The sequence below is a fragment of the Monodelphis domestica genome, chromosome 1, assembly GCF_027887165.1.
Source record: "Monodelphis domestica isolate mMonDom1 chromosome 1, mMonDom1.pri, whole genome shotgun sequence".
NCBI lineage: Eukaryota > Metazoa > Chordata > Mammalia > Didelphimorphia > Didelphidae > Monodelphis > Monodelphis domestica.
Genome location: NC_077227.1, coordinates 35,343,178 through 35,612,033, shown reverse-complemented (window position 1 = coordinate 35,612,033; position 268,856 = coordinate 35,343,178). Strand labels below are relative to the sequence as shown.

General features: G+C 42.6%; 5 protein-coding genes across 13 annotated transcripts; 3 read left to right on the top strand and 2 right to left on the bottom strand.

Moving 5' to 3' along the window:
• The first annotated feature begins 7,010 nt into the window (after positions 1-7,010).
• Positions 7,011-22,996, top strand: HYKK (hydroxylysine kinase). Of its 4 annotated transcripts, none has more exons than XM_056797086.1 (6): positions 7,015-7,655; positions 8,489-8,551; positions 9,791-10,168; positions 15,192-15,331; positions 17,717-17,900; positions 19,913-22,996. In XM_056797086.1, the coding sequence occupies exons 3-6, from the start codon at positions 9,823-9,825 to the stop codon at positions 20,362-20,364; spliced, it is 1,122 nt and encodes a 373-aa protein (XP_056653064.1). In that variant the 5' UTR covers positions 7,015-7,655; positions 8,489-8,551; positions 9,791-9,822; the 3' UTR covers positions 20,365-22,996. The 4 variants fall into 4 exon arrangements, with proteins under 4 accessions (XP_001376709.4, XP_056653064.1, XP_056653063.1 ...); XM_056797085.1 differs by having other exon boundaries at positions 7,015-8,133; XM_001376672.5 differs by having other exon boundaries at positions 7,011-8,551.
• A 3,843-nt stretch (positions 22,997-26,839) lies between these two features.
• Positions 26,840-35,820, top strand: PSMA4 (proteasome 20S subunit alpha 4). 2 transcript variants are annotated; one of them, XM_001376599.5, is made up of 9 exons: positions 26,840-26,990; positions 28,991-29,016; positions 29,249-29,291; positions 29,800-29,962; positions 31,696-31,773; positions 32,304-32,392; positions 33,222-33,352; positions 33,558-33,681; positions 35,420-35,820. In XM_001376599.5, the coding sequence occupies exons 2-9, from the start codon at positions 29,014-29,016 to the stop codon at positions 35,572-35,574; spliced, it is 786 nt and encodes a 261-aa protein (XP_001376636.2). In that variant the 5' UTR covers positions 26,840-26,990; positions 28,991-29,013; the 3' UTR covers positions 35,575-35,820. The 2 variants fall into 2 exon arrangements, with proteins under 2 accessions (XP_001376636.2, XP_056653074.1); XM_056797096.1 differs by lacking the exon at positions 26,840-26,990 and adding an exon at positions 27,131-27,742.
• Positions 35,821-56,188: 20,368 nt separating this feature from the next.
• On the top strand, positions 56,189-94,950 carry CHRNA5 (cholinergic receptor nicotinic alpha 5 subunit). The gene is made up of 6 exons (XM_056797059.1): positions 56,189-56,614; positions 80,039-80,190; positions 85,705-85,749; positions 89,019-89,128; positions 90,790-91,621; positions 92,492-94,950. Exons 1-6 carry the CDS (start codon positions 56,476-56,478, stop codon positions 92,651-92,653), a joined length of 1,440 nt encoding a protein of 479 aa, XP_056653037.1. The 5' UTR covers positions 56,189-56,475; the 3' UTR covers positions 92,654-94,950.
• A 19-nt stretch (positions 94,951-94,969) lies between these two features.
• Positions 94,970-120,600, bottom strand: CHRNA3 (cholinergic receptor nicotinic alpha 3 subunit). 2 transcript variants are annotated; one of them, XM_056797051.1, is made up of 6 exons: positions 120,499-120,600; positions 115,432-115,571; positions 115,162-115,206; positions 107,214-107,323; positions 104,317-105,331; positions 94,970-97,834 (listed from the first exon to the last, which is right to left on the bottom strand). In XM_056797051.1, exons 2-6 carry the CDS (start codon positions 115,450-115,452, stop codon positions 97,706-97,708), a joined length of 1,320 nt encoding a protein of 439 aa, XP_056653029.1. In that variant the 5' UTR covers positions 115,453-115,571; positions 120,499-120,600; the 3' UTR covers positions 94,970-97,705. The 2 variants fall into 2 exon arrangements, with proteins under 2 accessions (XP_056653029.1, XP_007478065.1); XM_007478003.3 differs by lacking the exon at positions 120,499-120,600 and adding an exon at positions 119,905-120,050.
• Positions 120,601-125,221: 4,621 nt separating this feature from the next.
• Positions 125,222-196,973, bottom strand: CHRNB4 (cholinergic receptor nicotinic beta 4 subunit). 4 transcript variants are annotated; one of them, XM_056797030.1, is made up of 8 exons: positions 196,655-196,973; positions 159,449-159,491; positions 145,756-145,800; positions 138,535-138,683; positions 133,490-133,534; positions 132,093-132,202; positions 129,950-130,913; positions 125,222-125,682 (listed from the first exon to the last, which is right to left on the bottom strand). In XM_056797030.1, exons 1-8 carry the CDS (start codon positions 196,655-196,657, stop codon positions 125,551-125,553), a joined length of 1,491 nt encoding a protein of 496 aa, XP_056653008.1. In that variant the 5' UTR covers positions 196,658-196,973; the 3' UTR covers positions 125,222-125,550. The 4 variants fall into 4 exon arrangements, with proteins under 4 accessions (XP_056653008.1, XP_016284117.1, XP_016284116.1 ...); XM_016428631.2 differs by lacking the exon at positions 196,655-196,973 and adding an exon at positions 165,719-167,693; XM_016428630.2 differs by lacking the exon at positions 196,655-196,973 and having other exon boundaries at positions 159,449-162,487.
• Positions 196,974-268,856: the final 71,883 nt, after the last annotated feature.

Below are 268,856 nucleotides of genomic sequence, written 5' to 3'. Positions count from 1 at the left end.
TCACTTAGTTTTGTTTTTTGGTTTTGTTTTTTTTTTAATCCTTACCTTCCATATTGGGATCAATATTGTGTATTGGTTCCAAGGCAGAAGAGTGGTAAGGGCTAGTGAAGTGACTACCCAAAGTCACCTAGCTGGGAAGTGTTAGAAGGGAATCACTTTAAAAGACTGATATATATTAATTTAAGGTCGCCAAGGAATCAGCTATGTAATTCCTAAATGAAAAACTCAAGTCAGCCGTCAGCCTTTTTTGGAGTTTAATTACAATAGGAGCAAGAAAGGAATTAGAGATATATATATAGAGAGAAAGGGGAGAGAAGGGAATAGGGCTTAAATACCCCTTCTGTTTAGGCTGGGCCAAAAGGCCCAAGCCCTTAGATAGCTGGGGCAAAGAAAAGAGATCAGTCCCTTTCACTCACGTGTCCAAAATGGAGAAACAGTCTCAGAGGCCCCCACCTTCAGCTTCCTTCAGAGCAAGCTTCCTCAGAGCCCAGGAACCACACCGACCAAAAACTCAAACCTCCCCCCGAGTCTCCAGACCCTCCTATCTTTAAGGAAAACCATCCAAGTTGCCTCCCCTCAGTCCTCACATCTACCAATCACTCTTCATCAATTTCCCAGTCAATGGAGGCTCTTGCTTAACCCAGGACCGCCCAGAGGTTTCTGGCTTTTGCACATGTCTGTTGAAGGTCATATTTTTCAAATGATTAAATCTTTACTCTTTTGTTACAGCCCTTTCTAAATCCTGTTAACTTGAGTATGGTAGAGATTGGAATAATTAAATTTTGATCTAGGCTGCAGCCCTTACTCAATCCTATTAGGACTGAATAGGGTGGAGATTTATTCCAAGTATCTCCATTGTATCAATTCTAAATCAATCAAGACTCAAAGAAATTCCTGTTCTATGCTTAAGCATAGGTCAAAGTCCTTTCCATTGTTCAGCAAAGGGTTTCTGTCCTAAAGTAATCTTAAGAAGGGAAGAGAAGGAACCTCCCATGCCAATGGAGTTCCCATTCCAATAGACTATCAGTAAGAAATTTTCCAAGTATGAAATATCCCAATGGTGAAATTTCCAACATTTATAAGTCTAAGGAATTTTGAGGTTTACAATCCCCCCTGATGATCATTGGGAGACTAGTCTCCCCATTGATCATTTAATATAATCATTTTGTAGTTCTAAATTCACTTCTAACTAAAGATATATACAATATTCAATTTTCTAGGAGAAATTAGAATAGTGAGAGAGGAAATAGAAAAGAAAAGAAAGCAAAACCAATGTTTGCTAGGCGCATTGACAGAAAGCCAAATTAGGGGCAGTCCCTTTTGGCATAAATGTTACAATAAATGTTCAATCAAAAGTTCAGTCCAATCAATCACATCGAAAGTTCATTCTTAATCTTCTTGATGAAGTGTAGGTTTTTGGCATCTTTCTGCAACAGTTCATTCTCTGGATATAAAAGTTTCAAGCTTCTTTCTTGAAGATCTTTTCTCGAACAAAATCAAAATCTTTGAATTTTTTATAAAAGTAAAATCTTAAACAAAATTCTTGGATTTTTATAAAAATACAATCTCAAACAAAAAAAATTCAAAAATTCTTAGATTTTAAATTAAAATACAATCCCCCCTGAAGTAAGTATTTAAAAAAAAAATATCAAGTTTAGCTCAGAATGCAATGTTCAGTTATGGGGTTGTATGTGTCAATTATCAAAAGAATAGAAAAAATAATCAAAAACATAAGAAAAACTCAAAATAGACCTTGTATAGGTCCAGTTTAAAGTAATTTCTATCCCACAAGTATGTAGGACAGAATGCAGTAATATTTCACTTAGCCATTTGTAGCCAAGACTACAGGAAGTTGCCATAATATAAGAAGAAAAGAATTAGAATTCTATTTTGATGGGGAAATGTCATTCCCTTGTCTGATTTTTTTCCTTCAGAGATATAGGGAGCCAGCATGATAGTCAAGCTTTGTACTTGTTTGAGTACTTCGAAAGGAGTGTAGATACAAGGAAGTCCTACGACTTAAACATAAGTTAAGCGTCGCAACCTTGAGTCTCACTTTAATATTTCATGTGTGCTCTATTGGCACTATTCAGGTTTAGTCTGTGCTCCTTGTTTTTATCCCTTTTCCTGGAATCAGACACAAACATTAATCACAGTCCTATAATATTTTATCAATAAATGGCAGGTTCCCATAGTTTAAAGCTTTTAGGCATATATTGATATTATAGCAAGAGTATATATATTAACTTGTATTACTGCAGGGAAAAAAATAATATTAATATTAATTATGTGTACCTTCAGTACAAAAAAATGAGAAAAAAATCAAATATTCTGATCAAAAAATAAAAAGAAATAAGAAAAAATAAGAAAAAAAAATCAGTAATTCAATATATTCTTGAAAAAAAAACATCCATTTGTCTATGGATTATTATCTCCAATTCATATGATAAGATAGAGTCACAATTCATATGATAGGATAGAGTCAATCAGTCTCAGCAGAAGATGCTTTCTTCACATGTGAGCAGTGAATCCAAGAGTCTCTTTCTCCAATCTTTATAGATGTTGGAGTAGTTAATAATATTTGGAATGGTCCTTCCCATGAAGGTTGAGTTGCTCCAGTTCGCTTGAAATTCTTGATATAAACTTTATCTCCTGGGTTCAGGTCATGCAGAGAAAAGTCTAATGGTCCAGCTTGTACTGCAGCTCCGGATTCATGAAGTTCACGTAGTTTGTGCTGTAACTCCTGTATATAGGAAGCAATAGTAATATCTCCCCCTAATAGCGATGTATAAGCCGGGGAGAAAGGCTTAGCCTGTATAGGCGGATGTCCAAAAAGCATCTCAAATGGTGAAATATGTAAGTCTCCTCTAGGCCTGCTTCTAAGATAAAATAGGGCCAGAGGGAGAATTTCAGGCCATTTTAAATGGGTCTCAGTGCATAATTTGCCAATCATAGTCTTAAGTTCTTTATTCATACTCTCCACTTGGCCTGAGCTCTGGGGGTGATATGGAACATGGAATTTTGGAGTTATCCCCAAGCAAGAATATATTTGATTTAAGACAGAATCGGTAAAATGACTCCCTCTATCGGAGTCAATACGTGCTGGTAGGCCAAAACGAGGAATAATTTCTTTTAAAAGTATCTTTGCAACAAAATCTGCTGTGGCTCGGGTCGTAGGAAATGCTTCCGGCCATCTGGTTAGTTGATCTACAATTACTAGACAAAATTTATAACGTCCAGCCTTTGGCATTGTTATGAAATCTATCTGTAGGTGTTCAAAAGGTGTGTAAGCCAGAGGACGTCCCCCAAAGGCTTTTCCACGATATGCATGTTGGTTATATGCCTGGCAAATAGGGCAGGCTGAACTTACTTTAGAGGCTATAGTAGTTATACCAGGGGCTAGCCATACTCTCTTGACAGAGTCCACGATGCCCTGGGTGCCAAAATGACCATTTTTATGAATAGATTGGCAAATTTGGTTATAGAAACTTCTAGGGAGCAGGGGTTTTCCTTCAGGTGACACCCATACTCCATTAATTTGTTTTGCTTTAAATTTTTGTTTCCATTTTTCCACTTCCTTTTCATTATAGGAGAGTGATAAATTTAAATTATCAGTGGTTGTTAATGTTAAAATTAATCCAGGTCCTTCTATGGCTGCTAGTTTTGCAGCGGCATCTGCTCGGTCATTTCCTCTAGAGACAGAAGTGTCTGAGGCCAGATTTGAACCTAGGACCTCCCGTCTCTAGGCTTGGATCTCAATCCACTGAGCTACCCAGCTGCCCCCTGGAGATCACTTAGTTTTAAAACTTGTTCAGTACATGAGGATTCTGAGGTCCAGAGGAGAGGGAACTTGATCAGAGCTGGATGGGAATTGATGAGCTGGATTTGGATTTGAGTAGCAGTGTGCTAACAGTACAAAAAATGCCAGCTTTGGATTCATAGAACCAAAGTTTTATGCAAGTGACATTGCCATCTTGGCCCTGTTTCCTCCAACAATGGAGGCATTGGCCTCTACTCTCTAAAGGCCCTTAAAACTCTCAATCCTGTCATAAGTTACTTTGTTTTTATTTTTTAGAAATATACCAATATCCAACATGTAAATTCTGAAACACTTTTAACACAAGACTCCAGTGCGATGTCACAGGATTTGTAAGGTCCGTACTCTGGGTCTTATCTTCATTAATAAAGAACCTCAGAGTTTAAATGATTTGCCCATCCCATGACAGCTAATATCTAAGGTAGGATTGGTTGCCAGGACCCCAACTACTATTTGCTATGCCCTACCTCTTCTTTAAGTAGTCAATAGCAAGGAAGTAGCTAAGAAAACTGGTGTATGAATGGAATGGAATCTTACGGTGTATATCTAAGAAAGGATAGCAGTGAAGCAGAAATGGGGGAATATTGATATGAACTGATATATCACAAAATGACTATCTACAATGACTACAGCAATATAAATGAAATGCACTATGAGAGGCTGGCACGAGGAGATGAAAAACTAGTGGAGGCCCCACTCACTAAGACCACTGGTTCAGCAGCACCTACTATGTGCCAGGTGCTGTGCTGGGGATGCAGATAAAGGTCAAAGATGGGCCCTGCTCTCCAGGATTGAGCACTGCAATATGTCCTGTGGAGACTAGGTAATAGAAAGGAGCAGGGAGCTCCTAAGTGTAAGGGATAAATTTTATAGTTGGACTGAATGTATATTTTAGTTAGTTGCCAGGGATTTAACTTCTAAATCCCAATGAAATACTCAAGTCAGAATGGAATTTTATGCTGAAGGTAGAAATTAAGAATGGGGTGGGGGGGGGAGATCTGCTCTGTCCTGGCCTGGCTCAGGCAGGAGTTCAGAGGCCTCAGCCAAAGAGTCTCTCCAGAAAAGCCAAGGAAAAGGGAGTCCCAAGAGATGGGCCTTTCCAGAGGCTTCTGCCTCCAGAAAAAGTCAAGGAAAGGGGAGTCAGCCTTATCACTCACCATGTTATCGCCTAAGGGAAGCAGTCTGAGGTCTTACCTTCAAGGTCCTCTAGGGTCAAGTTCCCCTCACAGGAAGTGATGCGAAATATAAAGGCAGTTCTTTACATCACTTTCTGTCTTACATGTACCAATGGTGGCTTAAACGTGGCTTTGGACGGCCCACGGGTCAGTCAGTTTCTGATTTGTCACTTGCTAGCACACTCAGGTCAGGTCATAGACCTTCCCCACACTTAATCCTTAAGTGGGGGTGTATACATTCCTGGTTGCTAGAATTCTAAAGACTAAGCAGGGTGGAGTAAAACTAAAATTCACATAGGAGAGGATATTTTTATATGCATGCATAGCATAGACGTATATGTTTTCATGTGGCACTATGGGATGTTTTTTGCTCAATTGTGGTTTTTTAGTCATGAGAGGTAGGGGTCATTCTGGAGAGGGCATTGTAAAATGAACAAAGAAAGGCATAAATAAAAAGTATCTTTTAAAGTATTAAAAGCATTTAGATGAAACAAGGAGAAAACTTTTTTCACCAGGCAGAACCAAAACAAATTCCAAACCAACCATCAAGATGCATTTGTTCATTGTATCCTTTTAGGCCCGACTCAAATTCTGCCATCTGATACTAGTGAAGTCAAACTTAAATAGAAGCAGGGGCCACCAAAGGGTGCATAAGGATCCCTGAATGGGTATATTGACTTCGAAAACCATATAGTAACATCCTCTGTTTTACTGCATATTTGGTTAAATATTCCCCAATTGCATTTTAATCTGACGGGTTACTGGAGTGTTATGGGCAGCATAGGGCTAAACTCTGTTCCTTTTCTTTTCTTTAAAAAAGTAAGCCTATGTATATGCTTTTCTATATGTATGTGTACATACTGTCAACATGGAATCTAGAAACCCCAAACTTGTAGCCACCTGGGATCTGAAGGCCCCTCCCCCCAAGTTCAAGGGAAGACCTCCAGGTTGACTTTGTCACCTGGGAACTTGTGGAGGGAAAGCCTCAGATTTACAATGGACCTTAAAGCAGTTCAGGTGGAGCTAGCCCATTCAGTCAGGCGGTGAGTCCCCTTTTTGTCCCTGTAGTTTCTTCCTTTGTGTCAAAGACCTCTTTCCCTTTTGTGTCCATTGTACAGCATCAGCGGCTCCTGGTGATCCCGTCTGGGGCTTCCCATTTCCTCGTAGCCTTTTGTAAAGCCGATCAGTCGTGCTCCCTCGTCCCCAGTTACCCCGAGGTAAACACGTTGCCCAAATCCTATGGTTCCTCGGAGCTAGTACCGAGGCGATTTCTCCCAGGGATACTGCTGGCCCGCGTGCCTGTGGGGAGGCCTAAATGTTGACCCCGAGCCCTTTCTGACTATTAAATAGTTCTGTGTTTTTTCCAAGTTAATCCTCGGCCTAGAGGGCTTCGAACAGACACTGCAAATGGGCAGGCGAGAAGGGGCTGGACAAGCTCTCTGGCCTCCCGGAAAGAAAACAGAAAAAGGGCAGCCAGGCCGCCCTGGGCGGGGGGTGGACAGAGAGCAGGAGGGAGGAAGAGGTCATTCCAGAAACGGTTTGGGCAGAAGGCGACTAGCCCAGCGCTGCCTGCCCACTGGCTACGAGTCCGGCGGCCAGGGGAAAGGCACCGGGAAGAAGGTCGCCAGAGCATCCCAGCTTCCTCGAGGCTCAAAGTGACTCGGAGCCCAAGGAGGTTCCGCTCTGTGCCCGTGATAGGAGGGGGATGAAGATCCCCGCCCTCCAATCAGCCAATCAGGCGGTCGGTTCGCGGCATAGGGGCGCGGCCTCCTAGAAAGAGGTTAGGGCGGAGAAGTCTGAGGGAGGGGAGAGAGATTGACAGAGAGACGGAGAGACGGAGAGAGAGAGAAAGGGGTGGAGAGAGAGAGAGAGAGAGAGGAGAGAGAGAGAGAGAGAGAGAGAGAGAGAGAGAGAGAGAGAGAGAGAGGAGAGAGAGAGAGAGAGAGAGAGGAGAGGAGAGGAGAGAGAGAGAGAGAGAGTGAGAGAGAGAGAGAGAGAGAGAGAGAGAGAGAGAGAGAGAGAGAGACAGACAGAGACAGAGACAGAGACAGAGACAGAGACAGAGAGACAGAGACAGAGACAGAGACAGAGACAGAGACAGAGACAGAGACAGAGACAGAGACAGAGACAGAGACAGAGACAGAGACAGAGACAGAGACAGAGACAGCTGATAGAAATCTTGACAATCTAGATCTCGTTCTTTTACAAACAGCTGCCACAGACCTGGAGTTGGGTCTGGATGGGTAGGCCCGCCTCGCCCCGCCCTCACGTTCTATCGGACCAATCCAAGAACCGAACCCAGCCCGAGCCTGGCCAGCTGGACTGCAGGCCCTCTTCGGAGTTCTCCCCAGAGCGCCGCCCTGTGTCAAACCAAAACGTCCAAGTCCTGCGGGCGGGCGGGCTTGTGCTTATGTGGCGCAGTGGACCGAGTTGGAGCTAAGGCATCCAGCCACCCCCGCGGGCGGAGCCCACGGCTCTCTGCTGGGTGGGCGCGACTCCGCTGAAGCCAATCGTAGCTGGTCTGGGACACCAGGCAACTTGGACTCGCCTGCAGCGGGTCCCTCCGACAGGACTGGGGGGCGGTAAGCTGGAGACACCCAGGCTTAGTAACAACTCGCATGTATTTGTGTAGCGCTACCAGAACTGCAGAGCGCTCCTGGGAGGTAGGTGCTCATCCACCCCTATTTTACAGACGAGGAAACTGAGGCAGGCAGCGAGCTACAGTGGCGGAAGGACCAGAAGGGAGCTCCCTCCCCCGAGACTGGAGAGGTTGACTGGCCTGCCCCAAGGGGGACCTCAGATCCCGGTCTCACCTTGGCCCTCTCATCACCTTCACTTTCTTCTGGACTTTAATTCCTTCCTTTCCAATAAACTGGATGACCTCTCAGGTCCCTTCTGGTCCTGGCGTCCTGCAGGCTTTCCTAAATAGTCAGAAAGCTACAGAGGAGGAAACCAGAGCTCAGGGGTCTCAGGCTGGAAAGATCCTTCAGACACCCCCCAACCACCCATTTCACAGATGAAAAGAAAGTACACATCCAGGAAGGATTCCAACAAGGAGGCAAAGCCAGGTCTCTGGACTCCGGGGTCCACTAGTGAAAAGTAAAGTGTTCTCTTCTGAGTGAGAAGGGGCAGCCGCCTTTGGTGAGCCCTGAAGTCCATTCCCTGACCCAGCCTCAAAGTAAGACCCCTGAGTTAGGAGAGAAACTTCCCACTGTCCCTGGCTCCCACTGAACCCAGAATGGAGGTAGTTGGGGATGGGAGGACTGAATGCCCCAAATCTTCCCTTTAAGAACCAACTGGAATGCCATCTTTGGGGCTTGCCCAGTTGAGAATGCCCTTTGCTCTTTTGGCCATGCTGAGCTCCTTCTGGCTGCCCTGGTATCGTGCATGATGAGTTTCAGGGATGTCTGTCTGTCTCTAGTTCTCTGTCTACCTCCCACTACTCCATGGGGCTGGAGAAGATGGTTTTTGACTCTTTTCCCCTTGAATGATCCAGGGTCCCTTAGGAGCAGGCGTGGGAGCTCTAGCTGTAAGGAAACAGCCCAGAAGGACCAGAACGGTAGGTAGTCCCAGGGGCAAGTTTGAAGTCTTGTGATATGGATCACCCAGGAATCCCAGCACCTCCTCCCTCACACGCCCGAGGACCCCTGGCCAAAGTCTGCTCTGAATGACATGCCATAGTCACACTTCCGTGCTCTCCTAGGACTAGGAAGTGACCCCAGGAGGTTCCTTCCCCAACTTCGGCCCACAGAGTGCAAACGCCAGCTGTTACACGGCTGGAAAGGCTCCAGTTCTGCTTCAATGCAGAAGACCAGCCTGGTTGGACTAAATTCAAGAAACATTAACCCTTTACCTTCTGTCTCATAATCAATGCTATGTGTCGCTTCCAAGGCAGAAGAGCAGTAAGGGCTAGGCAATGGGGGTCAAGTGACTTGCCCAGGGTCACCCAGCTGGGAAGTGTCTGAAGCCAGATTAGAACCTAAGATCTCCCATCTCTAAGTTTGGCTCTATCCACTGAGCAACCCGGCTGCCTCCCCCAAAAACATTTATTAAACACTTTCTATGTGCAGAGCAACTCCCACCTTTCTTGTCTTTGTACTTTTTCTGTATGTGCCTTCAGCTCAGGGTCCGGGAGGAGAGAAATTTCAGCCAAGCCCTTATCTTCATGGAATTTAAAATCTGGGAGGGGGTCTCATCTATATACCCAACATGATGAGGGTGTCATGTTATTAGATGCACACAAAACATCGTTTGGTAGCTGAAGAAAGAGAAATCTTTGCCCATTTGGAGATGAAGCTGGGTGGGAAGAGTAGAAGGGAGGGAAGTCTTCGGGGAAAGTGCGGCATGCCAGGATGCGAAGGAGGAAGGAATATGGCGATTCCCCAGCTCGGGTGTCTTTGGATCTTCTTGGAACTCAACGAGGGAGGTTTTATGACAACACAGAACACTCCAAGTCAGGAAATAAACAAGGAAACGTCTTCGTGCCAAAGAAAACCCTTCACCGTGGCCTCTGGTTCAGTCTCGGGGCCCCTGGGAAAGCCGGGATGTTCTCACAAGGGCGTTTCACACCTGTGACTGAGACGCGAAATTCTATCTGCCAGCCTTCATCTCCGTGACATGGAGATCGCCCTGGGAAAGAGCAGCCTTCCATCCAGTCATGCCAACTTAGAACTAGTGAAGGGTCAGATTGTAGGAGAACAAAGTAACCCAAGAGGGCTTGGGACAAAGGGTGGGTGCGAGTCGGCTCCCAGAAATCCCTTTGAGAATAAACGTGCTCTAATTCCCTTCTCTGTGACAGAAACCGCGGAGGACCAGAGCCTCTCGGCCGCCATGCCAGGCCCAGAGCATCAGCCGTCCCAGGCGCTCACCAAGCCCGCCTTCAGTGAGCCCCAGGCCTGCGCGTTGGTGGAGTCCATGTTTGGGTTAAAGGTGGCCAAGATTCAGCCTCTCCCCAGCTACGACGACCAGAACTTTCACGTGCACGTCCCCAGGGCCCCCTCAGCGACCGGCGGCCTCAGCGAGTACGTTCTCAAAGTGAACAACTCCGAGTCCAGCAAGAATGCGGACCTGGTGGAGGTGCAGAGCTGCGCCATGATGTTTCTGAAGGCAGAAGGATTCCCGACGGCCACCGTCCATCCTACGAAAGGAGGCAACCTGGCCTCTCTGATGTCCATAGGTAAGCGTAGGGGCAGCAGCGCCCACATCCCCAGAAACATCCTCCCTGGCCAGAACCACCCTGTCATGAGGGAGGAGCCATGGCCCCAGAGGCCTGCTTCAGGAATTCTGAGGACCTGGTAGCCAGAGGTAGCTAAGGGGGCAGGCGGCCTGAGCTTCGTCCAGTTAAACCTGTATCTCTTCTAGCTTTTTGTGAACTAAGCACTGGCCTGGGAGGGGGCTGTGGAGGGAGAGGCAGAGTTCAGATAAGACCCAATCCTTGTCCTCAGGGAGCTTCCAGGCTAGCAGAGCCAGCGAAAGGGGGCATCACATTCCAAAGCTGTGAGCAAAGCCATCATCATCATCAGTGTCCCTCACTGGACCCCAAGTCCTCAAGTTTCCTGCTCTGCAGCCCTCTAGTGTGCCCCGCTATATTTCATTCCTTGGCCAGCAATATGAAATCATTGCCTAACACTATGCTTTTATTGTATGAAATCAAGCTAAAAATGACCCTAGGCTCTGGTTTTCTCCATCCCTACCGCCAAGATTTGTATTGTTAAAAATAGCTTTGCTTGGGCAGCTAGGTAGTAACACAGTGAGTAGAGAACCAGGCCTGGAGTCGAGAGATCCTGGGCTCAAATGTAGCCTCAGACACTTTCTAGCTGTGTGGCCGTAGACAAGTCACTTAACCTTGCTTGCCTAGCCCTTGCCCTTCTGTCTTAGAGTTGTTACTAAGTTGGAAATGAAGGACTTTTTAAAGAATGATGGTGCCTTCCCTGCAATGCTTGGTGAACAGAAAGGCCTAGAAATCTGGGCATAGGACTTGGGGTCCACTCACCCCCTCCAGAGTGCTTTGGCACTTCTGCTTCATCACCATCACCAGAGGATACTGGCAAGAGTGCAGAGTGGACTAGAAACCCTGCTCTGGGAGGGTTGGGTGAAGGCCCTGAGGATGTTTGGCCTGAGGCTCAGGGGGTGCCATGTGGCTGTCTTTAATTGCCTGTCCCAGGGAAGATGGGGTACGCTGTCCTGCTTGGCCTCGAAGGGCAGAACTAGGACAGTGGAGGGGAAGGAGTGAGACAGGAAGCTGCCAAGAGACAAATCTAGGCTGGGTGAAAAACAAGTAAAGCCATTCCAAAGGGCAGTGATGGCCTTATGAAAGTAGCAAGTTCCCCATCATTAGAAGTATTTCAGAGGCTGGATAATCACTTGTCAGAGACATGGTAGAGCAGATCCTTGGTGTGGTCCAGAGAGGACTACGTGACCACTCAGGCCAGCCAACTCAGGTTCTACAACATAGTTTGATTCTGTAACTCATTTGAATTGTTACATACATGTTCTTTTTGCTTATATACATGTTCATTGATTGTTATATACATGTTATTTTCACCTCATAATGACCCATAGTGGGTACCAGAGAAGGCCCATTACACTGAGATCAACCCACTGGAGGAATCTGATAACTTGTGCCTCCTCCTACCCCTGGAGTGAGTCATATAGAGCCAGTCTAGGTTCTCAGAAGGAGGAACTGGCCCAGGCCGAGCCGGGCAATGTCCTGCTCATCCTGAGCCCCAGGTTGTACTAAACTGAGGAGTGTGTGTTTGAGCCTTGTTAGATTTATCTGTAGTTGGACATGAATATATTAACTGGTGGTCACCAGGGATTTAATTTCTAAATCCCTAAATGAATTACTAAAGTAGAATGGAATTTATGGTAGTTTTATTTACAATAGAGGGAAGATATTAAGGAATGGGAGAGAGAGACAACTCCAGCTTCCTCTGATGATGGGCCTTTCTTGGAGGTTCACACCTCCATAAAGGGCAAGGAACTAAGTCAGCCTCTACACTCACCACTGTGACCGTCTAAAAGGAAAGCAGTCTGAGGTCTCCTGCATGAGCTCCTCCTGGGGTCCAGTTCCACAGCCAAGTGTCTTCACTCCAAGTCTAAGTGTCTGTCTTCTAGTCCAACTCCAAGTAACTAATCTTCCAGTTTCTCTTCCGAGTGACTGAATCCTTGATTCATCTCCATGTGCCTCTGTTTCCTCTATTTAAAGATCTTTTCCTCTTGTGTCACCAACCCTAAATTTTACATCTATCAATCAAAGCAGATGCTCCTCTCAGGGACTGCCCACTCAATGTATGAAATGGGTGTTCACACTTTTTGTAGTTAGTTCTACCTTTTGTGGTTAATTAATACCTTTTTTAGTTAGTTAACACCTTTTTTGGTTAGTTAACACCTTTTGTAGTTAAAATGGGTAGATCTACTTTAAATACTGAGTTAACACTTTGGGGATTCAAATCTAAAAATAGATTGTGGCTTACAATTTAATCTTCACCATAAAGAAGTGTAAGGATAATTTTAGTGTTTTGACTTAAATCTTAATAATTTGGTTGCCAGGGATTATTCTCAAATAATTAAAATACCCAAGTCAGTTGGGAATTATGGAGATTTTAATTAATATAGAGAGAAGGAATTAAGGAAAGGAGAGAGAGAGAGTGAGAGAGAGAGAGAGAGAGAATTAATTTAAACTGCTCTGGCTCAGGCTGAGCCAGGCAGTAAAGGCCTTGGCCAAAGTGGCCTTCCTGACTCTAAGGGAAAGGGAGTCAGTCATCACTCACCACGAGATTGTCTCCAAGCTGGGTTCCAGTCCTCCACTGAACTCAATCTCCTGAACTAAATTCAGAATTGAATTCCACTCTGAACTGAATACCCCTCCTTTTAAAGAAATTTTCTCTTATATCACCTCCCCTAAATTTTTACATCTACCAATCACAGTAGATGCTTTTTTTTTTCCCAGGACTGCCCATTCTTAGTTCTCACCACTCTGGTTCTCACCTTCTCTGGTTAGATTATATCTTCTGAGGTACTTCACACTTCTTTGTTAAGCTTACCTTTTATGAGTTACTTGACCTTTTTGTGATTAATTTAACCTTTACAGGTACTTAACACCCTTTTGTATTAGATCTAAAAATAGACTTAGCTTAAAGTTCTAATTTCACTATAAGGTATGAATTAAGTACCTGCATTGTTCAATCAGGAGTTTACAACTTTATCTTCCCCTAAAGTATGTCTAAGTATGGCTGGAGTAATGTAAAGTTCCCAAGACATTCCTGATTCTTGTTAGACCAAGTATCTCCATTGTTACAATAAGGAAATAGATAAATGAAATCTTCTAAAGTACAGTCTGAGTAGTTTTTAAGATTCACAGATGAGCTAAGTACCTTAATTATTACAATCGGGGAGAGCCAAATCCAATTTTCACAGCCTGGAAGTGAGTGGAGGCCTCTGTACTTGAGTGATGAGGAGAGTCACCTGGGCAGAGCTGCACTAAGGAGAATGGCTTTAGTAGCCTGGAGGAAGGTGGCCGGCACTTGGGAGAGCCTTGAGGGATGGACACCCAACTAAGAGATGATTGTGTATGTTTCTGGGCTTTGTGGTTCTTCTTAGTTATTATTCCTGGACCAGGCCAGTCACACACACATGACAAAAGCTGGGCGGCCAGACACCCAATTTTGAAAGGAAGGATGGATTTTCAAGTTACCTCAAAGAAGGGAAGATACCGAATGACTGAAGAAGGGATCACAAATGGTATTATTAATTATGCCCCCTTCCTCCCCAAAATGGTGTTCAAGAGAACATTAGCAACTACCACCATTTTTCTCCTTTCTTTTTTATGTATACACTTGCTGCACACACCAAGGGCAGTCTTTGAAGTCTAGGAGAAGTGGAGTAGTATGGTAGAAGTATGGTAACCCCTACTTCCACTTTCGTACAGTTGACAGAAGGGGATAGAGAATGAGAGAGCCCTCTGGGTTTGTTGTTTGGTTATTGCTAAAACTTCCTCAGATGAGAAAAGGCAGCTTAAATTAGGCTCTTACCACCAGAAAATGGGCAGGTCTCCCCCCTCCATGCATATGTGAAGATCTAGAAGATTCCTTGAGAGATGGAAAAGCAAAGATCCTTTGATCACCTGGGCTAAGTCCAGTCCAAAGCAGGGTATAAAGTCCCTGTCTTGAAGGATGCGCTGGGTGGATTCCGGGAGGGGGTACCATTGACAGTGAAGGGCACAGCTGCTGCTACTAGGGCTCTGATCCAGGTTCATCTCCTCCTTCTCTTCTTTCTGCATCCCTGTTCTGGGTGGGCTATGGTGGCACGACTGGTCTAGACCTTCTGCAGACCCTGGACATGTGAGTGCTTCCATTTTCTTTGTCTGTAGGAATAACACTATCTGTATTTCTGCACATGCTGGCCTCTTCTGCTCAGCAATTGTAGCCTTTGGGGACAATCTTGATAGTGAAAAATGGAGGCTGGGGACCTCTGCTCTGAGCAGGGTGGGGAGAGGAGGCAGGACGTGGCTGCCGTGGGATGGGAGACGCTGACATTCCTCGTGGTCAGACCTACTGTCTGCTGTTCAGATCTAGCCGGTCCAGACCTGAAAAGGCAGCACATAACACCTTGTATGTCAGTTAGGGGTCCCAGGAGGATGACAGGTGATAAGAGGCCATTCATTCACCAGTGGTTAAACCAGTCATGGAGGAAGGCAGTCGCCGGCACAGGATGAGGCGTTTCCAGAATGCCTGAAGCCTGCTTTCTCCTGGGTCCTCTCATCCCTCTCCAGTCAGCATCATTGGTTGGCAGCCATAGGAGGGCCTAACATGAGCCTCCCTCCTCACAGCCCCAGGAGGAGCTTTTTCACTTTCGTTCCCCGTTCTTGCCCTTTTCCCCAAAACGTTTCCATTCCAGGATTGAGCACGGAAGCTCTTCCTCCCCTTTGTGACATCCCCCCGGTATGAAAAGCTGAAGAGGGAAACCTTCTCATTGCTTTTCTCTTCGGGGACAACTCCCATAATGCCCTCATAAAATGTATTTCTTTAAAAAAGCAATGATGAAAGCCAATGACGATTGCATAACGCTTACAAAACAGTCTCCCAGATGAGGACTCTGAGGACCCCGCAGTAAAGTGACCGTTGTGCCTGAGGTCACTTGGGGTCAGAGCTGGGCTGGGAATCCCAGAAGTCTGATCCTCTTCCTCTCTTGTGCACCAGACAGCGGCTCGAACACCCAGAGTTACCTGGTGAGGCTGTTCACCTACCTGCCGGGAAGACCAATAGCCCAGGTTCCCGTCACCACGAAGCTCTTGTACGAGGTGGGAAAGCTGGCGGCCCAAATGGACAGAACTCTCGAGGTAAGCGGCGGAGCGCCGGAGGTGTGTTTGTTCTCTGATAAATTCTGCCGGTCTTTGCATTCATCCGATCCTGTGTGTGCGGGGTGCAGAGAAGCAAAGGGAGCCTCCATCCAGCAGGAAAGACAAGAGGGACCACAGAGACAAGGAGGGTGGGAAAGTGGAATTACGGTGGCTGCTCAGAGGAAGGAGGGACAGAACAAGTCAGAGAGGCCCGTCGGGCAGGCTTCCTGGAGGAGGTGCTGCTCTCTGGGTCGGGCCCTGAAGGAGGAGCAGGTGTGAAGGTTGATGTGGAGAAGAGGGTCACGAAGCCCGGAGAATTTGGGGGTCGCTGGGGCTGCCGTTGAGGGAGAGCTCGCGAGCCCCTTCTTTTGCCATTTTTGGCCCTAGACACAATTTCAGTTATTCACCACGTGGTGTCAGCATTCAGGGCAGGTGAAGGGAACACCAGCGCTGTGGTCACAGCACCCCTTGTGGCAATGGCCAAGGGTCAGTCAAACAAGATCTCTTTGCAAAGGCAATTTTCTTGTTGTGACCCTACCAGAAATTCACAGGGTTAATAAGCACTTAAAACCAGGGGCAGCTGGGTGGCTCAGTGGATGGAGAGCCAGGCCTAGAGATGGGAGGTCCTAGGTTCAAATCCGGCCTCAGACACTTCCCAGCTGTGTGACCCTGGATAAGTCACTTGCCCCCATTGCCTAGCTCTTACCACTCTTCTGCCTTGGAGCCAAGACATAGTATTGACTCCAAGACGGACGGTGAGGGTTTAAAAAAAAATTTTTTTTAAGTGCACTGAAACCTTCAATAAAGAGAAATGAATGGGGGGGGGGGGGGGGAAGCAATGCTAAATTCGTGAGGCAGAAGCTGGCTTGATTAGGCCCTCTCAAAAGGGGCCCATCCCAGCTTGTCATCAACATTGCCAGCAGCCTTGTAAGGACTATTCCACAGCCTTTGCTCGAGAGAAGGCGCTTCACACGGAGCTCACCGAGGCTCGTAATAATGGCACGCTTTCCAAGCATCGTCTCGGTCCCCTCTTACACGCTCAGCTAATCATGAGAAAAAGGGGCAGGCGCCGTGATGAGACCTTGGGCTAGGTCTAGCGTGGTAGGGTAGCGTGAACGTGGCCTGCTACGACGGATGGAGCTGCAGATAAAAGCTGAGCGGGAAGCTCCGAAAGGAGGAGGCTGAGAGGCTTTTTCCTGCCCTCTCTGGGCTGCCTTTCTTCCTCCTTTCCTTTCTCTCCCTCACACATTTCCTGCCTGCAGCCCCTCCGCAGCTCAAGAACCTGCCGGGTGTTTAGGTTGTGGGGCCAGAACAGACAGGTCGGTCTTTGGTATTCCTAACTTCAGTGCAGCCCCTTCCTACCTGGGAGGACGTTCACCAGAGGGGGGGGGTGGAGAGGGGGCATCTCTGCATTCTGCCCTCAAGCATGCTGAGAGAGACTCACTCCAGATGCTGCTAAGACGCTAGCCTTGTCCAGACAGAACAATCTCCTGGTCCATCAGAGGGATACAGTGAGCTCGGCGTGCCCTGCGTCCATTCTGCTTCTGGGATTTCAGTGTTCTCTTTCAAGGGATGACGATGACACATCCCCGGCCCTCTCCTCCCCGCTACAGCCTTGTGCCAGCCACATACAGATTTTCCCATAGGTGAACCTCTCAGAGACTGGACCCAAGATCACGTGGGGGGCAAGGGTCCAAGGCTTTGCACACCTGCAATAGTTTCTCCGATTTTGTCTGGACCTGAAGCCAAGCTCGATGGCCTGTGGATTGCTGAATTCTCTCTTTCTCTTTCAAAATCTGTCCCTTTGCCCTCCTTCGTCTTCCTGCCATCCTCTCCTACCACCCCAGGGCTTATCCTATTTCCCACAGTTTGTCTCTGGTTGGTGCCCTGAGCTCATCCCATCATACAGGTTCAAATCCTGGCTCTCTTACTCATTTCTTACTAGGTACCACCCCACCACTCCATCATTTTACCTCATCCAGAAAATAAGGAGGTTGCATTAGACGACTCTAATCTCCCTTTCAGCTCTACGTCTGTGAGCCTGTAAATTCCTGGTTTTCTCCTCATCTCCCCTTCCTGAAGTCCTTCTCTTCCTCCAAGCCCATCTCAGATCATTTGTCCTCTTTAAAACCTTCCCTTGGCATCCCCTCCGACTGAGAAGGATCTCTCCCCCCTCAGATTTTCCTTGAGGTCTTTGGTCCTCCTTTGTCTCCATCAAGCTCTATGGTGTATCTCCCAGAAGTGCTGGTGTGTCTCCTGTCCTCTACTAGACTGCAAGATCAATGAGGTCAAGGAGTACTACATCAGCCTCTTTGCACACAGTTCCTAGAACACGGCCTGGCTCATTAGATACTTACTGTGTCTGTTTGCTGGATTCTTTCTTAGAAATTCCACCATCCTAAGATAAGTAGCCTCCAGCGGGGGGACTTCATCTGGAACCTGAGAAATGTTCCTCTTCTAGAAAAATATTCCTCTGCGTTGGGCCAGACTCCAAACCGGGAGATGGTAGACCAGGTGCTCAAGCGGTTCAAGGATGAGATAGTGCCAAAGTTAAGCTCTTTTCGAGAATGTGAGTATTTCCCATTGCCAATGGAGACTTTTTTATTGCCTTTTTTCCTTGTCCCCCCAATCTGTAACATTGTCACTTGTGTCCCAGGCAGTAAATGCTGCCTCATGACTAACGATGAGCTCTTTGAGAAGGGAGGGGAAGCCTCTGGCGAAACGAGACAGATAAGGCTTTCCCTAATTTTTGCCTGTTTACCAAAATGGCCTCCTGGTGTCCCAGTGGATCTGCAATCTCATTGTTATTAGTGCTCTTTCCACCCCTCCTCTTTCCTCCATCCCCTCTAGTGCTTGGCCTGCATACAGGATTTACCCAAGGTAGAGCAGACTTTCCTCTGGCTTTTCTTTTGTTTTAAGTCAAATTTTATTTTTTTCCAATTACAGGTTAAAAACAATTTTTAATATTTGAGTTTTTAAATTTAGGGTTCCAAGTTCTCTCCCTTTCTCTCACTCCTCCTCCACCCAAGGATAGTGGGCATTTTGAGACTGCTATAACATGCAGTCATACAGAACATATCTCCATATTAGTTATGTTGTAAAAGAAAACACAAACTCCCAAACCCCCCAAAATATTCAAAAAAGGCAAACCAGAATGTGCTTGTCTGCATTCAGATTCCATCAGTTCTTTGGTTTTCAACAAGAATAACATTCAGTTCCTCCAGAAATATATCTGCTCATTGATTGCTGGATGGAGATCCCACCTCAAGAGCACCAACAGAAAAATGAATGTCTGAGCTCTGCAGTCCTTGAGTGAGGTCCCTGCCCCTTTCCCATCATCCCCAGGGAGTCAGAAGGATGGGGGCCTGGGGCCACCTTCCACGGCTCAGCCTTCATCTGTGGACACCACTCACACAAGCATTGCTAGGACCACCCCAGGGGTCTTTCCCTCTTGGTAGAACGGGCAGGGCTTCTGCTTTTTGGGCATGCCCTTAGAACCCAGGGCTGCCTCCAGTCCAAAATGAAACATGGCGGCAGGATTTGGAGGGGCTGTGTGGAAGGATACCACCTTCCTTCTTCAATCTTGCATCGATTTTCCATTGTGTCAGTGTGGATACACCTCCTCCCAGGCAGACGGCAGCCCCTCAGGAACTGAACGGAGAGGGCTCTGGCCAAGACATTGACCTCCTGGTGACGTGCCTCTAGATTGAGTGAGGCTGCCCATTGCTAGGGCCATCCAGACCGCCTGCCTGCTGTCCTGAGACCACATTGTTACCATCTTGTCAATAATGCCTTATAAGGATGTTGTGTTATCATACGCCCATATTTTTATGATAGACATCGTGAGTTATTATGTGATCGATGTGATGTTTATTATTCCTTAAATAATGTAGAAGTAAGTTATAAGAAGGGCCAAACAGAGAATCAGGGTGCCTGCCAAGAAGGGGCCTCGTGGGCAGCCACTGCCCAGGGCCTCTAGATTTTGTCTTCTTGTGTCCAAAGCACGAGAGTACATAACTGCACAGAGAACCCCGACATTCAGGGTTAATGGGGTAAAGCAGAGATTCCCAAGCCTGGGCTCTGGGCTCCCACTGTGGCCCTCTCTCATAAGGTCACCTGCCCGGATTTCAGGCCCACCCCCTCACCATCAGCTCCACCAGTCAGTACTTTGCCCATGAGACAAGGGATGAGACACGGAGAAGGAACCAAAAGGATCCTCTCTTCAAGAGAAGCTCAAATGAGCCTTCATTGCCTTGGAGAGTTTTAATGTCTGTCGAAGCATGCTTTGTGCTTTACTGAACTACACTTCCTGCGTCCCAAGGGCTCCTCTTCATCAGCTCTCTTCCAGGGGTCCTCCTCGGGCCACGCCCCTCTCTCAGCCTGGGGAGGTTTTGAGCAGAGCCATCTCTCTCTGTCCCCTCCGCGTTTTGGGCTGTGCGTCCATGTGGAGGCTTTGGGGCTGTCATTTCTTTTTACCTCTCCGTGAAACGGAATGAAACAGAAGCGGCCTTCGTGGGGTTACGCCCCTCCTGTTGCCCTCCTCGCAGCCCGTCCCCCCAGGTTTCACTGCTCTGCTTTCAGGCATCAACCACGGGGACCTGAACGGCTACAACCTCTTGGTGGAGCCCAGCAGCGAAGCCTCGGGAGACGCAGAGTACCGCGTGTCTGGAGTCCTGGACTTCGAGGACATGAGCCGAGGCTGCTACGTGTTCGAGCTGGCCATCGCCATCATGTACATGATGATAGAGAGCGAGGGCAACCTCGCCGCGGGGGGCCACGTGCTGGCCGGCTTCGAGAGCGTGGTCCCCCTGACGGCGGAGGAGAGGAGCGCCCTCTTCCTGCTGGTGAGCGGCCGGTTTGCTCAGTCGCTCGTGATGTCGGCCTATACGTGCCAGCTGTACCCCGAGAACAAAGACTACCTCACGATCACCGCCAAGACGGGCTGGAAGCACCTGCAGAAGCTGCTGGATGCGGGTCAGAAGGCCGTGGAAGAGATCTGGTTCGAGACCAGCAAATCCTACACCCAGCCGTGACGCCAGCCGCGTCCCCGTGACTGTGGGGGGGTGGGGCAGGGGGAGGAGCACCTGGAGCTGCGCATGCTCAGCAGCTCCCGTGTCTGCTACTCCGTGGTTATAAAATAGGGTGTGTGACCTCATGAACTTGTAAGCCCAGAATGAACCGAAATGATCCACTTTTCCATTAATATGAATGTCACCGAGCACGCATCGTCCGTCCACGTCATCAAATGCTTGGGCCTAAAATGAGAAAGCGCGGCACGAGGAGGAAGGAGCCGCTCTGGGCTAAAATGGGGGAGACGCCACCATGTCTGTGCCAGGCGGTGTGTGCAGAAGCTTCCCGCTCTGAGATCTGTCACCGTCTAGGAAAGAAACTCTGGCGTCGTCGCCATTAAAAACACAACCCTGGAAGGACCAGGGAAGAGGCGGCCCAGAGTCCAGGGTCTGAGCGTGAGACCAAGCCTGGATCCAAAAAGAAGATGGAGGACGTGCTCGGTGACTAGGAACCTGTGAAGGGAAGCGAGGACATCCTGCCGGGGATAACGGAGCGGAAGTCATCACCACCAGAAGGTCAGCAAGCATGGCCACGAGAGAAGCAACTCTCACGGCCAGCCTGCCGCCGGCAGAGGTCCGAGGGAGGTTAAGCCCCGACAGCTGCCGATTCAGCCCTGTGGCTATTCTGCCCACTGAGGCGTCCCGGCCCGCCCCTCCTAGCATCCTGCCTTTTTGGAGCCTTGTGGCCAAAATAGTCAGTTACCTGCATTCTGTTGACGAATGTGTCTGTGCCCAGCAAGCTGCCTCTCAGGTGACCAACAGCCTCAGAGCCTGCCTGGCTCTTTAGCTCCCCTTTGAGACAGTCATCCCTCTGCCCCCATCAGGCACTGGAAGGGCCAAGGGCAGGCTGGCTCGTGCTCCTATAATACTTTATGGCTTACAAGGCATTTTCTCCAAACCAAGGCAGGAAGTGGGGGGTGTTGTCCCCTTTTTACAGATGAGAACACAGACCCTCTCTAATTGAAGCGTCTTCCCTCTAGTCATAGAGCCAAATGTGGCAGTGCTGATGCCAAACCCAGGACTTTTTTTTAACCCTGACCTTCCATCTTAGAAGCAATACTACATTTTGGTTGCAAGAAGAGCAGTAAGGGCTAGGCAATGGGGGTTAAGTGACACAAGGGTCCAGATTTGAACCCAGGACCTCCCCTCTCTTAGACCTGGTTCTCTATCCACTAAGCCACCTGGCTGCCCTCCAAACCCACCGTTTTCCCCATTACACTGCTGGTATCTTTCTATAAGGAAAATCACATTTGCATGTTTGCTTTTCTATGGTTGTGTTTTTGTTTTTGTTTTTTTGCAAGTGAGCTCTGGCTCCTAGATCCGTTTTGCCTTGTGGAACTGGAATCCAGTCCTCATAAGCATCCTCATCTGATAGTCCCCACATGGACGACTGCAAACATTTTTTAATTGGTTTGCCTCTCATCTGTCCTAAATCCTAAAGGCAGCTTTGTCTCCTTAAAATACTACTTTGATCAGATAGCTCCCTTTTTCAAAAATCTTCTTTGGCTCCCTATTGCCATTCCAAGCCTTTCAGAGTCAAACTCTTGACATTCCACTCACAGTTCGCATTTCTCTCTTCAAAAACTCCCATATAAACAACCTTATCAATTTATTCTTCAAAAGACACTTCATTGATGAAGGCTCTCCCTCTGCTGACACTGACCACAACACCTCCAAGACTTAATAGACGGGATGTTGTACATTTTTGTGGCTGAAAAAAACCCTCAACAAGTGACCAGACTGTGGGCAGGGGTGTGTCGGAGACTGCTCAAACCAGCTAGTCAGCTGACTGGCACATGGTTAGTGGGAGCATTTATGCCTGTGAAAGCTACAAACGCTACAGGTCGTGACTTGACTATTTCACTGATTACCTAGATTCAAGATAGGGATGGAGAAAATGGTAATAATGCGGATGAAACTTCCAAATGCTTTGGGCCCATTACTTTTCCCCTGGAGAGCCAGTTAATTACTCAGCAGCAAATTGCTGAGCTGCTCTGGACTGGCCTCCCTGATTCCTACAGGAAGCCTTCCCTACCCCCTCTTAACTCTGGTGCCTTCTCTCTGTTATTTCCCATTGATCCTGTATAGAGTTTGTACACTTTTTTGGCCTGTTGTCTCCCCAATTAGATTGCAAGTTTCCTGAGGGCAGGCTCTGGCTTGGCTTGTATCCCCATCACTCGGCACAGTGCCTTGCTCCCACCTTGAGTTAGGACCTCCCAGGCTTTGTGCTTGGATTGCTGACAGAGCCTTTCAGGACCCAGAGTTCCATTCATCGATTCCACAAAGAAGCATCTAGATGGGATGTTAGCAGAGCCTGAAGCATGCCTGACACAGTGCCACATCCATGCCTCTCCCCCTCCATCTAGACCCCAGCACTCTCCAGAATCCAGCTGGTATCCTCCCACCCCTCACTGTGAAGCCTTCCTGCCCGCCCTCGCTCGGGGGCTTGGACTTGTCCACCCTCTGGACCAGAGTGATCGAATCTACACTGTGATTGCCCTTTGCCCCCTCAGTTACTTTTGCTGTCTACCCAGCTGTCTGGACAGCTCCCTGAGGACAGGGACTGGTTTCAATAAATGATTCTATTTTTAAAGCACCCCAAGTTTAGTGTGTGTGGTCCATGACTTTCACTGACTAACAATATCAGTTTTGATAAAAATCTGAGGACAAAACCTTCCTGGCTAGCCAGTGTTGTTACCAATTTGTGTACTTGTATCCCCTGCTTTAAACTTTAAACTTCCTGAGGGACAGGGCTGTCTTCACTTTGTATTCCCTGGAGCCCTGCACACAGTAGGTGCTTCACACAGCTTTATTGGTCTTAATGGAGGAAGGTGTATCCTAGATGGTGCATAGACAATTCTCCTTCCAATGAAGCTGGACCTCCATCATTGAGGTCCTTCCTCCCTGATTCCTGCTTGACAAGAGGGGGGAAACCCTCAGAGGCACGACAAGCCCCAGGCCTTTATCCTTACCTGGGGAGGTATTCTTTCCTCCTTGAAGGTGAAGGAGATGGGCACCAGCCACAACCCTGGGGGCTCAGAAAAGTCAGGGGGTCAGGACAAAACATTCTGGAAATCAAAGCACAGGAGATGCTCCCCACTCAGGCCAGCAGGAGCAAAGGTCCAGACTCATTCACCCTAAATTAGCCGGGCCATACTAGGGAGGGAGCGAGGAATATCATGTAGAAACTACTTCAAGTTTGAGCACAATCTCCCTGAGACTGAGGGGGGAGTAAAGAGGAGGGCGCCCACAAGGACTGGGAGGAAATGTTTGTACTTCTGTTGTTACTTCATCCCTCTTTGCACTAACAATCTCTTAAAACCTAACCTGCTCATCACTGATGGTCATCAAGGAGGAAGAACACACTAAGGGGATTCCAGTCACCAGCATAAAAGAGATACCCCAAACCCTCAGGGGAAGCTGGAGCCAGCTTTTTTTTTCCTTCCTTTACCTTCTGTCTTAGTATTGATACTAAGTATTTGTTCCAAGGCAGAAGAGCAGCAAGAGCTAGGCAACGGGGGTTAAATGACTTGTCCAGGGTCACACAGCTGGGAAGTGTCTGAGGCCACATCTGAACTCAGGACCTCTTGCCCTCCAGGCCCAGCTGTCTGTCCACTGAGCCACTCCTTATATAGCCTGTCTTTATCTGGGAGAACAAGTTCAAGGTCCCTCCATGCCTGGGGAGAAGGGCCAACAAGCCTCAAAATGCTGCAATATCTGACACTGGTTTTCCTAGAGAAAAGCTGGCTATCCCTCTTGGGGTTCGACGGGCACCCTAGTAGAAGGTGGCTTTCTTTAATGCAATTGCACAAATCTAACCACCTTCTTCCCTGACCCCATGAGTTTCAGTAGCTCCCTATTATCTCTAGATTCAAATATAAACTCCAGTTTGATGTTTAAAGACCTTCCCAACTTGGCCCTGACGTCCCTGTCTAGCTTTGCTCTCTTTACTCTCCTTCACATTCCCTACAAACCTGGCCAAGTAGCCTTTTGCCTGCTCCTTGCCCACCACGTGCCACCTGTGTCCATGTCCCGCTGGCTCTGCCCAGTCCAAAGGGCTTTCCTCCTCCTCCTCCTCTCTTGTTCCTGGGAAGTCCTATTTTCCTTAACAGCTCAGAGGAAAGGCCCCTGTCTGAAGCCTTTCTTGACATGCCCCCCTCCCCCCATGGGGAATATAGAAACGTATATGTGAATCCTGACCATGAAAGCCTCTTGAAGGGAGGCCTTGTTCTCTTTTTTCTCGACGCTTCGACACACTTGGTAATAAATGCTTGTTGATTAAGGAATAGCAAAGAACTTGGGATAATGCAGGTAAACAGGAGGAAGGGGAGAAGAGCCTGCCAGCCTGTGCCACCCATGGGAGCTCAAACTGCTTGCAGCTCAGAGCTCCATCCTTGAGCATCTTCTCTTCTTTCTCTTGACACAGGCTCTCTGTGTCCTCATTGGCTCCCAGAGGCTCACCTGGCCTCTACCCAGATGATGTCTGGCTCCACACAACTCCAGTCTCCCAACACCAAGAACATCTCCCTCCTGGGGCCCTGGGGGGGAATGGTGCATACGCTTCCTATGAAGTCATTTAGTGGATAAGTTTGTTTAACTGTTTTTCTATTATGAGAGCTCATGGATTCCGGTTAATATCTTTTTTTTAACCTTTACCTTCCATCTTAGAATCAATACTTTTATTAAGGCACAACAACTAGGCATTGGGGGTTAAGGGACTTGCTCAGGGTCATACTGCTAAGAAATGGATGAGGCCAGATTTTTTTTTAACCTTCACCTTCTGACTTTGAATCAATTCTAAGTATTGGTTCCAAGGCAGAAAAGGGGTAAGAGCTAGTCATGGGGGGGGAGGGGTTAGGAAGTGTCACCTCACATCGGAACCAGGACCTCCCATCCCTGAGCCTGGCTCTCCATCCAAGGAGCCATCTACCTGCCTCCAGTTAATACCTATTTATGACTGATTTAAAAATAAAAGTTTCCAGGAATGTGTTGCATGAATTTTCCTATCGATTCAAGTAGTTAATGCCAATGAAGCCAGCAGAATGTCAGAATATAAATGCCCATCGACTACTTCTACATTTCTATATGGTGCCCAAGCTGCCAGCAGGTGATGGGGTAATACATCCTTCACAAGCAAGCAAACAATATTTATACACTCTATGCAACAAGAAAAAAAGATCATTTCGTACAATGCTGCCGGCCACATAGTCTGTTGAGGGAAATGAATCATTAGTTCTGGGAGGTAGAGACCATTCGTTAAATCAAAATCTAACCCATCAGGATAGAGGTAAGGAAGAGACACATTCCAGCGACTCTGAAATCCTGCTCAAAAATTAAAAAAAAAAGGCAATTATATCTTTTTGTACCAATTAGAGGAGGAAAAGGGCAGCTGTGGGTGGTCTGGCAGCTCATTCAGGAGTCACATATAGGAAATCAGTTCATGTAAAACAAAATAGGGTCTTTTTTAGCCTCTTAGAAATTCACTTTAAGGGGGCAGTTGGGTAGCTCAGTGGATTGAGAGCCAGGCCTAGAGACGGGAGGTCCTAGGTTCAAATCTGGCTTCAGACACTTCCCAGCTGTGTGACCCTGGACAAGTCACTTGACCCCTATTGCCTAGCCCTTACCACTCTTCTGCCTTGGAGCCAATACACAGTATTGACTCCAGGGTTTAAAAAAAGAAATTCACTTTAAAAAACAGCTGCTCTAGAAACTCACTTTCCACAGAATAACAGCGCTTACATAGCACTTTCAGGTGTGCAGAGAACTTGCTACTTCATTTGATCCTGGCTCACGTAGCCCTAGAGATACCGGTCTACAGATAGCAACAGAGGCGCAGCGAAGGGGCTCAGCGGACAGAGCGCCAAGCCTGGGCTTGGATTCAAATCTGGATGACCCTGGACAAGTCCTTTAACCCCAATGTCCTACCCTTACCACTCTTCTGCCTTGTTACTGAAGCACAGGATTGATCCTGAGTCAAAAAGACAGACTGGGCACTTGTAGGGAACGCGCAGTCCACACTGCGTGGCTCTGCCGACGCCTGGGGGGCGGGGTCCGCTCAGCTAGAGTCTATGCAGCGGTGCTGCCCACAGACACGCAAATGTCTCTCCCGCGCGCTCTCTCTCTTCTCTGTCACTCTTCCCGTTCTCTCTTCCCTCTCCCTCCTCTGGCTCCGTCTCTCTCTGTCTCCTCCCGTCCCCCAAGACCCCACTGTGGGCACTTCGCACGGATCTAGAAAGAGGCACCTGGAACACTCGAAGGATGCGATTTCAGTGCATCGGGATCCGCCGCCGCTGCCTGGGACTAGGCAGTTTCCACACCTGTTACTAGCACAGGCTCGTAAGGTCCAAGAGGGCGGGGGAAGAGAAGGTGAGGGTGGAGAGCCTCGCACTGCTCTGGCCCCCAAGTGCTTCCGCGCCGGGTTCAGCGGCCGCGGCGTTCTGCGCAGGCGCGACCCACTCAGAGCAGTGCGCAGGCGCAGGCGGCCATTGTGGCAGTGTAGTTTCGTCCGGCGGCTCGTGAAAGCTCCTCTTTCTACTGAAATAGTGACCAGTGGCGCACCCAGAGATCCCCGACCCCCGGTGTCCCTGGAGGTGAGTATCTTCTGCCCTCCAGGGCCAGGCGCGGCCGGACCCTCCCCAACCCTCTGGGCTCCAGCCGTCCACTCTAGCCCTGCGCGCGCCGCGATGACGGTGCAGGTTCCCCGCCCCCGGGCCCGGCCAGACGGAAGCGTTCCCTCCCGGCCACCGTCCGGCTCGGGCCTCGGCTCTCTCCTGGGCCCGGTGGGGACGCCGGACTGGACCCGTTGCCGTCTGACTCTTGTCCTGGCCCAGGCGGGGTAGCCGGTGGAGACCCTCACGGATGCGGGACTCCCGGACCAGGGCTACCCTGGAGGCTTGGACTCCTGCTTCTGCGCCCATACAACAGCACTACAGGCCCAAAGGGACAGCCTCTCCGGGTCCCGAGCCATTTCGTGAAGAGGAGACCTTGGGCGCATCATTTCTCCTCTCAGAGACTCGGTCTCCTCATCTGGGAAATGGAACTTGGTACACCGGTACCCCGAAGACTGGGGTACCGGCAGTAGGGGGTATCAGCTCCTAGTAAAGAAACGTCCGAGTTCCTCCTTGTTTGGGGGGCCTGATCCGGCCTCGCTCCTTAGGGCTGGTGATGGAGCTGGGGGTATGAGCAGTGAGGACAGACCCGCGCCCCAGCCCTGGGACACCCCACGGCAGGAGCAGAAGCCCGGCCTTCCTGTCTGTGTCACCTACCCCTAGGACAGCTCCCCTTGGGAGGTAGGAGTCCCGGTTTGTAATCGGGCCTGAGGACTTGACTTGGGTCTAACCAGGTGAGACCCCAACCCAGCGGGGCACAGGCCCCCTACAGTGTAGCTGCCTCACTCAGGTCCCTTACATTCACTTTCACTTTCTGGGAATCCAGGCTGTTCCTCCAAGACAGGAAGGACTCTAGAGATGGGCACCTCCAACCTTCCCCTTCCAAGGACACCGAGGCAGAAACGTTTTCCCTGTGGCACAGAGCTAATAATAAGAGTCCAAGAGACTGGAACCAGGGCCCTACCCTGCAGTCCCCCAGGGGAAGCACTTAGACTCTGGGGCTGCTGTGGGGAGAGAATACAAAGCCAGGAAAGGAGAGAAGGAGCTACATTTTATAAACCTCATTCTCCCGAATTTCCCTTTACTGGCACCTTGTGTGACTTCTAGTGTACCTGAACAGTTATTCCTCAATAAGAGGTCATTTCTCACCAAGATCCTCAAGTTCTAGAGGGAAATAAATAACAGAGAGGAAGCTTAAAAATGTCCCCAATTAGGGCCTGTGTTTCTATAACTGAATTATGGAAGGATTGGTTTTGTGTGTGTGTTTGGAACCAAACATTGCACAAAGATAATGGCTCCTCTTACCTAGCACTCCTTACATCTTGTGAAGTTTTCTTCATTTTACAGTTGAGGAAACTGAGTCTTAAAGAGGCAGAGTCAGGGGTCTGTGGCCACACATCTGCTAGGGAACAGCTGGGATTTGCTGTTCCCATGAAGAGTCTCAGGGTGCTATTGCCTTCTTTGTTACTTGTTTTTTATTCTTCTTCACAACACTATAAAGTGAGGTTAGGGTAATTTTTTTTTAAAAACACCTTACCTTCTGCCTTAGAAGGCAAAACAGCAGTAAGGGCAGGGCAGTGGGGGTTAAGTGACTTGCCCAGGGTCACACAGGTAGGAGGTATTTGAGGTCGGATTTGAACCCAGGACCTCCTGTCTTTAGGCCTGACTCTCAATCCACTGTGCCACCTTGCTGTCCCCAGGAGTATTTCCTGAACATCTTAGAGACTCAGGGGAAGTTTTAATTTTTTTCCCCCTCCATATCACAATATTACAGCATGAGATTTAGAATCCAGAATCCCTACAGGCCTTGGTAGACAAATAGTTGGTGGTACAAGGGACAGAGTGCTGGACCCAAAGTCCAGAAAATTCAATTCTGAATTCAAATCTGGCCTCAAACCCTATTTGTCCTAATACATGTTTTTAAAATGTTTAGAAAACTATCATAGTATTTTCTTACTAATAGACTTGTTTTATTTTTCTAGGAATAATTTGAAATACAGGAAACATGGTAAGTTATACACATACCAATAGTACTTTTACAGTATCAGTAACAAAAAGCATTGTTTGTTCCTCATGCCTGTCTAGCAGGAGAAAATTAAAGTAGAAAGAAGTTGGAGAAAGTATGAAATCTGTATGCGTAGAACTTCTGAGTTTGGTGGGTGTGGATAAGGATGTGACGGTAATATAGATATATATGGTTTCAGAAAGGCAAATTTTCATTGTGTATCGTTTTTCCATAGTCTCGAAGATATGACTCGAGGACCACTATATTTTCACCAGAAGGTAAATACAAATTTTTTATCTTATCTAAAATTATATTGTGAGAGAACTGTTAGTTATGTTTCCTCGCTCTTTTTTTTTAAACTCATACCTTCTGTCTTAGAATCATATTGTGTTTTGGTTTTAAGACAGAAGAGCAGTAAGGGCTAAGCAATGGGGGTTAAGGTACTTGTCCAGGATCATGCAGCTAGGAAGTGTCTGAGACCAGATTTGGACTCAGGACCTTTTGTCTCCAGGGCTGGCTTTCTCCCTTGAGCCACCTAGTTGCCCCCTATTAGTTACGTTTCAGTGTCTTTAAAAAAAATAATAAATTTTATACACTCTTAAGATAGTTAAGCTTTTTGTTAAAAATTGAACTTTCTAATAATTTATCTTTCAGAATAATATTCTGCATAGAAAAGCCAAAAGCATTATCTATAACTTACTGGTATTATGACTGTCCTCCTGGTTTCTTTTGAGTCTTGTCAGGTAACAGTGACAAGCAAGTTTGCTTATTGATCTTGTTTTGTAGGTCGCTTGTATCAGGTGGAATATGCCATGGAGGCTATTGGACACGCAGGCACCTGCTTGGGAATTTTAGCAAATGATGGTGTTTTGTTAGCTGCAGAGAGACGAAATATTCACAAGCTTCTGGATGAAGTATTTTTTTCAGAAAAGATTTACAAGCTCAATGAGTAAGTGAAATCTCTTGAGAAGTAAGTCTCATGCTCTCTCTCGAGGTCATTCTATGTGATCATGTTACGCCCCTATGAAAGAATAGAAATTAGGATTTCCCTGTGTCCCAGAGAAATTTAGTTGGGTCATGTGTAGTGAATGAGACTTTTAAAGCACCACATTAGCTCTTATGTTCTTTAGAACTGAGTAGCTTACATCGTCTGTCAACCAGGATTTAGACAAGTTCTTACCTGTTGAGCCCAATTCTTCAGCAGCTAGCACATATGTGCTCTGTTAATGGGGTGATCTGTTTGTGGATTCTTACCTTAGAGGAGGAGTCGGTGGGCAGTTAGCAGAAGGAAATTTTAATAGTCCTTTCTGGTCAGGGCCCAAGATTTCATCAATAAGGGGATCTCTTGGACCACAATATAGATTGGCAGCTCACTAGAGGACTCGAACCAGCATCTTACTGGCTCTCAAATTGGAACTCAGTCTAGTCTGCACTGTCACTGCCTTTATGAGATGAGGCCATATCACAGGCCACTGTGCCCACTGAGTTCCCAAGTGGCAACCCGACAGGAGAAGAACTTAGGATGGAGCTGCCTATAACATTAGTGTAGGGACAGGAGATGTTGGCGCTACTGGTTACTATCATAGAAGATCCAAGTCTGCCTCTGCCCTAGCCCCAATGTAACTATTTGTGCTTCACTGTGGACCATTTGCTTAGATCCCCCCTTTAAAAAATGAGATCTCCCAAATCCCTTTCAGCTATCAGATTCCATAAAATCGCAAAAGTTCTCCATCCCATGGCATATGTGGCATTTCTTTTATGGCCGCTCTGGCTTGGATCTAATTGCCAGTTGAACCCCCTTCACTTGCTGTGTTAGAGGGATAAATATCCTACAGAATTGAGGATGCCCATTCCACCTTAACCAGCTGAAAGGGAACTGAGCTAACATACACAAAGTAGAAATAAAGTCTATTTTTTTCTGTCTCATCCCATATTCTTTGAGTCAACTTATTCTTATGCAGCCACACAAGCATGCATATATATGTATATCAATATACGTTTTTTTAACTTCACATTACCTATAATTCCCCCATTCATAGTGGTTATATGTATGCCACCCACTGGAATGGATAAGTATTTATTTGGACCAAGCACTGTACTAATTGTTAGGAATATAAACAGAAAAGCAAGACAGTCACTATTCTTAAAGCTCATAATTTCATTGAGGCAGAACAGCACCCAGAAGAGTTCACGTTTAGGGAGGATGGAGAGGACCTTAGCAGCAGGGCCCAGGGAAGTACTGTCTTTGCCAGGAGGACTGTAGTTGGTGACTCCCATTGGAGGCTGCCATGCTTAGCTGGCATCCAAGGCCCTTGGAAGGACCCATGCCATCAACCACAGTGGACTTTTGGAAGACAGGGGAGGAAGTCCCTCGGCTATATAGGAACAATAAGGGTTCAATTTTCCAAAGTGAAAAAATATCTCATATCTTTAGCAGTAATGAAGGTGAAATTTTTGTAATTTCTATTTTATGTGGATGTTCCAAAGCAAACATTTTGGGTTACTAATTCAGAAATAATAGATGGAAAGCAAGTTTGGTCGTCATCAGAGTAGAGGAGGTGTATCTAGAACAAAATATCATTAGACATTCATGAATATTTCTTCTTTAATATTTTCAAATATTCTTTACAGGGATATTTCTTGGTTTTTTGTTACATAATCTCATTTTGCTTTTTCCTCCAGGGATATGGCTTGCAGTGTGGCAGGCATAACTTCAGATGCTAATGTTTTAACTAATGAACTGAGACTCATTGCTCAAAGGTAGGTTTGTGTTGTGAGAAGAATGCATCACAATTTGTGTCTAATACCCAGGAGAGCTCATTTGTGGCTTTGTGTTGGGCTGATGTCATCAAGAGCCATCTTAACTTGAAAAGATCTCCCCTCCCAATAAAGGCTAAAAGGGCAGAGATTGCTACTACTTAAGAGCTTTTGCTGTGGATTTTGCTGTCCAGCTTGTTGGAGGGAGGTGGCTGGGGGAGGCCTGTGTGCTGAGGTCTGACTGGGAGCTGGTGCAGCCACTCAGGGAGGGGCCCGCTAAGGAACCAGCCAGCCACACATGGCTGGTGTCTTTCCTTTTTATAATAATCCTGTCTCTACAACTATCTTCATTGGCCTTTTCTCCCTTTAGTATATTATTGTAATATTTGGAAACTGAGTGCAAAGTGCTGGCTTGATTTCTCCCTATTATTACTCTTTACTTTTGTGGCATAGGACCTTAATATACTATCCCTGTGCACAGATTTTTGTTTGTTTTTTTTAAGTATTAATATGTTACTCTCTTTGGACACTAGGTACCTATTACAGTATCAAGAGCCCATTCCTTGTGAGCAGTTGGTTACAGCCTTGTGTGATATCAAACAAGCTTATACACAGTTTGGAGGTACTCATTGATCCCTTGAAACCTGCCTTAAAAAAATGTTAACAGAGTATGGCAGTATGTTTTGCATTATAATACATGTATAACCCTGATCAAATTGCTAACCATCTCTAGGAGTGGGGAGGAAAAGGAAAGTGGAAGACAATTTGGATCTGATAATTTCAACATATGTTGAAAATTATTTTTACATGTAATTGGGAAAATAAATAAAAAAAAAAGTTAACACAACTTATGAGTAAGACACTACTTTTAAAGTATCAAAAAGAAGTTAGAAATTATGTATGTTAACATTTTTTTCAGATGTTTTTGCTTCTTAAACTTTATATTGTAGGCCTGAAATTTTGTAGCTATACATTTTTCCCTCCTTTTTAAAACCCTCACCTTCTGTCTTAGAATCAATATTGTGTCTTGGTTCTAAGGCAGAAGACTAGTAATAGGCAAAGGGGGTTAAGTGACCTGCCCAGGGTCAGACAGCTAGGAAATGTCTGAGGCCAGGTTGGAACCCAGGACCTCCCATCTCTAGGTCTGGTTCTCAAAACTCTGAGCCACCTAGCTGCCCCCTATAGCTAATTTTTTGAGAGGATAAAATGGATGTATTCGTATGTGCAAGAGAATTTACATTTATATAGTAATGCCACTTAAAACTAAGATTTGGGGGTTTTAGTCTACCTTCTGGCTTTGTGTAGTTCCCATGAACAAAAGTAGGATTTATGATAGAGCTTATCAACAATTTATGAAAGTTTTAGTTCACAGAAAATGGTTCAGTAATGAGTCTAATGACCAGTTTGTGGATCCTGCATCTACTGTGCTGACTTTGCCCTGTTTTTCATAGGGAAGCGCCCTTTTGGTGTTTCACTGCTGTACATCGGCTGGGATAAACATTATGGTTTTCAGCTGTACCAAAGTGACCCCAGTGGGAATTATGGAGGATGGAAGGCCACTTGCATTGGAAATAATAGTGCGGTAAGTGTGGAGCTCTGCCGGAGGTCATTGGGTCCAAAGTCAACCTGTGTTCCCTGGGAATAGTCTTTAATCTCTCCAGGCCTCTGCTGAGAAGACTCTAACTGAGATCCAGACAGCAAACACTCGGGATAACAAATGCTTGTCTCCATTTTAATTTTATTCAGAGACAGGGAATTTTGAGCATCATTTGTTCTCTGTTTTACAGGCAGCTGTGTCAATGTTAAAGCAAGACTACAAGGAAGGAGGGATGACTCTGAAGTCAGCTCTTGCTTTAGCAATTAAAGTGCTGAATAAAACCATGGATGTTAGTAAACTTTCTGCTGAGAAAGGTAACCTGCGTCTTGCCTAGACTCATCTCTGGAGCTTTTTATCTTGATGCTAAAAATCCCCAGTGCCCAGTTAAGAGGATCAGATGTGCTTGTTCTGTCTTATAGTTGAGGGGAACTTGTTCAAAGGTCAGAACTACTCTGTGTTCAGTAGATTTGACAAACAAGCCTGCTCTGGACAGAGCGCCGTGCTTACTACTGGGGAAGGTAAAACCCAAGAGTTCTTGCCCTTGTTTGTGACCCACCAGAGAAGAGGGACACACAGATACTAATGATCACATAAAGGGATAAAAAGGTATACAAGGTTCCCTGTCAGGGTCAGATACTGACAATTCTGGTTCTGGTTCTGAATGGTTATCAATTTTTAACATGTTTAAATAAACTTCAAAGCTATTAAACTATGTATATGAAAGCTATAAGTCATGTATAATGTGAGGCTTAAGGGGTAGGAAGAAGATCAGGGATTGTGGCAAGGAGCTGGGAATAGGGATGGTTTCATAGAGGATAGGAATTTAGTGAGTGAAGGAGATCTGGCATGACTGACTTCAGACCTCAACTTGGAAACGTTTCCTTGGAAAATGGGGTAACTTTCCTCCTACACCCTTCTGTCTTTTGAAGTTAATCTCTTATGTTAAAACCTTCAGAAAAACACATAGTGAAGAGACATCTGGCTCTCCACATCAGGGGCTCCAGGTTAGGATCAGAGCTTTGACAATTGGCACCATGAACTTGGGCCATAATCTTTGGGAGTCTCTTATAAAATGGAGACAATTTCTTGTACTTAGCCTATAGATGTGGGTGCTGTGTGAACTTTGAAGCATTCTATGTGTCAGTATTGTCATCATTTTCACTCTGAATAATGGCTAGTAGAAATCTAGTTATGGATTTAAAAGCACCACTAAACTCTCCCACTCTGTCTTCTTGGGTTGTGGAGGTACCCAGAGTCCTCAAGGCTTTGAGGGGGGGAGTAAGGAGAACCTTGGCTTGGCCTCACAAAGCTCATTTAGAGGTGTCTGATCTTGCCACTGGGCAAGTAGCTGAGAACCAACTATGCCAAGGGGGAAGGAGCCCAAAAGTTAGTCACCAGGAGGTGTCTTGGCCAGAACAATTCTTGACGCCATATTTGAGGTGCTGGGGGATAGTCATTTTACTCTTCTGTTTTCCCCCACATTGTACCCCAATTTTCATATGCTGCATTCAGATTGCCTTGTTTGGCAGGAGCAAGAGACCCCCCTTAGGAAAGGATGTGAGAGCAGTCAGAGGATAGAAGTTGGAGAAGCTGGAGTTGACCCCCCAGCTCTGTTCAGGGGGACCCTGGGCAAGTTACCAACCTCTCTGGGGCCCCTGAATTATTCTCTAAAGTGAGGGCTGTGGGCCCAGGCGATCTGAAGTGACTTCCAGGGTTGCAGAAGGAATTTCTGTAAGTCAGCCTCTCTTCAGCAACCTCCAACAGTGCCTCAGGCATCACCTTAGGGCTGGGTCCCAGGCAGCAGGCACCTAGGGCCTGCATGGGCTCAGCTGAGTCTTTCTAGGCTCTTGACTCCAGACTCTTGAGGCCCTGAGCTTGTGAGGCCTTGTGAGGTGATAGGAGGAGAGAGAGAACACTTGTATGTCTAGAAGTGTGGAGACAGGACCTGGGCTCAAAGAGCATTTGCTTCCTTGGTAGGGATGTGTTGTTGATAGTTTTGAAGGTGATTTCTTGCCCTAGATAATTTATTCATTCCTTTGTTCTGTTTTCTAGTTGAAATTGCCACATTAACGAGAGAAAATGGAAAGACGACAATAAGAGTTTTAAAACAAAAAGAAGTGGAACAGTTGATAAAGAAACATGAAGAGGAAGAAGCAAAAGCAGAACGTGAAAAGAAGGAAAAAGAACAGAAAGAAAAGGAGAAATAGAATCTGAAATCAGGGATTTTTTTTAATAGATAACCTTAGGGTTCTTTTCAGCTTTAAAAAGCTGCTCTAAAATTCACAAGCAGTCTCCACCTGGTTTTTCTTACTATCTTCAGTGAGGAAACAGGACGTTACTTACTGGATGGGGCTCTTGTCATTTCTGTGCCCTTCCATACTTTCCTGAAATGATGATTATTCCTCACGGACAGCTCATGTCTGTTTTTTGAATAAAACTTGGAAAGAATGGGAGCTCTGTGTTTCCTTCCACTTTGTTGCTGAGATCTGGACACTGTTAGAGGATGCCCACCTCCTGGTAGGAGCCTGGCATGTTGTGAGGGGTGCCTTGGGAGAATGCCCTGGCCATTGCTGGGGACAGACTAAATACTGGTTCGGGTTGCACAGAGCCAGGGTGAGGGATTAGTGCCAGTGCCCTCATAGTAATGGTCTAGGAAAGGTGAGGAAGACCAGTGTTGGCCACTGGAGATTAAAGAGAATGCATCTTCGAGGCAAACATTGGGACAAAGAGACCGGTTCTGAGTGTTCACAGTCTAGACCTGTATGACCAAGTAAGCATCTCCACTAGATGTCCCACTGTCACCTTGAATTTGATGTGTTAACCAAACTCATTCTCTGTCCTTAATCCACTCCTTGGAACATCCCCTTCTCCCCTCCCATGTTTGGTACCTCAGAGTAATTGGACTCTTCCCCTCTCTTGCATCTATTCAGTTAAGCCACATTGATAACCCTCTCCCAGTATTTTTGCCAATTCGGTGTGGAACCTTGTTGCCATCCACCATCAGAATCCTCTGTACACTCTGAGTGACCTGGCCTTTGATGCCCTTCCCCCTGACAGCACCTGGGACCTTCTAGATGGATGGTCTGAGCATTCTGTCCTCCAGCCATACAATGAATTAACTGCCTTTGTTTAGGTTGTTCTCTGGGATACCTGGGCTATCTTCCACCTTTGGCTCCTTTGCAGCTTCAGTTCTCAACCAATCTTTAAAACCTCCTTGCCTCTGGTTGGTAATAACCTGCCCCTTTGGGGCTCCCACAGTGCTTTGTTTTATCCCTTCTGATGTACTTTTTGTGTAGTAGGTGCATAGTATTATTAAGGCATCTTATTTCCCTACTACATAAGACTGAGCTCCACAAGAACCTTGTCTGAACTTTGGGTATTCCCAGCACTTAGCATAGGGTCCTGAACCCCATATGATAAATGCTCATTGTTTATGACTGAAGAAAAGATTAACCCTCCCCCTGTCTATTTTTAGCTAATCAAAAACTTAAAAAGTACCCCTACTTACCATTAAGTATGAGAGTTCACAAATCACTAGAGTGACAACTCCAAAGGCCACTACCCCCCCACCCCAGCAATGCTAGGCAAATTGAAAGACTACCATTGATTTCTGTGAAGGAGTGACAGGAAATAACGTGGAAAATAGGAGCATAAAAGGAATAGACCAGCAGGGTCTAGATTCTTTCCTGGCTTCTGGAGAGAATGGTTGTAGAGATTCCTGCTTTGGCTTTGGAGGAAGCTGTGTTGGTGAAACCCTGGCTGAAGAGAACTTCTGGCTTGGAAAGATTTATGTCTTGGCTCTGCGAGAAGGCCCTCTCTGCTCATTGAAACTTCAGTGGGACACTCCCTTCAGCATGAGTTCTGTGGAGAGACTCTTTTCCTTGGATCGTGCATCAGCTTGCTGGTGAGTGACTTGGATTTCCACGTGAAGATTGGAACTTTGTCGGGGAGAGAGCTGAATTTCATCATGTCAGCACTTAAGGTAGACTAGGCAACTCCTTACCTCTTTATTTCCCTCCTACATTTCATGCTTCAACTCTTTCTCTTCCTCGTTATAAATAAAAACTGCTAACAGTTTTTTCTGGTTTAGGGATAATTTTAATTTGGCGGCCACAACATTGAACTTATAACTTATTTAGTCAAAACCCCTTTGAGGGTAGGTACACAACTGTCTTCAAACAAATTCACAGAAATCTCAGCATTGTAATACAGGCAAGTCATCTAATCATTATTGTGGGATTGACATCCCACTAACTCAAGGGTTCCCATTCTGACCCTGGACAGCTGGTTAGGGAAATTTCCTGTTTATTGAGCCTAAATATGCTTCTCTAACTTCCCATTAGTCCTAAATCTGCTCTGGCTCCAGATTCTTAGCTCTTTCCGTTGCTCTATTCTCCCTCTCTTGAACCCCCCTTTTATATGTGAAGAAACAGGCCCAAGAGTTCCCAAAGTCACCCAGAGAGAGCACTTAGGTGCAAACCTGGGACTTTGGACTCCAGTTCTTCTCTCCAACAAGTGTAAGATTAAAATTAATGTGCAATACTTAAAGTATTATTTTTTTAATAAGTTTATTATCTGACAAAATTGAACCAACTAACTGTTTTTCTACCTGCTCAAAATTATCCGCTCCACCAAAGCTGCAACAGGAAGGAAAAGAGCCCGACACAGAACTCCACCCAATTTATATCCTGTCTACATCAGCACATAACAACAGGAAGTGAGTGGGGTTCTGGGAATCAAAGTTTTTTTGCTGAGAACCATAGTTTTTAGGGTAATAGATTCCAATTTCTTTTTTTTTTTAAACCCTCACCTTCTGTCTTGGAGTCAATACTGTGTATTGGCTCCAAGGTCGAAGAGTGGTAAGGGCTAGGCAATGGGGGTCAAGTGACTTGCCCAGGGTCACACAGCTGGGAAGTGTCTGAGGCCAGATTTGAATCTAGGACCTCCCATCTCTAGGCCTGGCTCTCAATCCACTGAGCCCAGCTGCCCTCAATAGATTCCAATTTCACACAAGATGGTGCTCCTTTAGACTATATCACAGGATCACAGATTGTAAGTTGAAAGGCGTCCAACCTTCATTATCCAGAAGAGGAAACCAGAAGCCATAGGAGTGGGGTGAATTGACCAAGGTCACAAAAGTAGTCAGGAGCAGAGCTGAGAATCAAACCTGGCTCCTTGGACTGGCACCATCCACTGTGCTGTAGGACTGTAAGTAAGGGATAAGGGAAAAGTATAGATTGTCTTTAAGAGGAAAGGAGGAGTTTTTTCATACAAGCCCGTTGGGAAAAGATTCTGGAAGGAGAGGAGGATCTTGGGAATTGACTGTTTTTAACTCTCACTCTGGATCTGGCTTTCCACTATGCTAGAAGGAAGATCATTGCTCTGGCATTTCCCTGGGAAGAACAAATCTTGTGGAAAGGTTAGGGATTCTTAGGTTGGAGAATTTGCCTTATACTGACTTTTCTCTGGAGTTTAGAGACCAACCTGTCTGATAGCTACCAGTCAGATATCCACTTTGCTAAAGTAATCCCTAGGATTTGTCATCTGGGATGGTATAGGATGTCATAGGGTTACCTAGGAAAGCAACCCCAGGCTTGAGAGGGGATTCAGGCTACTATCGAGTCCTCCTTAGCCTTCTTAAAGACAATCTGGGTAGTTAGATTAGCAGATAATCCGATAGCATTTGGGTTTTTAAGTAAGAGCAGGGAGTAGATAGGCAGGGCCTACAGAAGCAACGAAGGGTACCTCTTGGGAAGTGCATAGAAGGTGGGTCTGAGTCTAGATCTGTAGTTTTAGGACCCTTCCTACCTTTTCCCTTTACACAATTATCATAATAAACTTGGTTTCAAAAACCCAAAGGTTTTGTGCTTTGCAGGCCCTGGGGAGGTCCTTAGGTGGGTGTTTCTCATCTCCCATCCACCTAGGTCTTTCCCAAACAATCTACCTCCCTTTGGAGGAAGGATTTTAATATAGTATCATGATGCCTCATCTTCATCTCTGCCTCAGAGCCTGGCCTAGCCAATTGCACAGAACAGGTGCTTTGTAGATACTTTAATAAAAGACCAAAATAAGCATATCCATCCATTTAAAAAAGCACTCAGCCCCTTTGAGCTAGACAATGAACAATAATTGCTAAATATACATGCAAATTCTATTCATTATTCCAAACTATTAGGCAAGGTCAGTCAACCAGTTAAGAAGGTTTATTAAATGTAACTTACTATGTCCTAAGTGCTAGGAACACAAATAAATACAAGTAGAAAGACAGACTCTGCCCTCCAATAGCTCACATTCTAATGGGGAAAGACAACCCCTAAAAAACAACCTAAAGTTGGGGAAGGAGGCAGGGGAGGAGGAATTTCCCTGACAAGGGACATAATGGAGGGGTCCTGAGAAATGAAGAGATGGCAGACCTGGGTGCCTTCCTTAAATGGAGGTCCTGGGAGAGCCAGGCAGTCAGATGAAGGGAGAGGCCAGAGGGGCTGATGGGACTTCTAGGGAACCCTTGGAATTCTAGGGCTGAAATGAGTCTCCAGGATAAAGAATTTTCTGGGTGATAGAGGAGTCTGGATGGCAGCCTGGTGAGATGAAGGTCATGTTCCTACTAAGACAAATCAGCTTCTCCCCAAAACAAGAACAATCAATGGGGTTGATAGCACAGAAAGATTATCCTGCAATTTTTTCCTTTCTGACATTTTCTGTCTAATTTGGGGACAGACAATTCCTCATGTAAGTGTATTCTGTCCATTATTTCTGTTTTTCTCAAGAAATGGCCATAAATGATGGCTTCTATTTACATGGTACTTTCCCCTCTTCTCTGTGTGTGTGTGTGTGTGTGTGTGTGTGTATACACATAAAACAAGTTGCCTGATATTTATTTACTTATAAATATATATATTATACTTATATAAAATATATATATATATATACTTATAAATATAAATATAAGTAAATAAATATCAGGCAACTTGTTTTTTAGCAGCTGGGTAGTGTAAAAATAAAAAGCAATGAATTGATTATTGATTAGAAACTGATTTGATACTCTGCTTGCTGTGCTTACAAAGTATCTGCAGTTTATATCAGTGAAGTGAAGCTCATAAGTGAGCTTCTCTTCAGGGCCAGGCACTCTAAGGACTCTAAGGAGACTCTTGTTATATAAAAAATAAACTATTTATTGAGAATATAAGGATAAAAAAAAGATTTCTAACTCTACGGAATTCTAACTCCAAATAAAACCCCCTGGTTCTGCCAGGAACTGCTTCTCATATTTCCACAGGCTACACTGATCCTTCCTGATCTGACTAACCCAAATTTTCACTATTCTACAATAAACTAAACACTATTATCCTTATACAAAGAATATAACTCTTAACTTTGTCTTCAAGTTATAAAAATATCAAAGGCTAGCTGACTGAGCCTCAACAACAACATCTGAGTCTTAACAGACTCAGAGTCCAAACCAAAGACCAGGTCTTTCTTTGGTCTTCTCAGAGATAAAAACAATTTATGAGACATCAGTAGACAGTCACTAGTGTTTCCCAAGTTGGAAAAGGAAAATCACTTAATTCCTTCAGGTTTTTCCCTCCTTTCCTTCTACCTCAGAGAGTGAGGAGAGAAAGAAAAAAAGATTGTTCCTTCCCCTCCCCAATATCATCAGCCATCTAGATTCTTTTGGCCACACCTCTGGGATCTTTGATAGTGAGGGAGAATTCCACACTGAGCATAGTGTAGAGGAATCCCATATTGGATGTGTTATAGAGACTGGGCAGGCCAGTATGGCAAGGGGGTGTAGGGAGATGAATTTCTCCCTTGAATCTCAGGATTATTCAAGCTAATTGCAAAGACTAGTGCACCAAGGAAGAGTAGTAAGAGAAGATACCTCAAAACTTTGAGCCACATGAGCTCTGTAATGCTCTCCTGGAATGGGAGCTGTTTGAGATAAGCAGGAAACTGGGCCATGCTTGCAATTCTACTTCCAGTCTGTAGTTTGGAAGAGTAAAATTCCTTCCCCTCCCCCCAGAGGTAAAAATGCCAGGGAGCAGCTTCCTTCCCCTGCCACATGGACAGGGAGTTAAGAAGGTAGAAGTGTCTCAAAAGCCGTTTAGGAGGTTAATTATTGCCTAACAGAAACATACCCAGGCTTCCAAGGCAAGGATCGAGCAATCACTCAGGTGTTGGCAATGTAAGGAAAAGAGGGATTTATACTTTTTCAGCTCCCCGAGAGAGGCTCCAAAGACTCACAGCATTTTAAAAGACACAGCAATCAGCAGCAAAGGCTTGGCAAGGACCATCCAGGCAGTTAGGGAGGGAGGCAGGATCGGCAGCAGCAGTCAGAAGTGTAGGAAAAACTCTGAAGAGAGGCCACAGCAGGAGAAATGTAGTTTCTTTTCAAACTAATCTACTCAGATAGAATTAAGGGTTCAAAACCCCACTTCTGTGGTTGCTATAAATGTAGGTTTTAAATTAATGTCCAATACATCAAGTATTATATTTTATAAAGTTTATTATTTAACAAAATATAACCACATGACTAAATTTTTCTACCTGCTCAAAAAGCTTACTCCACCAAAGCTGCAACAGGAAGACAAGAGAGTGAGAGATAGAACTCCACAGAATTTATATCCTGTCTACATCAGCAAATAATGATAGGAAGTGAGTGGGGTGCTGGGAATCATAGGGTTTAGAAAGCAAAAGTTTCAAGTATATTTTCCATTAGCTTGTTTGTTTTTACATTTTTATGTTTATCTTTATGGCTGTGTCTGAATTTGAAAGTTTCCAAGCTTTGATTTTTCCTCTTTCATAAAGGTCCATTTTCCCTCCTGTAGGATGCATTCAGTTTTACTGGGTAAATTATTCTTGATTGTAATTCTGTACCTTTGCCTTTTGGAATGTTGTATTCCAGACTCAGTTTCTTCATTTTGGTAGTTGCTATATCTTGTGCAATCCTACTTGTGTTTTCTCTTTTGGCAGATTTTTTCTTTGATTTAAAAGATCCGTTTTGGCTCTGACATTCCTAGGATTTTCAATTTGGGGATCTCTTTCAGGAAGTTATTCCTATTTTTGTTTTACCCTCTAGTTCTAAGAGATCTGGGCAATTTCCCTTTATCATTTCTTATAATATGATATCCAGGTCCAGTGATTGTTTTTAAACCCTTTGTTCCTTCTTAGAATCAATACTGTGTATTGGTTCCAAGGCAGAAGAGTGGTAAGGGCTAGGCAATGGGGGTTAAGTGACACTAGTGTCTGAGGCCAAATTTCAACCCAGGGCCTCCCAACTTTGTACCTGGTTCTCTATCCACTGAACCACCTAGCTACCTCTCCCCAGTCCAATTATTCTTTTTGTTTTTTTTTTAATTTAATTTAAATTTTTGGGGGTTATACATGTATTATTGTAAAAATGGAGATTTGAACCCTGGACTTCAATCCCCAGAAGTCCTTGCTCTAGTTCCCAAGATGCCCTCTAATCTCACCGAGATCCCCACCTGGGCAAGATCAAAATTTCTATTTAAACTGGCTGTAAAGCCTACTGAGCTCTTTCCCTGCTTCCGCTTCCAAAGACACTCTCAAGATGTAGAGTAAGTGAAATTGAATGGGCCTTTTGGCCCTCCTAGGCCCACCTAGCAAGTGCTTTCTTATTTTGTATTTTCTTTATTTCTTAATCTTTAATAAACCTCATAAAAATATAATACTTTTAGCACAGAAACTAAAATTTAATCTTAACATTATCATGTAAACTTATTTATATTGTTCATTTTTGTAAATAAATAGTCATATAGGGGGCAACTGGGCAGCTCAGTGGATTGAAAGCCAGAACTAGAGATGGGAGATCCTGAGTTTAAATTTGGCCTCAGACACTTCCCAGCTGTGTGACCCTGGGCAAATCATTTAACCCCCATTGCCTATCCCTTACCATGCTTCTGCCTTGGAACCAATACTAAGACAAAAAGCAAGGATTTAAAACAAATCATATAAAATCAAACCCCAGAACAAAATCCCAAATAAACAAGGAAAAAATTGTGCTTTCACATGCATTCTAACTCCAACATTGTTCTTTTTCTGCCAGTCTAATGGTTCTTAATTGAACTCTTTCTGATCTGTTTTCCAGGTCAGTTGTTTTCTTATATAAGGTATTTTAAAATTTCTTCTTTTTTTTTAATCGTTTGACTTTGTTTTTTAATATTTCTTATTGTCTCAAGGAGTCACTAACTTCAGTCTGGTTCATTCTAATTTTCAGGGCAGGGTTTTGTACCTCTCAGTAAAGCCAGTATTTCTCTTTTCAGGTCTCTCCTCCTTAATTCTCATCTTCATTCCAATTCTATTACTCTTATTTCTTTTATAATGTCCTTCTAAAAGTATTAACATTTTTTTTGCATAATTTCTTCTCAAAAGCTTTGGTCAAAATGTATTCTTCTTTGAGGTACTTGTAAATATTTGAAAGTTATTTTGCTCTTCTGGATTGTGTCTTAGCTATCTTTATTCTCACGGTAACACTTTATCTTTTCTTCTCTGGGCAACCAGATGTTGCTGGCCTCGCTGGGAGATCTTTCAGAGCTGAGTTTGTGAACATGGCCCTTCTGAGAGATCTCCCTGTGTTCCTGGATGGGGGATGGAGATGTAGGATGGGCTCAGGGTAGCCCCTCACTGGGGGCTCTGGGCACTGAATCAGAGATGAGTCTGTGTTCCAGACCCTTAGCTCCTGGCATGGGTTGGTGTGGAGTCCAAGATCAGCTTTGGGAATCCCCTGCTTCCTGAGCTCTGGACACTGAGCCTGTGATCCCCACCTGTCCTTCACTCACAGTTCCTATCCTAGTCACTTGCCTATCGGTTGAATTTATGATCTTGAAAAGAAACCTTTTTCTCCTTTGGTTTCCCTTTTACTACCATATGCAAGATGCTCTTGTTACATCATTGTTGGGGGAGTCGAGGGGTCAGCTGGGCTATACAGCTTTCTCCTACTCTGCCATCTTAGCTGGTCTCCTCTTTATCACCCTCCACTTGGATTATTACAATAACAACCCACTCAGTCTCATTCTTTCCACTTTTTCATCACTTTGTAACAATCTGCTCTCAGCACACCGCTGATAGCATCCCTCTCATTGGAGACCAAATTCCTCCAGAACTGAACTCAGTGTGAACCATGTACCTGGGTCCAGAGCACGTGGGACCCTCAGTGAGGGAGCAGGTGGGCACAGGGTCCGAGCACCATGTAGCTGCCAGCGATTCTATAATGCTTAAATAATTAAATCATAATGAATCAGTTTGGTTTCTTTTATGTTGAGCTTTCAATCAAGCGGGGCAAACATCCCTGCCCTCTCCCCTAAGACTGATTACTAGCTAGGTTCTGGCATAAATTATCCTCCTCTTATGATTTACTTTATTTCCCCTCCCACAATTAGATTTCTCTTCCAATCACTGGTTCTGTAATGGAAAACTTGGCAGCAGAAAGATTGAGCCTGGTTTTATTTCTGGTTATTTACTACAAGAGAGTTCATTCTTATTGCTTTCCCGTGGCCTAGGGATGGTACGCATGATGAACGTGTTTTGAGGCAGCTGGATGATATGCTTCACTGTCCATAGACTCCATCGGACCTTATTTCATGGGGTTGTTTTGTTACTGACAGCTAATAAAAACAAATGAGTTTCCTTTCTTAGAGCTGTCCAGATAAAGCTATTACCAGGCGCGTTAACACTGTGATTGCTGTGTCCACTCCTGCTGGAGCATCTCTGCTGGACTCTTTACAGCCTTTTGGGAGAAGTTCATTTGGATGCCCTTTAAACAGTCACTTCTGGGTTTCTTTCCTTTACTTGTTGAAAAACACATTTCGTCTTTGCTTCAAAAATTACATTATCTATTCTTAGATACTGCAGTGTGACCTATCCATCCCCTCTCCTCCTGTATGACTCTTGTCTAGATTGGTCTACTCATAAATTCCGAATAGGGGCTCACTCAGCATAGTGGAGCCATTCTCTAGATCTCAACATTGCATGGAGTCGTGGCACTGGGGACAGGTAGGTGGCTAAATGGATAGAGTCCTGGACTTGGGACAACCTGGGTTCAAATCTGGTTTTAGATATTTCCCAGCTGTGTGACCCTGGGCAAGCCACTTAATTCCCATTGCCTAGCTCTTACCACTTTTCTGCCTTGGAACCAATACACAGTGTCGATTCTAAGAGAGAAGTGAAGGGTTTAAAAAAATAGGAAGGCATATAAAATCTGGCCATTGGTGTGTTCTCTCCCAGTCTCTCTCTCTCTCTCTCTCTCTCTCTCTCTCTCTCTCTCTCTCTCTCTCTCTCTCTCTCTCTCTCTCTCTCTCTCTCTCTCTCTCTCTCTCTCTCTCTCTCTCTCTCTCTCTCTCTCTTTCTCTCTTTCTCTTTCTTTCTCTCTTTTTCTGTCTCTCTCTCTGTCTCTCTCTTTCTGTTTCTCTCTTTTTCTGTCTCTCTGTTTCTCTCTTTCTGTCTCTCTGTCTCTCCCTCTGTTTCTCCCTTTCTCCCTTTCTGTCTGTCTGTCTGTCTGTCTGTCTGTCTGTCTCTTTCTCTGTCTCTCTCTCACCCTCATTCTCATACACCCATGCACACACACACACATCCGTACCCTTCTATCCCTACTTTTTGTTTCTATATCCCCTTCATGTCTTCACAGATCCCTTCTCTTCCTCATTCCCCAGAGAGATCCTCCTCCCATTTCTGGTCCTATATCTCCCAGATGACATCCTTTCTGCCACTTCTCCTGGACAGTTCTTGTTTCTTGTATAAGTTGAAGATGGCTCATGCCCACCATGTGCCCTTTGGGTGATCTCCAACTTAAGTTCTCCAAAGACTGGTATTTATTACATGACTCATAGCCTTACCAGGAAAAGATTATTTTTATTTTTTAAGAATATATTTTTAGTAGAGAGAAAAGACTGGACTCATGAAAAACATTCAAAATTATTATCTTAAATTAAGCTTTTTGGTTGGGCTTTCATTTTGCAGGCTCTTGACTTCAAGCAGGATTTATTTGTAAGCAATAGAAGCTAGAGCTAGAACATTAGGAATGGGGGTAGGAGGGTTCTTCATTACTCCTAATTTAGCTCAGTTGACCCCATTACACAAAGCAAATAACATCACTCGAGTGAATGACAACTCATGAGACAGCAATGCCCGCTCACAGTTAGTTCCATTTATTTCTGACTTGGAATGCAATGTCATCTGCCCTAATTCTCATCCCTTGTGCCCTAGTTTACTCCAAACTCTTGTTGATATTATTAGGAGAATGGAGCTTGGAACAGTGTGGCCAGAGGGCTGACCCTGAAGCCAGAGGAACTTAGTCCCATCTCTGTCTGACACATATTGGCTTGTGACTCTGAGCAAGTCACTTAACCTCTGGGCAATTTTCTAAGACGGTAAATGGCAGAGAAGGTGCCAACCTGAATTAATAGAGTGAGGTTCTTCTCCTGGAAGTTTCCTGTAAAAATGAACATATAGGCTTAGTCCTTCACCTTAGCCCTACTTTTTTTTTGCTTCTATGTCACCTTAATTTTCAAATACATTCTTCCTCTTCTTCCCTCTCCACACAGCCATCCCTTAAACAAAGATTTTTTTTTAAAGAAAGAGGTAAAAAGAGAAATTCAGCAAAATGAACGAGCATATCAAATGAGTCAGACCATGTATGCAGTGTTCCCCACTCATAGTCTCCCACTTTGGCAAAGAGATAATGAGAGGTATATTTTTTCCTCTCTTTTTTATAATGGCTAGGGTAGGCCATTATAAAATTATAGAGTTCAGTTTTGTATTTTCTTCTCTTTAGTCATAATATATAATCATTGTGTATACTGACTTCTTGGTTACTTCACTGCATCAGTTCAGATGAGTCTTTGCTTGTTTCTCTGAATTTTTCATATTGCGTTTTATTTTTTACATTCATATATTACACCTATTTAGCCATTTCTCCCAGTCATTGTATTTGTGTTATTTCTAGTTATTTTGTCATTAAAAAAACTCCTGTGAATATTTTCATACAGACACAGTTTTTTACTCTCTCAATAATGCCCTTAGAACGTAATCCTAGTAATGGGATTGATATGTCAATGAGCATGAACAGTGTTACAGCTCTTAATGTATATTTCCATCTTGTTTCCTAAAAAACGATTCACAGCTACTCTAGCAGTGTAATATTAGACCTGTTTCTCTGTGACATTATTGGTATTTAATTGGATCACCTTAACCCATCTGGTCTCAGTTAACATACATTACCCAGAGTCATATTTAGTTAGATTGGTCCTTAAGCAGGAGACACAATCTTTGCCAGGACCAAACTCTTTCCAAAACCGAGTCTTTTCCAACTTGGTCATATCCAGTGGAATTTTTGTTCCAGTGCCACTCAGAAATATTGGATTACCTTTATAGTAATGATGAGTGTTAAAGGAAGACTTGTGTAGAATATCTATGCTCTAAACCATCCAATCAGAGACTGTTTGAATTATTTATATGCTCAGACTTAGAATTACAATTAGCCTCATGCAAGTACTTAGGGGCTTTCCAGATAGCTATCATATTTAACTTATCTAAAGTTCTATTTATTTCCTTAACTTTGTTCTTATTTTTTGGTTTGATTTATCTAGTTCTGAGAAGGAAAAATTAGAGTACTCTGTTATTTTGTTATTTATTTTCATTTGTATTTCATGTAGTTTTTCCTTTAAAAATCTGGATGCTATAACTCTTGGTGTCCAGTATTGATAGTGCTTCATTATCCATAGTATCCCTCAGCATAATATAGTTGCCCTGTTGATCCCTTCCATTTATATCCCTTTTAGCCCCAATTCTATTAACAATTGTCCTAGGTTCAAATTTGACCTCAGACACTTCTTAGCTGTGTGACCCTGGACAAGTCACTTAATCCATTGCCTAACCCTTACCATTCTTTTGCCTTGGAACCAATACATAATATTGATTCCAAGATGGAAGTTAAGAGAGGGAAAAAAGTGGGTTCTCTGGGGGATAAAATGTACACAGGACACACTTTGAAATTTAAATGGCATTACTAACCTTTTCTCCATCACTTTCTTAAGTAGGGATGATCCCCAAAACAAGAAATAAAGCTCTGATTGGTAGCATTCAGACTGGAGGTGCAAATGCTCACACTGAAAAGTGAATAATTGATCTGTTAGAGATGCCCCAGCATTCCCACTGTAAAAAAAAAATTATTTAAATTGCAAAGTTTAAATTCCCTTTAAAGAAGAATTTTAGGTAAAGAAAGATGATACCTCTTTGAATCCAGAAACTGAACTGTTGGAGAAGACACCATGAAGAAGCCTCCAGACCACAAGCTGCACAAGAAGATCAAGAATTGAACTTTGGGTGTAGTCGATTGAACATTTATTTGTATGTATATACTTTCATGCCAAAGGGGACTGGCCCCTAACTGGCTTTTTGTCAATGCGTCCAGCAATTATTGGTTTTGTCATTTTTTTCTCTTATCCTCAAATTTTTGTAATCTTTAAGTTGATTATGTTTTCATGATCCTTTTGGGGAAAAAATGTTTTTTTTTTTTTCAAAAATGATCACATGGAGAAATGTAAAAAATGGAGACTTGAACCCAGGACTCCAGTCCCCAGAAGCCCTTGCTCACTTCCCAGAATGCTTTGCAATCGCACTGAATTCTCCCCTGGGTGAGATCACAAATTATTATTGGAGTTCTCCACCTACTGAGTGTCTTTTCTTTGCAAAGTCTCCTTTGCAAGTGGAAGCTTGCAAGCAGAGGACTCTCTCATGATGTAGCTGAGGACTGAATGGTCCTCTCGGCCCACCTAGCATGTGCCTTTCTTACTTGTATTTTCTTAAATTCCTTATCTTAAATAAACCTCTAAAAATATAATACTCCTTGCAGAGAAAAACTAAATTCTGCCTGCCACAGCTTGGCCCCCTAATTTTAACTGTTACACCACTCTGAACCACTTTAGAGCACAGGTTCCTAACCTCTTTTGGGTCCTGGACCCCTTTGGTAGTTTTATGACACCTTTTCATAACCATGTTTTTAAATGTATACAGTAAACTGCATAGAATTACCAGGGGAACCAATTGCATTAGGACCCCCTTATCTGAGGTTTCAGTTATCCACAGTCACCCCAAAGAGCTGAAGGTCTCCCTGGGAAATCTGCCTGCAGCAGCAGTTTGGCCCAGTGGAAGACTCTTCTGCTTCCATTTTCACATTTTTTTAGGTCTTTTATTTGAGGGGGGGGAGGTGTAGAGTGGGGAGAGGGTAGAGCATGGAGCTGAGGGACAGGAGTGGGGAGAGAGAGCACATATATATGGGATCAACAGGCATTGTTGAAAGGGACCTCCTTCCCTTTCCATGCCCTCCCCTCTCCCTCTGGGGATAAGTGTAAAAATTAAAGTTAATTTCAAATAATAAAAATATTATATTTTAGGAGATGTATTAATGATCATTAGAAGTAAAGGAATAATAAAAAGTGGTACAAAATAAGAACCACATGCCCATGGCTAATCAACCAGTTCAAAACCTTGCTTGCCACTGCCATGCTCACTGAAAACAAGAGTGGGTCCTCAGGACCGCCCACTCAATTTATTCCCTGTCTAGAGGAAGTACCTAATGACAAGAAATCACTGGGTTCTAGGGAAATGTAGTTATTTTTTAGGATAACAGATTTTCAATTATACACATGGGACTCTACTGTGTATTGAGATAGTTACCTAAATATTTTTAAAAATAAGTTCATGGGAGGGAGGCTCAGTGGATTGGGAGCCAGACCTAGAGATAAGAGGTCCCAGATGCAAATCTGACCTCAGATGCTTTCTAGCTGTGTGACCTTAGGCAAATCACTTAACTCCAATTGCCTAGCCCTTACCACTCTTCTGTCTTGGAATCAATACTTAGTATGAGTTCTAAGACAAAAGGTTAGGGTTTACTCCAAGACACCACCATATACCTATCAGATTGGCCAACAAGTGACCAAAAAGGAAAATGATAATTGTTGGAGGGGTAGAAAAACTGAGTCATTGTTGGTGGAACTATGAACTGATCATCCTTCTGGAGAGCAATATGGAACCAGGATCAAAGGGCCATAAAATTATGCATACCCTTTGACCCAGTGATACCTCTACAGAGTCTGTAACCCAAAGAGATCAGAGATAAGGCAACAGGATCTACACCAAAACATTTTTAGTAGAATTTTTTCTTTGTAGTGGCAAAAAATTGGAAACTGAGAAGTCATCTGTCACTTGGGGAATAGATGAACAATTTGTGGTACATGGTTGCAATGGAAAACTATTGAGCCATAAAAAACAATGGACAAGATGAAATCAGAAAAACCTGGAAGGACTTCTATGAACTGGTGCAAAGTGAAGTGAGCAGAACCAGGAGAACATTGTATATGTTGTGAAGATTAAAATTAACTCTCCCCTGATTGTGAAGATTAAAACTGGAAACCCTGCCTCATTTTATATTTAATCACCAAAAGTCTAAATACTCTACTTAAAAGTTGAGTATGGAGATCTGCCCATTTTTAGATCTAATCGCCAAAAATATAAACATTTCACTTAATCATTAAGTGGGAGGTCTGTGACCCACGTGTGCAATAGTGGGTGATGAATCAGAATTAAACTAACTGCCCCTGGGCAGTCTTAAAGCAAAGCTTCAACTGTGATTGGTAGACATAAAATTAGGGAAGACACAGGAAGTGACACAAAAGAAGCGTCTTTAAAAGGAACTGTCACTTCCTGTGAGGGACAGTTCTTCATTCATTGGAGTGGAGGTTGGACCTGAGACCCTATTTCCTGGTGAGGCTGTTCTAAAATCTCTTCCTTTGAACTGACAGTAAGTGAAAAGCTGACTATTAACTGCTGGATTTTCTGGAAACAAACAAACTAACTAACTAACCTCAGGGGACACTTATCTCTTGAGAGAGACTTCCTAAGGTCCTCTGCTTTGCCAAGGTCTAAGGACTAACTCTCTCCCTGCCCAGGTTGAGCAAGGAGCCAGAGTAAATTACTTAGTGCTTAAGCTAGACATCTTACCTTATCCTCTCTATGATTTTCTTACTTTACTCTTTCTACATTTTGTAAATAAATTTCTTTGGAATAAATTCCTGGTGATGATACTCTTAAATAATCCAGTCCAACCCTTTATAAATTATCCCACTTTCCCCCCTTACAATGGTGGTAACAGAAATATTATTTGATGATCAACTGTAAAGGACTAACCCATTAGCAGTAAAGCTAGTCTCCAAGATAACTACAGGGGATTCATGATGAAAATGCCATCTGCAGCCAAAGAGAAGAAGGAACTATTTGGATCTGAGTGCAGATCAAAGCATTCCACCTTACTTTATTTCCTTCATGAGATTTTATATGTGATATGTGTCTTCTATCATGACATGAGCAATCTGGAAATATGTATTGCATGAAAGCATGGGTATAAAATGTCAGACTATTCACCATCTCTGGGAGTTGGTGGGGGAAGGGAAGGAGGGAGAAAATCTGAATTCTAAAATGTCATAAAACAATTGTCAAAAAGTGTTTCCACATGTAACGGAAAAAATTAAAATTAAAAAAAGGTATGAGTTTTAAAAAAAATAGAACCTATGACTTTGGGCCAGAAGATTATTAGAAATCATTGAATCCAACTCTTCCATTTTATAGATGAGGAAACTGAGGAGCAGAGGAGTTAAGTAATTTATCCAAGGTCACTTAGGTACTAATAGGTGGGATTTGAAGGCAGGTTCTCTGAAACCAAATCCCACCCTCTTTCCATTGTACTATATTGCTTCTTGGTTCAGATACCAAAACTCCAACCTAAATATGTCTTTTTTTTCCTTTTGTAATTTCCCCCTTCTCTGGGGGACCTGTTCTATTTAATTATTTGCATATTATAAGATATGCAAAGACAGTCATTCCTATGACTGTGGTTTGCATGCTAGAGGAAGGTCTAGGAGCCTGGCACAACCAACAATGTCCCATTCTTGGCTCTGCCATCCATATGACCTTCACTATGACTTCTGGCTATTTACAGAAGTCGGCTTTATTGGCCATTATTTCTGTTTTCATAGCTGTATTCAGAACTAGATCACTGTAGCTGTTTTCTACGTTACTCTTTCTTTGCTGTCTGAAAAACCAAAAGTTTGCTTCTCCAGGAGTCTGTAACCCTCTGAGATGACCTAAGAAGGTTCAGCCCCAGAAGGCTCTTCTGTGAAAAGGCTGTGGCGTGCTTCGCTGCTGGAGTTCCGAGATAATTTGTCAGTGTCTCTTCTGCCAAATGGACCTTTCTAATCAATTAGGAACAGTAGCAGCAGAATCGAAGACCTATGGAGATTTGGAAAGAGGCTTCTAGCTGGCAGCCAAGAATCACTGCCCAAGTTGCTAAGCATCCACGACAGATGGAGTCAGTGATATTTATAAATGTTAATTGATGATAATATAGTGCTGGGATTACCTAGCCATCTGAAGAAGCTCTGTGTCATCCCTGCTGATATCAGAGAAGGACAGAGCTGGATGGGCCTTTCGGGTCACCTGGTCTAATCCTCTCATGTTTTAACTGGATCAACTGAGCCCCCAATGGAAAGCAACTTGCCTAAAGTCCCTGAAGGGGAGCACCAGGACTGTGGTGGTCTTATTTTTTGGTCAGAACCTATGATTCTTGTAATGGCAGGGACCTCCTTTGTAATTTAGAAAGTATAGAATATTCTCTGAAAACTAAGTGACTTATTGCCTCTAGAATTAAATATAAACTCCTTTCTTTAGCTTTTCAAGTCCTTCACAATATGGCCCCAAATGATTTTTCCAGCCTCATTGGGGTTTTTCCATCTTCCCATACACTTTGATCCAGCCAGACTGGCCTTCCCTCTGTCCTTCATACACAGGACCCTCCAGTTTCCTTTGTCCTAGCCTTTGTGGCCATTTCCCATGCCTGGAATGTCCTTCTTCCTTACCATCTTCCTCTCCCCCATAGAATCCCTATTTTCCTTTAAAACTCAATTGGATCACCACCTTTACATGAAGCCTTTTCTGATCCTCCCAAACAGCTCTGTATAAATTCTCTTTATATGTACGCTCTTATATACTGTATGTACTGTACTTGCTTTCTATTAGAATACTGCCTTTTATTTCTCTCTTTCCAGCTTTTTTGTCCCCTAGCCCATAGCTGGGCTATGTAGTATCTAGAAACAATGCATGCCAAAGGAGGTGTTCCGAGTCTAGTATACTTTACATCCATGATCTCAGTTGAGCCTCACAACATCCCTCTGAGGGAGGAACTTGAATATTTTCCCCCTGTTTTACAGATGAGGAAACTGAGGATGAAAGCTATTTACCTAAGGTAAAATAAGGGACAAGATTAAAACCCAGGTCTTTGCACTGCTAGTTCTGCTATCTTTTCTAGGACATATGGCTTTACATTTTAACTGTTGGACTGTAAAAGGGATTTTTAAAAAATCTTAACTTAATCAACCAAGTACTTGGAGTGCTCTATCCTTTTAACTTAATCATTCAGAAACTCTAGGATCCTTTTGATAAAAGTTTACACCCTCAGAGGACAGGAGGTGGATCCCACAGGCACTGAACCCTGGGCAGTGCCAGGCAAATTAATAAACCATGATAAATTCCTGAAATGTGATGGGAAGAGCTGATGGGTGGAGAAAACTGTGTATAAGCAGGAGCCTCTGCGACTCTCAGAGTTTTTTGGCAGTTCAGGCTTTTGGTGGCTTAGCTCAACTTGATTAGACATTCTATTCTCCTATCTCCTGTGGGATCCCCTCTTTGATCAGGACTTAGGGTATTTAGCTAGGCAATACCTTCTACTTCCTTCCCACAGGACAGTATTTCCCTAAAGGGGCAGAAATGGGATGGGGAATCGTACTTCAACACTTCCAGAATCTGTGATTTCCTTGATGACTCCTCCACAGCTTAGTGTAATCTACATGGGGTGCTAAAGTCAAAAGATCCATCTTCTTTGCAATCAAGATTCTGTAACTAAACCTAAATCTTTGCTTTGGTTGGTCCACTATGAATGAACAGACTGTTTTGTTTGCTTAAACATAAAGGTTGGCCTCCCCCTTTTTTTTTTTTTTGAAAACCCTTACCTTCTGTCTTGGAGTCAATACTATGTATTTGCTCCAAGGCAGAAGAGTGGTAAGGGCTAGGCAATGGGGGTCAAGTGACTTGCCCAGGGTCACACAGCTAGGAAGTGGCTGAGGCCAGATTTGAATTGGCCTCTCTTTTGTCTAGAGAGAGACAATGTTAGATTTGGCACCAGATGGGCTCAGGCACTGTTGGGGTGGTAGTTGGATATTCTGACTTGTGGACCAGTCTTCTGGATAGAAGCTTTCACAGAACTGGGTCTCTTCAAACAGGCACGGTCCACATCAAAGCTTTCTGAAGTCAAGACCTGCTCCAAATCTCTGTTCCCTTAGCATAGTCCTTAATGAGGAAGGGCCACTATCTCCCGCAGCCCAGGCACTTGTGAAAAGGGATCATTCATTCATTCAACAAATATTTCTGTCAATTTAGGATTAAAAAAAATTAAAACAAGAGGGCCTTTAGAGGTCCCCAAATCCACTGATCTCTCCCATTTTAGAGAGGAAACAAGGCACATAGGCACATAGTATAATTTGGAAAGAGGTTTCTAGCTGGGAACTGGCTGGCACACAGATGTTAAGTGGCAAAGGTGGCTCAGAACTCAGGAGCTTTCTGAATCCAGCGTCAAGGCTAATTCCACCCCCTTCTGTAGTTTTAATCTTCTAGCCATGTCTTCTGTTTTTGACAGCACTGTCATTTTTGGATATATCCCGTCACCTTAACAGAGCATTCCTTTTTGTAAGGAAGAGAAACAAGCCAGAACAGCCAGCTTAGACCCCACATCTGCCCCCAAAGCCCGTTGCCTCTCTCTGCACAGAAGGGAGGCTAACTTTTATATTCGAGCTAACAGTCTTAATTCAGAGAGGACCCCTCTAGGCAAAGCCTGGGTTAGTTACAGAATTCCTCTGTCGCTGGACTAAAGGACTAAAGGAACACAAGGTCTCTTCTGCTCTTAAACCCAAGCAGTTATTCAAATATAAGTAGACACATAGAGGAAATGGCAGCACTAGCAAAATTTAGACGAATCCAAAGGCTCCCGGAAGCATCAGAAAAGTATGGAAGAGAGACAGAGTCGAGATTTGGGGCTGAGGTGCAGTGAGAAAGGGCCAGCACACGTTGGGAAGTCCCTGTGCCAGGCCCTGGGAGAGGGGACACATTCTCATCCTTCTTGGCTCATGGATCAAATGCTTTGCTTGGCGCCCTCCCAGCCCGCCCAGCCCGCTCCTCCTGCCCTTGCAGACTTCTTGCACCTTGCTACAAGACACATACTCTTTGATTGAGTGATCCTGGCCTCCCGGCTGTCCTCCGAACAATTCCGCCATCTCTTGGTTCTGGGCATTTTCTCGGACTGTCCGCCAGGCTTGTAACGCTCTCCCTCCTGAGCAGTCCCAGGACCCCACCTTCTCCAAGAAGCCTCCCCCGGGCCCTCTAAATTCTAACGCCTTCCCTCTCTTAATTATCTCCCCTTTCTCCTTTATTTAGAGCATCCATTTATAACGTGCTTGTTCATATTTGTTGGCTAGTAGATTGTGGTTCCTGCAGGGGCGGGGGCTGAGCTTGACACATAGTAGGCGCTTAGTAAATATTGAGTGAGAAAGGAAACGATTTCAAGTCTGCTCCTGCACTCGTGCCTACAATTGCGAGCCCCTCCCTACCCCCCCCCCCCCCCCGCTGGCCCAGGTCTCCGCCCCCGATGGGGATTGGGCTTGGCTGAAGGCGTGGTCTGGAGGCCGGACCCGTGGGGCCACTGTAGGGGGGTGGGAAACTGAGGGACCAGCTGGTGAGATGGGATGGTCACAGAGGGAAATGGGGCGGTGAAGAGTGAATGGAAGTGGTGTCCCAGGCAAGGATGAGACTGAGTGGGGCGGGGGCCGGCGGGGGCAGCTCGAACCCTGGGCGTGGCTGTGGGGGCGCGGCAGGTCGGGAGGCGGGGCTCGACGGGTCGGGTCTGGAGCCGGCTTCCACCTGGAGCAGCGGGACGCCGAGCTGAGCGCTCCCCACCTGGGCACCTCCTCCGGCCTTGGCGCGGCGGGCCAGGGGGCATGGCTGCAGTGGGGCAGCTCCACCCTGCTCTCCCCCCTGCCCTCGCCCTCGGCATCCTCTGCCCCTGCCGCCACTTCCTCCTCCTCCAACTGCTGCTGTTAGTTCGGGTCAGCGCCCCTGGCAGCGGTTCTGGGGCCGGTGAGAGCTCGGGGGAGGGTCTGGGGGGGTCTGGGGGAGGGGTGATACTGGGAGGGGGCGGAAAGGGTCTTGCCGGGTGGAGAGGTAGGAGCTAGAGCCCTGGGGGTCCGGCGGGGGTGCTCCGAGGACCCTGGGGAAGAGGCTGGGACAGGAAGAAGAGATGGCGGGGCCGGAGGGCGGGCAGGCGAGGACTGGGGCAGGTGAGGGGACCAGGGGTTGGGGGAACTTCAGGACCCAGGAGAGGAGGTGGGGGTGGGGATGCGAAGGAGGAGGACCCGAGGGGCGGACCAGGGGGATGGGGCAGGGGTGAACAGAACTTGGGCCAAAAGCAGGATTTTGCAAGGAGGGCAGGCAGCGGTTCCGGGGTCGGGACTCTCGGAGGCACCTTGTGAAGTAGGTCCGGAATGGGTGTCCTTTGTGCCTCGGGCCAGCACCTCTGGATCCCGGGGGGGAGGGGGGAGGGAAGGGGGGAGTTCGCGCTTCCGGAATTCTGGGCTTGTTTCTCTTTGGCTCCAAATCCCCCGGCGAGAGTTTGTTTCATGTAAGTTTCGGCACACGTGTGTGACGCCTGTCTGGGGGTTCCTCGGGCTGAGGACTCCCTTCACGGAGGCACGCGGAGGAATGTCTCTTTGCCCGAACGGACTGGCTTCAAAGAGTTGGTCTGGTCTCCGAGTTTGTTCCCCTGAGCTTGGGAGGGACCCCCCACCCCCTCCCCCGAACTTCCTTAGCTAAACGCGGCCTCCGAGGACAGACAGACCAGACTCGTCCTGGGAGAGTCTCCAGCTGAAACGGCCCCCCGCGATGGAACCCAGGATTGCCTCACGCCATGATGAGGCATCAGGGAGGGCCTGAGGAGCCGTAGCCGACTTTGTCTGGACCTATTTGTTTGCGTAAATACGCCCGTGTATGTACACATGCTTGTAACAGTTCACACTTATGTGCCTTACCCTAACCCTATGAAGGTGTGCAAAAGCTAATAGTACTGGAAAAGAAACAAGCTCAGAGAATCACAATGATGTGGCCAACAGGCAAGGTCAGAGCTTCAGAGCTGGGACCTCAGCCTTGGTCTTGTGACCCGTCCCCCCCCCCTCCCCCAGCTCTTTGACCTGACTATCCATAGCTTTCTGCTTCCCACCCGCCCGTCCGTGTATATATGCCTTTAAGTGTACTTGTATACACAGAAAGAAAAGCACCCCTGTGTAAAGCCTGCAAAATGGATCGAGTAGCATCAGCTGCCTTTTTTTTTTTCTTTAAGGAAAAGCTAGGGCCGGATTGTAAGAGACTCAAACCAGGCAGGAAGGACTTTCCCCCCCTTGGTGATTGGGTGTAGGGTTTCATTTTGTCCATTGCTGTGACACTGTAATAACTGTGATGCTTTAATTAGGGATTTTAAAAGTCTGGGTTCTTTGTGCTGAAAATGCAAAGAAAGGTCAACCTTTTTTCTGTCTGCAAGGTATGCAGCAATAGCGATGGCTGCTTATGTCCTTACATATATATTTTCTTCAAGCTAGAAGAGATTCTATTGTTAGCTGCCCTATTATTTGTAGTAATTTGTAGACTGGGTTTTCAGCTTTGAGTTCCCCTCAAGGGCTTCTCGATTCTCTTCCTGTGCTAGAAGAGGGAGCTGCAATCTCCACTCAGGTCTTTGAAATGGGTACAAGGTTAGCATTTCATTTGGATCCGGATTCCTTTGTTAAAGTCTTGCTTCCTGAACAGAAGATATACGATTAGAGTGCTTCCGTGTGTGTATCCATCGTTACTTTCCTATTAGCCCGTTGGGCACCATTCCCTTGCCTGAGCAATGGATCTGTCAGGACAGGGAATTCTAATTTCATTTGCTGGGTGCTTTCTCAGTTTCCTCATTAGTTCAGCAAGGAGAACCATACTGTGTCAACCTGCCTAAAGATGTCTTTGAAGGGACATCAACAATGCACAGTATTGTACACTATAATATTTGAACGAGTACTTTTTTTTTAAACCCTTACCTTCCATCTTGGAGTCAATACTGTGTTGGTTCCAAGGCAGAAGAGTGGTAAGGGCTAGGCAATGGGGGTCAAGTGACTTGCCCAGGGTCACACAGCTGGGACATGACTGAGGTCAGATTTGAACCTAGGACCTCCTGTCTCTAGGCCTTGCTCTCAATCCACTGAGCTACCTAGCTGCCCCCAAAATACATTTAAAAAAATTAAGTGCCTACAATGCGCCAAGCACTAGGGAGTCAAAGACAAAGATGAGATAATACTTGCCCTCAGGCAGCTTTATGTCTAATGCTGGAAGACAATAATGAGGAGAATTTTGGTCTGTGGAGTCAAGGGTCTAGGGAATAGAGCCACAGGGCAGTCAGTTCTTCAGGGGTTAGGGGCCAGGTAAGCCCAGCCCCAAGGCAAATGGTCAAATGTGTGGAGTGGAGGGGTTATAAAGCATGGTCTGGGGTACTAGATATCATTGGTAAAGTGAGTCTTTAATCACTCTCTGACACACCAACTAGAATAACTTGTGTCCCAGGGCAGGGTTCAAGAGTTGGGTGAATCCTTTTTCCCAGGGAAGGAACATATGATCTCTAAAAGTCTCATGCACAGAAAAAGCCTTACCTCTTTCAGAACTTCAAGAAACTGTGAGGTCACCCTTGTTTGCTTTGCATATATTTTGTACTACATTAGCTTGGAGCTTGACATTCCTCCCCTTCCCAATCTCAGTAGAATGTAAACTTCTTTTCTTTTCTTTTCTTTTTTTTTGATTTATTTAAACCCTTTTCTTCCATCTTAGAATCAATATTGGGCATTGGTTCTAAGGCAGAAGAGTGGTAAGGTTTAGACAATGGGGGTTAAGTGACTTGCCCAGGGTCACACAGCTGGGAAGTGTCTAAGGTCAAATTTGAACCCAGGACCTCCAGTCTCTGGACACGGTTCTCAATCCATTGAGCCACCCTAGAATATAAACTACTTGAGTACAGGGATTGATGTTTCTTTTTTCCTTTGTACCCCTAGCACCTAGGACAGCGCCTGGTACATTGTAGATAAATAATATTTGTGGAACCAAATTGAATTCAGAGTTCAGCTCCTTCATGCATTAGGAGACATCTTTATGAGTTGTGGCTGAAACATTCATGACCTGGTGGTGACTGACCCTCTGGGGAGAAACCTCTTGGGATTTAACTGGATTGTTCTCAGATGATAGATGCAAGGTCTGCCTGCTAGCTCAGCTGAGGAGGACCTTCCAGAGCTTGTGCTCTGTCAGAAGAGTCTTCAAGAGCTCCGAGACACACCAGTACCAGGTCAGGGTCCAAAGGAGGAAAACCAATAGCGTCAGTATTCAAGAAGCAAAAAGGTCCAGCAACAGAGGAAGACCTAACAGCAGAAACTAACGAGGTGTTGTGAAGATGTCAATGCTGAAAAGTGATTCCATTTTTGATCCCAAGGGAAGCAGAGATCTGGGAAATAGCTTTTGTTTCTTTCCTTCCTTACAGATTTTAAAATGATGATTTACTAAGGGGGCAGATGAGCAAAACAGGTCTTTAGGCTTGGAAGTCTACTTAGCACTGAGACATGCTTTACTTTTGCATGTGGAGATATTGTGCTGGGCAAAAGAGAAACAGAGAGGGAGAAAGACAGAGACAGAGGAAGGAAGGGGGGGATGGACAGAAACAGAGACAGAGATAGGGACAGAGGCTAGGAGAGAGATAGAGGCAAAGGAAGGGGGAGGGAGGGAGAGAGATAGAGACAGAGAGAAAAAGGGAAGGGGGGGAGAGAGAGAGAGAGAGAGAGAGAGAACTAGCGAATGAGAACAAAAGAGAGAACATCAGCCAGTTTGTGAAGCAAATACAAATAGAGTTGAAAGTTAACTTAGACATCACCTTTTCTGGGAGTTCTTAACCTCTTTTGCGTCTGATGAAGCCCATAGACCTCTCCCTTCTCAGAAATATTCTTTTTAAATGCACAAAATAAAACATACAGAAAATGCAAAGGAAATTCAGTTATCAAAATATTTCTTAAATGAGTTAAGGTTAAGAACCTCTGATTTAGCTCAACCCTCTCATTTTACAAAGGAAGAAACAAATCCAGAATGGAGAATGATTTGGTCACACAGGGAATGAATAATAGAGCTGGAATTTGAATCCAAGTCCCTTGTCTCAAACTATCCAGTGTTCTCTATTATACCAGAAGGAATGAAGGAACCATTTTGAACCCAATTCAGTGATAACAATATAAAATAACAGTAAGAGTTTTTTTTTTAACCCTTACCTTCTGTTTTAGAATTGATGCAACTATTGGTTCCAAGACAGAAGAGTAGTTAGAGCTACTCATTTGGGGTTAAGTGACTTGCCCAGGGTCACACAGCTAGTAAGTGTCTGAGGCTAAATTTGTACCCAAGTCCTCCACTAGGCCACCTACCTGTCCCAGCAATAAGTTTCTAACAAAAATACCAAACAATAATTTTGATTAATCCTAATGAATCCATTCATATTTTTGAGCAATATGTTGTCTGAGAGGATGAAGTTACAAGATTTTTAGCAAAGCTTTTTGCATTTGTTTGATCTGTATTTTGCTGCCAGTAACTTTTTCTGTTGATCCATATTTTGGTTGAATGACCTTTCGGTAGAAGATGAAAGAAATCACTGGCTAAATCCATCTTGTTACTATGTGAGATCAGTGTACTGAAGACCTCTGATTTGGGCGAATATGTGAGCTCCTTCCTCTAATGCAGAGCACATCCAGGCTCCCCTAGAGAGGAACAAAGTTGCCTGGCATTCCATCTCTGACTCCTTGCCTTGGCTGTCTCCCATGCCTAGAATATTCTCTCTCCTTACCCCTGCCTTTAGGCTTCCCTGGCTTCCTGCCCCTCTTGGGGCATCGAGGTAACACAGCAGATAGAAAGCCAGACCCACAGTTCAGAGGACCTCAAATAAATCTATTTCTTGAACTAGCCTGTTGGAAGGTCTGTCTGCAGTTCTCCTTTCACACAGCCAGGCGATTTTCCTAAAGTTTAGGTCCAACACCTCATGCCTCCCTGCTTCTAGGACCAAAATGAAATCCTCGTTTTGGTATTCAAATCCATTCATAACCTTGTCTTCCCAACCCATCCCTCGTGTCTTTCCAATATTCTTAACTTCATAACTAACCCTCCTTCCCCCCCACCCTCCTTCAAGATCCAGTGACACAGGCACTGGCTGTTCTATTTTTTTTTCTTTTAAACCCTTACCTGTCTTAGTATCAGTTCTAAGACAGATGAGTGACAAGGGCTAGGTAGTTGGGGTTAAGTGACTTGCTCAGGGTCACACAGCTACGAAATGTCTAAAGTCAAATTTGAACCCAGGTCCTCCCAACTCCAGGCCTGGCATTCTATCACCTGTACTACCTAGCTTCCCCCTCCCCATGGCTGTTCTTCAAACAAGCCTCCTCTCCTGACTCTTGGCATTTTCTTAGATGTTCCTGATCCCTGGAATACTTGCCTTCCTCATCTGTTTTCTGGCTTCCCTGTCTGCCTTCACATCCCAAGAGGAAGCCTTTCCCTCTGTTGGTTGTTTCCCATTTGCCCTGTCTAGAGCTTGTTTGGACAGAGCTGTTTGCATGTTATCTTCCCTATTAGATTTTGAACTCTGGGGCAGCTAGGTGGCTCAGAGATAGAGAGCCAGGTCTGGAGTCAAGAGGTCCTGGGTTCAAATGTGACCTCAGACACTTCCTCGCTGTTTGCCCCTAGGCAAGGCACTTAACCCCATTTGCCTTGCCCTCACCCTCCTGTCTTAGGGTTGTTAATAAGAGAGAAAGTAAGAATTTTAAAAAAAGATCATGAATTCTTCCAGGTTAAGGACTATCTTTTCCCTTTGTATCTGCTTAGCCCAGTGCTGGGCACATAGTAGGTTCTTAATAACTGTTTATTGCCTGCCTGACTCTAGTCATATCTGGAGCTACAAAAGAGCCTTAAAGCTTAGAAATCTGAGTTCTAGTCCTGCTTTGCTGCCAGGAAATGGTATAAGGCCATTTGTTGGATTAATTCTCAGATTCCTTTCAACTCTCAAATTAGTTGATTTTCAAGTATAGCTTCCTTCCTGTTTAAAAAAACAAACAACATTTAGGGGGCAGCTGGGTGGCTCAGGGGATGGAGAGCCAGGTCTAGAGACAGGAAGTCCTGGGTTCAAATCTGGGCTCAGACACTTCCCAGTTGGGTGACCCTGGACAAGTCACTTAACCCTCATTGCCTAGCCCTTAACTATTATTCTTCTGTATTAGTTTCAATTCTAAGAGGCAGTATGGAATAGTGGATAGAGGAAGCCAAAAGACCAGGGTTCAAATCTCTTTTCTGGCACATGGGCAAGCCATAGGCAGTAGCATGATGCAAGATGACTGGACATAATCAGTCAATAAGGAATCCCAAAGTGCCAGTCACTGCACTAAGCACTCAGGATACAGACAGGCAAAGTCTTTATTTAGCCTTTGATTCTGTCCTCAAGAAGCTTACATTCTAATGGGGAGCCAAAGGAAGCAGAAGGACTGAGAGAGGCTTTTTTTTTTTTAACCCTTACCTTCCATCTCAGAATCAATACTGTATATTGGTTCCAAAGCAGAAGAGTGGTGAGGGCTAGGCAATGGGGGTGAAGTGACTTGCCCAGGGACATGCAGCTGGGAAGTTTCTGAGGTCAGATTTGAACCCAGGACCTCCTGTCTCTAGGCCTGGCTGAGAGAGGCTTCTTGCAGAAGGTGGAATTAGAGGTCAGAAGCCAGGAGATGAGGCAGAGAAGGAGAGCATTCCAGGCATGGAGGGGAGGTGGTGCTAGAGGTGGAGAGTGGGGAAGAGAGCTAGCAAAAACCCATCAATGGTGGGGATTGCAGAAAACTCGAATCCCAGACAAGGAGGGGGAGTAAAGCATAAGACTAGAAATGGAGGAGGGGTCAAGCATTGAAGGGCTTTGAATGCCAAACAGTATTTGGAATTTGGTCTTGGTTGCAATAGGGAGCCACTGGAGTTTATGGAGTGAGGAGGGAAGTGACACAGTTATACCTGTGCTTTGGTCCAATCGCCTTGGTGGCTGAGTGGAGATTGGATTGGAGTGGGAAGAGATCCAAGGTGAAGAGGCTTCTGTGCTAGTCAAGCAAGGTAGGAGGTGATGAGGACCTCCACAAGGGTGACACTCGGGCGACCTCAGAGAAGGGGACAGAGAGAGGACGCTCAGGTAGAAATAAGAAATAAGAGAAAAGATGGATGGGATGAGTGTGAGTCAGGGGGCCAGGATGATCTCTAGATTGCAGGTCTGGGTCACTGGGGGGGATGATGGTACTCTGGATGGTAACAGGAATGTTGGGAAGAGGTAAGAGTTTAGGAAGGAAAGTAATGGATGAGTTGTGTTTTGGATGTGCCAAGTATGAGATTCCTACAGGATATCCAACTGGAGATGGTGGAAGACAGTTGATGACATAAGAATGAAGCTAAGGAGGGGGCAGCTGGGTGGCTCAGTGGATTGAGTGCCAGGTGCAGAGGTCCTGGGTTCAAATTTAGCCTCAGATACTTCCCCAGTTGTGTGACCCTGGGCAAGTCACCTAACCCAAATTGCCCAGCCCTTACTGCTCTTCTGCCTTAGAATCAATACACAGGATTGATTCTAAGATGGAAGGTGAGGGTTTAAAAAAAAATGAAGCTCAAGAGATAGACCAGGGTTGGCTAAATGGATCTGGGAATTATTTGCAGAGAAATGATAATTGAACCCTTGGGAGCTGATGATATCACCAGATAAGGGAGTAAAAAGAAAGAAGATGCCCCAAGATTTAGGAAGTATCAAGTGAGCAGAGCTATGGAGCCTGGGGTCAGAAAGACCTGAATTCAAACTTGGCTATAGGCATTTTTTAGCTGTGTGACACTGGGCCAGTCAATTAACCTTTGTTTCCTCATCTGTAAAATGGGAATAATAATGGTGCTTCTCTCCCAGGGTTTTTGCAAGGATCAAATGAGTTAAATTTGTAAAAAAAAAGCTTAGCATGGTGTCTGATGCATAGTAAGGTGCTATATAAATGGGTATTCATTTCCCCTCCATAGTCAGGGTCTTGGAGAACATGGAAAATTAGTAAGCATAACCTAGATGAAGATTCAGCAAAGAAAACTGAGGAATGAACAGAGAGGTAGGTGAACCATAAGAAAGCAGTCATGAATACTTGGAGAAAAGGTGTTGTGGGTGTAAAACTTCCCTTCCATATGATAAATCTCTGACAATTAGGAATCCAGGGCCTCATTACTAGATCTGGAGTGCTGGGTTCGAGGCAGATTTCAAGTTAGAAGGAGCTGTAGTAGTCATTTAGTCCACCTCTTTTATCTGTATGCTTTTGTAGGGTTTACTTATGTATTTACTTATTCATTCCATTATTTATTTACCAGTGATGGATTCCGAGGACCCAGGAAGTCTGATGACTTTTCCAAGGTCACACAACTAGTAAGGGACAAAGTCAGGATTTGAATCCAGGCCCTCTCATTCCAGATGTACTGTTTTTTTTGTTGTTTTTTTGTGTGTGTGTGTGTTTTTCCCCATTGCACTATGATGCCTCCCTATAAGTCCAAGCTGCTATGTGAGGGGAGGAGAACAGGTCATCATTTACTTGGGGGTGGGGGTTGCAGATGAAAGATGGCAGCATGGCAGAGTGGTGACATTTGAGCTCTTGAAGGGTAGGTAGGATTTCAGTGGGGATGGGAAGGAATCATTGAACGATGGCCAAGACAGCTGAGGGCAGGTATTTCAGAGAGAGAAACAAACAAACCATGTGGTGGGGGTGGGGGAAGGACAGTAAATAGTTCTGTCTGTGAGGGTCAGGAGCTCTGGGAAAGGCACGGTTTTCAATACAATTTGCATGGCTAAAGTCTTCAAAGCACTCTATGAACGAACCTTGAAATACACATGTAATCGGCTGTCATCACGTCTCGTCCGGGGACCTCCAAGGGGCTGCCTGGCTGCTTCACGATCCATTAATTTCACCGTTTTTGCAATTAGATTTGAAGATGAAATTCTTTTGGTCGCCGTGTGGCCATGTTGACGTAGGAAGGCAGGCGTCTGTGCGGTCTGGCACGGTGTCCAGTCATTCTCAATCCAAATGATTGAAGTTATCCAACTGCCTGGAATGATTAAAAAAACCCAAAAGACATCGTCTAGAGTAAGAGAGAATTCCGTTAACTTTTCTTTGTCTTTTATCCATGGCGGCATGGATGAAGGCATAGATGGCCTGCTTGTCAAATGTCCTCATTCCCCAGCTGGAATGAGGTCATCACAGAACTTGGGAATGAGAGGGGACCTCCGTGGCTCTCTACTCCAATTCATCTTGGAAAAAAGGGCTCCGTGCAAAAACACATTCATTACTGCGCCATAAAGCCCTTTGCTTCAGTGGAGGGGAAGTCACTGGCCCATAAGGAAGCCTTTTCTCGTTTGGATCCGTATCCCTTCTGTAGCAGATCCTTTCCTGATGGCAAGCTGAAATATGCCTCTGTGCATGCTTGGAGGGCTGCCCTCTAGGGTCCCAAAGAATACACCTTGCCCTCTTCTCTTCAGGACAGCTCCTGGGATACTTGAAACCTAGCTCTCGTGTTGCCTTTGAATCTTCTTTTCTTGAAATTAACCCAGTACATAGTAGGTGCTAAATAAGTGCTCATTGGCTTGATGACTTGAGCATCTGTAGAGCCAACCCTCATATGGCATGTTCTTGAGGACTTTTGTCATTCCTGTCTTCTGGATGTTCCCCAGGTTATCAGTATCCATCTTAAACTGTGGTGTTAGAACTGGATGCTACTTCAGAGAGAGGCTGGCTAGGGCAGAGTACAATGAGGCTATCACTTCTTTGTTATTAAAAGCAGTCAGTGAGATGGTACAGTGCTTAGAGTGTAGGATTTGGGATTAGGAAGACTCATCTTCCTGAGTTTAATCTGGCCTCAGACACTTACTAGTTGTGTGACCCTGGACAAGTCACTTAACCTTTTTTTGCCTCAGTTTCCCCATCTGTAATATGAACTGGAGAAGGAAATGGCAAACTGCTTTAGTATCTCTGCCAAGAAAACCCAAAATGGGTCATGGAAGAGTCAGATATGACTGAAAATAATTAAGCCAGTACATAGTAGGTGCTAAATAAGTGCTCATTGGCTTGATGACTTGAGCATCTGTAGAGCCAACCCTCATGCGGCATGTTCTTGAGGACTTTTGTCATTCCTGTCTTCTGGATGTTCCCCAGGTTATCAGTATCCATCTTAAACTGTGGTGTTAGAACTGGATGCTACTTCAGAGAGAGGCTGGCTAGGGCAGAGTACAATGATGCTATCACTTCTTTGTTATTAAAAGCAGTCAGTGAGATGGTACAGTCAAAAAATAATTAATAATTAAGTCACATTATTAAATGCTATGTCTTTCTCTCTCTGAGATTAAATCATGCCTCTCTATTTTAAAAATTTTATCTTCATCTTATCCCAATAAAAATTCATTCTGTGGAAACAGAAAAGGCTTCCTGTAGGAGATAGCACCCTGTCTCGGTTTTGAAGGAAGTTCAGGATGCTGAGGTTGGAGTGAGGAGAAAGCCTGTTCCAGTCAGTCAATTGTTCAAAGAAAGGGCTACGCAAATGATTTTTCTTCCAATCTTTTTTTTTTCCTTTAGTCTTTAATTGTTAAACTGGATTCAATTGAACAAACATTTATCAATCACCTACTTTGTGCAAAGTACTCTGCCTGTTACTCTTCCAGTCTTTTTGAAATTCCTGGTTTATTTCTCTGGCCCTAAATGTAATGATGTGGTTTATGGAAAGAGCAGGACATCTGCAGCCAGGATGCCCAGATTTGGTGCCCTGACTCTGTGCCTTTCTCCCTGGCTGACCCAAGAGCTACTTCATCTCACCTGGTCCCAGTTTATTCCTCTGTAAGATAAGGGGCTTGGACTAGTCCTTTTCATCTCTATGACCTTTAGGCTTTTCTAATCCAACCCTCTTATTTTACAAATGAGGAAACTGAGACCCAGAGAGTTTGATTTGACAGAGTTACATAGATAAGTAGACAAAAAAGGCAGGATATGAACCCAGGTTCTCTGACTCCCGAATCAATGCTCTTTCTATTTGCCACTATAAAACCCTATGGTTCTGTTACTATAATACCTTGGAAATAGATTTGAAAGAGTTCTGCTCCAGCCCCACAGGATATGGAAGACTAGAACAGATGGCTATCATATTGATGACCCAAAAGAATGAGTTAACCCTTTCATTTGATATTCTCTGGACCTTTCTGTAATCTGACCGTGCCTTCGGTTGGCCCTCCTTTATCTCCCACCCCACACGAAGTATTCTCTCCCCTATAAGAGAATTATTGACTAGACCTAAATTTAACACAGCCGACGGTGAGTTTCTTACTGGAAGCATTCTGGGAGTTTGACAATGTCAAATTAAGCTGGCTACACCAGATCAGCTGCCGAGAAATTTCATCCTATAATTCTGGGTAAAAAAAAAATCAATAAAAAACATAATGAAAATCTTGAAATACAGGAAACTTCTGCATTCAATTTAAAAGCTCTTAAAGAGTAAATGCACTTCTTGGTCATGTTGGAAGTAAGCTTGATAGATAGATAGGGGAGCCATGTTTCCTTCCATTTGCAAAAAGGATGTTTATGACCCGTTCTTTATCTTGCAATTGTTTAGATTTAGAGCTTTCAGAGAACTGCTGGCGGGGAGGAAATTAAGAGGACTGAAGTTCCTGGAAGGCAGAGATGGAGTTGGGGTCTTCATCTTCTTTGTGTCACAAGACCTTTTGCTGGTCTGGGGAAGCCCAGCGACCCTTCCTTAGAATAATGTTTTTAAATATATAAAATAGGGAGCAGCTGGGTAGCTCAGTGGATTGAGATCCAGGCTTAGAGACGGGAGGTCCTAGGTTCAAATTTGACCTCAGATACTTCCTAGCTGTGTGACCCTGGGCAAGTCATTTAACTCTCATTGCCTGTCCCTTACTCCTCCTCTTCCTTGGAACATAGTATTGATTCTAAGGTGGAAGGTGAGGGTTTAAAAAAACTGTAAAAAAAAAAAAACATAAAATAAGGGATAGCCAGGTGGCTCAATGGATAGAGAGCCAAGATTGGAGATGAAAGAGCCTGCTGTTTGACCCTGAGCAAGTCACTTAACCTCAGTTGCCCAGTTCTTACCACTCTTCTGCCTTGGAACTGATACTTAGTTATTTGTATTTAAATACTTAGTTCTAATTCTAAGAAAGAAAATAAGGCTTAAAAAAAACCAATGAAATCTAGAATAACAAAAGAAACCAATTCTATTGAAATTCTATTAATATTAATAACATTAATTATTAAGGTTAATAGTAAAATTCTATTAATAACTATTAAGGAGCAGTTAGGTGGTACAGTGGTTAGAGTGTTCTATTTGGAATACAAGAGATCTGAGTTCAAATCCTTTCTCAACGGGATTTAACTTAACCTGGTTTGCCTATAGAGAACAAAACATTTGTCAAGCCATTGGAAAAAATCCACAGATTCCATTCCCACCCACACCCCCCTCGAATTTCTCCATGGACTCTAGGTTCAGAATCCCATTACTATTAGGATAAAATGACCACAGACTATATGTCCACCATTTGCATCTTTGATTCAATGACAGACTCCTCCAGGGCTGGGGCCGTCCCACTTCTATCTTTGTATCACTGGTGTGTATGTAGCAGGTGCTTAATAAATGCATATTAGTTTTGGTTGGCAGCTGTGTGGTATAATAGATAGAGGTCTGGACTTACAGCCAGGAATCCCTGGGCTTGAGTCATGTCTCTGACACTTACTCTTTCTGCCTGACCCTGGGCAACACCTGTCTGAGCCTCGGTTGTCTTACTTGTAGAATAGAGTGAGGGATGTCTACGGTATTTCTCTCACAAGGTTGTTCTGAGAATCAGTGAGATAACGTACACAAGAAAGAGGAATAGAAATGTCTGGGCATCCTAGATGACTTCACTTCACTTCCCAACACATACATAAAAGGGGTCATTTAGTTCTTTTTCTTTCGAACTTGTACCTTCCATCTTAGGATCAATACTGTGGGTTCCAAGGCAGAAGGATGGTAAGGGCGAGGCAATGGGGGTCAGATGGCTTACCCAGGGTCACAGAATGGCCCCCCATCTCCAGGTCTGACTCTCTGTCTGTAGACTGAGGCACCTCGCTGTCCCAGGTTCTTTAGTCCTTAAAGGAACAGTAGAAAGAGCATAAGCACTGGAGTCAGAGGACCTCAGTTCAAATCTTGCCTATTATATTTATTGCCTTTAAGACCTCAGACGTCACTTTACCTCCATTACTTCCGTTTCCATCGCTGTAAAATAAAAAGCCAGAACAAAATCTGGGGTCCCTTCCAATCCTAGATCTGTAATCTCCGGATCCTCTCATTTTTCCCTTCCTCCTTCTAAGATCTCACCCTTCTCCCCTTTGTAACCACATATAAGGTCAGTCCTGTGTAGCAGGTTTTTATTGGTGGGGTAGCCTGAGCTCCCCACTTAGCTCCATGATCTTGAATGCCTCTCTCTAATCCTCACCTCCTTTTGCCTCTCTTCCCACCTTATTCTTGTGTTTATTCTTCACCCTCATCATGCCTTCTAGCCCTCCATTCCTGCCTATTCTCTGGCCATCATCACCTTCAATCTGGCCTCACTCTTCTCCCTTCCCACAATTCTCCATTCCCTACAACACAATCGCCAAGTTCAGGGCTCTACCGTCCCTCACCCTTGGCTCCTTGGCTCCTCTGTCCTCCTATTGCCCTTAGTCCCTTGCCAATTCTCCTCCCCAGGTCATCCCCTCCAACTGCCTCCTTTGCTCCTATTCTTCCACTCTGAAGGAAGGCAGACATCCCTGCAGACGGGGTCCCTGTGGCTTCACAGGACCTGGTATCAGCTGAGAGCTTCCTACTACACGACAATATTTTTATTCTTCCATAATTGTTTCTAACCTTCTTTTCACTCTTTAAAGCTGAGCAGCCTCCGCCAAAGTCTCTTCCTCTCTGGTTAAAAGGTAAGCTCCACCTGAACATCCAAGGAATACACTTAGACAGGGTCTCGCCTCCTAGTGTGTTGTCTTGTTTATCTGCGCTCCAATGACCCCTTGTCTCTTCAGCTTCTTCCATTCATCCACAGTCTCTCATCTCGTGCAGTTCGGAATGGAGGTCTTTCTGTGAAGTCTCCAGAGAGGATGCATTGGGTTGGAGGTCATCCTCTGGGTCCTTGAATCTTCCATGGGTATTGGTGTAAAACGAGGAGTGATCGTCGTCATCGTCGCACTCTTTATTGCTATAACCTGGCTGTATCTGCCTTCCCTCTGATCCCAAGTGTTCTGGGTGATGCCTCTTAGGAACCTTCCTGGCTCCAGATACCTCCAGGGTGCTTCATTTGAAGCCAACCCAGAATGGCCATTGTCTGTTTTAAGGTCGATGCCACTGACCTTGTCGTCACATCGCCAACCTAACAGAGAAGAAACTCAACACCATCTTGACTGGCCACATGCCTAGTTGGCTTGTCCAAATGCCATAATGTATCAGGCATCAGCAAGGTCCAATACTAGGTCTGTTCCTTTTTTTTTTTAACCCTTACCTTCCATCTTAGAATCAATACTAAGTATTGGTTCCAAGGCAGAAGAGTGGTAAAGGTTAGGCAGTTGGTGTTAAGTGACTTGCTCATGGTCACACAGCCAGGAAGTGTTTGAGGTCAGATTTGAACCCAGGACCTCCCATCTCTAACCCTGGATCTTAATCCACTTAGTCACTTTGCTGCCTCCTATATATCTGTTCCAGCACAAACTCTCAGAACATGATTGAGGGAATTATCTTAGAATCTTTTAACAGAGCTGACATCCTCTTTACCTAAAAGCTTCCTGGTGGGCTTTCAGTAAATTTTAAGAGTTTTCAGGGTTGGGATTTAAAATTGTTTTTAGATGGAGTGATGAGAGAAAGAGTCATAACCTCAAGCCTAGGAATATAAAAGAGCGTGATTAAAACATCTTTTCCTGAGGAGGGCTCAACAAGTCTGAAACATGGAAAGTTTTTCCATAATAAACTAGATTCCAATATATAATAGAATATTATGATATAATTACGTACAATACATACAATAATGATATGCAATGATATCCCATATATAATGATATAGTAGATTAGATTTCAGTAACATTAATTTCCAATAGCCCCAAACGACACATACCATTGTTCTTTTTTCCCCTAATTAAAAAATTTTTTTTCAATTACATGTAGAAGCAATTTTTGAGAATTGTTTTCTGATATTTTTGAATTCCGATCTTCTCCCTACCTTCCCCTGCTTCCCAGAGGTGATGAGTGGTCTGATATAGGTTATACCAGTACTTGCATGTAATTCATATGTGAAGATGGGATTGACTCTCCTCCTTGCTTATTTTTGAATTAATCAACCAAAGCTTGAACACTCCTCCTTGGCACTAGGTAGAGGAGTTCACAAGCCACTTAGAGAGTGGCTTTTCAACTCAGTCAGAAACTTGTGAATCCTCTGATAAGCATTTACACCCTCATAGGAAGAGAGGTGGAACCTACAAACACTACCCCCCTGGGCAGTGATAAGCAAATTTAAAGACTGCAATTGGTCCCTATAAAGTGGAGGAAAGGACAGGAAGTGATGTAAAAAAAGTACTATAAAAGGTGATGAACATCCTGTGCAAGAGTTCTTTGTCCTGAATTTTCGTGTTGAAGGAGCTTGGACTGGGACTGCAGCTCTTGGACTGCTCCTGGTAAGACTGCTTCTGGATCTTCTCCCTTTGGGTCTTCTCCTGGCAAGTGAAAAGCTGACCTTCCTTTCTTGGCTTCTGGAGAGATTAGTTCTGGAGAGGCCTCCCCTTCTTGGAGGAGGCCACATGGGTTGAACCCTTGCTTAATTCACCTAGTTCTCTGGCTGAGGGGTTAACAAGCCCTGTGTGGGTTGAACCAGGGACTGGAACAATATTTAGGGTGATAAGCTAGACTTCTTCCTCTACCCTCTTTCATATTTCTCTACTTTCACTCTCTCCACCTTTTTTTTGTAAATAAAAGCTGCTAAAAGTCATTTTAACTTGGGCTGTATTAATTTTAAAATTGGTGGCCACAATATTATCTTAGAATCCTCATATATTTAGTCCAACCACAAATTTAATCCCTATGCATAGTTCCATATTGCTCATATCATGATAGAAGACACATATCACACATACAATAGAAATCTCCTGAAGTGGAAGATGGCATGCTTTGATCTGCCTCAGACTTGAACAGTTCCTTCTTTGACTGTGAATGGCATTTTCAGCCTGAGTCCCTTGTACTTTTCTTGGAGACTTGCTTTGCTCATAATGGTTTAGTCCTTCATAGTTGATCCCTGAATAAGTCAACATCTAAGTCTTTCCAGGTTTTTCTGAACTCATCCTGTTCATCTTTCCTTATGACACAATAATATACCATTACAACCCTTTACCACAACTTGTTTGTTCAACCTCCAAGTGATGGACAATCTCTCGGTTTCCAATTCTTTTCTACTATAAAAAGAGCTGCTAAAAATATTTTGGTACAGGTAGGTCCTTTCCCTTTATCTCTGATCGCTTTGAAGTACAGACTCTCTAGTGATATTGCTGGCTCAAAAGTTTTGTGTCTCTTTGAGTGTGGTTCCATATTGCTCTCCAGAATGGTTGTATCCAATTACAGTTCCACCAACAATGTATGTGTCCCAAATTTCTCCCATCCCCCAACATTCATCATCTTCCTTTATGGTTGTGATAGCCAAACTGGTAGGCATATGGTGATATCTCAGCATTATTTTAATTCATTTTTCTCTAATCATTAGTGATTTGGAGCATTTTTTCATATGACTATGAATAGTTTTTATTTCTTCCTCTAAGAACTGCCCATTCATATCCTTAGACCATTTTTCAATTGGGGAATGCTTTGCATTCTTATAAATTTAGCTGTTCTCTATATATTTGAGAAAGGAGACTTTTGTCTCCTTTGCTATAAATTGTCCATTGCTATAAATCCACCCCCCTCCCCATGTATTTCCCTTCTAATCTTGGTTGCATTGATTTTATTCGTACACACCCTTTTTAAGTTAATGTAATAAAAATGATCCATTTCCCTTTTCATAATGCTCTCTGTCTCATTTGGCCACAAATTCTCTTATCCATGAGTCTGACAGCTAAACTTTTCCACTTTCCCCTAATTTGTTTATGGCATCACCCTTTACTGCTTGATCAAATGCTCCTGCTCTTTTAATAGCATCATTTGGGGTTTTAGTGGTGGTGATTGTTGTTGTCATTAACTCTCCCCCAAATGCTGGTGTTGAGGGTATCGAGCCCTCCTCACATCAGCTCCTCAGAGGATCCCATCGCTCCACATCCCAACAGATGAACTCAGAGCTGCGGGCGACAGCAGCAGATATGGCCCCCCTTCTTCAAGATTTAAGCCCCCTGCAGCTGGCAGCTGCTCAAACAGCCGGCTCAGGTAAACTTTGTTTCCCTCCGGTGGACTTAGGCCGAGAACAGCTGTGGTTAGTAGGATGAGGGTCACCCAGGACAGCGAGCATAAATCAAGCCTGTCCAAGCTGTGTTCTGGCCTCCTGAGCCAAGCGCTTCTCAGCAGTAATCTCACAGCAATCAGCAAAGAGTGAGCCCTGAAGGATTCTGCAGTGCTGTTAGGAACCATTTCTGCATAGGAACAAACAGCATGAAATACACTTTTAAGACAGATTTGCCTGGGAGGGGAGGGACCCTGAGATACCAACCCTGGGCAGGGCTGCAGGACACTGATGGGGATCAGGAGGAAATTAGCTTGTCATCGAGCAGCTTCCTGTCTTACTTAATTCATCATGTCATAGATTTAGAGTTGGAAAGTCCCGCAGAAGACATATTGTACATTCTACCCTTCTCTTTGGACAGATGAGGAAACTGAGTCACAGACAGGTTGACTATCTTGTCCTAAGTCACACAGACAATAAAGTGGAGGCAGATCTCACTTGATTCTAGCCTGCTGAAAGACAGCAGCTCCCTGTGCGGTTCAGAGTTCTCAGACAAAGCCCCAACCGTTACCCTCTCTTGGTTATGACTCTGGGACATGATTCTCTGAACATATCAGTTAGTTGTATGACTGGGAAGGTGTACACTTCTCTAGGAAATTGTGATAGCTGGCCTGTTCCCACTTCACATTTTCATCAAGGAGAATAGTGACTAACTTCTGTATAATGCTTTAAGGTTAGCAAGGCACTTGACATGTAGTATCTCATGTATTTAATCAAGGATACCTTTGAGCCATAGAGGCAACTAGGTGGTAAAGTAGCTAGAGACCTGGGCCTGGAGTCAGAAAGACCTGAGTTCAAATCCAGTCTCATAGTCACTAGCTGAGTTATCCTTATCTGTAAAATGGGAATAATAATAGTACCTATCTCAGGTTTGTTCTTCTCCCTTCCTTCCTTCCTTCCTTCCTTCCTTCCTTCCTTCCTTCCTTCCTTCCTTCCTTCCTTCCTTCCTTCCTTCCTTCCTTCCTTCCTTCCTTCCTTCCTTCCTTCCTTCCTTCCTTCCTTCCTTCCTTCCTTCCTTCCTTCCTTCCTTCCTTCCTTCCTTCCTTCCTTCCTTCCTTCCTTCCTTCCTCCCTTCCTTCCTTCCTTCCTTCCTTCCTCCATCATTCTCACGAAGGTTTTATAATGATGAGAATATAGTCATATGAGTTGGTAGTAATGGTTCATCTTTTTAAAAAATAATGATATTATTGGTGATTTTTCTGCATTTGTGCCCTTTTCCTCTCTTTCAAAGACCTTGTAAAATAATCTCTCAGTGTTTTCCAGACTGAATCTTCTCCAAAATGGATTTCTGTGATATCTACTTGATCTGGCTAAGCCAATTTTGTCTTCTGAGGTGCCTTTCTTGGTTCCTAACATAATATGTGGGGGACTGAGGTGTTAGGAATAGAAACTAGAAACCCTTTTACTTGGGGCAGAGGAAGGGTGATGGTTACCATGTTGGTAGCATGGAAGACAATCCAAATCCAGGCACAGTGGCATCAGGAAAAAGAGTAGCCTCTTCCTCAGGGAAATTTGCTTAGGCCCTCGTGGAGGTGGGAGGGTTGGAAGGCTTCTGGGGAAGGGGAGCCATAGTCTTTCGATTCTGTAACTAGGACTACATTAAGAAGCAGGGAAGCCCAGGAATAGAAATCCCCGGGAAGCCACTGTGAGAAGGAACTGTGTCCCCTGAATGTCAGCATCCTGTGGTAAAACCCAGGTGGCTCAAACTGTGGTCTGAGGGTTGGCTCCATTTCATTGCTGAGGAAAACAGATGCTTAAAGACATGTTCATCAGTCTATACCATACCATATAATGGTTGCTTCCTTTATGGATGCTCTGGAGGTGATGAGAAGCAGTGTGGAATAGAGGACAAGAAGGCTGGCCTCAGACTCAGGAAGACCTGAATGAATGTCTTGCCTCTGATACATATTGTATGATCTTGGGCAAGTCACTTAATATCTCAATGGCTCAGGCAAATTTCTTTTCTTTCTTTTTTTTTTAATTTGGAAAATTTAATTAAATTAATTAATTTAGAATATTTTTCCATGGTTACATAATTCATATTCCTTCCCTCCCCTCCTTCCACCCCCCTGCCATAGCTAACGTTCAATTCCACTGGGTTTTACATGTGTCATTGATCAAGACCCATTTCCATATTATTGATATTTTCACTAGTGTAAACCTTAAAATTTCTTAGACTTATGAATGTTGGAAATTTCCCCATTGGGAAATTTCATACTTGAAAAAATTTTCTACTGATAGTAAGAACTCTATTGGAATGTGAAACTCCTTGGCATGGGAGGATCCTTCTCCTCCCTACTTAAGACTACTTCAGGACAGAAACCTTTTGCTAAACAATGGAAAGGGCTTTGACCTATGCTTAAGCATAGAACAGGAAGTTCTTTGAGTCATGATTGATTTTAGAATTGATACAATAGAGATACTTGGAATGACAGAACCAGGTCTTGGAAACTACAATCTCCACCCTACTCAGAGTAACAGGATTTAGGAAGGGCTGCAGCAAAGATCAAGATTTAATTATTTGAGAATATGACCTTCAACAGACATGTGCAAAGGAATCAGACCTCTGGGTGGTCCTGGGTCAAGCTAGAGCCACCATTGGCACAGGGGAGACATCGACAGTGATTGGTAGATGTGAGAACTGAGGGGAGAGGACTTAGATGGTTTCCTTAAAGATAGCGGGGTCTGAGGACAAGAGGATGAGGTTTTGCTCTGAGAGGTTTTGCTCTGAAGGAGTCTGAGAGGAGAGAGGTCCTAGAGGGAGAACTCCTGGAGAGGTCTGAGAGGAGGGCTTGCTCTGAAGGAGGCTGGAGGTGGAGGCCCCTGAGACTGTTTCTCCATTTTGGTCACGTGAGTGATAGGGACTGATCTCTTTTCTTTGCCTCAGCTATCTAAGGGCTTGGGCCTTTGGCCCAGCCTAAGCAGAGGGGGTATTTAAGCCCTATTCCCTTCTCCCCCCCCCCCTCTCTCTCTCTCTCTCTCTCTCTCTTTCTCTTTCTCTAATACCTTTCTTCCTCCTGTTTGTAATTAAAAACTCCATAAAAGGTTGACTGCTGACTTGAGTTTTCATTTTGGAATTACATAGCTGAATTCCTTGGCGACCTTAAATTAATATATATCAATCTTTTAAAGTGATTTCCATGTCACACTAGGATGATCATTTAGAGTCTACATCCTTAGTCATATCCCCTCGACCCATTTGATCAAACAGTTGTTTTTCTTCTGTGTTTCTGCTCCCACAGTTCTTCCTCTGGATGTGGATAGCGTTCTTTCTCTTAAGTTCCTCAGAATTGTTCAGGCAAATTTCTAAGATTATAAACTGAAGAAAAGTGCTAGTCTACATCGTTAGCAGAGCCCCCAAGCCAATGAAGTCCCAAACCCAATTTCTATATATTGGGGCAATATGGCTTAGAGGGGTCTCACTCTGAGTTTTACCCTTTTTTTTTTACCTAGTTTTACCAGACCTAGTTTTACCATTACTGCTTTTCACTATTCCATGGGGTGATCCTGCCTAAAATGGGTTTGTATTCTAAACCAGCACTGCTATTGGCTGCCCTGACTCTCTTTTTGGCAGGGAGATGAGGCATCGTTTACTGACTCAAGGGGTATCTGGCCTCTGTCAGCCTCCCCAGGAGACTATCTACTTTTCACCAGTTAAATATCTGTAGTAAATGGTGATCATCAAGATCGATATCTTTGCCTTTTTCCATTTCCCATTTTTCAGCATTTCCAACCTGTTTGAAACAGGCTAAAGCTGTCATAGTCACAGACTGTCATCTTCTCATCTTTATCCTGTCTTTGAAGATGATGTTGTTCTTGTTTTAATTAGTTTGTGGCCTGACTGCAGAAAGGTGTCTGATCATGATCCAACTATCCTATTATATGCTGCATTAAAAACGAACTTAAAATAACACAATCACATCAGAGAGAATGAACACATTGTCCTACCTGTGCTTGTGTGAGGCAGCTTCCCTAGGATTAAGCATCTTCTTCCCTCTGGGGAAGAATCCTCTGAGAATCTGCTGAAATGACAAACTCGTGGAACTTTCTGGTTAGGGGCAGATCTGCGTGCGTGCCAGCTTCCTGTTGACAGATCTCCAAGACACTGTGGATTTGGCAGTGGTTATGGTGTGCATAATCAACTTGACTTCCCAAAGGGATGAAAGATACAGTGCTAAGGAGAAAATTGGGAGAGCAAGGTCTTAATTTCTGAAGCTATTTGGAGGAACTGAATTTATTGGAAATTACATACTGGGCCTCTTTCATTCCAGCCTTGGTTATTTTCCAGGCCTTGAAAATAAATGTTGAGTTTAAGGCTCTTTTCATTAAATCCATTTCTCCATCTTGAATTACTTTTAAAAAATTATGAACTTAATCAACTTTTATACCATCATTTCTTCCCCAACTGAAAAGAAAAAAAAAAACCAAACCAAACCAATATTTAACTAGCTCTGCAACATAGGGAAAAGAATGCAGAATTTGGAGTCAAGAGACCTTGCTTTGAATCCCAACGTGTAACACTCAGTCCATTTCCTCAGTGGTAAGATGAGAGTGATAATACTTAACAGACTATCTCAATAGTTGGTTTTGAGGCCCCTACCCTTTGTAAACATTACAGTTTTATAGAAATCATTTCTGTTTTCCCCAAAATATTTCTCTACTTTTAAAATAGCTTCTTAAACTGTTGGAGTAGAAATGCAGGCGAAGCATATGGTTTATCACTTGTTTATTTGAGTATGTGTTTTGGGGGTTTGGTTCTGTAAGATAATTCACTTATAAAAATAAATAATATGGAAATATGTTTTGTGTGATCATACATGTATAACCCACATTGAATTGCTTGTCAGTTCCAGGAGGGGGGAGAGAAAAAGGGAGAGAGACAATAGAAATCATATGACTTTTGAAAACTTATGTGGAAATTTGTTATTAAAATAATTAAAAGAAAAACTTCTTAAATTTTTTTTTGTTAGTATCCTAAAGGTCAATTGCAGTTGACTCTCTCTCCCTCTGTTTCTCCCTTCCCCCTCTCTCCCTCTCTCTCTCCCTGTCCCTCTCCCCTTCTTTCTCTCTCTCCCTCCCTCGCTCTCTCTTCCTTTCTCTCTCCTCTCTCTCCCTGTCCCTCTCCCCTTCTTTCTCTCTCTCCCTCTCTCCCTCCCTGTCTCTCTTCCTGTCTCTCTCTCTTTCCCTCTCTCTCCCTCCCTCTGTCTCTCACCCTCTCTCTCCCCATCTCTCTCCCTCCCTCTCTATCTCTCCCTGTCCCTCTCCCTCTCTCCCCCTCTCTCCCTCCTTCTCTCCCTCCCTATTTTTCTCACCCTCTCTCTCTCTCTCCCTCTCTCTCCCTCCCTCTGTCTCTCTCCTCTCTCTCTCTCTCTCCCTCCCTCTCTCTCTCCCTCCCTCCTTCTCTCTCTCTCTCTCCCTCTCTCTCTTCCCCTCTCTCTCTCTCTCTCTCCCTCTCTCCCCCTCTCTCCCTCCTTTTCTCCCTCCCTATTTTTCTCACCCTCTCTCTCTATTTTGTCTCCCTGTCCCTCCCTCCCTCCCCCCTCTGTCCCCTTCTTTTTGTCTCTTTCTCTCTCTATTTCTCTCTCCACCCAAAATACATAGACCCACGCATGGAACTCTTAGGAAGAGAATCTGCCTTCTCCATGCATCCATTTGTCTTTAGTCTTAGAGAGTGGCCTGAGGTGTTGAGTGGCTCAGGGTCTTGGCCAAGGCCACACCTCCAGTATGGGTCTTGGCAGGACTTGAACCTAGGTCTTGCTGACTCCCTGGCTTCTGCCCATTATGCCACAGTATCTCCCACCGCAAGTTACGTTTTGGTTAATAATCTAGCGCACTTTTCTCAAGAAGGGAGAAGTGAGCCCATACGCCAGCCTCTGATTTCTCTGCCTTTGTTATTTCAGGGATATCGGAGCCTTCCTTTGAGGCAAAATGTGAGGACCGCTTGTTTAAGAACTTGTTTCAAGACTATGAAAGATGGGTCCGACCTGTGAAGCACCTGAATGACAAGATCAACATTAAGTTTGGCCTTGCAATCTCTCAGTTGGTGGATGTGGTATGTGCATATTCATCATAATGACAATAATTCACATTTCTAATGGATTTGGGGGGCAGTTAGGTGGTGTGGCAGAGAGACTCAGGAAGACTCACTGATATTTATTAACTGTGTGACCTTGGGCAAGTCACTTCACCCTGTTGGCCTCAGTTTCCTCATCTGTAAAATGAAGAGAAGGAAATGGCAAACCACTCTAGCGTCTCTGCCAAGAAAACCCCAAATGGAATCATAAAGAGTTGGACACAACTGAAATGACTGAACAACAACAACGATGGCCGTAAAGCACTATATATTGGTTATCTCATAATTGTCCCTGTGAAGTGGGTAATAGGTTGCTAGAACCTCAGTTTCCCCATCTTTAAAATGGGAATGATAGTTTGAATGAACTTGGCCAAGGCATGGAGCTTGGTCTCCAGCCTGCTATACCATGTTGGCCTCTTACCTGATGAGGATGATCACATGTGCAAATAGGCACTTCTGGATGTAATATGAAGACTATGGAGATCATTAAAGCTTGCAAAGTACTCTGTAGTATTTTCTCGTTTGAGCCTTGTACCAATACCCTGGTCTATCTTTTTTTTTTAACTCTTACCTTCTGACTTAGAACCAATACTATCTTCTAAGGCAGAAGAGCAGTAAGGGCTAGGCAATGGGGGTCAAGTGACTTGACCAGGGTCACACAGCTGGGAAGTATTTGAGACCAGATTTGAACCTAGGACCTCCCTTCTTTACACCTGGCTCACAATCCACTGAGCCATCTAGTTGCCCTGCTCTGGTCCACATTAAAGGTATTTTTAACCTTTTTAAAAAGAGGACAAAAAATATATTCAGAGATGAAGTGACTCGCCTATGGTCACACAGCTCATATCAGAAGCAGGATTTGAATGCTTCTTCCTGACTTTAATACTGGCACTCTAACTTCTACATCATGCTGTTGATAAGCCAAAGACAAAGGTGAGGGAATGATATTTTTCCTGGGATATTAAATACAGAAAACAATCCTTCCTCTATTCCCCAGGCCACATTGTGCAGAGAACACCCTCTGTAGGCATCGAGAACCTTCCACTAAACTTGGAATCATTACATGTTTTAGGATAAATCAAGCCTCACCCTTTCAAACACCACCACTCTTACATTATCCCAGAAAGGTCAGAGTTTATGACATGTTTTCCCCAAGGCAGATCCTTTAGGCTGCCTTGAGAATGCACCTGATGTGTACCTAGAAAGCCCTCCTTATGTGCACATTCCTCATGTTCCCATCTAAGGATTTTTTTTGTTCTGACTTTAAGTGCATCAATCTTGTGCTTATTGAGTGCCTAGAACTGTCAGTAAGAGCTTGTGGTAGATCTAGGCTCTGCTCAGAATCTTGGTTACAGGAGATGTCACAAAGTGCTTACCCCAAAGAAGCTAGTTATCTAGTTGGGGTGACACTGGGTGTAAATACATGAAATGGAGGTAGTATTTACAAACATTATCTCATGTGAGCCTCACAACAACCCCAGGCAGTAGGTGTTATTACTATCCTCATTTTACAGATGAGGAAACCAAGGCAGAGAAATTAAGTGCCTTGTCTAGGTTTACCATTGAGGTGGGAGTAGTTCTCAAAGGTCACGCAGATAATAAATGGCTACACCAGAATTTGAACTTGGATCTTGTGACTCTGAAATTCAGGTGCTCTCTACATTGACTCTCCTCCTACCTCCTTCATATTTCAGTCAAGTCTTATCATTGGTCTCCTATTACTTGGTCTTGCTATCTCTAGTCTCTCCCTATTCCATAACAGCCTGAACTAATTGTCATCATGAGGTGGGAATTGTTGGCAAAGGGAGCCAGATGTTCCTGACTCCAAGTCTAGTTGTCTCTCCACAACTCTAGGCTACCTCATTTGGTAGATTATGCAGTACAAATTCTAAAAGATTGTGGACAGAGTTGGTCAAGATTGGTGAATGGGTATTTATCAGGGAAGGCTTCATGGAAAAGGTACCATTTGAGCAAAGTCTTGAAGGACATAGAGAATTTAAGGTACATGAGCAAAGGAGAAGGAATGCCATAAGCATACATATCAGGCGTTGAGGGACAGCAGAAACCTGCTGGCCTGGCTAAATTAACAGATACATAGTAGGAACTCAATGAGCTAAGATTTATTAAGCACCTACTAAGTGCAAGACATTGAGCTAAGTGATGGAGATATGAAGAAAGGGGGAAAAAGTTCCTGCCCTCAAGGAGCTTACATTCTAATGAGTGTAAACCTTGAAATTTCTTAGACTTATGAATGTTGGAAATTTCCCCATTGGGAAATTTCATACTTGAAAAATTTCCTACTGACAGTAAGAACTCTATTGGAATGTGAAACTCCTTGGCATGGGAGGATCCTTCTCCTCCCTACTTAAGACTACTTCAGGACAGAAACCTTTTGCTAAACAATGGAAAGGGCTTTGACCTATGCTTAAGCATAGAACAGGAAGTTCTTTGAGTCATGATTGATTTTAGAATTGATACAATAGAGATACTTGGAATGACAGAACCAGGTCTTGGAAACTACAATCTCCACCCTACTCAGAGTAACAGGATTTAGGAAGGGCTGCAGCAAAGATCAAGATTTAATTATTTGAGAATATGACCTTCAACAGACATGTGCAAAGGGGGCAGACCTCTGGGCGGTCCTGGGTTAAGCTAGAGCCACCATTGGCACAGGGGAGACAACGACAGTGATTGGTAGATGTGAGAAATGAGGGGAGGAAACTTAGATTGTTGGCTTAAAGATAGTGGAGGGAGAGCTCCTGAGGGAGGCTGGCTCTGAAGGAGGTCTGAGAGGAAAGTTGATGCTCTGAAGGAGGTCTGAGAGGAGAGAGGTCCTGGAGGGAGAGTCCTGGAGAGGTCTTGAAGGAGAACTCAGGAGGAGTCAGGAGGAGAATTCTCTGGAAACATTTCTTGAAAGGAGGCTCTCTTGATGGTGGAGCCTGAGGTTGGCATGAGAAGCCTTACCTAGAAAGATCTTGGGTGAGTGATAAAACCAACTGACTGATTTATCTCTTAGGACTGATGTCTAGGCCTTATTGGCTTGAGGCCCTTCATTCTTATTCCTTTCTTACTTTCTCTCTTTTTCTATTGATTAATCAGTATATTATAAATTAAATTTCTCTATAAAACCCAGTTGGCTTGGGCATATTCATAAATTGGGAATATATTCCCTGGTGACCATCTTATATTTATATAAAACCAAGACGCAGTAGAAAACATATTTCAGTGGTCATAATTGTTATATATTTCCCTTGCTCCCAAACATTTTAATTATCACAGTTTATGGCTCCCACTCTCTTATCTACAACTATTTAATGCTCAAAACTATTTTAAATCTAACATGACGGAAAGTTTCTTGCATTCAGGTACCATCTCATCTGTGTCTTTGCTAATGCCAAGAACCTGGCACATAGTAGGCTTTTCAGAGGGATGAGGGAAGGGGATTATGGACTCAATAAATGTTTATCGAATTGAATTTAGAAAGAATAGAGATCTGATCTCTGATCTTGGGGGTTCTCTATGAGGGGGAGGGGAACCAGCAAAGAAAGCAGAGAAAGACTATTCAGAGAGTATCTGTTGATATCAAATACACATCAGTGAAGCTGTTCATTTATTTGAGTGCACACTCTTTTCTAGGTGCTATGCTAAACATTGTGGGGGATAGAGATATGAATCCCTTGCCCACAGGGAGCTTATAGTCTAGGGAGAGAGATAAGACATCTACGCAAGTGATGCAAGCACCAGGAAGACTATGATGGTACAGGAAGAACAGTCCTTTCCTAGACAAGAGAAGATTCCCAGGGTTAAAGTGAGACCTGTAGGGATGAGGAGAACCAGAATGCTGATTGAAGGCTTAGTGAAATACTTCTAAATCTCCTTTTGGCCACCATGAAAAATCCAAGCTCCTTCCGTTTTTTTTTTCTCTTTGGACTTCATGTTTCAACATGGATCCTTGGGTAAGTGACTTCATATCTGTGGGACCCAGTTTCCTCATCTCTAAAATGAGGGGGTTCCACTCAATTGCTAAGGTCCCTTCCCAGCTTTAAACTTATGCTCCTATGAATTGTTCCTCTGGTTCGCCACCTAGGTCTTTGGTGGTGGGAGCCATATAACTCAAGTCAAGAATCTAATCTGTCCTAATTGAAATTCTTTTCTTTCTCCTCTGAACCATTTTGTAGTTTCTTGCTAGTGATGTAGTGATCATTTCTGGAGGTCCCATAAAGCTTGTTAATATTGTCTCACTCCCCTTTTCACTGGGGATTTTCCATAACTGCATAATATTTATTCACTGGGCTGTGTTCCTTTCTAGTTTGCTTACTCATTTTCCATCTTCCTGTATGAGCTAGTGGCTTCTTCCCCCTCCCCCCCCTTAGAGAGTGACCTTACTCCTAATTTCTCTTGGCTTTTGTGCTGTCTGTCCCCTCTTCTGATTGGTTATCATTGTGGCAGGTCCCTTTGCTGCTTGGTCTATCCTCAGAAGTTTTGTAATGTCCAGACCACTAGGTCAAGGCAAGTTCACTACATCATTCACATTGAAGAATGTAAATGGAGGGGTTTGATTCTATACCTACTCCAGAGAAACTCCAGCCCAGAGGATGGATGGGGCCAGTGGTGGGCAGGTACAGAGTGGTAGGGGAGACGGCATTTTCCATGCAGTGAAATCCCACGCTGTTGTTTCATAAGACCTACATGGGCTGTGGGTATGGGTGTATGTAATTATCGTACATTTGCTGCATTCCTTCTTATGTGAATTTAGTAAGATTTGGTGGTTCTGCTGAGCGAATTAATTCATACCTTTTGTTATAGCTAATTCAATTCAATACACATTTATTAAGTGCCTGCTGTGTGCTAAGCACTGGAATGGATACCAAAGAGTCAAATGATAATTCCTGCCCCCAAGAAGCTTACAATCTATCTCCTCTGTTGCCAGGCCTTATGGATTCAGGGATTAAAGTCTTAGCTTTCTTTGAGTTCCTAGAGCTTAGTCTAGTGCCCTGCCTGTAGTAGGTGCTCAGTAAGCATTATGGGAGGATGGAGATCTGGTATACGGGAAGTTGCTTAGAGGTTCAGCCGAGTGTGCGAGACTGGAGTGGAAAGGGCTCCTGCGTTCTCTTCCAACATTGCCTCCTCTACATTCTTCCTGTTGCAGGATGGGAGAGGAGGAAGAGAAGGGAGAAGGGAGAAGGGCAAGGGAGGAGGGAGAGAGAGAGGTAGGGGAGGAAGAGAGGGAGGAGGAGGGATGGAGAGAGGGAAGAACCAGGGACAGGGGGAGGGGAATATAGATAGAGGAAAGGAAAAAGAGGAGGGAGAGAGAGGGAGAAAGGGAAGAGAATGAAGAAGGGGAAGAAAGAAGGGGAAGGAAAAGAGGGAGAGAGTTATAGGTTCTTCTATAGGGGCAGGAATAGTTTAGGAAACATGCACACACAAACCAACCCCCAAATATGATTATGCTTATTGAAAATAGTCTGTTTTCTTTTCATTTCTCTTGTATAGGATGAGAAGAATCAGTTAATGACCACAAATGTGTGGTTAAAACAGGTATGTAGAGTACTCCTCAGCCCCACAGATTTGCTTCTTCTTCTTTAAAAAAAAAAAAAACAAAAACCCTTGCCTTCCGTTTTGGAGTCAATGACTCCTAGGCAGAAGAGTGGTAAGGACTAGGCAATGGGGGTCAAGTGACTTGCCCAGGGTCACACAGCTGGGAAGTGTCTGAGGCCAGATTTGAACCTAGGACCTCCTATTTCTAGGCCTGGTGCTCAATCCACTGAGCCACCCAGCTGCCCCCCACAGATTTGCTTCTTGAGGGGCAGAGGGGGAAGGTCCCCATTAAGGGCTGCGTTTGATGATGGTGAATTTGACAGAGGAAAAAGAAGGTAACCAAAACTGAGCCAGGGCTGTAGCTTATTCGGTTTCCATGAGTTTCTTTTTTTCCATTTTCCTACCAGCCCTCATTGAGTTTCTCTTTTTTCTTATCCACCTCCAATAGTTTCCACCAACCAGGAGAAGGTGCTCTCCTCTGCTTGTTCTCCCTTTGTCTCCTCTCTCTCTTCCTTGTACCCAAGCCCACCCTCCAACCCCAACAAGGTGGGAAAAGCTAGACTACAGAATATTTGCAGGATCTCATATCTTGATGATACCAGACAGACCACTGAGTCCAACCTAGACTGAATCAGACTCCCTGAATGATAAATGGTCAAACATTGGTCTTCTTGAAGACCTCCAAGTGATCGGGGGTGGGGGGTGGAGCTGCTATTTTCTGAGATTACACATTTGGAAAGCTCTGAACATTTCCCTGATAGCAAGCCTGTACTTGCTCTCCATTTGTTGGTCCTAGTTTTGCATTCTGGGAAGAAGCTAATCCCTGTTAAGGTAACCACACTTCAAAAACACTTATCCCATCCTCCCTAGGCTTTCTTGCCTCTGCACTGAGTCCTCCAACTGTTCCTTGTGTGGAATGAACTCAAGGCCCTTCACCAATCCCGTCTGTCCTGCTTTGGACACTTTCTAGCTTATTGGTAGGGATAGGGACTAGACCTGTGATTTCACTCACTGAGGAAATTCGCCCCATCAGAGGCAGGCTGGTACCTTCTCTGTAACTTACTGTCTTAGAGAGTTGACCAAGCACTGGGAAGTTGTGCCTTACCACAGTCACCCAGCCAGGATGTGTTATAGGTGGGACTTGAACCTAAGTCTTCCTGGCTCCAAGGCTGGATTTCTATCTTCTGTTCTATCCTTTCACTCTTTCCACTGTCATGCTTCCGTCCCAGCCAGCCATAATCATGCCAAAATGTGGAGATAGTTACAGAATTGCTATGGCCATGGAGAAACTCAGTTGCTTTGATGGACCTCTGGTTTCCTGGGCATGGGTGCTCTCTTTCCAAATCTCACCCTGTGTAATTTTTACCCCTATCTTTCCATAAATTATCCACAGTAGATATGTCCCATAGGCTGTAGGCTTTTCTCTGGGTCTTTCAATGTCTTGAGGGCATTACGATTGCATTTGGGCTGGCCCTCTGGTATCTCTCTTTGCTTCAAGACTGAGCTTCCTTCTTTTCCTAATCATTTGTGGGTTCTGGACCACTTCTAGCATGTAAGTCATTGTTGAGAAGATGCCATAGCCTACTGATGACCACCAATTTCCATTGCCCATTGAGTTATTCATAATTTTTATTCTCAAGAGATTAAGGAAAGACTGGGCATGATAGAGCTTCCCTGTAGTCCTTGCTGCTGATGAGGCAGAGGCTGGCCAATTATTTGCATTCAAGAACTTCAATGGGCTGAAGCTGATTGGATGTCTGAATACAGCTCTTACCGATATCATAAGCCCCTTGGAGTGGAAGACTGCCAAGCTTTTAGAAGGGGTGGCCCAGTTTGGAAAAATGGACTTCTGTGCTGACTTTGCATTGGGATTGGGTCCATAAGTGCCCATTATACTGGAGGAGGAAGGGAGAGGAAGAAAAAGAAAAGGAATGAGACAGACAGACTAATAGATTGAGATACAGAGTAAGAAGAGACAGAGATAAGAGAGAGAGAAATAGAGACAGAAGAGAGACATACAGAGAGATGAGAGGGAGAGAGAGCGAGAAGAGACAGAGATGAAAAGAGAGAGGGGTAAACAGATGGAAGAGAAACAGACATAGAGAGAGATGGAGAGACAGAGAGATAGACAAGCAAAGAGATCAAAAGGGAAAGAGGAGAACGAGAGAGAAAGAGGTAGATGAAAGATGGAATGACAAAGACAGAAAGATAGAGGCAGCTCAGAGTAGTGAACTGAGAAGAAGTCAGGAAGATCAGAGATATAGTCCTGCCTCCCACACATGCTGGTTGTGTGAGCCTTGGAAAATCACTTAACTGCTTGATGTCCCAGGAAACTCTCTAAGACTATAATTGGCAGAGCAGGTGCTAATTAATCTACATTGACAGAGAACATTTCTTCACTGGAAATTCCTTCTACTAATTATATTTTGGGTCTAGTCCAAAAAGTCCCATCAGGATATTCCATAATTCAAGACCATCTGGCATCCTTGGGATAATGTTTTGTCGGATGTGAAACTATGATCCCATGAGCTGGGTAGGAGCCCATATAAATACAGGCTGGCACCAGTGAGATGCATTGACATAGGGGATGAATGAGTGATGGTGCGAATTATGGTCCTGTGGCTGTCTACGTCATTGTAGCCATAGTGCTCAGACCCAGAACCGGGGATGTCACCCACAATCCCCATGTAGACTCTGGGGGAGCAGGGTCTGCACAGAGCCCTTGAGCTTGGGTTCTCTGATAAGCTCCAGCTCACCTTTGGTCCTTGGGAACCACAGCTGTAGTAAGTATTCTAAGTAAGTGGCTGAGACTGATTTCTCATCTCTCCCAGCCAAGACTATTGCTGGCAAGATCTGGGTTATTCCAGAGGAAGACAAGAATATGATGGCCCCAGACTTTTAAAACAGCCCTCCCTTCCCATAGGAGTGGAAGAGTGTGTCTTGCAAGAAAGAACTGAGTTTGATGGAACCTTTGTTGCCCTTCTTCCTCCTCCCCTTTCTCAGATTTCTCATAACCCTGTGCCTCAGTTTCCCCTTTGCATTTATCTAATGTTCCCTTTGATCATTATTTATTCACATAATTATAAATAATTAAGTTGTAAAGCTCTTTGAGAACAGGGCCTGTGGTGTATCTGTCAGCCCCAGTGCCTAGTAGAATGCCAGCTTCTTAAACTTCTGTTGAATGAATATGTGCTTGCTCATAATGCTGCCAACATTTTTAGATATTGCGTTTTTCTTATGCCTTGCAGTGATTTTTTTTTATTTTCAAGGAATGGGTTGATGTGAAATTAAGATGGAACCCGGATGACTATGCCGGAATCAAAGCTATACGTGTCCCCTCAGACTCCATCTGGACTCCAGACATAGTATTGTTTGACAAGTAAGAGTGATACCATTAGTGTGATTTATGTTTGTAGAATAAAAGCTGGTTGTGGAAATATTCGTCACGGCCTCTCCTCTTCTACCACATGCAGATTTATAGAGTCGAGAGATCTAATCACATTCCTTCTGGACCTCAGCTCGTCCTTTTCTATTTCATTGCATATTAAAATGTCATCCGTTATCTCATATGGAACTGCATTGTGTACTTACAGGACCCAGGACACAACGTCTGTCATCAGAGCCTTTTGTCATGTCTTTATAAAGGCACTGGCTTTGGAAACAGAAGAACTGGGTTCAAATGCCAACTCCGTGACCAAGGTTACCCTGCGTGACCTTGGGAAAGACAGCTAACTCCTCTGTACCACAGTCTCTTCATCTATCAAATGAAGGAACCAGATAATGTTTGAGGTCCCTTCCAGCTCCAGATCAATGATCCTTTGACATTCCTGGGTCTGGGAATAAGCATGGTATAATGGATAGAGTGTGAGGCTTGTAATTAAGGAAAACCTAGGCTCAGGTCTTCCTTCCTTCCTTCCTTCCTTCCTTCCTTCCTTCCTTCCTTCCTTCCTTCCTTCCTTCCTTCCTTCCTTCCTTCCTTCCTTCCTTCCTTCCTTCCTTCCTTCCTTCCTTCCTTCCTTCCTTCCTTCCTTCCTTCCTTCCTTCCTTCCTCCCTCCCTCCCTCCCTCCCTCCCTCCCTCCCTCCCTCCCTCCCTCCCTCCCTCCCTCCCTCCCTCCCTCCCTTCCTTCCTTCCTTCCTTCCTTCCTTCCTTCCTTCCTTCCTTCCTTCCTTCCTTCCTTCCTTCCTTCCTTCCTTCCTTCCTTCCTTCCTTCCTTCCTTCCTTCCTTCCTTCCTTCCTTCCTTCCTTCCTTCCTTCCTTCCTCCCTCCCTCCCTCCCTCCCTCCCTCTCTCCTCCCCCTCCCCTCCTACCTCCCCTCCCCTCCCCTCCCCTCCCCTCCCCTCTCCTCGATTAGCCCCTTATCCTCTTCTCCAATAGAAACTATCTTAAAACAAATAAGTATGATCAAATGAAGTAAATCAACTTATCAACGCTGTCTGAACATGTCTGATTCCTCACTTCTAGGCTACTGCCTCTGCAAAGAAGTAGGGGAATATGTTTGTTTCCTTAAAGGTCTTCGGGGATGACTAGTCACTAGATTAATGAGAGTTCTTTAGTCTTTCCTTTATCATGCCATGGTTCTCAATGTATATTGTTCTAATTTTACTTATTTTAGTACCCTGTATCAGTTCATAGAAATCCCTCAAAGTTTCTCTGAATTCTGATCCTTTTCTTACAGGGAAATCATATTCTACTACTTTCGTTTGTTCCCAGTTCTTTGCTGCAACAGAAAGTGCTCCACTGAATATAGCATGTACATATGGGTCCCTCCCCACTGACTTTGACTTCTTTGGAGTATAGCACGTGCCTAGTAGTGATGTGGTCTAGTTTTCTCTCTATTATATCATGCTGTGCTTGAATGTGATTTTGCTAGTGGCCAACATTGAAAAACGAAGTCATGAAATGACAAGAAACAGAATTTCATTCTAGTACTTGCCTGTCCGAGTCAAACAAAAAACAACTCCCCATGAGATCCATTTTTAGGTGGTTTGCTTTCCTACGTCACTAATATAAGTGTGTGGTCATGTGTGTGTTGTTTTAGTGCAGATGGACGCTTCGAAGGGACCAGCACAAAGACAGTTGTAAGATATGATGGCACTGTGGCTTGGACTCCCCCGGGGAACTACAAAAGCTCCTGCACCATAGATGTCACCTTTTTCCCATTTGATCTCCAAAACTGTTCTATGAAATTCGGATCGTGGACCTATGACGGATCTCAGGTGGATTTAGTTTTGGAGGATTATGATGTAGACAAAAGAGATTTCTTTGATAATGGAGAATGGGAAATAGTGAGTGCCACCGGAATCAAAGGGAACAGAACGGACGGATGTTGCTGGTATCCCTATGTGACTTACTCATTTGTAATTAAGCGTTTGCCTCTTTTTTATACCCTTTTCCTCATCATCCCCTGCATTGGGCTCTCATTTTTAACTGTGCTGGTCTTCTATCTTCCTTCAAACGAAGGTGAAAAGATTTGTCTTTGCACTTCAGTGCTTGTGTCCTTGACTGTCTTCCTCCTGGTTATTGAAGAGATCATCCCATCCTCTTCTAAAGTCATCCCTCTCATTGGAGAGTACCTCGTGTTCACTATGATCTTTGTAACATTATCCATCATGGTGACTGTCTTCGCAATCAACATCAACCACCGCTCCTCCTCGACGCACAATCCCATGGCACCTTGGGTGCGTAAAATCTTTCTTCATCAGCTTCCCAAACTTCTTTGTATGAGGAGCCACGTGGATCGGTACTTTGCCCACAAGGAGGGAGCTGAAAAGAGCAATGGCGCCAGGTCTCCTCGGAACACCTTGGAGGCTGCCCTCGATTCTATCCGCTATATCACGAGGCATGTCAGGAAGGAGAATGATGTCCGTGAGGTCTGTCCCAGTGTCTTGTGGGTTAAACTCAGATTGAAAATGGGGATAAAACACTACTTCTGGCTTCCTCCTCCCCAGCTTTCTATTTGAAGTTCAGGGGTGACCCACGTTATTTTCAGGATAAGTAGCTTCTCCATGGACACACCTTGGCCGCGCTAGAATTCAAATGTAGGGCTTCTAACTAAATCAAATACTTCTGCAGACCAGCAATGGGGGTACTAACTGGTTTTTGGCCAAGGAACGTGTAGAAAGATGGTGACTTCAACTGGTAGAAGTTGTAGAATTTAAACATCACGGCTCCTTGGAACATGGAGGGATAGAGCTTAGTCCGCCAATGGCATTGGTGTAAGGAACTCCCAAATGAGGAAACTGTGGAGGCAAGTTGGAACCTCTTCAGCTACTTAGCAAATGGCCTACAGCACCGAGGAGTTAAATAACTTGTGCAGAGTCATTCAGCCATTATGAATTAGAGGTAGAATTTGAACTTGGGTCTAGGAAAAGGGATTATCTTCCCTCTTAGCCTCTGTAAGATGGAGATCATATGAGAAAATGGGTCAAGTGCTCTGCAAACCTGAATGTGCTTTGTAAATGCTCATTGGTGATTAGATGGTTTCTGAGTACCTCCTCCATCTCTCATAATTTGGGATCTCCTTCTTCCTAGAATGTGGTGGATTAAACCAGAGTTGGGGGAGATACAATGATGGGAAATGGCCCAACACCTAAGAGATGGAGCCTCTCTTACAGCATTTGCTATGGGGCACTTTTGTGTCCTATTATAAAATAAAAATTATAAAAGATTATATATATATATAAAAAATTATGAAGTTTTTCATGTGTGTTTGGGCTTTTCTCTTTTTCTTATTGTATTAGGTTGTTGAAGACTGGAAATTCATAGCCCAAGTGCTTGATCGGATGTTCTTATGGACTTTTCTTCTGGTTTCAATAATCGGATCACTTGGACTTTTTGTTCCTGTTATTTATAAATGGGCCAATATCCCCATAACAAATCATACTGGGAATGCGAACAAATGATGCTGCCTCAAGGATGGTCTAGACGGGATTAACCAGAAAAGGTACCCGGGATGTCTGAAGGCCTTCTCTGGCAATTAGGAAGAAATAAAACAGAATAAATCATATTTAAATTTTAAAACAACGTCGGCATCCTCACACTTGCTAAAGATCCTATTTCGTGGACACTAACTAGCTTTCTCTAAGAGACTGTCTCCAAGAGGACCAACCTGCAGAAATAATGTAGCCCCCAAAGTGTGTTGTTCGAATAATGGCATTTTGAGATGCAAATTGAAATTAGAAACTGCTCTCCAAACTGTAAGATTGATCATTGACCCAATATATCTTCCTCAGTTATGCCAGCTTATGACCAGTAATGCATGGGGTTTTGTAGAAAGTCTTTTCTCTTGACATCATTGGAGAATGCTAGTTTTATTCATAATAACAACTCTCATTTATACAGAGATTTAAGGTTTAACATTAGTTTGAAATATGTTCTGCCTTGGGCGATGGAATCCAAAATCTAAAATCCTGATTCCTTTTAGCGAATCTTCATCTTGTAAATAATCTCTATTTTTTCATATGTTAAACATCTAATGTTTTAATTTTATTTAAATTGTAAGAGAGCACCATGCTGCTTTCTGGTCTTTCAAAATCAAGATTTTTCTTTATGGGGGTAGGATTGGAAGTTCCCTTCGAGTTTTCCCCTTTCAGAAGAAGTCTACCATTCATTTTGTTCGTTATTTCTGCATATCTCATTTTTCTGTGAATGGGATCCCATTCTTCCACCATAAAATCACATAAATGTTAACATGCTTGGCTGTGTGCTCCCATAGAAGCATTTTCTTCAGGGCTCTTACTTTTAATTTTGTCGCTATTTCCCTCTCTTCCCCAAATCCTGGCCCTTGGATCAAAAGCAATTATTTTGGGTTTAAATTAAATTAAATTAAATTAAATTATAATATATCTCATTAATAATTGGGTTCAAATTCCACCTCCTGGGTAACCTTAGCTTCCTAGGTCTTCACTACTAGATCCCAGCCCCATAGGGATTTGGTGAAGGGGCTTCCCTCCACAGGGAGTTCCCTCACACTATCCGAAATCCCAGATCCTTTCTTGTATTATTCATTCTTTTGTTCAAAGCGTTGTGATTTTGAATCATCCAATTAGAATTAAGCTAATTCTCTACCTCGAGTATTTACATTATATGTTGTACACAGAGACAGTTCTGGCTGCAGCTTCCATAGTGGATTTTTCATATATTCTTAGTGGAATCCCTTTTCCATGCAAAGAGCCTCCTGGGCTTAAAGACAACATTCAACCTGCCTCCGGTTTGCCAAACGCTCATCTGAGCGCAGCAATGCTAAGCTTGCTTTGGCTTCTCCTTGTCAAAATTCCCAGTCTAACTTGGGCAAGAGGAGATACGCAAAAGGATCTTCTGGTAAGAAGCACTTGATCACAAACTTGTGGCTCATAACCATTCTAAACATACATTCATGGCTAAAGGGATTGGCAAGAAAGTTGGTGATCTTTTGATTTTTTAATTCTTAAAGAGTCACTTGAATTTAGATGATGACATCAGGAAGACTTCAGATCCAGCCTCAGACACTTCCTGTCTGAGGGACCCTGGACAGGTCCCTGATTCGCCTCAGTTTCCTTGTCTGTAAAATGAGCTGGAGAAGAATATGGCAAACCTGTCCAGTATCTTTGCCAAGAAAAACCTAAATTGAGTCAGGAAGAGAGTTGGACCCAACCAAACCAATATAACTCAATAAATCATAAAGCCCAACTTGGGTTGAAGCATTTATTCTGTAGATTAACTCTTTGGAGGGCAGATCCCATAGCCAGTTAACTTGCATTTTATAGTCAGTAGATATTTTAGTAAATACCATTTGGCAGTCATGAAGATGAATTGGTTTAATGAATCTCTTGCATAATAAACTCTAATATTTTAGAACATCCTGTGTGCTCCCTTGGCATCCATAGAAGATCAAAGACCTAGAAGAGTCCTCAGAGGCCATCCTACTTTACAGAGGAGGAGACTGAGGCCCAAGGCCATTGAGTAACATATCCAAGGTCACACAATCAGTAAATATTCAAGACAGAACTTGGAACAGAATTGCATGGGATGGGCAGCCCCAGATGGGTCGCCATCTGGCTTGCTGGAGGCAACATTCAAATCTCTAAGATCACAGAGCCATTGGCATATTGGGACAGTTTAGCACAGACGTGCCTGGAACTCTTAATAGCTTCCCCACCCTCTGTGGCTTTAAAATGCTTCAAGAACAAATAAAATTCCTAAAAATATGCCTCTTGAAAAATGGAGACGTGAGACATCTCTTTTCTGTAGTTCTGCATGTTTTATTTGTGCACAAGAAAACAGACTTTTATGCTGAATTGAAAGAGAAGATTCCTCTGATCTTTCTGGACCATTAGTGCTCTCTTTAGAGTCAACATGGAGGTCTAGGAGGATTTCCAACAGGGCCAGGCTCACCTTTTGATAAAAATACTAGATGGCATTTTCTCCTGATGTGAAGCGACTTCTCTAGAGGTCAGTGAATCCTGATAGATTTGACAGTTCTGGGTATGATGGGAAGCCATAAAGCTCTCCCTACTGTAGGGGTTCTTGACCTTTTTTGGGGCCATGAGTGTCATGGATCCCTGAGGCAATCTAGTGAAGCCTATGGACTACTTCCAAGAACCCTGCTTTTAAGTAATAGAAGGAATTGCTACATTTCAATGTGAGGTAAGCAAAAATAAAGATGTAACTTTTTTTCCCCCATCCTAGTTTGAGGATCCTCTGAAGTGTCTCCACCTGGCTCAGATCAAGAACCCCTGTCCTCCGAGAACGGTTTAGCCTAAAGGCAATTAAGAACTTTTTAATTTTTGATAGGAAAGGGTTTGTGTAAGGAAAGCACTGTCTAACCCCACTCTTGACAAAAGGGAAATTCCTGAAACTTCTTGGGTGGATGGAGTGTCTGTGGAGAAAATCTTTTTCTAAATAAGCTTATAAGTCATTTACAGAAAAGAATTCTAAGATGAAACCTTTTCCAAGTGCACACATGAGGTGCTCAGTCAATGCTTGGTGAATTGATTAGATCTCTTGGGGAACTGAATAATTGCCCCCAATTTGATCTGATTCATGGATGGGAATTTCCATATACAACAGTTCTCACTTAGAAGGCTCCCACATAAAATGTAGGCTCTCTGAGGGCAGGCATGGGTTCATACTTTGTGTTTGTAGACCTAAGGGCTGGAATATGTTGTTGCATTGGCTACCTGGTTGATAACAGTGAATAGTAAGGGGATCTGTACTCATTTCTTATCCCACCAAATGTTTCCTCTATTTTAAATCAGAGCTGAAAGACCACAGAGGTCATCTTATCAAAATCCCCTACTTTACAGAGGAAAATGATAGAAGTGGCAAGACCTGAACTCATATCCTTTGACTAGGTTGAACCCTTTTCCCAGGTAACCTCCCTGGTCTCTGGACAGCTTCTGATACCACCTAGGTGACCCCGGACAAGTCATTCAACCTTGGTGCTTCAGGGAAATTTGTTTTGTTTGTTTATTATTTAATGGCAAGAGGGCAGTGGGAAGGAGAAATGACAAAAATCTGTAAAAGAAGAAATAAACTTTTATAAGACTGTAAGTTACTGGAATAAATATTGGCAAGCAGGTCTTCTCTCTTTAGGCAGAAAAGTTTCCTCACCAGAAATTTTTTTTCTTTTCTAAAACCCTTATCTTCCATCTTAGAATCAATACTGTGTACTGGTTCCAAGGCAGGAGACCTTATAAGGGGGTTAAGTGACTTGTCCAAGGTCAAATAACTAGGAAGTGTCAGGTCAGATTTGAACCTAGGATCTTCCATCTCTATGTCTGGCTTTCAAATGCCTGAACCACCTAGCTGCCCCCTCACCAGAAGTTCTTAATCAAAATAATTGCTATTATTATCATATAATTATACAGTGCTATAAGTTTTGCAAAGCCCTGTACAAGTGATCTCATTTGATCCTCACAATAATTCTGGAAGTAGGTACTTTATCATCCCCATTTTATAGATGAGGAAACTGAGGCAGAGGTTAAGTGACTTGCCTAGGGTCACACAGCTAGCATGTGTTTGATTTCAAATTTGAACCCAGGTCTTCTTGACTCCAAATCCTGTCTTCTTACACTTTGCTACCCTGCTGTCTAGCTATACAAAAGAAATCACAAGCCTGATTCTCTCCAAATGCCTCCAAACTCTCTCAGGGTTTCCTCTTTAGCTATTCTCTCTTAATCATTAAAGTATCCCAAAGATGCTCCTTTATCTCCTCCATGAAGCCTTCCCTGGCTTTCTCCTCCTACTGCCAAGAGACAGTGAACTTCCCCTTCACAAATTTCTTCTGTCAGTCTAGATCTCTTCTGTTCCTATCACAATGGATTTGGAGACAAAAGACCTCTGTTCAAATTCTGGATGGGCTGTGTTACCTTGGGTGAGTTGTTTAATCTTTGGGGGCCTTAGTTTCCCCATCTGTAAAACAAGAGGATTGAATTCCAAGGAGATTTCAGTGATTACCTAGGACCCTTCCAGGTATCTCTCTCTAATCCATTGCTTACATGGCCCCTTACCAAAAGAGAAGGGAACTGAATCTTCATCCTTGGATCCTAAACGTCTGACACTCAATGAAAGTTTGCGGAACTGAATGATGCTGAATATCCATGGTTACCACAGAGAAGAAAGCGGCTTTCCCATTTTTATTGGCTAGCATCCTCCTATGGCATCACTCACAAACTTTGGCTATCCACACCATTATAAGGGACAAATGTGGTCATCCATCCATTCACTTGTTGCTTGGTGCATCCCTGAGCCTGAGTGTTTTTCTTAGCAGAAAGTGTTGGGTGAGTTAAGTTAAGGAACAAAGTTGACTACATCAGTAACAAAGGAAGTGCGTGGACTGCAGTGGTACCCAGGGAGACGTGCATTCCTTAAAGAAAGATGGAGGACAGAGTGGGCTCTTGAACAATAGGACCACAGCAGGGCAAGCTCTGTTGGGGAGTTTCAGAGTAGCTTTCTTGACAGATGTCATCCTGTGCCTATATTTCATCTCCAGTCATCAAAGGTTGCAAGAACAGCCCTGCTGTTCCTAAAATACAAACCAGAATGAAAACCCACAGGAAAATGCGATCGATGACCATAGCAACATATTTCCAGTCATCTTGAATCTGAAAAACACACAAAGACCCAAAGAAATTCAGTTTAGAGTCAAAACTTAAGATGCAAAAAGTCCCCTTCCTCCTGTGAGCCTTCCTGGATTTCTTCTTCCTTCTTCCAACCAGTGGTGACTTTTTCCCTTTTGGGTCTCACATAGCACTTTAGTACCATTTTGGGCCAAGTCCTCATTTAGATTTGACATAATAATAGTTAGCATTCCTATAGCCATTTAAGGTTTGCTTCACAGATGTCATTCAGTCTTCATAACAGCCCTAGAAGGTAGATACTATTTTTATTGTCCCCATTTTACAAGTGAGGAAACTGAGGCAGATACAGGTTAGGTGACTTGCACAGGAGCATACAGTTAGTACTTAAGAATGGATTTGAACCGAGCTCTTCCTGATTCTTTGTCCAGCTCTCTACTACAAAATGTGACCCTCAATAGGTCACCGAATCATTAAGAAAAAAGAGGTTTACAGGGAAAGGCATTAAAGGCAACCCAAGCTGACTCAACTGAGGAGTTCCCTTTCCTGTGGTACCCAGCCAAGTCCCCTCCTGGTTGCTTTGGTATCAGGTGATGAGGAAGTGATGCCACTGGTCTAAGCTGTTAGTCTCCTGAGCCAACCAGATCTCCAAGGGAGTCGCAATGCCTTTTAAGGAGAAAGTAGTCTAACTTGCAGTGGTGCAGTGGATAGAGCACTGGGCTTGGAGTCAAGAAAACTCATCTTCCTGAGTTCAAATTTGGCCTCAGACACTTTCTACCTGTGTGACCCTGGGCAAGTCACTTCACCCTGTTGGCCTCAGTCTTCTCATCTGTAAAATGAGCTGGACAAGGAAATGGCCAACTATTCCAGTATCTTAGCCAAGGAATGAACCCCCAATGGGGTCACTAAAAGTTAGATACTACTGAACAACAACGAGAAAAAACTGGGAACAGGCTGACAACTTCATCCCTAAATGGCAGGACTAGACCAAGGACATCCTAAAGGCCAGGTCGCCCCCTTCCTGCCCCCACGGTTTTCCCATCAGCAGTGGCATCTTCCAATTCCAAGAGATGGCAGGTGTAGGAAAAGTCAGGGCCATTTTGCCCAGATACAGACTGCCAGAGGGGCCATAAATAGTCAATAATGAGAGTAAAATAGAAGCCTGGGGAGAGCTCGACTAATTAGGCTCAGTCCAGCGTTGACTCAGGCCTTGAAATTAGAGGAGGAAGTCAATGAACGGTACATCAATTACCCTCTCAGACAAGGCAGAAGGAAAAGACACAGAATGGAAAAGACTAAAATCTGTGAAACAATTGAATTTAGAGAAGTAATCACATCTCCGCAGCAAGAACATGCAATTGAGGGATTCAATTAGTCTTACAATGAAAGAGAGACAAGCCTTCCAGTCTTCCCAAAACAAGTTCTTTTGCTCTCTCTGGGCCACAGGCTCAGTAGCTTTAAAGACCCAATTATCTGCTTTAGTAGCCGCAAGATAATTTATAGAAAGGGCTGGGAGCAGCTGGGTGGCTCAGTGAATAGATAGCCTGGTCTGGAGACAGGAGGTCCCGGATTCAAATCTGGATTCAGATGCTCCCTAGCTATGTGACCCTGGGCAAGTCACTTAACCCCCAATTGCCTAGCCCTTCCCACTCTTCTGCCTTGGAACCAAGACACAGTATTGACTCTAAGATGGAAGATAAGGGTTGAAAAAAAAAAGAAAAGACTAAAGTTGTCATCTCAAAGCTATTTTGGATGTTATGATTTTAAATGATGGAGGATTTATAGCCAGAACCTGGGATCCAAATCCTGACTCCCCCAGGTTAGTGCTCTCTGCCATGGCTGTGTATGGAGCTTGTATTTTGGTGAGGCCACAAGCTATTGAGGATAGAGAGCCAGCTTCAATGGATCCATCCTGGTGGTATGACTCTGGGTAAGTCACTTAACCTCTCATTGGCTCAGGCCACCATCTAAAACCAAATTGCTGATCCGTCTAGGTGTGAGTTTCCTAGTCCAGAATTCTCCAAATCAAAAACTCAAGGCTCATTGTCTGCAAAACTCCTGCATATTGTCAGAACCACTTAAAATGCAATCAGAAAATGTTTAAAATAAATAAAAATAGAAAATAACATAGCTAATATTAATTTTGTCATTTTCTGCATTTCTGTTTGAATTTCTGGGGCAGCTAGGTGGCACAGTGGAAAAAGTGATGGGCCTGAAGTTTGGGAGACTCATCTTCCTGAGTTCAAATCTGACCTCAGACATTTCCTAGCTCTGTGACCCTGGGAAAGTCATTTAACAACGTGTGCCTCAGTTTCCTCACCTGTAAAGTGACTTGGAGAAGGAAACGGTAAACCACCCCAGGATCTTTGTCAAGAAAACCTCAAATGGAGTCATGAAGAGTTGGATGTGATTGAACAACATCTGAACAACAATCTGAATTTGACACCATGGCTCTAAGCCATACCTCCTACCTATATATTTAGATTGTATTATGCCGGTAGGAAGCAATCACCTTAAGAGCAGGGACTATTTTTTTTTGTCTTTAAATAGCTTTATTCCCATCATCCCTCCCCTCTTCCCAAACCCCTCAGAATTCTAACAAGCAGAGATCTCCCACTGAAGTCACCAGGAATACCCTAACCAGATAATCTAATTTAAGGAATATGAGGACAGACCAAAAATAGCAGGGGAAACTTTATATCTCTAAATACAAAAGAGAGAAAGGAGGTCAAGGAATTTGGGCATAACACTTGAGAAAAAACCCTTAGAAAAGCAACAAATGGAAAAACTACAGACACACCCACATAGACATTCTGAAAAGGAAAAGAGAATCAAAATGAAAAAACGAAAAACCACTAAATTAATGAAATTGGGAGTTGACGTTTTGAAAAGGGAAGGAAGAGAAGGAATATTTATTTACAGAGCACCTACTATTGTGCAAAGTAGTTTTTAGACCTATTATTTCATTTGATTCTTACAAACAACCCTGAGAAGGGAGTGCTCTATATATTATCCCCATTTTACACTTGAGGCAAACTGCGATTAAGTGGCTTGTTAGGGGCCTCATAGCTAGTAAGTATCTGAGGGCAGATTTGAACCCAGGATCTTCCTGACTCAATCCATTTCTCTACCAGCGGCTTCTAATAAGAACCAATAAAACAGACAAACCATTAGCTAATTTGATCAAAAGGAAAAGTAAATTGTTTCTAACAATAGGACTGCAGACAAGATGGGTGTCAGGGAATTCCACCCATAAATTTGGAAGTAACTTTTTAAGCCCCAAGCCTGGCAAATAACCCTCTACAGAAAACTCTGGAAACCAGCTGGTAGTGTTGAAAGAACCTTGGATGAGGAGTTAAGGAACTTGGGTTTGAATCCCAGCTGTGCCCCTCCTGAGCTGTGTGATCTGGGGCAAACCAGTTAACAGCCTCGAGCTCAGTTTCCTCCCCCATGAAGCAAGGGGGTGATGGACTTTTTATAGGGGGGCTTCTATTTCTAAGTTTTCATTCTGTGAGAGGGAACAGCCAGTAGGTGGAAGGAGAGCCATGATTCTATAGGATTCTAGAGGAAAAGGTAGGGTGGCATTGACCTGTGTCTGTGTATAGATGTCCTAGACCTTGACCAATGAGTAGGAAGAATGATTGGCCCTCACCTAAGAGCTCTTTCATCCATGACCTTATTTGAGCCTTTCAATGGCCCTGTAAGGTAGCTGGCTGGGTACCAGAGGTATGAGCCTTCCCACTGCTCACACAGATCGGAGATGGGATTTGAGTCCAGAGTCCAATGTTCCAGCCATCACGCTATACTGTCTCTAGAACAATGGACACCGCCAACATCTCTAGGTTCATTTCCTCATCTGTAAAATGGGGTAAACATTTTGCCAGTCCCATATGGTGGTGCCATCTTTCTGTGACTATCAAACATTTGACTAACGGGAGCTCCTTGTGCACGTGGGTGAGTTCCATTGGTACTCTTCAAAGCTCTTCTGCCCTAGGGCTATCCCTCCTCTGCAGAGAGTACCAGGAATCTCTTCTGCTAGTATGGAACATAATTCCCCTCGATTCAGGTTTGAAAAGGCAGAATGTAAAGCATTGTCACTAGCTGGGGTTCCCTCAATTCGATCTGCCAGGCACTTTTAAAATATATTCTATGAAAGACAGAGTGGGGTGATGGTTAGAGAGTTGGTGTGAAACCAGCAAGTTCTGGATTCAAGTGCCGCCTTTGACCCATATTGACTGGGTGGACCCTTGAGACCCCTCAGGCCTCTAGGGAACTCTCTAAGGCTAGAAACTGCAGCCAAGGGGCCCAGTGGCCTTGGTAGAGGGAGTTCTCTTTAGGGCATCAGCCCTAACGTCTATGACTCCGTAAATTGGCTAACTTAGTGGGGTTGGTTTGGTGGAACAAAGAACCTCCTAATTTAGTCGTGCTGGTGGCTAGCAGTTCAGAAAAACAGATCGTCCTCATTGGGCTCTCATCTCCTCAGGTCTAACAGATTTCTCTGTGGCTTTCCCACCCAAACAAAGAACATGCAGGAGACATTTTGTACAAACATCCATTATGAGCAGAGGAACATGGTTTAGTCTAGTAATCAGTTCTTTGTTATTAAGCATCCTAAGGCTGAACTAATTAATTTGGAAGGCAAAAACATCTTGTAAGATTAGCCAGAATGCTTTGGGCAACCTGAGGCTAAAATGAGTGGAGAAGCCAGATGTGAAATTAGTTTGAAAGGATCTTCCATATTCTGCCCTCTCTCTCCCGTCCTGGGAGCTTAGATGGCACTTCATTACCTCCAGAAGATCCTACCCCCTTCCTACCTTTGCAGTCCTCACACACAATTCCTCTTCCTCCACTCTACCATCGAGCAACACCATCCAATCTTCCATTCCTTGCACAGAACCCTCCATCTTCACCGCCATGACCTTGTATAGGCTGCTCCCCACAGCTGGACTTTTCTCCCTCTCTCCTTGCCTCCTGGATTCCCTGGCTGCCTTCAAGATTCATCTCCAACATCATCTACTCCAAGAGGCTTTTCCCAGTCCCCCACAGGCTGCTAATGCCTTCTGTCTACTCTTCATATATCTTCTAGGAAAACAGTTATTGAGGTATCTTAGTCACCATTAAAATGTAACCTCTCTGAAGGAAATGATGGCAATTTTGTCTTTCCTTATGCCTTCAGTGCCTGTCATAGTGTCTGCTACATAGTACACTTTCTTTTTTTTAAATCCTTGCCATCTTTCTTGGTTTCAATGTTAAGACAGAAGAGTGGCAAGGGCTAGGCAATTTGGGATTAAGTGACTTGCCCAGGGTCACACAGCTAAGATGTGTCAGAGGTCAGATTTGAACCCAGGTCCTCCTGACTCTAAGTCTGGTGCTCTATCTTCTGTGCCACCTCATTGCCCCAGTTGACTCTTGATAAATGCTTATTGACAGATTCTATCATGAAAATAATAACATATGTGAGAACTGATGAGGATTGGAGAGAAGAAGTGATTTCCCCCCAGGATCACACAGGTAATAAGTCACCCACGTGGCATTCAAACAAATCTAATCCTTCCTCCACTTGTCACTTAAGGGAGATGGACCAACTGAATTTTGTCAGAGACCATTTTGGAATCAGGCCAATCCATAACCAAATAAAGAGAATTCCTAGTGTTGTGCCATGTATTTTTTGGGGGAGTGGGAAGGTAGAATTGCTTCCCTGTGTCGTGAGGGTCCCACTAAATAACACACCAAGAACTTGGGGGACCATGTCACTATTGTCTACCTTACCACTTATTTGAGGTCTAAATTTCCATTTTGGCTGTTTTGAGAAAAGAGAAGCAAAATAAAAACTGAGTTTTTCTGCCTTCTCCTCATCATTAGAGTTATTATCATAGTCTTAGGCAGCGTGGTCTGATAGGAAGACCACTGGGCCTGGAAATGGAAGATATATGGGTTCTAACCCACTTATCCCATCACCTACCAGCTGAGTGTTCCTGGACAATCCTGAGCCTCAGTCTCCTTATCTGTAAAATGGACTAAATTAGCACACATACCCCATAGAGTTGTTGTGAGGATCCAATGAGATAATGCTTGTGAAGGACTTTGTACATCTTACTAGCTCCCATTCTCCCTCTTCCCAATGGTAGTTGGCCACATCCATAGGGCTGACCCTTTGATGCAGCCTTAGGACTCTCCCTTGCCCCTCTAAGCTGATGTTCAGTTCACCTACGTGTGTTGTCTTCCTCAATCAACACGTGAGCTCACTGAGATCTGGGGCCATCTTCTTTTTTTACCTTGGCATTCGGTACTATTTGGTAAGCCCTTCACAAAAGCTCTTTTCATTCATTCACTCAAACATGAAATGCCTATCATGTGTGTCGAGTATTGTTCTCAGAGCTGGGGCAGGAGTGGGGATGGGGATGGGGATGGGGAGGACAGCAAACATTTCCATAAGACGCATCCCCTGGCCTCGCGGAGGCTCCCAGATCGTCCTGAAGGGAAGCTGCCACCAAGGCCGCCATTCTTACCTCCTTGGCTTCATTCTGGGCCTTCATGTTTTCCGCAATGTACTTGACACTCTCAATGGCCTCTTTCATTTCTGGGGACAGGACGGAGTAGGAAAGCAGAGCATCCACGGATTCTGAGCTGGAGCTTCGTGGGAGGTTGGTGCTCAGATTGGAGAGCTTGAGCCTCTGGTGGCGGCAGACGCCACACGTCCCATCTTGGCAAGCCGAGCCCCCTTTGCAGCATTTTGTCTCCGAACCCCTGAAGCAGTTGAGGTTGGAGAGCTCGGCGCCAGAGAAGGGCCTGGACCTCTGGGAAGCCTCTTCGCTGCTGCTCGCGGGCCTGGCCATGAACATGATTTTGGGCAGCCAGTCTAGGAAAATGGTTTTCACCCACTGGGGCATCGTATGAGTCTTGGGTGTGCGGTAGTGTACGTTGAGAACGAAGACCGTGATGACGATGGACAGGGTGACAAAAATCATGGTAAACAGGAGGTACTCTCCGATCAGGGGGATGACCAGCGACGTGGAGGGGATGGTTTCGGTGATCACCAAGAGGAACACGGTCAAGGACAAGAGGACTGAGATACAGAGGGTCACTTTCTCCCCACAGTCAGAAGGCAGATAGAACACCAGCACGGTCAGAAAAGAAATCAGGAGGCAGGGAATGATCAGGTTGATGGTATAAAACAAGGGCAGGCGCCTAATGTAGAGGGAGTAGGTGATGTCAATGTAAATCTCTTCACAACAATTGTACTTGATATCATGTTTGTATCCAGGGGCATTGATGATGGCCCATTCGCCACTTTCCCAGTAGTCCTTGAGGTTCATAGAGGAGCCGATCATAACCAAGTCAATTTTAGCTTTATCGTAGGACCAGGAGCCAAACTTCATGGTGCAATTTTGGTAGTCAAATGGGAAGTAAGTCACGTCAATTTTGCATGAACTCTTAAAGATGGCGGGAGGGATCCAGGTGACTTCTCCTGTGTATTTCAACAGGGCCTTGGTCTTGTCATCAACCTGGAAATCCCCAACTGCGCTATAAGGACAAAAAGAAGCACAAGAAGGAATTGTGATATATAGGCTCAACCTCTCAGTTGGCTTTTATTTTTAATTTTGAGCAAATATTTTATTGAATGATTTAAAAACTATATTGCTTTCACTTTCCAATGACTTCCCATTGCACATTCCCATTCCCATTATGCACACAAATAGAACCTTTTCTTCTAACAAAGAAGTACAGCTAACACTCACAAATAATTATATCCACCTTATTGTTCCATACCTACTCGGTCAGTCAGTCAGTCAGTTGGTAAACCCTGATTAAGTGTCTATTATATACTATAATATATATACTATGTCAGACAGGGCAGTGAGGTGGGGCAGTAGATAGAGTACTGAAGACTTCTTGAGTCCAAATCTGATCTCAGACATTTACTGGGCAAGTCCCTTCACCCTATTTGCCTCAGTTTCCTTATCTGTCAGATGACCTAGAGACAAAAGGGAAGAGTTTTTAAAAAAAGAATCCAAGGAATTATATTTACTTTTTCTATGTGTTGTTCTTGCTTCCTTCAAATAGAATGTAAGCTCCCTGAGGGCAAGGTCTGTTTCATTTTATTCTTTTGTCTGTAGGGCCCAACATAGTGCCTGACCCATAGTAGAAACTCAAGTAAATGTATGTTTTGTTGGTCAAAGAGGTAAACTGAGAGTTATTGGGAAATCTCAGTTATCCAGAGCAATACTTTGCCCAAGGGTTCTGGGTAATTAGGAGTTACGATCATAATGGAGAGGATTCCTAGGGGACATCGGGTTTAGAGCATTCCTATTGGAAGTTCTTAAAGCATTGAAGACCTTCAAGTGAAGGTGAGATGGCCACATGTGGGGATGGAGTAAAGGGGAAATTCTTTGGGAGTCATGGGTTGGACCAGGTGGCCGTTGGTCCTTTCCAACCCAGGTGGTTGGCTAGAGACGATTGTTAAATTTTCGGTGTGAGCGCTTATATCTCAGAAATTGGCAATTACTACACATCAAGGATTCATTTATCATTTGTGGACTGGCCAGATTTAAGAAGGTGATGGGGGAAGCATTAATAATACAGATTAAATCTAAAAGTGCAACCTGAGTGCATTACCCTTCTGGCCCTGCTCTCCCCTGGCTGTTAAACATGTACCAGCACACTCTGCTTTCATCCATGAAGTTCTATGAATCAGAGAACATGGTATAAATAGAATGATTATTGATGGGTCCAAACACAGGATACCAACATCTTTAAGGGTTAGGGTTAGGGTTGAACCCTGCTGATCTCCCATGATTGTTGTATGGGGCAAGCACTTTGCAAATATTAAAAAAATTTTTTTCAATAAATCCTCATCTCCCATCTCACAATCAATACTGTGTATTTGTTCCAAGGCAGAACAGTAAGAGCTAGGCAGTGGGGATAAGTGACTTGCCCAGGGTTACCCAACAAAGTATCTGAAGCCTCCCATCACTAGACCTGGCTCTCAATCCACTGAGCCTTCAATTTTGCAGATCTTAAAAGTCCACATTCCATCACTCTCAAATGAGAAAATTATTATTAAATTCATTCCAACAGATCAATATTTGGTTTCTGGTCTGGTTGACTCCATTATAGTGGATGTCCTTCATGGAAGAAAGGAATACCAAACCTTGTAGAAGGCAATTCATAAAGATTTGTTCATTGACTGATTCAATGACTATGATGGGTTGAGTTGTTGGCATTCCTAAAATTTCTACTGGGGCTCACTGGGGATGATGGATATGGAATCAGAGAACTTGGATTTAAATCTCATTTCTGCCAAAACACCTGAGCCTCAGTTTCCTTATCTGAAAAATTCGAGGTAGCCCTACATGATCTCTGAGGTTCACCCCCAGCTCTCAATCCATACCCCAGCACCCCTTACTTATTATATAGCACAATGTCAGGCTTCCATATTTTCTGAGAGGGCACACGCATGAACTCGACCCCTTCATAATCAGCAGGATTCCACTTCAGCTTGTAGTCATTCCAAATCTGAGACAAAGGAGAGATGACAATAAAAATTTCTTTGTAGTTTCCTCCCCCATGGCAACTTTCCTGGCTTTGAGCTCATATGAAATGCTGGCCCTTCCCCTCCCAATTAAACATTTCATGTGAGCTATCTTCCCACCCCATCCCCTTTATTTTATTTTTTTAAAAACCCTTACTTTCCATCTTAAAAATCAATAGTACATATTGGTTCCAAGGCAGAAGAGTGGTAAGGGCTAGGCAATAGGGGTTAAGTGACTTGCCCAGGGTCACATAGCTAGGAAGTGTCTTGAGACCAGATTTGAACCCAGGACTTCCCATTTCTAGCCCTGGCTCTCAATCCACTGAGCTAGCTGCCCCCTCCCTCCACTTTAAAAATGGTTAAGAATCCTTGGGTTAAAGGAACCCCCATGGGGGATGGTTAGCTCAGGGAAGAGGGGAACTATGGTAGCTGCCATCAAATATTTGTTGACTCTCCCAAGCTCAGTGGGGCATTCACAATTCTCTCTTCCCAGATAAGAAGAACCCACCAGCTGCCATATGGAGGAGGGATTAAATTAATTACCATCCCCCTATGGCAGTCTTTGACCAGATTCTCTCCCATTTCCCACCTCCATGTTTTTGCAGGCATCTCCCAAGCTTGGAATGAATTCCTTCCTCACCTCCAACTCCCAGAAACCCTCTTTTCCTTCAAGACTCACCTCAAGCACCATCTTCTTCATGAAGACTTTCCTCATCCCAGCTGCCTGGGATCCAAACGACCTGGTACTTAGCCTATATTTACATACTCTTTATACTGCTTTTGCACATACTTTTCTATTTGTTTCTTCTTATTTCTCCATTCAAAATGTCAGCTCCTTGAGAAAAGGGACCCTTTTGTTTTTTGTTTTTTGTTTTTCCTCCTCCTCCTCCTCCTTTCTTCTTCTTTCTTCTTCTTCTTCTTCTTCTTCTTCTTCTTCTTCTTCTTCTTCTTCTTCTTCTTCTTCTTCTTCTTCTTCTTCTTCTTCTTCTTCTTCTTCTTCTTCTTCTTCTTCTTCTTCTTCTTCTTCTTCTTCTTCTTCTTCTTCTTCTTCTTCTTCTTCTTCTTCTTCTTCTTCTTCTTCTTCTTCTTCTTCTTTCTTCTTCTTTTCCTTCTTCTCTTCCCCCTCCTCCTCTTCCTCTTCCTCCTCCTCCTCCTCCTCCTTCTTTTTCTTCTTTGTTTATATTGTTTAGCATTGTGCAGAGTGTCTGGCATACATAAGTTGCTTACGAAGTACTTTTTGATGATTTCTTCTCATTAGAGAAGAGGGGGCTGTGAATGCCCCACCGAGTCTGGGACACCTCCAGGGAACGATGGCCTAAAGCAGCCTCCCAGAGACCCCAGGCTCTGAGCTTGTTGGGATTGGACTGACAGAGGGCACCCTTTATTTTTTAAGCTTCTGAGGGCAGAGAAATCCTCCAGGATGGAAAGCCTAGGAGAGTACAGTGACAGCTGAGTCCCAGCCTGGCACAGGGGTCACTGGTAGGTCAGCCCAGTATTTATTGTCTGACAGCACTTCTGGTCAGCATCCTCCCTTTGGGGAAAACATGTGAACAATGATGTCACCGGCCTTAGTCTAAGGAGGATAAATCAGCCCTGACTCCTGGATATATAGCTATTCTTCTAAAAGATCTGTCTGGAGCAAATAGGAGATTAGGGCGGGGTGGCATTGGCTCTGCTCCCCTCAAATGGACTTATGGGAGAAAGCTCCCTTGATTAAGAGTCCCACTGGGTACCTTTCATGGAACCACAGAATTTGGGAGATGGCAGGGACCTCAGTGTCCATTAAGTTAACGTTCTGGCTATCCAGCTTCTGCTGGTATCTTGGTATCTGCTGGTATCTGCTGGAGATCTTGTAGATCTCCAAGGATGGAGAATGTTCCACCCATCAAGGCAGGCCATTCTCCCTTGTGACAACTCATCCTTAGGAGTTTTTCCTCACATCAAGGCCAAATTTGCAACGTTTACCCCTTGGTCCAGCCAGCTTTTGCCTTCTTCAGCCAAAGAGAACTAATTTGATCCCTCCTGCATACGGCAGCTGGTGGAGTCTTCTTATTTGGGAAGAGGGAATTGTGAATGCCCCACTGAGTATAGGAGAGCCATCGAATATTTGATGGCAGCTACCATAGTTCCCCTCTTCCCTGAGCTAACCATCCCCCATGGGGGTTTAACCCTTCAAGGGTTCTTTTTTTTAAGTCACCATCGACTCTGTGGGTAATCTGATTAAATCTATGGATTCTTTCCCCAATGATGTGTTTAAGTTCATAAAATGTAAGATGGAGAAAGAAACCAATTCCTGTGAAATATAGCTATAAAAGCATTTTTTAAAACCTCCTTCTGTCTTGGAATCAATACTGTGTATTGGGTCTAAGGCAGAAGAGTGGTAAGGGCTAGGCAATGGGGGTTAAGTGACTTGTCCAAGGTAACACAGCTAGAAAATGCATGAGGCCAGATTTGAACCTAGCACTTCCCATCTCTGGACCTGGCTCTCAATCTACTGAGTTACCCAACTGCCCCCATAAAAGCATTTTTTTCAAAAACAAGCTTGCAGACCCCCCAGGATAAGAGCCCCTGCTTTCACTGTTTGAGCCTCTTTATCATCCTGGCTGCTTGCTTCTGGACACTCCCCAGGTTGTTAATGTCCTTCCCAAACTATGGCACCCAGAAATGAACAACCTACTCCAAATGAGGTCTGATGAGGGCAGAAAAAATGGTGTTAACAGCTCTCATGTCCTGGAAACCCATCCCTTTAATGAAGTCCAAGATTGCAAGATTATCAGAGGGGAGCTAAATGGTGCAATGGAAAAAGCACTGGGCTTGGAATCAAGAAGATTCATCATAAATTCAAATCTGGCCTCAGACATGTGACCTCGGGCAAGTTACTTCACCCTGTTTGCCTCAATTTCCTCATCTGTCAAATGAGCTAGAGAAGGAAATGGCAAACCACTCTAGTATCTCTGCCAAGAAAACCCCAAATGGGTTCACGAAGAGTTAGACGTGACTATAAACAGTTGAATGACAACAAAGACTGCACTAGGAGCTTTGGTTGTCTAATCTCACCACTGACTCACATTAAGCTTGCAGTCCACTAAAACCCCCAGATCTTTTTTGGGGGGGAACAACTGCTTGTCTAACTCTGCTTCCCCCATCTCATTTGATATTCTTGTACCTAAATGTAAGACCTGACATTTGTCTCTACTGAGTTTCATCTTATCAGATCCAGCCCAATGCTCTAGACCTTTTTGCATCCTCATTTTGCTGTCTAGCAAGCAAGCTGGTCTTCGCTCCAAGCTTTAGATGACTTGCACCTCTGATGAGCATGCCACTTAGATGCATGGACAAAAATGTGAGACCTCACAAGCCATGCACAGATTCCTGGGACACTCCACCAGAGACCTCCTGCCCATTGAGCCATTAACCAGGACTCTGCAATCTGGCCATTTGACCATCTTTGAATCCTAAATGGATTGCTATCTGGTCCTCCTCTCTGTGCAACAATGGCAGCTGACGTCTTATCAAAGGGTTTGTTTTTTCTTTTCTCTAAAATCTGGGTACGTTTTACCATTGGCATTTCCCTCATCAACCAGATTGGAAACCCAATCAAAAAAGGAAATGAAATTTGGCTGGCACGTCCTATTCTCAATGAAGCCCTCTTGATGCTTGGCAATCACCTTTGTTAGATGTCTCCATAGCATCTCCTTAATTATTCTTTCATGGTAAAACGGCCAAAGGTGGGATCCTTAATCCTGATCATAGAACACAGAAAGCACTCTTAGAACATAGAATGTCCTGCCTGGAAGGGCTCTTAGAGTGCAGAACAGACAATATCCTGGCTGGAAAGATCCTTAGAACATAGAATGTCCTGCCTGGAAGGGCTCTTAGAGTGCAGAACAGACAATATCCTGGCTAGATGGATCCTTAGAACATAGAATGTCCTGCCTGGAAGGGCTCTTAGAGTGCAGAACAGACAATATCCTGGCTGGAAGGATCCTTAGAACATAGAATGTCCTGCCTGGAAGGGCTCTTAGAGTGCAGAACAGACAATATCCTGGCTGGAAGGATCCTTAGAACATAGAATGTCCTGCCTGGAAGGGCTCTTAGAGAGCAGAACAGACAATATCCTGGCTGGAAGGATCCTTAGAACATAGAATGTCCTGCCTGGAAGGGCTCTTAGAGTGCAGAACAGACAATATCCTGGCTGGAAGGATCCTTAGAACATAGAATGTCCTGCCTGGAAGGGCTCTTAGAGTGCAGAACAGACAATATCCTGGCTGGAAGGATCCTTAGAACATAGAATGACCTGCCTGGAAGGGCTCTTAGAGTGAAGAACAGACAATATCCTGGCTAGATGGATCCTTAGAACATAGAATGTCCTGCCTGACACAACAGACTTGGAAGAAGTCATCTTATGTCACAAATAATACTTAAAAAACCCTTTACCTTCCATCTTAGAATCAGTACTAAGTATTGGTTCTAAGACAAAAGAGTGGTAAGAGCTAGGCAATGGGGGGGGGGGGGGGTTGGTTTACGTGACTTGTCCAGGGTCACACAGCTGGGAAGTGTCTGAAGCCAGATTTGAACCCAGGACCTCCCATCTCTGGGCCTGGCTCTCAATTCACTGAGCTATCCAGCGGCCCCTAATGAGTTTTTATGGGATCCCGTTTACTCCGTAAAGCAAGGCACCCCAGAACCCGATGGCTGTAGAATTGTAGAATTTGTATTCTTGAAGCGAATAAAGATGTCACCGCTAGATGTCAGCATTGACCAAGAGAAAGATGAGTGTCCACCCCCTGCCGCTAAACCGTTCTTTCTAAATGTCTTGTTTCTGGGCAAAAGCCCATGTTCTTGAGCCTCCGTGTTACCCGAGAGGTTGCAGCTCCCGCGTTTCAGAGGCCGTCGCTCCCCTTCTCTTTAGAACGAGAGCTCGGTGAGGGCAGGACCGGGATTTACCCGCAGGGATTCCTTAGCCCAATGCCCACCCGGCCCAGATCGGGAACGCAATGATTTCCGCTTGGCGGACTGCTTCAGCCAATGCCTGCTGGGCACAGTGCGCCTAGAGGGGGCGGTGGAGGGTAGCGGGGAGAGCGGGAAGCCCAGGATTCAAGACTTGCCTCTGAACCAGCCTGACTGTGGACAAGCCTCTTAACCGCAGAGCCTGATCTAGGCAGCAGCCCAAGACGGAAAGGGGCTGCCCTGCATTGGAGGAAGGGGTTTCCTCACCGGGGAGTTCCCTAGACCTGAAATCAGACGTCCTGCTCCTATCCGTCCCTGCTGTGCACAGAATACTGCATTCAGTGCTGAGGGAGATATGACCCACGTAAAAGGCAAAATCCCTGTCCTCCAGGAGCGACTAAGTTATATACACATTAGAGAAGGGAAGCACAGATTGCTACTTATGGCTGGAGAAGAAGGCAGGGAGATCAGGGAAAGCTTCCTGGAGGAGGTGGCCTTTGTGCGGAGTGTTGAACGATAGGGAGGACTTTTTTTAACAAACAAAAGAAGGGAAGGCATTCCAAGCCCAGCAACTGAGCAAGAAAGAACAAGGCATCTAAATTCACGGGTTCTCATTTGGATCATCTTATTTAAAATCTTGGTTCCCAACTTTTGCTATCCCCTCCATCTGGAAGGGCTTTCTGAAGTCCCTCTCCCCTACTCTGTTGAACACCTATATACTCTCAAAGGCTTAGTTCAAATTGTCTCTTTTTCCAGGAAGCCTTCCCTGATCTGCCCAAATGGAAATATTCTCTCCCTTTACAGAATGCCAACTGGCAGCTCTCTTAGGATACCAATCATATCCTGTGGTGGATAGAGCACCTGGCTTGGAGTTAGAAAGATCTGAATTCAGATCTACCTTAGACACTTAAGGTGACCCTGGACAAGTCACGTCACCCTGTTGGCCGCAGTTTCCTCATCCATCAAATGAGCTGGAGAAGGAAAAGGCAGCTATAGCTGTGTGACCCCGGGTAAGTCACTTTACCCCAATGACTTAAGTTTCCTCATCCATCAAATGAGCTGGAGAAATAAATGGCAAATCTAGCTGTGTAACCCTGGACTAGTCACTCCCCCCGTTGGCTTCAGTTTCCTCATCTATCAAATGAGCTGGAGAAGGAAATGGCAAATATAGCTGTGTGACCCTGGGCAAGTCACTTCACCCCGTTGGCTTCAGTTTCCTCATCTATCAAATGAGCTGGAGAAGGCAATGGCAAACTGCTCCAGTATCTCTGCTAAGAACCCCCCAGATGGGGTCACAAAGAGATAGACACAATTGAAATGATTGGAAAACAACAATAATCCCTCTGGCCAGGCTATATGGATACACAGAGTACTAAAGCCTGATCTGGTTGCAAAATATTAAGATAACATTATGATGATGCCATATATGACATCTTGGGACTCAGTGGAATCAAAGACCCAATCTGTCTTCCATGAAGGGAAGCAAATACATGGATTACAGGGAGGGACTCCCATCTTGAAAACGAAGAGACTTGTTCTTGTTCGTGATGACTAAGAATGGAAATGTCTTTTTTAAGTTCAATGAAGAGAAATCACTCTTTGTAAAACTCGGACCCTGTTGAAAGTGCAGGCAAGAGGAAGCAACTGGCTTCAAGAAAATATATTCTTGCAGAGTGCACTGATATTACCAGAACGCAGAAAGTCCTGAGCTTAAACTACGTGCCTCAGTTTGACTCGGCTGGAGAATTTTCATTTTTGTTTTAAGATTTGTCAAATCAAGCCAACAAGCCAACAAGGTCTTCTTAAATGCCAGCTGTGTGCTAGGCACTGTGTGAACACTGGATTATATAAGTGGGAAATGCTAGGGTCCAAGAGAATTCCAGTTAGCAAGGGAGCTGTCCAACTGGACCTCTCTTCACAGAGGAATCACCTTCCATCTTAGAATCAATACTGTTTATTGGTTCCAAGGCAGTAGAGCAATAAGGATTAGGCAATGGGGGTTAAGTGACTTGCCCAAGGTCACCCAGCTAAGAAGTGTCCGAGGCCAGATTAGAACCCAGAACCTCCCATCTCCAGGTCTGGCTTTCAGTCCACTGAACTACTTAGCTGTCCCCACACACAGGAATCTTTTCTGTTCATAAATTGTCTCAGACAGACTTGGGTTTCAACACAAACTACTGAGTCATCCGCTGCCATTATAATCTCCTAGAAGGCTGGAACAGTGTCTTATTCATTCCTGTATCACTTCCACAAGGCTTTCAGAACATTAAATAATTGTTAACAGTTTTTTAAATACATGTCCAAGCTTATCCACTGCCCATGAACTCTCCTAGCCATTTAGATCATGTCATCTCCTGTCCTGGCTCTGCCACTGCTGAATTAAGGTGAAGGAAGGCAACTTCTGGTGCCCTAGAGGGTCGACGGAAGCCCCCACTGATTCCTCCACTCTCTAACTAAATGGATGAATGTCCAGACAAGTGGATTTTGGCTAGACCTAAGGAAGAGCTTCCTAACAATGAGAGCAGTCCCAGTGTGGAATGGTCCATTCTCTCTGGATGTATTCAAGCAGAACCAATCCCCCTGCATTCATCTCTTCTACTGATTATGCCCAATGTATCCTCTCTGCATCTTGGCAGAAGTTGTTGGTGTGTTGTTTCTCCCATCAGACTGTGAGCTCCCTGAAGTCAAGGACTATTTTGGCTCAATAACCCATATTTTCCCCTTTCTTTCCCCAAATGTCTTATCATTTCTCCTCAGTTAAGACGAGACCCTTAAGGGTGGCTCCCTCCCTCCCTGGAATATCACCCAGGACAGCACTGGGCATGGAGAAAGTACCCAGGAAAGTTCACACGCCAACGCACTGGGCACTCACGTGTTTCAGCCAGAGGTTGGTTTCCATAATCTGGTTGACTTCATCCTGGTCAAAGGATTAAAAAAAATAAAAGAAGAAAAACCTTGGATTTGTACTGACCATAGAAAGCCTTTGCCCTTGTCCCTCCCTTTTAGAAATCAAGTCACTGGTGGGAGGGGGGGGGTGAGGAAAAGAAAATGATCTTTGTTTCCAATGAATAATGTTTGGAAATGACCAAATAAAATAATGTTTAAAAAAAAAAAAGAATTCAAGTCATTGCCCAGAACTCACCACTTTGACCAGCTGGGACATGGACACCTCAAAATGGATGATGACTGGGTCAGACACATTGGCCACAGGCCGTATGATCTCGTTATAGTCCTCAAATAGCCGGTCAAACAGGCGATGCTCTGCATTAAAGCCTTCGGTCCCTGTGGAGAAGAAAGTGCTGGGCTTTTGCCATTTTCCCATTTGGGTTGGAGAGCACCGGCTCTTCAGTATTGAAGAAGGGGAGACAGCACTAACCAATGGTTTACAGGAGAAGGATCTGGGAATATTAGTGGATCACAAGCTCAATATGAGTCAACAGCATGACGAGTGCAGTCAAAAAAAGTGAATAAGATCTGCTTTATGAGAGGGAGTGTCCATGACAGAGGAGGTGCTCTGCTCTGGTCAGACAGCACCTGAAATACTGTGTCCAGGCTAGCTACTACGTTTTTAAAAAATTAAAACCCTTACCTCCATCTTAGAATCAATACTGGGTATTGGTTCTAAGTCAGAAGAGTGGTAAGGGCTAGGCAATGGGGGTCAAATGACTTGCACAGGGTCACACAGTCTGATGCCAGATTTGAACCCAGGACCTCCAATCTCTGAGCCTGGTTCTCAATCCACTGAGCCACCCTGCCCCCTAGCTACTACTTTGAAAAGCAAAATCTGGAAGGTACCCGAAGAGAAGTGTTTAGATAGCAAAGATACTGAGAACCACAGCATTTAAAAGGCAGTTTATATTTCTGGGGATGTTTACTCTGGAAAGGACTTAGAGGAGAATGATCCTCTCTTCAAGTATTTGAAAGACTGCCAGGCAGAAAAAGAATTAACATTCTTCTCCTTGGCCCCTGAGGACAGATCAGGGAGCAAAGGATGTAATTACAAATTTGTTATTAGGAGAAACATCTTAATAATTAGAGGCATTCCAGAGTAGAATGGGTTGCCTTGGAAGATAGTGAGGTCCCACCTCATTGGAGGTCTTCCCATAGAGGATGGATGGACACCTTTCAGAGAAGAGGGGAAAAGAATTCCTGTTTAGTCAAGGTTTGTATCTGGTCTCTACTGTTCTTTCCTGGGCAGCTGGGTGGTACAGCGGAGAGAGCACCCAACCCGGAATCAGGAAGACTTATCTTCCTCAATTAAAATCTGGACTCAGATATTTCCTAGCTATGTGACCCTGGACAAGTCATTTAACCTTGTTTGCCTCAATTTCCTCATCTGTAAAATGATAAAGAGGAGGAAATGGAAAATTAGTATCTTTGCCAAGAAAACTGCAGATATGAAGTCAGACATAAATGAACAACACTATTCCTTCTGCAAGCTCTGAGAGTCCGTGAAGATGTACTTGTACTTTGCCCATTTCCAATACATTCATTGGCTACTTGCCCACTTATCTTTCCTCCAGGAAGACAAACAACTGGGATTCATGATTTTCTTTTATGAATTATATAACAACTACAGATAGAGCTGGAAGGGACACTACAGGCAAGGGTTCTTGGAAATGTATAAAGTGATTTCCTAATAAAAATGATAATGAATGCTGTCATTCATACATTATCCTAGTGGTTAAGGGTCAAAGAGATAGAGCTGGAATTCAAGTGATTTGGGTTTCAAGTTTTAACTTTGCCTCTAATTTTCTGTGTGACTCAGGAAAGTCTGTTAACTGCCCTAAACCTCAGTTTCCTTATCTGTAAAAGGAGGAGGTTGGACTAGATGGTCTTTACTGTCTTTCCCAGGTCTAAAAATGGTAATTCTGTCTTAAACTCTTCAGAATCTTTATCAACAACATTCTATTCAATTGAATGAATATTTATTAAATGTGAGCTGTGAGGAACAGAGGCAAAATGAACTGTAGACTAATGCTAGAGTCTGAGTCAAAAAGACTTGAATTCCAGTCCTGCAGCTAGCACTTCTTAGCTATATGATCACAGACAAAGTATTAACTCTTCTGAAGTCAGAGGCAGTTCTGAAAGATTATGTTATAGACAATTTTCAATATGTATTGATGGAGGATTGTTGATTGGACCTTGGGGGTCTAGTCTGACCCTCTCATTTTACAGAGGAAGAGGCCAGAGAAGTTACACAGTTTCCTTAAAGTCACACAGAAAGAAGGGATGGATTCAGGATTTGAATCCAGGTCTTAAAAAAAAAAACCCTTACCTTCCATCTTAGAATCAATATTGCAGAAGAGTGGTAAGGGCTAGGCAATGGGGACTGCCCAGAGTTACACAGCTGGGAAGTGTCTGAGGCCAGATTTGAACCCAGGACCTCCCATCTCTAGACCTGGCTGTCAATCCACTGAGCTATTTAGCTACTCTCCAGGTCTTCTGATTACAGAGTCAATGTGCTTTTTACTGTACAATACTTAAGGGAGTTGTGACATTCAGGTAGGTTTCTATCTCTGTGTCTCTGTATCTCTATCTCTGTCTCTCTCCATCCTCCACTCCCTCCCTCTCTCTTCTCCTTGTGCTGACCTAGTATCCAGCATCTCAACAGGGTCTAGATATAGCAATGCACAGCCATAATTTGGGGCTGGCAAGACTGATTCTCAAGACGCTTATGGGGATGGTAAAGATGAGCTAGCAACAATTCAGGATTCCATAAAACTTTAAGATGTCATATCAGGGAAAGTTTCAAGGATGGAGGAAACCAGCGAGGGAAGGAGAAAGCTTTGACAATTGGAGGCAGGATAGTAGGAAGGGAGTCCATTCCAGTCCTGGAGAATAGTGTGAGAAAAGGCAGAGAGCTAGGGAAAGGACCAGAAGAGAACGGAGAATGGAGAATAGTCAAGCTGGGCAATATAGAGCCTTGAAAATGACGTAGAGTTAGATGGGCATGGAAAGGAAGGTGGGAGACAGGCTGTGAGGGTTTTCAATGCCAGGACCAAGAGTTTATATTTATCCATTAGACAATGAGAAGGCATGAAAGACTTTTGAGCAGATGAATGATTTGGTCCGACTTCTACATTAGGAAAATTACTTGGCAGCAGTAAGGAGAGACCAGAAACCAGATGCAGGGAGACCACTTAGGAGGACACAAAAGTCCAGACTAGAGGGAATGGGGGCCTGAGCTAAGGTGGTAATAGGCAGGTATGGAAGTGGAAATAACATGGAGGGAGACTCAACAGAACTGGGCAACATATTGGATGTCAAGGGCAGAGGGATGACAAAGAATCAAAAACAGACTCCAATATTTTGAACCTGCATTACAGAAAGGATGGAGAAACAGAAATTAGGGAAATGAGAAATTAGAGGGGAATATAAGGTTTTGGAGAGAAGATGAGTTTAGGTCCCCATACTTTGTGTTGAATTTGAGCTACCAGCACAGCATTCAGGTAGAAATGTTGGGTGGGCATCTGGAAATAGAGGATTGGAGGCTGGGGAGAGGTTGGGGGTGAAGATCTTGATTTGAGGGTTAGTTTCCAAGAGAGAGAATGAGGTCATTTAGGGAGGGAACAGGGAGACAAAAGATGGCCCAAGACAGACTCCTGGGGGTACCTATTCCCCCCCCCCCATTCCCCCAACAAGATTTTGCTGATGCTCTCCTCTTGTCCTGGTCCTACAAAAGGTCAGAGTAGAGGATGCAAACAGGTTGGGAAGGAGAGCTGATCATCTTCCAGCAGTGACTAAAGGAGCAAGAGGGAGAAGAAGCATTTGAACTAAGTGTCTCTCTGACCTAGTATTTAGCATCTCAATTTAGCAGAGAAACTCGGGTTCTTTGGGGGACTGTTGGGACACAAAGTCAGTCAATAAACACCATTAAACATCGACCATATTCCAGGCTAAGCACTGGGAATATAAAGGCAAAACCCTGGTCCTCGCCATCAAGGGTCTCCTATTCTAATGGGCAAAACAACATGCCACAACTCTCTACCTACAAGACATAGCAGAAGGCAGTTTCAGAGGGAAGAGCACTGACTGCTGGGAGAGGATGGCGAGGACCAGGAAAAGCCTCCTCCCGGCTGTCAGGACATTTTGGAGGTGGGCTCCACACGAGAGGGGACTGGGAGGGGGCGCAGACCTCCAGGCATGGCTCATCAAGCACTGGAAGGGGGGGTCCCGATGCAGAGGAGTCCTTTAACCCCCTTAGGTGCCCAACTGGGCACTAGGAGGGCGAGGGATCAATGGAGGGGCGGATGCAAATCCTGGGGAGGGATTCTGCAGTCTCGGGATCAGAGCGGGCTGTCTGGGCGGATAGGAGCTCTCCTGGGGTGAATAGGAGCTGTCCCATTACACGACACTGAGGCGGCCAGGTAGTGGTTCCAAGACGCCTCGGGCTTCTGGGCTTCCCACGAAAGCTCGACGTCTCTACGAAACCCCAGCACTGGGAGCCGGCTAGAGCTCTAACGGATCGTAGCCTTCCAGGTCCCCCCACCTAACTAAAAGTCCTGCCTTCTTTTCGGGAGGCGAGGATTGGGCCCCTCCAGCCCTTTTCTTAGTCCCAGGAGTGCGGGGTGAGGGAGCAGGGGAACCGCCCCGGGGCCCGAGACTCACCCACCTGTGAACAGGAAGGCCAGACCCGCCAGGAGGCTGCCTAGTCCCACGCCGCCCGCGGCCATGGCCTCAGTCGGTCTGTCAGTCCGTTCTTCCGCACCTGCAGTCCTCCCGGCAGCGCTCAGCTCCCGCAGCCTCCCCCAGAGCCCGCTGCCCTGCGCGCCCCGCCCAGCCCCGCCCCGCCCGGCCCTCTCCAGGCGATTCTCTAGAAGTCCCCGCAGCCCCCGGCGCCGGAGTGAAAGCGGGAGGGGGGCGGCGAAGGAGGAAGAGGAGGAGGAAAACCCTTTGGATTTGGAAAGGAGGAAAGAGAAGGGAGCAGGGGGAAAGGGTTAGAGAAAGGAGGAGGGTTGGGGAGGGGGAGAGAAAAAGGGAGGGGAGGGAGAGGGGGAATGGAGCGGATGAGGAGATAAGAGGTGAGGGGGAGAGGAGGGGAGAAGCGAGGAAAGAGCGGAGGTGAAGCCAGACTAGTGGGGGACAGACATGTCTCTGCCAAGTCTAACACTCAGTCCCTAGGCAGAGGAGGAGGTTGGAGGAAGCCCCGGGCCTTTGGATGCCCAGCCGCCTGCCCCCCCCCCCCCATTCCCGCTCCCCCGCCTACCTGCCTGGGGAATCTCACTGGGAAACAGAGGGGGCTGGCACGAGGGCTGGCTCTTCCTCCCCGCCTCCTTCACACCTCCTGTCTTGTGCTGATCTGGGGCCTGACTCCGGTTTTGAAGCAGAAAGAGAAGGAGACCTTTCAGCCCAAGATCTGACTCAAGCCCCGCTCATACAGGGCAGCCCTAACAGCTGACACCCTGGGAAGCATTTCCTTCAGGGAAAGGGATAATCAGCCCTGCCAACTGCCACTCACAGGGCAGTTCCTCCCTCCTTTCTTTCCTTCCTTCCTTCCTTCCTTCCTTCCTTCCTTCCTTCCTTCCTTCCTTCCTTCCTTCCTTCCTTCCTTCCTTCCTTCCTTCCTTCCTTCCTTCCTTCCTTCCTTCCTTCCTTCCTTCCTTCCTTCCTTCCTTCCTTCCTTCCTTCCTTCCTTCTTCCTTCCTTCCTTCCTTCCTTCCTTCCTTCCTTCCTTCCTTCCTTCCTTCCTTCCTTCCTTCCTTCCTTCCTGCCTCCCTTCCTCCCTTCCTTCCTCCCTTCCTGCCTCCCTCCCTGCCTGCCTCCCTCCCTCCCTCCCTGCCTGCCTCCCTCCCTGCCTGCCTCCCTCCCTCCCTCCCTGCCTGCCTCCCTCCCTCCCTCCCTCCCTGCCTCCCTCCCTCCCTGCCTCCCTCCCTCCCTCCCTGCCTCCCTCCCTTCCTTCCTTCCTTCCTTCCTTCCTTCCTTCCTTCCTTCCTTCCTTCCTTCCTTCCTTTCCTCCCTCCCTTCCTTCCTTCCTTCCTTCCTTCCTTCCTTCCTTCCTTCCTTCCTTCCTTCCTTCCTTCCTTCCTTCCTTCCTTCCTTCCTTCCTTCCTTTCCTTCCTTTCTTCCTTCTTTCCTTCCTCTCAGTGAATTCACAACACCAGTGTGGCTATGTGTGAGCAGGACCTTTCCTCATTTCTTGCCCTCCTCCCCTGACAAAGGCTCAGTCCTTAATTTTTTCACATCCTTGACATTGTCTTAACTTCTGCTCCCCATCTAGATCCTCAGTGTGACTCCTCTTTCCAACTCAATCCCAATGACTTTTTATTAAAATCAGTTTTTACTAATGCCTTTTGTTTTTACATCAAAACTACTTTGGGAAAAATCACCCTCCCCTTTCCCATTCTCTCACCTGTCCATCGAACTTTCCTTCAAAAGTAAGAGAGAAAAATAGTTTGGCAAAAATACCAAATAAAGACAGCCAGGCAATCAATAAACATTTATTAAGTGCCTATTATGTGCTAGGTGAGAAAACCCTTTGTAAATATTAAAACATTGCCCAAGCATTGGCAACTATTACATATGCTCTACACACATAATTACATAGTATTAACAGGCTAATATATCAGAATGGGAAGGACCCTTAGACATCCTCTAGTCTCACTCTAACCTTTCAAAAATGAGAAAGCTGAAGACTGGGGAGCAGGAATGACTTGCCCCCCACCCCACCCCAGTCCTACATTGAATTGATGGTAGAGGGAGGATTGGAACCCTAGTCTTCTGACTCCATATAGACCATTCCTCCCCTGCACCATCTTCCTCCTGGCAGCCATGCTGCTTATGATCTGAAAAACTTCAGCAGGAACATTGTTGGGGAGACACAGAATTTGGCCATCAGGAGTGACTGTTTCTCAAAACCAAGATGGCTAATGACTTCTTTCCTCAGCAAGTACATACAGCTGGATGCCCATGGAATGTCAGAGCTGAAAGAGACCCTAGAGACAGATTATCTTGTGAACCCCTATCATTTTACAAAGTATGACACACTGGAGTCCAAAGAAGGGAAGGGACTTTCACAATATCCCAAAGCTAAGTCAATCAGAGTCTCCTAACTTCAAGAAGTAGCAAAGTAGTGCAATGTCTGGACTACTGGACCTGGATCCAGGAAGATCTGAGTTCAAATTCAGCCTTAGACACTATATAGTTGTATGAGCTTGGGCAAGCCTTGTAACCCATCTTAGCCTCAGCTTCTTCTTTGGTGAAATGGGTGTTATAATAGCAACTATCTCCCAAGGCTATTGTGAGGATCAAATGAGATATTTGTCAAGTGCTTTGCAAACCTAGAAATACTCTATCATTATCATCATCATCACCATCATTATCCCCTGCACCAGGTTTCTGGTCCAGATTCCCAGCATTTACAAGGTAGATTTCAGCTATTGGCTGTTTTCAAATCTTTGGTCTGTTTTTCTTCTGACATACAGCTCTCTCCTGCCTTGGTGATTTATGACCAGGACCTCTGAAGAGGAGGAAGCTCAGAGGAGGCCCATCTGGTTTGGCTTATCTGTCACTTGCAGCTTCTCCCTTAGGAAGATATTCTTCATTCTGACCCTGGGTTTTAGAGGGTGGTATGGATCAAAAATGACACTATCAGGCTCAACATCATAATGAAGACACTCACAGTTGGAACAAAGATGCCATAAAAGTGAACTCCCAGAAAACTGACAGCTGGAAACAGGAGCCACAGACCTAGGGAGACAGTGTCTGGGTCATTTATCTACTCATTCTTTCTCCCTTTTTATCATCCCTTGGCTCTGACTTCCTAGTTTCTATTGAGGGTACTGCCATCTTGCCAGAGGCTGAGGTGTGAGACCTTGGAGTCATCTTCTCATAACTCTCCATCATCTTCTTTTCTCCTGCCTCCACACCATCTCTCCTTCATGTGACTACTATCCCATTTGTTTTTATCTCACATATGTTTATACAGATAATGTTGTTTCTCCTGATAGACCATAAGCTTCTTGAGGGCAGGAACTGTTATGATTTTGTCTCGAACTGCTTGGAATATAGTTGGCCCTAAATAGGTGCTTATGGAATAACTGATCACCTTTTAGTTGTACTACTATAATAATCTCCCATTTATTTTCTTGGCTTCTAATCTCCCCCTTCTTTGATTAATCCTTAATGCAACTGACAAAATAATCTTGAAGAATAGCTCTGACTATATCAGTTCCCTGGCAAAGAATTTTCCATGGCTCCCTACTGCCTCTCCAATAAATTGCAAAATCCTTACTCTGTCTCAAATCTCACAGCCTCCTTTCCCCTCTGTTGGGAGGACTGGAGGGTGGAAATCAATCCTCCCCAAACTTTTCTTTATCCAGGGCTTGGGGTCTGAACTTCCCTGTGAACTTCACTTTCTATCAGTGACTCTACTTGGTCTGAACTCCAAAGGACATCATGCCCTCCTCTTCCCACCTCCCCATCCTCTAAGGTGGCTTCCCACCCTGCTCTCGCCTTACGCTTCCTTTTGCCTGTTGCCTTCTCTCATTAGATTATAAGCTCCTTCAGGGCAGGGATTCTTCTTTCTTTTTTTAATTTGTATTCCCACTGCTTAGTAGGCACTTAATAGATATGATTTATAGTATACAGTATCAAGTACTGTTCTGTCGTGTCCCATATAAAATATGCCCCAGCCTATCTTTCCAGATTTATTTCACATAATTCCCCATCATGCATTCATGTTCCAGATGAACTGCCCCACTTTTATCTCCAGCAATCAGGACTGGGCCTTGTATATAGCAGGTGCTTAATAAGTATTGAGTGAAAAGATGAACTAAGAAGAAAAGAAACTAACTGCTTTTTGGCATGTGAGGTTTATGTGTATATGTGTGTTGGTAGTGAGGGAGCAGGCTGTTATTCTATGGATTCTTGGCCAGGAGAGTTGCCATAGACAGAATTATTGTTTGGGAAAGAGCTCAGTTCTCCTGTGTCTTCTGAGCCAAGAATCCCATCTATGGTCCTTTCTACCCAATCCTTGACCAGTGATCATCCAGTCTCATTTGGAAGGGCTTCTATGGCAGTTGGCAAACTCCCTACTTCCTAAGGCATCACTTTGGAGTTTTAGATGGCTCTCCTTGTTAGGAAGGCTTTCCCATATTTAAGTGAAACCGGCCTCAGTGCAATGGCATTTCTGATAACCAGAGCTGGTTGACAATAGAAAAAGACTGCCTGGGGAAGTAATGAGCTCTCCGTACTTGGGACTTTTCAGATTAAATTGAGATGATTTCCTTGTAGGGAGGTTGTTGAGGGAATTCTTGCTGCAGGAAGGAGCTTGGGTCAGATGACTTCTAGGTGCCTTCAAGCTCCATTCTTTCTACTATCCTCATCCCACAGTCTTTCCCCACAATTTTTAAGATCTCCTTCACCCAAGCAACAAGACTTTATTTAATCCAGTAATAGATGAAAGAAATGTTTACTATTCACAATTTTATTTGGTTTCCACTAATAAGACCCTTGATAAAAGTCTTAAGACCAGGTATCTCATTATACCATTGTTTCTGCCACTAGTCAAAGAACTTTTGAACAGTATATCCAAATATGAGTAAAAACCAGAGGGAAGAGATGTTTTTAGTAATTGTTTCTTATAAAACAGTAGGAGCACAGACCTACGGAGTGAGAGACGGGTCAGAGGGCATAGTGGAAGGGGGCACCTCAAATTCCTGTCTTTTTTGGATTCCATTTTGAGCATAGGACCCACAGGGCATGTGGAAGATAGAGACCTTCAGCATACTCTGTAAGGGAGAAATTTTCAACAGATAAGAAATGCGCTCTCTCTCTCTCTCTCTCTCTCTCTCTCTCTCTCTCTCTCTCTCTCTCTCTCTCTTTCTCTCTCTCTTTCCTCTCTCTCTGTCTTTCTCTCTCTCTTCTCTCTTTTCTATCTGTCTCTCTTTTCTCTCACTCTTCTCTTTCTCTCTTCTCTCCCTCTTTCTCTCTTTTCTCTTTCTGTCTCTTCTCTCTCTCTCCCTCTCTGTCTCTCTCTCTCCTCTATCTTTGTCTTTCTCTCTCTCTTTCCTCTCTCTCTCTTTCTCTCTCCCTCCCTCTCTCTCTCCCTCCCTCCCTCCCTCCCTCCCTCTCTCTCTCTCTCTCTCTCTCTCTCTCTCTCTCTCTCTCTCTCTCTCTCTCTCTCTCTCTCTCTCCTCTCTTCCTGAAAAAAAAATAGAGATGACATAACCTTCTAAGAACCCCACCTTTTCTGGACAAAGCTCCTTTAGATGGACATGGTCTGCAGGGGGAAGAGTAGGTAGGGGAATGGTAAAGGGTTCTAGGGTGGAGAGTAGTTTTGAAAGAGAGGAGGCAGGAATAAGCCAGCAGTCCCCAGGACACAGACACAGATAAATATCCAGAGAAAGAGTCTGTCCACTACCATGGCCACATATTTCCAGTCTTCAATGACCTGGAGAGGGAAGGATGAAATGAGATGGGAGAAGAGAAGAGAAGGAAGGGTGGTTAGAGGCAGTTAACAATTTGATAATGATCAGAGTAAGTGTTTTCTTACTAAAACTATCAAATGTATATTATTAGATAATGTATATAAAGTACTTTGTATATGATAAAATGCTATGAAAATGTTGGTTAGAAAGATGATGATGAAGACAATTAATTATTAGCAGCAGCCACAGTATAAATCTTCCCAGAGCTATTTTTAAGAATGGCATCTCTCTGCAAATAGAAACCGTTTCCTTTTTTGTACTTGTGCCTAATGCTTAGAATAGTCTCTGGCACACAGTAGGCACTTCTTTAATCAGAACTTGCCATTTGATTGATTGCTATTTATTTCCCAACCATGGAGAGTTTTTGGAAAGAGTGTTTCGATGCTAAATTGGAAACCAGGAGATCTAGGTTCCAGGCTTGGTCCTGCCACTCATTAGTGTGTAGATTTGACTGAGTTAGCAATGTGATAAAATAAAGAGGGCACTAGTTCTAGAGACTGGGGTCTTGGGTTTGAATCTTGACTCTATTTCTATCTATGTGACTGGGTAATCTACCTTCATTCTCTGAACCTCATATTGCTTTTCTGGAAAATAAGGGGGTTAGAGGCAGCTAGGTAGCACAGCAGCTAGAGTGCCAGATTAAGAGGTTGTGGGTTCAAATGTGGATTCAAACACTTCCTGGCTGTGTGACTCTGGGCAACACACCTAACCCCAATAGTCCAGCCCTTGCTACGCTTCTATCTTAGCACTACTATGAAGTCAGATGGTTTTAATAATAAAATCATAATAATAACTAATTATAATAAAAAACAAAATGAGGAGCCTAGATTAGATGATCACCAAGGCCCTTTGTAGTTCAAGAAGTCTAGAGTAAAATAATCTCTTCTCATTTCTTCTGTGGCAAAGGTCCAGCTAATATGCAGCTCTTCTTGATTTGTAGGAGGATTTTCAATCTGCCATGACATGACGTCTCTCAAGTTATTATTATAGTAAATGCTTAATAAATATCTATTGAATGAATGGATCAGTAGATCAGTGACTAGAAAATGTCACTATCAGACAGAAACATCGGTCTGTGTAAAATAAAAATGGCAAATCCAAAACAAATCCAAATCCAGAACAAAGAGTCAAGCTGGTGGCCAGAGAGCATCCCATTCTATGGGTCTTTGGCCCTTTGTATTGGCTCCCTCTTTTATTCACTTGAAATACCAGAATTACCCAAGTCTAGAAGGAAGGGTTCGGATCTAACCAGCTAACAGTATCCACAGAGATCATAAAGCCCTGCATTCTTTCCACAGGACAACTAGAAATTATATAATGCTCAGTTTACTTTCTAGGTCAGCACCATCAACAGGACAGCTGCTATTTTTTAGACTTAAGACAACCAAACATATATGCATGAGTGCGTGCACACACACACACACACACACACACACACACACACACACGCTATCCTATCTGAATTCTCTTCTTATGATCTCCCCACTTGAGATATTGATGATGGACATTTCTTGACCCCTTGAAAACCTTCTTTATCCCATGCTTTGGGGAAAAGCGAGCTTAGGATAACAGAATCATCGATTTAAAGCTGAAAGAGACCTCAGAGGTTACAGAGCCCAACTCTCTAATTTTACAAGAAAGAAAATTGAGTCCAGGAAGGTGAAATAATATTAATAATAATAATGGTTCATATTGATATAATTTTATAATATTATCTCATTTTATCCTCACAACAATTCTGGGAGAAAGGTGCTATTATCATGCCCATTTTATAGATGAGAAAGTCCAGGCAATAGAAGTTATGACTATTTGCTGAGGCTTACACATCTAATAAGTGTCTGAGGCTAGATTCAAACTTTGGTCTTCATGACTTCAGGTTCAGAGCTCAATCCACCATACCGTCTAGCTTGGCTACCTCTAGTGACCAGCCCAAGGACAGTCAAGTTGTTAGGCAGGATTTGAATCCAGGTCCCCTGACTTCAGATCTGGTGCTTTTTCCATTGTATCTCCCATCTTCCTAATCACTGAATATTAGAACTAGAAAATACCTTAGGACAAAGAACAGAGAAGCTCAGATCCTTAGAATCCCAAAGGTTAGAGCTGAGGGGAGCCTTTGAATATAGGACTTCAGAGTTAGAACACAGAGCATAGGAAGCTGAAAGAAATATTGCCACAGAGAACATTGGAGCTGGGAGGAAACTTAGAACAGAGAACAGCAGAGGTGAGAGGGGCTTTAGTACAGGGAATGTCTGAAATAACCCAAAGGGGCTGTAGAACAAGGAAGATCAGAGCTAGGAGGGACCTTAGAACAGGGAACATCAGAGCTGGGAGACTCTTTAAATTACAGAATGTGGAAGATTAGAAATGGAAGACATCATATAGGAGCAACTTTGTACAACCTAGATTTGGACTCAGAAGAACTGGCTTTGAATCCCATTTCTGCCACTACTCATGGGGTCACTAGTGTGAGAACATCTCCTCCTCTCTAGAACTCAGCTTCTTCAATAAAACGGGGGGATTAAACTTCATAAGAAGGTCCCTTCCAACTCAAAACATTACAAACCATTTTAAAGATGAGAAGACTGAGGTCCAAAGATGGGAACTGATTTGCCCAAAGTTATCAAGAGGGTTAGTGACCAGGAGGGACCAGGGCCTAGGTCTTCTGTCCCTCAAGTTCAGTGCTTTGGAGTTTAATAATCCCAAAGGCATTCTGTGGTTCCCATCTTACAACTATTACTGCTTTACTCCAAAATAAAGTCTTTCTCTTGGCAACTTTTGGCCTTCTTTTCCCCTAATAACTTTATGTTACCTAGTCTTGGCCAGACTAAGCTCTACACTACTCCAGGTCTGCAGGATGGTAACCATCCTTGCTGTCAGAGTTGTAACTAGGATTGAGTGGCAAGGGTCTTGTTTCAAGGTGCCATATTGGGAGGGGGCAGAGGGATGTGCTTCCTCCCCAAAGTATTCCTCCCTCCCCCCCCAAGGCATCCCATCGTCAAGATACTACTCATGTGGGATCCATATGCTAACCATTCATTCCTCCATCTTCTCCGTGCCCAATTGAATCTGGCTCAGGTGTAAGCTGTAACTCTTCCTGGGCCCCTGTGTATAGACCTGATTTACCTTTGGCAGAGAGTCTTAGAATCCCTGATACCCAGAACAATGGACCCTGTTATACAATGGACCTGTTTTCAGGAGACAGCAAATTAGAGCCTGCTGTTGTATGCTCAGGCTAATTAAGTTTCAAATTAGACTCTGGACATCTGGAACAAGTTCCTGCTCATAAGACTTGGTTAGGCTGAAACATCTTTCTCCACACTAAGCTATTTTGGGCTTTCCTGAGGTTCTGTTTGACAGCACTGAATGTGTGTGTGTGTGTGTGTGTGTGTGTGTGTGTGTGTGTGTGTGTGTGTGTGTGTGAGTGAGTGTGCGCGTGCTCGCGAGTTTGCTATTTATATACACTAGAAATCACTAGAGAGAAGGAAAATAAACAAAAACTGAAATTACTTTGGGAGGCAGGTTGGCATAGTGAAAAGTGTGCTGAATTTAGTGTCAAAGAATCTGAGTTCAAATCCTAGTAACTTTGTGATGTTGAGGTCATTTCTTGCTGTATGCCTCAGTTTCCTCATCTGTAAAATGAGAGTTGAACTAGATGACCTCTGACGTCCCTTATAGATCTAGGATCTTTTTTTTTTTTAAATAAAAACCCTTACCTTCCGTCTTGGAGTCAAAAGGCAGAAGAGTGGTAAGGGCTAGGCAATGGGGGTCAAGTGACTTGCCCAGGGTCACACAGCTGGGAAGTGTCTGAGGCCAGATTTGAACCTAGGACCTCCCATCTCTAGGGCTAGCTCTCAATCCACTAAGCTACCCAGCTGCCCCCTCTAGGATCTTTTTAAAAAACTGTTATCTTCCATCTTAAAATGAATACTGTGTACTGGTTCCAATGCAGAAGAGTGGGAAGGGCTAGGCAATGGGGGTTAAGTGACTTGCCCAGAATCACGCATCTAGGAAGTGTCTGAGGTCATATTTGAACCCAAGACCTCCCTTCTCTAGATCTGGCTCTCAATCCACTGTGCCACCTAGCTGTCCCCTACTTCTAGGGTCTTATTGCTGGATAGGTTTTATATGAATAACTGGGATGGACAGAGCTAACTCTGGGAAGGCCTAGGAGAAGAGAGGAGACCACCACCCTAGCCCTCAATTTCTTCCCCTGGGAGTGACCTGACTTACACACTGGTCACTGTCATCGCTTTTCATGTGATCCGCTATGAAGCTCACACCATCGATGGCTTCTTGCACTTCTGGCTGATACCTCTTAAAGGACCTTAAGCGTAAATCCTTCTGACCCCCCGAGCTGTCAGTACCACCTGCTGCCCTTGGGGCTGAGGTGGGATTCACAAAGTACATGGAATTCTTGTAGAGGTTGCCCGTGCTGGCATTGTGGAGGGATTCGGACTTGTTCCTCCGGCGCTGGTCAATCTGGGACCTGGTGGGGTTATTTACTGGACGTTTCATGAACAAGAAAGTGGGCAGCCTCTCGAGAAAAAGTACCTTAACCCAGGGAGCCATGGTGTGGGTGCTAGGTGAACGGTGGTGCACATTGAGGACACATACACTGGTCACAATGGAGAATGTCACTAACACCATAGTGAACATGAGGTATTTGCCAATGAGGGGGACATCCAAGGAGGTCGGGGGGACAATTTTGGAAATCAATAAGAGGAAGACAGTTAGGGCTAGCAGGACTGAGATACACAGTGTCATCTTCTCCCCACAGTCTGAAGGAAGGTAGAACACCAAAATAGCGAGGGATGTGATAAGCACACAGGGAATGATGAGATTAATGGTATAAAAAAGAGGCTTCCTTTTGATGATAAAATCATAAGTCACATCCACATAGCTAGGGTCCAAGGGGTTGACTGTCCTCCGCCCTGGAAGCTCAATGATGTCCCATTCTCCACTGGGAGTGAAGTCATCCATGCTGGCAGTGGGCGTCTTGAGGACCATGTCAATTTCGGTGTGGTCATAAGTCCAGGATCGGAATTTGAGTGTACAGTTCTGCTGGTCAAAGGGGAAATGTTTCACTTCAATCTTGCAGGCACTCTTGTAGATGGCTGGGGGCAACCAGAAAATGCTGCCATTGGAGGACACCACAGCATTGGTATACACAGATACTTCATAGGTGCCATCAGCACTGAGAAGGAGAAGGCAGAGGAGCAAAAAGATGAAAAGAGAGGGCGGGTGAGCAGGGAGAGGGAACTCAATGGGTTCCAAAGGAGAACTCATTCCATTTCCCACCTCCCCATTCACCCTTTCTTTATATTTCTTTCCCCAGTGCCTAGCACAATGCCTGGCACATAGTAGGTACGCACGCAGTCAATATTTGCCAATTCATCCACTGCTGTTTATTTCATGATCATGGAGGGTTTCCAGGAAAAGGAACTTCAGTATTCAATTTGGAAACAGGAGATCTGGGTTCTAGTCCTGTCCTGGACATTTATTTGGTATTGGATAAATCAACAGGGTACTAATGATTTCAGCAGTTCTGCCTAGGAAGCCACCATTCTGGTTATCCAATTTTGTAAACAGTTGGGGGTCTCCAAAGATGATCAGGTAAAAGATGGGATCAGGAGGGCCAGAGATGCTAATAGCAATCAAAGGCAACTTTATTGAGATGCTTTTTATAAGGGGAGCAAAACAAGCTCATTCTCCTTACCCCTTCGGACCCCAGACTGTTGTCAGGCAAGTGGTCCTAACAGTCACAGGCATGCATAAAAGATGACCTAGCATTATCTCTTCTCTCTTGTTCACTACCGACATCCAAAAAGCTGCTAGGTCCTGCCAATTCCACACATCTCTTGATGGTCTCCCTTCTTAAATCCATGCAACTGCCACCCTAATTCAGGCCCCCATTCCCCCTTTCTGGGACTATTAGAAATGGGCTCCAAATTCATTTCATTCCAATTTCTCTCTCCAATCCAATCTATTCCCATTCAATACCCTTTGAGCCTCAGTTTCCTCATATTAAGATGTTTGATTTAATGATGGCCAAGATCCCTCTCAAAATGCCACTTTGCAAACAATACCCTGTAAATTCTTGCTTAAAGGGCACTTCAGTAATGGGAAAGGAAGATTGGTGCCACAGAATGAAATGCTGAGACCTCAGACCATAAAATGTCTTACTGGAGGGGACCTTAGAATTAGAATTCTTTGAGCAGGAAGGGGCTTGGCTAGTTTGGGAGGTGGCAGTGCCAGTCCTCTCTAGCACAGATGAGACCCTTGGCACAGAAGAGCTTTCTGGGCTCTGGCCATCCAATGACTCCCCTTCCTGCCCTTGCTTTGGGACCCTTTCCATGCTGGCTCTGGCACTCACTTGTTATAAAGCACAATGTCTGGTAGCCAGATGCGCTTTGAAGGGATCCTGAGAATGTTCACTCCTTCGTACTGGGATGAGTTCCAAGCCAGGCGGTAGTCCGTCCACTCCTATGGGGATAGGGAGAGACATGGCAGGGATATTTATTATGGGTCATTGAATTCCCCAACTTCTTCCTGGGCTTTTTCCAGTTAGCCAAAGCCACCTGAAATATTTGTTTTGATGTAGACAAGTGCATGGAAAAATCTCAACAGAATGGTATCTGTCTTATGGCGTTAGCCTCCAATTATTACCTTGGGCTTAATCACTGGGAAACTGAGCAGCAAGGCTTGGCTCAAGGATCCCCAAATGGGACAAACCTTTGGGCTCTTTCAGTTTTACAGTGAGATATTGTTCATGAGGATCTGAAAACACTGAAAAGCAGCTAAAGAGATATGCCCCCCCTTTTTTGCCATGGAGGGAGAGGGAAGGAGGTAAAATTTTTTTCTTCTAAAATAAAAACCATTAAGCAGCTAAAAAAAGATCTCTACAGGACGATAGCAATCATCTAGTCTAGGGGTGCTTAATCTTTTTTGTTTCATGGTGCCCTGGGCAGTCTGGCAAAGCCTCTGAACCCCTTCTCAGAATTAAGTTTTTAAATGCATTCAATAAAATACAGAGAATTGCAGAGGAAACCAATTACAATGAAATACAATTACCAGAATATTTTTTGAAAAATAAGTTTCTGGATTAAGTGCCCCTGAGCTAATTCAACAATAGCCCTAACCCCATCTCATTTTACAGATGAACAAACTCTTATAGATTCAGAAGAAAACATGCTCAGTCAGGGTCCTAGCTGGATGATAGGATGGGAAACTGAGGCTCATAGAGGAAGACCTTTGGACCACCCACCTGTCCCATCTTTACTCTCTCTGTGGAGAAGCAGGTCAATGGAGACTGAGTCATGCTAGAGAGAGTAGTAATTAACAGGACAGGCTTGGAAAGAGAGAACAGAGATAAGGGGAAAAGGACATGGTCCAAAGGACCAAACAGAAAGAAGAATCCAAGTTCAAAACAGGTATTAGAAACTCCCTAAGGCTTCGGGCCCCCATCTCCTCTTGCCTGGACTATTGGAATAGGCTTCATATCCCTCTCCAATATGGTCCATTCCCATCCAATCTCCTCTGGACCTCAGCATCCTCAAATTGGGGAGTTAGATTTAATGATGATATATATGGCATATAATAGTAATAGGGAGTCAGGAACAAAAATAACCAAAGCTTGGTGGGGGGAGGATGGTTAAGAGAGGGAAGGGCCATATTGGGGCTATTAGCCTACAGTCTTCCCTGCAGCACATTGGCCGTGGCTTCTCCTTGTTCAACAGCACCTTGGCATCCATAAACCCTGGTTACGCCTACCTGTTTCAGCCAGATATTGGTGGTCATAATCTGCTCCCGTTCATTCTAAAGAAGGAAAAGAACCATCATTGGCTCAAAGTGAACTCTCCTTCCTCACATTGCCTCCCCCTTTTTATCCAGATCTATCCTTTGTGCCAGTCTGTTCTGTCTTGTATCAAATTTGTGTATGTTTGATGCTTTCTCTATTAAGGGCAAAAACTCCATAAGCTTTCATCTTCTACCTTTGTGGTCCTAGTACAGAAGGCTGGCACATAGAATGCTCTTAATAAATGTTTGTTGAATTAAATTGACTTAAATTGGATTTATCATTGGCTAGGATTTAGCATGGCACACTACCAAGAACTTCGGTTTTGGAGTCAAAGGACCTATGGTGAAATCTTGGCTTCTCTTTTACCATTTTGGGTGACCTAGGGCAAATCACATCACCTTGCTGATCATTCCTCATATGAAAAATATTGGGATTGGGCCAGACTAGATGGTCTCTCAAAGATTCTTTCTAGATCTAATCCTAGAATCCTAGAATAATCCTATTCTTCTTCTTGGGAACATAAAGGATTCCTTATTGTGATTTCATGGAAAGAGGTTAGCTTCAAGCCAGCTTCGAGCATTTTCAATATGGTGGACTAGGAAGAGTCCTGGATGGACTTTTCTGATCTTGATAGTGTCTTTTAAGAACTCTATGAAAGCCACTTTCTTTCTGTGGGACAATTGCTGTTCCTGAATTTTGAATGAGACAACTAGTATATACTAGCAAGCTATGAATGCAAGAACTATTTTAGGACAAACATTTTATCTGATTATAGACAGAAGATGAGAATTTGATTAAGAATCATAAGCTAAGATGGAGTCATTTGAAGAGAGGACCAAAAGTCTGAACCTAGAAAGATGAGAGAGGGGAAAGGACAAATTTCAGAACTAAATCATGTAAGTATGAAGCTGGAAGTGATAGATGTTATAGTTGCTATTAAAGAGTAAGGCGTAAGCTAGCAGAGAAACAGATTGGAAGCAGAGAATAAGAGAAGCCACTCAGTGGATAAATTAGTTTGGCTGACATTTCATACTCAATAATGGGCACAAGGTGGATGAACTCAGCTTAGCTGTGGAAGACTCAATTCACTGCAGGCGCTATATTCATCAAGGAACTTTTATGGACAGTCCCAAAGAAAGAAATAGGAAACTAAATTGTGAATGTAATCAGGAGTCTTCTAGCACCTCTTCTCCAAAATCCCGAGTCAATTTGTAAGCCTGTGACTGAGGTTTATGTGAGAATCGTGAATTACTTATCATTCATGGATTTGCTTTAAGAAATGAATACTTCTTATATTATTATTTCTTTTGCTTTATTGTTAACTGTAATGCTTAAGAATTGAAAAGGGGAACTGATGAGTGGCTGGTTGTATAAATATGAAATATCATTGGAAGTTTTAGAATTAGAGGGATGAGTAGGGGAAGTGTATTTTATTACAACTGGGTTATCTCTAGCATTCCCAGAGAATTAGAGTGCAACCCCATGATCATACTTTCCCTCCAAAGAGCCTAGAACTGAGAATGTGAGAGCAAGTTGGAAGAACAGAACCACCAAGGGACTAGCTGTACACCTGCCCAGATAAATGAGGCACTAAAGAGTGAGGGGCCATCCCACATTTAAATCAGTAGGCGAGAATGTAAATTGTCTATCTGACTTTCATTCATTCATCTATTCATTCCTTTTTCCATCCATCCATCCATCCATCCATCCATCCATTCATTCATTCATTCATTCATTCATTCATTCATTCGTTTGCTATTAGTAATACTACCTTCCATTTAGATGGTGAGAGGTATTGTGTTTTAGTACATAGAGGAGACTCATGGAAGTTGTGACTTGAGTAAGTGACTGAGGAAGAATTTGGACTCAAGATCTCTGGCTCCAGAGCTGGTGGTGTTTCCACTGTACCATGACTACTACTTCCCCAGCCTGCAAGAAAAACTGCTTTGGTAGAAAATTTTCCCTTTGAGTTCTTGATATTAATGAAATATCATCTCCTGGGTCAGCTCAAAGACCTCAGTGTGTGCATTGAAGAAGATGAACTATCTTTCATTCCAGCCTCTATATCCCTAGTATCCTCCTGGCACAAAATGGCCACTTTTTACATATTTGCTTTCAATGACTTGCCCAAGGTCATGCCTCATCACACAGTTAAGTAGCAGAGTTAGGGCTTGAAACTAAAAAGTTGTCATGGCCATTTTATAGAGGAAGACAAAGAGAGATGACTTGTCTGACTCTATCATATATGTCAGAGTGGGAGGGACTCAAACCCAAGGCTCTTGACTAAAATTCCAATGTCTGGAATGCTATTCCTTATAAAAGGAGATAGGAGGATGGGGAGATAGAAAGGGGGACTGGGGCAGAGGGAGGAGGCCAAATGGGATCCCTCAGTAATAAAAGCATTATAGCTACAGGGGCTCATTGCTCCTGGATGACTTTTTCTAGAATAACACCTCTAAAACCCAGGGTAGTTGGAAGGACCCAGGAGAAAATGAATGAAAATGAAAATATTATTAGGTCTTTACCTGAGTTATATGGATAGATTTCAGGGGGTCTGTGAAAGTGGATGGGGAAAAATCACCTTTATTTCAATGTAATTGGATTCTTTTTTAATTATATATATTGTATTTTATGCTTTTAAAAATCACAATTTGGGAAGGGGTCCACAGGTTTCACTAGATGACCCAAGGGGTCCAGTATATATGCAAGGTGAAGGAAACTTGGAATAGAAACATTTGGTGAAGTGGATAGTGCACTGGCCTGGGTGTCTAGAGAATTAGGTTCAAATCCCCCTTCACACATTTAATTATCTGTGTGATCATGAGCAAGCCAATTAACCATTCAGAGCCTCAGTTTTCTCATATGTAAAGTAGAAATAAAAATAATAGATATCTTCTTCACAAGGATTTTATGAGAGAAATACTTAGAAGATCCTAAAACACTATAAAATGGGGAAAGAGTGTTGGAAGGGCTGTGTAAAGCCAGAGACACTGATGCATGATTGGTGGTACTGTATGATTTGATAAAACTATTCCTGAAAGCAATTTGGGATAATGTAAAGCAAGAGACTAACATGTCCATCCCCTTTGACCCAGAGATTCCACCATCATTGGCAACAAGAAGGATTCCATGGACACCAAAATATTTATATTGGTATTTCTGTAGGAGCAGAGAACTGGGAACAAAGTAGATGTTTATTGATTAGGGAACAGCTAAAAAAATGATGGTATGTGGATGTATTTGGAACGATCTTGGAAAGATCAGCATGAACTGAAAGAGAATGTAGTCAACAGAGCCAAGAGAACAACCTACACAATGGAAATGGAAATAACAAACATGGCCCAAACCAAAAGTGAATGGAACAAAATTGGGAAGATTGAACATGACTTGAAGGAAGAATGAGAAGACACCTTTCTAGGAGAACTTCATACCCAGTAATTGCAATCTCATGACAAGGATCAGTTGTGAAAGGCTTAGCTCTTCTGAGCAATACAATAATCTCTAACAATTCCAAAGGATCCATGATGAAAAATTACATCCACCCTCAGAGAGAGAACTGATAAACTCAGGTGTACATTGAGGCATATTTTTTCACTTTATTTTTTTTGGCAACAGAGCTACAATGTTTTATATGATTTCATATGTATCAGAAGCCTTGTATTTCTTGGTTTCTCAGTGGGTAGGTGAGGGAGTGAAGAGAGGGAAAGAATTGGAACTAAAAATACAATTTAAAAAATTAAATTAAATAAGAACAATTAAAAATATATCTCTTCACCAAAAGGAGGGGTTCAGCAGGTATGGAACATTGTATATATAATGTCAGCTTTTTTCCCCTATTGGTTGATTGGGTTTTGTGGAATTTTTTCCCTTTTTTTCTTTTTAAATAAAATTTTTGTTATAAAAGATGACTGACTCTCAGAGCAGCTAGATGGCTCAGTAGATAGAAAGCCAGGCCTGGAAATGAGAAATCCTAGGTTTAAATATGGCCTCAGACATTTCCTAGCTGTGTGACCCTGGGCAAGTCACAACTCCAATTATCACTCTTCTGCCTTGGGATGATACTTAATATCAATTCTAAGGCAAAAGTTAGGGGTTTTAAAAAACAAATAAAATAAAAGATGGTTCTCTGGGAGTTTGGGGAAATGTGTACAATATAAAAACATAAGAAATCAATAAAATCTGTTGAAAATAAAATTTAAAAAAGAAACTATCCAAATGTGTGTTGCTATTAGATTCACCATAACCTCAGTGTCAGTTGGACAGTCAACAAGCATTTATTACGCGCATTTACTAGGTGCTAAGTACTGTGCTAAGGGCTGAACAGAGAACAAGAATGTATGCATGAGGGGCAGCTAGTAGCACAAGTAGATAGAGTACCAGGTCTAGAGTGGGGAGGATCTGGGTTCAAATCATCAGATGGAAAACAGAAAGTAAAGGTTAAAAAATGTATTGTATGAGAGAAAGCAAAGTCAAGGCCATTTGGTAGATATGGTGGTCTCTGGATCCCTTTTGGGGAGGTCTGGGAAGTCATGTCTTGTTTGTAGCCTCTAGGTATAATTGTGATGCCTTCTCTAGGCTGGACAGTTGCCAAAGATCCCAGGACAAGAGAGCCTGATCTTTGAGAGCCTCGAGCCCCGGGTTCAATTTGCTGGGTTCCTGAGCTAAAATTTCTGAAATCATTGCATTATCCCTGGGGCATGCCATTTTGCAAATTGAAAAGGAAGCCAAAGTCCAGATGGTTCAAATGATTTCCCCAAGGTCACCCAGCTAGTTAGTACCAGATCCTGGACTAGCCTCCCTGCTCTGGGCAGGGCTTCTTATGTCACCTCCCTACTCAATATTTCCCAGACCTTGGAGCTCTAGCAAAAGTCCTGAGAGCCTCCTTCTGTTGGCTTTAGGACCTGTTAGACAACTAATAAAATCCCGCTCTGCCCACCCTCAACCTTGGCTTACCAAAGCCTGCCAGCCTTAATGCAGACCACAAACACAATGGCATGAGTGCCTTCCTGAAACTTACCACACTTATGAGCTGGGCCAGGATCACTTGCAGCGAGATAGAGACCAATTGGGAAGAGTTGGCAGCTGGACGAATTAAATTATTATACCTAGTCTTGTTTAGAAGAAAGTTCATTAGCTTCTCTTCTGCATTGGCCATTCTGCAGTTCCCTAAAAAATGGCGCATGGTTATATCACAAGTCCAAAAGCAAGGTAGGTTAGGTCTGCAATCATGGGGGAAATGACCTTTAAAGTTTGCAAAATTTTACATGTTCTATAGCTAAATTTTCTATGAGTCTCTTGTTTTGTCCTCTTAGTGTTCCTATGAGGTGGGTGCAGTTATAACCCCTTCTTTATAAAAAAGAAAATGGAGGCTCAGAGATCCCTAGTCAGTAACCCCAAGTATTCTCCTTTTATATGAAGTTGGGGATTTCCCTCAAACCCAGTAAGCTTCCTGAAGGCACAGATTGCTTTTGAATTGTATTGCCCAATCCCAGAGAGGTGTTGGCAGCCAGTAGGAGTTGAATCATTGTGGATAGCTGGGGAGAGAGTGGTCCAGATCATATGAACATACACACTTTCCAGAAGAGGAGTTTAGAGTAAGAGTTGACTTCAGAGCCATTATCTAACACGTTGTTCCATCCCTTAGGGCACGTACCAAGAAGGGCTTCCTCAAGAAAAGTTCATTTGTCATGGTGATGGTAGGAAGAAAAGACTCAGACCTTGGAACACAAAGACCTATGATAGGAGGAAAGGTCCAAGGTCTGAGACATCACTACTGTGGTATCTACCAACAGGGAAGGAACAGGAATAGGAAGGAAGCTGGTATCTACTAGCTAGCTTCCAATTTGGATTATTCTTGCTAAATTTAGCAGTTTCTAGCTGCTGATGGAGTAAAAGTACTATTGATATGTACTCTAGATTTCAAGGCAAAGTCTATTGGCCTGCCCTAGTTATGCCCTGTCCCTTGGTGGGCATCCTTCAAAGTGGGCACTAGATTCATGGGGCTGCAAGAGGGACCAAAACAAAAACTCTCACTGAGAGTTCTCATCCTTTCCCATCCTTTTTCCAACCCACTGACTATTTAGAACAGATATAATATTTATCAACTCTTGAAGAAATCTTCCAAGTATTTCTTTACGCTTGATGTCTCCATCCCTGATCAATGACCTGAATAGAGGAATCTTTGAATCAGTCAGACTGGTTGGGGTTCTGCTGACTGAGTGCAGAGCTGCAGGTCCAGTTTTCCCTGAGAAGGCCAGGATTGATCTGGGATGGATGGAAGGGGTAGAGCTGTTCCTTGGGTGGGCAGAATGTGAGAACTCACTGGAAGAGACAACACAGAGTAGAAAGAATGGTGGATGTGGAATTAGAAGACCTCTCCCATCATGACTCTCCCTCATACTTACTGGGTGACCTTGTATCACATATTCTTCCTCTCTGAAACTCAGTTTTCTTATCTGTAAAATGCAGAACTTTGGACTGAGTAATTTTTAAGAGTCTCTTCAGTTCTAGGTTTTCATATGCCAAAAATATTTCCTGGGATTCTTGGAGGCCACCTTTCCCTCTGCTCAGATGTATAAGACAAAACTAACTAGGAAAGATATTCAACTATAGCCCTTCTATAAGATGGCAGGCTACCAAGACTTGCCATGTTCTCTCCACCACTGGACTTGAAGGTACTCCAGATTGTATTTACTATCTGATCTGCTGATGTGCCCTTCAGACTCTTGGGCACTGCCATCTGACCTACCTAGGCACCCTCATGCCTTGCCATTGACTGAACCATTTGGATCTCCAAGCCTTTCCATTTGTCCTACATGTGAACCCTCTCACATGTGATCTCTCTGATTCAAATATGAACTACTAGAGAACAGGGGCTATCTGACTTTTAGTATTTGCATTCTCAGTGCTTATCAAAGTGCTTGGAATGTAGTAGGCACTTAAAATACTTTAGTGTCAGAAGATAAGTGAATGGATGGATAGATATTTTGACAAATGGATAGATGACTGGATGGATAGATAGGCGGATGGATGGAAAGGCAGATAGGCAAATGGATGGATGGCTAGAGGTAGATGAATGGAACAAATGGATAAATAAAAAGATGGATGGATAAGTGGATAAATGGATGGATGGATAGATAGATGATAGATTGATAGATGGATGGATGGATGGAGAGACAGAGAGATAGAGATAAAGGTGAATGGATGGATGGATGGATGGATGGATAGATGATAGATTGATGGATGGATGAATGGAGAGACAGAGAGATAGAGATAAAGATGAATGGATGGATGGATGGATGGATGGATGGATGGATAGATGGATGATTTATTGAGTTATTCCTTTGTGCCAAGTCCTATGTTTTGTTGGCAATATGAATACATGCTAACAAAGCCCTTACCCCCAAGGAAACTTATATTTTATTGGGGGAAGACAACACCTAAAAGATCCTGGAAATGTGGGAGAACAGTACCCTGATGAGAGTAAAGTTGCTGAGAGGATGTGGAGAAGCCAGGAGAGTGAAGAGTGGAGCCAGGAAAGAAGTGAGCATGTCCTGAGTTCTTCATTAAATGGTGATCCCAGCCAAGGACTCACCTCAGAAAAGAGAGTCCTAGAGTGGAAGTATGAAATTCTAGAGGACAGGGATTCCCTGATATCCTGAACAAAGTCTAGTATGTAAACATTGGCAGTCCCAAGGTGATGAGTCAGCATGGATGGCCACTGAGGTCCCTTCCAACTCCAAAATTCTATGTTCTTATGATCACATGGGATAGAGTGAAAAGATGTCCCCCAGGGTCTTGTGCTATAAATGTGTCTAGTCACTGTCTGCTTCCTGATCTTTTGTTTGCCTTTCTGGCCTCTCTTTGACCAGCACTCAGTTGCAGCCACCATCACCGTACCCTATCTTTTCTTCTCTTTCTAGGGTACAGATGCAGGTTCCCCCATTGTCTAGATCTCATGGCAGAGACTTGACTTGGCCAGAACTGACTAGAACAGGTAGCTTTGCCACAAAGCATCTTCCCTAATTGCATAGCTTGGTCTTCTCCATGGCAGCCATAGGGTAGGCATTGGTCTTCTCTGTAATAGCCTCTCCTACTTCTGACCTATCTCTTTTTTTGTCATTCTTATTTGTGAGCTTGCTGATTCTGTGGCTTTAACCCAGCTACCAGAGATCACCAGGAAAGTCAGAGTGAGCATTACCCAAATAGGGTTAGGCAACCACATCCACTGAATTACTGGTATGGCTGAGGATCAAGGCATGATGGCAATAACAAGCAATGGCTCAAGGGATGAAAGCTTTAGGGAAAGGATCTGGTTTGGACAAATGCCCAACTCCTCCCTCACTTCCTGCACCTCTCCTCCTGGCCTAGCAGAATGACCTGGTGTGAAGCCCTGCCTGGGATGGTAAAATGAAGTTCCAGTATCAAGGACTGAACAAGCATAAACCATAATGCCAGACCTCCTAGGGACAAGTGGTTGGTTTATTTGGGAGGGAGGGGCATTGGGATCCAATGGGCTTGGGAGATCCAATTACTGAAACAGAATTTCGGTTTTAGACAAGATAAGGGCAAGTTGGAGGATTTTTCTGCCTCCTCTCTCTCCCCAAATTTCCAGGCAATGCTAGTGGCTACTTTTATTCTCTAATTGTTTTGCCTTCAGATCCTGGTCCAGGGACACCATGCTCCCTCTTGACTCAGTTATAGTAATAAATAGTTGCTAGATACTTCTGAGTGATTAGTGTGGAAGGATGGGCCAACTGGGGGGGGGGCTATAGATAGAGCAGATGAGACTGGAGTCAGGAAGTTCTGAGTTAAAATCTGACCTCACACACTGACTGTGTGACCCTGGGCAAATCACTTCACTCTGATTGCCTCAGTTTCCTCATCTGTGAAATAAACTAGAGAAGAAAATGGCAAAGCACTCCAGTATCTTTGCCAAGAAAACCCCAAGTGAAATTGTGAAGAGTTAGACATGACTAAAATGATTGAAGAATAATCAAGTGTGGATGGATACTACCAGGCTTATCTGTGACCCAGAAAAATGGATTTCTGAATCAAGAAGTTCATGTGATATTTTTCCCTCGCATGACCAGGATATATGCATCCCTAGCAGTCTTTGAAAGGGTGGCCCCTGTAAGTTATCATTCATAGGAAGCTTGGAATCTTCCCTGTAATAGATAAAATTTGGCTTTTTATTTGGGGGGGGGGGAGGTAGATCGGTAGTAGAGAACACCCAGTGAGGAAACATCCCCCCCTTTTTTAAATAAGCCTTAACTTCTGTTATAAGGCAGAAGAGCCAAAAGGACTAAATGACTTGCCCAGGGTCACACAGCACATTTGACCCCAGAACCTCCTGACTCTAGGCCTGGTGCTCTCTACCCACTGTGCTACTTAGCTGCCCCTGGCTTTACCAAAGCAGGTCAACCTTTTCTCAACAACTCACAGTCTCAGAGAAATGCCCAGGCACTGAAAAGTGAAAAGGTCTGTCCAGAGTCACCCCCTCCTAGTAAATGTCAGAATCCTCTTTTTCCTGATCTGAGGCCACAAGCACTAATATTGCTGTCCATGGTCCCTAAGCTTCTGATAGTATTTATGTGTATGAGGATCTTGTCGTCCTCCACTCAGTGTGGCACCTAGGCTGCTGCCTGCCCCACGCATTCCTTAATCCTCTTCCCCAGAACTGGAAGGACCTTAGAAATCGGCTCATATGAGCCAGAGGAGGGCTCGGAGACCCATCTGAGAGCTCGCTCAGCCCCAGCCCTGAGTCACTTTGGGAGGGAGAGTCACTGAGGCATGCCCAGCCTGTGGCTCCTGGGGCATCCAGCTGCCTCTGACTTCTCTGAAACAGGAGCACATACTTTGGACCCTCAGGCTAATGCTAGCCACTTACTTTTACATGTACATGACAGGTATACAAGAAGATGGGTGGGTGTGGTGCCAGGACTGACTTCTGGCTCTTCCTCTGCTATATCCTGGCTGTGTGTCTTTAGCTGAATCCCTCCAGCCCTCGTACACCAGAGCGGGTTACCTGAAGCTGTGAAATCACTGGTCCTGTCATTACTTATCCCCTTATCCTTATATGTGGGATTCCATGGAAAGAGCCCCAACTCCTTCCTCTGACACTTTCTCTCTATGTGACACTGGGATTCACTAGTGCTCAATTTCCTCATCTGAGGCCCCTGTGTTCCTGTGGCTTTAAGAAACAGAACTGATGCCAAAAAGTCTGCCTTAGGAGAACACATTTCCTCACTAGTAAGGAAGAAAGAAGCATTTATATTGTGCCTACCATAAGCCAGGCACTGTGCTAAGAGCCTCACAAATATGATTTGATTCTTATAACACCCATGGGATGTAGGTGCTGTTATTATCCTGAATGTACAGTTGGGGAAACTGAGGCAGAGATCACTGAAGTAATTTGCCTAGTGTCATACAGCTAGCAAGTGTCTGAGGCAGGATTTGAACTCAGATCTTCTTGAGAGCTACAATCAAGTCTATCTGTTATGCCACCTGCCAATGCCTATACATAAGTAGATTGACTATATATGCCATATGTGGTACGCCATATATACTATATCATACGTCATATACCACGGTATACCACATATGCCATAGATTGACCAATCTCATTATAGATGTGGTCTAAAAAGAACAATAAGGAGCTATGTTGCTGTAAACTGTTGGTGATAGAAAGAGTGTTGTCCTTGGAGTCAAGAGAGACTTAGGTTGAAATTCTGGTTCTGCCCTCTGACTGGGACTCATTTAATCTCCCTGTGACTTAGTTTCCTTCTCTGTAAAATGGGGATAATAGAAACTTCAAAATGCCCCATTTGCTGGGTTATTGTGAAACACAAATGAGAAAAAACATAACAAGGCAACATTGTGCCAGCACGTATAAATGCTAGCTCTTATTAATGTGTGTAAAGAGCTTGGTCAGCCTCAGAGCTCTATGTAAATGCCAGACATTATTATTATTGACACTCCAAGCTTGAGTGGGGCTAATTTCCAGCCAAGAGGCGCCTGCCCATGTGTGGTAGTCCATGATCTTTGCCAGACCATGGCAGAACCTTGGAGGGATGGGAGTTTAAGTGAAGTGGGCAGCTTCCCCCCCCCCCCTTATCCCAGGTTCCCTAGAGAGAAATTTGGAAAGTGAGAACTTATAAGGAGGAGGAAGAGGAGGAAGAATGATGTTGTGCCCTACCCCTCTGTCACCCAGTAGTGACTCAACACATAGGAGATGCTTAATGGAACTGAATGATTACCATTGGGTGGCACTTTAAGGTGAGGAGATAAAGAAATATACCCTGAGACTTGGGGGTGGAAGAAGCTATCTCCTCCAATTCCTTCATTTTTCAGGAGAGGAAATGAAGGCTAAGAGAGAAGAAGTGATCTATTAAAGATCACACAGACGTAGAATTTGAATCCAAGCCCAAGTTTTCTAAGTATCCTGGGCTTGGATAATAAAACCAATTATAGTGATTATTATAATGCTTAATATTTATAGAGCACTTTAAAGTTTACTTCTATCACCTCATTTAACCCTCACAACAATTTCATTGATAGGTTTAGGGGACTGATGGGAATACCAGTCAGGCTGAGCCTTCTGAAAGGGGGGGAGGGGACCCCTGACCCCCAAAAAGAATTGATTCTACCTCCTTGATGGTCTGACCCCCACAAAGGACACCACTAGATGTCAGCAGTGGCTAAAAAGAACTTGGGAGTTGTGGTTTGAAGTACCTGGAAGGGCACCTTTGATGTTAATTATTGATTAATCTTAAGTTTCCCTTTTCATTTTGGAGAACCAAGCCCTGGTGACTCTTCTAAATGGCCTTGGCCTTAGATCGTCCCACAAGAAGGCCCCCCTCCTAAGCAGCCAAGACCAGCCAGGAGCCAGCTGTCTTTCTTCAGTTAGGTAGAAGATCTAGGGTGAAAGGGATCATAGGATCCTGCATTTAGAGCTGGGAGAGAGCTTAGAGGTCATCTGGCTCAACTCCATTCCATTTAATAGATGAGAAAACTGAGGGCCAAAGTCGGTGAGTGATTTTTCCAATGTCCAGCTGGTAGTAAGCATCAGACAGGGAGGATCTGAACTCAGGTCTTCTAACTCCAGAGTCAGTACTCTTCTTACTATCCCTTCCTGGCCCTCTCTGGTCCCAGAGGCTACAGATCCAGCACCCTCTGCAATCTTTTTCCCTTCCATCATCTACCTTTGCAGTTTCCCCCCTTCTCCCACCATGCTTACCTGTCTCATTCCAGAGCCTGGCTTTAGCACTGCCTGAATTTCTCTCTGCAAAAAGAAGGGACAATGTCTTTTGGAAAGGTCATTGTAACAGGACTTTAAGACTGACAGAGCAAGGTAGGAAGTTCTGACATTATTATCCTCCTTTTATAGGAAAGGAAACTGAGTCATGGGGAAAGGTAAAGGGATCGCCCAAGATCATACTGCTAGGAAGAAGGGATGAGGCAGAGACTCTGAATCCTGTATCCTTTCTACCACCCCAAGCTAATCCGACCTCAGCACCTCCTCCAAACTCCATGTGCTTTACCTATTCAGGAGAAACAATGTGGACTTGATCTACCCAGCCTTGCTTGACTTCTGTACAGCATTGTGCCGGCACCAGCTCCTGAGAGCCTCTTGTTAAATGTTCAGTATGAGTATTTACACCTAAAAATTTGAAACAACTGCCTATCTTGGCCAAGAAAACCCCAAATGAGATCATAGAGAGTCAGACATGACTGAAACAACTGAACAACAGATCAGAGCTCAATTTATTATTTTGTGGCTTGCCTAGATTTAAAAGTGTTAATATTGCAAATTAATCTTAAAAGTTTCTGTACCCATATTACCCCCTCCCCAGAAGCTGATTGTTAAATGTTTACAACCTTACCTTTTCTTCTTTGTTAAAACCCTTACCTTCCATTTCAGAATCAATACTAATCAGTTCCAAGGCAGAAGAGTGGTAGGGGCTAGGCAATTGGAGTTAAGTGACTTGTTCAGCATCACACAGGTAAGAAGTTTCCGAGGCTGGATTTAAATGCAGGCCCTCCCATCTCCAGTCTAACTTTCGACTCAGTGAGCCACCTAGCCTCTCCCATGCTTCTTGATTGCTCTATAAACACTGATTGATCTCAGCAAGAGGGCAGTAGAAGGCTCAAAGAATGAAGTTCTCACCATAGTGGAGAACTTGTGACTGTAGGCTAATAATAATGATACTGATAATACTAATAACTGGCATTTATAGTGTACTTTAAGACTCACCAAATGCTTTACATCTCTTCTTTTATTTGAGTTTCTCTCCCAAATTCATGACATCACTATAGATGCCTTAATTCAGGCAAGATCAGCCTCAAATCCAGCCCCCTTTACCCACAGCTGACTAGATTGCTCTTTCCCTCTTCCTGAAGCCACATAATATATATACATAATCCTATTTACATCTGGTTTGTCCAGAGTGGGGAGTAACAGACTCATTCTATGGAAAAAGGTGGTTGAGAAGATAAGAGTGTAAAATGGCAGACTTGGGAGAGACTTTAAAACACAAAAGAGAATGTGTCAGAGCTGGAAGGGATGTTAGAAGCCAGGATATAGACTGCCAGACAGAGGAAGACCCTTAGAAGATAGAAAAGCAAATGACAGTGTCCAGAGAGGAACCTCAGAACACAGGAAAAAGAATGTTCAAGCTGGGAAGAAGCTTAGAACACCAAAGAGTGTATACAGAGCTGGGAGAGAGCTTAGAACAAAGAACAGAGTGTTGGAGTTGAGGAAGGATGTTAGAACACACAACAGAGAATGTGGAGTTGAGGAAGGATGTTAGAACACACAACAGAGAATGTGGAGTTGAGGAAGGATGTTCGAACATACAACAGAGAATGTGGAGTTGAGGAAGGATGTTCGAACATACAACAGAGAATGTGGAGTTGAGGAAGGATGTTAGAACACACAACAGAGAATGTGGAGTTGAGGAAGGATGTTCGAACACACAACAGAGAATGTGGAGTTGAGGAAGGATGTTAGAACACACAACAGAGAATGTGGAGTTGAGGAAGGATGTTCGAACACACAACAGAGAATGTGGAGTTGAGGAAGGATGTTCGAACACACAACAGAGAATGTGGAGTTGAGGAAGGATGTTAGAACACACAACAGAGAATGTGAAGTTGAGGAAGGATGTTCGAACACACAACAGAGAATGTGGAGTTGAGGAAGGATGTTAGAACACACAACAGAGAATGTGGAGTTGAGGAAGGATGTTCGAACACACAACAGAGAATGTGGAGTTGAGGAAGGATGTTAGAACACACAACAGAGAATGTGGAGTTGAGGAAGGATGTTCGAACACACAACAGAGAATGTGGAGTTGAGGAAGGATGTTAGAACACACAACAGAGAATGTGGAGTTGAGGAAGGATGTTAGAACACAGAATATAACATGTCTGAGTTGTAAGAGACCCTAGAATTAATCTCTGTGACAGAAAAGGAAGCAGACATAAAGGGTTATATTCTCCATCTCCAATCAAATGTTCGGTTCAAGGCTGTGGAAGTTCTGATTGGGTCTTGAAGAGACTCTAAATTCTCTCTTTCACCCCATCCCAAGACCCACAGAAGGTCCAAGGGGCAGACTACAGACAAATAAATCTTCACTTTAGTGGATTTCTCCATGACTTGTGAGCTTTGCTCCTGGGTGAGGATGTAAGTGAAGCTCTCCTGCCTGGGAGCTCTCCTGACTGAAGGCCCTCCCAGCTCTGACATTGTTCATTTTCTCTTCTGAGGGCCTGATTGCCTTCAAGTTTCTGGCTTGGAATAGAGGTGCTTCCCCCAAAGATTGTTCATGAAGTGATTTCATTATCTTGCCTAGTGACAGTTCATGGAAAACCAGGGCTTTACAACTCTGGGATACAGGGTCGATTTCCTTTTTTCTTGAACCAATGCTGTAATCAGGATGCTATCTGTGCATTACCTACTAAAGAAGAGAATCAAACTCTGACCAGAAATGGTGTGTGTGTGTGTGGGTGTGTGAGGGTCCTATGAGCTCAGTTCACTAGTGTACCCTCTGAAGAGGCAATATGTATCATAGAAAAGAGCCCTGACCTAGGCATCTTGAAACCTGGCCTCCATTTCTCCACTGTGACTGAATCACTTTGCCTGAATCTCTTCTGTCAAGTACAGAAAATAACAAGGACTATTTACCTCATAGAGTTATTGTGAAGAAAGTCCTTTGTAAACCTTGAAACACTTTAGAAATAGAAGCAATTAGATTTCAAACCCCAGCTCCAAGATTTACCAGCTCTGTGATCCTGGGCAAGTCCTCCACCTCTCAGCTTCACAATGCCTGGCACATCAAAAGCAACCAATAAAGGAGATCTCTCTCTCCCTTTCTCCCCCCTCTCTCTCCATCCTCCCTTTCTTTTCTCTCCATCTTTCCTTCTCTCTATCCTCTTTCCTTCTCTCTCCCTCTCTCCCCCTCCCTCCTCCCTTTCTTTTTCTTCTCTTTCCTTCTCTCTCCTCTCTCCCCTATTTCTTTCTTTCCCTGTCTGCTTCTCTCTGTCTTTGTCTTGTCTGTCTGTCTCTACCCCCCCCCCCACCTGGAGGATGGGATGACCTCATAAAGTCAGTGTAAGAAAAGTAGCATATGTATATGTATATATGCTATATATATGCTATATATATATGTATATATGTATATACATACATATATATGTATATATGTGTATATATATACATATATATATACATATATATATGTATATATATACATACCTGGGTATGGGATTATACGTTGCTTTTCTTATTACCTCACAGTATCGGGTGACATAGCAGAAAAAGTGTTGGGTGTGGAGGGAAGATTTGGATTCTAATCCTGCTTCAAGCACTCAGTACCTCTATGAACTCATTAAACAAACTGCTTCACTTGTCTCTGCCTCAGTTTTCTCATTTATAAAATGGGAATGATTACAGCCCTACATCCCAAGACTGCTGGGAAAATCAGATAAGATAATATTTGTAAAGTGCTTGTATTGGTGTATTCTATCATCCTCATCCTCATCATCATCATCATCATCATTATTATTATTATTATTATTATTATTATTATTATTATTATTAGCCAAAGCCGAAAGAGTGCTGTGGGGACCGGCAGGGGCGCCCCTCAGGCTCTGGGGTTCTCGCCCGGACTTTCAGGGAGCTTTGCCTCTGGGATAGTGGGCATGGCCTCTCCTGACTGATTCACTCCTGGCCACTCAGTGTCTCTCCCCCCCCCCCGCCCCGTCCCCCTCCTTTTACTCCTCTCCCCACCCCGCTCCCCCTCCCTATCAAGTCCAGGGTAACTGTCCCAGGAAATGCTGGCAGATGCCGAGCTGCCATTCACCTTGACTCCAGCCCGGCCCGGCTCGTAGAGGGAGCTGGCGCTCCGAGCCGGGAAGTTAGTCCTAAGTAGCGGGACCCTGCTCCCCGCCTCCCCTCCGGTCCGACCAGCTTCCCCAAAGGTGACTCACGGTTGCAGAAGATGGAAACCATAGCGAGGAGGAGAAGGAGGAGGAAGAGGAGCGTGGGTGCCTTCCTCATGGCAGGGGGAGCAGGAGAGGAGAGGCTGCTCCCCCGGACAGGCTGCCGGAGCTGGGCTGGCCACACAGGCACGGGGCGCAGACTCTCCCGGAGCCTCGGGATCCGCAGCTCCCCCAAAGCCGGCGGGCGATAGGACGCTGCTGAGTGGGCTGGCCGGCACCGAGCCCAGCTGGCTGGAGAGCTCTGACCCCTCCCTCCTTTAGAAAGCGGGGTGGAGGAGGGGTGCGGCTGCCCAAGGGAGCCTCGGGGATGCGTGAAGTGAAGCAGAGAGGCAGTGTGGAGGGGAGGCACCAGGCAGGATGGGCACAGCGATGATTCATCCCATTAGAGGCTTCCCAGGGGCTTGTTCAGCTGTGGAGGGGTATGTGCAGGAGGCCAGGGGGGCAAGGATGGAGAGCACGCGAAGGCAAGCCATTAGAAGCTCAGCCAGCCCACTGGGCTCAGCAACCAGCTCTAAACGCCCAAGGGCCCCGATGCCCATCTTAGAGCGCTCCCCCGACCCCAGCTGAGTGATGGGGCACGTAGCTGCTGGCCCAGGGTCGAAGCCGACCTTACCTAGCGAATTTAGAGCTGGGAAGGGATATTTGAGATGGAGTCCCTTCGATTTTTTTTTAAATCCTTACCTTCTGTATTAGTAAAAACTTTAAAACAGACAGGTAAAGGCTAGGCAATTGGGATCAAGTGACTTGCCCAGAGTGACACAGCTAGGAAGTGTCTGAGGCCAGATTTGAACCAAGGACCCCCCAACTCACACTCTATCCACTGTGCCACCTAGCTGCCTCTAGTCCCTTCATCTTTTTTTTTTAAACCTTTACCTTCTGTCTTAGAATCAAAACTAAGTACTGATTCCAAGACAGAGGTGCCATTAAGGACTGGTAAGTGACTTGACCAGGGTCACACAGCTAGGAAGTGTCTGAGGTCAAATTTGAACCCAGGACCTCCCAATTCACACTCTATCCACTGTGCCACCTAGCTGCCTCTAGTCCCTTCATTTTTTAAAAACCCTTACCTTCTGTCTTAGAATCAAAACTAAGTATTGATTCCAAGACAGAGGTGCCATAAGGGCTAGTAAGTGACTTGGCCAGGGTCACACAGCTAGGAAGTGTCTGAGGTCAGATTTGAACCCAGATTCTTCCAACTCTTAAACCTAGTACTTTTTCCACTGTGCTAACCAGCTGCCTCCCATCCCTTTGTCATAATAGAGAGGAAACTGAGAGTAAGAAACTTTTCTAATCTAGGGTCATAGAGATGGCCCAGCAGCAGAGTTTCAACTGTGGATCCTCTGATTCCAAATCAAGTGGTCTTTCCATTAGGAAGGAGAAGTTGCCCTGCTCAGTTGTGGTTCCAGGATGAGGAGCAGGAACTATAGGTTCCTAAAGTCAGAACTGGAAGAGTTCTTGGAAATTATCTGGTCAAGACTTCTTCATTTTCCAGTTGGAGAAACTGAGTCACAGAGAGGTTAAAATTATTTTCCCAAGGCTCTAAGGTTAATTTATGACAAAACTAGGACTCTGGCCACAACTCCAGACTCAGTTTTTCCTCCCCCTCCTTCTTTTCACCACACCACATCTATTGGTAGGAAGGACCTTGGACAAGGATAGGAAAGGCAGCTTCCTCTTGGGTCCCCCTTGTATCTGTGTCTAGAAAGCCTTTCCCTGGGAGGATAAGAGCATTCATTCACTCTGTGCTCCCCTCCCATTGCCCCGGAGCATTATCAAGCCTTAGGACTCAGAGCTGGAAGGGACCTTAAAGATCATTTAGTCTAAATGCCTCCTTTTATGGATGGGAAAACTGAGGCTCAGAGAGAATAAGCAACGTGTCCACAGTCACCAGATAGGGAGAGAATAGTCAAGTTCAGGTTCAAAGCCAGGGCTCTTTCCACAACATCACATTTCCCCTAGTGCCAGAAATTCCTCCCTTCACCCCCCCCCCCCCACCACGAGGTCTTTCTTAGAAAGAAAAAGACTTTACTTTGCAGTGTGGTTCTCATATAGACCTGGGTGAGCTGAAGGTATTACTATGTCCATTTTACAGATGAAGAAACCAGGCTTCTGAGAGTTTAGTGACTTTCCTGCGCTCACATAGCTGGCAAGTGTCTGAAGTAAGAACCGAACCCAGATATCTCCTTACTTTAAGTCCGGATCTCTCTCCATGACATCTTGCACTTTCTTTGTCCAATGAGACCTGAGGAGCCCAAAGTTCAAGGAAGCCTGGGAGAGGGAGGCTGCTTCTCCCTTCCAGGGCACTCTTGGAATCAGAACAGGTGCGAAAAGGAAGCCCTTAAGCAGGAACCAATTCAATTCTAGTTAGCAGATACTGTGAAGGCTGGAATGTAGAGGGGAAAAGCTGGGGTCAGAGAGACCTATTAGGAAACTATTTCAATAGCCCAGACAAAAGGTGATGAGAGCCCAACAGTGTGAATGGACAGATGTAAGATGCAGAACAGACAGGTCTTTGCAGCTGATTGAAGGTAGAGTAGGAGAAAGGGAAGTTCAAAGATGTCATTAAGATTTCAGCTCTGGGAGACTTAAGAGGAAGGTTGTGCCATCCACAGAATCCAGGTAGTTCATTGATTGGGGAATAGCTCAACAAATTGTGGTACATAAAGGTAATGGAAGGTTTTAAGAAGTTCTGTGCTTTAAGGAACAACGAATAGGATAAACTCAGAGAAGAATGAGAAGACTTATAAACTGAGCAAAACCAGGAAAGCAAAATATATAAGTATAAGAATATAAATGGAACAAAGACCAATAACAAAGCATTCAGATGTGAAATTATGACTAAGAAGAATTATAAACTCTTAATTTTCATGTAAAAGAAGGCTCCAAATCACTAAGAATAAGAGAATTGCACATTAAAGTAATCTTAAGGTTTCACCTCACACCCAGTAGATAGATACACTAATGCATTGTTGGTGGAACTGCAAATTCACTTACAAATTGAGTGGTCAAAACATTCATTCCCTTTGACCCAGAGATTCCACTGGGAAATTCATAAATATATTCATATATACCAAAGAGGCACATGGTAAATGGGTCCTACATGAACCAAAATATTTATAGAAGAACTTTTTGTGATAGCAAAAAACTATAAACAAAGTAGATGCTCCTTGATTAGGGAATGGCTAAACAAACTGGATATGTGAACATTTTAAAATATCATTGTACTATCAGAAATGAGGAATATGTGGGGAAAATTTTTGTAGCAAGTTTCTCTGAGAAGATTTTCACTTCCAAGTATATAAGGAATTAATTCAAATTCAAAAGAATAATTCTCCAACTGGTAGTCAAAGGATGTTAATAGTTTTCAAAGAAATCTAAGTTAGTAATTTAATTTAATTTTAAATCGTTTTCTTCTGTTTTAGTATTAATTCAAAGAAGAGTGGGAGGCAATCAGGTTTAAGTAACTTGCCCAGAAGCTAAGAAGTATCTGAGAACAGATTTGAATCCAGGTCCTCCTGACTCCTGGCCTGGTGTTCTATCCACTCTGCTACCTAGCTGCCTCCAAGTTATTAATTTTAGAAAAATATAAGTTAAAGCAACATTGAAATCCCACTTCACATCCCTTAGATTGGCAAAATTGACCAAAAATGGAAAATCACATGTTGGGAGGGGCTGCAGAAAGTACAGGCACATTTTTGCACTCTTGATCAATTTTTGAATTGATTCAACCATTCTGGAAAATAATTTGGAACTACTTCTCCATCACAACCAAATTGTGAAAGAAAATAGTTTTTGGTCAATTTTAAAAATTAAAGAGAAACATTGAATGTTACATTTTTTCAATGTATTGGTCATTTTTTTGGACTTTTTTCGCTTTTAGATTTTTTCTTCATTCTCATTTTTTTTTAAACCCTTACCTTCCGTCTTGGAGTCAATACTGTGTATTGGTTCCAAGGCAGAAGAGTGGTAAGGGCTAGGCAATGGGGGTCAAGTGACTTGCCTAGGGTCACACAGCTAAGAAGTGGCTGAGGCTGGATTTGACTTCATTCTCATTTTTAAAAAATCTTTATTATAGAGATTGGATCTCAGGGAACGGAGAGAAAAAATTTATGCTACGGAAAAACAAATTTTACCAAAAATTTATTTTAAAATATTTCTATACCAAATTTTCTTTTCAGTAATTTCCCTATCCTTGGCATCTCATTTATTTTTGGTTCTTTGCTACCATAGAATGCTTTTTGTCTCCCATTAGATTATCAGATCCTTGAAGGCAGAGATTAACTTTTGGTTTTCTTTGGGTCCCCCTTAGCACAGTACATGGCATGTAGTAGGTGCTTAATAAATGTCTATTGGCTAAATAAATGACTTCACTCAAATACCTGCTTCCTTGTGTTCCAATTATCTTTGATTCCAGCCTCTATTACTCCTCCCCCTGAATTGCCCCCTTTGACTAAAGTCATTCACTCCATTCCTTAGCTGATCCCATTTTCTCTCCACCACAGGAATGACAGAACCCTAGTGATCTCTCTAGAACTACCCTTCCCTCGTACCCTTCACTGTTCTCTTGACTTCATCACCTTTCTTCCTTCCTTCATCACCCCCTACACACACACATTCATCTGAAGTATTTAGGTCTGTCTTCTTCCTCTGTCAGAATGGGAACTCCTTGAAATCAGAGACTGTCGTGCTTTTCCATTTTCTGCTTCATTCATTCATTCATTCATTCATCCATTCATTCATTCATTCATTCATCCATCCATTCATTCATTCATTCATTCATTCATTCATTCATTCATTCATTCATTCATTCCAGACATCCTCCAAGTATATGGCATGTCTGTTTTGAATCTAATTGAGAATTTTTTTCCTAGAATGGGAAATCTCCTAAACCAGCCAAAAGTAGATAAAAAAAATGCCTTCTCCAAGATGACATGGCAGCCAAAAAGCCTGGTATGCATTGAGGCTTTCTCACTCTTCCCACCATGTGAATGGGTCAGATGCCCAACAGAAGAAGATGAAGTGTGAGCAATGAGTGGCCACAAAAATTTCATTCCTCAGCTGGAAACTTTGGTTCTGTCATATCTAAGGGAACTGAGATCCTGACACTGGCCCAGTGCCCCAGAAGGGCAGGGAAGGCGAGTCACAGAACTGCTTTACCCCCAGTAAAAGAGCCAAGTGCCTGCCAATTAATTCATTATGATGAACTGCTTGGAGAAGCCTCAGTGATTGTTCTACAGAACTGGTGTGGGTCCAAGGTCTAATGGGACAGCATCCTATAGGATATGGGGTTTGGAGCTGGGAGGGATCTTTGAGATCATCGAATTCAACCTAATTTTGTTTTACAGAGATGCAAACTGAGACCCACAGAGAGGAGGTGAATTATCCCAAGTACTACAGCTTGGAAGTACTGAACCTGCATTCTTTGGTTTCCAGTCTAGGGTTGTTGTTGGTTTTTTTTTTTTTTTTCACAAAAAGGAAATGCCATATTTCAAAGGGAAATGGTGTTTCCTTTTCATGGTCATTGTTCAGTTGTATCTGACTCTGTGTCACCCCATTTGGGGTTTTCTCAGCAGAGATCCTGGAACGGTTTCCATCTCCAGCTCATTTTACTGAAACAGAAGCAAGCTGGGTGAAATGATTTGCCCAGGGTCACGTAGTTTATAAGTATATGAGACTGCATGTGAACTCATGACTTTGACTCCAGGCTGAGCTCTATCCACTTCACCATCTAACTTTCCCCAAATGGTGTTCTAGGACTCTGCTTAAAAGTGCCTTGTGAGGGGACAGCTGGGTAGCTCGGTGGATTGAGAGCCAGGCTTAGAGACAGGAGATCCTAGGTTCAAATCTGACCTCAGACACTTCCCAGCTGTGTGACCCTGGGCAAGTCACTTGACCCCCATTGCCTAGCCCTGACCACTCTTCTGCCTTGGAACCAATGCAAAGTATTGATTCCAAGATGGAAGGTAAGGGTTTAAAAAATTTTTAAGTGCCTTGTGAGATCATGAGTGGTTTAGGGGGATCTCACTTCAATTCAAGTCATTTATTGGGCATTTCCTGGCTCAGAGTCCTGTGTTCAGCCTAATGGTACAAATATGAAAAATGGTATAGTCCCTGCCCTCAAGAAGCTTGCAATCTACTATTCCAGTGATTTTTTTGGGACAGTTACTAGTTAATCGGTTATTTAGCTTTGTTTTAAATCCTGTACTTTAAAATCCAATTCTGTTATTGCTTTTGTTTTCATTTGCCTTACTGAAGTCATTTTTCAATATTTTCATTTTTCTTTTTTTCACTTTACATCATTCAAATCAATAAAAATGACATCTCATGTTTAAAAAAAAGAAGCTTGCGATCTATTAGGGGAGGGGTGGAAGGTGGGCAGACAACATATAACCAAAAAAGTATGATACAAGGAAATATTAGAGCAGTTTGCATTTCTTTAGTACCCAAAGTGTGCTTGCCTTCAATAACTCTGAAAAAGGGCATATTATGCCCATTTTACAGATGAGGCAATGGACATAAAGAGGTTAATTGACTTGCTTGGGGTCACCTAGATAGTAAGCTGATATTTCACATCAGATCCCAGGCTTTTCCAGAGTTCTTTCTACCATTCCATGCCATTATTTTTTAAGAAAAGAACTTTATTAATATCTGTTGCTTTTTCCTCACCTTTATTTCAAATATATCCTTCAATTTCCTTTGTCTAGAAAGTAAATTATAATATAGAAAAATTTATAATATGTGAAAAGAAAGCCAAAATATTATGAATAATATATTTTTTAAACCCTTACCTTCCATCTTGGAATCAATACTGTGCATTGGCTCCAAGGCAGAAGAGCAGTAAGGGCTAGGCAATGGGGGTCAAGTGACTTGCCCAGGGTCACACAGCTGGGAAGTGTCTGAGGCCAGATTTGAACCTAGGACTATGAATAATATTTTAAAGAGGAAAATTAAAAAATCAAACAAACTACACGTAGCACAAGAAAACTAATCAACCCGTCAGCTCAGTCAGAAGAGAGGACAGTACTTTCATCTTTTCTTTTGGGGTCAAGTTTGGTTCTTCTATATACCCGACATTCAGTTTCTTTTTTGGTGTTGTGTCTACTTATGTCATTCTAGGTCTCAGATAGGTTGTTTCCTGTTACAATTATAACATGCTTAACTGGTTATAGATAATAAAACCACGGCCTTGAATGAGGAGTTGACCCAAGGTCCTGTGGTTCCTCCATTCTTTCCACTGATTTCAGCTGGAAGTCAAATGACTTCATTTGAAGATTGCAGCCTTTCCTGTATCTTTAACTGTCCAATGCCCTCAACTCTGCTACCTGGTATTGTCAGACAAGTTCCTTGGTCCCTGACCTCAGTTTTCTCCTCTGTAAAATGGAACATCTCTAATGTCCATTCCAAATCCAACATTCTGTCATTAGGATACCTTTCCTGGAGTAAATTACCAGAATTCTCAGCTCTTGAGTTGTGGGGTGAAGTCCCAGAAAACCCCTCCAAATGACCGAACCCAACGATCTCTAGTGATGGCGGCAGAGCCCGCATGGAGGACAGAAATCCACAAGCTAGCAATGACTCTGCCTGAGTTTTTCTCAGGTTCTACCTGCTGGCTCCAGGGTTCAAGGAGCCTAAAGGCATATCGTTGCTGGGGGAGAATCCTCTGGGAATGGAGTGCCTTCCTGGGAGAAAATGGAAGGGCTCTGTAGCTAGAGACCCTGGCAAGGAACCCAGAGCCAAGAATGATTCTCACATTTTATCCTCAGCCCACAAATTCTGAAGATGGGACTAAAAAAGGGCTGGATTGGAGAGAATTCTGATAAAGAAATTAGAACGGAGAGCCCTAACCTTTGTCTATTTTCAGCAGATGCCAGCACTTCCTAATATAATCATAGACAAATCACTAGTGCCTCAATTTCCTCATCTGTAAAATGGAGATGAGAACGTGGACTATGGAACCACTTTCCTGTCAGGGCTGTAATAGGGAGAATGTTTTGTAAACTTTAAAGTGCTGTCAAATTTAACATTGTTGTTGTAGTTCAGAAGAGGGAAAGTTTGGTGTGGGCAGGAGTAGTCAGGGAAGGCTTCCTAGAAAAGGTGGAAGCTGAGCAGAGCCTTGAAGAAAGGGCTGGATTTCAAGGATTCCATAGGAAGTGGGAGGCTCTGGGAACTGGATGAAAATGGGCTGGAATTTTCTGAGGATCATTCATAACGGAAACCCAGTGTTGTTAGAGAGGTAGGTCCATGTCAAGGAACTGAGAGACGGATCAATAAAAACCATTGATTAAGTGCCTATGAGGAGCTAAATACTGCACTCAGTGCAGGGACTAGAAAGGCGAAAATGAATCGGTGTCTTACTCAAGGAACTTATATTCTTTTTTTTTTAATTTTTATTTAGAATATTTTCCCATGGTTCCACGGTTCATGATCGGTTTTCTCTGATACATGGATAACCCAGTGGGACTGCTTGTTGGCTTTGGGAGTGGGGAGGAGAAAGCAGGGAAGGGGATCATGAACCGTGGAACCATGGGAAAATTCCCTGCTTTCTCCTCCCCACTCCCAAAGCCAACAAGCAGTCCCATTGGGTTATCCATGTATCAGAGAAAACCGATTTCCATGTTATTCCTGTTTGCAGGAGAGCCATCCTTTAGCATCAAAACCCAACCACATCCCTGCTGCACCATGTGGACGATCATAGGTTTTTCTAATGCATTTCTGGTTCCACAGTTCTTTCTCTGGATATGGACAGACGTTCATTCTCATAGAGGCAACAACTTGTATACACACACATATAATTTACTTCTACATAGGCGTACAAAATATATATACACACGTTGTCCATTACTATATACAAAAAATACAAAATGTAGACATTATATATGAAAATCTACACGTACTTTATAAAATGATGTATATATGTATGTGTGTATGTATATATTATTTAATTAATACTAATTATTATATTAATACATCAATTAGTATAATTAATTATATATTTATATATGTATATTCATATAATTAATTTGATTTTTAATTCATTACATTAATTTTTAATTAATATAAATAATTATATATTTAGAATTAGTATAAATAATTAGTATTAGTAATGAATACAATATTAATAATAATTAATAATAATTTATTTTATTTATTTAAAATAAATTAAAGGTAATAGGGAGGGATGTTAGTATCTAAAAGTTGGCTGGAGACAGATTTGGGAAGGACCTTGAAGGTCAAGTTAAGGAAGTTGAGATTTAATCATTAAGCAAATACAGACTATTTCTTTTTTTCTTTTTTTTCCTTAAACCCTTACCTTTTGTCCTAATATTACAGACGAGGAAACTGAGGTCAAGAGAGGGGAATCGAACTGCCTAAAAGTCCCCCAAAGAATATGCCAGTGAATTCAGTTCAATAACCAAGAGAACATGACGTACCACTATAGAAATAGTGTCTGAAGAATGGCTTGTGTACATCCACCTGCAGAGAAAGAATGGAGAGGTAGAAATAAGTAAAGCCCAGTTTGATGCATACAGACATCTTTTTGTCTCTGATGGGGCGAGGAGGGGAGAGCTGGGATGGCCAGAGGAAGATTCCTGGTATTTTAACGTAGCAAACAAATACATATTTAGCAACTACTTTGTAAAAGATGTGCCAGCTGGAAAGGATACAAAGATCGAAATGAAAGCGGTTCACCGTTTTCTCTCTGGGTTCCCTTCCTGACGGCGTATTTTTGGATCCTCTCTTTGGCTATGTCCTGGAGTCATGAGAACTTTAATATGAAAGTATATTAATATTTACGTGATATGTATAATAATATACAATCGATTTAATATTAGAGCACAGCCTCAGATGGCCAGGATTCTGTGACACTCGATATTGGCATCGCCTTGGAGGGAGATGGTTGGGGAAGATATTCTTGGGATAAAAAATCTGCTGCTCACAGGCAAATCTTGTCACCGAAGAGCCAGCTTGTAGGACACACACACACACACACACACACACAGACACACACATATCCCCTGAGACTCTGACACCAATTCCAAAGCGAGGACAACAAGGAGGTCACATATGCCCGAAAAGAGAGAAGGGTTCAGAGTGACCAGGAGGTCCTTGCAGCTCAGTCCTGCCCTGAGGAAACAAGATTCTCATATAAGGAACAACCAGAGAGAACAGAGGAGCATTGATCCGGAGCTGGAAAGGACCTCAGGAGCTCTTCCTTTTTTTTAAACCCTTACCTTTGTCTTAGGATCTACTTATTGTATTATTATGTTACATATATTAATATAAATATTAGAATTACTAAGTATCGGTTCCAAGGCAGAAGAGCAGTGAGGACTAGGCAACTTGAGTTAAGTGATTTGCCCAGGGGTCACACAGCTAGGAAGTGTTTGAGGTTGGATTTGAACCCAGGGCCTCCTATCTTCCCTCCTGGTACCCTGTCCACTGAGCTGCCAACTGCCCCCTCTTTTTTTATTTGATGTTTTTATTTATTGGCTCAGCTTCTCCTTTCCCTCCCCACACCAACATCTGGCAAAATATAGATGGTGTCTTCCAGGTTTCCATTTCTCTATCCATTCCCTGGAAGTGATGACTCTCTCTTCTTCAATCTTAATGTCATTTACTGAGTATTAGGGCCAATTTCTCCCCAAAAGACATCAGCAAGTTGCCCTGAGTCTGTCAGCAAGTTATGCCCAAAGGCTCATCCTGTCTCATGCCAGTTGTGTCCAGGAGCTTGAGTGTGGTTGGGGTCTCTTAAGTCCATCTTCCTCTGACCCTTTCTGGCCCACTGTCCGCCATATACCCAAGATCCAGCCCTGGATTTTTTTTTTTGTCCTCCATGATCAGCATAGCTTCGAAGCATACCAACTCCCTTCTGAGCTGACCCAGGAAACCTTGGCATTCAGGGACTGGGTCTTTCCCTTTGTGCTCCTTTCTACACTCCCTTGACCCCCCATTCCAATGGAAGATAATGAACTCCCCAAATTTGCCCAGTCCCTTAACCATAAGTGTATCCAGGGTCCAAGGAACTGGAGCACCCAATCCAATACTGGTTCCAAGACAGAAAATAAGGGTTAAAAATGCAACACAAGGGGAAAAATGAGAGGAATCAGCACAGTCCCAAATTGGATGGAGGAGAAATATTAGAATCTCTATATTAAAACTTGGTAGGGTTTAATTTAAAGTTCAGGGCTAGCTCTGTTTGTGACAATTCACTCAGGGCCAAGAGCAGACAGCTCCCTTGTAGCCCAAAAGAAAATGGCGGCTTTGGTGGATTTTGCCAAGTACAGCTCCACGCCACCCCCTAAACTTTGAATGAGGACTAGCCAAGGAGACCACTCTTCCCCCAGAACTCGTAGACAAGGCCACCTCCCACCTGGACTCTCTTCTGCTGCCTCAGCCTGGCTGCTTTCAGTGCCCTGGCATCTATGCCAGCATTTAGTGACCTCGCTGCCCAATGATAAGAAGGGGCAGGATAAATATTTCAATTAAAGGCCCATTAGTGTTTTATCCAAGGCTGTAACAAAAACAAATAGGATCTGACAGCCAAGAAGGCAGAGAAGGAACATGTTCCTGGCAAAAAACAATGATGAAATTTGATAGACATAAATTTAAACTCAGAATTACAGACTCCGATTTAGAGAGTTGGAAGAGACAGTGCAGGAAAGGATGCTCACCCTGACGTGTCTGACAGGTACGGGAAAGAGTCCCTACTATAAGGGACCAGACTAATGGTCTCTAGCTTCTGCTTGGAGATCTCCAAGGAAGGGAAGCCCACTATCTCCCAAAGCATCCATTCTACTTTGGACAGCTCTAGAATTGTTCACTTCTAACCCTCCAATGCAAACCCAGATTTTTTTCTTTAGAACTTGTGCCCATTGCCTCTGGTTCTACTTTCTGCTATCACAAGAGCAATCTAATCTCGTTTCCACATTATAATCCTTGAGATGTTTGAAGACAGCTCTCATATCCCCCTGCCCTCAGAGCAGGTTTCTCCAGTCTAAACATTCTCAATTCCTTTAAAAAAACAAACAAACAAAAAAACACCTTACCCTCCATTTCAGATTTGATACTAAATACCAATTCTAAGGCAAGGACTAGGTAATGGAGGTCATACAACTGGGAAGTGTCTGTAGACAGATTTGAACCCAGGTCATCCCAACTCAGATGTAGCCTCAGATACTTATTAGCTGTGTGACCCTGGACAAGTCACTTCAACCTGTTGGCCTCAGTTTTCTCATTTGTAAAATGAACTGGAGAAGGAAATGGCAAACTACTCCAGTATCTTTACCAAGAAAATCCCAAATGCTTGCTGTGAGATACTGGGCAAGTCCCTTAACTCCCATTGCTTAGCCCTTACCATTCTTCTGCCTGGGAAGCAATACATGGCCTTGATTCTAAGATGGACGGCAAGGGGAAAGAAAGAAAGAAAGAAAGAAAGAAAGAAAGAAAGAAAGAAAGAAAGAAAGAAAGAAAGAAAGAAAGAAAGAAAGAAAGAAAGAAAGAAAGAAAGAAAGAAAGAAAGAAAGAAAGAAAGAAAGAAAGAAAGAAAGAAAGAAAGAAAGAAAGAAAGAAAGAAAGAAAGAAAGAAAGAAAGAAAGAAAGAAAGAAAGAAAGAAGAAAGAAAGAAGGAAAGAAAGAAGGAAAGAAAGAAGGAAAGAAGGAAAGAAGGAAAGAAGGAAGGAAGGAAGGAAGGAAGGAAAGAAGGAAAGAAGGAAAGAAAGAAAGAAAGAAAGAAAGAAAGAAAGAAAGAAAGAAGGAAAGAAGGAAAGAGGAAAGAAGGAAAGAAAGAAAGAAGGAAAGAAGGAAAGAAGGAAAGAAAGAAAGAAGGAAGGAAAGAAGGAAAGAAGGAAAGAAAGAAAGAAGGAAAGAAAGAAAGAAAGAAAGAAAGAAAGAAAGAAAGAAAGAAAGAAAGAAAGAAAGAAAGAAAGAAAAGAAAGAAAGAAAGAAAGAAAGAAAGAAGGAAAGAAGGAAAGAAGGAAAGAAGGAAGGAAAGAAGGAAAGAAGGAAAGAAGGAAAGAAAGAAAGAAAGAAGGAAAGAAGGAAAGAAAGAAAGAAAGAAAGAAAGAAGGAAAGAAGGAAAGAAAGAAAGAAAGAAAGAAGGAAGGAAAGAAAGAAAGAAAGAAAGAAAGAAAGAAAGAAAGAAAGAAAGAAAGAAAGAAAGAAAGAAAGAAAGAAAGAAAGAAAGAAAGAAAGAAAGAAAGAAAGAAAGAAAGAAAAAGAAATTAAGAAAGGAAAATCCTAAAAGGGGTCAGGAAGAGTTGAGCACAACTGAAATGACTGAACAACAAATTTATTACATGGGTTTTTTCTTTTTGCTTAGTTTGGAGAGGGAGATGGAAAAGAGAGAAAAACACTTTTCAATTGAAGATTAAATTAAATTTAAAAATTTAAAACCAAGTACAGAACAAGGAAGATATTGGGGAAACATTGTGAATTATGGACTCAATCTGGGTCAGTAATGGGATATGATAAATGGCACCAACAACAATAGAGCATGATTCTGGCCTGCATTAAAGGGGACAGTATAGCAAGGTGATATTCCTATTAATAATGTTGGAGCCAGGGGGCAGTTGGGTGGCTCAGTGAATTGGGAGCTAGACCTAGAAACAGAAGGTTCTGGGTTCAGATTTGATCTCAGACACTTCCTAGGTATATGACCCTGGGCAAGTCCCTTAACCCCCATTCCCTAGCCCTTACCACTCTTCTGCCTAAGAACCAATGCATAGTATTGATTCTAAGATAGAAGGTAGGGGTTTAAAAAATAATAATAGTAATAATGTTGGAGTCAAAAGATTTGGATTCAAATCCTGGCTTGATCAATGACTAATCTTGAGATCTTGGGAAAGTCATTTCTCCTCCTCTGTGCCTCAGTTTTGCATCTGTAAAGGTTTAAAAAAAAAAGGAAAGAAAGAAAAAAGGAAATGGACTGGAAATTCTGGACCTGAATGGGAGTCTAAGATGATAACAATTAATAATAATAAAGAACCTTCATATAGTACTTTCATGTTTACAGAGTACTTTATAAATAAATATGATCTCCTTTGATCTTCACAATAACCCTGGGAGGTAGGTGCTATTGTTAGCCCCATTTTACAAATGAATGAACTGAAGCAGAGGTGGAGTGACTTGCCCAGAGTCACACAGCTCGAACATATGTGAGGCTATATTTGAACCTAGGACTTCTTGACTTCTGAGCCCAGAGCTCTAGCTACTAAACCATACAGTATTAGTTCATTTGTCATTATAATCAGTCTCCCTAATGTGTTTGGACCTCAGTTTCCTAGTCTATGGCTAGGCAGTCTCTAAGATCCCTTCCAGATATGCCATGTTAATTCTGTGATTCTTCTGTTCTTCCCTCCATCCCTCAAGTACTGTGGGGGAGCCTCAGTAGGAAGAAGAGTCCTGGGAGTCTAGGCAGATGCCTGGCCAAGAAATAAGAGGCAAACTCACACCGGCTGGAAAGGAAGCCAGAAGGAATCTCCAGGCAGAGCATCATCCATGAGGACCAGTTTCAATGACGTTCGCTTCTGACCTCAACAGCTGGCAGAGTTGCTGAGTTTCCCTTAGGGGCTCCCTTCCTCTCTGGGGAGACCCATTTGGAAAAGGGTTATCTTCTGATGGAGACTGGGATCATGGGAGACCAGGCTCAGGAGAGAAGAGTAGCTTAGGATGGGGGAGTAGCTGGAATCACAGAATCTCAAGAATGGAGATGCCCTTAGCTGACCTTTCCCCAAGCACCCCAGCAACCCAGGCAGATGGTCCCAGAGACTCAACTAGGAGGCATTGTGGGGCAGTGGGAAGTGTGCTGGATTTGTAGGCAGAGAACTGGGTTCAAATCTTGACCCTGCTTCTTACAACCTGAGGCCCCTCTGCTAATTGGTGACTTCCTGCCTCAGACTACTATTCCATAAAGGTTCCAGGTCTATTCCTGGCTATTTTTTAAAACCCTTAGCTTCTGTCCTAGTAACAGCTTTAAGATTGAAGAAGGGCAAAGCCTAGACAAAAAAGGTGAAGTGACTCACTCAGGGCCACACAGCTAGAAAATGTCTGAGGCTAGATTTGAACCCAGGTCCTCTTGACTCCAGACCTAGGAGTCTAACCATTATGCCACCTAGCTGCCCCTCTGTTCCTGTCTCTTAAACTGTCTTCCTCCATTAGAACATAAGCTCCCTGAGGGGAAGAGACTTTTTAAAAACTTGTATTTGCATACAGAGCCCTTGGGTCAGGGCCTAGATGGGATAATAGTAAAAATAACAACTAGTATTTATAGTGCAATTTAAGGTTTGCAAAGTTCTTTACAAATATTTCATTTTATCTTCACAATAACCCTGAAAGATCATTATTATCTATTACATAGATAACATGTAATATATTCTATAATAGTTATTCTCTAATACTACTGTTTTCTCCATTTTACAAATATGATAACTAAGGCAGATGGAAGTTAAATGACTTGTCCAGGATCGCTGCAGTTGTCCTAGGTGTCTAAAGCTAGATTTGAACTCACATCCTGACTTGGGGCCCAGCACTCCATCCGTGGTATCTCATAGCTGCCCATCTCCTCTCTCCCTATCTATGATTCTATAACAGTCAATGATGGGGAGCTCACTAGCTCACTAGCTCACATTCATTTCATTGTTGGGGAATGCCAACGATACTTGGAAAATTTATAACCCACTGGACGATGTCCCTCCTCTGCTTACCTGGTGTCAGTGGCTCTCTCCAGACCCATCAATCAAACAGATGTCCAGACCTCTGCTTGCCACAGCTTGGCTCCAGCTCCCTTTCCCAGCTGCTCCCAGATTCCTCTTTCCTGTCCAGTGAGGCTGACCCTGCTAAAACTTCCTTACCTGTGCTATTCTACTTCCTCTCTCCACTCTGACACAGGCTGTGCTCCCTGCCTGGAATGCTCTCTCTCTCCATCCTGCTCTCCCAGGACCTCCTCCAGCATCTGGTCTTTCCTAATGCTAATGGCTCAGCCCCTACTTTTCTCGGGAGGTAACTAGTTTTTGATATCCTCATCCCTGAATGCCTAATCTCCCCACCCCACCCCAGTAGAATGTAAACACCCTGAGGGCAGGGACTATTTCCTATTGGTCCCTGAATCCTGAGTGCCTGGAATGGGCAGGTGCTTTAAAGATGATCCTTCCAGGAAGTCAGCTTAATCTGATGTCACCAGTGCTCCAAGCAGCCTGAAGAGGAGTCCTTTCCTTAGTGGAGAAGAGGAAGGAAACAGCGACCGAGACACACAGAGAGAAAGACAGAGAAAGAGAGACGGTCAGAGATAGACAGACAGAGACAGATTGAGAAAGAGAGACAGAGAGAATGAGAGAGACTTACACACACAGAAGGAAAGATACAGAACAGCAGAGACAGAGATAGCTAGAGACAAACACAGACAGACAAAGAGAAACAGAGAGGAGGAAAAGAGACAGAGACAGAGAACAGCAGAAACAGAGACAGTCAGAGAGACAGATAGAAAAAGAGAGACAGACACAGAGAAAGACACAGAAGAGCAGAGACAGAGAAGGAGAAGGAGGGAGGAGGGAGAGGGATACAGAAAGACACACACATACACAGAACAGAGAAAGACAGAGAGCTAGATGGAGAAAGAGAGGCAGAGAGGAAAGAGATAGAGAAAGATAGTGGAGACAGAGACAGTCAGAAATAAAGGCAGACAGAGAGACAGATGGATAAAGAGAGGCAGAAAGAAGGAGGGAGACAGACACACAGAGAGAAAGCCACAGAACAGCAGAGACAGAGAAAGAGAGACAGAGATAAAGACAGACTGAGAAAGAGAGGCAGAGAGAAGGCGGACAGACACACAGAGAGAAAGACAAAACGGCAGAGACAGAGACAGAGAGATAGCTAGAGACAAACACAGACAAAGAGAAACAGAGGAGGGAAAGAGACACAGAAAGACAGACAGACAGACAGAGAACAGCAGAAACAGAGACAGAGAGACAGGCAGAGACAAAGACAGGCAGAGACAGATAGAAAAAGAGAGGCAGACACACAGAGAAAGACACAGAAGAACAGAGACAGAGAGACAGAGAAAGAGGGAGAGAGATACAGAGAGAGACACACACAGAACAACAGACAGAGAGACAGATGGAGAAAGAGAGGCAGAGAGGAGACAGTGGCAGACACACGGAGAGATTATGATTAGAAGTACCACTTGTTTCCAGCTCAGCTTCGCCTGGGGGTGGACGACTCTGACTCCAGCAATTAAACCATCTCCCCAGTGGCTCTCCCTGGCTGGGCCTCTCTCCCAGCCCACCACATGGTATTGGATCATTGGCTGGGCTGGGGTGAGGCTATTTGGGTTGTTCTGTCCCTGCTGCTTTGGGGTGTAAAGGGCTGGCCCATGGCTAGCAGGCAGTAAATCCAGCTGGACGATTGTCAGTGGCTGTCCCCAGCCCCTGCCAGGGAGCCCAGGGCCACAGCTGGTTCTAGACCCTGAGCCATTAAATGCTGCTCTCCAAACCATTTTATGTGACTGAAGGCTGGGAGGGAGAGGGGGAGGCTGTCTGGGGGATTTATGTCAGCCAAAATGCTGCATGCTCTGGGCAGGCTCAGGGCTCTAGAAGGGGCCAAAGTTCAACCTGAGAGGACCTTGGACCAGACTTGGGCCAAGCCAAGCCTACGATACGAGGTACCTTTGCAGACTCTTCCCAAATTCTTCTTCCTCTTCCTGTTTAGAGGCAGCTCAGTAAAGGGGACAGAGAGCTGGGCTGGGGCCAGGCTTCCCTCTGCTGTATCTCAGTGTACATGTACCATGTACAAACCGTCCATCTCTCAGTTTTCTAAGCAACCCTCTAAGAGGTGGCAATCTGCATTAGTGGGTAGAAGGAATTTCCTCACCTGGGAGTTCCCTGTACCAATGAAATCCCAAGTCCAGCCCCTACCACTACGTACTCCATCTTGCCTCAGTTTTTCCTTTTGTAAAATGAGGAGACTGGGCATCCTGACCTGCAGCATCCCTTTGGACTCTAAATTCAAGACTCCTATATAAAGAATTCTCTTTAGAACGTGAACGCCACAGGGGAAAAGCAGAAGAGAGAAATGAGAGAAAAAAGCAGCAGGAGATCTGGAGAGAGAGAGAGTTCCTGATTTGGATGGAGAGTGACTTGTCAGGTTTTCTCTTGGGCGCATATTGGGGGGGGGGATGGGGGAGGAAGGGGCATGTCAACACAGAGGCACAATCTAATTACTTCTGGCCTCCGAGGAGGTTCTCTGCATTCTGATTCTCTGTTTGGTCAGGAACAGTGCCTTGGACCAGTGAGCAGCCAGGAAGGAGAAGCCAGGAGGACCCGGGCACCTCAGCAGCTTCTTCCAGGGATCTGATCTTAGCCTGAGCTAATGAGGCCAGGCTGGAAGGCGAGCCAGCACACACCACCAAACAAATAACACGGTGAGCATCAACTCTTGGATCTGATGGACTTGGATGTCCCTCAAGATGGCCCTTGGAGGAGTGAGACGTCCATGAAGGATCTTAGGAGGCATGGCTTCCAAAGGAGGGATCTTCAGGGAGCCACCTCACTAGATTTGTGATAGAGGCGGCAGTGTTGGTGTCAGTAGCAATGATGGCGACAGCAGCCATGGCAGCCAGTAGTACAATGGGACTCCCCCATCTCGCTCTAGTCACCGTGCTTCTATTTTGTAACCTAGAATAACATTCTCTCTCTTTTGGCTTCCAAAAAAGCCTGCCTTGCTGTTCCTCAGATAATCTCAATCTTCCTCTGAACCCTTGTCTTTGTCTCCGATAACCAGCCATGGGAGATTCTAGAATCTCATTTCAGAGATCCTGCCTTGTAGGTCAGTACATTTGGGGACCCTCTCCCCGCTCCCCAATTCTAGGACACACTGGACTTTTCAGGCTTCCTCATGGAATAGGGATGGTTTACACCAGAGGAGAAACCCCCTGCATTAATGGGTCACCCATTTGTCTCATCATGGAAGAGATGAGAGCTCAGATTCTGAAGCTTCTGAAAGGGGAGCCTCACAGCAGTCTCTGAATAGAGGCACCGTCCCAAGATCAGACTTATTAGGTGTGATGAAACTTCAGCAAAGGGGAAGCCAGATGATATAATAGCAGGCAGGAATGACCTGGGTTCAGATCCTGCCTCCGCTACTTGCTAGACAACTTGGGCAAGTCATTTTAGCCCCCAGAGCCTCCTCAGTTTCCTCATTTGTAAAATAGTGACAATAATACCTGCTTTACCTTTTCTTCCAGAGTTGTCCTGAGAGATCAGATGTGATATTATCTGAGAAATGATTTGCAAACCCTTTAGGGAGCCACAGAAATGGCAGCTATAAATTATTTAGCCAGATTTCACGGAGATTCTTTACCAAGACTCAGAAGGGTCGAGATCTGTGTGAGTGGAGGGAACTCCCACACCCATGAAATATGGGAATTTGAAAATATTTGAGGAAGGAAATTAACCAAGGGAAAGTGGGAGGGAGAGAACATAAATGCTTGTTAACTGAAAAAAAGAAATTAAGCAGTACCTCCTCTCACAACTCTTGAAGCTCGTAGACCAGGGCTCTATCTCACTGAACTAACCTGCTACAGACTTTGCCACTTGTTCCATAGGATCTGGGTTCAAATCTCAGCTCTGCAACTGTGACACGGGACCTTTCATCTCTCTGGTTATCATTATATCATTTGTAAAATGAGGAAGTTGGACTCCATGACCTCCAAGGTCCCTTCCAGCCTTATGCCTATGCTCCTCTGACCCTTCTTGCTCTTCAGTCATTTTTCAGTCATGTCCAAATCTTCATGAGTCCATTTGAGGTTTTCTTGGCATAGATATTGGTGTGGTTTGCCACTTCCTTCTCCAGTTCATTTGACAGATGAAGAAACTGAGGCACATAGGATTAAGTGACTTGCCCAGGGATACACAGCTAGTAAGTGTCTAAGGTGGATTTGAACTCAGGTCTTCTTGACTCCAAGTCTGGTGCCCTGAGGCATCACCCAGCTGCTTCCTTTGACCCTACAGAGTCACAATATAAGAGTTGGGTCCAGGTCCTAGACTGAGGGGAGAAGCTTGGCAAAAAGTACAAAGAGCTAGATTTGGAGTCAGAGGACCCACATGTGAATTCTGATTTTGCCTCTTAACTATAAAGGGAAAAAGTTGGACTAGATGGTTTCCAAGTGCCTTCTTCCTTTCAGATTATGTACCCACACTGCTTTGCCTCCCTCAAGATAATACTAACTTTTCTATCTCGGGTTTGCAAAGCTCTTTCCATGTGTTACCTCTCTATATCCTCACAAAATCAGTGAGGTAGGGGTTATGATTACACCCATTTTACAGGTGAGGAAAATGAGGCTGAGAGATAAGTTCTGTGATTTGCTCAGGGTTACAGAGTCTGAGATAGTAGGTGCTAAGTGCTATGATTATATCCATTTTAAAAACCATTACCTTCCATCTTAGAATCAATACTGTATATTGGTTCCAAGTCAGAAGAATGACAAGGATTAGGCAGTAGAGGTTAAGTGACTTGACCAAGATCAAACAGCTAGAAAGTATCTGAGGTCAGATTTGAACCCAGAACTTCCCATCTCTAGGCCTGGCTCTCAGTTGACTAACCCACCTAATTGTATTTAAACAATTATAACCATTTTACAGGTAAAGAAACAGAGGCTGGAAGAGCTTATGTGACTTGTCCAGGGTCACACAGCTAGTAAGTATCTGAGGCAGAATTAGTTTTTCCTAACTTCAAAATCAACTTTCTTTCTATGATGCCTTTTTGTATTTGATGGAAAAGGTCAACTGAGGATTAGAAAGGCTTTCTCAGAGAATCAGGGCAGTGTAGCCCTCAGCTCCTAGATGGAGAACCTTTCCAGTCTCTCTGCCCCTCGTTGCCTTCTCCTCCAGTGGTACTAGACAGAAGGAGCAGACAGAACTCCTACATCTCATCTCCAGGCTCCAGCAAACTCCAAATCTCTTAGGCTTGCCTCCCTCTTCCCCTTCGGCTCTGGTCTCCCGCTGCCCGCTCCTTCCGCTCTCATTAGTGACTTCAATCTGTCACCAGCTCATTTCCCTGCAGGGTCCTCATGGGACTGGGCTATAGCAGAAGGTAAACAGGCAGTCCCATTCCCACAGGCTCCATCAAACATTCAAGTAAACTGGAGCAAGGGGGGGCAGGGGTTAGAGGTCTGGGCAGAAGGAGCCTTTACTCCTGGAGAGGTTCAGACTCCCTGATCTTTTGTCATTTGGACTCAGAAGCAGCATCAGAAACATGGGGAATTGGTTTCTTCAGTCCCATCAGGGATGAAGTGTTGATTCTTTATCAAAAAGCCCATATCCCTTTGGAAGAAATTTCTGAAATGACCCCATCAGGTCCTACATCTACAGCTGGATGGGAACTCCCTGGCAGTGGTATTCCTTTGCCCATTTTACAGATGAAGAAACTGAGACCCAATATTTCATTAACTTGCCACCTGAGGTCATGGAGGTAATGAATGGTCAAAGGTGGGACTTGAACTTGGGACTGCTGACTCCAGAGCCCATCCTCCTATAGGAAATGCTCCCATTCAAAGATTAGATAAGAGAACTGGAAATACTTGGCTAGTGAAGAGAAGTCTTGATTAGGGGTGGGAAGATGGGACAAGGACCGTCAAATAGAGGAATTGGACTTGTTCTGCTTGAGTGTGAGTTATGGAGGTAGGTTTTGCCTTGAGATATCAATCTATATCTATCTATTTATTTAGATATATATATACATACAGATAGATAGATAGATAGATAGATAGATAAATAGATAGATAGATATAGATAGATATAGATATAGATATAGATATAAAACTTCTTACCAATAGTGCTGACTCAAAAGATAATGGGATGCCTTGCATGGAAGTGAGTTCCCCATCCCTGGCAATATACAAGGAGAGACTGGTTGCCCACTTGTCAGGGCTGAAGTAGATATATTCCTCTAGTTGACCTCTAGCTTTGAGATTCTGTGATTCTGCCCAGCTCTGCTAATTTTATCTCTCTTCCTCCAAACACCACCCAGCTCTGCCCTGGGCAAGTGAGCTCAGCTGGAGAGGATGCTTGGTGCATCAGGGTTTCCATATAAGGGGGCCCTGCGGAGGTGGTTTCCGATTCAGGTAAAGCATCACGGCTCACTGACATTTGCTTCCAAGGCCATCTGCTGGGCTTTCTCTGTTCTCTAGTACGGGAACCAGCAGGAAAATCAGCACCAGAGCTTCTGGGGAGACCAGGAGGAGACCCCCACCTCACTGCCAAGTCCCTTAGATAGAGTGCAAGAGGAGTGCAAGAGGAGCAGCTGTCCCAGGTCCTGAATCTGTCAGGAATGCAGTGTGATCTTTGGCAAGTGTCTCCCCCCCATCTGGGCCTCAGTTTCCCCTTTCAATAGGCTTAGACCATAAAAAATCAATAGATTTGGACAAGATGTCTTTAAGTTTTAACATTCACTTTTCTAAATTTCAGGTATCCTCCATTAGTTCTGAGATTTGGTGACATTCTTTTTTTTTAATCCATGCCTTCTGTCTTAGAATGAATACTTTATATTAATTCCAAGGCAGAAGAGTGGTAAGGGTCAGGCAATGGGAGGTAAGGGACTTGCCCAGGGTCACAGAGCTAGGAAATATCTGAAGCCAGATTTGAACCTGAGATCTCTTGTCTCTAGTTCTGGTTCTCAACCCACTGAGCCACCCAGCTGCCCCCATTTAATGACATTCTAATATCCTTTTACTTAGGCGAGATTATTTCTCATTCTCCTCATCCTGGCGTTTCCTGTCTCTGAATTTTCTTTACCTCTTATCATTGTTTTCCCCTCTTTTCCATCAGTCAAATCCTACCTACCATTCAAAGATGCTCCTTGAGGCAATGATACTGGGCTGACTGTACAACCTAGCATGCATCAATCGCAGACTTCCATGTTTCCAGGGGTTTTCTCTCTTGACATTTCAACATTCAAAAGGTCAGAGCCTCTAACTTTCTTTCCCATAAACCAAGAGAACAAGCCCCAAGGCAGGCCCACATTCACTTGTTGGCCTCAAAGGGCTTGGGTTCAAGACCTCTCTCTTTACAGCATTGCCTCTTACTAGATGTCTTCAGTGTAGGAGTCAAACAACAAGTAGAGATCAACCAAGAGAGAGTGAAAGACTGACCAAAGCCTTTTGAGTATGTCTTCAGTTCTTGTTTCCCCAATTATAGACAACCAAAGAAGCTGGAGCCCCCCAAGTAGATAGAAGGCTGGAGTCAGCTACAAATGCTCTGAAGCCTCTCCTGTCGTCATGACACTTCCAGAAGTAGGCTCCCCAGCTTCTTCCCCAGGGGAAGTCTAGGGGATCTGCACATAGGCCAGTCCTCTCTCTGATGCCCTTGCCCCAGTCACTCAGAGATGCCAAGAAGAGGGTGGGGAGTACAAAAGGGTTTGAGCCAGCAGGTGAGAGAAATCACTTTCAGGAAAGGTTCCTTGGAGGTTGGAGCATCTGAGCTGGGCCTTGAAAGGAAAGAAGGATTCCAATAAAGGAGGATAAAGAAAGCTAAATAAGACTATCTTTGCCCTTGTAGCACTCAGTTTACCCTCCTAAGGAGAGTAGCTGCTGTCAATCACAGTTTTGGAGATAGGCAGTGTGAAGCCCACAGAGGGGAAGTGATCTACTTACCTTTTACTTGGTAACAAAGAATGAAACTGGGCCCTTTGGGATTAAATGCATCACTTCCCTCAGTAAGCTTTTTCTGGTTTCAGGGTTAACAGATTTTTTTCAATAATGTCTATCTCTTTCTTTTCCTTTCCTCCTTCCTCCCTTCTTTCCTTTCCTTCCTTCCTCCCTCCCTCCTTCCCTTCCTTCCTTCCTTCCTTCCTTCCTTCCTTCCTTCCTTCCTTCCTTCCTTCCTTCCTTCCTTCCTTCCTTCTTTCCTTCTTTCCTTTCTTCCTCCCTCCCGCCCTTCCTTCCTAGAGAAGCATTTTCCAATAGCTTGTTAGAATATTAATACTCATAGGACAGTTTTGTTTGTCCCTTCTTCCTGAAAGATGCTTGTCCTCTTCAGGGAAGGGGTGGATGAGAACCAGACAGGAAGAGAGTAGGGGCATGAAGGGAAAGGCAGAATAGGAGAGAGTCAGATGGGCAGACAGACACAGAGACAGAGAGACAAAAACCATTATAGAGAAACAGAGCATAGAGAAACTTAGCCATGACCATTCACCCTTGGGTGGTGACCCCTCCCTAGAGCTGAGGGGAAGCACCTGGTATATTCTCCTATATCCTGTGTTCCAGAAAGGCCCAGGGGGACCTTCATTCCCATCTAGTCAAGCCAGATCAATGCTCAAGGTTCCAGACTTCCTGTGCCCATGCCTGCAGGACATAGCAGCTCCTGGGCCACCTCTGACTTCAGAAGCCAAGAGGTACTTACAACCCAACTGAGAAGCAGCCCCCTTGAGCAGTGTCTGGGGCTAATCCTACTTTTTTCCATCAACGCTTCTGCTATTTCACCTTGACTAAGATCTGTTCTAAGCTTTAGTCAACTCATCCAGGCTCCCAAAAGAGCTGATTGTTCTGTTCTCAGTGTGATTATTTTACATCTTAGAAATCAGCAAATATAACCAATCAGGTCTTGATTTATTGTTTTGTCGATTATCTAGAGTTAAGAAAGTGGTGGAAATAATGTTGAGAATGCAGCTAAAACTGAAAAGGGCCTTGTGCATACATGTTTGAAAGAGAGCTGGCTGTCAAACATTAACTGCCGCCACCACCCTTGGTTCTAAGAGAGTAGCATTACCAGAGCATTCTGGATATTCAGTGCCCGGGTTGATTATTTGAGTGGGAGGTGAGGAGGAGGAGGAGGAGGAAGAGGAGGAGGACTTTGACCTTGAGAGTGACTGTGTCCACTGCATTTTGTATATTACTTTGCTTTTTTTCTTTAAGTTAAAAACACTTTGCTTTAAGTATAAAATGAGTTCAAAGTGACTTTTTAGGACTAAAAAGGAGTTTTCCAGTAGGTCAAGGCTGAGTTAAAGTATAGAAGAATGAAGTCAAACCCAGGGAATCCCCAGAGTGATAGGAAAGTAGTCCCGAGAGTCAGTCAGTTTACAAACATTTATTAACTGCCTTGTTTGTGCCAGGCATGGTGCCAACCACTAAAAGACCAGCAAAAATATGACTCCTGCTCTCAAGAAGCTCATAGTCTAATGGAGGAGACAACACTTACACACACATCAGCTCTGTGCAGGATAAATTGGAGAGGGTCAACAGAGGAAAGGCGCTAGAATGAAGACTGCTCTGCTCTGCCTAGTTTCAGTTCCTCAGAGCAAGATGCCCTCCCTTCATCCCCTCTAAACTCACCACCAGGCTGCAAATGCAAGCCTTGATTGACACCAGGTCCCTCTCCCCTCTCACTGGGCTGGAGAGAGGGGTACCAACTTCCTCCCAATGCCTTCCTTGATGGAGGGCAAACACTAAACTCAGCTTACTTTGCTTTGCATTTGCTGCCCTGTCTGGTTTCAACTCCATGGAACAAGATGCTCCCAGCAGATACCTCTTCTCCCATCCCCTATCCCTTTCCTGCCTCCTTTTGTGTGTTATCCCCCCCTTCAGATTATAAGTTTCTTAAGGGCAGGTAGGCTCTCCTTTTTTTTAAGCCTTAATTTATGATTTAGAATCAGTTCTAAGTATGGATTCCAAGAGCAGTAAGGGCTAGACAACTGGGGTTTAGTGACTTTCCCAGGATGATACAGCTAGGAAGGATCTGAGGTCAAATTTGAACTCAGATCCTCCTAAGTCCAAGCCTGGCTCTCTATCCCTGCACTACCAAGCTTTCCCTATATTAAGTTTTATTTATTTATTTAAAAAAACAAACCTTACCTTCTGTCTTGGAATCAATACTGTGTATTGGTTCCAAGGCAGAAGAGTGAGAAGGGGTAGGCAATGGGGCTTAAGTGACTTGCCCAGGGTCACACAGTTCGGAAGTGTCTGAGGTCAGATTTGAACCTAGGACCTCCCGTCTCTAGGCCTGGCTCTCAATCCACTGAGCTACCCAGCTGCCCCACGCCAATATTAAGTTTTAAAATAGAATAGAAACAGAATTAAATAGAAAATAGAATTACAATAAAATAGATGTTACTGCTTCACTGCAGCAGCAAAAGCTAATAGGGCTGGTGTTTTCTCTCTTTCTAAACAGTATTGACTGGAAACTGATTACTGAGACCATCTTGGACCATTACAGCCCATGCTCAATTCCCAAGATTTTTATTTCATCAGAGGGCAGCATCCTTGTCTCAGAGTCAGCCTGAGTAATATAAGTTCATAGGACCTAAAGCCAGAAAGTGTCTTTGGGATCCTTGAATCTTTTATGAAGAGCAAACAGTGAAAGAGACTTGTCCAAGGTCATCTGCAAGTTAGAGAAAGTGAGATTTAAACTGAATCTGGAGCCAGAGGACTTGAGTTTTCATCCAGTCTCCTCTTTACTGCCTTTGTGACCTCTGGCTATTTGACATCATTGGGGTCCTCTTTTCTGATCTGTAAATGATCTGTAAAACGAAGGGGTTGGACCAGGCGCCTTTCAGTTCTAAATCTACAGATCCAGAAGTCTCTGTTCTTCAATTTTTACCAGGTTTAGCCACTCAGAGAGCATGCAAAGAGAGGCATCTTGGTCTTATCCTCCCCTTCCCCCACCTTCTTAGGGAAGGGCTAATAAATCGAATTTTGCTTCTGAGGGAGCCTGTGTCTTGTTTCCTGCTTATACCCCTCCCTCAGGCATTCAGTGATTAGGTTAGGAGACTGCCACAGGATGATTTGGAAAGTTGGCAAGAGGAGAGCTTGGACAGAGACAGCTGGAGTGCACAGAGAGACTAGATGGAAGGAGGGGGTTTGCTTCTTGTCCGGCAAATCAGAATTATATTTGAGAGGCAGTGTCCAGCGGTCCGAATTTGGAGCCAGGAGACCGGGAATCCAGTGCCTTGCCATGAGACACGTTTCCTTCCAAGGAACGTCATCCCCAACTGTAAAAGGCTGAGAGAAACAGTCCCTTCCCTCCAGCAGCTTATATATTCTAAAGGGGGAGAAAACAGGAGCAGACGGGCATATACGTAGTGTAGTTGGCTAGGGCCAGTCCTTAGAATATTTGCAGTGTGTCCTTCCTGCTTTCCATCACCGATGATCTTGTTTCTGGGGATATATATAATGGAGGCATCCTTCCCCTTTCCCATCAGCCACTTAACTTCAGAGAATGTCAGGTATTTCTGTTTCTATTTCCCATAGGCATACTGTATGGAGTCAAAAAGGCTTTTAATAGGCTGCTGAGCTAAGCTGAGGGTGTGAATCTCTCCCCTTCTTTTTGGGTGGGGTGAAAGGGGTGTCTTTCAGGTGAGGATCTGCTGGCCTGGGGAGAGACAGGACCCTTATTTCCCAACTGGGCACCAGGAATCCTGTGAGGAGCCAGCTTTGGGGAGCAATCTGCTTGATCCAGTTCCGGATAGACTGACCTTTTAGCTGAGACACCGAGTCCTGCAAGGGTTAAGTTGAACTGATCAAGGGGGTGACTCAGTTGTAGGCAATGCTTTGCCCAAAATGAACTTGGGGGAGATTGAGAAGGAATAAAAGTATTTATGGGACTAAGAATCCAGAATAACCCCTGAGCCCAATGTGTTCCCCACATATCTTGGGATCTTCGGGCTCCAAATTTGAGTCCACTCTTCCCAGGATCTCACATATATGAAAGGAGGATGAGTGTGCCATGGACTGGGTGAGGTGGTGTAAGGGTAAATTTAGGGTTGTGACTGAATATAAATTTAATTGGTTGCCAGGGAAAATCCCAAATAAAATACTCAAGTCAGTTTGGAAATTTTATGGTGGTTTAATTAATATAGAGGGAAGGAATTAAGAAGAAGAAGAGAGGGAAAGCGTATAGGATTTCTCTGGCCTAGTCTTGCCAGGGGGAGTTCAAAGACCCCCACCACAAGGTCTCTTCAGAAGCTTAGAGGCTTCCTAAGAGGATAGTGTTTTGGAAGGTAAAGGAAAAAGGAATCAGCCTAAACTCTGAGAGAGCTCAGTGAAGATGCCTCACCTGAACTAGGCTACTAAGCTTCTCCCAGTTTTGTATCAAGGACACTTACCACCAAACCCAGACAATAGCTGTCACCATGCCAAGATGCCAAGACGCTCAGCACGCTGCCACTAGCCACCTCTCCACCTCAACAGCCAGAGACACTTCTCTGCAAAGAGGCCAGAGAGAGGAAGTGACACGAAATATATAGACCATTTTTTACATCACTTCCTGCGTCTCACATGTACCAATAGTAGCTTACACTTGACTTAGTACAGGTCAGACTTAGACAGGTCTGTCAGTTGTTTCTGATTTGTCATTTGCTAGCACATGTCTGTCATGGGCCATCCTTGTCAATACTTAATCCTTAAGTAGGGGTGTAGACATTCCTGTTTTGTTAGACTAAGCAGGGTGGAATAGATCTAAAATTCACAGTAGAGAGGTTTTTTTTTTAATTATTTTTATCAACCACTTTTAGCCCAAATCCAGTTTATTCAAGGGAAAATACATCTCCACTCTCATTCCCCTCTCCACAGTTTGGAGGCAGTCATCCCACAGTGGATAAAATGTTGAACCTAAAGTCTGAGAGACATAAGTTCAAATCCTTCCTCAGATATTTACTATTTTAAATGACCCTGTGCAAGTCCTTTAACCTTTCTATCTTACTTTCATCATCTATAAAATTGGGATAATAATAGTGCCTGCCTCACAAGATTTCTGTGAAGATAAAATGAGATAATATATTATAAAGGCTAGTTATTATTGTTGTTGTTGATGTTTTCACTTCTACTCTTACTATGACTTCTCAATAAGTTTGTTTTTGCGTCATTTCAGTCCTGTCTGACTCTTCTTGAGCCATTTCAGGTTTTCTTAGCAAAGATACTGGAGTGGTTTGCCATTTCCTTCTCCAGCTCATTTGACAGATGAGGAAACTGAGGCAAACAGAATTAAGTGGCTTGCCCAGTCACAAAGCCTTGGGTTTGGAAAGCTGAATTCTGAGGCTAGAAGACCTGGGTTTAAGTCTCAACTTTGACACACACTGGTTCTGTGACCCATACAAGTGATGCAACCTTTCAGGGGTCTAGACAACTCTTCCAAGACTAGATCTCGTAGAGAAGGTATTGACTGGCTCCCACTGGCAGGAGTTTCCTTCTTTAGATGAAGTCACAGGTCCAGACTCTATACCTGGGAAATGACCGATGTAAGGAATTCAGAGAAAGCCTGGAAGATTTGTGTGTCCTGGTAAGCATAACCAAGAGAAAGGTGCACATCAGGACTACAGAGCACAGCACAACCACACACACTCCAGGACCACAGATGATGTGAATGAAAGGATCACCAAAAGAAAGTCAAACTGAGTACCTGAAAAAACCAGTGAAAGTCCCAGAGAGGAGAGCAGGAAGTGGACCTCCTCTCTCCCAGCAGAGAGGTGGGGAGCTGCCAGGAGAGACTACTGCAAGCTTTGTCAGATATTGTCTTTGTATTGGCTGTTTCTTCCTCATCATTGTTTTTCAAATATATCCTTCAATTTCTCTTTCTAAATAAATAAATGATATATTGATAATATGATTATGTGATCATATATTCTATATGATTTTAAATAAAATAGAAATTAAAATTTTAATAAAATTAAAAATTATTTTAAAATTCTCTGATTGTAGGGCCCTTCCCTTAGAATCTGTCTCTTAGAACAACCTGAGGTCATGAGGCCATTAAACCGCAGGTCCCTCCTCTTAATGGGTTAAAACTAAATTAAACTAAAATCTTAATACTATATAATTTTTATAATAGTTTATATACAATATATTATATTATAATGCATTAATATAAGATGTAATATAGCATTAATATAATTGTTTATTATAATGATATTAATATTATACTTGAAATTATTAATAAAATAAATGCAAGAGAGAGCTTAGACTGAAGTAGAGATAGATGGGAAATAACGGACAGAAAAACAGTGGATATCAATAAAATGAATTTTAAGAGGGAATAAATACATCATGGTGCATAGACAGCAGGCTTTGGAGTCATGAAGATCTCTGTTCAAATCCCACGGGGGGGGGGGGGATACCCTAACTATATGATTCTAGGCAAGTCTTTTAATCCCTCAGACTCCATGTTGCAGGTTAGTTACTGATGTGCCCTTGGAGTTCCTCTTACCAATGGCCCAGTAGAATAAAAAGGGCATGGAGGGGAATTATTATTAATTATTAAATTATTTTAATAGTTATTAATATTAAATTAATTAATTTAATTAACATCAATAAAATAATTATTAAATTAATTAAATTTTAAAATGAACAATTTTAATTAAATTAATTAAAAATAAACAAACAAACCACTCAGGGCTTCTGCCTCCAAATTTTCTCTTGTGTCTACCACAGCATTCTCTCTCTCTCTCTTTCCCATTCCCTGGAATAGTGAACAAGCACTTAATAAATGGTTGGTGGATAGGTGAATGAGTGAGCCGAATGGCTCAAAGCCATCTGCTCTGTCCCAGCTGGTCCAGGCAGCTTTCCTTACCAAGCATCTGCCCTCTCTAGCAGAGAGGGGTCATTGAGGTGCTACAGCTAAGGGGTGGGAGTCAGGGCTGGGAAGAATGACGGGAAACCAGATGGGGCTGAGAGGACCTCAGCGAAAGAACAATGATTTCATTTTCAGCCAATATTGCTCCCACAGCAAGATGATTGGGACAAGTGGTGTGGTCAGAGCAGAAAATAAGTCTGTTGTCTGTGTGCATTGGAGGTGGAATCATGGATGGGCGGCAGGAAAGCAGAGTGTGTGATTGGCCTGCCCTCCATTCCTTTGACCTTTATAGGGATGATTGTCCTCAGGCACCCATTAAGAGGAGGGACCTGCGGTTTAATGGCCTCATGACCTCAGGTTGTTCTAAGAGACAGATTCTAAGGGAAGGGCCCTACAATCAGAGAATTTTAAAATAATTTTTAATTTTATTAAAATTTTAATTTCTATTTTATTTAAAATCATATAGAATATATGATCACATAATCATATTATCAATATATCATTTATTTATTTTACTAATAATTTCAAGTATAATATTAATATCATTAAATAAACATAATTATATTAATGCTATATTATATCTTATATTAATGCATTACAATATAATATATTGTATATAAACTATTATAAAATTATATAGTATTAAGATTTTAATTTATAATTTTATTTTAAAAAATTGTAATAACTAGAAAATAAGAACATAGACTCCAATTCCCTGAATTGCCAGGTAAGGCATAGACTGCGGTAAGAGTTTGCCCAAGATCGCACACATAGCTAGGTATTCAAGGACAGAGCTCAGACTAGAACCCATATCCTTTGGGCTTTCCCATTGCCACATCACCCTACTAGAGTACTCAGAATAATGCTGTACAATATATAGTGTATTATTGTCCCCATTTTACAGATGGAGGAACAGAGATTGAAAGAGTGATGTGCATCCACACAGCAGGATTTGCCCTCAGATGCCTTGATCCCAAACCTGGCCCTCTTTCCATCGTGCCATGCTTGCTTCCCATCAATCAACTCAGTTGGGACTTTCTTGGTTCTCAGCTCCCGGAGACCATGCATCCTCCTCTTCCCTGGCGATTTTTAGCTGAGCCTATGCCCCTACCCCTTCTCCCTCATCCTCTGAGATGAATAGGGACAGGGACTGAATCTGTGGTTTCCCTGGCATGGGCTGCTGTCCGTCAATAACTCCTTCTCTCAGGGCAGACCATAGCTTAGAGTCTTAGAGAGCTGCCTGGCACCCAGGGAGGGTGAAAGGCACTCCCAGAGTCACACAACAATGTGTGTCAGAGGCAGAACTTGAACCAGGTTTTCTTGGCTTCAAGGCTGGCTCTCTATCCATTGCCCTATATTGCCTCCCCTCTGGCACACAGTTGCCACTTACTAGATACTTGATGAATGTAAACAAACAAGAAGGAAATGAGGATTCAAGGTACACTCCAAAAAGTCTGAAGTCATCATTCCCCAAAGCTGTAGGACTCCCTGGAAGGAGGCTGGGAGAAGGGAGAAATCCCTCTGCCCCTTTGCCCTCTGTACCCCTAGACTCTCACCTCAGTCATGTCGAGGCTCCTCTAGGGTGCTGTCCTTAGCCTGACCCACACTAGAGTCCTGCCCTCCCAGAAGCATTGACTCATTCCCAACAAGACATACACATCTCTGCCATGGAGGGTCTCATTTCTGGGAAATGGAATTGAATTAGCCATTGTAACAGCTGGAGCTTGCCAGGTCTCGATTGAATTCTGGCTGCTTCCTGGATGAAAGTGGGAGCCGAAGCTCCCTAGAGAATAATGACCTCTGTTGCCCAAATCAGATTAGCTGGAGACTAATTGAGCTGCCCACATTTCCTGTGAGCCAAGAGCTTTTGCTCCCCCAGACCCTCCTGCCTCTTGTGCTCCCTCCTGGGTTGATGAACAACACATTTCTTGGTTATTAGGAGAATGAGGAATCTGAGGAACTGACTTGATTTCAGTCTCCTTATTATTTTCCCCAGATACCCCAAGGGCTGTCTGCTAAACCCAATTATTGGCAGCAAACACATTGAATATTGTTAGTTATAAGAATGAGCATTTGCCAGAATTCTCTGATGCTTCCTTAAAGCCGACAGGGGCCCTTGGGCTCTAAGAAACAGAATCACAGAATTTAGAATTTCCAAATGAGTGAAGAAACCATTTATTAAGTGCCTACTATGTGCAAAGCAGTGTGGAAACACATAAAAAAAAGAGCTGGGAAAATGAAGAGAAAAGGCTGTCCTTGATCTCAAGGGCCTCACATTCTAATGGGAAGACAACCAATATGGAAGGTTTCAACTGCAAGTCGTATGGAAAGGTCTCATGTTCCTTAGGATGTAGCGGCAAAGCAGATGGTAATGTACGATCTTGAATATTATTTCCATTCAGAAAATCTTATCAGTTTCTAATGTTGAACTATTTAAGTCTTTACCTACCCCACAGGATTTTTGTGATGATCGAATATTTGTAAAGCCCTTTGAGCATAGTAGTATATAGTAGGTGCTAAATAAATGCTTGGTCTTTTCTTTTCTTCCTTCTGCACTCCCAGGATTTTGTCCTCAATTTCACATAGCTACTAAGCGTTAGAGGCAGGACTTTAATCTAGAATTTCTTGGCTCTCTATCCATTACACCGTATTGCTTCTTCTAGGGTACACAGGAGGCACTTAATAGATAATTGTTGAATAGAAATAATTTGGAAAATATTTAAAAGTAAACACAGACTCAAGAAGATTGGTGAGGGATGTGGTGGAATTACCAAAGTTCAGTGCAAGGAAACGTGGAACTCACTAGCCAGCAAAGCAAGCCAGCTTTGTTGAGGGGAGATAGATTTTCTCCCAAAGAAGATAGTCAGGAAGAGTGGTGGAAATAGGTCCTCTGGCCCCTTGGGGAGAATTGGATACTCTCCCTCAAATCAATAAAGTGTTTTGGATTTTTATAGAGTTTCTATCTGGGTCTATGAGATGCTGGGGGTAGGGATCAAGGAGTTTGGACCTGGGGACTGACTGGTGGGAAAATTTCCTGGAAAATTGAAAGCTTTTTGATATTTGAACTCACTGACAGTGGAAAAAGGGGCAGTGGCCATTACTGCTGATCCTGCTCTAGAAAAGTGATTCAACTTCCTGGTCAGGGTTTTTTAAAGGTTCTCTAGAAATTTAGCAGATCCAGAGTCTACTGTATCCCTTACATTTTGGTGATAAGAACTCTTCTTCCTGGGTCTTCAATCACTGGGGCTGCAGTACCTACAGGAAAAGTTGCCAGGCTGCATCTCTCCATCCAGAAGGACTATAGAACATCTGTTCCCATCTATTCCTGCATAATAGTCCTTTCCTTCCACAACACACCCAACAAATAGTCATCTGCTCTTTTCTGGAAGATCTCCACCATGTTCCAGGGCACTCAATCCATTTTTTGTTAGCTCTAACTAATATGAAGTTTCCCTCTGATTTCTGCCTCTTTGTGGCATTCACCCATTGCTCCTAAACCCTTCCCTCATGATAGCCCTCCAGATAATTGAATACAGCTTTCAAGGTCCCTCCTCTCCCCAAATTCTCCTCCACAGATCTAACATTTCCAGCTCTTCTAACTGACCCTCAGATGACATGAATTTAAGACCCTTCACCCTCTTTCCAGCTTATCAGTGTTCTTTCTCCCTAATACATGGCACTGAGAACTGAGCACACAACTCTAGGTGTGGTCTGACTAGGGCAGAAAGCACTGGGTCTATTCTCTCCAATTCTGGACATTTTGCCCCTCTTAATTCAACTCAGTATCACATTGATTTTTTTTTTGGCTGCCATCGATTCATGAGCTTGTGGTCCACTAAAACCCCTCATATCTTTCTCAAACTCTTTCCCCACATTGTATACTAATATAGGCAATGTTTTTTAACCCACTGTAGGACTTTATATTTATTCCTGTTAAATCATTTATTCATTCCTATCTTTATTTTATCCTGTTTGTATCTATCTTTTTCACTTTGACCCATTTCTCTAGTGGGAAAAGTGAGTTTCAAATGTGTTTGAATCTTGATTTTGTCATCTAGTGTGCTGAATAGTCCTCTCAAGTTTATTCCATCTGCAAATTTGATAAACATTTCATCTATGTGTTTATCTGTCATTTTTTTCCTTTCACTTGTGATTTCAGCAACCAGAATGTTAACTAATGTGGTATAGGTTGTATAATATAGGTGCAGGTATTCAAGGCTTGCTTCCAGTTGACCATGTGGGAGCTTTGGAAGTCCATTTTTGATCTTGTATGATGCAGGGGCTTTCAGCCTTAGATAATCATGACTCCCATTTGACTGCTGAGTCGGAGGAGCTGAAGACTCAGTGGATGTAGAGACCTAACTCCTCTACATCTTTCTTTTATAATGGTTGTTATAAGTTTATTTATTAATTCTGTTCTAATCATTCTGTAAATGGGTGGTAGTGTTATATGATACTTGATTTTTCTCTTTGTAAGGAAATATAAATTATTTATCCTAAACTCAGTTTATATTGTACACTGGAAAAGGGACTTATGAGAAAGAATGCTGTCCACATCAAGAGAAAGAACTGTGGGAGTAGAAACACAGAAGAAAAACAAATGACTTATCATTTGCTTATATGGATATATGATTTGAGGGGTTAGTTTTAAAAGATTGCTCTATTGTAAAAATGAATATGTAAATAGGTATAAGTGATAACATTTGTATAACCCAGGGGAATTGATTGTTGGCTCTGGGAGGGGAGAGGGAAAGAAAATGAAATGTGTAAACATGGAAAATATTTTAAAAATTAAAAAAAATTAAAATACTGTACATTGGATGTCTTTGTTACTTCTTCCTTTTTGGGTGTGGGAACAGTAGTCTCCCTACTCCCTACTCCCTCTTTAGAAATATTAGGAGAGAAGGAAGCTAGGCTTCAAAGGATTGAAACCAGACCAATCTAGAGATTGGAGTTCCTGGGTTCAAATGTGGTTTCAGACACTTCCTAGCCGTGTGATCCTGGTCAAGTCACTTAACATGCATTGCTTAACCCTTGCTGCTCTTCTGCCTTGAAACCAAAGCACAGTATTGATTCTAAGATGAAATGTAAGGATTTATAAAAAAAGAAATATTAGGAGAGCATTTTTAAATTATCCTAACCCAAAGACTTTGGACTAATTTGAAAGATATATTTCATCAATCTTTCTTTAACTTTCAGCTCCAAAACCATGTCCCACTCCTCTCTCCAGTTCAGCTTAGGATAGGACTTCTCCCTGAAGTGATCAGGTAAATGACCAGACAGGGACAAGAGGTCCTTGGCTGATCTATCCTTCAGATATTAGGAAGAAATCTCTCTTTGCTCATTTCAGTTAATGGAAGTATCTCTTTTTTTTATTATATTTTATTTGATCATTTCCAAGCATTATTCGTTAAAGACATAGATCATTTTCTTTCCTCCCCCCACCCCCCATAGCCGACGCGTAAATCCACTGGGCATTACATGTTTTCTTGATTTGAACCCATTGCTATGTTGATAATATTTGCATTAGAGTGTTCATTTAGAGTCTCTCCTCTGTCATGTGGAAGTATCTCTTGAGTTCACCTTCAGCCAGACGGAAAGAAGAATCCTTAAAGGGAGTGATCAAAGAAGAGTTGATTGACTTTAGGAAAATGATTCTCTGAGGCTTTGCTGAAAAATAAGTCATTATCATTCTGTTTTGGAGCAAAAGGTGGACTGACCTGTTGCCTTGTCCTGAGCTCTGTTACTGTTATATCCTATCATGAAATTGTCCTTGTTCAGGAATACTACTCTATGCTGAAACCTCACAATGGCTTGAGGGAGAGACTTTTAGGACAATGGAGTGACTGTCCATTATCCAGGCTTTTTTCCCTCTCTAAATAAAGATACTTGGATTGTTCAGTTGTGTTAGACCACCATGCCAGACCCTTCTGCCCTTCACTATCTCCCACAGTCTGTCCGAGCTAATGTTTGTTGTTTCCATGACACTCTATCCATCTCACCCCCTGCTATCTATTTCCTTTTCCTTCAGTCTTCAATCTTTCCCAGCATCAGTCTTTGCCAATGAGTCTTGCCTTCTCATTATGTGGCCACAGTGCTGAAGCTTCGGCTTCAATATTTGTCTTTCCAATGAATAGTCAGAATTAATTACTTTACGTGTTGATTGATTTGTTCTCCTTGTACTCTAAGGAATTCGCAAAAGTCATTTCGAGGACCACAATTCATAAGCATCACTCAATGGTGCTCAGCTTTCCTTATAGTCCAGCTCACAGCCATACGTTACTCTTGGAAAAACCCTAGCTTTGACTAAATGGTCCTGTGCAGTAAGGTGATGTCTCTGCTTTTTCCTATTCAAGTCACTGGGCTTGTGTCTAAAACGCAGAGTACACAATTTCCTACTAGATGGGGAAACTCCAGGCTTTGGAACCACAGTTTTTTGGTTTTGTTTTTTTTCTAATTTAAAATTTTTAATTAACACAAATTATTTTCTCTCCCTCCCCTCCCTTTCCTATGGGGGATATGGTAGAAGAAAAACAAAACTCTTGAATACATATGAATAGACAAACAAAACACATTCCTCCATTGGCCTTAGTAATGGGAATAAGATGTAAACCCAGGATAAGCAACTTTTGCTTTAAGCATCCACTTTGTGACTTGTTAGGCAGGAGCTGGATAGTGCAATAGATAGAGCACAGGACCTGGTATCAAGAAGTCCTGAGTTCAAATTCACATTAGATACTTCCTAGCTGTGTGAAACAGGACTAGTCACTTAATCCTGTTTGCCTCAGTTTCCTCATCTATAAAAAGAGCTGGAGAAGGAAATGGCAAACAGTCATCTTTGCAAAAACAAAACAAAACTCTTATGAGGTCACAAAGTCAGACACAGCTGAATCAACTGAATAACAGCAAAGGTTGTGTCGACATGGACTCTAGAAACCCCCAAACTTGTAGCCTAGTAAGATCTAATGAATCCCAAGTTTTAGGACTAGCCTGTATCCCCCTTGGGTCTCCAACTTACAAACTATTCCTAAAACTTGGGGTTTATCCGATCTTACTAGGCTACATGTTTGAGGGTTTCTAGATTCCACGTTGACATTATATAAACTGTTTTTCTGTAATAAATACTTGAGTGGTGTAATTTGGCAATGATATGTGTCCTCCAAATGTGATAAATTACTACTGATAGGTATGACCCCAAGTCTGACAAACAAACTTATAAAAGATACCATAGACAATAAAGTAACATAAAAATTACATCATGTTTCTAAAGATCTCATTTCTCAAATATATAGTGATCTGAGTCAAATTTATAAAAACAAGAGCTATTCCCCATATAGTAAATGCTTAAAACATATGTACAGGCAGTTTTCAGAAAAAGAAATCAAAGCTATCTTATAAACACTTATAAATGACTTCAGCATTGATTAATAGTTTCCTTTCAACCTAAGCTCAAGTAATTGATGACCAATCAAAATGTAAACCTAACTTGTAAACACCCCTAGTTAAAACCACAAAAAAAAAAAACACTGGAGGGCCCAGTCATCAGTCTGTTTCTGGGTTGAGACTTGAATTCACTGAATTTGGAAATATAAACATCCCATGCTCACTGATTTTTCCATATCCCCTCCAACATTTTCCTCTTATGTCACAGTAACCAATCTGATAATTATAGAACCTCAGAATTGTTTCATTTTTCAGTTTTCTAATCAATAGAAAAACTGATCTAATCAATCAATTTCGTGTATATGGATATAGATAGCTTTGATTTCTTTTTTCTGAAAACTGCCTGTATATATGTTTTAAGCATTTACTAACTGGGAAATAGCTCTTGTTTTTATAAATTTGACTCAGATCACTATATATTTGAGAAATGAGATCTTTAGAAACATGATGTAATTTTTTATGTTACTTTATTGTCTATGGTATCTTTTAGCAAAATGTAGTTTCCCTGATCATCTCTATTAGGTCTATTTTTTGTTTTGCTTTGTCTGAGATCATGATTGTTACCCTCCCTTTTTTATACTTTATAATAGATTTTATTCTAGAAGAATTTTAAGTCTGCATGTGTGTTTCTGTTTTAAATGTGTCTCTTGTAAAAATATCGCTCTATTGTTGTATTCTAGTTTCTAATTCATTCTGCTATTCACATCTAGATTTTAGGTAAGCTCATCCCATTCATAGTTATGACTATTGTGTATTCCCTACCATTACATTTTCTTTTGTTTATCCTTCTTTCTCTTTTTTCTCTGTTCCTCTTCAAAAATCTGTTTTACTACTAAACACTGCTTCCCTTAATTTGCTCTCCCTTTTATCAAAACATCTTTCTCTTATCCCTCTCCCCTCTTATTTCCCTATTGGGTAAGACAGATGACTACTCAACTGAGTATAACTATATAAATATATGTGCATATATATAAAATATTAAGTGTATATTATATATATTCTTCCCGCTTTGAACTGATTCCAATGAGAATGAGTTTCAAGCATTGCCTGTCACCACACTGATATTCCCTTCCATTTTAAAAGCTCTTCCTTCTATGTCTCTTTTATATGAAAAAATTTCCCCCATTCTACCATCTCCCTTCACCTTTTTCACAGTGCTTCCCCTCTTTCTCACCCCTTGACTTTTTTTGAGATCATCCCAATATGATTGACTCATGTTCATGCCCTCCAACTATAAAGACTCCTTCTAATTGCCCTAATAATGATAAAATTCTCAAGAGTTACATATGTCATCTTCCCACATAGGAATGTAAACAGTATGACATTATTGAATTCCTTATGATTTCTCTATCATGTTTACCTTTTTATACTTTTCTTGAGTCTTCTCAATTGAGTCAGAATGTCATATTTTCTCTTCAGCTCTGGTCTTTTCATCATGAGTGCTTGAAAGCACTCTATTTCATTAAACATTAATTTTTTCCCTTAAAGGATTATACTAAAATTTGATCATTAGATTTTTCTTGGTTATAATCCAAGCTCAATTGTCATCTATGTATTCCAAACCCTTTATTCCTTTATGTTATGAATAGAAATTAATCTTGACAGTTTCCCACCATTCTGACTTAAAGTAAGATCAGGTACCTGATTTCACCCTGTTGCAGTCTCCTTCACAAAGTCTCTTGCCAGAGATGGCAAGATAGATAAGAGCCACCATAATGATTCAAAGAATGGCTGAGAGAGTAAGACCAGGGAGCTAAAAGAGAGATGGAAACCAAAAGACTTACCAGCTTCCTACACTGGCTTTTCAAATTTCATAAAAACCCTTTGTAGGATCCTTCAAAATCCTTTGATTGGTCCATGGCCTCCATATGTCATATTTCCATACCAGGGCTTTCACCAACAGAAATCTAACCTGCCCTGCAGGCAGCTCAGACACATGATTCTGTGATTCCTATGGTTATTCCCTATGGTGAGTCTTCTATTAGGTTGGAGGTCCTCCAGATATCTAATTCACACAATACTCCACCTCTGGTTCTATGGAAGACCAGCATGTTAAGTCTCCTCACTTTGGGTTCTCTGGGAGATTAGTATGTCACTCTCCTCAATGAATCATTCCACATATGGGATTTTCTCACCAGTGTACATTAGAGCACAAAAGATATTGTACATTTCATGGAAGGAGTAACTACAATTTAGATACTTAAAAGAAAAAAGAAAGAAAAAATGATTGAACTCTGGAATTTCTGTTTCCATGAAGAACTGCTGATGTCATCTGCTGGGCTGCTTTCTTTGTTTATATCACCAGAAAGCCAGACTAGCTATTGGTTTACTGATCTCTTATTGCCATCTGCTGGTTCTCTACTGATCAGCTACTGCTGTTTGCTTGCTCTTCTCTCAATTGCATCTCTGGCCTCTTTCTTAAAGGCAAGATTTGCACCATAGTGTTTGAGTAGATGCAGATCCAAAGCATGTCCTGAATCCAAGTGTAATTTTCAAGGTCTCATATGTGAAGGAGGCTGGGGCTATGTAGTATTCACAACCAATTAAACAGAATTTTTATTTATTTATTTGTTTGTTTATTTATAGAAAATTTTATTTAGTCAATTTAGAACATTATTCCTTGGTTACAAGAATCATATTCTTTCCCTCCCTCCCTTACCCCACCCCTTCCTGTAGCTTAATCAGCATTTTTAAATGGTGGTTGTAATGAGAATTTTTTAAGGATGAGAAAGACTTTGGTGTATCTACAAACAGCAAAGAAAGAACCACTAAAAGGGGGAAATTGAAAATTTATGAGGTAAGGAATGATAGTATGGGCAATCTTTGAGAGAAGATGGAAGATGATGGAATCAAGGCTACATGTAGAGAAATTGGTTTTGGCCATCAGAGATGGCCATAAAAAAGATAGCGAGGGATAATGTCAGGGGGTTCTGAGATGAAGAAGAGGGAGCTCAGTGAATGGTCTCAATTTTCTCAGTAAAATAAGAGATGAGGATTGATTGGGTTAAGGATTGGTGTAGGTATGCTATGGGAGCTTTGAGGAGGGAAAAGAAGATTAGGAACAACCATTATGGAGAGTAGGGTAGAGAATTAGGGAATAGAAGGTAATCGCTTTATTGCAATTAGGACCTAGTTGAGATTGGGTAATATAAATTTGTACCCAGTCAGCACAATAACATGATTTTCCTGTTTCATCCAGGAGCAGGTGTATAGAAACAGAGGAGGTAAATGGTGGAAATTATCTAGAGTTGGGGTTTGCCAAAGGATGATTAGCAATAGGACAAGGGAGAAAAGATTTTTTGAGTAGTAGATAGTAAAGGATTGAACTGGTTAATAAAGAACCCTATATTGGAAAGGGAGGAGAGCATATTATGAGGTGGGTAATGAGCTGGGACAGATAATAGTTAGAAATGGAAGAATTGTGGGTCATGTCATGAAAATGACAGGCTTTCGAGTAATGGAAAGATCAAGGGCATATAGCTCAGCCTATATGTAGCTCAGGTGGAATGGAGATGCAGGTCATTGGAATTGGGTAAACTGAGGAAATGGGAGGTTAGGGTATTGTACCTCAATGAGACCTAGCAGATGGAAGCCATGTCTCAATGATAGCAGCCAAGAGGAAGAGATCTAAAATGAAGGGGCATTTATGAATTATAGCTTGGGAATTTCAGAGGGAATAGTGGAAGAAATGGGCAGATCTGGAGTGGGATACTGGGGGAGTAGGGTTGAGGTATGGTTAGGGAGGAGAGGGCAAGCAAGCAGGAATTCAGTCTTCAGCACTCAGGGGATTCAGGGACTGAGTCAGAGAAGGAGGGAGGGAGGCTACTATATGTCAAGCAAGCAGGCAGACTATCAGTGGTTGGGAGGTCTGCTGATGGAGGGGAGGGAGTAGAATATCCTATCTGGTCTGGTCTCAGCCCCAAGGTCTAGGACTCTGGAACTGAGGCAGCCTGGATAGTAGGATCCCATTGTTCTCTGAGCTGATTAGCCTGTTCCAACTTAAGCCATCACTAATAGCTCACATTCTGTAGTACCCAGGTTTACAAAGCACTTCACCTCTGCTAGATAACCTACCCAGAGTCACACAAGAGACCAGGAGGGGAACTGCCATAGGTTACCTGGTAAGTTAGTGGCAGAAGCCATGCTAGCCCATACCATTCTGGCTCCCTCCCAGCTAAATATATCCACAGGAAAAATATTCTTCAGAGTGAATTACCCAACAAAGTCCCTTCATCTTGACCAAAAACAAAAACAAACCAGCAAACCACTTAATATTGTTTTTGGATCTTTCATAATGATGATATTAAACTTTTCCCCATCCACAGTGGGGAGTATTGGGAAAAAGTCCATTTCCTACTGTTTATGAATCATCCTCCCTCAGGGGAGGCAATAAGTGGATATTGTGCCTTGTAAATGGGGGCATATGAAATCAAAGCACCATTTTAATTGCTTTTTTGAGCTGTCAGCTAAAGTGATTTCAAACAGAGTAACTGATAGAAATAAAATGAGGTCCTGGGCTCCTCCCTCATCTGGCCCCATTGTTATTGGGGGTGGTTTTTGTCAACAGAAACAGCCCTGTTTTTCACTACCAGAGGTTACATTTCTATTTATCCCTTGGGACTGCTTTTCCTTGGGGTGACTTTTGAAGAGCTTAGGTTAACTTCTCAGCCTCAGTCTCCTTATTTGCCAAATGGGGATAATAATACCTTTGAGGAATAGAGGTAAGAAGATCCTTCTGCACCCCAGTCTTGGGCAGAAGTAGGAAGTCTGTGGGAATAGAACACTGTCATATTTTTTCAACATCTTTATTCTTTTTACCGATTTCTCACCCCTCTTTTCCTCTTTAAAAAATTCTTTGATATGAGAGGGTGAAATTTAGATGATGTAAAGACAAGAGATATCAATAAAATGTGGGGGTCAGATTAAGAACTGGTAGGGGACATGGATCATGGATTTCTCAAAACTGAGAACCCTGTGGGAGATGAGGGGGTTAGAGCTGCTTCTCCATTAGATACATTCATTTGGATTTACTCCATCTACCTTGTATGGTAATGGTGAATGTCCATGGAATCATAGATTCATAAGAAACTAGGTCTGGAGCTGGAATGGATCTCAGAGTCCATATGGTCCAACCTCTCATTTTACAGATGAGGAATGTTGAGTGACTTGTCCAGGGTCACAAAAGTAGCAAGCTATAGAACTAGAATCTGCACCTAGGTTCTCCTTCTTTAGAGTCAGGGCTCTTTCTCCTGTATCATTATGCCTAAAAACAATCTGTGTGCTATACAGCACTCTACAAATGGCAGTCATTCTTTCTTCTCTATTTTTCTTCTCATTCTTCTTCTAATCTTTCTTCTGATTGGTTTTGTTTTTTTAAACCCTTACCTTCCATCTTGGAATTAAAACTCTGTATTGGTTCCAAGGCAGAAGAGTGGTAAGGGCTAGGCAATGGGGGTCAAGTGACTTGCCCAGGGTCACATAGCCAGGAAGTGTCTGAGGCCAGATTTGAACCCAGGACCTCCCATCTCTAGGCCTGGTTCTCAATCCACTGAGCCACTCATCTGCCCCCATGATTGGCTTTAAATGTGCTTTTCTGACCATTTTTCAGATGTGATTTTTGGGTTACTATCAGTACTATTTGGAAGATCATGGAGGAGAGAACCATAGGACTGGAGAAAGGCAAACTTCCCAATTTTCTTAACAGAAAGGGAGGGGAGGAAGAAGAATTGAATCTCCAAATTACAGGTCAATGAGATTGACTTTGATCCCTAGCAGAATTCTAGGACAGATTGTTAAAAGAGGTATTTAGGGACAGCTAGGTGACTCAGTAGATAGAACACCAGACCTGGAGTTGGGAGGACCTGAGTTTAGATCTGATCTCAGACACTAACTAGTTATGTGATCCTGGGCATAACTAACCCCCATTGCCTAGCCCTCTTGACTCTTCTGTCTTGGAATACAAAGTATTGATTCTAAGACAGAGGGTAAGGGATAAAAAAAAGAGGTATTTAGGGAAACAGAAAAGGAATAAAACGTGGCTTCAGCAGTAAGAAGTCATAGCAGACCAATTTCGTTGTTTTTTTTTTTTAACAAGACCATCCAACTGATAGATTGATAAGAGTGAAGGGATAGAGAGGTACTATCAATATAATTTACCTAGATTTTAGCTAAATGTTGGATAAAGTATCTCACATTGTGCTTATGTATAGACATATATACATATACTTAAATATATCCACATATATATATACACACACACTAATATTACATAATAATATCTTATATAAGGAATTAAATTTTATGGTTGGACTAAATATATGAGAATTCTAAGATAGTACTGTGGTTGCTGATTTTAAAATTAATGCAGCCCAAGTTAAAATTACTTTTAGCAGCTTTTATTTACAAAAAGAGTAGAGAGAATGAAAGTAGAGAAATATGAAAGAGGGTAAAGTAAGAAGTCTAGCTTATCACCCTAAATGTTGCTCTGGTCCTCAGCTCAACCCATGCAGAGCTCATTAACCCCTCGGCCAGAGAACATGAATTAAACAAGGGTTCAATCCATGTGGCCTCCTCCAAGAAGGGGAGGCCTCTCCAGAACTAATCTCTCCAGAAGCCAGGAAAGGAGGGTAGGTTTTTCACTCAACAGGAGAAGATCCAAAAGGAGAAAATCCAGGATCAGTCTTACCAGAAGCAGTTCAAGAGCCATAGTTCCAGTCCAAGCTCTTTCAACCCAAAAATTTAGGATGAAGACTTCTTGTACAGGATGTTCATCACCTTTTATAGTTCTTTTAAAATCACTTCCTGTCCCTTCCTCCACTTTACGGGGACTGATTGCAGTCTTTAAATTTGCTTAGCACTGCCTGGGGGAACAGTGTTTATAGGTTCCACCTCTCATCCTATGAGGGTGTAAACTCTTATTAAAGGATTCACAAGTTTCTGACTGATTGAGTTGAAAGGGTGGAGCTCTCTAAGTGGCTTGTGAACTCTAGCTTTGATTGATTAATTAAAAAATAGGCCAGGGGAAAGTCAATCCCATCTTCACAGTTATTATATTATTATGTAATACATTTATATGTAAATATATTTATATAATTTATGGTATAATATAATATTATATAATATTTTATATTATAATAAAATACTATATAATGATTTATATCATAATCATGTCACATATCATATTATATCATTGTGTCTGTTTATTATATTGTCATATTTTGTTGTTATGTTATATTGTATTATGTTATATTAATTATGTTACCACTACCACTACTTTATTATATTATTATTACATGAGGTCTTCCAGCTAATAGATCAGTTAGATAGGTTTGAGACTGAATTCAACCATTCTTGATATATCTTTAACCCCTCTTGAACTTATGCCTGGAACCCTAGAATTATGCCCAGCTTGATTTATGGGAGGGTACTTAAACTTCCCAAAGCTTAGACATCTTTAGGTCTTTAGTTCTGAGCTTCAATCCAGGACCAAGTGAGGAAGGGGGAAGGATGTGCAGATTCTCACTCTAAGAATCATTGTCCTAAGATGAAAATATGACCATAGACAAAACATGCCTATGACAATAATAGCCCATATTGATATACAGCTTCAGTTTGTAAAGTGCTTCATATGCCTAATCTCCTCTGATTCTCACAACACTGTGAAGGAAGTGCTAGGATTGTCACTGTTTTACAGATGAGGACTCTGAGGCTCATGGAACTGAAGTCACTTGCCTAGGAATATTCTATTAAGTGTCAAAGGCAGAATTCAAATCAAAGGCTTTTCTGACCTCCACTAATTCTTCCAAGGAATGGCTCAAGTGCAGAGAGATACATCACTAAAACCCTGACCACCAGATAATGACTTTTTGGTTACAGCACTTCAGGGCTGGAAGGAACCTCTGAGTGATATCAATTATTCCAATTCATATCTAAACAAAAATCCCCTCTACAACTTATGTGACAAGTGGTCTTACAGCTCTTCTTGAAATGTTTCTTTTTTCTTTTTCTCTCAATTTACAGGGAAAGGGAATGGGAGAAAGAAGGAGAAAGAGAAAGGAAAGAAGGAGCAAGGAAGGAAGGGAAGAGGGAAAGAAGGAAGGAAGGAAGGAAAAAGGAGGAGAAAAGGAAAGAAAAGGAAAAAAGAAAGGAAGACAGGAAGGAAGGAAAAATGTAAGAAAACAAGCTTTTTAAAGTATCCATTTTGTGCCAGGTACTGTGCTGACATTATCTCATTTATTCTTATACTATCTCTGGGAGGTAGGTGCTATTCATTATACCCATTTAACAGATGATTGTTAAATTTACTGTTGGACTGAATATTTAATTGGTCGCCAGGGATTTAATTTCTAAATCCCAAAAATTAATTAGTAAAGTAAATTGGAATTTATGGTAGTTTATTTTACAATAGAGGGGAATATATTGAGGAAGAGAGAAAGGGAGAGAGAAAGAGAGAGAGAGAGAGAGAGAGAGAGAGAGAGAGAGAGAGAGAGAGAGAGAGAGAGAGAGAGAGAGAGAGCGCTCTGGCTTCCTCTGAGCCAGGTAGAAATTCTAAGGCCCCAGCCAGGGGAAAGGAGTCTCAAGACCATGGGCCTTTCCTGGAGGCTCACGCCTCCAGAAAGGGCAAGGAAGGAAATCAGTCTTTACACTTACCATGTTGTCAGTTCAATCAGCAGATTCTTTTATCAGCCTCAACTCCAGCAGGCTTCACTCCAAGTGTGTCTCTTTCAAACTCTAAGTGTCTCTCTTCACTCCAAGTGTCTTCCCTCCAAGTGACTCCCTTCAAGACTCTGTGTGTGTCTTTATTTCCACATTTAAAGACTTTTTTCTCTTGTGTCACTTCCCTTAAATTTTTATGTCTACCAATCACAGCCAACACTCCACTCCAGGACTGCCCACTCTTTCACACATGAGTCACAGACCTCCCACTCAATGTATGAAATGGATGTTCACATCTTTTTGTGGTTAAAATCCAAAATGGGTAGATCTCCATACTCAACTTTAAGTACTGTGTTTACATTTAGGGGATTAAAATCTAAAAATAGACAGGGGATTACAATTTAATTTTCACAATCAAGGAAGAGCTAAGTATCTTCATTGTTAAAATCAGGGGAGAGACAAATACAATATTCACATGAAGAAACTGAAGCTGACAGCAGTTAAATAACTTGCCCAGGTCACCACCTAGTAAGCATCTGAGGCCTGTTCTATATTCACATCTTCATGACTCCTGGCCCACTGTTCTATCCCCTAATGCTGAAAGAAGGGGGAAATGATACCCCAACTTACCCATTGCTAGAAATTGGATTAGAATTTAGGTCTCTTGGACTTCTAGGGGAGAGGAATTTACATTTCTCTTCATTACCTCTTTTACAAACAGTCTGACACAACCTAATCTTGATGTTGGCTCTTGGTGACTATTGTGTCCTTTTCTAAATACTCACAACAGCCCTTTAATAAATGTGTACTTGAATTTTGATAGGCACAAAAGTCAGACTCAGCAAGTTATAGTGGAAGGAGTTCTCATTCTTTCATTTTTTCACAAAACAAATATTTGCCCATCACTAATCATGCATGCTCTCCAATCTTCTCTACAGTCAGATGCCCTCTCTGAGAGTAAAAATATTCCAATTGTTCCACACTATTAACTTTCATTTTCTAAAATTCTTTTTGATTCACAAAGGAGATAATTCCCTGACTACACCATAAGCTAAGGCATTTAAAAGAACCTGTAAGCATGAAAGGAAGGAGTTAAAATTGTTCAATAATAACTATGGTCTTCACAAAACAATCTACTAAGGCACAGGTCTACAATCTAAGTAAGTTAAAGAAACAACCACTGACCAAATAATGGGCCTTTAAGATATTCATTTAATTATGATTAGAGAATAATAAATTAAATAGTTTAAATAATTAAACATTAATTTATTAAAATTAAATAAATAAAATATGCAAGCAGAATAATGGCCTTTTGGAAAACTATGTTTCCTAGCACTGAACCAGCATCAGCTCTAGTTGGAGAGGAATGTTCATAGTCATTGCCCCCTCAGGAGATATGGGCAGAATAATTCTAGCCTCTCCACCTCATGCTTGAACAGAAACAAAATTTCTGTTACCAGTCCTATCAAGGTTGTGATAAAAAGCTGTAACATGTCCTTGGAAAAAACTAAAAATAAGATTATGATATAAAGCATATGATTTAGAGTGGGAAGATAAATTAAACACCATCTAGTCCAACAACCTTATTTTACAGAAAAGAAAACTGGGCCTCAAAGAGGAGAAACTATTTGACATCACAGAGATATTAATGAGTGACAGAGTTGAGATTTAAACCTGGATTTTCCGACTTGGGTTGGGTTATTTTCCACTTGTCCCACCTCTCTTCTTCCTCTCTTTGAAAGACTCAGGTAGAGTGCTTTAGTGAAGCTCCCAAGGCTTCCACAGTTAATATTGTTTGCCTATACAGTAAGGTCTGGCCACCAAGGGTTCGGTCTTTGGAGCATGCACAGTTTTTGCTGTTGACTATAGCTCTCCAAGGTAGCTTGGAAATCCTGCTTTCAGAAAAGCGCTATCATGAGCAATGAAGGAGTTCTGTCTCTAATTCAGAAGAAACCCAGCTATACCATGACCATTTCTTTTCCATTTGCCGTATAATGAAGAAAAAGGCTTTTTAACTGACTTTGGTGTCAGAAATGAATATACCCACAGGCTCCAATGGAGGAAATTGACTTCTATGAGGAAAAAGAATGGATATGAACTTTTGGAGTGGGGAGGAAAGTAGAGAAGTAGGAGCTGCGCCATCTTCTTCCCAGGCTGCCACTGGGCTATGGATGAATGGTGTTGATGTTTCTTTGGTCCCTGTTGTTTTTTCTTTCTTGGTCTTAAGGTGAATGGGTATTGATGATGGAACAGATCAGGTTATAACCTTGTGAGCTCTGAAAAAAGCAAGAGTCCATAGCAAAGTCAGCCACTAGCCACATCAGCTAAGCCTAGTGCAGAACCATCTCAAGGAACAATGTATTTGACCCAGTCCAACAGTGAATAGACCTCATAACCATGTCCTGCAAGCAAGTGATCTACTTAATGGTTATATCACATTTAGAAGTGAACTTGAAGGGGAAATTGTCTAGTAGCTGTCATTTTAAGTGTGATTCGATTCTCCTCAGGGACAGAGAGAGTGGAATAGATTTGTCTTCTAATTGCAGAGATTTTTGTATATCAGGATTTATTATATTTTCTCAGGAAATATACATTTTCTATTGAAGACATTGAGAAGATGCTAAGTAGTCAAAATTATATTGGAGCAATAATTTCTAGGGAGTAATTTGGGGAGATGTTAACTGGTTGGTTGGTACTTAAGGAATTACACTACTGGAGACTGGTAAGCAATCATATTAGAGAAATCACCCTCTGGAGTTCCCTAGGACCCTGCCTGCTAGGGTTCCCACTTGCCAGGGTGAGTGGAAATTGGAATAACAGCCTCCAGAGCTTTTTGGTTTCACGATATTCTGAATGGAAACAAAATTTCCAGATCTATATTTTTTGTTCCTCATCTTGAAAAGCTCAGAAATCTAGCTGACTAAATTTGTCTTGCATCTCCCACTATTTTGTGATCAACAAGATAGACTCCACAATTACTCCCTCACCAACTTCTCTGCTTTTGTGCTCACCCACTTGCTGATCACAGACCTGTCACAGGCAGGTTCTGGAGTTATAGGGAGCTGAAAAGGGTGACAGCACCACCCATCATACCACCAATAGCAGCTGCTGCCACCTCCCCATCGCCAGGGCTATGGGATACAGCAAAGATACCAAACTCTGAATTCAAGAGACAAGCAAACTTGTTTCTTTTGAGGAGGCCTGGAGAGAAAATGTACAACCAGTGATGCAGATTATGTGTTGGAAATGCACCAGTTGCTATTACAAAGTCTTCCAGAAATTATTTTCCCTTGTTGGTGAACCCAGTGAAGTCTTTATCAACAAGGGCAAAGGAGTGGGATTCATCAAAACAGAATCTAGTCTTGGCAGAAATTGCAATAAAACTCATGAGAGGGTGACACCTTCGTGTTTGTTTTCCCACACATGCTACTGCTCTATCTTGCAAAATCTTTTTTATTCTTAGTTTCCAATGAATCACTGGGAAAAGCACTCAGCCAATTCAGACCTAATGAAAAGACTGTCATAATTTTTGATTATTGAGGAGATTTACAGGAAAAGGTATTGTTGAATTCACTTCTGAGCCAGCTATAAGAAAGCATTTGAATGTCACAGCAAAGGAGTGGTTCTATTGATATCTCCTGTCCCCGTAAGATGGAACTGTCTGAGCAAGTAGATGATGAAGATGGTCTTCCTGAAAAGCTTAGATGGAAGTCTTCAGACCAAATGGAAAAGCAGCAAAGGGAGCTGTTAAGAAAAACACGAATGGTGCTAAAGAAGAAGATGGAAAGCAAAAGGGAAGATGCATAATATGTGCATCCAGCAAATGTTTCATACCAGAAACATCAAGAAGAGCTGGAATGGGGAGGAGATTCACAATTAAGAAAGGCAGTTAAGACAAGAGAAAGAACTGCCTAGAAGAGAAGCAGAAATGATGATTTACCAACCTGAAGTGAAAGAGTAGAGAAGTTGCCCAAGAATAGAAAGTTCTTTTTTTTTTGAAAAAATTATTTAATTAATTAATTTAGAATATTTTTTTCCATGGTTACAAGATTCTTGTTCTTTCCCTCCCCTCCTCCCACCCCCTCCCATAGCCCACACCCAACTCCACTGGGTTTAACATATGTCATTGATCAAGACCTATTTCCATGTTGTTGACGTTTGCACCGGGGTGATCGTTTAGAGTCTACATCCCCAATCATATCCCCCTGGACCCATGTGATCAAGCAGTTGTTTTTCTTCTGTGTTTAAGAATAGAAAGTTCTAATCAGATGGGCTACATGGATCCATGAGAGAGAAGAAGGAATGATGCAGGAACAATGAACATGAATACTTCCTATGGCTCTGGAAGCCAGGAATGTCCAGCTCTAGATGGGAGTGGTAGAGGTGATTAGGCCAGTTCTAGAGTTCCACCAACAGGGCTCTAGGTTCCATGATGTGAAGTGACATACATATGTACTGAGAGCATTAAGCATTTTGGAAAGGAAAGGAAAGAGCTAGAAAGGGGCTGCAGGTGAGCAAGCCCTCGAGGAATGTATGTGGTAGAGGAAGAGAAGAAAATGAAAACCCATCCAAAAAAGCCCCAACCTTAGACCTGATTCTTGGACTTTTATTTCAGTTTGATTTTTTCCTCCTTTCTTCTTCAGATACCAATCTTTTTCATTCTTGAATTTTAGGAAGAAATCTATATTTTTATGGCTTTTACAAATTTATTGACCTAATCTGTAAATGGTCTGTTTGGAGGCAGTAAAATTATGCATTGTGACATTTCAAAAAGAGAGAAAATGTAGCTTTTAAAAATGTATTTGTTTAATTTAAATGATTATTCTATTGCAAATATTAATAATATGGAAATGGGGTTTGAGCAATGATACATGTATAAGCCAGTGGAACTGCTCATCAGCTCAGGGAAGGGGGAGGGAAGAGGGGAGGGAAAGAACATAAAGCATGTAACTATGGAAAAATATTCTGAATAAATAAATTAATTAGTTTTTTGAAAAACATATGTGTTGCTCGGTCATATCTGACTCTTATCCTGTAAGGGATTTTCTTAGCAAAGATACTGGAGTGGTTTGCCATTTCCTTCTCCAGGGGATCAAGACAAACAGAAGTTAAGTGACTTGCCCATGGTCACACAGCTAGTGAGTTTCTGAGGCTGGATTTGAACCAGTCTTCCTGACTCCAGGCCCAGTGCTGTATCCTCTAAGCCACCCAGCTGACTTTTTGAAAAATGTATAGCACATTAATGCTATAGCAATGTTCTTTGTGTCATGGATTTCCCAAAGTATACCAACTTGTTAGAAGCTGTGTTTCAAATAAATAGAAACAAATTATAAATTGACTTTCAATTTTATCATTCATGCTTCCATCATATCAGGTCAGGTAATATGCCTTGAAAGTAAAATTTTTGGCTTTTGAAAATGAGTTGTTGGAAGACATATTTAGAGGTAAGGTTTTTTCCCCCCACAAAATGCACCTAGTTTTAGTTATTTGTTTATTTAAACCCTCACTTTCCATCTTGGAGTCAATACTGTGCATTGGTTCCAAGGCAGAAGAGTGGTAAGGGCTAGGCAATGGGGGGAGTGACTTGCCCAGGGTCACACAGCTGGGAAGTGTCCAGCTAGCTGCCCCTGCTCTAAATGGCAACAGAAATAATTATTGACTTGCTCTGTATTATACATACTAGAACAATGAGAACAAAACTAAGTCTTCTATGACTCAAAGTCATACAGTTGAAGCAAAACTAAAATTTCCACAGGAATGTGTATCAAAATCATGGAATGAGTTTCAGATACGTTGCTCGGGGAAGAGGATGGATGGACTGAAAATTTTTAATAGCCCTCTGACTTTATCCTATGCTCTTTAGTTTTTAAAGCTAGAAAAAAAGAGATCATTTTATCCCTCCTTTTACTCCAAAACCAAAAGGCTTATATTGATTTCTCTTCCAGATTAAAGATTTTAATATATGGAGGGAAAAAAGAAGACAGAATTCACAGAGGGGAAGAGGAGAGAAGAAAGCAGAAGAGAGGGGGAAAGAATACTTCCACAATAGTATGTTTTCCTGGGAGAGTACAAATTCATTCTCCCCCTCCTAATTATTCTCCATTCTTTCAAGTCAATTAGCTTAATGTGGTAATCAGATTTCACAGTGGGACTCCCAAACCATATGGTTGGAAGACTCCTTGAGTGCACAGTATGACTGCATTTTGTTATGCTCTAAGAATTGACAGATGTGTTTACTGACATTCAAAATATTATGCAAATGGACTCCCTTCTCAGTCTGAGGTCTTGATTTTGAATGGGATGGAGAACAGAGAACAATATGAATTAATAATCACAGAGCATCTTTCTGCCAGCATGATGAATTTCATGATGATTTCATGCCAAGTATATGCGTTTCTTCCCTTAAAAAGGAAGAAAGACCCTAATGGACCAAACAGAAGGGCAAAAAACCATGAGATGAGCTTAGTCAAGGGCTCACTCTGGCTATCTTCAGCAACTGGATGACCCAAAGGAAAACAGATAAATTAAATGCCCTCCTCTGTTGATGGTTTCGCAGAAATAGCCCCAGCCTGGGTGTTAAAAGACTCAGATTCTAATCCTGATGTGCTGCTTTTTTCCTGATTGAGTGACCAAGCTGTCCAGGCTTCAGTGTCTTCCTCTGTAAAATGAAGAAGTCAAGAAATATGCAGGGCTAAGTAGTTCATCACCTACTACTTCGGCAAGAGTAGAGATCAGCTTGCTAACTGGGTTATTCTGCCCAAGCCCAGGTTTCTATATCTTCTTCTGTAAAATGGGAATCCTCATACTTACACTTCCTATTTCACAAGGTGGTGAAAATAAAGGAAGTCTTAAGTGCTAAAGAAATGAGAAATTAGTAGTATATAAAGGTCAGCTTTTATGCTTAGAATTGCTTATCTGTTCTATTATTGTTATTCTATTATTACGAATATAACTAATATGTGAATCACTATTACAAAGCTATTATTATTAATTGTAATATTGCCAATATATCTGTTCATATTAGTATAGATAGATTATTTGGGTTTTTTCAAACCTTTAACTTCTGTCTTAGAATCAGTACTAAGTATCACTTCCAAGGCAGAAGATAGGTAAGGACCAGGCAATTGGGGTTAAGTAACTTGTTATGGGGTTGCACAGCTAGGAAGTGTTTGAGGGCAAATTTGAATCCAGGACCTCCCATCTCCAAGTCTGTCTCTCTATCCACTGAGCCATCCAGTTGCCCCTATTATTGTTATTAGTATTGCTAATATCCGTAGCTATCATTCTTTTGGCAGCATTGCTAATATACCTATTACTATCACCATAGCTAGTAGTAGTTATCTATTACTAGTACTATAACTATTATTATTTTATTAGTATTATTAATCTATTACTATTACTGTAGCTATTATTATTTTATTAGTACTGTTAATCTATTAGTATTACTGTAGTTATTATTGTATAGTATTGTTAATCTATTACTATTACTGTCTATTATTATTTTATTAGTACTGTTAATTTATTACTATTACTGTCGCTATTGTTATTTTATTAGTATTGTTAATCTATTACTATTACTATAGCTATTATTATTTTATTAGTATTGTTAATCTATTACTATTACTGTAGTTATTATGATTTTATAGTATTGTTCATCTATCTGTTACTCTTACTGTAGCTATTACTATTTTGTTAGCATTGCTAATATACCTATTACTGTTACCATCCCTAGTAGTAGTACTTTTAATGTATCTATTACTAGTACTATAGCTAAAATTATTTTATTAGTATTTCTAATGTATCTATTACTATAACTACTATTATTGTTAGTATTGCCAATATGCCTTTTTGCCATTACTATTGCTATTACTATTGGGTGTATGGGGTGCTCAGGGAGGGTAGTATCTCTGGTATGGAGGGCTTGTCATGCCCTCTTAGGGCAGCTGTTCAGCCTCTGACCCCCACCTGACACCCAGCTCTCACTTGTGGCTCCCAGTAGCTGCTAGCATGTGGCAGCAGCCACACCCCGGGCAATGGCTTCAACAGGCCAGTGACCCCTGGTGAACCAGGGCTTTGCTCACCCAGCATGTGAAGACTGCTTCGGCAGAACAGGTGGAAGAAACCAACAAGAAGGTTCAACGGCTGAGAGGGCGACGCAGCAAAGCACTGTGGAGTGCTTAGGGCGTGTTGGAGCACAAAGGACAACACGGCCAGCCAATGCAGCTGAGGAAGTCTCCAGGTGTAACAATTTTTCATGCCACTGGACCCAGGCTTCCAATGCTGAGAGAGTGGGACTGTCCCTGAGCATTGACTTTTCCACTTAAATCTCCTTCACACACAAGTGTCTTTGTGCACAAAAACACACAAAGACAATCATCATCTTCGGTTACTGAGAGACTACTACTATTGCTATTATATGTCAATTATTAATTACAAGGAGCAGACTGGATAGTGGAGAGCAAGTGCTGGTCTTTGGAGTAAGGAAATCTCAGCTAGGTTCAAACCCCAGCTTTGACACTTCTGGCTGTGTGATCCTGGGCAGCCTCTCAATGCGGCAAGCAACTCCCCAAGACTCTAGGTCACCAGGAAGGCGCTGTTTCTCATCTGGGATGCCCTATATTCCTGAAATCACAAGACTGGTTTAAAAATACTAATGAATAATAATAATAAATCCAGACATCTAGAAAAAAAATCCATACTAACAATAACAAGAAGAAAACAAAACAAAAAAAAATCTATGTAGACAAGCTCCCATAAACTGATAAAAGGCAGTTTGGCTATTTAGGAAAATAGGAAAGAATAAAGAAGACATTATAGATTTGTGAGCTGAACCAACATACACAAATGGATTCGATGAAGGTGTCAGAGGATAATAAATACCCATTAAACAAGCTGGATGAAGAGACACATTAAAGGAGGACTCAAGAGGCTTTTAAGCAAAGCCTGGATGACTATTTGGTGTGCTACAGAAAGAATACCTGCTCTTAACACAGTGCCTCGCACATAGTAGGTGCTTAATAAATGTTGTTTAATTGATAGATCAATACCCCCATGGTCCCATATAACTCAAGGACTGGGTGATATTTTGTCGGTAGGCTATACTCAGAATCTTTCCAGATTGCACTCTCCTGCATTAGCCTTAGAGAGCCCAGAATCTTTCCTATTCCATAATGAGGCAACAAAGCAGATCCTTAGTGGAGAAAATATATTTAGTGCCAAATGAGATGAATGGGCCAAAATGGAGGCTTTGATCTAAAACAGGGATTCTTGACCTTGTTATGTGACATAGACCCAATGAAGACAACTGATCCCTTTCCAGAATTAGGTTTATAAACACCTAAAACAAAACACACAGGATTATAAAGGGAACCAAAGGTTAATGGGAAAGCAAAATGTAATTTCTTTTCATCCAAGTTCATGAATCTGACTTCCATGTCACATGACCAAGAAGATAGAAGACAAAACATTTTCTTGGGTCCCATTGACCTCTCAAACCTCTTCGAAATAGGAATCACATGCAAGAGACAAAGAAAACAATTTCATCATTCTCTATCCATTATATCACATGGTCTCTCAATAGTCTATATAGTCTATGAAAGACCTAAATGGAAAAAAATGGGTAATACAATTTCAAGTCAGATCACACTCTTTGGTCTAAAGAAGCCTTTGGTATATTCACGATAGTAAAAATTACTGATACTATATTAACATATCACATACACACAAACAAAAAACAATGCCCTAAGTTAAGAATAAAAGCCATCTTGGGCTTACATATTAAATCAAGAAGCAATCTGTTAAACAATAACTGGGTTAAGAACAAATTAAAAATTATAACAATTTAAAAGATGAGGATTTGAATATCACTAATCTGTGGGATGCCACTAAAGTGGTTCTCTGAGACAAATTTATAAGAGGCAAAGAGACTAAATGAATAATACCTAAAGGTACCTAAAAGAACAAAATGCCAGTCCAAAGGAAAGTAGGGAAAAAGGAGAGATAATAAAATTTTGTCCAGATATAAATAGAAATGGAAAATTAAAAATAATATAATCAATAAGTGATGACTCTTAGAAAAGACCAACAAAATTGATGTAATTAGCAAAAAAAAAAGGAGAGAAAACACACTAACTGAAATTAGAAATGAAAAAACGAGATCAATCATAAGGGGGTCATTAAATAAATTGTGGTACATTTCATGTAATAAAATACTGTAATGTAATTAAAAGTGACAATTATAAGGAATATAAAGAAAAGACAATTTTGCAATTGTGTAAAATGAAAATAGTAGAATCATAAGAATGGAATGCATAGTAACTATGATCTTATAAGAGAAAGAGTGAAATCAAATTAATGAATAAGCCAAGATGTCTGAGTGGAACTTAAAAGCAATGACTGAACAGTTGCTATGATAATTTAATTACTAGAATCAATCCATCTAAATAGAATCATAATTACTCGTCTAGTTTAGGTGTTTTGTTCATGTTCAAAATTCAGTTTTTAATAAAACATTTGATGTATTTGATTTTCTCAAATGAAAAGATACAAGTTTTAGTAATTATTCTTTGACATTTTGTGATCAATGTTCTCTCCCTCCCTCCCCTCCTTCTCATCTCTCTCTCTGAGATGTCAGGTTATAGGATATAGATTATACATCTGTTATCATGCAATATGTATTTCCATGTTTGTCATATTATGAAAGAAGACCCATATCACTTTTATAAGAAAAAATTCATGAAGTAAAATGAAAAATTATATATGTTAATCTGCATTCAGATTCCATCAGTTCCTTCTATGGTAGCAAATAGCCTTTTCATGTATTTTTTTTTAATGAGATCACAATAAATATACTTTGATTTAGGTAAGTGCGTCCTCTTCCCATCCAGGAACAGCAACTCTGACTTGACAAGGACTGAGTTCATCTTCTCTTAAAATCATCAAAAAAAAAAAAGAGTGAATGGCTCTTCCTGGCCTAATCACCATCATCTTTGGCACAAGTCTACCTGTTCACTCCTCTCCACTTTTGTCATGAGGACCAGAGACCAAAAAGAAGCCTCTGGTCCTGTACATTCTTCGACAAGAGGCCTGAGCACACGTATCATCAAAAGTAGCCCAACATGACAATACAAGCTCAATTCTACTCTTTATTAAAGAAGTGAAAGAAAATACATTACTACCCATTTTTCGTTTATACCCTTAGGACCGCTGAGTCTATCTATCTGGACTTACAGCTGAAACCTCCACATATATCATCTCCTCTATTAGAACGAGATGCCTCCACAACAGGGTCTTACTTTTCTTTCAAAAAAATTTGCCAATTAGCAAAAATTGATTCTCTGTCTTCCCCCAAACAGTTCTTTTTGTTTAAAAAAAATTACAAATAAGCAAAAAGAAAAGAAAAACTCTCAAAGCAAATATGTATAATTCAAGCAAAACAAATTCCAACACTGGCCATGACCAAAAATATATAGCTTATTCTGTTAATTATACAAGCTCTGCTTTATCATTGGTCCCTTGGAGTAGAGACTGGTCATTGCATTGATCAGAGTTCTTAAGTTTTTCAAAATTGTTTTGTCTTTAGAGTGTCGTATTTTTATTCTTGTATAAATTGTTCTCCTTATTCTGGTTACTTCACTCTTCATCAGTTCATACAAGCCTTCCCAGGTTTCTCAAATCACCTCTTTTGTAATGTCATATGGTACCATAGTGTTCCATTACATTCAGATACAATAATTTGTTTGGACATTCTCCCATTGATGGGCACCCCCTTAATTTCCAGTTCTTGTCACTAAAAAAGGTTCTGTGGGGGCAGCTGGGTAGCTCAGTGGATTGAGAACCAGGTCTAGAGATGGGAGGTCCTGGGTTCAAATCTGGCCTCAGACACTTCACAGCTGTGTGCCCCTGGGCAAGTCTCTTGACCCCCATTGCCTAGCCCTTACCATTCTTCTGCCTTGGAGCCAATACACAGTATTGTTCAGTTTTTAATAAAGCATTTCATGTATTTGATTTTCTCAGATGAAAAGATATAATTTTTAGTAATTATTCTTTGACATTTTGTGATCAATGTTCTCTCCCTCCCTCCCCTCCTTCTCATCTCTCTCTCTGGAAGGTAAAGGTTTAAAAAAAAAAGGGTTCTGCTATGAACAGTTTTCTATGTATGGAGCCTTTTACTTTTTCTTTGGTCTTTTTGGCGGATAAGCCTAATAGTGGCATCATATAGAAAGTCAAAGAGTATATAGAGTTTAGTCTTTTAAAGTTTATTAATTTTATTTATACTTTAGTTAACCTCAATGACAAGCAAAGAGTAGATACCATTTAGTACCTTTTGGAGCATAATTCCAAATTGCTTTCCAGAATGGCTAGATCAATTCTCATATCCACTAACAATCTACTTTGTTCTTATTTTTCCATGTTCCCCCAGCAGTGATCATTTTCTTCTTTTTTTGTCAACTTTACCAGTCTTTATGGGTAAACTTGGATGGGGGAAAATGACATTTTATTTTAACATGATGCCCTTTGTTGTCCTTTGTATTTTATTTTATTCATTTAAAAATATTATCCCAAGAAAGGCTCCATATGCTTTATCAGGCTGTCTAAGAGTTCCATAACCACTCAAAAAAAGGTTAATGCCTATAGGAGGTTATAGCTGCAAGTTGGAAAGAAAAATCCATTTGTCCTCAGAGGGTAGCAGAGGCGAGAGGCCATGTCTGGGAAGCAGCACATTTTCCAAAATGGTTTAATATACTGAATCAGCTATGCTGTTTCTTTCTTTTAATTTTGTCTTAAAATTCTTTGTCTTAAAATATTGTCATAATGCTTGGAAATGATCAAATAAAAATTATTTTAAAATATTGTCATATGAGATGGTTCTATAGAAAATGGAGAAAGATGAATACAAGGGGAAATTATGTTAATGTAAAAAACAAAAGGTATCCATAGAAACTTTTAAAATGAGTGCTTTCTTCCTAAGAAAGGATGATCGATTCTGGGCATTTTTAGCATCAAAGAATAACACAGAGAACCAAACAGATTATTTTTCAACAGACAAGAAAAGATCTTCTTATTGGTGTGGGAGTTAGCCTTGAGTTTGCTGCCTGTGCACAGCTAGACCATTCGCTCATCAAGGTGAAGTCCAGGATTCGTATAAACCAAGAAGAAAATAATAGAGAGATAAAGTTATGGTGTACTCTTGAAACAACTTAACCTTGAACTATTTAAATAGACACTATAAGGCACAAATTGCTAAGCAATTCCGTGAGAAAAAGAATAATTTCATTCTTTGTATTTGTATCCCCAGAACCTAGCACATCATTGGGCATGTGGTAGGTGCTTAATAAATGTATGGTTATTTGTTAGCTGATCAAAACACAGCCTTAAAGGTTCTCCTCCAAAAGATGGAGATGTGTGTGTGTGTGTGTGTGTGTGTGTGTGTGTGTGTGTGTGTGTGAAATAGAGATGTTATGAGCATAATGGATAACTCAGTTGGGGCAACCAAAGAGATAATTTAATCATCTTCTGATTATTAATATCAGGGAGGCAGAAAACAGGGAGATACACATTCACCAACATTGACACTGCCAGAATCAATAAATCCATCAACAAGTTTTTATTAAGAGTGATAAGGAAGGGGGCAGCTAGGTGACTCAGTGAATTCAGCCCTATAAACAGGAGGTCCAGGGTTCTAATCCCTCAGACACTGCCTAGCTGTGTGACCCTGGACAAGTCACTTAACCCCCATTGTCTTACTGTTCTGCTTTGGAACCAATACATAGTATTGATTCTAAAAATGGAAGGTAGGGGTTTAAAAAATGTGCTAGGGAGAGGGCAGCTAATTAAGTGTCTCAATGGAGAAAAACCCAGGCTTGGAGATGGGAGGTCCTGTGTAACCCTGAGCAAGTCACTTGATCCCAGTTGCCCAGCCCTTACTACTCTTCTGCCTTGGAACCAATGCACAGTATTGATTCTAAGATGGAAGGTAAGGATTTTTTTTTAAAAGTGCTAGAGACACAAAGGAAAACCAAAAACAACAGTCCCTGCCCTCAAGGATCTTCCATTCTAATGGAGGAGACAACCTGTATATAATTAGATACATCTAAGATATCTAGATACTATATGAAAGCTAGTGATAAAGAAAAAGGCACTAGCAGCTTGGGTGACTGGGAAAGCCCTCCTACAGAAAGTAGTTGGAGGGATTCCCTATAAAGGATGACATAATGCTGAATAATAAAGCCCTAGAACCCTACAGAGCCTTTTAAATGAGATATAGAATCATCTGGAAGAGATCTGCCTAACAGTTCTTGCCAAAAAATAAAAGGCAAACCTCCAGGACCCCCAGAAAGATGGGGGAATTCTTTCTGCCCAGAATAATGGGAAGAAATCAAATGGGCAACCCTTTGATCTGGCCCCAAGGTACCTATATCTGGATAAACTCAGCAGATAGTGAACTGAGCTCAGATCTGAAGAGGAGGAAGAAAGCAGATTGCATTGCATTTGAGAATCTACGCAGCACTTTCTCCCAACCCAAACCTCTCTTCCTGAACCCCCAATTCCTATTTTAACCCCTGTACCCTTCCAGAGATTAGATATGGTTACAGATCATGGACCAGTAAACTTCTGAAGACTCAGGATTGCAGCTATCCCAAAGGTCAGTGGCTCAGTGTATGGTGAAGATAAATAAGCTGCAGGATATTTCCAATAATGCCTTGTAGGTAAGAACTGGCAGAGTATACCATCCAGGAAAGGTATGATTGGAAAGGGAGCTGGTGTAGTTATATAGTAAGCAGGGAAACAGATGGAGAGTGGAGGCCAGCATTGTTCACAGACCCAGAATTAGGTCTGCAGTATATGGGGTGAATCCTTTATGAAGGATCTGTGGGAGGAGAAAAATGAGAATTGAACTGGATGAGGGAGTGTTAGTGACTTGCAGGTACATTTTGGAGGGAGCGCCTACATCTGTGAGATCCTGGATCTAGCAAATGAATGAAGAATTGCAACAAGAACAAATGAGAAAATTCTGAACAGAAGCAGAGCTGAGGACAAAGACCAGGGTCCCATGTTCATGGACCAGCCTTCCTCATTCCCAGTGAGGTTCATAGCAAGAAATGCTGTCTTAAAGCATGTTCAGATTTTTTTTTTTTTTTGGAAATTGATGGTAGTGATTCAAACAGAAATTGGTTTCTCTATTTCTGTCCTTCTTTGCCATTTTGAATGTGATATATACAGAGACTTTTCTTGCTGACATTTATGGTGCTGCTCTTAGGAACTTCCTAGCCATTATTTACTTGTAGTTCGCTTGTTATATTTCACAGCAGTAGTAAATTGTGCTTTATGGGCAGATTAAAGGATGAATGAATGAATGGGTATTCCATTGGCCTCTGCTCTCCTAACTTCTCACCTCACTTATTCCCTTTCTGGTCAAACACACAGCTTTCATTCCTTTATTCAAGACCTTACCCCACCCTCATTTCCTAGTAAATAAATGACTCACTTTCTAAAGCCCTTAAAGTCAATGATAATCAGATTATAGTTTTAGAATAGGAAGAGAATTTAGAGGTAGAAGTGCTTTCCTCCCCCAAACCTTGTGATGGAGATAGTGTATATTATTTATTCCTATTTTACAAATGAGGAAACTGAGGCTCAGAAATCTCAAGTGAATTATTAGTTCGCCTCCTGCCACCATATATTTCTCTATCCATCTCTTATACCTAGAATGCACCCCTAATGTGCCTTTCCTTCAGAAAGATAGGTTGAAGGGCTTTAAATTCTGAATTGTATATTAACGCCAGAAGTAATGAGAAATCACTGAAGCTTCTTCAGCAAGGGAGTGATGAGATAAGACCCCAAACTTTAGGGATCTCACTTTGGCAACTATGTGGAGAATGGAGTGGATCGAGGAGAGACTTTAAGGCAGGAAAAAGGATTAGGAGCCCATGGTAATAGTCCGAATGAGAGCCTGAAAGGAAGAGACAGAGATATTGCAGAGGTGGAATTAACAAAACTTGACATTTCATTGGGTATGAGGAAAAAGAGAATGGAGAGCCTAGAGTGACTCCAAGATGGCTAACCTTGGTAACTGGAAGGATGGTGGTGTTAGGAAGAATGGGCTTCTTTTTGTCAAAAAGTGAGACCTATGTGATCTACTTGCTTATTTTTAAAAGCGTCTTAGCTAACAGGTATCCAACACAAAGGTGTCTGGAATCAGAGAAGCTCCTGGGGCATGCAAATGGCCAAGATCAGGTAATATTCTCTGATTCTCAGTTTCATCTATAAAATGAGGGGGTGGAGCTAGATGGCCTCTCAGGTCCCTAACAGACTTAAATTTATGATTCTGATATGCTTCCTAGAATCTGCTTCAGGGGATTGTCCCCAACAGAGAGATAACTGAAGAGAGAAAGCTTCAGATATGAATAAAAGATGGAAATCTCCAAGGTGAGAGAGGCACCAAATCCTGAAGTTTGGCCAATCCCTGAGGCTTAGCTAGGGAGGAGTCTTACAGAGAATTTAAGGAAATGGGATGGGCTTTCCCAAGCCACAGTCACAGAGAGATGAACCCTCAAGATATCAGGAATGGTCTAGTGGACAGATCTCTGTCCTGGGAGAGGCTCAGTTTTAGGTCTAGTTTTTCACTAGATAAATGTGTGTTCAGGGACAAGTCACACCAACCCCCACCCACTCCTACCCATGTATCCCTGTCCTTGTCTGTAAAATGGGAATAACACATTTCCCACTTACTTTACAGGGTGAGAACAATGAAAGCTATTAATAAAAGTTAACATAAGGATGAAGTATGACCCAACTCTTCCTTCCAGAAGTGTGTAGATCCTGGACCCAACATAAAGTCCAAAGACAAGAAATGTGAGTAAAAGAATGAACAAATAAGAAAAGAATCCCAGCGTTAAAAAAACTAATATGTAAGATGTTTAAGACACAAGCCCAGAAGAGAATGACCCCAAAGCATCTACAAGCAAAGCCTCAAAGACATGTACAACTTAGGCACAAGTTCAACAAGGATTCTTAGAAGAATGAAGTGAGAGTTTAAAAATGATTCTGTAAAAATAAAATGAGAGTGCTAGAAGAGATAATTAGAGAAGACATCAGATCTATAGGGAAAAAATAGACAATCAGTAGTAGGTTGGCACAAAAGGTACTGTAATAGTGGGATTTGGTAGGGGAATGAACAAGAAGGAAACATAAAAATCAGGTTTATTATTTGGGAAAGGGAGGAAGGAAAAGGGGTTAGGAGAATTATTACAATTAATCTTAAACCCTAATTTCTATAAATCTATCTTAACCTATCTTATCTAAGCTAAAATATTAAGTTTCCCCAATAACCAAATCTCACAAGTGGAGTCCAATCAAATGGGCCAGGATCTTCAGATGAAAACTGTCCAAAACATGTCCAGTGGAGAAGTGAGTCCTCAGTCCTCTGTTCAAGCTGCCAGCAGCCAGTTCAAAAGATTCCCCTCTTTAGTTGGTATCAACAAAAGTCAGAAACCTGTTTTCAAACCTCCAACCCGAGATCGTTCAGGAGAGAAGTGCCAAGACTATTGGAACCTTAGAATCTTTGCCCAGATCTTGACCCTTAGGCTCCCATGTGACTGTCACATGCTCCTGTCAATCTCTCTAACCTTTGCATTACACAGTCTTTTGCAAATGTCTTCTCCCTATTACAGTACAAAACCTTGCATATAAATAAGCTCCCTGAAAATCATAATGGAACAAACAGAAGTTAATGACTCCATGAGACAACAAGAATTATTAAAACACAATCAAAATTCTGGATAAATAGAAGACAATGTAAGATATTTCACATAAAATACTGACTTGAAAAAAAAACAGTCAAGGAGAGAAAAATTAACAATGATTGGACTACCTAAAATCTGTGACAAAAAAGAGCTAGACATCATATTTTAAGAAATCATAAAACAGAACTGCCTAGATCTTTTAGAACCAGAGGGCAAAATAAAAATAGACAGAATCCACCAGTCACTCCCTGAAAAACAAGTCCCAATATCAAAATTCTCAGAAATATTAAAGTCAAAATCCAGTGTCCAGGTCAAAGAAAAAAATATTGCAATCAGCCAAAAAGAAACAATTTAAGTACCAAGAAACCATAGGATCACACAAGATTTAGTAGCCACCACTATAAAAAAAAAAACAAATAGAAAGCTTAAAAGATGATATTCTACAATGCAAAAGATCTAAGCTTACAACTAAGGATATCTTACAAAAATTGAGTACAATCCTATAGGGGATAAAAATAGATCTTCATTGAGAGGACTTCCTATCATTCCTGATGAAAAGACTAAAACTGCATAGAAACTTTGTAATATAAATATAGGCGTCAAGAAGAACATAAAAAGGTAAACATAAATGAGAAATAATGAGATTAAACAAAGATGAATTTTTTACATTCTAATATGGGAAGGTAATGAATTTGTCCCCTCAGAAGCTTATCATCCAAAGTCATTTGGGAAATATAATAAAACAGAAAACCTGGGAGTTGTTTTCTTATGTCTTGATGATCTTGAGGTGAGGGGAGAAAGAAGAAAGAAAAAGGAGGGGGAAAGGAATACACTAGGGGAGAAAAGGAAGAGGAAAGGTGGGGGAAATTATTTCACATAATTAAAGTATCCAAGTAAAAGACTATAAGCAAGGAAAAAAGCATAATGGTGCAAACAACACTTGAATCTCACTTCCATCTGAATTGATCAAAGAAGGGGAAGATATGCACAGTATTGGGGCCAGAAATACATTTCTCTCAACGGGGAAGGAAACCTACATGCATAATTTGGTGTAGAAATCCATTCCATTTAACAGAGATACAGGCAGGAAAGGGCAGAAGAAAGAGCAAGGAATTAGAGGGAATGTAGATTAACAGGATTAGTCCTAAGCAAAACACATTGGAACCTTGGGAGTTGGATCTCTGACCAAGGTTTAAAAGGAAAGAAAGAAAGGATGATCATTGTGATTGGGTTCAGGGTGGGGGATAGAGAAGAATGGCAGGAGATCAAAGTTAGATTGTATGTAACTTAGAAAACTGGTGCTAAACACACTTCTCACTCACCACTCCAATTTTTATTTTTATAAAAGGCATAAATAAGAAGCATAAAAGAATAGAATAGAGAGTAATACAGAATGGCAACAATGAATGGAATAAATTCACCAATAAAATGGAAGAACATAGAAGAATGGATTAGAAAGCAAACACCTACAAATATATTCTTTACAATTCAATGAAACATAAACATTTACAGAGAAATAAAGTAAAGGGATAAAGTAAAATCTATGAAGATGCAGCTGAATTTTTTTTAAGCAGGGACAGAAACCATGATCCCAGATAACAGATGTCAATGAAAGCCCAGGTATTACTGTATGTATGAAATTACATTTTGCTGAAAGGTAGGCAATGAATTAATACCAATATTAAGTATAGATGCACTAAATAGCATAGAATCTCAATACAGAAAAAAACTTAATGAGCTTTAAGGAGAAATATTAAAACTATAATAGTGGGGGCTGCAGCTTAGCTCTAGTTATGGCTATTTGCAGCAGTGGCTGTCTTCCAGCCCCCAAAGTTCAAAAGTCCTGTCTTCTTCTGATATGTAAAACAACTCGATATTATCTAATGCCAGGAAACTCCAAGTCAAATTCAATACACAAGTACAGTAAACTAAGTTATATAAGATTTTGAGTTCAAAGGTACCTTGGATTTCATCTAATCCATACCCCTGACCCAATCTTATCAATGAGGAAACTGAGTCTCAAGCAAGCAGATGTGACTTTTTTTTAAACCTTTACCTTCTGTCTTGGAATCAATACTGTGTATTGGTTCCAAGGCAGAAGAGTGGTAAGGGCTAGGCAATGGGGGTTAAGTGACTTGTCCAGGGTCACACAGCTGGGAAGTGTCTGAGCCCAAATTTGAACTCAGGACCTCCCATTTCTAGTCCTGGCTCTCAATCCACTGAGCTACCCAGCTGCCCCCTAGATGTGACTTTCTTAAGCTCACACAGTTTGAAAGAAGCCAAAGTACTTGGGATCTGAACAAAGGTCCTCTAACTCCAAATCCAAAACTCTCTCCTGCCTGGAAACATCTACCCTCTGGCCCATTTTCGGAAGTTTTGTCCTCTATTAGGATGTGCCTGATTTTATAAGCTGCTCTAAATCCTTTTGAGAAATAACTGGGGATAAACTCTAAATAGACACATAAAAACCCCAACTCCGTAGCTCATCTCTACTTATAGGCTTTCTGAATTGAATGCCCTGATTTTCACTTGATGAGGAAGCATTTTATTTATACAAATTAATTTCCAACCTAATATTTTGCTAAAAGAGCGATGGAAACAGCAGGGGGAAATCCACAAAAGTTAGGGTTCGATTGCAAAGCTCAGTGGCTCAGCCCAGATCTGTCTACTCCTCCAAGGCTTTGCGGCCAGTTGCTAGCCTTTCTTCTGTCTGGGGAGGGCACGGATGATGGGATGTAGACGGCTTCTTCTGTTAACCATGTGAAAGTGGCAGCCCAAATAGTAGGTGATGGGCCACCTTGTGCTACCTTGGAGCCTGTTCATCAGTACAGAGCAGCAGGCAGAACTCATTTTGCTGCAGGAAGGCTAGCCTAGTCTGTCGCCACTCTGCCCCCCTGGCATGAAAAATAAAATGGAAGGGTCGTTCTTTCCCAAAGCCCAAGATTTTGCAGAGGCAGAGTTTCATTTTGAAGATTGGCAAAGGTATAAAGTAGGGTGGCACCAGTTTGTCAGGCTTCTTTTCCTTCTGCATAAATAGATTTGATTGTGTCATTTGGCTCAAAAACTTTCAATATCTCTCTATTGCCTTCATTCCAATCTTTTTAAAATTATTTTATATTTTTCCCATGGTTATATGATTTTTGTTGTCTCCCTCTCTATTCCCTCCCCCCCTCCCTGAGCTGACAAAGCAGTTCCACTGGGCTATACATATATTATCACTCAAATCCTACTTTTATATTACTCGTTTTTGTAATAGAGTAATCTTAAATTCCAATCTTCTTGGCCTGGCATTCGAAACCGTTTACAATGTAGCATCATTCTCTCTTTCCAGTCTTGCTTCACGCCACTCCCACCTATTGTACAATGGTCCCCAACCTTTTGGAAAATGAGGCTCCTTTTCCTAGCTGTGTGACCCTAGGCAAGTCACTTAACCCCATCCTGGTCCCCTGTCTCTCTTCTGCCTTAGAAAGGATACTAAGGCAAAAAAAGTAAGGGTTAAAAATTTTTTAGGAATTTATCAAGAGCAGAAATCATGAACCTCCATAGGATTACACCCAGAAAGTGGTATCTGTTGAATGAGAAAATACATGATGACAAAAGGCTGCTATGAATTCAGAAAATTTTTTTAGTAAATTTGTATTTTATTAACTAGCCACACAAGGGTGCTAGACTTGGCATCAGGAAGACCCGAGTTTCAATCCTGCCTCAATGACTAGCTTTTCTACACAAATTAGTTAACCTTTCTCAACCTCAGTTTACTCATCTCTAAAATGGGAATAATAATAGCAACTACCTCCCACAGTTGTTACGAGGATGGAATAGCATGTAAGCCTTAAAGCACTATATAAGAATGATTTCGTTATTCTTATTACTACGTGAATTTGAAAAATCTCAACACATTGATAGTATTCATTTGCTAATGAGTCAAGGTCTTACATAAACTTCCCAACTGCCCATCTCCATCACTCAGCTAGAATAGTTTTTGGTGTCCTTGATTTCAATTGAATTCGAAAAGGTCCTTGAATGCCAAGTCGAATTTAGGCTCAGCCAATAGAGAGCTAGTGAGGTTTCCTGAGTCCTGGGGAGCCAGGATAAAAGCTGGCCATTCGCCATCCTCCTAGCCTGGAGGGATTCTGAGCAGCTCCTCTTAGTCCCCTATTACTACTACTGTTACCACCACTACTACCACCATCATGATTACTTTTACCACTACTGTTACCATTACTATTACAACCACTATTACTACTACTACTAAATTAACTAGCATTTATATAATTCTTTAAGGCTTTCAAAGTGCTTTACAAATATTTTCTCATTCTATCCTCACAACAACCCTGGGAGGTAGGTAATATTCTTCTATTCATTTTAAAGATGAAGAAACAGAGGAAAATAGTAAATTATTTGCTAAAGGCCACCTAGCTAGTATGTGAATCTGAATTTGAACTTGGGTCTTCCTGACTCCAGGTCCAGAGTCCTCTTGGCCCAAGTTATCCAAGAAGATCCTTAGAGGTGATTTTCTGTCTTGGTTTTGCCACCACTAGATGGTAGACAATTCCAGGGATTCAAAAGAAGATAGACTGGAGAGAGAAAGTAGCTAGAAGAAAGTTTAGAGTTCATCTGATCTAACCCTCTTATTTTACCATTGAAGAAACTGAGGGCAAAGAAGAGGAAAATTTATCGCCCCAACAGAGGAATTAACTGGGGTCTTTGGACTATATAACTTGTGCTCCTCCCATTATATCACATTTTCTTTTTTTTTTTTGTATTATAGTTTTTGGCATGTTGTCCCCCCATTAGAATGTAAATTTCTTGAAGTCAGGGACTACATTTTACCTTTCTTTGTCCCTCTGGTGCTTACCACAGAGCCTAGCACATAGTAGGTTTTACATAAACGCTTCTAGATTTGACTTCTTGATCATTTTACTGGTCCTCAATAGATTATAGTGATTCTCCATACCAGGATGAGAGATCCAAGCCCTAGGCTCAGAGCAGAGGTGAAGAGGATATCACTTGGTCAAATTTACAGCCAGGAACGACTGAGGAAAAAACAAAACTACAGGATATGGAATTCAGTCCTTCCTCGATTTTGCCTCTCCTAGTCCGTCCTTAACTTCCTTCAAGAACCAGCTCAGTGCTACTGACTATAGGAAACTTTTCCTGATCCCTCCCAAGTCACTGATGTCCTCTTAGATTCAGGTCCCCATTCTTCCTCTTACTAACTTCATAGGGCAAGTCACTTACCCTCTCGAGGGTTCATTTTTCTTCTTTGTAAAAATCAGAGGTTCTAAGACGAACTCTGTGGTTTGTCCAAGCTCTTCTTTTCCTTATCTTCATTTGACAGAAAAAGAAACAAAGGAATATAGTGATTAAATCATTTGCTAAGGGCCACCTGGCTAGTATCTGAAGCTGAATTTGAACTCGTCTTCCTGACTCCAGGTTCAGATATTCCAGACTTTGAAGTCACAGAGGAAAGAACACTCACATCAGGAAACAAAGGCTCGATTTCTAGCTCTTCCACTCTTTGTTTGACCTTGGGTACGTCCTTTTGCCTTGCTGGGCCTCAGTTTTCTCATCTGTAAAACAAGAGCTTAGACTAGACAACCCCTTTTCAACTCTGGCTATGACCTTATGATCCTATTCCTCCTCACTTAGAAATCACTTAATCTGTTTGACTTCTTGTACAGTTGGAGATGAAATTTGTCCCAAACCAATCCAGAACCAGGTTTTGGATAACTTCCACTCAATCCATAAACAAACATTTGTGCCTACACTGTGCCAGAATTCTATACCACCTTACCTCTCTATTCTTCCTGTGTCTGGTATCTTTCAGGTAGAATAAACCTTTTTAGGTCTAGCCTAAATCATCAAAGCATTCAGATCTCCCCAAGGATGTTACCCTAGCTGCTGGTGCCATATGTTCTAAGAGAAATTTCTAGCCTTTCCCAATTCATAACTGACTTTCAAATTTACTAGTTGGGAGCCCTTGTACTATTTTTTGAAATTTATTTAAATATATATGGTAGGATTTGCCAAGGGGAAATACAATGAGGATAATAATGCCTACTTCTCAGAGTTGGTTTGGATAAATGAGATGTTTATAAAGTGTTTTGCAAGTCTTAAAGTGTTATAGAACCAAGCTATTATTATTATCTTATCCTTTCATACTTTTTCTTTTCTTTGTTTTGTGATGAGAGGGAGGAGTGAACTGAGCATCAGTGCCCTAAGATGTGCTCTCCTGCCCCTCTTTTCTTTCCATCAACATGAGCCCAGCCATAGGTCATTATCCCTTTCTTATCAGCCCTATTTTGAGATCCATACTCCTCAGAATTTGTTTTGCTTAATATTAATCCCTCCTTTACTTTGCCCTCCCTTTTATTCCCTCCTCTCCTTTCTCCCCTTTCCTTCCTTGTCCCAATTCTGTGTGTGTGTGTGTGTGTGTGTGTGTGTGTTTCATTCTTTGATCATTTCAGGAGAGAACTGAAGTTCTAATGCTGCCCATTCCCTTTTCAACTACTTCCTCTTTGCTTGGATACTCTTCAACTTGTAAATTACTTTCCCACCTTCTTCCTTTTCTCCCTAGTGCATTCCTTCCCCACTCCTTTTCCTTTATTCTTTTAACTTCATCAAGCTATACCAAATCACTTCCCTATTATACTAGATTCTCTCATTAAGGATGATATGTCCCTGAAGGATTATACTGTTTTGCTGGCTAAGCCTAGATCTTTTGCTTTCTGTAATATAATACTCTAAACTCATTTCTTCTATTTAGTACTAGCTGCTAAACCTTATGTCATCTTGACTATGACTTATCTGTAATTGAGATATTTCTTTTTGACTACTTGCAATTTTTTATCTTTGAACTGGAAGTTCCAGATCTTGACCATAATAGTCCAGGAATTGTCATTTTTGTATTTCTTTCAAGAGGTTACTGATAGATTTTTTCTATTTTCTCTTTGCTTCCTGATACTTTTTAAAAAATGTTTATTTAATTAGATGATTTAGAGTAATTTTCCATGGTTACAAGACTCATGTTCCTTCCCTCCCATATATTACTCACAATTCCACTGGGTTTAACATGTACCATCGATCAAGACCCATTTCCTTATTATTAGTATTTGCACTAGGGTGAGTCCACTTTAGAGTCCACTTTCCCAATCATAGCCCCACCAACCCATGTGATCAAGTAGTTGTTTTTCTTCTTTGTTTCTTTTCCCACGGTTCTTCCTCTGGATGTAGATAGTGTTCTTTCTCATATGTCCCTTCAAATAGTTCTGGATCGTTGCATTGCTACTAGTAAAGAAGTCCATTACATTTGGATTTACCTTAGTGCATCAGTCTCTGTGTATAATGTTCTCCTGTTTTTGCTCCTTTCACTCTGCATCAATTCCTGGAGTTCATTCCAGTTCACATAGAATTCCTCCAGTTTATTGTTCCTTTGAGCACAATAATATTCCATCACCAACATATACCACAATTTGTTCAGCCATTCCCCAATTGAAGGGCATCCCCTCATTTTCCAATTTTTTGCCACCACAAACTGCGTGGCTATGGATATTCTTGTGCAAATATTTTTCCTTATTATCTCTTTGGAGTACAAGTCCAGCAGTGCTATGGCTGGATCAAAGGGCAGATAATCTTTTAGCACCCTTTGGGCATAGTTCCAAATTGCCTTCCAGAATGTTTGGATCAGTTCACAACTCCACCAGCAATGCATTAGTGTCCCAATTTTGCCACATCCCCTCCAACATTCATTTCTTTCCTTTGCTGTCATGTGTGGAAAGGAAACTAAAACAAGTTCTGGACTTGCTGCCACTGTGTTGGAACAAGCAACAGTGGGAATATTAGAAAGAGAAGAAATTGACAAGACTGACAGTTGGTGAGGGAAGGGCAACTGTGAGTGGCAGTTGATCTTGTGACTAGCACTTCCTTCCTGGCATTGGAAGTGAGAGGAGCTTTGGCTTCCCAGTCTCTGGATAGAAGGGTCTCTGTTTTCTTCAGTCCCAAGAGACAGACCCACCCAGCTCTGAAGGTCAGAACTTTTCTTGTTGCTTGCTATCTACTTTTACTGATGTTGCTGACTTTAGAATCCTTACATCTGTAGAATGCGTAGCCCAAAGTCCTTCTGGTATATCACTTGGTATTTCAAATATTGTACCTTCATTCTGAACTTGTTCATCATCCACTTGCCCCATGAACAGCAATGGATAATGTTTTAAAGAGCCTTTGGGTAGATGTAGAAATATTTTCCCTGATTTATCACATTGAATGGTTGTTCCAATTTTACATAAAAAAATCTCTCCCAAGAAGGTTGATTGGGCATTCTGGCATTAACAAGAATGTGTGTTCTGTTGTTAGGGGTCCTAGAGTTACCATTTTTGATTTTAGTTTTGGTACTCTCTGTTTTTCCCCAATTTGCAAAGCATTTAATAAAGCAACTAGGTCTGCCCCTTGAGTATTCACATGCTTTGGTAAGGACGCATACCATAATGTCTCTGTTTGTGTTACTACTGCCACTCCAATGTACCTTTTTCCGTTAACTATTGTGCTCGAACCATCTGTATACATTTCAATGTCAGGTTGTTTCAAGGAAGTGTCTTTTAAATTGTTTCTTGTTTTTTCTACTAAAGATATTGTTTCCTGGTAATTATGTATGGGTTCCCCTTTAAATGACAGAACTGGAATCAAGGATGCCAGATTCAATGGTTGGCAACATTTTAAAGTGATGTTTTCATTACTTAGTAACACAATTTCATAGTGAGAAAGTCTTTGCTGTGTGTAAACTTGTAAATGATATTTTTTCAATATGGATTCTAGTTGGTGTGAAGAGTAGACATTAAATTTTGATCCTAATACCAAATCAGATGACTTTTGAATCATGGTTGCCGTGGCTGCATTTGCTCTCAAACAGGGAATCATTCCTTTCTCAATTATATCCAGCTGTGTACTATAATATGCCACTGGCCCAAAATTGGGTCCTAAAGTTTGAACTAACACTCCAGAAGCTATGCCTTTTGCTAAGATTTTGAAATTAAGAAAACTAACAGTACACATCAAGCAACAAAAAAAGTTCTGACCTTCAGACCTGGGTGGGCCTGTCTCTTCGGGCTGAAGAAAATAGAGGCCCTTCTATCCAGAGACTGGGAAGCCAAAGCTCCTCCCACTTCCAATGCCAGGAAGGAAGTGCTAGTCACAAGACCAACTGCCACTCACAGTTGCCCCTTCCCCCATCAACTGTCAGTCTTGTCAATTTCTTCTCTTTCTTATATTCCCACTGTTGCTTGTTCCAACACAGTGGCAGCAAGTCCAGAACTTGTTTTAGTTTCCTTTCCACACATGTTGGCCAGTCTGCTAGGTGTAAGGTGATACCTCAGAGTTGTTTTGATTTGCATTTCTCTGATTATAAGAGATTTAAAACATTTTTCCATGTGCTTATTAATAGTTTTGATTTCTTCATAATTGCCTATTCATGTCCTTTGCCCATTTATCAACTGGGGAATGGCTTGGTTTTTTGTTCAATCGATTTAGTTCCTTATAAATTTGAGTGATTAGACCTTTGTCAGAACTATATGAGCACAACTACAAAACACTCTCCACACAATCAAAACTCGATCTAAGTAATTGGAAAAACATTAATTGTTCATGGGTAGGATGGGCTAATGTAATAAAAATGACAATCCTACCCAAACTAATTTACTTATTTAGGGTCATACCCATTAAACTACCAAAAAACTTTTTATAGAATTAGAAAAAATCATAACAAAGTTCATTTGAAAGAACAAAAGATCAAGAATATCAAGGGAAATAATGAAAAAATGTGAAGGAAAGAGGCCTAGCAGCACCAGATATTAAACTGTACTATAAATCAGTGATAATCAAAACCATATGGTACTGGCTAAGAGACAGAAGGGAGGATCAGTGGAATAGACTTGGGGTAAGTGACCTCAGTAAGACAGTCTATGATAAACCCAAAGATCCCAGCTTTTGGGACAAAAATACACTATTTGACAAAAACTGCTGGGAAAATTGGAAAACAGTATGGGAGAGATTAGGTTTAAATCAACATCTCACATCCTATACCAAGATAAACTCAGAATAGGTGAATGACTTGAACATAAAGAAGGAAACAATAAGTAAATTAGGTGAACACAGAATAGTATACTTGTCAGATCTTTGGGAAAGGAAAGATTTTAAGACCAAGCAAGAGTCAGAAAAAATTACAAAATGAAAAATAGATCATTTTGATTACATTAAATTAAAAAGGGTTTGTACAAACAAAACTAATGCAGTCAAAATTAGAAGGGAAGCAACAAATTGGGAAACAATCTTTATTGCCTCCTGATTCTAAGAGATTTAGGCAGTTCTCTTCTATGATTTCTTAAAATACAATGTCTAGATTCTTTTTATGGTCATGGATTTTAGGTAGTCCAGTAATTCATAAATTATCTCTCCTTGATCTATACTCCAAGTCAGTTTTTTTAAATGAGATATTTTACATTTTCTTCAATTCATTTAGTCATGACCTTATTTTAAATTTTTAAAAATTATTTCATGGAGTCATCTGTTAAATTTAATTTTTTTGGACTTGAATATTAATTGGTAGTCATCAGGGATTTACTTTCTAAATCCCAAAATGAATTACTAAAGTAGAATGGAATTTGTGGTAGTTTATTTTTACAATAGGGAGGAGATATTAAGGAATGAGATAAAGGGAGAGAGAGAGTTCTGCTTCCTCAGAGTCAGGTAGAAATTTTCAGGTCCTAATCAGGGAAAGGAGTCTCAAGACAATGGACCTTTCTTGGAGGTTCACATCTTCAGAAAGGCAGGGAAAGTAGATCAGCCTTGACACTCACCACTGTGACTGTCTAAAAGGAAAGCAGTCCAAGGTCTCCTGCACAAGCTCCTCCAGGGGGTCTAGTTCCACAGCAAAGTCTGAGTGTCTATCTTCCAGTCTCTCCTCAAGTATTTGTCTTCCAGTCTCTCCTCCGAGTGACTCTTCTTCACTCCAAGCTCAAGAGACTGATCCTCCAGTCCAACCTAATTTGAATCAAATCTTGAATATTCGCCTCTGGCCTCTGTGGTCCTCTTTTTAAAGATCTTTTTCTCTTGTGTCACCTCCCCTAAATTTCACATCTACTAATCACAGCAGACACTCCTCTACAGGACTTCCCACTCTTTAGTTCATACCTTCTTTGGTTAGATTATACCTTTTTTGTTTAGATCACACCTTTAGTAGTTAGTTCACACCTTTACTAGTTAGTTTGCACCTTTTTGTAGAAGAAAATGGGTAGATCAACTTCAAATACTGAGTTTATACTTTTTGTAGATTAAAACGGGTAGATCTACTTCAAATACTGAGTTACCACCTTTTCAGTGATTAAAATCTAAAAATAGATTGGGGATTACAATTTAGTCTTCCCAATAAAGGAAGAGCTAAGTACCTTCATTGTTACAATCAGGAGATTACAAATCCAATCTTCACATTACTCCACTAAAGTCTTTGGAAGGGTCTGGAGGTTATAACTGATAGCATCCAATCTGCTTTATTCTTGTAATCAGTCACAGCTTTTATTTGCTTCTGAACTTGTTCCTCAATCAGTAGAGTTTCCAGGGCTCATGGCCATTCCTTACCCTGGATCATCACTTCCTATGTTTCGAGAGCTGTACAGCAGTCTGCAAACTCAGGTTTCCCTTCTGGTTAGATGGGATGGGGAAGGCAACTTGGGTGTTTCAGACCTGTTGCATAGTCATGGCAAGAAGCTGCTCCACTTGGCACAGAATCAGCTTTATTTTTATACCTAGTGGTTACATTTTTTCTTGGCACACAGTCTCATTTTTTCAACATACATGATTTCTTACAGATAATTGGATATGTCACACATTAACTTTTAACAAATCGCTTAATTAAGATTCTGTGATCATCTTGCATACCAAGTTGCTACAACAAGGCAAGATTTGCTAGAGATAAATGGCACAGGCAGGGTAACCAGGGGTCAGTTTCTACTGACATGTAGGATGACCAGCTAAGAGAATCATTGTTGCTTTTAATCAGCTTTGATAATCAACCAGAATTACTTAGGAGATAGGTAATAAAAACAAATGCTGCTAGGTGCAGGGTTAATGGGTATATTTAATACAGACCAGATTTATGTATTTCTCAATTTTCAGATTTCATTTCTCTATGTTTTGTTAAGGCATCTTAGCAATGTTGCTGTGGCTTTTGTAAACATAACAAACCAGAAAAGTGTGTCCTATCAGGCTGGGATTGAGAAGTGATTGGTGTGCCTGTTGTGCTTGGCTTGCAATGAGTGTGGGGAATCTAAATGTGATTTTGCTAGAGGCTTAAGGAGGTGGTATTTCATATAAGTGGGCACATAAAAATCTTTAGGTTTAATTCTGTAATTATAATCTTTTGGTGATACTCTAAGGGGATTAAAGTGGGACATGTGTACTAATCCTGAAAGTATTTGCTCTCATATTATTTCTCCTGAAACTGAGGAGAGAACAATAACCATAGCAATCCCAATAGTAAGAGAAGTGTAAGGGGGAAAAGGGGTTATTTTATAAAAAGATTGAACTGGACTATTTAAGAGTGTGGTTGCAAGGAATTTAATTTATTCCAAAGAAATTTATTCACAATTTATTTTACAAAATGTAGAAAAAGTGAAGTAAAAAAATCAGAGAGAGGATAGGATAAGGCATGTAGCTTAAGCACTAATTTACTCCCTTAGGCCTCAGCAAAGCCAAAGACCTGGGAAAGTCTCTCTAAAGAAGTAAGTCTCTCCTGAAGTTAGTTTTTTCAGAAAATCCAGCAGTTAAGAGTCAGCTTTTCACTCAACACATGTCAGTTCAAAGGAAGAGATTTTAGAACAGCCTCACCAGGAACAGGGTCTCAGGTCCAGTCAGCAGATTCTCTTCAGCCTCCACTACAAGTAGAACTCCCTTCAGGAAGTTGTCACTCCCTTTTAAAGACACTTTCTCTTGCATCCCTTCCTGTGCCTTCCACCAATTCTACATCTACCAATCACAATTGAAGTCCTGCTTTAGGACTGCCCAGGAAGCAATCAATTGATTCTGATTTGTCACCCACTATTGTACACGTGGGTCACAGACCTCCCCCATTCAAGTGTGAATGGGGTGTTTACACCTTTGGTGATTAAATCTAAAAATGGGCAGATCTTCCTATTCAACTTTTGAGTATGGTGTTTACACTTTTAGTGACTAAGTCTAAAACTAGGCAGGGGTTACAATTTAATCTTCACAGTCAGGGGAGATTTAATTAATTTCATTTTCACAATCAGGTGAGAGTTAAATTTAATTTTCACAGAATTTAGTGGAAGAAGTCACACAAAGGGGGCTGAGTGGGTCTCTCATCTTTCCAAGGAGCCACTTTGTGATCTCCTGGTTTCCATGAATGACCATGTCAAAACATCATGGCTTAATGGCTGGCACCTACGTCCAGGTTCTCTTCTCAGTCTACCCTGCATCTGTGCCCTGAAAATATGTGGTTGGTGAAAGAGCTTTGGCACCCATCCTTATATCCTATAGAAAGTCAGGCCCTACTGTGTGAATCTGGTATCTCTTCTTGCTTTGGTGCAGCTGCTTCTAGTCAGACCATATCTTCATTATTTTAGACTCTCTCTCTCTCTTTCTCTCTCTCTCTCTCTCTCTCTCTCTCTCTCTCTCTCTCTCTCTCTCTCTCTCTCTTAATATGACACTATGCACTATGACCTTTTGAGGAATTTCCCAGTAAGGGCTTAGTCTGATGCATTTTCTAGGTCTTTGTGGATAAGTTATCAGGAATAGCTCAACTCTACTTCTTCCCATCATTCCTCCATCTTGGTTCCTCTTCATATAATGCTCTTTTCATTATGCCATACTGGATTTGAACATAGTAATCTCAATAAGTTTTGGCTTCCTTCTGTAAAGATTAAATTTAACACTCCCTTGAATATAACAATGAAATACTTAACTCTCCTCTGATTATGAAGATAATAAATTGTAACCTCTGTCTATTTTTAGAACACCCTACTTAAAGTTGAATATGAAGATCTGCCCATTTTTTAGATTCAATCACCAAAGGTGTAAACACCCCATTCTCAGTTGAGTGGAGGAGGTCTGTGACCCACATGTGCGATAGTGGGTGATGAATCAGAATTGCCTGACTGCCTTCTGGGCAATCCTAGAGCAGAGCATCAACTATGATTGGTAGATATAAAATTAGGGGAAGACACAGGAAGTGACACAAAGGAAGTGTCTTTAAAAGGAGCTGTTATTTCCTGTGAGGAAAAAATTTTCTTCATTCCTTGGAATGTGCTGACTGGACCTGCGATCCTGTTTCCTGGTGAGGCCAGTAAAGAATCTGCTGACTGCACTTACTCGTCATAAGTGAAAGGCTGACTCTTAACTGCTGGTTTTTCTCTGAAAATACATCTTGAGAGACGCTTCTCCAGGTCCTCTGTGTTGCTGAGGCTGGTTAAAACTAACTCTCCCTGCCCAGTGGGGGAGGGGGGCCCCAGAGATAAATTACTTAGTGCTGAGGCTAGATATCTTATCTTATCCTCTCTCTGATTTCTTGCTTCACTCTTTCTACATTTTAAAAATAAATTATAAATAAAATTTCTTTGGAATAAATTAAATTCCTGGTATCTACACTCTTAAAATATAAAATCCAACCCTTTAAAAGTTAACCCCTTTCCCCCCTTACACTTCTCTGTACAATAAGGACACATAGGCTTGTTCTGTCTACCTCGTAGAGCTGTTGTGAGAAAAGTACTTCATAAACCTTTAGGTATTATACCTAATATATTAAATATTATTAATACATTTAAACAGAATAGACTCTGCTCTCTAGCCTGAGTGGAAAATAGGATATTCAGGTTTGTTCAGAGTTACTGAGGGAATAATGCTCTTCCTATCGACAACAGAAACCCAAATTTTCCTTTCTCAGACTTAACACTGCAAATTATTTTTTTCCCATTTGAATAAGTTTATTTAGTCAATTTAGAACACCATTCCTTGGTTACAATAATCACATTATTTCCCTCCTTCCCCTCCACCCACCCTTCCCGCATCCCACACACAATTTCTTTGGGTATCACTTGTGTCCTTGATCAGAACCCATTTCCATGTTGTTGTTTACACTAGGATGTTCATTTAGAGTCTAAACCCCCAACAATATGCCTTCAACCCATGTATTCAAGCAGTTGTTTTTCTTTGGTGTTTTTACTCCCACAGTGTTTCCTCTGGATGTGGATAGCAGTTTTTCTCGTAGATTCCTCCAGGTTGCTCAGGGTCACTAATGGAGAAGTCCATTACATTCGATTGTACCACAGTGTATCAGTCTCTGTGTACAATGTTCTCCTGGTTCTGCTCCTCTCACTCTGCATCAGTTCCTGGAGGTTGTTCCAGTCCACATGGAATCCCGCCAGTTCATTATTCCTTTGAGCACAATAGTATTCCATCACCATCAGACACCACAATTTATTCAGTTAACACTGCAAATTAAATTCAGTTGACAGGACATTGCAGACAGCTCTCATGATGAGTTTACTCCTTTTCCACACCTCTGAATTTCTTCTCTTTGGGAAAATACCCATTTTCCTTACTCCTCTTTTTTGGACCCCTTCTCAGCTACCAAACAAACTGGGAAGTCATCCTATACCCAAAGTTTGCTTAGGATATAGGACTGACACCCAGAGCCCGCTGACCTCAACCTTCCCCCATCAGATTAAAATGTAAATTTGAAATGTAAAACAAGATCAATAAACATACAATACAACATAATGTCACTTTATAGTTTTCTAAGTCAATATACCTCAGAAAGAGATTAATTTCTATTTTAGTTTGATACCACTGGCCTAGGACACTGAAAATTTGCAAGGGTTACCCACCTATGATTCTCTGACCCCTTTCAGCTTGAATGAGCTAAGGCAATATCACCCAATGATTATGTAGAGGACCCCTGAGATCATTACAAGGAGTCCCCAAATCCCTGGTGTCTCTAGGTATTGCCATTTTCATCTTTAGTCCCAGCAAAATATGCAGCATGATTTGGTATGATAAATCACCAAACAGCTTTCTGTAGACTATAAATAATACAATTTGAACATAAATGTGTGTGTGTGTGTATACATACAAATATATATATATATATATATATATATATATATAGAGAGAGAGAGAGAGAGAGAGAGAGAGAGAGAGAAAGAGAAAGAGAGAGAGAGAGAGAGAGGAGGGGGAATGTTCTTTTTCAAATATATGTTTAATAAACAAATACATTTATTAGAATTTGCTGAATCAGATAACCTTTTTGTCATAATCTATATTTAAAACCAATGATTAATAAATTGGAGTCTATACACAGTTTCCTTCCCACTCTGTCCCCCAAAATTTCTGGTCTAACTGACCTGATAGGAGTTCCTAGATCTCAATTCATTGCCTTCTGTCTTTCTGACTCCCTTTTTGAGCATAATCATAATAATAATAGCAGCTAGCATTTATGTAGCACTTATGAGTCAGGCACTATGCTAGGCAGCTTATAAATATCTCATCTGATCCTCACAACAACTCTAAGATGTAGGCTCAATTTGGCAAGTGAGGAAACTGAGGCACAAAGCAACTAAGTGAGTTGACAAGGCTCACACAGCTAATAAATGACTAAGGTTGGATCTGAACTCGTCTTTCTAAATTTAGATCTGGCCCTATCATCTAGGTGCCCTAGAAGAATCTGAAGTCAACATGTAGGCCAGGAGAGGTCATTCAACAGAATCCATAAAGAAAGCAAAGAATCATACTGGGAGCAAAAACAAGGGTGCCAAATGACTGAGGGGAGGGCTGAAGCTGTTGTTAGGAGAAAAGTATCTGTTTCACTGAGCTTCCTACTCAGTGAGCTTAGTTGGGACTCCAGCTGGCCCTCCTTCGGGGGTAGGCTGGGATGCCCCAGCTAGTCCTTGTAATCAAGTCCATTTGGAGTCAATAACTGATAGCCATGGCCCGGAGGCAGTGTGTCCTACTGGAAAGGGAAACCAGGAGAAGGTCCCTGGACAAAGGATGACCCAGCTTTGCCAGTGACTGGGGACCAAGCCCAAGCAATGGTCCACATCACACAACCTTCTACAAGGACATCTCAACCCTGGCAGTTATGAGCCAATTCCGTCATGAAATGCTACATCAGCCTCTCATCCTAGAAAGCAGAAGAGGGAAGGCAAAGAAAAAGTTCAAAGAAAAATGCTGTGGTTATCATTTTAAGAAAGTCAGGGCAGTAGAGCTTTGGGGGATAGAAGGTAGGGATTGCCCCACTCTTCACCCTGATTCTGTCTGCAGGCAGCAGATAAGAGCAATGAGGAGCAGAGCTCTGGGGATGATGCTTGTTAAAGTGGCCTCTTTCACTGTGGTTGCAAAACTGATTATATTAGAAGGAAGGAGGAACTCATGAACAAAGCAAGACTTCTTCAGAACTGTGGTTCTTGTTTCTGATTGCAGTTCCTAGGGAAATATCCTTCTGTATTCTATGTATCCTTGAGGAAATAACTCATACTACTGAACTGCCCTTATAAGCCAGCCCCACAAGAGCCCTCCTCTTATGAGGAGATGAAAACAGAGAGAAGGGAAAAAAAGAGAGAAAAGGAAGGGAGGGAGGAGGAAGAAGGAAAGAAAAAGAAAAAGAAAAAGAAAAAGAAAAAGAAAGAAAGAAAGAAAGAAAGAAAGAAAGAAAGAAAGAAAGAAAGAAAGAAAGAAAGAAAGAAAGAAAGAAAGAAAGAAAGAAAGAAAGAAAGAAAGAAAGAAAGAAAGAAGAAAGAAAAGAAAGAAAGAAAGAAAGAAAGAAAGAAAGAAAGAAAGAAAGAAAGAAAGAAAGAAAGAAAGAAAGAAAGAAAGAAAGAAAGAAAGAAGGAGGGAGGGAGGGAGGAAGGAAGGAAGGAAGGAAGGAAGGAAGGAAGGAAGGAAGGAAGGAAGGAAGGAAGGAAGGAAGGAAGGAAGGAAGGAAGGAAGGAAGGAAGGAAGGAAGGAAGAAAGGAAGGAAAGAAGAAGGAAGGAAGAAAGAGAGAAAGAGAGAGGGAGGGAGAAAGGAAGGAAGAAAGAGAAAGGGAGGGAGGGAGGGAGGAGGAGAGAGAGAGAAAAGAGAAAGAGAGGAAAAAGAGAGAGGGAAGGAGAGGAAGGGAAGAAGAGAGAGCAGAAAAAGAGAGGCAAAGACAGAGAGGAAGTAAGACAGAAAGAGAAAGAACATTTATTACTATATTCCAGGCACTATACTAAGCTCTGGGGATACATATGAAAATAAATATGATAGTCCTTGTCCTCAAAGAACTTCCATTCTAATGGGAGAACACAACACATAAAGGGATTCTTGTAGGAATCTACTAGGAGCACATTAAAGAATCTGAAGGTAGTGTGTGTTGCCCTGGTTTCTGGCTCACCTATCAGGGCTAAGGGAAGCCAGGAGTGGAATCCTTGGAGTAGAATGGGGCAGGGCCCCTTAGAAGTAGGGATAGAGAGACTGTTGGGCACAGGAATATTGGAAATACAGGCAATGATAAATCTGTCATGAAATCAGCAAGCAATACCTCGGGAGCCCTTTCATATCTCCTGGCGCATGCCTGTATCAGTGCCTCTGACATTCACTGTGCCCTTACCTAAATGATAAAGACATTGAAATCAGGAACCATCTTTCATATATTTTTGCCCACCTTCCCCTCATGTCCCCCAACACACACACACACACAGATTTCAGGGTTCAAGCTACATAAATATTTGTCTATGACTTAACAGTCAGCAATAATCATCTATCTAGGGTCAAGCCCATGCAATGAAGTATTGAGTAACCGAGTATTGAGAGGAGACACACATATAACAGAAGCCATAGTCCTGTCCTCAGGGAGCTTACAAAGAAGCAGGGGGAGGGAATTCCTGTTCAGAGTTCAATAAAACATGTTGAAATATGATAGGGATAAGAATCATCAGTGTTTACATTGTGCTTTATGATTTGGTACCTAATGGAGACACAACCGGGTCAAATGAGGGAACTATCATTTCTACTTTGAGGAATCAGGGAAGATTTCTGGGAGGAGCTGTCATTTGAGTTGGTCCTAGAGGAACCCAAATAGGAGAAGAAGATGAGAGCTTTGCATAGTGGATGGGGTAACAAGACCAAGACATCAAGCAACCTACCCATTATGATACTCTTATTCAGAGAACTAGCAAGATAGAAGCATAAATATAAATATATATGTAGATTTATGTATGTAGATAAAGAAAGAGAGAGACTGAGAGAAATGGACGTGGAATCAAGAGAAATGGTTTGAGTTCTGGTTCCACTAGTTTTTGTAACTGTGGAATTTATCTGGACCTCAGTTTCTCTATCTGTAAAATGACTATGTAACTTTTATGTCCAGAAGGAACATGGTATAATGGATAGAGAGTCAGCCTTTGGGGTCAGGAAGATTCAAGTCCTACCTCTCATTTATCCTGGCTATGTGACCTGGGCAAATTCCTTAGCCTTTTAATGCCCCAGATGATCTTCTAATATTCCAATTTATTGAATAATTGATGACCTACAGTGGTGGAAGGAATTCCAACAGGAATAAAATCACCGCAGAATCATTTATTAACACCTTAACATAATAATTATGCCCTGGGACAGACATAAAAATAAGACAGTCTGCCTTCAAGGAACTTCCATTCTAATCAGGGAACATGTGAGAGTTGAATTTAAGAGTTAGCAGGAATGTCTTAGAGGAGGGGGAAGTGTTGGGAGGTCTGTAGGCAATAGAAGAAATAAAAAAGAAATTTGGGTAGAAAGAAGCCTAGGAAAGAACTTTGAATTCAGCTGCAGGGTGTATTCCTGGCCTCCCAAAAGCATTCATTTCTTGGCTTTCTGCCCCATTTAGTTTCCTAGCAGAAGGATGGGAAGTTTGGGTCCAGGCTCAGAGAAGCTAGAAGAAGAAGTAGGGAGGAGGCCAGGGTTTTAGCTCCTGAGGGAGCTGAATTAGGAGGGGCTGACTGGGACTCTAATGAGCTACAGCCTCTTAATGATTTCTAGTGGAAGTTAGCTAACCTCCTCAGAGGCTGAGATCCTGGGGAAAAGTAAATGATTGGGGGTGAAGAGAATTAGCAATTCTCAGGTTGGGGATTTTGTTGCCAATTGAGACTAATTATTAGGAGGAGAACTGTAAGAAATAGAAGGTAAATGAATTCGTCTCAGCCCCATTTAGCAGAAAAAGATTAATAATGATTGATGCTCTAATTATTTGTGTTAATAATCATAAAATCCATTTGCCAACCCTACTATGAATACTTTCTTGGTGAATTTCCTCCCAAGAGGTTCTATCTATGTCTACTCTCCTAGTTGGCTTAGCCCTTTGTGGCCACATCCATATTCCTTTTCATTCTACTCCCCTTTTGCTTCTCCAAGATGCTGAAGGTCAGCATCTGGAGACCTCCTAGGGTCCTAGGCTTTAGATTATGAAAGACCCTCAAAGACCACTTAGTTCAATGCCCTCATTTTATAGAGGAAAAAGCTGAAAACCAGAGAGGCTGAGGAACTTATCAAAGGTCACATGGAGGTACCAGAAGAGGTAGGACTAGAAGTCTATTCTCCAGTCCATCATCTTCTCCTTAGAAGAGGTGCCCATGCATGACTCAGTGAGATCCAAGTCCAATATAACTATGAATTTTAGATTTATTCCACCCTGCTTAGTCTTTAGAATTCTAGCAACCAGGATGTATACACCCCCACTTAAGGATTAACTGTAGGGGAAGATGGCCTATGACCAGCTTGTGCTAGAAAGTAACAAATCAGAAATAACTGACTGACCCCGTGGGCTGTCCTAAGCCAAGCTTAAGCCACCATTGGTACATGTGAGAGACAGGAAGTGATGTAAAGAACTGCCTATATACTTCACATCACTTCCTATGAAAGTCTCTCTCTTGGCGTTGGGAGCTTTTGGTGGCGTTTGGTGTGTTTGTGGCTTTGGCAGGCTTTGCAGGCTTTGGCTGTGGAGTTTACTGGGAGGAGCTCTGTAGTGTGGTTTAGGTGAGGCTGTTTCCCTGAATCAACCTTGGTGATAAGGCTGATTCCCCTTTTCCTTGACCTTCTGAAGGAATTATCCTCCTAGGAGACCCCTCATCTTGGAGGAGGCCTTGTGGCTGGAAGCCGAACTAGATTTAATCTTCTGAGAAGGCCCCTTGGCTGAGGCCTCTGAACTCACCCCTTGTCTTAGGCCAGGCTAGAGCAAATCAGATTCTACCCTGTCCCTCTTCTCCTTCTTCTTAATTTCTTCCTTCTATTGCAAATAAACCACCATAAAATCCCATACTGACTTGAGTATTTCATTGGGATTGAATTTAAATCCCTGGCAACCACTAAAATAATATATTCAGTCTCAACCCCTAATTTTACCCTTAACAACTACAAGGAAATGGGGAGAGATTTCATCTCCTTGATATTCATATTTGGTTGGGGTAAGCAAAGCAATGGGAGTGGGGCCCCAAAAATCTGATTGCCAAGGCCAGAACTGAGAATAATAACATTCCAAGAAGATGCCTGCATAAAGACCCACTGAGCATCTTTCATCAGTCCCAGCCCTTTAATAGGGTAGGTATCCAAATTTAAATAAACATACCAAATCCTCAAAGCAAGCTCAAAAATATCCCTAACCTACCTTTGCACATAGCAATGTCAACTGGGTTTTTGGGGAACCCCAATTTTGCCCCTGGCCCCTGAGAACTCACTCCTGGGGAAGTCCCGGATGGAACCATTTCAGACAATAATAGACCTTAAAGTACTTAATGATTCTAGTTTAGGTGGGAGTAGTAGATGCAGTCAAATATTAAATCCCCTTTTTTGTCCTAGAAGTTTCCCCCATTCCCAAGAAGACCAACACCTGTGCAGGAACCATCCTCTTAGTATCTGTTGCAGTAGAGCACTTCCTGATATCCCAGCCTCTTTCCCAAGCCTGCTTACAACCTGTCAGTTCCCCAAAAGGTATATAAGATCCCTTTGTTCTTTGTTGTTCTTCAGAGAATCATCTCCCACAGCGAGCCTCTCAGAGATACTGTTCCCAGAGTCCCAGAGCCCTTGTCTCTGTGTGTTATTTAGTACTTCACTCTGTGTGGCAGCTGAATATTGAACACGATCTCTTTCCTGGTTAAAGATTTGGTTTTGCAGCCTACTTTAGTAGTTCTGTATTTTTCCAAGTAGACAACAACAATAATAACAAACAACGTAGCCAAAACAGACGCCACTTGGACTTGAACTGAGCTTGGAGTGGGTTCAAATGCTTCCCCTCTAACACATACTATGTCATCCTGGACAAAGCATTTCAGTGTAGTAATTGGCACAGGGACAACCTGGGTTATGGCTGGAAATGGTCAGTTATTGGCCACTCTTATACTGCGCTAAGGAAGAAAGCAAGGATGGAGCCTGAGAGTGGAGAGGATGGGTGTATCTCTCCAGAAGAGTAAGGCAGCCCAGGCTCTAGCAATGGACTGGGGAGTGCCTTCCCCCCTTGGCCTGAAGGTGAGACAAATGGAGGGAGGGTGCCTTTAGGTAAAGTGAGATGAGTCAAGGCAAGTAAAGGAAGGAAAACAGAAAACCCACAGACCTTGGTAGAATACCTTGCTACTCTCTACAATGTAGCTGGGCTGGTCTCTCTACCATTTTCCATACATGGCATTCTATTCCCACCCATGAGCCCTTGTTCAAGTTGTCTCTCATGCATAGAATGCTCATCTTCATCACCTTTGCCTCATAGAATTCCTGCAAAGCATAGCTCAGGTGTATACCCACCGGGTTCCTTTCCTAATTCCCCTTAGTTATTAGTGCTCTCCACTCTCCCAAAAATATTTTTCATTTTCTCTTTATATATCTTATGTTTAGTTACTTAGGGGCTACTAAGTGGCACAACAGATAGAGTGCCAGACCAACCCAACTTCAAATCCAGGCTCAGATATTTACTAGCAGTTGGCCTCAGTTTCCTCATTTATAAAAGGATTGTTTCATTTTTGTTTTTGTAGCCACAAGTCCCAGTACATAGTAGGTACTTAATAAATGTTTGTTAGATTGAACTAAATCATTGATCTTTGTAACTTGCCCTAGTGCCTAGCATTGTGCTCTCTGTACAGCATAGGCATTTAATAAATATCTACTGAAGTGTGGAATATAGTTTGGACACTATTCCCAAGACTATGGGACACGTAGCTCCCAAAGGACTTCAGAAATAAGTGAGGCATCTCACTCTGATCAATAGATGGGTTAGAAAGCAGTGAAGTGAAGCATTCAGAGGGGGATGATCCAGGAGAAATGAAGAACCTTTGATTATCCTTTGTAATCTATAATGAATGTAGCAGCTTAATACAGTCCAATCCATTAGCCTGGAAAGAATATATCTGCATGAATTTATTTTAATTCCAGGCTTTCAATTCTATAACTTGTGCTAGTAATTGTTCTGGTTTGGATTCTTGTGCTGAGAGAGATCCCTGAAGGCCACCTAGTCAGCCTGGCCTCTTAGAAGGGCCTAAGGGTCTCATGCAAAGTTCATTGGACTCCACTGGGAGCCCAAAGATTCAGATCCATATAGGTGCTGTCTCTTTTTCTTCCTGGTCGTATGGCCTTGGGTAAATCACGTGGCCCCCTCAGTGACATCATCTATGTTAATTTAAGTTTTGGAAATCTCAAGTTTACCTTTGTCGCTGGGGAATTTGCCTTTAAGGAAAGTCCCAAACTGACCTTGTCTTAGACTAAACAAGAGATCACCAAGCAAGCATCCATTACATGTCCTGAATAGAAATGATAGAAATGCTCAAATCCTCAATCATCCTTTCTGTCGTTGAAGTTTCCCCCATTGCATCAGAGATCCATTCCCAAGAAGACCAACACCTGTTCAAGAACCATCATCCTTTTTGTATCCATTGTAAGTTGAGCCACTCCCCTGATACCCCAGCCTCTAGCTATAGCCTCTTTCCCAAGCCTACTTGTAACCAGTCAGTATATGTTTGCTGTACTATATTCCCCAAAAGGTATATAAGTCCCCAAGTTCTATTATTCTTTGAAGAATCATCTTTGGTGCTGATTCTCTCAGAGATACTGTCCCCAGAGCCCCAGAGTTCTAACTCTGTGTGGTATTTAGGGCTGGGATCTGTGTGGTGGCCAAATGTTAAGGACTTGTCTCTTTTCCCAATTAAAGATTCAATTTTATGACTACTTTAGTGGTTCGGTTTTCCAAGTTGATACTGGAGAGGTTGGTTTTGTTTGTTAGGTAGAGTAGAGAAGGTGGGCAGAAGAGGGTCCAAGGCAGAGCCTTGGAAAGTACCCACAGTTAGTGAGTATGACATGGAAAAATAACCAGAAAAGGAGATATAAAATCTACTGTGCTTTATAATCAGTCTTTAACACAAATTCAGGATGGGAGAGGTATGATTAGATAATAGTTTGTCTGAAAAAGATCTGGGGGTCTTAAGGCCCTAGATAATCCATAGTGTGTGAGATGGCAGCCAAAGAAAACTAATGCACTTTCAAGCTACATTATGAAGGGTATACGTCCTTAGCTAATATGGAAATATTTTGCATGATTTCACATATAAATCATTTTGTTTGCCTTCTCAGTGGGTGTGGGAAAAGGCAAGAGGAAGGGAAAGAATTTGGAACTCAAAAAAATTTAAATGAATATAAAAATAAAGTATATAAAAGAAAATATAGCACATATAGAATATATTAGTATATCATATATCATATCCATGTAGAGAATATATATTATATATGAACACATAATGCTATATAGCATATATCTATGTATATCACATATATGTAGGCACATAAATGCTTATATCATATATTCATGTATATCACATATATTATCTATATGGACATATAATATGTTATATATCCATGTATATCATATATATGGAAAGCAAGAAATATATAGGAATAGAAAGGAGACTTTCAGGAAATGCTCGCTCATCACTTGTCTTCATCATTATAGAGTAGATTCTTCCTGTCCAAGTCTGAGCTCTGAGATTTCTTCTAGCTCAGATTCTGTAATTCTTTTTGTGATTTCTCTCTATTAACTTCCTCAGAGAGAATGGCATCATGAATATGCTTTAGAAAGACTAATCTGGCAGCAAGTACAGGCTGGATTAGAAGGGAAGCATGGCGGGAGCCTTGGGATACAAGTAAGGAGTCTATTGCTATCATTCATAGTGCCATATTCAGATTCTGCCAGGAGTGACACTTTTACAGTTACCATCAATTTGGGAGTATTGGAGGAAGAAGAACAGTCTAGACAAATGAAGAAGAAAAATAAGCTTAAATAACATTCCCTTTCTCCAAGTCCTTTTTTAAAAATTGTTACAGCCCAGAATTACAAAATCTCTGAATTGGAAAGGGCCTTGGAGACTATTGAGTCTAGACCCACACACATAAATTCAAATAAACCCACACAAATTCCATTTTCTGATTCTTTGGGAAGTATAGATTTCTTTCCAACCAATCGCAAAACAAAAGACAATCCTGTTATAGACATGGAAGGGACAGACCAGAAGTGATATAGAATGTATTTATCTGTAATAACACTCTTTGCCCATATACCTTTTAGACAGCATTAAGAGAAGCCACAACATAGATTCATACTCTGTCCTGTAGAGTAGATTGTCAGTTGGGAGATTGTGTTCAGTTCTGAGTGCTAGATTTCAAGAAGGACATTGACAAGCTGAAGAATATCCAGAGATATTTACCAGAATGTGTACCCAGGCTTAATAAACCCAAAGATCAGATATCACCACCCATCCTACCCCTTGCTTGTAGGCCACAGTTAGTCTCCTGGGCTGCTGCCCCTCATTCCTTATTAGGAAATCAGAAAATACGTTCATTTCAGGGAAGATTACCTGACTACTTTCCTCCATGGATGATGAGTCAGTGTCTTATTAATTCTACATTAGCTTTTGGTCTAAAACTAAATGAGTTTGAGATCACAGGGACTTTGAGCCTTCAGTTGTAGTCTGGATACCATTGCATCTCCAAAGCAATTACCATTGTACGCTGCCCCTTGACTAAGGGCAAAAGTAACCACCTGCCTTAATGGGGAGATTGGAAAAGAGAAGAGGAGGGAGAAAAGAAAAGAGAGACAGAGAGGAGGGTGGGGAGAGTGAGAGAAAGAGGGAATGGGAACAAGAGAGGACACAAGACCTTTGAGGTAAGGAGGCCACTTCAAGATGTAAATCATTTGACAGCCAGAAAGAAACAATTTCATGCTAAGACTGAATGGGCTCCTAGGACAAGTCATTCCCATTTCCAGTCCTTGGTATGAGGAGATAAACAGAAGGGGGAATTTCTACCTTTGGAAATGCATAAATCATAGGGAACTAGCCAAGGATGAAGGTAGATTAATAACAATAATAAACAAATGACTAGAATTTATGAAGTACAGATTTATGAAGCACTTTACATATGTATATTATCTCTTTTGATTCTCACTTCTGAAGTATGTGCTGCTCTTATCCCCACTTTTAGAGATAAAGAAATTAAGCCTGAAAGAGATTAAATTGTCAAAGGCACACTGATTCTAAGTGCCTGAGACAGGATTTGAACTGGGGTCTATAGTGACTCAATGTTCAACACTCTTATCTACTGCCCTATCCAGGTGCCTCTGATTTAGGAAACTAGTCTAGTAGGAAGCTTCTCTTAATGAATTCAAATCACCAGGCCCACATAAGATATGTCTCAGAATATTAAATAATTGGCAGATATAATTGCCAAGAAGCTTTCAGTGATCTTTGAAAGATCATGGATAATTGGAGAGGGTCTATAGGATTGGAGAACGGCAAAAATTGTTCTGAATTCTTAAAAGAGAAGAGATTGGAGTCTGCAGACTGTATGTAGCCTAGTATACTTGATCTAGATTCCTGGCAAATTCTAGAATGTATTATTATTATTTTTTGTTTTAAACCCTTACCTTCTATCTAAGAATCGATACTAAGGATTGGTTCTAAGGAAGAAGAGCAGTAAAAGCTAGGCAATGGGGGTTAAGTGACTTGCCCAAGGTCACAGAGATTGGCAGTATCTGAGATCAAATTTGAACCCTGGACCTCCCATCTCCAGCCTTGGTTCTCTATCTACTGAGTCACCTAAGTTGCCCCCTAGAATGTATTATTAAAGGTATGGTTAGGAAACATTGGGTAAAAGGAAACAGAATCTACATGGATCCATCAGGAATAATAGGATATTCTGCTGGGCTGGTCCCTTTTTGACAAAACTACTATCTCCATCCTACTAGACTGGTTGATTATAGTAACACTGTATATAGAATTTGTCCCTTTCCCACAGGATGGCTCTTTAAATACTTGATGGCAATGATTATATTATGTCCCACCATGCCCCACTCTTCCATCCTCCCACCCCAAGTTTCTCTCCTCAGTTCCCTCAACCCTTCCTCATATTTTCAAATCCTTTGTGCAGAGTGGAAATTGAGGGGACCTTGGAAATTTCAAGATGCACCCTCGTTTACCACTAAAATAATATGACAAGGGAAATCCACCACTTAAAATATAATGTTTTATTGAGAGAGAGAGAGAGAGAGAGAGAGAGAGAGAGAGAGAGAGAGAGAGAGGAAGAGAGAGAGAGAGAGAAGGGGGGGGCACTGTCTCAAAGACAGATGCCCTCTCCACCAAGGGTTTACAAAGAAAATGCAGGGCACTGCTTCACGTCATTGACCCAAGACTAATGCCCCAAATTCACAGAAAAACCCCTTAGTTCCAGGAGAATCCTGATGTAATCTAGACTCCCTAAAGTGTTCTAACATTTTTACTATGGTTGGAGACAGGATGTTGAATAGTTTTACAAATGATCAGGAAGTTGGAGCCAGATAGTTTTCCAGACAAACTCACTTAAGGCTTTCAAGCTTTTGTAAAGATGGGGGTGAGGCCTTGAAGGGAGAAATGAATGGGGTGGGGGACCAGCTTCTACTAACTTGTTGGAGATACTAACTCTGAATAGCTTGCGAATAACACACTAATTTCTCACTCCACATACCTTTTGTATCCATTCCTCAGGACATGCTCCACTTTGCTACTGTTTTTCTTCAAGGGAAATGTCCCCAAATGGACACAATTGTCTTGATATTGTTTGACCAGCACAGATACTATATTTCTATTATTTCAGCCTAAAACAATAGAATTATAGAGCCAAGTCATGGGAAAGTACTGGCAAAGACCCAGCTCTATCATTAATTAGCTATGTAACCTTGAACAAGCAACTTGACCTATTCTCTACGCCCCAGCTTCTTCATCTGCAAAATGAAGGCATTGCATTGGACTCGATGATCTCTAAGGTCTCTTGTTCCATGATTCTACACAATGATTGTGCCCCTAGGAACAGGTGAGGGACCTTATTTAATTCAGTAAATCCATTCCTTGAGACCATGATTCCATGGATTAAAAAAAAAAAGTAGACTTCTATCAACAGAGAATAAAAGAATAAGTGAACAAATGAATGAATGAGTAAATGAATGAATGAAAAAAATAGTTATTAAGGCTTAATCTATGTCAGGAACTAGGCTAAGCACAGTGGATAAAGAGAGAAAAAGCACAACAGTCCTATTCCCTCAAGGAGCTTACATTCTAATAAGGGAAGACAATTTATATAGTGGAATAGTTTCTTGGGTAGAATGTTTTGGTCAGAGAAGTCACAGGGATTGTTAATGAAGTGGAAGGGGCTGCTTACAAGGGATACTAAAAGGGTGGTCCCTGCCCAGGTGTGGATCTTCCCTGGGAAAGATACAATCCTAATACAATGGGAAGACTACCTGCTTAGCATCCACCTAAGTGGATTGTCATTTACCTTGGGGTCCATTATTCAGTCTGAAACTGCTAGCCTGAGATTACTTTCAGGGTGGATTTTTTCAGGAACAGGGAAGTAGGACAAGTTTTGGGGTCTCCAATTTACAACCTAGTCCTAAAATTTGGGGTTCATCAGATTTTACTAGGCTGCAAGTTTGGGGTTTCTAGATTCCATTGGCAGGCTAAAAGTACAGGAACAACTCACGTGCCTAAATTCACCACGGATGGGCATGAGTGCTTCATTTCCAATCTGGGTCTGTTCATCCTTTTCCAGGTAGCTTGATGACCCCCTGACCACAGCCATAACAAATTCATGCCAGGCAGAAAAGAAACCTAATTAGTGTCGGCCTACTGAATTTCAGATCTTCTAAGCTCAATTGACCCATCAACCTGTTTTCCCTAAAGCAAGAATTATGTGTGTACACCAGCACACCTGGCCCAGGAATGATTTTTAAATACTTATTGGTAGCCTGGGCAATGGAACAGATACCAAAAGCAAAATCAAGAGAAGCTGGGTCAGTAACTTGCTGAATGGTCTTGGGTCACTTTTCATCCCTGGGTACCTTATCTTTTGAAAGGATGGGGACTGACTAGATCAAAGATCCTGAACCTTTTTTTTTTGTATGTGGCACTCTGATGAAGTTAATAACCACCTTCTTAAGATAATGTCTTTAGGGGGCAGCTATATAGCTCAGTGGATTGAGAGCCAACCCTAGAGATAGGAAGTCCTAGGTTCAAATCAGGCTTTAGACGCTTCCCAACTGTGTGACCCTGGGCAAGTCACTCAACCCCCATTGCCTAGCCCTTACCATTTTTCTGCCTTGGAATCAACACACAGTATAGATTCTAAGATGGAAGATAGGGTTAAAAAAAAAGATAATGTCTTTAAAGATTTGGGATTACAAGGAAAATGAATTCTATTTTTCTTTTTTTAAACCCTTACCTTCCCTCTTGGAGTCAATACTGTGTATTGGCTCCAAGGAAGAAGAGTGGTAAGGTCTAGGCAATGGGGGTCAAGTGACTTGCCCAGGGTCACACAGCTGGGAAGTGGCTGAAGCTAGATTTGAACCTAGGACCTCCCGTCTCTAGGACTGGTTCTCAATCCACTGAGCTACGAATTCTATTTTTCTGTTCAATTTTATAGACCTTCTGAAATCTATCCACAAACTCCAGATTAAGAACCCGGTTTGATGACTTTCTAGATTCTAGCTTCAGAAACTGCTGGAAAGACCTATAATTTTCCATGGTAATTTTATGTAGTAGAGAAAACACTGATTTTTTTTTAAACCCTTACAATATTGTGTATTGGTTCCAAGGCAGAAGAGCAGTAAGGGCTAGGTAATGGGGGTTAAGAGACTTGCCCAGGGTCACACAGCTGGGAAGTGGCTGAAGCTAGATTTGAACCTAGGACCTCCCAGTCTCTAGGCCTGGTTCTCAATCAACTGAGCCACCCAGCTGCCTCCTAGCACTAATCTTTTAACCATAGGAATCCAGATTCGAGCACTAACCAAAGGTGCTGCTTCCTAGCTCTGTGTGTATGTGTCTGTGTCTGTGTCTGTGTGTGTGGCGGGGTTGGGAGTGTGGTAAGTCTCTACTTTTCTCTGCTTCAGTTTTTTTCATTTAGGAAATGACCAGTTTCAAACTAAATGACCTTCTTAAGGCTCCTTTCAGCTCCATCATTCTGGGAGTCTTGACACCCAAGCTAAAGTCTAAATGAATTGAGATGTCAATTACACCTTTGTGTCTTTCTTCAATCATGGCAGACCACTGTGGAGTGGATGCAGCTCTTCAGTCCAGGGAATCTCCCATTTCTGCCAGGAGGGTCCAACCTGTTTATAACCACTGCTCTGTCGCCATCTGTAGGCTGCCTAGCCTATAGACATCACATTTATCCTCTTCAAGCTAACTCACTCCCAAAGGACTGCTCCAAGAAAAGGTACAAATTGGGCCTGGAAGAGTCCATCTAATCCATTCCTCTTGTTTTATAGAGGAGGACATTGAAGCCAGAACGGGGTAGCAACTTACCCAGCCTCGTAGGGAGAGGGCTAGACCCTATGATTTCAATGACATAAACAGCTTCCAAATGTGAAAATTTCCCCTACTAAAGCAAGAGTTCTGAGAAATTAAACTTAGATTTTTCTTGTTTGGACACTGGCTCATTATCTGCAACAACCTAACTTCCCTTCAAGGCCATACAGCAAGTAAATAACAGAACTGGTATTCAGAAACCTTCATAGCTGTTATCTACAAGCTCTTTAGGGTTTGCCAAACTCTTTACCAGCCTTATCCCATTTGGTCCTCTCAGCAATCTTGGGAGATAATGGTGCCATTATTATCCTGTTGTAAAGATAAAGAACTGACATCTATATATAACTTTCAAGTTTACAAAGTCCTTGACAATTGTGTCTTATTTGGATTTCACAACAATGCTGTGAGCTAAGTATGACAGATATTACTGTTCCCATTTTACAGATTAGTAATGTCAGCTTCCAGAATTAGGTGACCATTGATCACAGGAGCAGGTCCTTTTTGGGGCTACCTGCTTCTTTGAGATTCCCCACTTGTTGGCACAGAGGCACTTCTGACCTTTTATTTTGGGGTGGAAGATTATACATTATCACTCCCATTCTACAGATGGAGAAATTAGAATACAGAAAAGTCACTAAAGACTCAGTGTCACCTGGTTAATGGTGTGGAGTCAGCCTTCCGGCCTAGATCTCTGAATTCCCCTTGGCGTGTTCCCAGGGGGATGCTGAATTTGAAGGGCTGTCCTAGGAAAGATAGATTAGATTTGTTTTGCTTGGCTCCAGAGAGCATAACTGGGGTTTAGAATAGGAAAGTTGCAGAGGAGTAGATTTGAACTTGATATAAAGGAAAACTGTCTAAAAAGTGGAGTTATGCAAACGGGAATGGGCTAAGGTCCACTGGAGGCCTTCAGTTAATCTCAGTGATCTCAAAGCAGCTTCTTATTCACATGAAAGGAAAAGTGAAGCTTCAGTGTCCACTTACTGAGAGCCCCCAAAGGGAACCCAAACCCCAGAGCCCTCAACAGTTTGGACATAGATGATGACTAGGTGTAGCCTTCAGAAATCAAAATCAAGGCACGTGGAATGTCAACCCTAAGTCACAGTGAGGTGGACCTTAGAAGGACAAGCCCAGCCACTCAAAGGTTCAAGAGCTGGAGGCACTAGCTATTTAGTTAACAGTCAGCAAGTTTCTTGGCTAGAACAACTTAATTTTGCTTTGGACAAAGGATCTCTGGAGGGAGATAAGAGACCTTGAAGAGGCTCTGAATAGAAGTTGACAGGCCCCATTTTAAAGGAAAAAGATGGAAGAATCCCTAGTTTTTCTTAAGGAATGGAGGCCAGAGAAGCCTGAGGATTTTCAGCTAAAAGACTATGGATGGCAGAGCCTGTTCTTCCCTTGAGGAATAAATAACAATCTAGTCAAGGTCATTAGATGAAGTTCTGGATGCAAGGGAGAACCTCCCATCAATATATGTACACACTATCTGTGTGACCCTGGCAGGTCACTTAACCACCACCCCCCCCATTGCCTAGCCCATACAACTCTTCTGCCATAGAAGCAATATACAGTGTTGATTCTAAGATGGGAGGGGAAGAAAAGAGAAAGAGAGAGAAGAGAAGAGAAGAGAAGAGAAGAGAAGAGAAGAGAAGAGAAGAGAATGAGAAGAGAAGAGAAGAGAAGAGAAGAGAAGAGAAGAAGAGAAGAGAAGAGAAGAGAAGAGAAGGAAGAGAAGAGAAGAGAAGAGAAGAGAAGAGAAGAGGAGAGGAGAGGAGAGAAGAGAAGAGAAGAGAGAGAAGAGAGAGAAGAGAAGAGAAGAGAGAGAAGAGAGAGAAGAGAAGAGAAGAGAAGAGAGAGAAGAGAAGAGAAGAGAAGAGAAGAGAAGAGAAGAGAGAGGAGAGAGAGGAGAGGAGAGGAGAGGAGAGAAGAGAAGAGAAGAGAAGAGAAGAGAAGAGAAGAGGAGAGGAGAGGAGATGGAGAGAGAGAGAGGAGAGGAGAGGAGAGGAGAGAGGAGAGGAGAGGAGAGGAGAGGAGAGAGGAGAGGAGAGGGAGGAGGAGAGGAGAGTACAGAGTAAAGGTAGGCTTAGCAGCAGACAACAAATGATACATATATCCAGGAGAGCATCACTAGCAAGCAGGCAGCATAGTAGCATTTGATAGAAAATAACATGGAGACTCTATGCCCAGTAAAGACCAAAGGAGAAGAAACCCAATGGTAGGAACAAAGTGATGGTGGCATAGATTCAGGAAGACCTGTGTTCAAATCCAGCCTCAGACATTTGCTAACTGAGTGACCTTGGACAAAGCTTCTATTTGCCTTAGTTTCCTGAACTTTAAAATGGGGACAAAAATAAGAATAGAGCCTAACTCCCAGAGTTGTTGTATGGATCAAATATGGCAATATTTGTAAAGCACTGTGCAGACCTTAATGTTCTATATTCATGCTAAATATATATATATATATATATATATATATATATATATATATATATATATTTAAACCCTTACCATCTGTCTTGGAATCAATACTGTGTATTGGTTCCAAGGCAGAAGAGTGGTAAGGGCTAGGCAATGGGGGTTAAGTGACTTGCCCAGGGTCACACAGCTGGGAAGTGTCTGAAGCCAGATTTGAACCTAGGACCTCCCTCTATAGGCCTGGCTCTCAATCCACTGAGCTACCCAGCTGCCCCCTATTCATGCTAAATATTATGCTTATCATTATTGTTATTGTTATTCATCAGAAGACATCAGTGACCCAGAAGCAATGGAAGCAGAAGTCATCCAACAACTCTCATTCTTCACACATGGAACTTGGCCACACTTATGTATGTCTTTATGCGTGTCCAATCTTCCCACCAAGGGTGTGTATTTGTGGGAGGATATGCCTTCTGTTTATGGGACAAATATTTTATGGATACTTTTTTACTAGGTTAATTAAATTAAATAATGCCTTAGTATTGAACTATTTATACCTTCTGACTGAAAAAGTAAAATACATCCATGGGGGCTCATGGACTATAGTTTTAAGTTTATGTGAAACTACAGACTATCTTGAACCCATCCTACGAGTCTGGGGTTGGGATGTCTCCAAGTCTATTTAAGCAAAGACTGGCTGATCGCTTGTCCTGTAGGATGTAGAGGGAATTTTTGTCCATTTGTGGGCTTCCCAGTTCCCTTATAAATTTGAGATTCTGTGATTCTTTCCAGGAAAACAATTGCCTTTAGGAAGAGAATTTATTTCTGAGTCAACCATGGGCATCCTCCCTTATGGTTGTTGTCTACTAAGATTTATTATTAGAGCCCACTTTTCCATACACAGGGACCATTTCACTGGGAGAAGGGGAAGAGAGAAGGGAATAACTTTTTATTAATGGCTTACTATGTACCAGTCATAGTGCTAAGAGCTTTTACAAATATCTCATTTAGTCCTCACAAAAACCTTGTAAGGCAGGTGCTATTAATATCCTCATTTTAGAGTTGAGGAAACTGAGACTGGAGATCAAGTGACTTGTCCAAGATCACACAGCCAGTGTCTGAGCCCAGATGTATTCTCAGATCTTCTTGACCCCAAGCCCAGCCCACTGTCCTCTGGATCATTTGGCACACAGGTGAATTTTGGGGAAAATTACAAAATACCCAATAGGGACCTCTCTGCTGGTAGTCAAATAGTTTTTCGAACCTAAGGAACCCCAGAATAGTCCTTCTGCCCTCAAAGCTTTTCAGCCCTGCCTTTAATTCATTCATCCATTTCTAATAGCCTTAAGGACCTTAGAGATCCGAATCCAATCTTCTTTATTTTACAGAGAAGGAAACTGAGACTCCAATTTCTATAGCATTCCTAAGGTTTCCTTAGCTCTTCCCTCACAATAACCCTTTAGAGGATTGCTAGGATGAGTATCCCCATTTTACAGTTGTAAAAACCAAGGCTTGGAAGAGCATTCATAGCTTCCTCTGGTCTCACAGCTTACACATGGTAGACCCAGGATGTGGCTGAGTAAGTGCTTCTGAGAATGGGAGGGGCTTCTGAGCTGAGCCTTGGAAGATGGGTAGCATTTTGACAGACTCTAATGGGGCAAAGACATTTCAGGCAGAGAGAAGGGTTAGGGTCAGCCAAGACCCAAGGTGGGAAAATGCAGGTTGTGTTTTAAGAACACCGACGAGTCCAGTTTTGCAAAGTTTGAGCTAAGACTAGAAAAAACAGATTAGGGTCAGCTCTAAGAGAGCCTTGAATGGCACACTACAGAGTTGGACTTGATCCTAGCTCCACTGAAAGGGTGGACTGAATACATCCAGGGGTGCCAGAACCTTGGAAGTCATCCAACAGAGACAGACAGATACTTCCAGATTCCTTCCTGTCTTGGTTTGATTACAGAGCACTGAAGTCCCTTCCCACCCCAGATCCTAGATCCACATCTGTCCTTCCCACCCCAGATCCTGGATCCACATCTGTCCTTCCCACGCCAGATCCTGGATCCACATCTGTCCTTCCCACCCCAGATCCTGGATCCACATCTGTCCTTCCCACCCCAGATCCTGGATCCACATCTGTCCTTCCCACCCCAGATCCTGGATCCACATCTGTCCTTCCCACGTCAGATCCTGGATCCACATCTGTCCTTCCCACCCCAGATCCTGGATCCACATCTGTCCTTCCCATGCCAGATCCTGGATCTACATCTGTCCTTCCCACCCCAGATCCTGGATCCACATCTGTCCTTCCCACCCCAGATCCTGGATCCACATCTGTCCTTCCCACCCCAGATCCTGGATCCACATCTGTCCTTCCCACCCCAGATCCTGGATCCACATCTGTCCTTCCCACCCCAGATCCTGGATCCACATCTGTCCTTCCCACCCCAGATCCTGGATCCACATCTGTCCTTCCCACCCCAGATCCTGGATCCACATCTGTCCTTCCCACCCCAGATCCTGGATCCACATCTGTCCTTCCCACCCCAGATCCTGGATCCACATCTGTCCTTCCCACCCCAGATCCTGGATCCACATCTGTCCTTCCCACCCCAGATCTTGGATCCACATCTGTCCTTCCCACCCCAGATCCTGGATCCACATCTGTCCTTCCCACCCCAGATCCTGGATCCACATCTGTCCTTCCCACGCCAGATCCTGGATCCACATCTGTCCTTCCCATGCCAGATCCTGGATCCACATCTGTCCTTCCCACCCCAGATCTTGGATCCACATCTGTCCTTCCCATGCCAGATCCTGGATCCACATCTGTCCTTCCCATGCCAGATCCTGGATCCACATCTGTCCTTCCCACCCCAGATCTTGGATCCACATCTGTCCTTCCCATGCCAGATCCTGGATCCACATCTGTTCTTCCCACCCCAGATCTTGGATCCACATCTGTCCTTCCCACCCCAGATCCTGGATCCACATCTGTCCTTCCCACCCCAGATCCTGGATCCACATCTGTCCTTCCCACCCTCTCTGGAGGTAATCGAAGGATGCTTTGCATTCAGAAGGTGCTTCATCAAGGTGAATGGCTGAAGGAAGGCTTTTGAGCTTAGTAGGGAGACCCTCCAGACTGTTTTGGAAAGAAAGTCCTTAAAATTCCACCAATTAGATCAGCTGGAGGGTTACTGGGGCTTTGAAGCCGCCAACACCCTTGGGGGAGTTAAGTCATTCACACCTCAGTGTGAACAAGTTCAATCAGCCTCCCTTGACACCTAGCTGAAAGCCTCCTGGGAGTGTGAGGTCTGCTACAGGGAGGGGAAGAAGAGAAAAGGGAATTTGGGAGCAAAGCCCTGAGTTTGTGCCCCAGCTCTCCTCCTCTGTGGGAATATAGGTCAGATACTGCCCAGGAGGAGGCTGGGTATGGCGTGGGAGAAAGAACCCCGGACCTAGAACCTGGTCGTACCAGCTCCCAAATCTCTTCCGCCCTCCAAGCCTCAGTTTCTTCCTCTGTAAAATGGGGATACTGGTGCTGCCTCCCACGGCCACAGTGGTCAGAGGGAGTTGTCGGACAGGGGCCAGGCTGCAGCATGACCCGGATGAATGAAGCCATCCCTGGCTTTCCTGCAAGCCCTTGGGGGGGGGGTGTCAGATGGAAATAGTAGCCTTTCTGGGCTCTGGGCCCAGGCTACCACACCCAGATGGCTCCCAAACCAGCCACAGCTTGTTAGGTTTAGCAAGGAGCAGAGAAATCACTCAGAGCCAGTCTGGGTGGCTCCAGGAGGGGAGTGGGAGGTGGAGGTGGGGGGAGAAGCAAGGGCAGAGGACCTGACCGGGGAGAAAGTCTCTCTCTGTCCCCCAGCTCTCTGCAGGGATTTATGGGGGTTCAGCAGAGCTCTTCGCCTCTAAGAGCCAAAGAGAGAAGCTGGGATCCCGGAGAGAGCGGCTAATTCAGTCTCTTTCCCCACCTCTGCTCCCAGGGCTGACCTGAGGCCAAACCCCTCCGCTGGCCCTTCACACAGTGTGGGGCAGGTAAAGGTGAGGCCTACCCAGAAGGCCTTTGGCTTGGGTCCACTTTCCCCTCCCATCTCTCACCTCTCACCTCCATCTTGGATTTTGTTGCTCTTAATCTCCTGCTAAAAGGATAAGGGGTGTATTTCAGGGAGCCTCTGAGCCCCAAGCGAGGGTTTCAGCAACGGCTCCTCAAGCAGGATCAAAATGATAACATTTTCTTTTTCCCAATTACATGCAAAAACAATTCTGACATTTCTTTTCCAAAATTTTGAGTTCCAAAGTATCTCCCTTCCTGCCTCCCTTCTACCTCCCTGAGACAGCAAGCAATTTGATCGTGGTTATACCTGTGCAATCATCAACAAGCACTTATTAAGTGACTCCTATGTGCCAAGCATTGTGCAAAGTGATGGCTATTAAAAAAAAAAGAAAAGAAACAATTCTTGGTTTCAAGGTTAGAGATGAAGGCTGAAAGGGACCGCAGAAGCCATTTAAATGAACTCCTTTGGGGGCAGTTGGGTAGCTCAGTGGATGGAGAGGCAGGCCTATAGAGGGAGATCCTAGGTTCAAATCTGGCCTCAGACACTTCCCAGCTGTGTGACCCTGGGCAAGTCACTTGACCCCCATTACCTAGCCCTTACCACTCTTCTGCCTTGGAACCAGTATACAGTATTGACTCCAAGACAGAAGGTGAGGGTTTTTAATAGATAAATAAACAAAAAACAAATAAATGAATGAATGAATGAATGAATGAATGAACTCCTTCATTTTACAAACCAAGGACTCTGAGATCTAGAGAGATGATGTGATTTGACTAAGATTATACATATAGTAAGTGGCAGAGGTGAGATTTGAACCCAAGTCCTTGGACTCAAACTATAATATTTATTTTTTATTAGCCCCTGTACTTGTGTGCCAGGTAAATTATAGGGTAGGAATCATGGAATTTAAAGCTGGAAAGGACCTTAGAAATCATTTATACCAATTTTCCACTTACTAGAAGTAGTATAGGGAGAAAATATCTAGACTTGGAACCAAGAAAATCTGGGTTGAAATCTTCTGAGATTCATTCATTAGCTCTATGACATAACTCAGCAAGTCACTTTAATCTCTTTGAATCCCAATTTCTTCATCAGCAAAGTTCAGACAATGGGATGTAACCAGAGCCTCAAAGTCCAATTAATATGGGACTTGCTCCTCATTGGTGGAAATCAATGCCCTTTGAGGGGCTTTGAGGGAAGGAGTAGAATTGGTGATAGCTGGGGAAAGAAGGGAGATGACAGCGTCCTCAGGCTCTTTGGGGTTGTAGAATTTAAAATAGGTGTTTGTCATAAATTGTGGTAGATAAAAGAGTGGGAGCCATAAACTGTTATAATTAAAATGGTTGAAAATATAAATTATGATAGATATAGGAGAGGGTGAGTAAATTTGTGACTGCAGAAAATATGTTTCACTACAGTGTCTTGGTTTTTAAATCAAATATAAGGTGGTCGCCAGGGAATATATTCCCAAATTATGAATGTGCCCAAGTCAACTGGGTTTTATAGAGAATTTAATTAATAATACAATGAGGAGTTAAAGAAAAGAGAGAAAGAGAGAAAAAGGAAATAAGTATGAAGGGCCTTAAGCCAACATGGCCTAGACCTGAGTCTTAAGAAAGAGAGATCAGTCAGTCTTTTATCACTCACCACAAGATTTGTCTTAAGCAAGTATGTCTGGGGAACAGAGTCTCCCCAGAGGGAGTTCCAGCCAGAGTCAGCCTCCCAAGGGACTTCTTCTCAAGAGATCTTCAAAGGGCCTCCTCCAAAAGGATCTATCTCCAAGCATTCTATCTCCAAGCCTCAAGAGATTCCTTTTCTTATATAGAGGTTTTTTTCCTATGTCACCTCCCCTAAGTTCTTCCATCTACCAATCACCGTAGATGTTTTCTAAAAGACAGCCCATCTGAATTCCAGCTAAGTCGACTAATCCCCCCAGTAAGTCTGAACCAGAGAAAACACTACTGTGTCGACTAATCCCCTCAGTAAGTCTGAACCAGAGAAAACACAGCTGAGTCGACTAATCCCATCAAGAGAAAACCTGCCCGACCTTTATAGGTACCTAGCATCCCACTGTATCAATTTTAAAAACAGGCATGGCTCAAAGAACTCCCTGCCTCATCATAAGCATGGGTCCAAGTACTTTCATTGTTTAGCAAGGAGTTTTCTCCCCTAAAGCAGTCTTAAGTACAGGTGGAGTAGAGGTCCTCCCATTGCAAGGAGTTTTCTCCCCTAAAGCAGTCTTAAGTATGGGTGGAGTAGAGGTCCTCCCATTTCTGATCCTGGCGAGTTCTCACATCAAAATGGGGAATGTTTCCAGTAGGGAATTTGTTCCAATGGAGGATTCCTCAATGCGGAAATTTTTAACATTCATAAGTCTGAGAAATTTCAAGATTCACAGAGTCCCCTAGCTTCCAGGATCCAGAAAGGAGATGAGGGAGATTCTGGACTCTCTCTTCAAAGTGGCTGACTCACAGAGCTTTGCTCATGTCCCTATTCCCAGATCCTTTGGGGAATTTTCCCCTTTGGTGAGATCTAGGACCTTCTCGATTATCACTCCCAATGGAAGAGCTCGTTTACTCTGTGCATTATCTGAAATATATTGTTCTATTTACACTTCCTCTGGTTTCATTTTGCTCTTGACTTGGATAAATTGTGTTGCTATTTGCTACAAGGGTTTATCATGGAAGGGGTCAAGCCTTTGGGACCTCTCTTTCCCCACTAACAAATTAAAAAAATAATTTAACTTGTATCTAAAGGCTAACAATATTGAAGGGAGTTCTGTTGTTGAGTTATATCTGACTGTATGTGACCCCATTTGGGGTTTTCTTGGTAAAGATATTGGTGTGGTTTGACATTACCTTTTCTAGCTCCTTTTACAGATGAGGAAACTGAGGCAAACAGGGTAAAGTGACTTGGCCAGGATCACCCATCTAGGATTGGATCTGAGGCCAGCTTTGAACTCAGGGAAACGAGTCTTCCTGATTCCAGGACTAGCGCTCTATCCACTCCCCTACCTAACTTTTCCTGTTTAAGGGGATGGATAGATATCACTCTAGTCCAGTATCTCTCATTCTGCCTTTCTTTCTAAGGAGAAAAGAGCATCTAGCCTCAAGCCCTAGCCTCCTCTTTTCCCTCCACAGAGGAAGTAAAGTCTCATTTGGAGAAGGATGGGAGACAGAGATGCCAGAGATGTCTATTCTTGTCTCCTTAAGGAGCCCCACATGGCACTGTATATCCCCAATATAATAGCAGATGGGTATTAGAAGAATAATTTAAAGTGTTTGGCAAACCTTAAAAATCGATACTACATGACTTTAGGTAAGTCACTTCCCTTTTCTGGGGGATTGGGGTCTATCCAACCAATGATAAAATCATTTTTGTTCTTTTCCTCCAACATTTCTCTCATCAGTCCTCTTCTCTTTGTTCACACAGCTGCCACTTCCCCAGCTAATGCCAGAGCCTCCTACTTTGTCTCTCTGCCTCCACTCTCTCTCCTTTCCCATCCACCCTCCAAGGAGCTGCCATATTTAGTGATATGACTAAAGCCCAGATCTGACCATGTCCTGGGCTTCCTCTGTAGTTGCAACAGCATCCAGAAATGGACCACAGAATTAGAGCTGGAAGATGATCTCCCTGATGATCTAGTGGTGATTCAGCCTCCTCTTTTAGAGATGAAGGAAGTGAGGCCCTGAGAGGCTGGGATTTGTTCCAGAGACCCAGGACATCATCATTTTAACCCAGACCCTCTGAAACCAAATGTGCTCCCCTTGCCACCGTAGCATCCTGCCTCTCTCGCTGAGTGGAAGATGGCAACCCCAGTCCATGACAATGTCATGCTACAAAAGATGGGCTGGAGAGCATGAACATATGTCAGGTAGTTGAAAGACTGTCATGTGGACCAGGGATGAATGCTTGTTCATTCTTTGGACTCAATATTACGTCAAATTCTTCTTTCTATTAATACTAACCAAGCCGTAGAATTTTCGGTCATTTGCTAGTTGTTGGGGGTTTTTGTTTTTATTTTTTATTTTAGGCAAATGTGAGTAAGTCACTTGCCCAGGACCACATATAGCTAGGAAGTGCCTATAGCCAGATTTGAACCCAGGCCCTCCCAACTCCAGGTCTGGTGCTCTATCCACTGGACTACTTAGTTGCCTCTGCCGGTCCCCCATCTTCCAGGTATTAAAAGGGAAAGGGAGCTACATAGCTCAGTGGCTTGAGAGTCAGACCTAGAGACAGGATGTCCAGGGTTCAAATCTGAACTCAGACATTTCCTACCTATGGGACCCAGGGCAAGTCACTTAACCTCCATTGCTTAGTCCTTACTGCTTGGCTACCTGGAATCAATACATATCATTGATTTTAAGACAGAAGGTAAGGGTTTTCCCCCCCAAAAAAGGGGGGAGGAAGGGAGAGAGAGAAGAAGGGAAAGCCAGAATTCAGCTGCAGTATCAAGTCCAGCGATGGGTACACATTTTAGGAAGCTAGAGAGCATCCCAAGGATGGCAGCCAGATTGACTGGGAGCTTTCAGACCATGCCACACAAGGGGTACCTGTAGGCACTGGGGGTGGGATTGGCCTAGAGATGAGATTTGGTTAAGGAGGAGAGGAGAGAGACACAACAGTTGTCTTCACTTATTAATAGGAATTTTTATCTCCCATACAACTTCCTTTATTTTCCTTCCTTCCATCTCCTCATCTGCCTTATTGCTGAATCCATTTGGTGTCCTCTCTACAACCCCCAGGCACTCATCTCTGCCTTTGTTTCCCTCCTGTCACTCCTGCTCTGGCCTCGATTTTCTCCCCTCAAAAACTGGACCTGATGTAGTAAACCAATTCAACTCTAGCCTCCCATCTACCCTTCAATCCCTTGCTGCCTTTGTTTTACTGCTGGTCATGCTTAGCAAACCCAAGCACCCCGAGCTACCCCCACCATCTGCCTTCTTTGCTTCTATTCACATGCCACCAAATGCCAACACCAGGGAGGTCAGACTCTGATGTTAATGAACACATCTATGCTATCAAATCCTAACTGGGCCCTTAAGCTACAGGGCAAGTCTCAAATTCTTCCCCAGTAAATTCTGTCAAACTGCCCACAGTGGCTGTTCCAAATTTCCTCTCCTCTAATCACATTACCTCCACCCTTCCCCTCTCAGCAGATCTCACCCCCAACCCTACTCAGAAAATGGAGGTGACCTATCGTGAGAACTCTCTTTTTGCCAGTTCTCATCTTTGATTCTATTCTTTATTGTCCTTCCCCCAATTCCACCCTTTCATTCCAGGATCTGGTGAAGATCTGTCCCTTCTCCAGTCCCTTTATTTTTATCCTTAATTCTATTCACTCCTGTCTTCTCCAGGAACTTGTCCCATGGGCTGTGGTCCCCCTTTTTCTATTCTTCAACAGAAAAATCATTTGTTTGCTAGGCATACCTTACCTAACTGATCATTTCTCAATGTCTGTGAATGTAGCCAGGTCTGGTCTCCCCGTCATTAAAAACTTTGTCCCTTGCTAATGCATTGCTGTTGGAGTTGTGAACTGATCCATCCATTCGGGAAGGCAATTGGAATGATGCCCAAAGGGCTATAAAAGACTGCCTGCCCTTTGATCCTATAATACCACTAGTAGGTCTGTATCCCAAAGAGATGAAGAAATGGGACAGGACCTGTTTGTACAAAAATATTTATAGCAACTCTTTTTGGGGTGGCAAAGAACTGAAAATTAAGGGATATCTTTCAATTGGGGAATGATGGTGATGGGATACTATTGAGCTATAAAGAATGATGAATAGGATGATTTCAGAAAGAGTTGGAAAGACCTCCATGAACTGATGCAGAGTGAAATAAGCAGAACCGGGAGAACATTATACACTGTAACTAACAATATTGTAGAACAACCAAACATGATGGACTTTGCTACTAACAGCAATACAATGATCCAAGACAATTTGGAGGTACTTATGAAAAAGAATGTTATCTGCCTCCAGAGGAAGAACTATCAGAGTACAACTGCAGATGGAAGCATATGATTTATCACTTGTTTATTTGGGTATATGTTTGGGGTTTCAATTTTATAAGATATTCACTTACAAAAATGAATAATATGGAAATGTGATTTGTGTAATAATACATGTATAATTCAGAAAAAAAGAAAAAGAAATGAAAAGTTTACAAAAACACTTTGTCCCTGCCATCCACCAAAGCTCCCGTCTTATTTGATATGGTTGCTTTAAGACAGCTAGGCAACATAGTGGTTAGATCACTGGGTCTGGATTCAGGAAGAACTGAGTTCAAATCCAGTCTCAGATTCTTATTAGCTGTGTGATCCTCACACTTAACCTCAACTCCTCCATACCCTGGTACAAACCTCCCATTATCTCACATTTTTCCAATCCCTCATCTCTTTTCCCAACAAATATTACACCTCAACTCTAAAATGTGGATAATAATAGCACCAACTTCCCAGAGTTGTTGTGGGAATCAAACAAAGTAATATTTATAAAAAGAATTTAGCACAATGCCTGGCACATAGTAGATGCTACATAAATTAATCTTCCCTTTCTTATATCTTCTACCATAAAACAAAGAGAAAGTCTTATTTATGGCGATCAGACTAAAGGTAGGGATAGCTTTTAAAAACCTAGTTAAGAGAAGTACCTCTTTATTCACCTTTGACCAGATTGTAGGGAGGACTAAAGAGAGACAATGGTTTCACGATAATTTTCTTTCTAAAGGTGCCCCAGCATTAATATTCTGTGGTTCTGTCTAGGTCAATGAAAAACCCTAAACGTGAACCACGTATTTTACTTTATGGCGGAATTGTGTCTTTTATTTCTGGGTTACTATAAAATATTCAGGAAAGTTGCTTAGGTCAGAAATAATTCTGATTAGCGGAGGAAACTCTGCCCCTCTGAACCTCTCCAGGTAGAAATGCTCATATATTAATAAACTGGCTCTGACCAATTTTGGCTTAAAATACAGAGTATAGAGTTTCTCTCCTCCAGATTGGGGATACTGGAGAGGGAATCCTAATTGGTACAGGTCAGACTAAGTGGATCACAGGACTGGAAAGGTCCATGGAGGTCATCTAAACAACATCTTTGTTTAACAGAGAAGGAAACCGAGGCCCAGAAGGATTAGGAGACTTGCCCAAATCACTTAAATAGGTAAATGGAAAAGATCTACCAGGTCTTCAAAGTCTGCATTCAGTCCCCTTTACACTGCTCCCCATTGCCTTTGAGAGCCTTCCAGCTCTGACATTCTATATACACTTGAACAAGGGGAAGTCCCTCTGAGACTCTGCTCAAGGTGGGATCCACACTCAGAATTCCTGGTACTTAGCCCAAATGGGCTGCCCTCCTTATATTAGGGCTTGTGCTGAGGTTTTTAAAAGCTTGTGTTTCCAGAACTATCAATGAACTCCTTCAGATTACCGGACCACTTCACTAAAAGCCGTAATATTTTCAAAAGAGGTCAAACCTAGGGCCATGATGACTAATGGAACACGTTTGTTTTCCTATCTAGGCTTCCACTTTGAACCAGTTGCTCTGGTGATAACCAACGATTTAGACTCCTCTTTGGACCAGCTTCTAACAATTGCTTGTCCTAATGTTTAGAAGACCTGCAGAGAACGAATGTTGTACATAGTACCAGCAATATTGTGGGATGATCAACTGTGAAAGACTTCGATATTCGCAGCAATACAATGATCCCACTTGTGACAAAGGATGCTCTCCACCTCCAGAGAAGGAACTGTTGGAGTTGGAGTTGGAATACAGATGAAAGCAGATGGTTTTTCATTTAACTTTATTTGGGTTTTGGTTTTAGATGAATATTCTCTTAAAACAATGACCAATATGGAAATTCTCTTATAACAATGACCTCCCTACAATGCATGATAATATATATAAATATATATATATATATATTATATATATATATATTATATATATATATATATCCCAGATCAAATTGCTTACCATCTCTAGGAAGGGGGAGGAAGGGAGTTTGGACCTTAAAACTTCAAAAACTCCTGTGGAAAGTTATTACATGCAATTGTTAAAATAAAATATCTTTTAAAAAATAAATAAGTAACTAAAAGACCTGCAAGGTCAGAGATTCTTTAAAAAAAAAGGTTCACATTTTTAAAATGTAGCCAGTCCTGAAGGATCTGATTTTATGTACATATTATATTTCATATTTTAAAATGTGGATTCATCATTTTAAAAAACACCACAACACTGCACATGGAATGATACTCTGTAGCCAAGAATTCTTAACCTTTTTTGCATTATTATGGATTCCTTTGGCAATCTGATGAAGCCTCAGTCCACCCTTTCCCAAATAATGGTTTTAAATTCATGAACTAAAAGGCAATAGGATTACAAAAGAAACTAATACTGCAAATTATCAAAATGTTTGATGTTAAACAAAAACAAAAACAAAAGGTTATCAAAATGTTTTTAAAAACAATTTCAAAGACCCTTGATCTAGGGATTTCTTGCTGTAAATTTTCAGTTTCCTTTAGCAAGCTCTGGAAGGAGAGTTCTTCCCTCCACTTCCTATTGCTCTGAAATTAAGCTGTGACTGATCTGTGAATCAGCTGATCCAAGTTAAAGGTTCAAGATGTCATTAATTCTTTGTCACCTTCATTTTAGCTGCCCAGGTCAAGGAAAAGCTTTGCACAGTAAGGTGCAAATCCAAGAGACTCTGGACAAGCTCTGTAATGTGATGACAGCTTAAAACTCACATTTTTATCCAAACAACTTGGACAACATAGGTAGCCCTCAAGAAACGCACTTTCCAGAGTGTCTTAGACTGAAAGTTGTTCTTTCTAACCCCCCTTTTTCTTTATTTCACTCTTCTGATAATTTATTAGTAACTCTAAAGCACTTGCTTACCCCAGCTCAGGGTGAGGCATTTGAATAGCCATGATTATATAGATAGGTCTCAAGCCCTCATCCAATATCTTTTCTAGAAACAGACCCATAAATCAAATAGATAAATATCTGATTAGAACAAAATAGCATTTTTATAGCAATTAATTGCAAAATAATAAGGGAAAGTCAAATAGTAGAATTATTCTCACCCCCCCACACACAATCCCCCATACAAAGGAATACAATCTGCAGATTCCCATGTAAAAGGAAAGGGAAAACTCCCAAGCAATTCATATTCCTAGGAAAGGAAGGATTACATCATGATATAGTAACTTCACTACCTTTGCCTTAAGGCTATTCTATTTTTCCTTCCTTGCTGCCATTCCCTCTTCTCCTCCAAATAGTCACTTGCTGTCCTTGGAAGAACAGTCATCTACTCAAGCTATTCTCTTCTGCAGTAGCATTTTTCCCTCCAAGCAAAAGTCATTATTCTTTGTGATATGGTCTCAGGCCAACATGCATGGGGACTAGTCAACACATCTTCCCTCTTCTGTTAGTCAGACTCGCTTCTTGCCACACTTAAACTATCGGGAATTTTGCTCTTGACTCTCCACTTCCAGAAAAATTCCCTAACTCTCATTGATAATTGGATTAGGGCAAGTGAATTCTTTTTAGTTCCCAAGATGTCACTAGAAGCTGGTGTCTCAGCCAGGCAGATTCCCTTAGAGGTACATTAATAACTAAAGGAAGTATGTAGAAATACTGGACATAGTCAAAGCTGGCCATCTTTGCCCTTCCTTCCTGCCACCATATAAAAGTCTCCGAATCCCTTATAACTATTAGGGCTGGAAGAAATTTAGACATGATCTAGTTTACTCCCTTCATTTTACAGAGGTGAAAAGTAAAGTCAAAAGAAAGAGAGCTTCATATGGCTAGAGAGTGGCAGCTGTCAGTCATAACTTGAAGGGAGAGGGGGTTTGAGAATACTAGCACCCTGAAGTTCTTCAGCTATCCCCCAAAATGAGGATACAAAGGGTTTGTCCAAATTCCTATTCTTCTGGAAGTTGAAATTTAAACCCAGACCCTTTCATTCCAAGCAAATACCATATTTCTTGTTAACTAATTCATTCCAAGCAAATACCATATTTCTTGTTAACCAATAATCAGTCAACCAATAAACATTTATTAAGTGTCTACTATGTGCCACATACTTTGGTAAGTGCTACAGATACAAAAGATAGTCCCTGCCCTCACAGAGCTTATAACCTAATGGGGGAGGGGGCACATGCAAGCAAATATATGCAAAACAAGCTATATATAGAATAAATTGTTAACAGAGGGAAGGTACTAGAATTAAAGGGGTTGGAAAAGTCCTTTTGTAGGAGATATTTTTATTTGGAACTTAAAGGAAGTCAGAGAGGGCAGTAGTCCTCACACCTCCATATTCTTCTCCTACTCCCACTGCCATTTTATCTCCTAAAAGGTTGGAAATACTTACCTATAGACTCAGAAGGGTGCCTAGAAATGCCCCCAAAAGGTGGTCTTCTTCACTTTGACAAGATAAAGCAGTCAAGATGTGAATTCTCTTGTCCTCATACTTCCACCACTAATTAAGGTTTTACTCTGGTACTAACTTGAATTTCATAGCTAGCTCACCCAACTGAGTTTTCCCTTGGATTTAGTCTTTTTAAAAGGAATTACACACACTGCCGAAGACAGAGATGCTAGAGGGACAAAGACCAAGATGAGAGAGGCTGAATACCAAAACAAATCCATTTCCCTGAAGAAAGATATGTATAACCAACCTGCCCCTATACAGCAGTCTTCAAAGTGGGGTCCCCAATCTGATTCCAAGAGTGCCACAGCCTGTCCCCAAGGTGTGAAATCAACTAATCCCAAATTAAGTCCATAAATTGCATCCAACTCTCCCCATGATAACCATAGAATTTGTCTCCAATACAGCCAATCAGTTCCTTTTCATTCAACATTTTTTTCTTTTCTCAAATAGTATTTTATTGTATTTTTCCTAGTTATATGTACAAATAATTTTTAAATTTTTTAAATTATTTTTTCTTTTTTCTAGTAATGTTTTATTACATTTTCCCCAGTTGTACATGGAAACAAATTTTAAAATTTTTTTTAAATTAAAAAAACAAATTCAAAAAAATTTTTAATGTTAAAAAAATTCTGATATTTTAAGATTCAAATTCCTTCAACACCTTTTTAAATAATTTTATTCAAAAATATTATATTTCCTCAACTACATGTAATAATTTTCAACATATGTTTTCTCCTTCAACAATTCTAATCAGTTCTCAGCTTCTTGTTCTTTTCACCAAAACAAGAGTCCGGAGAGTTTGTCCAAGATCCTTCTGGCCTGTAGATCCATAGTATAAGATTTATCTGATGTTCCAGAGGCCCTAGGCCATCAACCCCAATTACTGAGTCCCTTTTTGGGATCTCAGCTCTTCTCTCTGGCTTTCTATATTTGTTTTCCTTTTTTAAGTTAGTCTGCTTATGCCAGTTAGGGATACATTTAGACTTCCAGTTGGATTCCATATGCATTGTAGAGATCCCTAGCAAAATCTGTTGTGTCTCATGTACTTCAGGGACACAAAGGAATTTTTGCCCTCTAGAATGGAGCCTAAGCTGTCTTCATGGGTGGAGAATATAAGGGGCTCCCAGCAGGAAAAGGAGGGAAAGAGGTTTAGTTTGTGAAACAAGCAATGAAAAGGATTTATTTTCACTTGAAAGTGAAGAAGTGCTTACCAGTCTACCCCAGGTCCCTAATCCTTCTGGGAAAAGCCTCTCTTCTGGGAACCCTGAAGGGATGATGACTTTCCTCTGAATAGAGCAGTTTCGTTTTATGTTCTCTTCTTTTTCTAAATTGTCTTGTTACAAGCCAGTGATGTATGAAAAATTGTAAAAAGGGATGTCTATCTTTTTAACTGTATAAACGTGAATTTAGAAGTGAGTATAATCCTGGTCCACTTGGGGTGATAAGACCATATCCTTGTGGAAGAATGAATGAGCTGTTACACATAGATTTTACCTTAAAACACTTCTTTAGTTTACTGGGGGGGGGTGTTAAAAGAGGGAGAATTTGATTCTTTACCCTGCTCTAACTCAGTGGCCATCCTAGTCAAGGCATGACATCATTGAAGACTAGATGGTGACAGGTTAGCAAAGTATTATCATACTTGATGATCCCTTTATGATGTGTGAGCACTTCTCTTTCTGACCGATTCAGAAGAGCCAATGAAATTGGCTGGGCTGAAAATGGTGCATGCCTTTTAAGAAGGTAAGTCAAAGACGGTCAATGGATTGAGAGTTGAAAACGTTCCTACATTCTGAAGCCTATCTTGAGCTCAGGAATTCTGAACTGCAGTGGGCTAAGACAAATGGGGTTCTGCTCTATGTTTGGCATTAATATGATGAATCCTGGGAGAATGGAAGGCCACCAAGTTGCCTAAGGAGAACTAGCTGATGTTGTAAAATAGAGTATGTCAAAGCTCTTGTTGATGACCAGGTCTTGAGTAGCCCTTGTACTTCCAGTCTGGGAGAAATAATAGACCCAGTCTTTACAAATAAAAAACTAAATTTGGGAGGAGCTAGGTTAGGTGGCTCAGTGGATTGAGAATCAGATCTAAGGATGGGAGATCCTAGATTCAAATTTGACCTCAGATACTTCCTAGCTGTGTGACCCTGGCCAATTCACTTAACCCCCATTGCCTAGCCCTTACTGCTCTTCTGCCTTGGAACCAATATGCAGTATTGATTCTAAGATGGAAGGTAAGGGTTAAAAAAAATCAATAAATATGAATAAATCAATAAATTTAAAAGAAAATTAGAGACAGATGATGAGAGTTAGAAGTTGAAGAAAAATCAAACTCTTCACTTTTGGAGGAGCCTCCTAAAGGGATTTTCTCTTTTCCCCTTTTGTAAGCAGCCATGGCATCTAGTGTCTGAGCTAGTCTCAAAGTAGACACCCTTTTATGCAACTGGAATGTCAGTTTGAGAAAGTTTTGAGCCATAGTGGAAGGCAGTAGAGACAGAGATTTCAGACTAACTTGGCTACAGAGAGGAAACCACTTTGAAGCAGCATCAAGGAGTGAGACCTTTGGCAGCATAGAAGAGAACAAGCTGTGTTTGCATTCACAAATAGCCATCCTTTGCAATCAAGGGATGAGCTGTGGAGAAGAGAGACCTTGGGAATCAGCTGAGCAACCCAGCTGAGCGAGACCTTTGGCAGCATAGAAGAGAGCAAGCTGTGTTTGCATTCACAAATAGCCATCCTTTGCAATCAAGGGATGAGCTGTGGAGAAGAGAGACCTTGGGAATCAGCTGAGCAACCCAGCCATCAACGAGGGAGTCTTAGGAGGACTCTATCAGAAAGAAAAGACTTTACTGGTGCAAGGAGTAATCAGGGCACTGGAGAGGAATTTTTCAAAGGCACGTGATTATGGATAATGTTCACAGTTCCCCAAAAGTCTTTATGGAGGAGAGAATATTTTGAATTCCCTGGATAGTATAAGACCAGAATCTTCTAGTCAGTAAAATAGAGGTTTCCTGAGAACCATCTTCTTATAAACAATTTAAATTAGTCTCCCTTAAGACTTCAGAGACCTAGCCTTATATTAGAAGATTTCCTGAGTAGCATTGCCTTTTTGGGAAAAAAATAAAATCTCCCACATATTTCCTGACCATTGTCCTACTTGGAGATAAAGATCCATGAGTTATTCTGATGATGAAAGTCTACAGGAAGGGTTCTTAATTCCAATGTCTTTAATTATTTCCTTTTTATCCTACATATAACATTTATTTGTATATATTTATGTGTATCTTGTCCCCCCCATTAGATTGTAAACTCCTTGAAGGCAAGAAGTGTCTTTTGCTTCTATTTATATCTCTAGTGCTTAGTACAATGCCTGGAACCTACTAGACACTTAGTAAATATGTGTGTATGTATGGATGTATTGATTAATGGGAAGGAGATCTCTTGGTCAACAATCCCAAAAGCCTTTTGGGAGAAATCTAAGTGCCAGGATGATACTTCATGTCTTGGAAAGATTGTCTAGGACTTGGAAGCATGCTTACTGATCTATCAGAATGTCAGAATTGCCCTAGTGGCAGTGATTGGAACCACTGGGCAATGGAAGTAGCTTATCTATTAATGGGTTCTTGGGAGAGTCTTTTTGGATCTTCAGCATTTTCCATGGGATGAAACAAAGACTGTCCTACCCAGAAGCACAGCTAACTTGCTTGAATGCTCAAATAGGAGCTGGGACGCTGTTCCCTAAGTTTTTGGAAATTTAGACATAAGGCAAAGTAAGATACAGTTCAAGATTTTTCAGAAGCAAATTCAGGTGGGAACAATGAAGCAAAAAGAGTCAGACCCCAAGGGTGGGACTCAGTCTACGTGAACCCCCAGAAACTTTAGTGACTCTGGATCATAGACTGTAAGTAGAACATAACCATATAAACTTATTATAATGCTAGCCTTGTCTTTACATAAGATTCCTTCAGGTTGAATGAAGATGTTTTTCTTCTCTTTCCTTCAGTCAATACACTGATGTTGCCATAAGCAAAAATGCAGCCATAAAAATTATATATAATCTTTGAGAATTGCTGGTCTAATGAACTGAGCTCATGACTTTCCTAGAGCAAAAGAAAAATGTTCCCTAAACTGTGGGAAGACAGGTACAGTGATACACTAAATTGATTCATCCTTCCTGGAAAATTGATTTGGAATTATGCAAAAAAAGTTATTATTTATACCCTTTGGTCCAGTGGAGACCCTACACTAAGGAAGCGAATGGCAGAAAGAAAGGATGTGTGTGTGTGTGTGTGTGTGTGTGTGTGTGTATGTGTGTGTTCAAGCAGCACTTATTGGCATTCCTAGAGTACCACATAGGTGTGCTAATATATCTGGGACTCCCATTAGCTTTGGCCCAGAACACAAGTCATATGTGTGTCAGCACCCTCAGCCCATGATCCCCTCCCCCCCAAGGCAATGGCAACACTACTGTACTGAATGAACAACTCCTGGAAACTGATCGAGAGCCTAGTCAGTGATTGGAGAATGATGAAATAAAATGAGGCAAAGGAATATAATGGAATATAAATGGATATATATAGGAATAGAAAAATTCAGAGAATGTGGGAATATATATAAACTGGTGCAAAGAAAGAACCAGAACACACATGACTCCAAAAGAGCATTAAAAGACATCAGAATTCAGAGTAAATGCAATCATCATCATCGTCATCATCATCATCTTCTTCTTCTTCTCCTCCTCCTCCTCCTTCTTCTTTTTTGTTTTTGGTAAACCCTTCTGTTTTGTCTTGGAATAAATATGTATTGGTTCCAAGGCAGAAGAGTGGTAAGCACTAGGAAATGGGGATTAAGTGATTTGCCCAAGGGTCACCCAGTTGGAAAGTGTCTGCAGCCAGATTTGAACCTAGGATTTCCCATTTAGGCCTGGCTCTCTATCTGTTGAACTCCCAAGCAACAATCTTTTTTTTTTTATTCAAAGATATTTTATTTTCCCAAAATTATGCATAATAACAACTTTTAACATACCCTTTCCAAATTTACAAGATCCGAATTGCCTCCCTCTGATTTGACCAGGGTTATATTTGTATTATCACAAGCAGCATCTTGATTCCAGGATACTTACCGTCTTCTTAGTAGACAAGTGGTGCATCCATTGTCAGACAGTCACTATTATTCATTAGACTTCCTTAACATTTCTGTGTTTTATTTTGTTTGGTTTTTTGACCCAGGAGCACTCTAGGAAAAGGGAAGTCAGGTTACTCCTAAGGGGTTGCGGCGCCAAAATCAAAAGGCATCAATAAAATCTTTTTTTAATGAGCCCCATGTTACCGTACAGGCTCTTTCCCTCCACTGAGTGCCTTGCAAAACTGCTCATGGTTTAACTCGATTCGATGGTGTGGCTTGGCAGGAATCAGGGAAGGGGCTCATAGACCTCAGTGCGGAGGACACTCCATCCATGAAGTTCCTTTTAGAAGGGACATGATTAGCCTGTCTGGCTGCTCTTTGAAGAACTCCTGATGTCATCTCAGGCACTGTGAAGAGCAGGTTATTTAGGGCCAATTCCGTGAAGGTACCCAGTGTTCCCTATTTTCTCTCTCCCTGATGAGCTGCCAGACAAATTGTACATGGAAATCGAGCGTGTTCTCAAGCACTCACCTGTTCCTGCAATTTATTCCCTCTTTCAAATAGGCACCATCAACCAAGCTGAAGACTGTGTGATTTTTTTTCCTTTTTTTCCCTTTTTTTTGGGGGGGGGAGATGTTCTGGACATGCAGGGCCAAAGTATCCTTTCAAGATGTAAAATGGGACCAGCGTGGTGATCGTTAACCTTGGAGTGAGGATGGGAGTGCTCAGCAACCAGAAGACAGGGTCACGGGGCCTCATCCCTGCTAGAATCACAGGCTCCTTTTTCAGAGAGCTTGGTTGGCAGAAATTGCAGAAGACTTTAATGAGAGACAAGTAGGCCAAAGCAGGAACACCAGGGCAGGGCCAGCATCTTTCAGATGTTCCCAAATACCAGCCTCAGGTTTTTGTCTGCTGGTTTGTTTTTTGTTTGTTTCTTTTTTTAATGAAAGGGCTAAAACCCAGCCACAAGCTCATGACCATCTCAGAATTAGAAGGAATCTCAAAAAGCATCTCGTCCATCCCAAGTTTGAATAGGAATTCAATTCAACATAACCCATTAAGTGCCTGTTATAGACAAGGTACATTGCTAGGGGATGGAGAGATAAAGGTAAAAAAATGGCTCCAACAAACATTTTTTTTTAATAAAAACTGTCACCTTCTATAGGTTTTGAGTAATAAGATCCGTATAAACCAGAGGAATTGCTTCTCAGATCTGGGAGGGGGGAAGGGAGAGAATAGGAATCATGTAACTATGGGAAAATATTCTAAATAAATAAATAAAATAAACTCTCACCTTCTGTCTTAGAATTCACACTAAGCGTCAATACCACAACAAAACTCTTGGCTGAACAACCCTGGGCAAGTCACCCCGCATTGCCCAGCCCTTCCCACTTTTCTGCCTTAGAACCAATGCACAGTATATGGAAGGTAAGGGTTTAAAAAAAAAGAACTAGGTAATTGGAATTAAGCCCATGGTCAAATAGCTAGGAAGTATCTAAGGCCATATTTGAACCCAGGTCCTCCTGACTCTAGGTCTGATGCTCCATGAGCTTACTTTCCATCTTAGCTTACCAT

Bases quoted from the DNA above. Each gene is read 5' to 3' on its own strand.
- HYKK (XM_001376672.5), top strand. From the start codon at position 8,260: ATGCCCCAAATCTTCCCTTTAAGAACCAACTGGAATGCCATCTTTGGG. The intron at 10,169-15,191 runs GTAAGCGTAGGG...CTTGTGCACCAG, and splicing joins GGCCTCTCTGATGTCCATAG to ACAGCGGCTCGAACACCCAG. The intron at 17,901-19,912 runs GTGAGTATTTCC...CTCTGCTTTCAG, and splicing joins GTTAAGCTCTTTTCGAGAAT to GCATCAACCACGGGGACCTG.
- PSMA4 (XM_001376599.5), top strand. The intron at 29,963-31,695 runs GTAAGTGAAATC...TTTTTCCTCCAG, and splicing joins AAGATTTACAAGCTCAATGA to GGATATGGCTTGCAGTGTGG. The intron at 33,353-33,557 runs GTAAGTGTGGAG...TCTGTTTTACAG, and splicing joins GCATTGGAAATAATAGTGCG to GCAGCTGTGTCAATGTTAAA.
- CHRNA5 (XM_056797059.1), top strand. From the start codon at position 56,476: ATGGCTGCAGTGGGGCAGCTCCACCCTGCTCTCCCCCCTGCCCTCGCC. The intron at 80,191-85,704 runs GTATGTGCATAT...TCTCTTGTATAG, and splicing joins TCTCTCAGTTGGTGGATGTG to GATGAGAAGAATCAGTTAAT. The intron at 85,750-89,018 runs GTATGTAGAGTA...TTTATTTTCAAG, and splicing joins CAAATGTGTGGTTAAAACAG to GAATGGGTTGATGTGAAATT.
- CHRNA3 (XM_007478003.3), bottom strand. From the start codon at position 119,965: ATGGCCGCGGGCGGCGTGGGACTAGGCAGCCTCCTGGCGGGTCTGGCC. The intron at 115,572-119,904 runs GTGGGTGAGTCT...TCTTCTCCACAG, and splicing joins TCTGGCCTTCCTGTTCACAG to GGACCGAAGGCTTTAATGCA. The intron at 97,835-104,316 runs GTAAGAATGGCG...TGTGTTTTTCAG, and splicing joins CCCAGAATGAAGCCAAGGAG to ATTCAAGATGACTGGAAATA.
- CHRNB4 (XM_016428630.2), bottom strand. From the start codon at position 159,551: ATGTCTGTATGCATCAAACTGGGCTTTACTTATTTCTACCTCTCCATT. The intron at 138,684-145,755 runs GTAAGCATGGTG...GCCATTTTTTAG, and splicing joins CAGGCTCTGGAATGAGACAG to GGAACTGCAGAATGGCCAAT. The intron at 125,683-129,949 runs GTAAGTCAGGTC...TTCCCTCTCCAG, and splicing joins GCGATGACAGTGACCAGTGT to GTCATTGAAGACTGGAAATA.